This window comes from Bos grunniens, chromosome 20, assembly GCF_055505025.1.
Source record: "Bos grunniens cultivar Pamir isolate PY7600 chromosome 20, Bosgru_T2T1.0, whole genome shotgun sequence".
Taxonomy (NCBI): Eukaryota; Metazoa; Chordata; class Mammalia; order Artiodactyla; family Bovidae; genus Bos; species Bos grunniens.
In genome coordinates, this window is record NC_141184.1 from 49,054,925 (window position 1) to 49,343,282 (window position 288,358).

Sequence of the window (288,358 nt, forward strand, 5' to 3'; positions counted from 1 at the left end):
AGGTTTCTAAATTGAAAGTGTTAGTCACTTAGTCATGTCTGACTCTTTGTGACCCCATGGACTGTAGCCTCCCAGGCTCCTCTGTCCATGGGATTTCCCAGGCAAGAATACTGGAGTGGGTAACCATTCCCTTCTCAAGGGGATCTTCCCAACCCAGGGACTGAACCCAGGTCTCCTGCAAGTACACACACACATACACGAACACACACACGCACACACACACACACACACAGAACCCACTCTATGTATACAGTGAAGTATTGTCCTAATGACTGACCGAACTAGACTGACCTGGAAAGTGTGACCTGCAAATGTGATAAATGACTCTGTGCACCATATAAATGGCAAGAAAATAGGAAACCAGAAGGAAATCAGGGCTCCAGCAACTATCTTCGCCCCCAAGGGTGATGTGTATGATGACTACACCCAATTTCCATGCAAAGAGCGACTTGCCTCTCTGTCCTTCTATACTTCTTGCTCTTTGTCCATAAATGTATTTTTCTTTCTCATAATTGCTCATTCAACCATGTTTCATAAAAGATTTAGAATGTCTTACAAAAAATGCAATTAACCAAGCAAAATATAATAACACCAAAAGGGATGAGAAAAACAAGTCAAGGGAAACATTAAAGTTGTGCCTATTTTATTTGGAGCCCAAGTTAGTTTATGGTAACCTCCATTGACCTTGATCTTCCTTCCATGTGTAGTTTCTCTCTTTCTGGTTTTCACAAGGTTATTCAACTTTTGGGTTTTTTCATTGTGGTATTTAGGTCAAGAAAAGAAAACCTCTGGACAAGAGGAAACAGAGGTTTGGAATAAAGAGCTCTGGGTGGATGGTGGGGGCGGGGGGCGTGATTTCCTAGACCCTGTGCAATTATCTGATACAGATAGAAAAAGTTTAGTAGAAAGAGCAGAGACTGAGACCCAGAAAGCCTGGACTCTTGTCCTACTGACTGGCTGTGACCTTGACTCAAACACAAACTCTTCCTGGTTTATTGCCCTCAGCTCCCAGGGAAGGAGGCTGCCCTAGGTGGTCTCAAGGCCCCACCCACTGCCAACAGTCTCTGATCCTGCATGCGTTTTTTCCTCTAGGGGAATTAATCATCATCTCTCTCCAGAGACATTTTACAACTAACATGCACACCGGGACAGCTATTAGTCCTGTAATTGAGAAAGGTCACTCCCAGAAGGCTAATTAGCCTCCTCTGTTGGTTCAGAATAATTGCTCCATAATATTCACATCACTTTTTTACACTAGGACTTCCTATTCTGTGGTAGGCCTAACAGATGTATCTGATGCATAAAAGAGGAGAAATAATAAATGCATTCCACAGCTTAGAGGAAATAACTCCCATAAACCGTACTTTCCAGCAAATATCCAAAGAAGCTAGTCACAGAATTAGAGAAGACTGTTGTCATACAACTGTCCTCTGGTGCTCTCATCTTCTTGAGTTATCCCTTTTTATCAACAACCAAATCAACTAACTGCATTGATGGCTGGCATTCAGGCACCTCCCGGTTACACCTGAGATCCATCGGGGAAGAGGCTCTGATTATCCCCTAACATTGCTTCAGAGGCTTTCCTTGGCTCCTCTGTCACCCCAGCTATTTCACTGTACTCTAGCTTCACTCAAGGTGACCATCACACAGAGTGATCTCAGAGCTTTATCAAGGCTGAGGCATGTCAGAGTGGAATTCATGCCCAGAACACAGGAAATGATTCAGGCCTAGAACTACTCAGAGAACCCACTGGCTGTGTATCATCATAGAGATTCCCTTACTGGCCGTGATGGACTGACTTGTGTCCTCTTAAAATTCACATGCTGAAGCCCTAACTCAAAAATGTGACTGTATTTGGATATAGGACAACCAAAGAAATAATTAAAGTTAATGAGATCCCCAGGATGGCGTTAATGACAGGACTATAAGGAGAGACAACAGACAGCTCGCTTTCTCTCATTCTGTCTCTCTCTCTCTCTCTCTCTAAATTTCTCTCCTTTCTCAATAAGAAAGAGGCCATCTGCAAGCCAGGAAGATGCTCTCACCAGAAACCAAATTGGCTGGCACCTTGATCGTGGACTTCTCAAATGCCAGAACTATGAGAAGATAAATTTCTATTTTTTAAGCCATCAATGTGCAGCCATTTTTGTTTCGGTGGCCTGAATAGACCAAGACTGGCTTTCTCTCTTCTTGGCCTAGGTCTGTTGAATCTACCCTTAGAAGAGTCCTTTCTCCTTCACTCCTGGGCCTCTGCTTCTCTCAGCTTGGCCTCCAGGGCCCATGTGGTCTGATCCCTGCTCTCCTCAGCAGCCTCATCTCCCACTTCTCTCTCCTCCACCCAGGCCCTGCAGCCACCCGGGCCTTGGGTAGTTCCTGGAGAGGCCCACTGGCCCTCCCACCCAGGACTCGTGCACATGGTGCTCCCTCTCACTTCTGTGCCCTGCTCCCTCCTCCTCACCCAGCACCTGCTTCACTCCTCTGCTTCATTAGATCTTACATCAGCCAGCATTTCCCAGAGAAAGCCTGGGTTTAGGTCAGCTCCTTTTCTTACATGCTTGTACAGAACCATGTTCTTTTCCTTGTACGCCTTTAGCAACACATTCTTTAATGACATCTCAGGTCTCAGGTGAAAGTCTAAACCAGACCTCGGTAGTTGGATTCCTGTGCTTCCTCTAACCTGAGCTAACTGAAAGGTTAGTAAATATTTTTCCTATTCTTCTGCCTTATGGTATTTCTTTGCATAACCCAGTGCTCCAAATGATCACGTTTTAATCATATTGTAGATTTCTGAATTACTGCAGTTCCTAATTATCTAATATTTATGTTCCAAAAGCTACAAAATCGAAATTAAAAGAACATCTTTGCACATCTGGAGAATTTGTTTTTACCTTCCAGTGCTTCTTTAAAACTCTAAACCTTTCATTTTATATACTGAAGAGTTTATATCAACTTGGAAATTTGGCATAAATCATTTAGCATTTTTATTATTATCACTAATTTTTAAAAATCCTTCTTTTTATGAGTACTTTTGCTTTTTTTTATAAAAGATAGACCAATATACTAAATCTCCATATACTGTTACTCTCATTACCCATCAAAATCAATTATCTCATGCCAATGTTGTTTTATCTATACTCCAAAAAAAAATGTTTTCAAACAGTTTGTTTATCTTTAAAACAGGCTGTTTTGCTGTTTTGGATCAAAAATGAGAATACATCTCATAACATCTTCTCTTTCTCTATTAACTGGATATCTGCCCTAGGAAGTAGACAACTTAGACTTATCCCTATAGGTCGAAAGACTGAGAGGACTGTTGCTATGAAGGAAATGGAGTCTGGGCTGACACTCCTGATTGCTTAGCAGACAAACAATCCCCCTTTTGTCCACTCTGCTCAGGTGTTGGGAGTCAAAGTAGCAAGGAAGAGCAACTGCTCCCTGGGATAAGGGAAGGCTCAGATTGTGGAAGCCTTTGAGTGTGATTCCACTCCTCTGCACCATGATTAGTGCAGAGGGATCATGTGATCCACTTTGGGCCAATCGGGAGTAAGGGGAAGTATCCTGAGCCTTCTGGGAAAAATTTCCTCCTGACAAATGACAGAAAATACCCTGCTCCTTGTTTTCCGCCTTGCGTGCAGTTGCTGAGGAGGTAGCACTTGGAGCTGTGGCAGCCATGCTGGGACCAGGAGAGGAGAGGGTGCTGATTTACGGAGGAATGAGCAGTGGAATAGGGGAAGACCTGACTCCTTGATGTCCTCATCAGGCCTTGGAAGAGTGTGGAGAGAAAATTCGTGTGTGCTAAGTCACTTGGGTTGTATCCAACTCTTTGCGACCCTATGGACTGTAGCCAGCCAGGCTCCTCTGTCCATGGGATTCTCCAGGCAACAACACTGGAATTGGTTGCTGTGCCCTCCTCCAGGGGATCTTCCTGACCCAGGGATTGAACCAGAGAGAAAATAAGCCCTTCTATTTAAGCAGCTTTTAGGTAGGTATTCTGTTTCTTGCACTCAAGAGCAAACAAATTGTTAAAGAACCAATACCAGTCTGTTTTGCTTATGCAGATGACCAGTAAACAGCATCTGCTCAAAACTGAGCAAGTGATAGTTACACTGGTATCAATGGGAAAAAGAATGTGGCCTGCCATATCAGTAAACACAGAATGTTGCAACCATCAAGTCACTGTGTCTATCCCAGATGGTGAGCCCTGAGGGAACTCGGAAAGGAGACAAATAGACTTCTGGCTGCCACGCCCTCAGTCCCACAGCCACACCCACCCCCAACAATGCACCCTGAGGAGACTAAGGATAGGAAAGCACAGGATGCTGGCCCCAGATAGCTGAGGTGGGTATCAAAGGAAAGACTTCTGTGAGCCCAGACTTTCATATCTTTCCATATATAGACAAGCACTAAATTCCTTGAGATATCTGGTTTTCCTTAATTAATAGTATCTTGTGAGGTTCCAACTACCTGGTCTTTGTTGCAAAAACTCCTATGTATCCTGGCTCCTCCCTTACCCCTTTGGAACAGCTTCTCCGATCTATCTGAAAGGCTGTGTCCTGGGCTTAAGTTCTCAGTTTTGTCTGCCAAATTCTCAGCTTTTAGGTTGTGTGTGTGTGTATGTGTTTTTTTAGTTGATAACTTACTCAACATTTACTGAGCACTTACTATGAGCCATGGACTGTACTAGGTACTGGAAACTTAAGTATAAACAAGGAACAATTTCTACTCTGAAAAACTCTTATTTAGTTAAAAAAAAAAAATTAAAGACTTGACATTTCCAGGGGTTATTGTATTTTCTTGGGAAAATAAGACAGTTTGGCCACCAAACAGCTCGATTTAGGGTGGGGAAGGATGCTTGAGAAGTTATAGGACCCAGAAATAATAAAAATCATACTTAGTCACATTCCATAAGGAAGGCTGGTGTCAGAAATAGGCTGATTGGCAAGTACAGACATGGCATGATTTCAGAAACTCTGAAAAGTGCTCTTACCACTGAAAAATTCCTCCTGGTACCTAAATTCCGCACCTAGAGACTCACTCCCTTGGATTAAGGATTTGTCTCTTTCTAAATTTCAAGTACCCTGGAGAAGCGACACATTACTATTTCCCCATCATTTAAAAGGAAAATTAGAGCCTTCAGGAGAGTTCTGGGAATTGAAGAAAGGTGAGTAGAAGCGGAGGGAGGAGAAATGGGCCCCCTAAGGAGACTAGGGGACACTGAAGTGACTCACATGTTAGCTCAGGGTCACCTCTGAGCCAGCAGAAATCATCCCCCGAAGGGCAGGTGATCTGAGATTTTTCCATTCCTTCCTTGGCTTTGTTTTTCTTTAGGAAAGGTTTGTAGAAAATTGAGACTCCATCCCAAAAAGTGTGGAATTTTTTACATAAAGATCCCATGGGCCACTCTAGCATGGAAATGAAGTAGGGAAGGGTCAGGAGAGAGAAGCCCTGTCCTGCTACTCATAGTTCTTCCAAACGCATCCCCAGGGAAACAATGGGAAGACGAGAAGCTCTCTGCCTCAGTGACCCGAAACTGAAAATACATAATTATCCGGAAAATGTAAACAAAAAGTAGGCTACTGAAAGGAAGGCCTAAGAGTGGTTTCTCTGTGCTTGAAGATTCTGGTTGGGCACTTCTAAGTGTCTCAAGATTGCTTGTGGAGCACTGCAAGGTTGTCCTCCCCACCATACTTCCTCCTCCCTGCCCCTGCCCCTTGTCTGCAACCCTCCCTTCCTGGCAATTCCCCTTGTTTCCCAAAGAAGTTCTGCCCGGGGTGTCTACTACAGCTTCTGACTTCCTCCTAGACTGTCTGGTCTACAGAGGGGTTCAGCAGTAAAGATTTCATAATCATGGTCAAACGGAAGTAGAGAGATGAAAAAATGCCCACATGTGTGGATAAGAACAGCATTGACCTTTTTATGTAAAAGTGAAGTTTTGTCTTGTTCAGTCGCTAAGTCATATCCATCTCTTTGCAACCCCATGGACTGCACCACACTGGGCTTCCCTGTCCTTCACTATCTCCTGGAGTTTGCTCAAATTCATGTCCATTGAGTTGGTGATGCTATCTAACCAACTCATCCTCTACTTACATCGCATATTGTCTTATGCATGCATGTTAAGTCGCTTCAGTGATGTCCAACTCTGTGCGACCCTATGGATTGCAGCCTGCCAGTCTCCTCTGACCATGGGATTCTCCAGACAAGAATACTGGAATAGATTGCTGTACCCTCCTCCAGGAGACCTTCCTGACCCAAGAAATAAACCTGTGTCTGTTAAGTCTAACCTGCCTTGGCAGGCAGGTTCTTTACCACTAGCACCACGTGGGTAGCCCATATTGTCTTATACACCTGAATAATTAATTGTCCTTTTTTCGCTTGTCAGGAAGCTCTAACCCTGGTTATTTATTTCCTACTGTACATATTTCCCACTGGGTTTCTACTATGTGCCAGGTAGCAAGGTGAGCATGGAGGACAAAAGGGTGTGTAGACACAGCCCTGCCTTCTTGAGCGATTTTCATTCTATTGCAGAGGCCACTAAAAGAGTGGGAAAGACTTAGAAATGAGGATTCTTGGAATGCACATCAGGGAAACCCCATAGAATGGGTGATGCACAATTCCCCAAAGAGTGAAGAGGTGACATCTTCAGAAGAAGATGGAAAGAAAGATCAGATGACTAAAACAACAGCCAGCGGCTCTCTACTGTAGTGAGGGGTTGAGATTGTAGATGTGGACAGATGTAGCTGAGACAGCATCCAGCTAGGGAGCTGCTCCAGGGAAGTGGACTAGAGTTAAGGCAGAGCTTGGCTTCCCCAGACTGGGAAGGGGAAGCTGGCAGAGCACGGGGAGGGGGCGGGGGTGGTGGTGCTCCATCCAAGTAGGAGTAAGAAGCCCAAGGAAGGCAGAGATAGGAACGAGCACATCATAGAGGGGGAAATGGAAGAGGCCTACACAAGAGAATCCCAGGGCTGGCACTGAGGAGCAGTGGGAAGTAGTGTGGCATGGTAAGTACAGGCTGTAAAATCTATTTCTAATTCAGTCCTTTGGAAAAATTGTATAACTCTTCTTAATTGGGAAACAGTATATGACCACAGTGTCTTTTTTAAAAAAATTGAGATATAGTTGCTTTCCAATGTCATGTTAGTTTCTGCTGTACAACAAAGTGAATCAGCTATATGTATAAATATATCCCCTCCCTCTTAGGCCTCCCTTCAACCCCAGTCTCATCCCACCCATCTAGATCATTACAGAGCACCAAGCTGAGCTTCTGGTGCTCTACAGCAGCTTTCTATTAGCTATCAACTTTACACATGGTAGTGTATATATATGGAGATATGTGTATGAATTTCAATCTCCCAGTTCATCTCAACCCCTCTTTTCCCTCTGTGTCCATACAAATCTCTCTATATTTGCATCTTGATTCCTGCCCTGCAAATAGGCCCATCAGTACCATTTTTCTAGACTCCACATAATGCGTTAATATATGGTATTTGTTTTTCTCCTTCTGGCTTCACTCTGTATGACAGTCTCTAGGTCCAACTCTACAAATGACCCAATTTTGTTCCTTTTATGGCTGAGTAATATTCCACTGTATATATGTGCCACATCTTCTTTATCCATTCATTTGTCAGTGGACACATAGGTTGCTTCCATGTCCTGACTACTATAAATAGTGCTGCAATGAACATTGGGGTGTGTGTGTCTTTTTGAATTATGGTTTTATCAGGGTGTATGCCCAGTAGTGGGATTGCTGGGTCATATGGTAGCTTTATTTTTAGTCTTTTAAGGAACTTCCATACTGTTCTCTGCAGTAGCTATATCAATTTACATTCCCACCAACAGTGAAAGAGGGTTCCCTTTTCTCCACATCCCCTTCAGATTTATTATTGTACATTTTTTGATGATGGCCATTCTGACTGGGGTGAGATGATACCTCATTGTAGTTTTAATCTGCATTTTCTCTAATAATTAGGGATGCTGAGCATCTTTTCACGTGTTTATTGTTCATCTGTATGTCTTCTTCAGAAAAGTGTCCATTTAGTTCTTCTGCCCATTTTTTATCTTAATTGTTGGGTATAGAGGTATTTGTTTTTTATCTGTGATGACTATCTAACAGTATTTATCAGTGATTTCATTCCCACATACCACAGACTGGCAAATAGATGAACAGTCTCATACTTTTATCCTTCCTCTTCGGGACAGCAGAGGGTGAGAGGGGTGGGGGAGCCCAGGAGGAGTAACAGGAGCCCCGCTTCAGCCTGGTCTCTGGCTCTAATTAGCCAAGCCCTATCTTTGAGAGATCTGCCTTTTAAAGGCACATAAACAACACTGCCCAAGGCCCCTGAAGGCCATCAAGACATTTTTTAAAGCTGAAAACACATAAAATATGCATATTTTATAAACACTGAGAAAAACATGATGAGAACCAGAACTTTCAGCAAGAAACTCCATTCCAACCTAATGCTAAACTGCCTTTCTAAGAGTTCCTGGATCTCCCCCTCCCCAGGGGAAATTTTCATGAAGTCTGAGTGGGCTTTCCTGCATTATACCTAGAGGTCTGCTCTGGCTTCAGGAGTTCATGAGTTAAGTTCTCTAAGTATGCCTGGGAGAAAGTGGAAGTGTTAGTCTCCCAGTTCTTTATGTTGTTGTTTAGTCTCTAGGTCACATCCTATTCTTTGAGACCCTATGGACTACAGCCTGTCAGGCTCCTCTGTCTATGGAATTTTCCAGGCAAGATTACTGGAGTGGGTAGCCATTCCCTTCTCCAGGGGATCTTTCTGACCCAGGGATCAAACCCAGGTCTTCTGCATTGTAGGCAGATTCTTTACTATCTGAGCCATGAGGGAAAGCCCACGTACCAAGCAACGAGAGAAAATTTGCTCTTAGAAGAAGGAATAATCTAACCCTATGTTTCAATTATAGAGAGTTTTTTCATAATTAAACTGCACAGAGGTGTAACTGTGCTACCTGGAGTGCTGGGTCTATGGGTATGTGGTTCTGTTCTTGCCCAGCACTTTCTCATGGCCTAGGGATTTACTAGGTCTCTTGTTATGTGGGGTTTAAAGTCAGTTGTATTCTTTAATAGGTTGGAAATGATTTGGGGCATTGAAAGGTGATAGGGACAGTGGAGGCTTTGGGGACCTGAGACGGAAGACAAGGATTTCTCTCAAACTTAGGACACCCTTCATCCTTTAACAATATTAGGTAGGGAGACCAGCAAAAGACTGTTGTGACAACTGTTTCTGAAGCTGACTCTTCCAGTGACTAGCTTAGCAAATCACTTCACCATTCTGGGCCTTGTTCCTCACTGAAAAATTTCCTTTAGACTGAAGAATACTAAGTTTCCTTCTAGCTCTAGCATGTTCAGATACTGTGATCTTGAAGAAAATCCTAGAGATACTGGTGAGAAAGGGCAGCCCATATCCACTCCACCATGAGTGGGCTCAGAACAGGAGGTATTACCAACTGAGGCATTTTCAGGCAGTGGGAGTTGGTAAGGCTATGAAACAGTTGTAAAGTATTTCTAGATGGTGAAGTTTTAAGAAGGCACCTTGCTTCCTTCCTTAAAATGTCCACTTGATGTTCTTTGTGTGCTGAGACCCACCTGGGCACATCCAGTGTCCAAAGCAGCCACTCCTGAGGCAGCGGGCATCAAAGGCACCTTTTATAGTTCGAGGGCTCCTGAAAGCGTGCCTCTGTTTCCCATCAGCCTGAAGAGCTTGACTTGATACACTCTTTCCTTTCAAAGGCCCATAAACATCTTCTACCTCCCTCTTCCCAGGCCTGACATTATTATAATAAGAAGACTCCCTTTTTGTAATTATCTGCCTCTGACCCTTATGGCAAAAAGTGAAGAGGAACTAAAAACCCTCTTGATGAAAGTGAAAGAGGAGACTGAAAGGGTTGGCTTAAAGCTCAACATTCAGAAAACTAAGATCATGGCATCCGGTCCCATCACTTCATGGGAAATAGATGGGGAAACAGTGGAAACAGTGTCAGACTTTATTTTTGGGGGCTCCAAAATCACTGCAGATGGTGACTGCAGCCATGAAATTAAAAGATGCTTACTCCTTGGAAGGAAAGTTATGACCAACCTAGATAGCATATTCAAAAGCAGAGACATTACTTTGCCAACAAAGGCCCGTCTAGTCAAGGCTATGGTTTTTCCTGTGGTCATGTATGGATGTGAGAGTTGGACTGTGAAGAAGGCTGAGCGCCGAAGAATTGATGCTTTTGAACTGTGGTGTTGGAGAAGACTCTTGAGAGTCCCTCGGACTGCAAGGAGATCCAACCAGTCCATTCTGAAGGAGATCAGCCCTAGGATTTCTTTGGAAGGAATGATGCTAAAGCTGAAACTCCAGTACTTTGGCCACCTCATGCAAAAAGTTGACTCATTGGAAAAGACTCTGATGCTGGGAGGGATTGGGAGCAGGAGGAAAAGGGGATGACAGAGGATGAGTTGGCTGGATGGCATCACCGACTCGATGGACGTGAGTTTGAGTGAACTCCAGGAGCTGGTGATGGACAGGGAGGCCTGGCATGCTGTGATTCATGGGGTTGCAAAGAGTTGGACATGACTGAGCAACTGAACTGAACTGAACTGACCCCTCTGAAAACCAGGGAAATACTGAAGACCAAGGTCTCAAAGGGCAGCTGTCACTTCAATGTCAATCCAAGACCTCAACCCCATTTAATTTGTACTAGAATAGGGCAATCATTTTAATCAGTTATCAGGATGAATATAAAGAGAGTCTACCCCACATTTCACTCTACTCACCAATTGCGAAAAAAATATTGCAAGTAGAGGAATAAAATCATAAACCCTGGGTAAACTCTCCCACTCCCTCATAGTTTCCTTATTTAAACTTTTTGACCTTCTTACCAGATCAAATAAGACCTCAGCCTGGGTCTTGGGGGCTTTGCAGGTGGCTCAGTGGTAAAGAATCCACCTGCCAAGGCAGGAGACACATATTTGATCCCTGGGTTGGGAAGATCCCCTGGAGGAGGAAATGGCAAATCACTCCAGTATTCTTGCCTGGAAAATTTCTTGGACAGAGGAGCCTGGTGGGCTACAGTCCATGGGGGTCACAAAGAGTCGAACACTACTGAAGCAACTTAGCATGCACACATGTTAGGTCTTGGCTCTTTGAGGGAGAGAAGGCACCTTACCCTGGGCCCATATGTTCCCTTAGTGAAACCCAGTAAATAATCCCCAGTTAGCCACACAGACCAGATGTATCTTCTTTCAAAGGTAGAAGTGTGCACAGGTTTAGGGGCAGTGGTTTGTTAATTCCCCAAAATCACTAGGGTGAGTTTTTATTTTCTATGTGCCTATAATAGTCAATAGTCAATAGTGAAAGTAGCTCAGTCACGTCCGACTCTTTGCAACCCCAGGGACTATACAGTCCATGGAATTCTCCAGGCCAGAATACTGGAGTGGGTAGCCTTTCCATTCTTTAGGGGACCTTCCCAACCCAGGGTCGAACCCAGGTCTCCCACATTGCAGGTGGATTCTTTACCAGCTGAGCCACAAGGGAAGCCCAAGAATACTGGAGTGTGTAGCCTATCCCTTCTCCAGTGGATCTTCCTGACCCAGGAATCAAACTGAGGTCTTCTGCATTACAGGCAGATTCTTTACCAACTGAGCTATCAGGGAAGCCATGCCTATAATAATTAGGCTTAAATATAGGCGAATCCACGGCAGACTGCAGGATCACGGTGGTGGATGCTGGGGAGACATTTTTGAGACTAAACAAAAAGGCCACTGCTCCTGAAAATACTTTCACTGCCTCCAACACTGCTGGGTTGGATGAATCCTCCCTCTTTAAGCCTTTGATCCTCATCACAAAACAATTGCACTTAGGGCATTGTTGAACAGACCTCTGCATATGGGCCAATTCAAGAAAAACAAGAGGCTTAAGAGTCAAATACATAAATATTTTTTAAAAAATACAAACACACAACAGCAACAGAACTTTAAAAAAAATCAGAAAATATAATTTTCTTGCTGCTACTCTTCACAAGAATTTGAGTTTCATCTTACAGCTAAAATCTCAAGAACCACATGATTAGCCTGCACTGCAGAATCTGACTTTAATATTGCACCTTTAAATAAATTTGGTTGCAGAGGAAGACATATTTGAAGCAGGCTTATTTCATCTTTCCATATTGACTTCATAAACTACTTGGCTCCTCTCTTTGTGCCCCTAAATTTTGTGCTCTTTCATTGTTAAACACAAATGACTACATAACAACATCTTTACTTCCAAAGAAGTTCTTCTTGGGCCCACTTATTCTGAAATACGTAATTTTTATTAGTTGTTTTTCTTTTCTTGTTGGCAGGCATAGCAGGTATTTAAAAAGTTATTCAGAGAAACAGTCCTCTCAATGCACATCAATGTGAATTATCTTTTTTTATATTTCTCAGATTAACTGAATAGGTTTTCACCACTTGTCTTCTTGTGGAGAGATGCAATGTACCTTTTCAGTTTCATTAATGCTGCCAAATTTCTCTCCATAGTTGTGGTTCCAATATATGTTTGATCTGTATGCATACGTGCTCCTGTTTCCTCACATCTTGGTAATTTTTGTTGTTGTTTGTAATTCCCTGATTACTTGTGAACTGAAGCATCTTTCACATATTTACTGACCATTTATATTGCCTCTTCTGTGAATTGTTAATATCCTTCTCAATTGGTTGTTGTTATTGCTGTGCAGTCTTTAAGTCGTGTCTGACTCTTTGTGACCTCATGGACTGTAGCATGTCAGATTTCCCTGTCCTTCACTATCTCCCTGAGTTTGCTCAAATTCATGTCCGCTGAGTCCGTGGTGCAGTGCAACCATCTCATTCCCTGTACCCCGCTTCTCCTCAATCTCTCCCAGCATTGAGGTCTTTTCCAATGAATCGGCTCTTCGTATCAGGTGGCCAAAATATTGGAGCTTCGGTTTCAGCATCAATCCTTCCAATGAATATTCAGGGTTGATTTCTTTTAGGATAGACTAGTTTGATCTCCTTGCAGTCCAAGGGATGCTCTGAAGTCTTTTCCAGCACCACAGTTCAAAAGCATCAAATCTTCAGTGCTCAGCCTTCTTTCTGGTCCAACTTTCACATCCTTACATGACTACTGGAAAAACTATAGCTTTGACTATACGGACCTTTGTAGGCAAAGTAATGTCTCTGCTTTTTAATACACTAAGTTTGTCATAGCTTTTCTTCCAAGGAACAAGTGTCTTTTAATTTCATGGCAGCAGTCACCATCCACAGTGATTTGGAGCCCAAGAAAATAAAATTTGTTACTATTTCCAATTTTTCTTCATCTATTTGCCATGAAGTGATGGGACTAGATGCCATGATTTTAGTGTCTTGAATGCTGAGTTTTAAGCCAACTTTTTCACTTCCCTCTTTCACCCTCATCAAAAGACTCTTTAGTTCCTCTTCACTTTCTGCCATTAGCGTGGCCATCTATAGTCTTGATTCCAACTTGTGATTCATCTAGCCCAGCATTTCACATGATGTACTCTGCATGGAAGTTAAATAAGCAGGGTGACAATATATACCCTTGATGTAATCCTTTCCCAATTTTTAACTTGTCCATTGTTCCATCCCTGAAGGAGGGCATGGCAACCCACGCCAGTATTCTTGCCTGGAGAACCCCCATGGACAGAGGAGTCTAGTGGGCTACAGTCCATAGGGTTGAAAAGAGTTGGACATGACTGAGTGACCAAGCACACTGTTTCATGTCCAGTTCTAGCTGTTGCTTCTTGACCTGCATACAGGTTCTCAGGAGGTAGGTAAGGTGGTCTCAATTTCCCACAATAAGAATTTTCCATAGTTTGTCGTGATCCACAGAGTCAAAAGCTTTACCATAGCCAATGAAGCAGAAATAGATGTTTTCAATTGGACTGTCTTTTACTTATTAAATTGGAAGGTTTATTTTTATAGAGTGCAATTATCTTCTTCAGACTATTTCTTCTTTCTTTGTTTAACAGCATCTTTTTTTTCCACAGTTTTTCATTTTAAAAAAGTTCAGGTTTTCCATCTTTCCTATGATCTGTGATTTTTATATGAGATTTACCCCTATTTTGGGCTTCCCTGGTGGCTCAGTGGTAAAGAATCTGCCTGCCAGTAAAGGAGATACAGGTTTGATTCCTGGTCCAGGAGGATCTGACATGCCAGGGAGCAACTAAGCCCTTGAGCCACAACTATTGAGCCTGTGCTCTAGAAGCCAGGAACTGCAACTACTGAGCCCATGTGCTACGGTTACTGAAGCCTAAGTCTCCTAGAGCCCGTGCCCTACAGTAAGAGAAGCCACCACAATGAGAAGCCTGTGCAGTGCAACAAAGACCAGCCACCCCTCTCCACAACTAGAGAAAAGTCTGTACAGAAACAAAGACCCAGCACAGCCAAAACTAGAAAAAGAAATAAAATTACACTGAAAATGAACTTAAAGTAAAAAAGAAAGTTTCTGCTATTTTAATATAACATTCTGTTATGTTTTCTTCTAAAAATTTCAAAGTTTGTCTTTTTTTACATTTAAATCCTAATAAAACTGAAATTTATTTTGTATGTAAGAAGACGTAGAGATCTAATCTTATCTTTTCCATCTCGTTCATTCTTGTTTTTAAATGTGTCTTTTTTTTTGTGGTTAGGGTTTTTTTTTTCATGTCCTTAATCACAAAATTATTCATGCTGATCACATTATTGATCAAACTATTAAGTTATTTGAAGTTCTTAGGTCCTAATTCTGTTGTTTGCTTTGTTCCTAATTCTAACTCTTAGAGGATTGTTTCCTTGATAGTCTAATTTTGGATTGTGAGTTCATCTTCAACAGAACTTCATTTGTGAATCTGGGTAGACGGGCTTTCCTTTTGCTTCTGTATGGTACCCCTGGTATACCACATGCCCAAGACTAATGTTTAACATAATTTCTCATCCAGAGTTTCTAAGCCTGCATAGGTATAAAAATAGTTAGCCTCAAACTTACGAAGTAGGGACTTATGAGTACAAATCATCAGGGAAACTGGTCTCTTCATGGAACTCTGGCAGAGAAACACAAGCTTCCCTATACTAGTTGGTGGGCTTTTTGTGGTTGTCGCTGTTCATTCTTTCACTGAGATACAACCTTTTGGAGTTCAGACTACTCAGAGTTGAGAATATATTTACAGCAAAGACACAACCACTTGGTAAAGTGATGGGCACATAATTAAATTACCCAAGGGCAACCTTGATTGATGTGCAATGAGCTAAACAAAGATTTTCTGTCTCATAAATTAAGAACTAGTAATTATATTGTCAGAATCCACATCCCGTGGCTGATTGCTAAATTCAGAGAAGGCTTGTCTCTTGGTATAAATGATACCAACATCCACTTTATTGCTTGAAGATTATGTAGTTTATGGTGGAAGGGAGATGTTGGCACTTTTTTGCCATCCTACAGCTCCTCCTTATCCTCCAGGAACCTTCTACCCCATCTGCCATGCCATGATGAAAATGCTACCAGAAACACTCAACAAGAAGTTGCTTAGGATAAACCTGAGAACCTGTGTCCTTGTTTGGGTATGAGAGAGTGTATACAAGCAGGGCTACCCATCCGACTATTTCTCCTGGAGGCACACTCCCTGTTCTCTTAGGAGCTTATTAATCACCTTTATGCTCTCCTGACTCCTAATCACAGGCGTTTCTAGTGTTGTCAAAACACTGCCTGCCTACATCTGTTTTGCCTATTGGCTTGGGTTCCAGGGAATGTTTGTGAGAGAGGGAGAGAACAAGAGATTGACAGTCTTATGTTGACACTGTGGGGCTGTTTGGAAATGAGAACAATCCAGATCTGATGTTGTAATTCCTCCTTTTATGGGCAAAAAAGCAATGTCTCAGCATGAATGAGTATAACTAAACACACAGGGACACACCCGAGACACAGTATGCACTCCCCGGACACTCACCATGTTTTTGCTGTTCCCACTGTAGGACAAAAGGCAGAAGGACAATCTTTGCTTTCCTCTCCCAAGTCTACTACTGTTAATGAAATGAATAAAACATGAAACTTAAAGAGAAAAACATTTCTGACTTATGTATATTCCTTTCATTTTCCCCTCCTTCTTTTCAAGCTGTAATTCTAATTCAGTTCAGTTCAGTTCAGTCGCTTAGTTGTGTCAGACTCTTTGCAACCCCATGGACTGCAGCACGCCAGGCATCCCTGTCCATCACCAACCCCTGGAGTTTATTCAAACTTATATCCATTGAGTCGGCGATGCCATCCAACCATCTCATCCTCTGTCGTCCCCTTCTCCTCTTACCTTCAATCTTTCATCAGGGTCTTTTCAAATGTCAGTTTCAAATGTCAGTTTCAAATGTCAGTTCTTCGCATCAGGTGGCCGAAGTATTGGAGTTTCAGCTTCAACATCAGTCCTTCCAATGAATATTCAGGACTGATTTCCTTTAGGATGCACTGGTTTGATCTCCTTGCCGTCCAAGGGACTCTCAAGAGTCTTGAGTCTTCTCCAACATCACAGTTCAAAAGCATCAATTCTTTGGCGCTCAGCTTTCTTTATAGTCCAACTCTTACATCCATACATGACTACTGGGAAAACCATAGCCTTGACTAGATGGAAGTTTTTTGGCAAAGTAATGTCTCTGCTTTTGAATATGCTATCTAGGTTGGTCATAACTTTCCTTCCAAGGAGTAAGCATCTTTTAATTTCATGGCTGCAGTCACCATCTGCAGTAATTTTGGAGCCCCCAAAAATAAAGTCTGCCACCGTTTCCACTGTTTCCCCATCTATTTCCATGAAGTGATGAGACCAGATGCCATGATCTTAGTTTTCTGAATTCTAATTACCACTCATAATAATAATGGATTCATTTTAACTATATAATAGATTCTCATTGATAAAAATTAAAACAATAGGGATGACTCAAAACCTTTCTTTGCCTACTCTCCTAACCTACAATGCTCCCCCATTGTGTATCCTTAGTATTCATCCACTATGTATCCTTTTAGACTTTTTCTAAAGCATATACATTCATATATATATATATTCACAAGTAAGAAAGCATATATTTTGTTTTGGTGGGAGTTTTTTTTAAGGCATGAATTGTGTCACTTTCTGTACATTGTGCTACAACTAGCTTTTCTCACTTAAGAATATATGCTGAAGACATTTTTCATATCAATACCTATTTATGATCTTATTCTTTTTAATGGAAGCATAAAAAGAATCTTATCCATTCTTCCATGGAGTGGATGTATAGTAGATAATTTGATTATTTTCAAAAGCTGGAAATTTGGATTATTTAAAATTTTTTCACTATTGCAAATAATGCTATGATGAATTCCTTTGTATGTATCTTTTTGAGCACATGTGCCAGTGTTTTGTCTAGCAAAGGTACTGAGAAGTGAAATTTCTGGTTTTAAGGGTAATGCTTTATTATTTAAAACAATAATAAAAACTATGTATGTATGTACATATGAATCTATCTATATAGTCAGCTTGGCTGCCATAACCTAGTATTGTTGACTGAGTGGCTTAAAAAACATTTACTTCTCATATTTCTGGCAGCTGGGAAGTCCAAGATCAAGGTACTGGTAGATTCAATTCCTGATGGGGGCCCTCTTGCTGGTTTGCAGACTGCTGTCTTCTTGCTATGTCCTCATATAGTGGAGAAAGAATGGTCTCTGGTCTCTCTTCCTCTTCTTATAAGGACATTAATTCCATCATGGATACCCCATCCTCATGACCTCATCTAAACCTAAGTATCTCCCCAAAGTCCCACCTCTAAAATACCATAATATTGGAGGTTAGAATTTCAACATATGCATTTATGGGAGGGACACAAATATTCATTCCATCATCTATCTATTTACCTAAATAGAGAAAAAATTCCTATGAAAAAAACATTTTCAAAGCCAAGATAAAGTAGTCATAAATCTAAAAGCAGTCATATGTCAATTCAAACATATCTATAAAACATTAGATACGAGTGTTCTAAACATACCAATTAAAAGAACAGTAACTGTCAGATTGGATTAAAAGAAAAAAAAGCAAGATTCAACTATATGCTACTTACAAGAAACCTGTTTTAAATCTAAAGACATGTATAAATTAAAAGTAAAGGAAGAGAAGTAAACACTTATCGAACATTAATAAAAAGAAAGTTGAAGTGCCTATATTAATATCATTCAAAGCAAACTTAAGAACAAGGAATTATTACCAGGGATGAATAGATATTACGTTGTAAGAAAGAGGTTGATTCATAAAGACTTTGCAATCATAGATGTGTATGCCCCTAATGAGACAGCTTCAAAATACATGAAACAAAAACTGACAAAATTGAAAGGAGAAATAGACAAATCCGTAGGCGCTGTCTTTTTTAATCACTTTTCTCTCGGTAATCAGTAGAACAAACAGAGAGAAAATTGGTAAAGATGTAGATGACCCAAGTAATACTATCAACCAGCTTGATCTAACATTTCGGTAAAGCGTCTACCTACAATGCGGGACATCCGGGTTCAATCCCTGGGTCAGGAAGATCTCCTGGAGAAGGAAATGACAACTCACTCCAGTACTCTTGCCTGGAAAATCCCATGGACAGAGGAGCCTGGTAGGCGACAGTCCATGGGGTCACAAAGAGTCGGACACGACTAAGTGACTTCACTTTCTTTCTTTCTTTCTTTTTCACCTAAAACAGCAGTTTAAAAATTGAAATCATCGAAGGTATGTTCTCTGACCATGACAGAATTAGATTTTAAAAAATCAACTACAGAAAAATATTTTTTAGGATCCCCCAATAAGTGGAAATTAAACACGTTCTAAATAACATATGAGTCAAAGAAAAAGTCACAAGAGAAACTGGAAAGTATTTTGAATTGAATGAAAAGTAAAACACAATAGATCAAAATTTGTAGGGTGCACCTAAAGGAGTCTTAGAGGTAAAGGTATAGTGGCAGATTTTTACAACAGAAAGGTTATTGGGAAACTCACAGATTGAAAGGAAGGTTGGAGAAACACGACAGGCAAGAGCAAGGGAGGAGACAATATCTCGGCCCACAGCCAATATCCTACTTCCCGCCCATCCTGTGAGAGCACCGTTGCATGTTGTAGGCCACTGACCACCACAGGCTGCCTGGAGTTTTTACCCGCTCTAGAAATTGGCTCTTGTCTGCTATAATGCAGATCCTGGCACACACTTCACACCGCTCCATGATCAGCTCCTTCCAAATGACAGGCTGAGATCTCTTTGGTTTGGTGGTGTTTTTCCTGAGTTAAATAGAAGATTCTCTCTTTCTCCTCTCAAGTGAATGTACTAATATTTTTAAAATTAATTATTAAATAAAAATAACAGTAATCTAAGCAGACTCTTGGCAGAGGTAGCTCTCATACCAGCTATTTTTCTGACCTCAGGCAAACCATAAACTCTGTTGGACTTAACTTCATTGTCAGTAAACTGTAAAGTTTGGACAAAGTGGTCTCTGAGGCCCAGCTATTAAACTGTGATCCAGAGTAATACTCTTGAGATACCTGATAGTGTTTTAACCTTGGAGGGCATGGATAAATGTCTTTCACTTCTCCCCAAAGTCTCAAGAGAGACCATGACTTCGAGTTTTACCTTGTCTCTCCATTTATTCTCATCTTCCCAGTACCAAAAGCAGCATTACGAATAGAGTAGATGCTTAGGAGACTAATTACTGAATATGTAATGTGATACCACCACTGAACGAGGGACAAAATCTGATCTTATCCATCCATCATCCCCAATAATCACCTGCAGGTCCTGCCCACATTTAGGTTCTAGGACATTTATTCCCAAGAAGCTCTACTCATCCTTATGGTTCAGGAATTGAAGCAACCCCCCTGATTCCATTCTCTCTGAAGAAGTTACATAATTTTTATTAATCACCTGGATTATTCTGTATTGTAAAGTATGGTTTATCAGAATAAGTAATTTGCTCCTTAAATTTTTTGTTAGTACATACTCTATAGTCCTTTAAAAGCTTTGGAGCCCTGAAAAACTCAAACCCTTTCATGAACATCAGGCAAAACCCACTTTAAAGTTTCTCTTCACCATATATGAAAGTCTTTTGTAAATGCCACACTTTTCCTGGGCTTTGTCACTGAGGGCAAAATACAGAGCCCTGGGTCATGAGTGGACAATGGGTTATAATGAAGCGGATAACCTTGCAGCATAGTGACAGCAACACAGGCTTTGTAAGGTAGCCCAAGATGCGGATCACACTCTGCCTCACTAGCTGTGTGGCCTCAAGTTAATAACACTTTCTTATCAGGACTATTAAGAAAATTTAAAAATTGTAGGTAACACTTCTGTCCTATGGTAGTCTTCCAATGATGGTAGTTGTTACTACGATTACCCATGCAGAGTAATGTTGATGAATACAGGAGACATTCTAGAGTAACTGGTATCCAAACGGGACGAAACACGAAGGCGCACTGCGGGAGGGAGGCACAGCCCAGACGAGGTGTAAGGAGCCACTCTCTGATTTCCACAAAGCTGGCTGAGTGGAATCTCCTGACATCAGCTCATCAGACACAATCTCCATGGGCTTTTATCAAAGCCAGTCATGCTTTACTGTAGTCCGCTAAAAAGCTGTTCATTGTCTCCTGACATGATCTCTATGCCAAGAATATTATCGGTCTCTTCATGCAGAGGTACATACAACGTGCTGGATGCTCCTGGAATGTCTCCTAGTCTTTTATTTCACAAGACCAACAATTCTGCATCCCTTCGTCTCCATCCTAGCTCTGCCTTGGCTTGGGTCGTTATCGCCTGTTTCCTGGACTCTTGCATTGGCTTTATCTCTAGTCTCACTCCCCTACAAGTCATTTTTAATCTTGCTGCCGGGATGATCACTCCACTGCCTCCCTATCGTTTGAGGGATAAATCATATTCTTCTGTAGTGCGTATGAACCCCTCTATCATCTCTCCTGCCCACATCCTGCCTAAATACCCATTGCTTCTTGCTGTCCTCCCCCTCTTCACCTTCCCAGTCTCCCAAGAATACTGATCTATCTACGTGTCCTGGAACACTCCATGTTCTGTATGTACATGCAGTTAGTTTCTCCTGACAGGAATGCCCTCTGCTGTTAATAACTTGTTTACCTGAGAACACCTGCTCAGCTTTCTTGAAGCTTTCCCTGACTCCTTCACTTGGCTTAAGGCTCTCCTCCAGAGTCAATCCAGCCTCCAGACAAATGTTGCTAAAGCAATTGGCCTATTGCAGTGCACTTGTTCAGCTATTTATACCTCACAATTGAATCATAAGGCCCTTGAAGGCTCTTCAATAACAAGAACTACGTGTGTTTTCATATTTATATCCCAAGGACCTAGCACAACATCTGGCACGGACTATGTGCTCAATAAATGATGAGACCTGTTCATATCAGTTAGGAATGAGTTTGGCTACAGGTGATGGAATACCTGACTAAAAGTAGCTTGAAGAAATAAGGGTTGTTCCCCACAGATAACAAGACTTCTGGAAGCAGATAGTTACTGGGACTTATCTGTTGTCTTATCTGTTTACTGATGCCATCAGAGGCCTTGGCTCTTTCAGTCTTCCCCTTCTCAATCTATTCTCAATACAATCTATTCTGACTTCTGCAAAGCCAGAGAGATCTTGTTAAAATGTGAGTCAGACAATATCACACCTCTACTCACAGTCCTCACATGAACATTCAAGGTCCCACACAGGGTGAGTGCCTGCTTTTCTTTTCTCTATAGTACTTACCGCTGTGTGTGACATACTACATCCTTTACTATTGTATGTGAATATAATTAACTGTCTTTCTCTCTCATCACCACTAAAACGTAAGCTTCAAGGAAGCAAGGGTGTTTGTGCGTTAGCTCACTTCTGTATGTCTAGCAACAATATCAGTGCCTGGCACATGATAGACACCAAGTATTAGTTTAAATAAATGACTGAATAGATCTTTCTGCTCCACCTCTCTTAGAGTTTTGGCTTGTCTTTGCATTTGTTGCCTCATGGTTACATGATGGCTGCTATCTTCCAGACATTATGCACATGTCCAAAGCAAAAAAGAAGAGGGGGATGGGAAAAGTGGTACCAAACACATGGGTCCCCTTCTATCAGGAAAGCAAAAACTTTCCCAGTGCCAAGATGACTTCAGCTCACATCTTATTGGCTCAGGTAATGTCACAAGTTTCTGCCAGCAGTGAGAGCAGTGAGGAAAGCAAGCAGGTAACCAGGCATGTTGCTATCCTGAACAAAACTGGTAAGAAGACGGGGAGTTGGATATAGGATGAGTAACCAACAGGGTCTGCCACGAAACTGCTGAAGGAAGGACCCACAGCTTGGGAACCAAGTGGGAACTATGACACCCTCTCCTCAAATCATCTCTCTGCATCTCATTTTCTCAGATGGCCACAGGAGTAACACAAAAGGGGCAGGCAGCCTGTGGTCTGAGCCCGAGGGAGTGCAACAGAGACACTGGTGTCTGCTTCCTGGAAGCTTACGGGAAGGCTGGCATATAATACTGTTCAAATGATTGCATTACTCAGGCTCACAGGCATGCTTGGCCTTGTTCAGGCAAAGAGCTCCTTCACAGCCTCTAAACTTGGTCACCATAGATTAGCACTGTGCAACCTTTGGGTCCCCAAAAGCACATTGATGAAGAAACCTTGGAAGCTGCTGAATTGCCTGCATATGGACCCAGTCAGGCAGAAATATCATGCAGTATCCTCCAGGCTCTGTGTGTGCTCTTCCAGAAACAAGAGGGTAGGATCAGAACCCCTCTCTGCCTAGTGGGTCTGCACTGCTCTACATCCTCCAAGATGTGATTGAAGCTCATATGAACTTGAGGGAACCACTGTGATGGTGGCTCAGGTCATGGCTTTCATGGCAAGTGTAGCAGAAATGACTTCAGGGAGAACAGACAAGTCTAAAGAAGGTGCCAGGACCTTGAAAGTTAAGGCCTAAGGCAAGGGACTCCTTAGTCATGATGAAATTTCCTTCACTGACTCCAGCTCTCACCTTGATTCCATCATGATAACCATCACCTTGCTCCTCGCCAGGTGAGGGGCTCCATGAGGGCAGTGGTGGTGCACGCATCATTTTGTACCCTTAGCACTTATCACACTGTCTAATGAATACTAAACAGGCACTTGAATAAATGAATGCAAGGTTCTCTGAAAACAGGATATGACAGAAAAATGGGGGAGAGAGACTCAGAGGGAATCCAATGCACCCTGAGGTTGCACAATCCTTCTCCATAGCCTTTGCATTACAGTCTAAAGGTTTTAACTAACTTAATGGCTTAAATACTTAGAAAGATTTTCTTTTCTATTTTTTGTTGAAGAATTGATGCTTTTGAACTGTGACATTGGAGAAGACTCTTGAGAGTCCCTTGGACTGCAAGGAGATCCAACCAGTCCATCCTAAAGGAAATCAGTCCTAAATATTCATTGGAAGTACTGATGCTGAAGTTGAAACTCCAATACTTTGGCCACTTGATGCGAAGAACTGACTCTTGAAAAGACCCTATGCTGGGAAAGATTGAAGGCAGGAGGAGAAGGGAACAACAGAGGATGAGATGGTTGGATGGCATCACTGTGTTAGTGGACATGAGTTTGAGTAAACTCCGGAGTTGGTGATGGACAGGGAAGCCTGGTGTGCTGTAGTCGATGGGTTTGCAAAGAGCTGGACATGACTGAGTGACTGAACTGAACTGAACTGAACTGAACAAAAAGAGGGGGAAAAAATGCAAGCTTGTCCATGGGATTTAAAAAATTATCAAATAGTTTAATATCAAGATAGATAATTCACGGCTAAGAAATTCCATGATTCTGTGATTCCACCTCAGCTCTTTACTGTGAGAATATTTATCATCAAAAGGATGATAAATTCCTTGAACCAAGGAAGTTTGTTAATGTGATCCCAAATATTTCTCACTAAACATAATTACTTTTAATAAATAAATGCAATATCTTTAGCAGCTAATCATCTTTTCATTGAATTAAAATATCTGTCATCTCAGATGTGGCATCCCGAGGCTGAAAGTCCCCAAAAGAAAGAGGCCATTTTCCCTGCATCACATCCTGGAGTGTTTCCAAAGCTTATAATGGTGGAAAGGAGATCCCTCTTATCTCTGATGCCAGCCAGTAGTATTCTATCCAGACTGTTCCCACACACTCCCAACCAGATGAATTGTATTTCAAGAGAATAGGTCCTTAACCTGTGCACCATCTGATTCAGAATGCTGGCTTTTCCTGGCTTAAGAATTCAGAAAGGAAAAAAGAAAGAAGAGCTATAATTATAATCCCCCCAGCTCCCGCCCCTGTTGTGAGTATCCACAGGCTTGGGAAGTTTGTCAATGTGGTGGAAGAAGATAGTTGCTGCTCAATAGCTGCTGCATTGGATATCCATGTGGCCGCTGCTTCTGCTATTGTTCCCCTCTGCCGTAAGGAAAAGGTGCATGTGAAGTCACTGGCTACACAGGACTGTCCTATGTGATGCGATGCCGTGATTCGGCCGTCTCTCACAGTACAGCTTTTCATTCCAGGATAGTCTATTGTGCTGCTGTTTTGGAAGGAGCTTGGCGTGAGCACAGAAAGTCCATACAGCCACCCACAACTTGATCTACTAGTTGTGAACGGAAACTTTTGAACACGTTCCACCAGCAGCACAATGGTACCATTTACTACTTTATTCTCAGGGGAAAACGTTTGCTGTGTGAATAATACCAGGGACTTATGTAAGCCTCTTCATTTTCAGGGAGCCTTATGGATGTTCAGCAAATTCACACAACACCCTGGTAAGGTAGCAAGGCATTGTCATGCCTTCTTTACAGAGAGAGAACCCAGATCACAGCATTGAATTTTCCCAAGGCCAAGTGGACAATCAGTGGCGTGGACTTTCTCCCAGAGAGACCCATACTCTTCTGCTAGAAAGCACAATTTCCCACCTACAGAAAAACTCCACAGGGTTCTATCCTGGATGTAATATTTGAGCATAACTACTTTGCTTGTTGATACATCTCCCAATGTTGCCTTAACTTGGGTTTTGTCCACATGGATGAAAAGGACACAAGACAAGGGGGGGTACTCATATAGGATAGTGGTGAAGGTTTTGGCATTTCTCACTTGCTTTGCCATTGAGGAATTGTCCAATCTATGTTCACAGCATTTGGGGAGAGGAGCTGAGTATTCCTAAAACCTCGTAATAAAAAGCAAAACAATTCTTCCTACAATGTAGGACAGCTTTGTTGATTTCAACTGCTAGTTAAGAAATAGAGGGAAAGTTTTCAGTATTAAGTACAGGAATTTGCAAATATTTTCTATAATGAGTTGGACTGGGGCCTCCAAAAAGATACCTCTAAGTCCTAACCCTCAGGACCTGTGATTGTGACTTTATTTGGCAAATCAGTCTTTGTGTGTATAATTAAGGATTTTTAGATGAGATCATCCTGCATTTAGGGTAGGCCTAAATCCAATGACAGGCATCCTTAAAAAAGAAAGGCAGAGAGAGATTTGAGACACAGACATGAAAAGGGGAAGACCACGTGAAGATGGAGGCAGAGACTGGAGGTATCCAGCTACAAGCCAAGGGAACTCTGATGATTGCTGGCAATGCAACGGCTGGATGGCATCACTGACTCAATGGACATGAGTTTGAGCAAACTCCAGGGAATAGAGAAGGACAAGGAAGTCTGGCGTGCTGCAGTCCATGGTGTCGTAATGAGTCGGACACGACTTAGTGACTGAACAACATCGGAAACTTGGAGAAAGCAATGGAATGGGTTCTCCTTCAGATTGCCCAGAAGGAGCCAACTCTGACAACACCTTGATTTCAGTCTTCTGGTCTCCAAGACTGTGAGGGAATAAATTCATGTTGTTTTATACCAACCAGCTCGTGGTAATTGGTTATGACAGTCTGAGGACACCAGTACACCTCTTCAATTTTTTCTACAGAATCATATGAATTTTAATTCAATTTAGCTAAATACATATCATACCATATCTTTGTGTGTGTGTGTGTGTGTGTGTGTGTGTGTGTGTGTGTTAGAGGTCAATGTAGCTCTAAAGTGGTTGATAATTACTCTTCTAGATAAACAACAATAGTGAATGAAGAACTGCGTCATGCTGACTTGCTCTATTGTGAAAGAAGAGAGGTACCATGAAGGGAAGGAGAGTCAAGAATCAGTGGAGTTTTTCTTACTGACTTACTCTACTCTGTAGTATTAATGCATATATATTCCACTCTTCCAATTTATCCTATCCCCCCTCTCTTCCTTGGTGTCCGTATGTTTGTTCTCTACATCTGTCTCTATTTCTGTTTTGCAAATAGGTTCAAGTGTACTATTTTTCTAGACTCCACATATATGCATTAATATTACAGAATGAAGTTACCCTTAATAACGAAATATATTGTTACCCTTAAAAATACATCCCAATATACATTAGGTACAGACAAATACTGGTTGATTCCACTCATTTGAGGTACCTAGAGTAGTCAGATTCAGAGTCAGAAAATATCATAGTAGATGCCAGGGCCCGGCATGAGGGGTGGAGTTTTGGGAACTTAGTGGTTAATGAGGATAGAGTTTCAGTTTAGGAAGGTGAAAAATTCGGGAGATGGATAGTGGTGAGAGTTGCACAACAATGTGAATGTACTTAGTGCCACTGAACTGTGCAGGTAGATATAGTTAAAATAGTATGTTTTATATTTGTGACTTTTACCACACACACACACACACACAAATTGAAAAAAAGGAACCAGTTGAGTGAATTCAAGTTCTAATCAAAACAAAGCAATAGTTTTCATACCTTCTTTTCTCTAGGCCACTGCACCACAGAGCATGCATGGCAAGGTGGAGCACAATATGTCTTTTAATAATCATATGGTTATAATTATTATTAATTTAATACCATATGTTACACAAAATTTAACTATTATAAAAATTCATAATATGGAAAACGAATATGCATATGGTACACATCACCCTGGTTTTCTTCCTCTGAAAATATGTGTGCTCTTTCTCTCTCCCCCTCACCCATCCCACCTCACCCCAACCTACCCGGCCTTTTAAAAACTGGAATGGAGAACAGGTCTTTAAGACAGCTTCTAGTTTTTTGGCCTATTTCATTTTCATGAAAGGAATATTTACTGAGTGTTCTGAGATGTAAGTCTTGTTTCTTGCAAGCCTTGGTCAGGTATAAAACTCTCACTAAATACATCTGACATGAGATTACATTTTTGATTAAAGGACAGATGAATAAGAGGCTTAAAGAATCCACCTGCCAGTGCAAGCAGACTTAAGAGAAGCAGGTTTGATCCCTGGGTTGGGAAGATCCCCTGGAGGAGGATGTGGCAACCCACTCCAGTATTCTTGTCTGGAGAATCCCACAGACAGAGGAGCCTGGCTGGCTACAGTCCATAGGGTTGCAAAGAGTCAGACACAACTGAAGCAACTTAGCACGCATACACAGATGAGTAAACTTTTTGTCAAGTGTCAGATAGTAAATATTTTAGTTTCTGTAGACGTGAGGTCTCTGTTTTTACTACTCAACTCTGCAGGTACAGTGTGAAAGCAGTTACAAACGTGTAAGCATGGCTGTTATAGTATTCTTCTCCTGTGGCACAGCAAATGATCATAAATTTAGTAGCTTAAAACACTCACTTATTATTTCTAATTCAATAGGTTAGAAGTCTGGGTGGGCTTAGCTGAATTTTCCATTTAGGGTCTCACAGGCTGACATGAGAGTGTTGGCTAGATGGGCTTTTATCTGCAGGCTCTGGGGAAGAGTTCACTTCCAAGTTCATGCAGAGTATTGAAAGACCACTAGTTCCTGTTGGTTAGAAGACTGAAGTCTCAGTTGCATTGCTGTATGTTGGCTGGGGCCACGCTCAGCTCTTAGCGCCATCTCTCAGGGCCACCCTTCTGGTCTCCCCTGGTGCTGCTTGCTACCCTTTCAGAGTGTGACTCAGAGGTTATACCCTTTCATCAACACAGGGTCCTACCAACTCTTCCACAACTGTGGGTGGGACAAGGGAGGACCACGGGGGCACGGCCCCATCCACAGCTGTGGCACATGGTGATTCTTGCGGCATTTGCACTCACTAGGCTTTCTCCTCTTTTCACTGTTAAAACTCATTTATCAGACCTGCTGGCTATGACTGACCGTCCTCTTTGTCATTACTCCTACCTGACTCACTCTTTATGCTCCCTAGAGCCACTGGTCATGAAGACTGTGGGACTAAACACCCTTGAGTAGGTTCAGAAGGTCTTATAAAATGACAGCATGAAGTCACCTGCAAAGAGCTGCCTTTCTGCTGAACAGGGATTAACTCTGCTGTCTGCGTGCTCAGGTGGGACCTCTGCCCCTACCCCCTGCCCAGGGCACCACCAGGGAAAATGAGGAAGCAGCCTCTGTCCCTCTTCCTCCCCACACACTTCACAATTGTTTCTTGAGGAACTTCCATATTCTTGAGGGGCTTCCCTTTAGCTCAGATGCAAAAGAATCTGCATGCAAAGCAGGAGATGAGGGTTCAATCCCTGGGTCAGGAAGATCCCCTGGAGAAGGGATTTGCAACCCACTCCAGTATTCTTGCCTGAAGAATGCCAGGGACAGAGCAGCCTGGCAGCCTACAGTCCATGGGGTCATAAAGAGTCAGATACGACTGAGCAACTAACACTTTCACTTTCATTGCAGCCTCCTTCCTGAATACAGCTCAGCAGGCCAGGCCCCTTTCTGAGGCCCCTTGCTGGACTCATTGCCCACAATCCTCTTTCTCTTCCATTTTCCTAGGGCAAACACTTGTCCATGCAATGAAGGCAAAGCCTGTGCTGTTGAAGCCACGGCTGTCTTCACTAATAACACTTAACTTTCTCTTCCTGACCCTGGAACTCAGGCCCTGAATATGTGGCTCCTACCCTGGCAGGGGGCTCAGTGTCCCAGCTCAGTCACCTCAAGTTGATACTACTGGAAAGATACAGGGGTTTCCCGTTATTATCTGTGCCCAGAATTGTTCTGAGCCTTAGACATTTTTCTTTTCCTATTTTATAAACAAAAGTGTTATGTCTGACCACCCAAGAAGAGTCTGACATGAGCCACCAAGGCAGATGAGACCTCCACCCCCAACTGGGTGTCCTCTCTGAAGATTCATGATGCAGATTCACCTCAGCAAAGAGAATTTATCAAACTTTACCTTCTTTGCTTGTATTATGAGAACGGTGGCCTTATTATTGGTTCTCAAGTTACGGCATTCTGTTACAATATGAACTAGTGTTTCAAAGTATACATGTATTTCCTCCTACGAATGCTGATACGCATCCCTAGGAGCTTTCTTTCCAGCCTTTAGAAAGCCAATGCTATAGAACATAAGGGGAACAAGAGGGAAGATGGACACCACACAGAGAACAACTCTCTGGGATTTAGAGACAAGCAGAGAAGAGTTCCACTGTGAAGCTGCTTTTTCAGATGTTTTCCAAGCTAAACAATGTTCTCAGCAATGGGTAGGTGTTCTATCTCAACATTACACCGTGCCCATTATATTTGAAATGGCACAGCTTGGTATATTATGCTGTATATCTTCTGAAATGTAAAAGCTCTCACCTCCACACCATAAAAGCCCTGCTTAATACATTTCTTGTTTCTTAGGCAATTAAGTCAATCTGACTCTCTTCTGCACCAGGCAATCCATTTTATCACTTGCCATTAGTGGATCCTTGAGGAGCAACATAAAGACCTCCAGTCCACAGAGCCAGTTGCAGGAATATGTGTGAACTCAGACACGCCCAGCCAGTGGCCGGGGAGGGCTCTGCATGTGCATTTTGGGTGTGGGAGTGGACCTGGTGGAATTTTGCCAGAGACACAGAGATCACAGCTAGCAGTGCTCTCTTTTGAACTTGACCATTTAAAAATTTTACCTTTCCTTGAGCAGTATTGAGAGCTAATAAAATATATCATAATCCCAGGGTGTGAACAACCATGAGACTTCCATCACTCCAGCTCAGCAGAGGCAAGGAAAAAAACCATGACAACCCAATTGACATATAAGAACAGGCATCATTCCTCAGGCAACTCAACTCTGCGTGGTCTTGTCTGGTTTGGTACCACAGAGTGCCACTGTTTGGTTTAATACTGCTGATCTGGCCTTTCAGAGGCACATGCAAACACAGGCTAAGACTGTGCCCGTCAGGACTGACCTGAAAGAAAGGCAGAGGAAAAGATGGTGTTACTGACTCCCTTTCATGTTCACAGAATCCTGTGAAAAAGGAGCAGAGAGCTTAGTCGTTGTTTCAAGCCCCTGAATATTACCGTGACCAGGATATGTTGGGTTCTGCTCAGTATTTGATTTGAGTTTCCATTATTTTAGCAGTAAACAAAGTAATATCTTGATGAAGGTGAAAGAGGAGAGGGAAAAAGTTGGCTTGAAATTCAACATTCAAAAAACTAAGATCATGGCATCATGGCATCATGACAAATAGATGGGGAAACAATGGAAACAGTGAGAAACTTTATTTTGGGGGGCTCCAAAATCACTGCAGATGGTGACTGCAGCCATGAAATTAAAAGACAGTTGCTCCTTGGAAGGAAAGTTATAGCAAACTTAGTGTATTAAAAAGCAGAGACATTACTTTGCTGACAAAGGTCCATATAGTCAAAACTATGGTTTTTCCAGCAGTCATGTATAGATGTGAGAGTTGGACCATTAAGGAGGCTGAGCACTGAAGAACTGACATTGACGCTTTTGAGCTGTGGAATTGGAGAAGTCTCTTGAGAGTCCCTTGGACTGCAAGGAGATCCAAACAGTCCATCCTAAAGGAAATCAACCCTGAATATTCATTGGAAGGACTGATGCTGAGGCTGAAGCTCCAATACTTTGGCCACCTGATGAGAAGAGCTGATTCACTGGACAAGACCCTTATCCTGGGAAAGACTGCAGGCAGGAGGAGAAGGGGGTGACAGAGGATGAGATGGTTGGATGGCATCACTGACTCAATAGACATGAGTTGCAGCAAGCTCCAGGAGATGGTGAAGGACAGGGAAGCCTGTGTGCTGCAGTTTATGGGGCTGCAAAGAGTCAGACACGACTGAAGGACTGAACAACAACAACAAGACGAAGCAAAAGCTGAGTGAATCACAGGCATTAAAATTTTGAAAGCCTTTCCCAACAGAAAGATAGCTAATAACTTTTTAGCCTACATTTTATATGAGGAAAAACAAATGCTTCAATAAAGTGTCCCAAATTCTTAGAAGAATCAGAGACACCAGTGACTTCAGTGTCTCTGGCCCAGTTTAGCAGTTTCGGCCTTGGCAGCAGTCCCACTGACAGGACAGAGGGCTCTTTGGGAAGACAGAGGCTATTTGAAAGGCGAGTATTATTCATAAATTATCTACAAATGGTCCAATTCCTACAAGTCCCAAGTCGCTTAGATTTTCAGAGGGGAAATTTTAATCACAGATCATTTCAGGTTGATTTTGTATAAGCTGAGGACAATTTTGAGAATTCAAAAGACCAAAAAAAGGCAAAACAGTCTCTCCTGGGACTGCTCAGGAGACTTGTCCTTGCTTGTGATGTGCTAGTTAATTACCATCTGCATTTTGCTTTATAATTCACAAAGCCCTTTTCTCGGACTCTCAGAGGCCTCACCCTCTGCACCTGGCAGGAGCTGCTGAAAACATCCTCCAGGGAGAGAACCAATGGTTAATTTACTGTTGGAGCATACCTAGCTAGTTAGCTGTCGGCACAGGTTAGGTATTCGAGACTACGTATTAGAGTTCCAATTCTACCTGTCTTCCCTAAGCATTTCCCCACATCAGAAGCTGTGTCTGATCCACAGGTGGCCAACTCCCTGCCTTCTTCCTCTCTCCCTTCCTCCCTCCCTCCTATCCTTTTCCCCTCCTCCCTCTCACTCTTCCCCTCTTCCTTCTATCCTTCCACCCTTCCATCATCCCTTTCATTGTTTCTTCCATTTATCCCATAATTGGTTATTTGGCCTTCACTATGTGCCAGCTGGCTTCCCAAATGGCTCAGTGGTAAAGAATCCACCTGCCAATGCAGGAGACATGGGTTCAATCCCTGGGTTGAAAATACCCCTTGGAGGAGGAAATGGCAACCCACTCCAGTATTCTTGCCCAGAGAATCCTATGAACAGAGAAGCCTGGCAGACTATAGCCCGTGGGGTTGCAAAGAGTCAGACACTACTGAGTACTGAGCACACACACACGTATGTGCCAGCCATGGGATTAGGTGTTAATCAGAGATCAAAACACAGTTCCTTCAGATGACAGTGGAGGAAAAAGTAGGACCTGAACCAAACCCTCCCTTATCAAGCTCATAGATTTTAGCACATGAGAATCCATATAATCAAAGAAAAAATCCTCTACCATCTCTATTTCCACAATGATGAATGTAAGACTCTAGGGAAAGATGGTCTGCCTGAGGTTATAAAACTACAAGCAAAGTTGGTGGGGGATTCTTTGTTGGGTCTTTAGACAGAATGGCCATGATTCTTCCGGGTATGTTTTTGGTTTAGTTGAGGAAAACAGAAGAGACAGAGGAATGGTCATGTATTACTAGGCCTATTCAATGAACTGCAGCTGAAGGAATGGCTTTGAATCATAGACAATGTTTGCTCAAAGTAGGCATTTGATGATTTTAGAATAAGTGATCCAGAGGATGGTTAAGAAAGAGTGTTCATCCTTGCCCTGTCATTGACTCATATGCATAAAATACATAAAAACAAGCTAAGAAATATTTACCTACAGGAAAAATGACTGATATAGCAAGAAAATCATAGGAATATAGGTATGTTATTCATTTAGAAGGCCAATTGCTGGCCTAATATATAGTTGTAAAATTGATTTACAAATTAATTCTCTAGGATGAATAATACCATGGTGATTCTAGTAATGTTGATTGCCACAAATGTAAGAATGCAATAATAAACAAAGTAGGACAAAGCTCGGAGAAGGCAATGGCACCCCACTCCAGTACTCTTGCCTGGAAAATCCCATGGATGGAGGAGCCTGGTAGGCTGCAGTCCATGGGGTCGCTAAGAGTCGGACATGACTGAGCGACTTCACTTCCACTTTTCACTTTCATGCATTGGAGAAGGCAATGGCAACCCACTCCAGTGTTCTTGCCTGGAGAATCCCAAGGACAGGGGAGCCTGGTGGGCTTCCGTCTATGGGGTCGCACAGAGTTGGACACGACTGAAGTGACTTAGCAGCAGCAGCAGCAGGACAAAGCTAGCTAACCCCGAGTCTCTCAGTCTCTAGCATATATCGAAATTACCTCGAGGGTTTGTGAAGACTTGCATGAGGAGGCTCACCCCCAGAGTTTCTGATTCAGGAGGTCTGAGAATTTGCATTTCTAATAAGATCCCTGGTGGAGTTGAGCTGCTCCTCCATCTGGGACCACAGGGAGAACCCCTGAGTAGAGATGGGCTTGAGAAAGACCATAAACGGTCAAGGCAGAGCAAAAAGAACATGACTGAGTCAGGGGGCATCTGGTGTCGGGGACTTTGAAAACTACAACTCTTGTGAGGTACAACTCCAAGTGCCAAAGTTAGAAAAGAAAAGACATTTTCTAAAGCAACAAAAAGACATTAAATATTTTTGATGAGAAGCAAGGTGGATCTCAGAGGAGGGCATGGCAACCCACTCCAGTGTTCCTGCTGGGGAATCCCAAGGGACAGAGGAGCCTGGCGGGCTGCAGTCCATAAGGTCACAAGGAGTCAGACAGAACTGAAGCGACTTAGCACATGTGCACGCATGGTGGATCTCACAACCCATGTTTCAGAAAGATAACTCTAATGACAAGGTAAGGGCTCTAGGTCTTTTTGAAAGCAGAAGAATTCGTCTGAGTGGAGTGAGTGAAAGTCACTCAGTCGTGTCCGACTCTTTGCGACCCCATGACTCTATGGTCCATGGAATTCTCCAGGCTAGAATACTGGAGTGGGTAGCCGGGGTCTGTGGCTATTCTGTATAATTTTGATACAGTAAACTAAATGAGATAGAGAAATTAAGTGACATGATGCAAAATAAACTGATATTATGTTTTAAAAATACACTATTATCATATAACAATACTATTGCTTTCTTATTAAAATATTTTTAATTTAAGCTCTCTCTCTCTCTATATATATATATATATACTTTTCATAAAAATTTTCAAAAATACAAAAAAGAGAAAAGAAAGTTAATAACCCAAACTTCCACACCACCAGGAAAACACTAGTGTATTGTCTTGTGTATTGTCTCCATCTTTTTAATGCACAAGAGAATTTCATTCTCTGTTGTGACCATACTATAGATAAAAGGTTTTCTTCCTATTACTTTACAAAATTTATTTTCTTAAGTCATTGTAAGCTCTTGCTAAACACAATAGTTGCACATGAGTATTCTATAGCAGATACTGATGTTTGCCTATATAACAGTCATATTCCAGATTTTTCCATGCCTGATTTCCAACATTTTTAGGCCAACACTTCTATTATTTGAATTAAGTAAATCTTGACTAGTATTAAAAAAGAATCATGGTAGTTCCTTCTTGCTGGTAGTTGATTTAATGGCTGTTACTTTAACAAAGTTTTTATTTTGACAAAGTTTTCCAAGATGGAAGCTGACTGAATAATGATCCCCAAAGTCATAAGATCCTAATCCCTGGACCTGTAAATGTTACATTATTTGGAAGATGGCTCTTTTCAGATGTGATTAATTTAAGCATCTTGAGAGAAGTCAGTTTCACTGAATTATATGGGTGAGCCCTAAATGCCATCACAGGTGTCCTTACAAGAAAGAGGTGGAGCTTACTTCTATAGCACATGTACTAAAATCGAAACAATACAGAGATTAGCATGGCCCCTGCACAAGGATGTCATGTAAATTTGTGAAGCATTCATATTTTAAACAAGGGGTAGGGCAGGCGAAGGGAGATTTCACTCAGGCACACAGAAGAGAAGGTGATTTGAAAATGGAACAAAGAGAGATTTGAAGGTTGGAGTGATGTGGCCACAAGCTGAGGAATCCTAACAGCCACCAGAAAGTGGAAAAGGAAGGAATGGGCTCTCCCCTAGAACACCCTGAGAGAGTATGGCCCTAATGACACCTTAATTTTGCCTTAGTGATGCTGATTTTGGACTTCTGGTCTCCAGAACTGGACAGAATACATTTCTATTGTTTTATGTCACCATGTTTGGTGTCTGCAGGCAACTAATGTAAATCAAACCCTTCTTGAAATGTTCTGTCCCAATTCTGGTTAAATAGACGTGGTCTATCAAATGGAAGGGTCCTCCTGGAAAGACTGTCTTACTCTTAAAAGGAAATACATAGTGGGAGGGAGTCTTATTTCTTCTTCCAGATGTTGTTGCCCCTACATACAGCATTAGAACTGGAGCAGCCATTTGTGACTGTGCAGCTGGGACACAAGCCAATGAGCCAAGGATGGGAGAGAAGAAGGATGGGACAAACTTGGGCCTTGGATGACATCATTAGGCTGCTTTAACTAACCAGCCCTGGGACTTCCCTATAATGAGGCTTCTTCTTACATGAGATAATTTTCTTACGTGAATTAACATGGTTTTTAAGGCCTCTTTACTTGGGTTTTCCCTTACTTTGAGCTTAAAGCAACATAACAAATGCACGCATCAAATGGATTATACCGTAATTCAAAAATGGGCAAACTGTGACCCGGCAAACAGCTACCTGGTTTTGTAAATAAAGTTTTATTGGATCCCAGCCTCAACCACAGACCACTGTCTACGCTCTTTAGCACCACAACAGCAAAGTCAGGTAGTTGTGAGAGAGATCAAATGGCTTACAAGCCTAAAATTAGGCTATCTGCTACTGTAAGAAAAAGTTCACAAGCTTCTGCCGTTCTTGAACACAACTATCCCAACTGTCCTTTTATTGTTGGATATTGTTTTTCTACTTTCTCCAAAAATTGTCTTTTTTACACAAGCTTTTAACCTGTCACTTGGGCATATTCCTACATATAAGATTGAGTGTGATCCACAGAGAAAGAGTCAAATAAGAAAATAAATAAGCATGCATGGAAACAATTTACAATAATCTCCTAGATCATCTGGGGCTTCCCCAGTGGCTCAGCCATAAAGAACTCACCTGCAGTGCAGGAGTTGCAGGTTTGATCCCTGGGTCCAGAAGATCCCCTGGAGGAGGGCATGGCAACACACTCCAGTATTCTTACCTGGAGAATCCCATGGACAGAGGAGCCCGGCGGGTCCATAGGGTCCACAGGGTCTCGAACAGCTGGACACCACTGAAGTGACTTAGCATACATGGTTAGATCATCTGTAATCTTATCAAAGCCTGTGAAAGATTGTGATCAATGTGTGAGATAGCATTTTCCACATATAAATAAATATAGGTGATCACAACAACTTAATTTAAAACTGCAGGCTAGTCTAGAAGGATAAGAAAACAAGCTTTTCTTTTCCTATTTTAAGTTTAAATCAGCCAAACCAAACTTCCTCCTGGGTTGAAAGATGTTGGTGGAACTTACATCACAGTGAATGTTATTACAGCTGAGAGAGAAAGGGCCCTGGACCCGGTTTCCAGTAGGCAAGTTTGAAGCACCCACACTTCACAGCTACAGCCTGTGCAGGGGAGATAACTATTGTTCAGCATATAAGGCAGGACTCAAAGTGTGTCATGTAAATAGAACCAACTGTATACTTACTGATGTTTGACTCCATGCCATTTTTTTCCCTCTTAAAGAGGAAAATGGTCACTTCTTTTTAGAAAGTTCCCCTCAGCAGAGCTGTGCTCTGAAGGCACCTTCCTTAAAGGGATCTGGGGGGCAGGCAGTCCTATAGTTAGAATTGTGGCTGCACAAAAGCAGGTTGCGGCAGGGCGTGACTGACCAAATAACCCTTTGAACTTTGTAAGAAAGTCAAGCTGCAGCTGTCCCAGCCAAACACTTCTACTTTCTTTCCTAGAAGCTGTTTAAGAAGGTCTCTCTTGGTGCAGAAAGAACAAGATGGCTGCAGCGTCTAAATTTTTGTGGGTACTTTCAGGTCGCCCCTGGGACCAAATAAACCAATGAGGTGCATAGTGACCTGAAATATCCTTGAGGATGAACCGCCCCTTGTCCGTCTGTCGGAAGGAGCCATCTAGGACGAACCTTGGCAGCCTGGAGAGAGTCCAGAGTTAATAGCCCCTGAAGGCAATTTTCCATAAATGCTTAGGATCTGGTGATACTCCTAACACACACACACAGACACACACACGGCCAAATGTAGCAAAAAAAAATCACCACCAAATCCTCAGAAAATCACTGATAGTAGTGTCAGACTCAGAATACAAATAATAGAGGCAACTATTCAATTCCATGAGGACTCAACAAGAATCAATATAAGTGCTTTTGGAAAGCGCCCATTTGGAACTTCCAGCCTATTTGGTGCTTTCCAGCCTATTTGGTGCTGCTTTCTTTCCAAAATATCTAATACAGGAGACTTCCACTTCCTTTCCCAAAGAATGCTGGATGAGTGTTAGGTTTTCCATATCAACCTGGCAAAACAATGAGCCTCCCCTCCTCCGCCTTTTCTTAACTGAGATAGACATTAAAATCTGTGAGTGAAAAAGCACTCATTATATTGAAAGTTTTTAACTCTTGTGAAATATTTAAAGTAAAAATGGGAACTCATAAATAACTAAAAGAAATAAAACTTTTTATTTGAGATATTAGGAAAAGAGCATTTAAAACTTGGGCACCTTTCCTTTAATAACTTAGAAAGATTTTTGTGCGTTTATCTGCTATCTCATTTAAACTTTGATATCAGTTCAATTGCTCAGTTGTCTCCAACTCTTTGAGACCCCATGGACTGCAGCATGCAAGGCCTCCCTGTCCATCACCAACTCCCGGAGCTCGCTCAAACTCATGCCCATCGAGTCAGTGATGCTATCCAAACATCTCGTCCTCTGTCGTCCCCTCTCCTCCTGCCTTCAATCTTTCCCAGCATCAGGGTCTTTTCCATGAGTCAGTTCTTCGCATCAGGTGGCCAAAGTATTGAAGCTTCAGCTTCAGCATCAGTCCTTCCAATGAACATTCAGGACTGATTTCTTTTAGGATTGACTAGTTTGATCTCCTTACTGTCCAAGGGACTCAATATACACCCTATAAAATGAGCTAGTCAATAGCTACTGAGGCTGAGGGTGATTAAATGACATATTAATTTTGCATTGTTTTCTTATTAACCATGTTTGTGATCATTATTAGTCTGTGTTTCTAAGTATTTTAAAACACAGAAAGCTAGAAAATTATTCATTAGTTCATAATGTGAATAAAAAATGTCAGCCAAATAAAGGACCCTGATTTGGCAAGGAGGCATAGATTTTACTATCAAACAGATGTATGTAAGTAGCTAGAGCTTCAGAAAACTTACTTGGCCCTCTGAGCCTCATTTTCTCATCCATGAAATCGCATAGCAATATCTACCAAACAGCACGTTACAAGAATTAGAAATAAAATTCAGGACTTCCTTGGTGGCCCACTGGCTAAGACTCTGAGCTGTCAATGTAGGGGACCTGGTTTCAATCCCTGGTCAGGGAACTCGATCCCACATGCCACAACTAAGATCCAGTGAAACCAAATAAAATATGCAAAGCTCCTGGACAATGGTAAAAGCTCTCTCACTGTCAGGTCTAAATGCATATAGAAACGAAAAAACAATAAAGCAAATATTCAGCACACAAATAGATTGGAAATGTTGAGAACTAAAGTGTTTTATTTCTTTGTAAAAATGTCATGTAGAGTAATTAGAACAGCGCTTGCCTTCTCGTCATGTAACAAAATACAGAGCAAGTACCTTTTCTATGCCTTGGTAGATTGCCAGTCTCTTTCATAAATTTGGATGTTTCCACCATTTTATCCTTTGTACTTTTAATACCATGATGTATCCAAGAGTCCTTTTAATGTGTGTGCATGGGAGGGAGGGCTAGGGGAGGGATTTTTTTTTTTTTTTTTGGTGGTGGTGTCACTTCTCCTGAGACATCATCTTTTTTCATTTTCTGCATTTATGGCAATAAATTCCTAAATTCCTTTGGTCTTTGGTCACTTACCAGAGTGGCTCCAATGTCCACATTCCCATGCTCAGCTGGATTTTCTAAACGCAATTTACATTCGATTTGAATTTTCCTTCCTGAATGATCAGCTTTTGTTTCTTTCTTCGCTTTCATTTTTGTTGGCAATTCATTCCATTGGTTATCCGTTTGTGTAAAATGGCACATAGGTGATCACTGGAAGACAAGGCGGCAACCCAACAACACATTTTGCTGTTTGTGGGTAAACGGAATAACAAATGCACAGTTTACCAATACAAATGACCAATCACTAACAGAGTCTGAAAGGAGTGACATGATTGTGATGGTGAGGTGCATATTGAAGAGGTGATGAGCTCCCTAAACATGTGCACTGATGAGGTAGCAGCACACTTTGTACTTCATGCAACTACCCATAGTTCAGATACCAGGGTGACTGAAATCTGAACCATGTTGCTAGAGGGGACTGGTTTTATTTAAACTCAATTGTGGTGACTGAAATTCACATATACTGAAGTGAAGTGAAACCAATCGAAGTTGCTCAGTCGTGTCCAACTCCTTGCGACCCATGAGCCGTAACCTACCAGGAATCCTCCGTCCGTGGGATTTTCCAGGCAAGAGTACTGGAGTGGGTTGCCATTTGAGGACTACCTGTATTATCTTTGGGTTTCTCGGCACTGGGACTTGCACACGTGTAACAGTGAAATGGTTGCATATTTTAAAGAAGCCAACATTGATTTTATTTTGCCAAGTTGTTTTTTTCCCCATTGTGTAAAATAGTAGGGTGTGGCCACAGAGAGCATTATTGTTTAATCATTTCATTAACAATCCAGCCCAAATATCTTTTCTCCTCACCCCATGGACCTGCTCTTTTAGGATAATTCCATCTCGCTCACCAAGTAGTAGTGAAGGTATTTCCTGTCTTCATGAAAAACACTTCCATCTTCTCCCTGCCCCAGGGAGGAAATGCAGAGAATGCTTATCCTTCACAACAGGATGTAGAGCTGTGTACCTGGGTCCTTCCCCATGTTTCAGATTTAATGCAGTCACAACCCAGGCACAATTCTAAGCAATATGCCATATGTGCAGTCCCCAAGAGAAATCAGAAAAAATCTGCAGGAAGTTAGGCAGGGCGGCAAGCCCCAAAGACATTGACTATTCTTTGCCATAATATTCCACTTCCTTTGTGGTTTTCATGGAATTTAGTATATACCTTGGTGTGGGGGGTGGAGGGCATGGGAGGAGGTTTGAGGAATGTGGAATCTGCATTTATCTCATCCTGGTGCAGATGTTAAAGTGAGAAAAGGAACATCAGGAGCTAGAGGTGCATGAAAAGGGAAAAGCTAGGGCTGTTAGGATCAGAGTGCATCCTAAGATCATCATGATTGGACAAAAGTGTGTAGTAAGAGGAATGTGTGGCTAATCCTGAATGCAAGTAGTTAATTTGGGTGGTCACGCCAGGAAGACCAGGAGGGTGGGGAGATGAACCATGGGAAGCAAGGAAGCAATACAGAATACGTCAATGAGCTGGTTTCTAACGTGGGAAACCAGGGCTCCATCACCCTGGGGATGGACGTCTGTGGAACCATAGAGAACACATCTCAGGACCGTCTCTCAAGAGACAAGAAAGCTGTCGAAGACAGCTCAGCCTCCTGGTTGAGAACAACTGGTTATCTTTTACATTCTCAGCACTTATGATCTGCCCTGCATGTAGCAGAACACACCCTGAGAGGCCAGGGGGAGGCTAGAGACAGAGTCACAAATGCTTGCAATAAATATTCATCTGAAGTTTATGAAGGTAGGGTATCAACAGTATCCACTGTTGGGCTCTAACTGTGGTCTAGGCACTGTTCTAAGAACTTTGCATGTATTACCTCATGAATACAGACAAGCCTACAACAAACTGCAAAGTGGACACTATTATCATCTTTTTATAAATTAGGCACAGAGAAGTAACTTGGCCAAGCTCACAGTCTAGGAAGTTGCAGAGGAAACAATGATAATGAGTATGATAAAGCTTCATGTAACCTCTATACCATATTGCCAACGCCCCCTGCAATGAGTACTTGATTGTCTCTATTTCCTTTATTTTTCCACGGCTTACTGTATGGCTGTGGAATAGCTTCATTTTTTAATAGGATAAGTGAAGAACATTTAGTGGAGCAAGACACTTTACAAGCAGGGTCCCCAAGGTACCAGCCGGCTCTGGACAGGATACCAGAGCTTATATATTAGAAAGAACCATTCTTTTCTTACTGAAGCCACTTTGTTTGGGAACCTTGTCATCACAGTGGCCCAATCTATATCATAACTAGCACACAGGACAATGTCGGAGTTTTAGTTACAGCTCCCAGACACCCAACACAAAAGAAGAAAGGTGGACCCAGCACGGCCTGAGACCTCACACAGGAGGCGCTGAGTTAGCATCTGTGTACTGACGTTCCTGCCCCAGCTGGGCTGGTCGTGCCTGTCTCTTCTCCTGCGTTGACTAAAAGAGGGCTCAGCCTCTTCTAGAATTTCCTCTCCTTGTGCAGGGAGCTTGTACAAGAGACAACACGATTAAGCCCTCCCTGGCTTCTCCACGAGTCACTGCTTGATTCTGAGTCTGCCTCACCAAACCAGTCCTGAGGTCTCCGTGCCCAGAGCTGTCAGCAAACCTCCCACTCCCTGTTTGTGTTGGCTTGTGTCACCCTGCCACGCTGGAGGTGTTGGCTAAAGCTGTTTACTGGCTTCATTTAAAAACACCTTAAGGTGTTCTTAAAATTCTGCTTTGAGCAGCGATACAGACAGGGACGGCAACGAGGCCAGAAAGTAATGGAGATAAATAGAACATAACAAAATTGTAATGAAATCACAGAGAAAAACACACAGGAACTTCTAAAAAAAAAAAAGTGGTATGTTATTTAAACCCAGTTTCACACAAACACACACATATACATATATGCATGTGAGTCCTTGTACGTGTGCATGCTCAGTCACTTCAGTCGTGTCCAACTCTTTGCAACCCCATGGACTGTAGCCAGCCAGGCTCCTCTGTCCATGGGATTCTCCAGGCAAGAACCCTGGAATGGGTTGCCATGCCCTCCTCAAGGGGATCTTCCCGACCCAGGAATCGAACCTGTGTCCTTTGAGTCTCCTGCACTGGCAGGTATATTCTTTACCACTAGCGTCACTTGTATATATGCACACATATAAATGTATATGTACACCAGTGTATAATTTCAGGAGATCTTATCATTTTTATGGAGTTCATCTTTCCATCCATACTACAGGCCATGTCCTAGGCTAAGTGCAACTCCACAGCATATACTTTTAGGCTAAAACAACTGAAAAACAGTAGACAAAATATCCATTTAATATGCTTGAAAAATAATAGCGTCTAAAAGCAGATTCTATTGCAACAGCCACACATGAGCTTCCCTGCTGACTTCTGTAGGGCCAGGGAACATGTGACCGTGAGACATGGGCAGAACGAGACCCATACACAGCAAAGGGTTCAAAATTAGCTCACAAGGAATTATCAAACAGCCGAGTTTAAATAGTGCTTGTCCAGTCTCCAGGAAACAAAAACTCAAGGAGGAGAAGATCACAGAGCCAGTTGATGGGAGACTCCAGTCCCATTGCTTGGGTCTTTCACGCTGCACGGCACTCAGTGGTCTCCCTGCTTCAGTATTTCTACTTTATCACGGTTCACTGCACCCTGCACTGGCGGGACACTCCTGAGACTTCCGCTCCCTCCCTCTGCACCACCCTCATATTTCCTAGAGTCAGGTCACTCAGATACCTGACTCACCCAACTCTGACCCACAGGGCCTGCCCACTTGTCTGCCCTGATGTGGGCTGGGATTCGTCAGAAGGGAAAGTAAGGGGGAGGTAAGGAGAAGAGTGCGGCTTGCTCCTCTTGGCAAGTGGGGAAACCCAAGTGACAAGACAGGAGAAGCTGGCTCGGCCTCCGTTCCGCAGCCCAGGAGCAACCTCTAGGCATCAGCATCTCTGCCTCCCACGGTCTGACACACAGCCTCTTTGTTTTGGATTGAAACTATCATCGCTAGAACCTACTGTCTAAGTTTTCTTTTTTTCCCAAGAGTTAAATGAATTAAGGAAGTGTTTCTGGAAGTCACTTGAAAGGGGGGCTTGTGAGCCAAGAAGGAGTGTGCCGGGTGGGTTCTGCTCTTCTCTGGGCTGACTATAGGAAGGCAGCTTGTTGGAACCAAGGCACTGACACTCTCCAGTCCCCAGATAGGCACAGATTCTCTTATCAGAGTTCCCCACCAAACACCAATATTGATGGGGCACGAGTTCCTTCTACCTGGAAAAGAAGGGTCCTGCTCCTGATGAGATGGGAGGGGACAGGGATGGAGTGTAAACAGTCTTTGCCTTGTGTTCAGATCTGTAGCAGCATCTGTTCCCAACCCTCACTCCAGCAGCATTTCTTAATGTAACATTGGATCATTGCTTACAGAGATTACAATTCCGAAAAACAGCAGCTTGCGATCATGATTACCATTCAGTGGTAGCTCTGGCTTATAACTTTAAAATGTAACCACACTGAAGAAAACACTACAGAAGACAAGAAATGGAGGAGATAAACATGTGGTACGTTAGCATTGGTCTTCGTCTAGTTTTGGTTGTGCTGTTCTTAGATGCTCGGTTGTGTCCGACTCTTTGCGACCCCATGGACTGTAGATTGCCAGGCTTCTCTGTCTATGGGGATTCTCTGGGCGAGAAAATTGGAGTGGGTTGCCACACCCTCTTCCAGGGGATCTTCCCAACCCAGGGATCAAACCCAGGTCTCCTGCATTGCAGGCAGATTCTTTACCATCTGAGCCACCAGGGAAGCCCAAGAAAGTGGGTAGCCTAGCCCTTCTCCAGGGGACCTTCCCAACTCAGGAAGTGAACTGGGGTCTCCTGCATTGCAGATGGATTCTTCACCAGCTGTGCTACCAGGGAAGCCCCTAGTTTTGGTTATATGTTCTCAAAGTACTTCTTAGGGAGAACCAAAGATATGTGGAATGTTTAAAATACCACAGCCCTTAATCCTCTGATTCTTGGCGATGGGGCAGTAGGCTGATCTTCAACCCAGGTATACTTGAAAAATACAGCTAAACCACTGCTTGGGGAACTCCTGAGGGTCAAGGGGCCTTAATTTCCATTGTCTGGTGTCAGCATTAATCTTCATTTTAGAAAAATATCTTAAATCTCCTAGACTTGAAAGAACAGGAACTCTGAAACCAACTCTTCTACTGGGGGCTCCTGATCCTCTCCTCTCAAGCTGTATTTTCATCTTTCCCTGGGAAATCTTTTCCTTTGATTTCTGTCACAATTGCTATGCTGAGCCCAAAAGGAGGTATTAACATTCTGGTCCAAGCCTCAACAAAACCCCTTTCCCTTGAGATATTTGTTGAACAGGAATTGCCTGTCTATGTTTATTTAAACATATTTGCCACATGATTAATGAGCAACGTGAAACGCTTACACCTGAGAATCATTAAACAGGTAATCTCCATTTCCCCTGCTTACCCTGACCTTTCCTCAGCTTACAGGTGCATCAATATACATCCTGTGTCTGTAATACCTTTTATGGTTGTGTTAGTCAGAGGAGGCTAACTCCTTGACAAGAGTAAAATTCCAGCGGCTTAATGCAACATAAATTAATTCTCACTCCTGCCCTAGTCCCATGCAAGGCTGCAGTAAAACTCTGTTCCATGCAGTCACTGGGGGATCCAGGCTCATTCTTCTTATACAATGTCCCACCTTCTTCTCATTCTTTCCAAGCCTCTTCATTTGCAGAAGAGCAGAGAGAGCATGTGGAAAAGGTGCCATGTTCTCAGGTGAAGCCTGTTCACTCTGATGAGAACTAGTCTTGAGGACCACCTGGTGCATAAGGATTGAGAAGTGCTGTCAATCAGAAACCCTAGAAGGTAGGACCTTGGATGTCAGTGGTGAAGGGTAACAAAGCACCTTTCTAATTCTCCATGAAAAATATGGAAGCTGCAAACGTGCTTCATCATGTAATAAAGGGCAAGAACAGAGAGGTGTTCTTGGCTTCCCAAAATGCATATAGTTACCAAATCCCTGGGTACATTTAGGTGTCCTTTTTCAGTTGAGAAATTTCTAAGCCTCCAAAGGCCCCCCTTTCCCCTTTCTTTTGTGATTGTAGTAAAATATGTGAGTGCATGCTCAGACGTTGAGTCGTGTCCACCTCTTCGTGACTCTATGGACTGTAGCCTACCAGGCTCCTCTGTCCATGGGATTTCCCAGGCAAGAATACTGGAGTTGGGTTGCCACTTCCTCCTCCAGGGAAATCTTTCTGACTCTGAGATCAAACCCACATCTGCATCTCCTGCCATTGACTGGCAGATTCTTTATCACTGAGCCACCTGGGAAGCCCCTAGTAAAATACATATAACATTAAAACCTAAAAGCTTAGCCATTTTTAAGTATACAGTTCAGTGTGTGAAGTACATCAACATTATTGTGCTGCTAATACCAAGAACACTTTTCATAACCTCCAGGTAATGTTAACATTCAAGAAAACAAAATCTATGTTCACAATTCCTCATATAAAGAAAGACTACAAACATTTTTAAGAGTTCTGTGACAATAAAGTTGTTTTGGTTTCAGATCAATTTTCAGACTATTGGTCATTATTGAGAAATTTTACCTATGCTTCTATTTGTTTTCATTGTGGTAAAATATATAACTCTGGAGCCAGAGTCAGGCAAGCCTGAAAGAGTCGACATAAATCAGAGAGGCTGTGGAGAGGGGCATAATCAAATTGATGTCTGATACACACCTTGAATAAATTCTTCTCTGATTTTCCCTTGTGATTTTTTTCATAGTCCTTATTTTATAAAATCATAAACTCTGAATTTGAAGGGACTGGCAGAGCCCACCCTGGTTTCTCTGGCATTGCTTGGAATTAGTCTTCTGTATTCAGTTCTTCACTGGGCCTCACCAGCGTGTGGATACAGCGTGATCACAATGTAATTTCACTGCAGTGATCACAATGAATAGGCACCTCTGCTTCCAATCACTTTCAAGTCTCTTCCAGTGGTAAGTCAATAAACAGTGTCCCACATGGGCTCACTGTCCTCTATTCTCCTGCTCTAGATCTCCATCAAAGGGTTGCTCACCACTGCCTCCACTGCTGCTACCTGCTCCCATGGACAATACTGAGATCCTCACCCTGGGCGCCATCACCTAGGAAACACTGCCAGTCTGTGACCTCTCCTGACAGATGAGCTGCTCTCACTGTGATCCAGGCAGGACTAGAGAGCAGGGCTTCCCTCCACATTTATTTGAAGCTGACAAGCCCTCTTCCTGAAGGACTCATCCCCACCCCAGGCAGTGAGCCTGGAGAATAGTCATTGGCTTGACCTCTTTATCCCTCCCTCACTTCCCCTGATAGCTCAGTTGGTAAAGAAGAATCTGCCTGCAATTCAGGAGACCCCTGTTCGATTCCTGGATCAGGAAGATCTGCTGGAAAAGAGATAGGCTACCCACTCCAGTATTCTTGGGTGTCCCTTGTAGCTCAGTTGATAAAGAATCCACCTGCAATGCGGGAGACCTGGGTTCGATTCCTGGGTTGGGAAGATCCCTGGAGAAGGGAAAGGCTACCCACTCCAGTATTCTGGCCTGAAGAATTCCATGGGTCACAAATAGTTGGACACAACTGAGCGACTATCACTTCATTTTTACCTCCAAGAAGCCCCCAGTACTGAATACAAACTTCACCCTTGCTGACTATCTCCTCCTAAAGCAAAGAAGCTCAGGGAGGGAGCTTATGCTCCTAGCCCCATCAGTCCATCATGTAGCCCCCGATACATCTGAATCTCAAGTTCATGTACTTTTCCTTTTTGATCTTCCTGGGGCATCATCATAAGGCTTCCCTGGTAGCTCAGCTGGTAAAGAATCCGCCTGCAATGCAGGAGATCTGGGTTCGACCCCTGGATTGGGAAGATCCCCTGGAGGAGGGCATGGTAACCCACTCCAGTATTCCTGCCTGTAGAATCCCCATGGACAGAGGAGCTTGGTGGTCTACAGTCCATGGGGTCGCAAAGAGTCGGACAAGACTGAGTGATTAAGCACAGGCTTCACACACTGAGGACAGACAAGCTTGTCTTTTTTTCTCACAGCACAAAAAACCACAGCTATTCACTGCCTGACAAAGAATGAATTAAAGAACAAAGATACCCTCCACACAGTTTCCCTGGTTACCTAGCCATTCCAAGACAGGTAGTATAAAGTTGTCATATTGTTTCCCAAACAATTGTTTTTATATATGTAGGGATTTTGTTTACACAACTTACTTTGTTGATGTCTTTCCAAATATGAGGCTTTCCAGTTAACTAGAGGTCAATATTCACCAGCTATGTAGAATAAAAAATGTTACCAGATTCCACTGGAATGATCATTTATGTTTTTTACTCAAATAATAATAATAATACTCTTTTTAAAAAGTCCAAACATAAACTGGGCCCAAGCAAGAATGGAGAGTCTGGCAATCAAATACCTGAGCTCTTCACAGTGTTACAATGAATGATTCTTTTATTTCTCTGTTTGCTGGTCTTTTCTAGTCTTGCCTTCCATTTCACAGCTTTGTTAAACATTCAGGTCAAGGTTAGACCAAGGGACTATCTCAGGGTGGGAGGAACTGAATTTAGCCACACAGGGCCTCTCCCCAGTGAAAACATTTATCGCCCAGCCAAGGAGTCTGTCTTTAGAGTCCAGTAGAAAAGAAAGGAAGAAAGAAAGAAAAAAATTTCAATTTTGCTTTGCTTTGCCCCAAGCTAACCCTGTTTCAGGTTACCTGGAGGCCGTTCCCTGCAGACGGGAAGGTGTTAGACCTGAATTCTATTTCTAGCATTCACTCTGACTCTCCGTGACCTTATCCTGGCCACGTCTTCAGCTCTGCTCCACCCTCAGCCCCATTCTGACCCTAAACCGCCAGCCTCTGCCACCCTCTCCTTGCTGCAGTGTGGTGTGTAAGACCAGGAAGTCTGTAAAGTCCCAAACTCAGGTGGTTCTGATGGAGCCACTAGAGCCAACCAGCCTAAAGGGATTTCTGGAAATGAGCCTCAAATGCTGGCTTCCTGCACATCTGACATGAAAATTCTAGAACTGATTATAGACACGGAGATTTGATCTTCCATTATGGTGGAATTCACAGATTCCTGAATGCCCACAAAATCCCCTCCCAAGGGAATGGCTGTTGTTGTTTAGTCTCTAAGTTGTGTCTGACTCTTTGAGACCTCATGGACTGTAGCCTGCCAGACCCTACCTGTCCCTGGGATTTCCCAGGCAAGAATACTAGAGTGAGTTGCCATTTCTTCTATAGGGGATTCTTCCTGGCCTGGGGATCGAGTCTGCGTCTCCTGCGTTGGCAGGCGGATTCTTTCCTGCTGAGCCACCAGGGAAACCCACGGTAGCATTCCATGCCTGGATCCAATGGGGCTTCCCTGAGCCTCAGCAGGAAAGAATCTGCCTGCCAATGCAGGAGGCTCACGTTCGACCCTTGAGTTGAGAAGATGCCCTGGAGAAGAAATGGCAACTCACTCTAGTATTCTTGCTTGGGAAGTCCCATGGTGGGCTACAGTCCTGTCTCAACTGTGTTGCTGAGTCAGACACAACTGAGTGACTCAACAACAAAGGAATGGCAAACTGCTCTGCACCCATCCTACATTTAGGAATTTAGTCTCATTTCATGGGAGCCATTTACAGCACTGGCACTCATAAATACCTGAGGCAATTAAAAAGCATGATCTTACTGGTAAGGAGAGAACAAAGCGGTCCCTTTTGGAGATGGTTGTCTCAGTGTATTTTGTGGTTTTCACTTTGTATAAACTGTGATTGCACATGATGCTACGGCTGTGTGTTAGAGGCAGCATAGCCTTCCTTGAAAAGGCACAGACTTTGGAGGAGATGAGCTATAGCCAATCCTGACTCTACTTCTTAGGAACTATGTAGCCTTGAACATTTTATTTCATGTCTCAGCCTTAGTTCTATACAATGGGTTTTCTAAATGGAACTAATTCATCATATTTTGAGACAACTGAGAAAGTGCTTGTATAGCGCTTAACACATGTCAATTCTTTGTTGTTTATTAACAATAGTAATAATATTAAGGTTTGCGAAGAAAAATATACTCACGAATGGTGAGCAAATGGAATTGACTCTAATAACTCCTTTGTGGCCCTAAAGTATCCTGATACATATTCCTATCTTAGCACCTGTAACACTCGTAAACAGAGGTGTTACTTGTTTATAGAGTCACTATTCTGAATCCCCTTCTCTTTCACTGTTGAATCACAATGTTTCCTAGTACCAGTCTTATAGAATCTTTGTTTACTGAATGAAAAGTAAAGTCATAAATTAACGAGGTGTAAGCAAATGATTGAGTATGCTCTGGAAGGGAATATTTAAATCATTAAGCCAAGACAATTGTTTCTTATACACATTATTTCTAGAAAAACAGCATTTTGTTTATTTATTATGAATTTTCCCACTCTCCCCCCCTCCCCCGCCCCCCACACACCCCACCCAGTCTCTCAGGAGGGCCAAGTCCCAGATTCAGAGTATTTTCCCAAAAGTCGTTTAGGTATTAAAAATGTTAAACACAGTCTCTAAAACTGTGGGAGACTTTTGATAGGATGAGTCCATTTTCAATGCTGCTTTGACCTCCAGATGTGGAAGACAGGAATTTCAGAGCGGATGAAAGGAAAGAGAAGTGATAACCCCACAAAAGAGCGACTTATCATGGAAATCACTGCCACTGCTAACTGCTAAGTCACTTCAGTCGTGTCTGACTCTGTGCGACCCCATAGATGGCAGACCACCAGGCTCCCCCGTCCCTGGGATTCTCCAGGCAAGAACACTGGAGTGGGTTGCCATTTCCTTCTCCAATGCATGAAAGTGAAAAATCAAAGTGAAGTCGCTCAGTCGTACCCGACTCCTAGCGACCCCATGGACTGCAGCCTACCAGGCTCCTCCGTCCACGGGATTTTCCAGGCAAGAGTACTGGAGTGGGTTGCCATGGAAATCACTAGGTGTCTGAGAAGTGTACATTTTAAGTTTCTTAAAGTAAGAACCGGAGAAGGCAATGGCACCCCACTCCAGTACTCTTGCCTGGAAAATCCCATGGATGGAGGAGCCTGGTAGGCTGCAGTCCATGGGTTGGACATGACTGAGCGACTTCACTTTCACTTTTCACTTTCATGCACTGGAGAAGGAAATGGCAACCCACTCCAGTGTTCTTGCCTGGAGAATCCCAGGGACGGGGGGAGCCTGGTGGGCTGCCAGACGTCTATGGGGTCGAACAGAGTCGGACACGACTGAAGCGACTTAGCAGCAGCAGCAGCAAAGTAAGAACTGTGAGCAGGCAGAGAGAAGCAAGTCTCGCCTGGATGCATTTTCTTGTGCTGGCAATGGGCAGGCACAGCTGGCTGCAGATGCCACAATGCCAGAGACCTGAGTTTACTTTGTAGAATGTTCTCTAATCCATCAGAACCATTGCAGTAGATATTTTGAAAACTAAGAGAATCATCTCCAGCATTTTCCCTCAAATGGGAACTTATTCAAACCATTATTCAAGCTTATTGAAATGAACTTATGCTCCTACCCACAGGATTAGCCACATAATTTATAAATCCTAGTGGAAAGCGGAAAGGCAGAGTCCTTTTCAAAAATTAAGCTTTTTAGGATGATAACAGCAGAACACTAACCAAGCATGGGTTCCTCTCTGAGCAAGAGACTGTGCAACCACAAGAGTCAGAGGCCCTAAAACCAGCTCTGGTGGCTTAGGACTATTTAGTAAGTCAAGAACTGGGGATCTCCAATCCAGCCCGACTACTGTCAGGCCTACTGCTGCAGCATTAAACCAGAAGGCAGACACCACCACCACCTCAGCATTAGCCTTCCTCAGACTATCGTACTTCCTCCTAGCCTCCACCGGATAACCAGTTTCATAGTGTTTTTTCTCCTTCAAATCTTTAGTGTCCATAAAGCAGTTCAAGGCTATCTAAGAATAAAAATAAATAATATTCACAAAACTCCAAAACAACAAGAAGAAAACCCCTGTTGGATCTAAAGCCTTACAGAACTGTCTCCCTGGGACTTGCAGTTGGTGCTGAATGATGTGGCTGCTCGGGGGTTGTGTGGGGGCTGGGGCGGGGAGGAAGTAGAAAGGACACAGAGGAAAGCCAAAGAATCTAAGCTGAGGCTGTAAACCCAACCCCAGAGAAAACGCTCTTAGGAGCCACGCCCCCGAGTCCTGCCTCCCACAGTATGCACAAGTAAACTGCTTTCTGGATACAGTCGCTTCAAAACTGGAGGGGGGAATCCCACACCGAAAACAACAGAAACTCAAATGGCTATAATTGCAGAGACAGAAAAGAGAAGCCGAGATGACAGCCAGTAGGGGCGGAATGTCTTTCTCGCTGGTGGATAATTTGATAAGGAACCTGGATTCTGAGCGGCCTCACAATGGCCTATTTATCCGGCTCTCACGCACCACCGGCAGTCCCGGCTGGGAATCACGGGGGTGGCGGCTGTCCCCGGAAAACGGCGGCGCTCGGCACAGGAAAGCCAGCTGATAAACTGATCTGCAGACAACGCTTCTTCCTTCCTGGGAAGCGGCCACAAAGGCAGCCAGCTGACCTCTGCCGAGCGCCGTTCCCTGGCCTAGAAGAGCGGCGAAGGGGGATGGAAAGGAGAGGGGAGGCAGGGAATCGCCGGACACCACCCCCACCCCCTCACCCCAACACACAGTTTCATTTGGCAAAAGCATCACAAGGCGTGATTCAAGCCGAGCCCACGCTAGCAAATCTCGGGCTCCGTATCTCTCCCAGCCGGGCGGGGCGGGAAGGGAAGGGAACCGTCCCGGTGCCCTCTCCCACCCCTCCCCGCCCCTCGGCTGCTCGGCTGCAGCCCAAGGCCCTTCCGGCCCCGTCCGGCCCCGTAGACTGGGCCCCCGGGCTGGGAACAAGTTTGGTGGCGACTGAACCCATTGGCAAGCCTCTCTCCTACCGTCCCCAGGGGCGGCCCCTCCCTACGGCTTTTGGTCAAAAGCAAAAAGAAACACAGACATTTGTGTCACCCTATTAAGCACCCGGGCTTTGAATCGTGCATCAGGCGCAAAGACTTCTCATCTCCCCTTGGCAGGGTGGCCTGGTAAATACAATAAAAAGCTTTCAGGGAGTTCCTAAAATTTACCCCCTAACTTCCCTGGCCACAGGGAGAACCTTCCTAGTTAACTTCTCTCCCCCTTCCACCCCATCCCTTTCTATCACATGACAACATCTTATTTTCATGTTATCTTAAAAAAAAAAAAAAAAAAGACAACTAGCAACACTGGCAGGAAATCAGATGGCGGATTCTGAGACGGTCCAGGCGCTCCCCAGGAAGCCCTGTTTTCAGGGGAGTTGACCCAGCAGCTGGTCCCTGCTGCTCTAAGATGTATGCCTTCACTTTTTCACTCCGACACTTGGATTTGAGTCTTGAGGGAGCCCTGGAAAGAGCTGCCTATGGAGGAAATGGTCTGGAAAGGGCAGTCCATGAGACAGCAGAAATCCAGGCGAAGGAGCACCAGCTCTGTGAACTTGGGGACCTCTGCCTGCTGGCTGGGGAGGGGCGTGGCCTCCAGGCTGCAGGTGGGGCAGTCAGCTGGGAGCCAGGATGTCCTTGATCTACTTTCCAAGTTGCACACAGCTCCCACAGAAGGAAGAAAGGGTGAAAGGGGGTCAAATCTTCAGCTGTTACTATGCCCTGGTACAGGAGACACTATCTATGGTGAGCTCACTGACTCCAGAGGGTTCCAAGGAGCCCACATCTCTTGATCCTGGATGCCAGGATCCCCTCTCCAAACCTGTCCTACTCAATATGCTGCCATTAACAGAGCTATGCGGTTCTGGTGCGGTCTCCAGAGGAAATTTCCTCCAGTTTAGCACCTACAGAGAAGCACTTTGGAGAGTGGGATGAGGTATGCCTAAGAGCACAAGGTCTCTGAGTAGACTCCTCTATAAACATGGCTCTACTCCAAGGAACAGAGTTGCTTCTTGACTTGGGAATAAAGAAAGTTGCAGGAAAGATCCCTTGTGCTCTGTGGCCGTTTGGAGACCTAAGTACATTAACCCCGCTGAGTAAGACTTCCGTAACCTATCAGGGACTGCCCTCCAGTTATCCCAAAGAATCCCCAGTCGGCTCCTGGGACCTTTCCAATCCCCCCACACCCCCACAAGATTTCACATACCCTGTGGTTCTGGTGGAGTTCCTAGCAGAGAAAGATGTGACAGCAGTAGCTACTTTTGGTCCGAAATGAACTTCTAGGATTTTTTATACCTGACTACCCACTATGGGACATTGTTACTACAGTGCTTCAGCAAACTGATAAATAAGTAGCTCCTTCATAGGAATAAATTGAGGATCTGTTTGAAATCCAGCAATTCCTGGTACGGTTTGGGACAACATAGACAAGTATATGAACTATGGTGACTATTTTCAGAGAAAGGAGATTCTGCATTTGCTGGGTCACAAGTTTTATAATTTATTCTTGAGATCAGTATCTTTGCAGACATCTGGATAAAGTTCATTCATTCCCTGTGTGTGTGTCAGTCACTCACTCAGTCGTGTCTGACTCTTTGCATTCCCATGGATTGTAGCCCACCAGGCTCTTCTGTCCATGGGATTTTTGAGACAAGAATATAGGAGTGGGTTGCCATTTCCTCCTCTAGAGATCTTCCCGACCCAGGGATCAAACCTGCGTCTCCTGCATTGCGGGAGGATTCTTTACTGTCTGAGCCACCACACTTGTTTAATATGTTCTCACAGGAACCTGTGGAGAATGGCTGTTCACTGCCTGCGCAGATTCTGTCTCTGACTCTGTTCCCAAACTCAATGAAAAAAAGTCCCTGAGAAGAATGAGCTTGGCACATCCCAACCCCATCACAGTTAATGCCTCGTCCAGAATTCTTTGTCTTTGCCTTATTAGATTGTAAACTTGCCATCCCGACCCCTGATGACTTGCTATTTCTTTGGCTTCCACTCTGCCCTTGAGGACTTCCCTGGTGGCTCAGACAGTGAAGCGTCTGCCTACAATGTGGGAGACATGACTGACCGACTTCACGTTCACGTTCTGCCCTTACCCCTCCGATCTAATGGCAGCATGGAGCTCCCCTGGTCCTGACCCTCCCCGCTCTCCCTCAAGTCCTGCTCTTCTAGCTAATACAGTAACTTCCTTGCCCCACCCACTGACCAGTACAACAGGTGCTCCTGGAAGGACTGCCCCCCAAGAGGGGGTTCTGACACACGCTGCCCTTCAATTGCTTTTAATACAACTTCAGACAGCAAATTCCCAGGAGACCTCAAGACTGTGATCAATTAATACCATCAATAAATACACAAGGATAATATGTTACTTTGTCAAGAAAATGATTCAGATTCAAAGCCGTTTACACATAATGGCCTATAAAATGGCCTCTTGTTTCCAGTCCATCCTGTTCAGTGTCTTCTCCCATGTTCCCCCTCCCACTTCCCTAATGATTTAGTAGAATGATCTTTTCCAAGAGCAGAGTTAGTGTCTTATTACAACTAAGAAGCAGCAGAGAGATCTGGTCCCTAAAGCTACTGTTCCTCCAACCCATTGGGCAGTCCTTCCACCTCACTGGCCAATCTGGATCAGAAAAGAGAAAATTTCAACCACCGGAACTATTTTTCAAAACTAAAGTTCTCTACTGAACGTAAAAAGTGTACAACATCTATGGAAAGCAATTTGGTAGTTCCTCAAAAGTTTAAACATAGAGTAACCATATGACCCAGCAATTTCATTCCCAGGTATATACCCAGAAGAACTGAATACAGGTATTCAAACAAATACTTGTATATCCATGCTCACAGCAGCACTACTCGTAGTAGCCAAAGGCAAAAGGAAACAAAATATCCATCAAGTGACAAACAGTAAACAAAATGTAGTGTATACATACATGGAATATAATTCAGTCATAAAACGAAATAAACTACATTCCACAAGATGAATAAACCGCCAAAATTTTATGACAAGTGAAGACAGACCAAAATAAACAGCCATATGTTGTATGATTCCATTCATATGAAATATCCAGGCATGTTAATTAATAGAGATAGAAAGCAGATCAGTAGTTGCCAGGGGTCAAGGAGAAGGGAAGAATGGGAGGTGACTACTTACTGGGTACAGGGTCTCCTTTGGGAGTGATGAAAATGTTTTGGAACTAGATAGAGGTGGTGGCTGTACAACATGTAAATGTCCTAAATACCACTGAACTGATCACTGTAAAACAGTTAATTTTATATTATATGAATTCCATCTAAAAAGAAAAAACAAAACTCTTACATCTTTGAAGAATCAGTTTATTCAGGTCCTTTCAAACCCTAATGGTCATTCTCTGAGAAATATAAAACTGAATGGGGAGGTGTTAGGAGGATGAAAATGACAAATGTTTACTCTTCTTCTGTCTGGCTGATCACAATGATGATGGTAGTGTCAATGATGAGAAAGAGGCTTAAAAGGGGCCCCACGGGGCAGGACAATACTGTATTCACAGAACACCTAGAGTAAGACCATATTCCTCAGAGACCTTACACTTTGACCCACCGTGACCCATGGTTTCTTCAGCCTTGCCCAGAGTGAGGGCTGGAAAGAGATGGACCCAGAATCCCACCCCCCCCCCCCCGTGTTTCCACAGTAGCGGAACCAACACGAGTTTGACTGTACCACATGGTCTCCCTAAAACGGTGGTGGGTATTTATCATTATAGCTCTCAGACTGTGAGAAGACCTCCTCCACAGACCTATATATAATAAGAATAGCAGCTAATAGTGAGTATGTAACACTTTCCAGGCACATTCCTATATAATTTACATATATTAAGTGGTTAATTTCCACCACAGCCCTGTGAGTGCAGCATTGTATTTATCCCCATTTCATAGATGAAGAAAATGAGGGACAGAGAGATGACAGTTATGTCCACGATCCCACAGCCGTCAGGCAGTGGCATCTGCACCGATGAAGAGAAGGCTGTTTGCTACACAGCTTCTTGCTTGCTTCGTGAGCACCTGAGTGAATACTCCCCGTCCCCCCACTCCCACCCACCACTGTCCCTTGTGGAATTCAACATGTTTCTCCTTTGCTCTTTCAGGGGGATCATGTCCTCCAACATCTGGCCCTGCTGCCTTTGTGTACCCTGGAGCAGAGACTTACTGAGTTTCTTTACCAATATTTCATGCCGTTTCCTACATTAGAGATATAAATATAACAAAACAATAGCTTGTCTTTCGTTTGCCTTTGCTATTGTTTTTGCGATGAGCTCTCTGTGAAAGGACATTGAGACAATATACAAATAACTCTAGCTCTGAAATTAAAGGCTTTTCTTTGCTGCTACAGGAAGTCCAGAGGAGATTTATTCTTTTTCCTGGAGAGAGAGTCTGATTCATAATTTTGCTTTATCTTGGTGCGCCATTTTGCTTTTCTCTTCCTCCTGCTTCTCTCTCCAGAAAACCTAGTAATGCTGAGCCATAAAGTCATGGCCCTCCCAAGTCAGTGAATTCAGGGTGCTGGGGACCTCACTGGGGAAAGAGGTCATTCGTCTGAGGAGGGGTTGGAAGTGGCCTCAGTGATAGCTACTCTAATATAGCCACCTCTCCATTCTATAGATGAGGTGCTTGAGCCACAAATGGTAAAGAGACAGTCATGTCCCTAGCTCATCATAAGATGCAGAACTTAAGGCCTGGCCACGCTTCTAGTTTTACATCCAAACTTTTCCCCTGCCGGGCCAACTTCTTCTTCCAAGTTGCCCCTGAAGGCAGGAGAGCATTGTTTAAAGAGTTGGTGGTTGCCAAGCCTTCCTGGAAGAGGTTTGGCCAACAGCAGATATTAGAGGTGGTAGAAACCAGGTCTAGGGACAAGGTTCAAGGCAGGAGGAATAGAGCAAAATGTCTGATGTGCAATCCAATAGATTGTTAATTTGAGACAGGCAGTCCAAAATTCTTGATCATTTCTTAAGATAAATTGTTCTAGAAGTTGTGCAAGACGGCTGAAAGTGCAGAATACAATGTTCCTTCACTGAAAATCCATGTAGTCTTGGCACTGTTCAGGGACCTTTCTGTGCATCATCTCATTTCATTCTTAGAACAATGCAAGTTCTGTGTTCTGATGTAAATTTTATTAATCTCCTTTCACAGAGCAGTCACACAGCCAAAACTGATCATCCATAGAAACTGTTTACTTTAAGAGGCTTTCCACTAAGCCACATGGCCCCCCAAAATGAGACAGGGAGCTCTTATTGCAGAAGCCTGGACTTCCATGGTGGACTCTTGTTTCCACTTCCAAAAGTAGTTTTAAAACTGTCATTGGTAGGACTTCCCTGGTGGTCCAGTGGTTAAGACTCCATGTTTCTGCTGCAGGGGTTATCAGTTCAATCCCTGGTCAGGGAATCAAGATCCCACATGCTGCATGGCATGTCCAAAATAACCCCCCAAAACAAACAAAAAACTGTCATTGGTATAGTATTGATTTTGCTAGACTTAGTCCGAAGAAGAGCAATAGGAAGTCCCTGTAAGAGGGTATGGCCCTTCTGACTTCATCCAGAGGCAAGGTCTAGGTCCCTAGGCCATCCAGCAAGCCCTCTGGAAAGGAAGACTGTAGCCTGTCCTCTCCTCCATCCCGAGGTGGGTCATCCAAAAGACGTATCCTAGTAGAGTGGCCCAGAGCTGGAACTCAGACATCACTTTGACTGAGAAAATATCTGCTGATGTTTACTAGCTATGGGGTCTTAGGGAAGATACTTAGCTTTTCTATGCCTCATTTCCCTCATCTGTAAAGTGGGGTAATAATATCACCTGCCTCATAGTATTGTTGAGAGGACTAAACTAGTTGGGCCTAGAGGATTGCCTGGCACACTATAAGCATACCTATTAATATGCTTTGAGAAGTCGTTTATCCTTAGACGTGGGTGGGACAGAAAAGCAAAAAGAACCCTGGAACCAGCTACCATTTTTACTGAGCACCTAATCTCTTTAGTGGGCTTCACTGGTGGCTCAGTGGTAAAGAAACTGCCTGCCAGTGCAGGAGACACAGTTTGATCCCTGGGTCAGGAAGATCCCCCGGAGAAGGAAATGACAACCCACTCCAGTATTCTTGCCTGGGAAATCCCATGGACAGAGGAGTCTGGCAAGCTACATGGGGTTGCAAAAGAGTGGGACATGACTTAGCAACTAAACAAATTCTTTAGTAGGTATGCTTTATTCTTTGGGCTTCACAGGTGGCACTAGAGGTAAAGAACAGGCCTGCCAATGCAGGACACTTAAGAGATGCAGGTTCAGTCACTGGGTTGGGAAGATCCCCTGGAGGAGGGCATGGCAACCTACTCAAGTATTCTTGCCTGGAGAATTCCATGGACAGAGGAGCCTGGCAGGCTATGGTCCATAAGGTTGCAAAAAGTCAGACACATTTACTGTTTCTAACCTTTACAGAAACCTTGTTAGGTAAGCATTGTTATCTCCATTTTATAAATGAGGAAACTGAGGCTCCCAAATGTCAAGCAGGTCACACGGCCAGAAAGTGGCCAAGCTGGTATCTGAATCTGTGTCAGACAGGCTACAGGTCTCTCCATTGGCTCAGCTGCTTCCCTAACACTGGGTTAGTAGTTTTAAGCAAAAGCCATCTTTAAACATAATGTTGTCTATTATCTTCATTTTATTTTTTGGTGATAGCTGGGGAGGATGGGATTGGTAGTAAAAAGTAAACAGTGTGACTGTGGTTGAACGCTCCCTTATGAGCCCCTTTGAAAACAAAATTAGGGAAGAAAACACTGCATTTACCAGAGCTGCTGAGGCCAAAGGGTGTCCCTACTGTGCTGCATACCCCCTTTTCGAGAATTTATCTGTGACTCATCCCATGTCTATGATAACTAAGTGGACTGAGACCCATAACCAAGTAAATACACTGTCATGGATTCAAGACCCACCCTCTCAGAAAAGAGGTTCAAAGTAACCTTTATCAAAACCTCTATGTTCTGCAATGTTCTGGTATGGGGAACTGATGATGACAATGATAATAACCATAAATAGCTACGATTTACAATTTATGAAAGTGCCAGGCCCTATGCTAAGTGCTTTAAATATATTTTTCCCATTTATTCCTTGCAACCATTGTTTATAGCACCCCCAATCCCAGCCTTTCATAGGCTTTCCTGGTGGTTCTGTGTAATCTGCCTGCAATGCAGGAGACACGGGTTCGATCTCTGGGTTCGGAAGATCCCTAAAGAAGGAAATGGCTACCCACTCCAGTATGCTTGCCTGGGGAAATCCCACAGACAGAGAGGCCTGACCATGGGGTTGCAAAGAGTCGGACACGACTTAGCGACTGAAGAGCAGCAACAGTCCTGTACTATGAGGTGTTAGGAAGGGAGAAAGAGAAGTAAATGACTCCTCAAGCTGCTTGCAAATACTGGTCATAGATCAGATTCTGTCAAATCCAAGGAAAAGAGTCTTCAACTGGGTCCCTTTAAAGAAAGATGAGGAGAAACTCAAAGGCATGATGCTATTATTTGTGTTGCTTTCTGGGTATGAAAAACAGGAAGAATAACCACAAACACACTAAGGTTCTTTCAAGACGTGAATCATAAACCAGATCAGCAGGTATGGTGAAGGGCTTGTCAGTTTAGCAGCTGTCGCTATACAGGGAGACAAGCGGTTGGTCGGAAGGAAATGCCAATGTTCACCCCCACCACAGCCTCCCTCCCACATGCAGCCATTTTGCACACAGTTTTGCCTTTTCTGCTGTTTATTTTGTTAAGACTCTTAAACCTGTCAGCGAAGCGGTTTCCAGCCCAGTGTGTGTGGTAATAATCTCCCTTTCTAAGAGATAAGCACCCTGAGTGAGGCCAGATTGGAAGACAAACTAACACACCAAAGTTGCTGAGCACACAGGACTCTTTGCTCAGGCTTTATTTGCTTCAGGAAAAAAGGAAACAATGTTCAGCTTGGAGATTTGGGAAGCTCACTTAGATAGGACTGGAAACACCTTGGTGAAAAATGCCAGTGCATGTGGGTATGCCCCAGCTGAACATATGCTTCTTGCAGCAGAGGGGCAAATGGAAAAAATGAGTAGGGAGGATCTGCTGGAGAATTCCAGAGAAAGGACCTTTCTGGCAAACCCAGATTTTATGCAAAGGTCTCATATCCTAGGAGACAAATTAAACTTCTACCTTTAGAACAAGGCAGGAATTTACCTCCAGACAATGAAACAAAACAAGGCAGTCAGATGAGAAATGTTCGTCTTATTTTCTAAAATCAAATGAACTTCTTCTCTCTAGGGCAGGACATTTATTCTTGGCCATAAGGAAGGAGGGTTTCCCAGTGGTGCTAGTTGTAAAGAACACACCTGCCAATGCAGGAGACTTAAAGAGACTCAGGTTTGATCTCTGGGTCAGGAAGTTCCCCTGGAGGAGGGAATGGCAATCCACTCCAGAGAGTCCATGGACAGAGGAGCCTGGTGGGCTACAGTCCGCGGGGTTGCACAGAGTCAGAGTCGGACTGAGAGACGCAGCAGCAGCAGCATGAGGGGGAAACTCCCTACCAAAGATAATGTACCATCCCTGTGGCCGCGATGTCAACTCTCTATGTCTTGTGCAGCAGCCACCGCCCTCTTCTCTGCTGACAGAGCCCTGATTTCTCTATTCAGGGGCAGCCTCTAGGAGCCTAGAGGGAGCTCCTGAGTAGTGGTAATGCTGCAGTGACCTTTTTGCCAAGACTCCCAAGGTTTTTAGTAATAGGCAGGTCTGATTCCTGAGTGGATTCTGTTCCTAATTCATTTCCTCAGAGGTGAGAAACTGAGTCTGAGGTCGAGGGCTCGACAGGCTTTAAAATGGCATCTGGAAATGTGAAGTAATGGCTTACTTGAACAACTGCCTAAGAGCCTCAGTTCACTGTCTCTACTTCCTCCTCCCACTTCACTCCTTTCAGCATCTGCACAGCTATACCTGTGTTATACTGATGCATTCTCAGGGCGTCCTCATCCAATCACAAGACTTCTGCCCTCCAAGGACAAGCTAGGGGATGAGGACTTTTTTTTTATTTCAAACTGAATAAAGTGCCCATTTTACCTTGAAAACCTAGCCAGCAAGTAGATTGAAAGGAGGTAAAAACACCTGGAAAGGTAGATTACAGAGTGAAGGTTCTGTCCCCTCCAGAAGTTTTTCACACTACAGTTTAGTTGTCCATGGGCCAGTGAGGCCATTTCTAGGTCTCTGAAATGGTGTTTTGGAAGCAGAGTTGTCCCATGTCAACAAGCATAACATTTCACCTGGAGAGGTTTTTTTTTTTTTTTTTTTTTGCAGCTGTACTTCTAGTTTTGTTGGTCTGTTTTTAGCATATTTCTGGAGCCCAACTTCTTGCAATTCTAATTCTTGGGGCCTGGGATAGGGCCTGGGGAACCTCCTCTGTGCTCAGCCCAGGAGATTCTGATCTTGGAAGATCCTGGGTCTACTCAGAGATATATTGCTTGGGACTCAGAGCCAGGCATTTAATCTCTTCAAAAGCAGCCTCCACCTCCCTCTCATTATAAGTAGCCTTTTTTTTTTTTTTTTAAATCAGAGTTAAAATTGCTCAGTCAGAGGTTTTGCCAAAGCACTCAGCAAAAGTATTTGCATTTGCATTTTGTTGATTCCAGAATCTGAAGCATTAAGCAAAGTTTTGAAAAGGAACCTAATATTACTTTTGAGAAGAGATATTCTCCAGCTACTCCATATTGTGCAGAAACTGAACAGGGCTGGTATTCTCTGGAAGACATTTTTGGGCAGCTTTGTAAACTGTCTGATGTTTTCGCTGTTTCTCTCTAGAGCCCGGTAATGACTTGGGGGAGCTCCTCTGTGCAAATGAATAGGTAGCCTCATCTGGTCTTCAGAAGTTCCCTTTCCAGGGAAAACCACTCTGAAGTTGGTTACAGATCAGGGTCTGGATTAGAGGCCCCAGCCGGGCAAGCACTTCTAAATAAACAGAAGGGGTCACATGATTTATCGGGTGATGAGTGTTTGCTGGAAGGCATGTGGTGCGAGGTTACTGTCCAGTCAGGGGCAAAGAAGAGGGGAAAAAAACACAACAGAAAACTCCTACTTGCTTTTGTTTTGAAGGGAAACTCCCCTCCTGTGTGTGTCCTCCCCAGGACACACTGTTTCTGAAGCAAAGCATCCAGGCAAAGACTGACGCTGTTGCTTTCTGTGGCAGCAGAGCACACGATGGGGTACTTTGGGGGCACCCCGGTCAGCCGCTCATTCATGAATGGCACCTCTCTTCTAGAAGGGGTTTCTTGCCACATGTTTCCTGAGAGTCTTCTCAGATATTGCTGTGTAACAGGTCTTTCCCTTGACCAGGCTGGATTTTCAACTGGTTACCCAAAAAACATTAGCCTGATACTTGAGGATGAATCACCCACTGGACAGACAATCCACTTGCTCCAGGCTTTTTTTTTTTTTTTTTTTGCAGGGGTGGGGTCGGGTGGGGAGGATGGGCTGGGGGCAGTCAGGCTTGCAAGTTAAACAAAAGAGAGGTGACGGGCTGCTTAGACTCTGGTCCAGGGCAGAAGCCTCCCTTGGCCAATTATATCAGGTATTGAGCTGCTTCGCTCTGTACTGGTTTTCTGGAGTTCCGAATGCTGAATGTCCACTCTCAGGGGTCAACTACAGTTCATAAATTCCAGCATAGTGCTCACATCTTTTCTACTGTGGCCTGAAAGTTCCTTATCACATCTGCAAATCAAAGAGAAAAACACCAACAGCCTAATCTAAAAATGGGCAGAAGATAGGAACATACAGTTCAGAAAAAAAGAAATGTAAATGGTGTTTAAGCACGCGAAATGATGCTTTTGGTAAGTCTCATTTCAAGTTATTTCAAAATAAAATGGCATAGTTTTTAAAAAGTTTACTTTCACCCAAGATAAATGCAAAAACTACATGAACTGGAAGAAAGTACAAAGGGGACTTCTAGGTTGTAGGGTCTATGCTGTTTCTTAACTGGGTGTTCGTTAGGTGATGCACTTAATTTGCAAAGACTTATTCAGCTGTACACTAATGATAAATGTACCTTTATGAATAAAGCATATTTCAATTAAGATTTTTAAAAATTGCATTGCAATTCCATTTTTTACCTAGTAGAGTGGCAAAGATAAAAATGTTTGATAATAGACTCTATTGACCTGATATGGAGAAATAGGCATTCTCATATATTACTAACAGGAATATAAAATAGCACATTTCGATGGTGGACAAATAGGCTATATTTCGCAAATGTACAGATGCACATATCTTCAGACATACCAATTTCACTTCTAAAATTGATCCTATTCACACCTGCACATAATGACATGAATACAGTGTCATTCTCTACAGTAGTGTTTGTAATACCAGAGGATTAGAAACAACTTAGGTGTTCTCTTTAGGAAAGAGGCTAAACTAATCACTACACACCTATAAAATGGAATATTACCCAGCTGTAAAGGCAAACTTGGAAATTCTTGATGTACCGCAACATAGTAATCTCTAAGACATATTCTTGCATAGAAAGAAAAGCAAGAAATGGGGAAGTGAGTATAGCATTCTATCATCTGAATAAATAAGGAGATAATTACATAAACTTTCTTGACATATAAACTATCTCTGGAAGAACATACAAGAAAATTGCAACACAGCTTCCAAGTAGGAGAACTGGGCAGTTGGGGGACAGAATTCAAAGGAAGACTTTTGCTGTATCTCAAATGTACATTTTGAATTATGAATGACATGATAGCATAATCTAGAAAAAATAAATGACATTTAAAATCCAAAGTCTGCGTTTTCTGTTACATGTAATATAATGACATTTTTATTATTACTTGGACTCCACTTTGATATTTTCTTTCTCTTATGTCCTCTTAGTTCCAGTCCCATCAAGTCAATGGTTTTTTGGCAGGGGCGGGCAGGGAAAATTCTAACACATTAGATCCATACATCAATCATTATAAGACATATCTTCAGAAACGTTCAAATGGGAAACATGTGGTATCTAGAATGGAGGAAACTGGTTAATCTGCTGTGCTGATTACTCACTTATCAGGCCCCAGACCATGAACTACCATTAAATGGCAATCACTGGCATTTTTTTCACATTTAAAAAGTGTTACTATTTTAAAAAACATTAGGACACACCAAGTATGCAATGTGAATTCCCAGAAAGGGAGGCCTACGAAGAGATGCTGATCAACCGAGAGTGAGAGTTGGCTGCAGAGAACACCAAAAAGGTAGGTATGGAAGGAACCCCACATGCCTCTATTTGGCTGAAGTCCGGCCGTAAAGGAGTCACCTCCAAAAATAGGACTAAAGGAACAATTCTATGGCTTTGAGGGTTTAGATGAGTTCCTTTTCTCTGTTTAGCATTAACCCTTTAGCAGAGCCTTTCCAAAGGACAAGTCCCACGGACTCAGTTCCACCCCTGGCTGTACATTTTTTTCTAATCAGTGGCTAATCAGAGGCTCACACCTTGCAGTTTCCTCACGTTGAAATATGGTAGCATTAAGGGATTTTTCCTCTTCTGTTTTTTTAAAAAAGTAACTGCTGTGAAGTAGGATGTTGTTGTTTGGTTACTAAGTCGTGTCTGACTCTTTCGTGATCCTATGGACTGTAGTCCACGAGGTTCCTCTTTCCATGGGATTTCCCAGGCAAGAATACTGTAGTGGGTTGCCATTTCTTCCTCGAGGGGATCTTCCCACTCAGGGATCCAACCCAAGTGTCCTGCATCGGCAGGCAGATTCTTTACCACTGAGCCACCAGAGAAGCCTGTAGAGTAGGATACTCCTGATCAGACATATTTCTATCCAGTATGTAGAGTAAGGTCCATAGCATCTTCCAGAGAGGAAAGAAGAATTTTACCCGGAGGGAAGAAAATCAGCTCTCAGTTGCTCTTGGGTGGCTGCTGATGCTGACCAGCCTCCGAACACCCCGGTTCTGTGGCGAGGCCGAGGCCGGAGGACCGCGGATACTGATCCTACTACCCACCAGTTTCTGTGAGTAAGACATGATCACGCCCAGAGCCTTGTTTCGGCTGGATTTCTTTTTGTACTATGAGAGGATTTTCAATTTAAAATAGAATCAGAGGATATGGTCCTTTCACACATGTACCCTCAGAAGAATAGAATTAAAGAACGGAGAGACAGATTTCTGGTAAATATCTGATTTACAGAAGACCTATGTTTATCCCCTAACCAATGAGCATGTACCAAAAATCTCTCCTCATCTTCCAGCCAATGAACTTACTGCTTGGACTCTGGCTGGACTTCCCCCCTTTTACACTGCTTACACATAAATACAGCCCACTCCAAACCCTTAGTGGACCCGCCATAGCTCACACAGCATGCATTTTCTGAATGTCATTTCAACTGTTATTCTCAAATAAATTCAATTTTTGGTCATACAAACTTGTCTCAATTTACCTCTTTATTTAGATTGACAGTACCATCTTCCTTTAGTTACAAGGACCATAAATCAACAATTTTATAGTTGCATTCCACCTATTAGGGACCAGTCATTGTGAAAGTCTCGTTTAAAAGACAAGAACAAAGTATCTTTACATTGTCTGAAATAGCTAGAAGAAACCTCACAGGTCTCCTGGTCTCTTAACCCTCTATCTGATGAATTCTATCTAAATTTTAAAGGTCACCCTCCCCCTCCAAGGAGCGTCCTAGTTTCTAAAATTTCATAAATAGCTACTCTAGACATTTATTCAAGTAAAAAATTATCTATCCTTACATTAATCCTTATGTTAAGCTTTGTATATACTAGAACTTTCTGTATTGTGATGATGAAGAGTCACTGAACAATATTTTCTAAAATACTGTTTTAGAAACAGTTCTTAACTCAAACTGTTCATTTTATGGACAAGCACACTGAGGCTCAGATCAAAAGGCCAGAGCAGTCTTAGGTCAAGACTCTAGGCTTCCTGACTTCCACTCAATGCAACACTCTTATAGGCATACTGGGCTCTTTTTTTTATACATATAAATTGTAAAATCCCTTAACAATTAAGGGATTTAATTGAATTGTTAAATTAAGAACTTAATTGTTAAGTTCCTATTTTGTTATCTAGACTAAAATCTTTTATCTCCTAAACTGCACCTGTTCCCTTCTTTTTTTCTTTTTCAGTATCACTTGCTAGGGTCGGTATAGCTGACCCACTAGTTTTTGGTCTACTATGACTACCATTGCATTTTCTCCTATTCCCCCTTGCTTCCTGAATAGGCTCTCATTTCCTTGTTTCAGGGTAGTCTGTTTATTCTCCCCTCTATTGTATTATCTCCTGCTTCCCACTAATGAGCTTCTTCCTGTTTTTGACAGATGGTTCTCTGTTTTGACAAGGTAAAATTGATCAGCGATTTAAACCCATGTGAAACATCTCTAAGTACAAACTTACTACAGGGAAAGATTTAAATGATGCCGACTTCCTTGCAGATAACCACTTGGAAGGCAATTTTAATAGCCAGATGAATTCTAAATGGGGAGCTCTGTTTAAACTTTGTATTCCATAAATAGAAACAAAGTGCAGACATCCTGCTTCTTGATTTCTTTGGTCATCTGAAGCTGTCAGAAGATGCTTTTATTTGTTTTCTTGATTTTTCTTCTGCATGTGAGATAGTGGCTAGAGAGTGTCCATAGCACACCAAGGGCTGGAATGACCCCTCAGTTCTCTGCTGCAGGTAGATGTGCCCTGAGACCTTGGTCAACACCTCACTGCCTTTTAAAGATGGGCCCAGTGAGCCTTTCATTCCAATCATCCACACAATTGTGGATTTGATAACTTGACTCCAAAATGAGACACTCCTGACCAAACAGATACTCCCTATGAACTCAGGTGACTTAAGAATCTGAATTTGCATTTTTAAGTTTTTCTCACAGACTCTTTGGCTTTCAGAAATAGAAATAGTTAAGATATTATTTAGATTTGGGATTGATAACACGGGGCCCACAGAAAACTCCAAGGTCGGTGAATCGATTCAGAAGTTGTATCAGCCAGGATGGGTTAAATTATGCTGTGAAAACAAACAGTTCCAAAAATCTCAGTAGATTAAAGCCACAGAAGCTTGAACAATAAAAGCTTGTTCATGCCTCATATTAAGTCAAGGTTGATTGGGGCCTTTACACCTAGACCACTGTCATCCTCATTCCTGGACCTGATGGAGGAGCCACCATCAGGAACTTTATAGGCTTCAGTGCAGAAGGCAAAAGAACACTGCTGTTAATTCTTCAACCCAGATGTGTTACCCAGCACGTCTGCTCACACTTCATTGGCTGGTGCCTGGGTTCAGTGGGGTGAAGAAGTGTAATCCTCCTGCAAGAAGGAAAACTACAGTGGAGAACTGTTCACTGCAGGGTCCAGGAATTCTCGAAGTAGCGTGCAAAAGGATGTGTGAATAGGCCTAGGTGACTGTTTCTGGACAGCAGTGGTAGAGTTTTCAGTCTACCCCATGTCCCCTCTCAAAAAAAACCCCCAAAGTTAACCAATGATCCTTATCCAAACTCCTTATTTTACAGATGGGAGAGCTTGAAAGCCAAATCTTTAAACAACTTGCCAAAAACCAAAACAACTTGCCGTGAACTTGCTAAAACAACAGCTAATTGGGAGCAGAACCACCTCTGAGACTATATCAGGGAGAGGCAACACTCCCAGGCACAGCAAAAGGCTCCAGACTGTGTAACCAGCCCTCCACATTCAGATTTAATTTAGAGAGGAAGAAAGAGGTCATGGGAAGGGGCTTTGTTTCCTGTAGGTTTCAAATCCCAAATGGAGGTTGGAAACGGGTAGAGGATCCTCCTTGGAAACTTTTGAAAAATAGCTCATTTGAAGAGATTCCAATGCCAAGAAAAACGTGACCCCTTGTCCTCCCCCACCGCTCGCCTTTCCTTCAGCCCTCTTTCCTCTTGTCAGGTAACCTGGGCGTCCATCACATCCTTCCAGCTTCCTCATGTCTCAGCTTCCCGCTGGGGTCCAACAAAAGGCGTTATCCTGGAAGAACTGGGTTTTCCATCTCTTTTCATAACTCTGTTTCCTTTTCGGAAGACCATGTGTTTTCCTTAATTCATTGTAACTCCCCACCCTGTCACCCCCCTTTACTTTACCTTACTTTCATCTCAGGCTGGAATATTGCTTAGCTTCCCAACCAACAGGGTAGGGTTTTACTTTAGCCATTTAAACAAACAAAAGCTCCTCTGACCCTCCAAGCATGAGGACCAAGATTAGGATTCAAGAGAAAACTTGGCAATGTATCTGAATTCTCAATTCTCTTTTCTCTTCCCCTTCACTCAGTATTTTCTGTTTCCCCGTTTTCTATCCCTTTTCCCATTGGATTTGTATTAGGCCATGATGGGGGATCAGGAAAATCAAGTGTGGTGTGGAATGTGGAAGTTATTGACTACCAGGATAGAAGAGGGGAAAATGAGATTTGTTCCTTTAGAGAAGTATTTTTATAAATTGGTTAATCAAACAACCAGTCTCTGAATAGTTCTAAAATTCGAGGTAATTTGGTACCATATAAAAACACACAGGTGGAGAGTGTGTTGAAACAGAAGATCTAAATTCTGGACTAAAGGTCACTCGGGACTTGATCAGTAGATAAAGGAGCATTTCTTCTTTCCTTTTCCTGATGCAGATTTGTCCCTTACGCTAACATAAGCCAGCCTTCAATGTGTGATTGAGTCCTACTGATTGCAAAGACTGACAAATAAGGGGGTCTTTCTAGTATCCTGGGATTGATAACAAAATCAGAAAAGAGGGAATAAAAAATATCTTTTATATTAATAATAGAGTCCAAGACAAAACCCATTCCAACCAATAGACCCATTTTCAACCATTCATCCTAGGGTGGCTCTGTTCAAATTGACTGGTTCATGCTGTCAATATGGCTACAAAAGCAAGAGCTGAGACAATCGGATGAGAATATGTGGACACGATCTGGGACTGTCCAGGGATGGGTGGACCTCACAGAACAGAGGCCCATAGAGGGTCTTGGGCAAGAGTCAGGATTTGGGAATTTGGACTCAAACTCTGCTTTTACTAGCTGTGGCATCCAAGACAACAACTGAATTGTACTTGACTTTAATTTCCTTACTTTCAAAGTGGTACTGATGGGCTAGATGATTTTGGAAGGACCATTCCAACTCTAAGGTTCTGACTCTAATCAGATGGAAAGACATTTAATGATGGATATACTTTTGTTGAAACTATAAGACAACTTAGCTGAGATATTGTAGAAAATAATTAAATAATTTGCTGTTAGTGTTAGTCACTCAGTCGTGTCTGACTTTGCGACCACATGGACTGTAGCCCACCAGGCTCCTCTGTCCATGGAATCCTCCAGGCAAGAATACTGGAGTGGGAAGCCATTCCCTTCTACAGGGAAACCTTTCCAACCCAGGGGTTGAACCTGGGTCTCACACATTGCAGGCAGATTCTTTGGGAGTTATGTTATTGTAATTTCAGCCACCATTAATCCTTTCAGAACTCCCAGTGGGAATATATACATAATAATGATGATGACTATTATTGATATGGCCCCAGTAAATATTAGGAACGTTGAATTTAATGGATGGTTAGACCGGCCACCTTGGAGGCTCTTTCTAAACAAAAATTCCCTATGATTTCAGGATTCTCTATGCGAAATGCTAAACAAGGTTCAGGATCTTTAGGAAAGAGGTACCTGTCTTTGCTTCTTTTTTATTTTTCCCCTCATTTTTAAAACTGAGATTCTCTTGGGGATTTGTATTCTACTGGGAAATACAGTTCTTTCATATTAGGGTCCTGCCTTTAAGACTTCAGTTAACCTAATTACCTCTTTGAAGATCCTATCTTCAAACACACTCACACTGGAGATTAGGGCTTCAACATACAGATTTTTAAGGGGACACAATTCAGTCCATAATATACCCTAACTCCTTAGTCTAAGGTTCCCTCCATAACATGCTGCAAGCCAACAGCAATGGAACGTCAATGCTTTGGGAGAGATTTCAAATAATTATGGTAGTCTTGGATATTCAGAGGCATTTAATATAAGGTAATAAATAACAAGATACGATGTTCTTCCTTGCTCTGATTTTAAGCCATTTCAAGGATGCCTTGAGGGCCCGTCTCTTGGCAGCTTACAGAATTAGTAGAGTTTCTACCAGGAGTTTTGTCTCAGAAGAGAGGAGGCTAAGACAGGAAAATGTCTATTTCATTAGATATTTGAAGGACTGCCATGAGAAAATAGAACTGGATCACAAATCACAAATATCTGGCATATGTGACATCATTTCCCTTTTTCTACCCTTGGCAGACATTACTTATCAATCATGGCCTTCACCAAAGCCTCAGAATACTCTCACTACAGTACTCTAAATAGTACTATTTTCTGAAAAGAAGTGGTATATAAGGCAAAATAATAAAAATAACATTGTCAGTAGCTAACATTCATAGAGTGCCTAACAAGTGCCAGGTATTGCTCTCACTTCTTTCACATAGAAACCCATTTATTTCTCCCTCATACCCATTCTATGAGGTAGGCACTGATGAAATTCACATTTTCCAGGTGAGGACACTGAGACACAAGTACTCGGTGAAGAGGGGGAGGCATGTGGGTTTGAACTCAGGCCACAGGGCTCCAGAGCCATGATCAGCATTACTCTCCTATAGTGTTCACCCTTCTTGGGTAGAATTTATCCCACATTAATTCCACAAGCTCTCTATCAGATCTAGTCCCTTAAATCTATTTCTCACTTCCACTGTACAATCATAAGGGATTTGATTTAGGTCATACCTGAATGGTCTAGTGGTTTTCCCCACTTTCTTCAATTTAAATCTGAATTTTGCAATAAGGAGTTCATGATCTGAGCCACAGTCAGCTCCCGGTCTTGTTTTTGCTGACTGTATAGAGCTTCCCTATCTTTGGCTGCAAAGAATATAGTCAATCTGATTTCGGTTTTGACCATCTGGTGATGTCCATGTGTAGAGTCTTCTCTTGTGTTGTTGGAAGAGGGTGTTTGCTATGACCAGTGCATTCTCTTGGCAAAACTCTATTAGCCTTTGCCCTGCTTCATTCCATATTCCAAGGCCAAATTTTCCTGTTACTCCAGGTGTTTCTTGACTTCCTACTTTTGCATTCCAGTCCCCTATAATGAAAAGGACATCTTTTTTGGGTGTTAGTTCTAAAAGGTCTTGTAGGTCTTCATAGAAGCGTTCAACTTCAGCTTCTTCAGCCTTACTCGTTGGGGTATAGGCTTGGATTACTGTGATATTGAATGGTTTGCCTTGGAAATGAACAAAGATCATTCTGTTGTTTTTGAGATTGCATCCAAGTACTGCATTTCAGACTCTCTTGTTGACCATGATGGCTACTCCATTTGTTCTAAGGGATTCCTGCCCACAGTAGTAGATATAATGGTCATCCGAGTTAAATTCACCCATTCCAGTCCATTTTAGTTTGCTGATTCCTAAAATGTCAATGTTCCCTCTTGCCATCTCCTGTTTGACCACTTCCAATTTGCCTTGATTCATGGACCTGACATTCCAGGTTCCTATGCAATATTGCTCTTTACAGCATTGGACCTTGCTTCTATCACCAGTCACATCCACAGCTGGGTATTGTTTTTGCTTTGGCTCCATCCCTTCATTCTTTCTGGAGTTATTTCTCCACTGATCTCCAGTAGCATATTGGGCACCTACCAACCCAGGGAGTTACCCTTTCTGTATCCTATCATTTTTCCTTTTCATACTGTTCATGGGGTTCTCAAGGCAAGAATACTGAAGTGGTTTGCCATTCCCTTCTCCAGTGGACCACATTCTGTCAGACTTCTCCAACATGACCCTCCCGTCCTGGGTGGCCCCACACGGCATGGCTTAGTTTCATTGAGTTAGACAAGGCTGTGGTCTGTGTGATCAGATTGGCTAGTTTTCTGTGATTATGGTTTCAGTGTGTCTGGCCTCTGATGCCCTGTCACAACCCTACCATCTTACTTGGGTTTCTCTTACCTTGGACGTAGGGTATCTCTTTCACGGCTGCTCCAGCAAAGCGCAATCACTGCTCCTTATCTTGGACGAGGGGTATCTCCTCACGGCAGCCCCTCCTGACCTTGAACATGGAGTAGCTCCTCTCGGCCCTCCTGCGCCCTCACAGCCTCTGCTCCTTGGACGTGGGGTAGCTCCTCTCAGCCACCAGCCCTGACACTGGGCGCACGGTAGCAGAAGATATTAAGAGGTGGCAAGAATACACAGAACTGTACCACAAAGAGCTTCATGACCCAGATAATCACGATGGTGTGATCAGTCACCTAGAGCCAGACATCCTGGAATGTGAAGTCAAGTGGGCTTTAGAAAGCATCACTACAAACAAAGCTAGTGGAGGTGATGAAATTCCAGTTGAGCTATTCCAAATCCTGAAAGATGATGCTGTGAAAGTGCTGCACTCAATATGCCAGCAAATTTGGAAAACTCAGCAGTGGCCACAGGACTGGAAAAGGTAAGTTTTCATTCCAATCCCAAAGAAAGGCAATGCCAAAGAATGCTCAAACTACCACATAATTGCACTCATCTCACATGCTAGTAAAGTAATGCTCAAAATTCTCCAAGCCAGGCCTCAGCAATACGTGAACCGTGAACTTCCAGATGTTGAAGCTGGTTTTAGAAAAGGCAGAGGAACCAGAGATCAAATTGCCAACATCCTCTGGATCATGGAAAAAGGAAGAGAATTCCAGAAAAACATCTATTTCTGCTTTATTGACTATGCCAAAGCCTTTGACTGTGTGGATTACAATAAACTGTGGAAAATTCTGAAAGAGATGGGAATACCAGACCATCTGACCTGCCTCTTGATAAACCTATATGCAAGTCAGGAAGCAACAGTTAGAACTGGACATGGAACAACAGACTGGTTCCCAATAGGAAAAGGAGTACATCAAGCCTGTATATTGTCACCCTGCTTATTTAACTTCTATGGAGAGTACATCACAAGAAACGCTGGGCTGGAAGAGTCACAGGCTGGAATCAAGATTGCTGGGAGAAATATCAATCACAGATGTGCAGATGACACCACCCTTATGGCAGAAAGTGAAGAGGAACTAAAAAGCCTCTTGATGAAAGTGAAACAGGAGAGTAAAAAGTTGGCTTAAAGCTCAACATTCAGAAAACAAAGATCATGGCGTCTGGTCCCATCACTTCATGGTAAATAGATGGGGAAACAGTGTCAGACTTTATTTTTGGGGGCTCCAAAATCACTGCAGATGGTGATTGCAGCCATGAAATTAAAAGATGCTTACTCCTTGAAAGGAAAGTTATGACCAACCTAGATAGCATATTCAAAAGCAGAGACATTACTCTGCCAACAAAGGTCCATCTAGTCAAGGCTATGGTTTTTCCAGTGGTCATGTATGGATGTGAGAGTTGGACTGTGAAGAAAGCTGAGCACCGAAGAATTGATGCTTTTGAACTGTGGTGTTTGAGAAGACTCTTGAGAGTCCCTTAGACTGCAAGGAGATCCAACCAGTCCATTATAAAGGAGATCAGTCCTGGGTGTTCATTGGAAGGAATGATGTAAAGCTGAAACTCCAATACTTTGGCCACCTCATGCAAAGAGTTGACTCATTGGAAAAGACCCTGATGCTGAGACGGATTAGGGGCAGGAGGAAAAGGGGACGACAGAGGATGAGATGTCTGGACGGCATCACTGACTCGATGGACATGAGTTTGAGTGAACTCCGGGAGTTGGTGGTGGACAGGGAGGCCTGGTGTGCTGCAATTCATAGGGTCACAAAGAGTTGGACACGACTGAGTGACTGAACTGAACTGAATTCCACAAGCAGAACTAGAGCCACTGGGGGAACACTACAGAGTCAGATTTGTTCAACAAAAGAAAATAGCTTTTTAAACAATTGAATTGTTCTAATAATGGCATGATCAGATCAGATCAGTCGCTCAGTCGTGTCTGACTCTTTGTGACCCCATGAATCGCAGCACGCAGGCCTCCCTGTCCATGACCAACTCCCGGAGTTCACTGAGACTCACGTCCATCGAGTCAGTGATGCCATCCAGCCATCTCATCCTCTGTCGTCCCCTTCTCCTCCTGCCCCCAATTGCTCCCAGCATCAGAGTCTTTTCCAATGAGTCAACTCTTCACATGAGGTGGCCAAAGTACTGGAGTTTCAGCTTTAGCATCATTCCTTCCAAAGAAATCCCAGGGCTGATCTCCTTCAGAATGGACTGGTTGGATCTCCTTGCAGTCCAAGGGACTCTCAAGAGTCTTCTCCAACACTACAGTTCAAAAGCATCAATTCTTTGGCACTCAGCCTTCTTCACAGTCCAACTCTCACATCCATACATGACCACTGTAAAAACCATAGCCTTGACTAGACGGACCTTTGTTGGCAAAGGAATGTCTCTGCTATTGAATATGCTATCTAGGTTGGTCATAACTTTCCTTCCAAGGAGTAAGCGTCTTTTAATTTCATGGCTGCAGTCACCATCTGCAGTGATTTTGGAGCCCAGAAAAATCAAGTCTGACACTGTTTCCACTGTTTCCCCATCTATTTCCCATGAAGTGGTAGGACTGGATGCCATGATCTTCGTTTTCCGAATGTTGAGCTTTAAGCCAACTTTTTCACTCTCCACTTTCACTTTCATCCAGAGGCTTTTTAGTTCCTCTTCACTTTCAGCCATAAGGGTGGTGTCATCTACATATCTGAGGTTATTGATATTTCTCCCGGCAATCTTGATTCCAGTTTGTGTTTCTTCCAGTCCAGCGTTCCTCATGATGTACTCTGCATATAAGTTAAATAAGCAGGGTGACAATATACAGCCTTGACGTACTCCTTTTCCTGTTTGGAACCAGTCTGTTGTTCCATGTCCAGTTCTAACTGTTGCTTCCTGACCTGCATACAGATTTCTCAAGAGGCAGGTCAGGTGGTCTGGTATTCCCATCTCTTTCCACAGTTTATTGTGATCCACACAGTCAAATGCTTTGGCATAGTCAATAAATCAGAAATAGATGTTTTTCTGGAACTCTCTTGCTTTTTCTATGATGCAGCGGATGTTGGCAATTTGATCTCTGGTTCCTCTGCCTTTTCTAAAACCAGCTTGAACATCAGGAAGTTCATGGTTCCCATATTGCTGAAGCCTGGCTTGGAGAATTTTGAGCATTACTTTACTAGCGTGTGAGATGAGTGCAATTGTGCGGTAGTTTGAGCATTCTTTGGCATTGCATTTCTTTGGGATTGGAATGAAAACTGAGCTACCTGAAATATTAGGTGTTCTGTCACTGCAGACATACAAGCATAGTTGTAGAACTATGTGTTAGAGTTATTGTACAATGGATTCCTGAGTTGGGTAAAGGGAGGGGTGGTTTGGATACATACCCTTAACTTCCCATCTGGCTCTAAAATTCAAGCGTTTCTTGACTTAAGCTGTGTCAACAAAACTAAATGAAACCCACAAGTGACATCCTTCCTGATTTTTTTCTTTTTTGCCATCTCCCTTAACTCCCAGCATTGTCAAGCACAAAGAATGTCCAGGATTTGAATAAATCACATTGAGTTTTAAAAATAGACACTTGATAGATGGCAGATAAAATCCACCAGTCCCCAAATACAAACACTAGTCTTGAAAAGACAAGATTAAACTCTATAAAACCATTGTTCTTTAATTGAGTTGGCTTATTCATCTTTTTATTATCACTTTTCTGGGGAAAGGATCAAAGTTATAGCAACAGAAAGATAGGGAGGTTTGCTAGTTGTTAATGAAGTTGACAATGTCTTCAAACATTAACTCTCTATCTCTCTTCAGGAATGGCATGCTTCGCAAAGCAAGCATCCTTTTCTGGAATGTGACCTTGGCCATTTCTAGCAGCAGCAGAGAGAAATGCCATCCTTATGAGGTTACCACTTACGATGGGAAAGAGTATTAATGGCAGGTGCCAAATCATTGGAGATGAAGACTCACATATGCAAAATACTAAGGAAACTTCTAATATTTTATATGTCATCCAAAATTTTTACCTGAAAGACTCTTCTATACTTCTGGAAGGCTGGCATTATACCCTAAGCCAGGTGTAAATGGCCAGTGTTATTTTTGCACTGCTCCTGAGACCTCCTGTTTTAAGACAGAGGCCTGACTCTCTCCTTGGCCCAGCTCCAATCCAGACTTTAGATTTACTTCCTGAAACTTCGAGAACAAAACTCAGAGAAGAGTCCCTTCTCATTTACTAGCCAGTGTATTTCAGAGGGCTGACCAGTAGAATCAGCTTATCTGACTCCAGTACTGAATCAAGATATATGACCTTGGACAAATCACTTAAGACCTCAGTGTCTCTGTCTCTTATTTTTGGATCTATATATTCAATGCAATCCCAATTTTTAAAAAATCAAGTTATTTTGTAGACAATGAAAAACTGACTCAAAATTTCATATGGAAATGCAAAAGATGTAGAATAGCCAACACAATCCTGGAGAAGAACAATACAATTGGAAGACTGATGCTACCTAACTTCAGATTTTACTGTAAAGCCACAAGAACCAAGACAGTGTAGTAATGGCAAAATACCAGACAAATAAATCAACAGAATAAAGAGCCCAGAAATAGACCCACATAAATATAGTCAACTGATTTTTGACAAAGAAGCAAAGGCGAACAATGGAACAAACACAGTCTTTTCAACAAATTGTGCTGGAATAACTGGCAACCACATTGAAAAAGAAAAAAAAAAGAAACCTAGACACAGAACTTACAACCTTCATAAAAATTATCTCAGAATGGATCACAGACCTAAACATAAAACTCAAAACTACAAAACTCCTAGAAGAGGAGAAAACCTAGATGACTTTGAGTATGGCAATGATTTTTTAGATAACACACCAAAGGCCCAATCCATGAACGAAATAATTGATATGCTGGACTCCATCAATATTAAAACTTTGGCTCTTGCAAAAGACAATGTCAAGAGGAGGAGAAGCAAGCCATAGACTGGGAAAAAAAAAAATGTTTGCAAACAACAAAGGATTAAATAAAGGATAAAGGATTGTTATCCAAAATTCATATGCCATCAAGGAAATGCAAATTAAAACAAGATACCACTAAACATCTATTAGAATGGCCAAAATCCAGAACACTGACAACACAAAATGCTGGTGAGGATGTGAAGAAACAGGAACTCTTGTTCATTGTTGGTGGGAATGCAAAATGGTAGAGCCATTTAGGAAGACAGTTTGATAACTTCTTAAAAAACTATACTTATTCTTACCATACAGTCCAGCAGTTGAGCTCCCTGGTATGTACCCAAAGGAATTTAAAACATGTGTTCACACAAAAACTTACACACAGATGTTCACAGCAGTTTTTTTCATAATTGCCAATACTTGGAAGCAACCAAGATGTTCCTCAATAGATGAATGGATAAGTAAACTGTGATACATCAACGTTGTGGAACATAATTTAGCACTAAAAAGAAATAATCTAAAAAAACCACAAAAGGACATAGAGGAATCTTTAATGAATATTACTAAGTGGAGGAATAGGAAAAGGAGTACGTCAAGGCTGTATATTGTCACCCTGCTTATTGAACTTCTATGCAGAGTACATCATGAGGAACGCTGGGCTGGAAGAGGCACAAGCTGGAATCAAGATTGCCGGGAGAAATATCAATAAACTCAGATATGCAGATGACACCACCCTTATGGCAGAAAGTGAAGAGGAACTCAAAAGCCTCTTGATGAAAGTGAAAGAGGAGAGTGAAAAAGTTGGCTTAAAGCTCAACATTCAGAAAACGAAGATCGTGGCATCCGGTCCCATCACTTCATGGGAAATAGATGGGGAAACAGTGGAAACAGTGTCAGACTTTATCTTTTTGGGCTCCAAAATCACTGCAGATGGTGACTGCAGCCATGAAATTAGAAGACGCTTACTCCTTGGAAGGAAAGTTATGACCAACCTAGATAGTACATTCAAAAGCAGAGACATTCCTTTGCCAACAAAGGTCCGTCTAGTCAAGGCTGTGGTTTTTCCAGTGGTCATGTATGGATGTGAGAGTTGGACTGTGAAGAAAGCTGAGCGCTGAAGAATTGATGCTTTTGAACTGTAGTGTTGGAGAAGACTCTTGAGAGTCCCTTGGACTGCAAGGAGATCCAACCAGTCCATTCTAAAGAAGATCAGTCCTGGGTGTTCATTGGAAGGAATGATGCTAAAGCTGAAACTCCAATACTTTGACCACCTCATGTGAAGAGTTGACTCATTGGAAAAGACTCTGATGCTGGGAGCGATTGGGGGCAGGAGGAGAAGGGGACGACAGAGGATGAGATGGCTGGATGGCATCACCGACTCGATGGACATGAGTTTGAGTGAACTCCAGGAGTTGGTGATGGACAGGGAGGCCTGGCGTGCTGTGATTCATGGGGTCGCAAAGAATCAGACACGACTGAGTGACTGAACTGAACTGAAGTGGAAGAAGCCAATCTTAAAAGGCTACATACTGTAGGATTCCAACTATATGGCATTCTGGAAAAGGTAAAACTATGGAGAAGGTAAAAAATTCAGTGTTTTCCAGGGGTTGAGGGTGTGGAAGGGATAGACAAAAGAGAGAATTTTTAGCACAGTGAAAACAGGCTGTATGATACTGTAGTAGTGGATACATGCCATTATACATTTATTCAAACACCAAAGTGACCCATAACATAAACTATGGACACTGGGTTATTACAACATGTCAGTGGAGGTTTACTGATTGTAACAATGAATGGAGGAGGTTCTTCAGGCATGAAAACAGAGTGTATATGGGAAATCTCTCCACCTTTCCCTCAATTTTGCTATGAACATAAAACTGTTCTAAAAAATGAAGTCTAAAAAGCATGTATAATGCTCAGAGCCTTGCTTAACTTCTCCTTTATTAAAGCCATTAGCTGATGACTACATACCCTTGAGAGAGTCACTGTGATAGGGTGTCAACCTTGAGGTCACAAAGCCCTTGGGAACAATTACATTAAAACTAAAGAGAGATTCAGCCTGAAGCCAGGATGCAGCCACAAGAAGCAATGATCAATTCTTATCTTTTTTTTTTCCATTCCAATTAGATGTTCTTTATTTGGATTGATTTACAGAACTTTTTTTTCAAATAAGTAACTTGATTGATATTGGAAACCCGGATAATACCCCTGGCTGGGGTTCTCTCACATCAACACGTTTTGTTCATGTATGCTCAGTTGTGTCTGATTCTTTGCAACCGCCTGGACTGTAGCCCACCAGGCTCTTCTGTCCATCGAATTTTCCAGGCAAGAATACTGGAATGAATTCCCATTTTTTACTCCAGATCAACATGTTTAGGTGAGTAAAACTCATATCTAGTAAGTTTGAGAAGTGCTGCTTACTGAACAGTCTCTCTTAGAAATTCATCTTCTGAGGAAAGTAGAGAAACCTTCCAAATTTTAACTGATCTACTAGTTCCCAAACATCTATGGCTACAGATGCCTTATTCCTTATTGTATGTGCATACTCAGTCATGTCTGACTCTGAGACCCCATGGACTACAGCCCACCAGGCTCCATTGTCCATGGGATTTTCCAGGGAAGAATATTGGAGTGGGTTGCCATTTCCTCCGCCAGGGGATCTTGCCAACCCAGGGAATTGAACCTGTGGCTCCTGCGCCTCCCACATTTGCAGGCAGATTCTTTTACCATGGAGCTACCTGGGAAGTCCTTGTTAATATTTTCTACATGTAGATTCTACAACTAATATGTTGGGAATATTGTGCTAAAAACAGTCTGGAATAAATGATAGTCATTACTCCAAATTTTCTAATTTTGCATAGACACCCCCATACCTGGAGACAAGTCCCAAACTCTTTAGCCTGGTTTTTTAAGGTCCTCCATAGTATCTTCCCAACCTAGTTTTACAGCCTCATTTCCCACTGCTCTTCAATGCCAATTTGCTGCTCTAACAAATCTCTTCTATTCTTTGTTCCATAAATACTTTACATCCAATTCTCCACCCCTATTTGTGTACATCTTCTTTAGGAGGGTGTTGAATTTCATTAGGACTTGGAGAAATATCAGAAGTTCTTAATTAGTCATTTAGCAAATATTTATTGAGTGTTTGCTTAAACATTGTATCTCTTGGGATGCTTTGTTGAAAGCATCATAAATAGGCTCTAGCTAATTTAAGAAGAGGAATTTATTGAAAGGACATTGGGTAACTCAAAGAATTTCTAGGGGTCCAGAGAATAGTCTTGAAGACTGTGCGGCCAGGAATGCTACTATAAATTCCACTGCAGGATTCATCCAGGGAAGACAGCAGAGCCATCACCCTGAGTCTGGACATTACAGCTTATACTGTCAGCTCTGGCAGCAGCAGTTCTTGGATACTGACGCTTGAATCACTGACACTACTGTCTCCAGGAGTTGGAGTAGTTGCTGCAGTATCCAGTGCTCACCACCAGCCTGGGTTCTGTATGTTCCTTCCTTCCTAACAATCGTAGTTGCAAAGACACCAGCTGATGGGTAGTAGCTGGATCATATGTCTATGTCGGAACTGTAAGGGAGAAATCCAGTGTCTGGAATTTTCAGCTTTAATAAGAGGAACTGGGTTCTGTCACACAAGATAGGGGTTTCCTGAGAGCAATGCGCTTCAGATGAAAGATGGTCAAAAAATAATTATTTACTACAGTTATATGACGGATGAATAGAAAATAAGGGAAAGAAGGGGACTTTTCATACGCCCAAAAGAGTTCACCTAAGTAGACAAGATGAATAGATGAGATTTTTGGAAAATGAGAGAATTTATAAGAGCATAACAAATTGCACTGTTTAATTTAAAAATACTAAAATAACATTGTGGCTTAGAGGGTAAAGTATCTGCCTACAATGTGGGAGACCCAGGTTCGATCCCTGGGTCAGGAAGATCCTCTGGAGAAGGAAATGGCAACCCACTCCAGGATTCTTGCCTGGAAAATCCCATGGATGGAGGAGTGTTGTAGGCTACAGTCCATGGTGTCGCAGAGAGTCAGACACAACTGAGCGACTTCACTCACTCAAAATAACTTTGAACATAATCAACAGAGTTAAAGAAAAGTGTACTTTACAGCTCCAAGCCACTGCTTTCCCAATAGATCTTTTTCTAGGACAAAATTTATATAAACAAGCTCTGTTTCCACTTGGAATATTTTCACACAGCCTTCCGGCTACACTTTCTAAGTTTATCTAAATAGAGACAAGTTCCTTGGTCACCTAACAGGTACATGGTGCCCAGGACGGAGCCATCTCTAAATCTACATATTTGGTTAAGCAAAAATGCTAGCTTTCTTTCCTTCCTTGGGAAGATAGACTTTCGGGCTAAAGAATCAGGAAACAATACCATGAACTTGGGAATGAGTGTAGGTTCTTGACCTGCAGTCAGCTAGGCAGAGAACATGCCCAGTGTCCTGGGAAACTCAATAACATTCCTCTGCATTGTGTGTTTACCTCTTTCCATGGGGAAGGGCAATGCTAGGCTGCACTGGGGGAGCCACCTCGTGGAATTGAGAACTGAGTGCTTCTCCTGTGCTATGTTAAGATCACTGCTGCACAGAGCATTGGGAGCTCTGCTCCTGCAGTCAGTCAGTGTCTACCTGAGATTAACAATGGGAGTCGTGTAGGAAAAAATGGGTCTCTTGGCTGCTTACGGGACCTCCAGGGTCAGCAGCCAGGGCCTCCACCCAGAGCAGCCACCTGGCCACAGGTCTTGCTGCTCCTTCCCTTTCTCTTTGATGCCATGCTGCTCTCTGCCTCACATTCTTCACCTTTCTTAGAGTCATTTTGGCTTCTGGAAAGAGGGTGGAAATGAAAACAAAAATAGAGTCCACTAGCATCAACTAGTCAATTAGGAGACAGCTTCACTTCTCCAAAAAGGGAAGATGTGTGCAATGCTGTAGAAAGAAAACTGGCTAAATATCCTTCTCTGGTTACTGACTGGGTGACCTCTGGCAAGTTCTTCTTCTTCCACATCATCATCAGTAAAACTGGGTGTTATGAGAAATTGGTTCGAAATGATAACAAGCTATAAAGAACAATGGGTTTCACTGATAGCTCAGCCTGAAAGAACCCACTTGCAATCCAGGAGACACAGGTTACATCCCTGCATCAGGAAGATCCCCTGGATGGGATGGCTACCCACTCCAGTGTTCTTGCCTGGGAAATCCCTTGGACAGAGGAGTCTGGTGGGTCACAGTCTATGTGGTCGCAAAAAGTCAGATATGACTTAGCAACTAGACAACAACATAAAGAACAATAGCTATGCCTGTACCTGCAACTAGGTTGGTTCAGAAATTGTGTTCTTCAGTCCTAAGGAACACAGGAGAGACTGCAGCTCAAGCCGCGAGGAATAGACAGTCTATAGGCTTCTGCTCTGGCCCTTGGCTTTGTTTGTATCCATGAATGTTCCTAAGGAAAAGCCCTTCTATATTTGGATTGGTGGGTACAACCAGAGCAACGGCAGAAAGAGAGGCTGTCATGCAGCCTGGGGACCCACCTCACTATCTTGGATTCCCTCCTTTACTCATACACACACAGACACACACACAGACACACACATACTCTCCAACCCACACATACCTGAGAAATATATAAAATGTGATAATAAATGACTGATGTTCTAATAAGTACAGTACAATGTTGTACCAAGAATAGAGACTCTGGACCTAGATTCCCAGGTTTGGAAATCGTAACTCTGCAAGTGGTTTGCTCTATGACCTTAGCTGTTCAGTCACTCAGCCATGTCCAACTCTTTGTGATCCCATGGACTGCAGCACACCAATCTTCCCTGTCCATCACCATCTCCTGGAGCTTGCTCAAACTCATGTCCATTGAGTTGGTGATACTATCTAACCATCTCATCATCTGTCACCCCCTTCTCCTCCTGCCTTCAATCTTTCCTAGCATCAGGGTCTTTTACAATGAGTCGACTCTCCACATCTGGCCAAAGTATTGGAGCTTCAGCATCAGTCCTTCCAATGAATATTCAGAACTGATTTCCTTTAGGATTGACTGGTTTGATCTCCTTGCAGTCCAAGTGAGTCTCAAGAGTCTTCTCCAGCACCAGACACATTATTTAATCTTTCAGTGCCTCAGTTTTCACATCAACTAGGCTAATTATAGTACCTATCATATAGGGTTATTGTGAGGATTAAATAAATTAATATAGTTATTATTTATCATGAACTAAAATTAGTAAAAGTGAAAACAAAATTATTATTTTAAATATTTTGTTCACATATAAAAATGAATACAGTTGTACTGGAAGTTTCAATAAAAATAAGTTACTGTGTGTATATATATATATGTGTGCATATGTATATATATGCACATGATTTTTTGAGTCCTCACCTGAACCTCAAGCTCAGTAGATACTATGACTGACCAATGGCCAGACAGTTTAAATAACACATCCAGGAGCTAGAAAGTGAGGATCTGGGATTCAAACTCAGGTTTTTCTGACCCCCAAACTCCCCATAATGAATGCTTTCTCTCCCCTGGAAAGTTGCCACCATCACTCAAAATATTCAGAATTCTTCTTTGGGAATTTTCTTCAGAGCTTGGTGACCTTGTTTAGAATTTCTTCAGTACTGGAAATACTTCTTTTCAAAAATAGGTTACCAGAAATTCTCAAAAGTACTTTACTGTCAAGGTGAATAACCCAACTGGGTGATGATATGTTGAGCTAAAAATAAAGTGTGATTAATGTCCGTAGGTGGCTGGTAAATCGGTCCTGGAGACAATCCCCAGAGAAAAGCTGTGAAGTGTTTTTGAAAATTCAGTATTGCATTCCCCAACTCTCATTTGATTACTTTGGTTCCCCCAAGTAGGGAACCCCATAGACAGGTTTTAACGGTTTGATGGTAACCTCCTGTATGTGGAAGAACACTGATTAAGACAGTCTTAACTTCCAGATGTTCAAGCTGGTTTTAGAAAAGGCAGAGGAGCCAGAGCTCAAATTGCCAACATCCGCTGGATCATCGAGAAAGCAAGAGAGTTCCAGAAAAACATCTATTTCTGCTTTATTGACTATGACAAAGCCTTTGATTGCATGGATCACAATAGACTGTGGAAAATTCGGAAAGAGATGGGAATACCAGACCATCTGACCTGCCTCTTGAGAAACCTATATGCAAGTCAGGAAGCAACAGTTAGAACTGGACATGGAATAACAGACTGGTTCCAAATAGGAAAGGGAGTACATCAAGGCTATATATTGTCACCCTGCTTATTTAACTTATATGCAGAATATATCATGAGAAACGCTGGGCAGGAAGAACCACAAGCTGGAATCAAGATTGCTGGGAGAAATATCAATAACCTCAGATATGCAGATGACACCACCCTTATGGCAGAAAGTGAAGAGGAACTAAAAACCTCTTGATGAAAGTGAAAGAGGAGAGTGAAAAAGTTGGCTTAAAGCTCAACATTCAGAAAACAAAGATCTTGGCATCCGGTCCCATCACTTCATGGGAAATAGATGGGGAAACAGTGGAAACAGTGTCAGACTTTATTTTTGGGGGCTCCAATATCACTGCAGATGGTGACTGCAGCAATGAAATTAAAAGACGCTTACTTCTTGGAAGAAAAGTTATGACCAACCTAGATATTGAAAAACAGAGACATTCCTTTGCCAACAAAGGTTCATCTAGTCAAGGCTATGGTTTTTCCAGTGGTCATGTATGGATGTGAGAGTTGGACTGTGAAGAAAGCTGAGCACTGAAGAATTGATGCTTTTGAACTGTAGTGTTGGAGAGTACTCTTGAGAGTCCCTTGGACTGCAAGGAGATCCAACCAGTCCATCCTGAAGGAGATCAGCTCTAGGATTTCTTTGGAAGGAATGATGCTGAAGCTGAAACTCCAGTACTTTGGCCACCTCATGAAAAGAGTTGACTCATTGGAAAAGACTCTGATGCTGGGAGGGATTTGGAGCAGGAGGAAAAGGGGACGACAGAGGATGAGATGGCTGGATGGCATCACTGACTCAATGGACATGAGTCTGAATGAACTCCGGAAGTTAGTGATGGACAGGGAGGCCTGGTGTGCTGCGATTCATGGGGTCGCAGAGAGTCTGACACGACTGAGCGACTGAACTGAACTGAACATAAATACAAGTAAGATTTGGGGTCTGTCTTTCCACAGTGATGTTCCCCTCTATGGTCTCCAGGCTCTCCAGGACTCAGGAACATTGTGAAGGTCAGTCTGACACGGGAAGTGGGAGAACAGCGAGCGAGGCACATTCTCCAACAACATTCTGGGGAGGTGTTATTTCATTTACTCCTCAGAACGTCCCAATTCACTGGGAGGACACTGAAGCCCACAGCAGGGCCCCAACCTACCGCAGGTCACACAGCTGGTTGAACAGAGCAGAGACATGAATGGCTCATGAATCCAGGTTCCCCTCACCCCTTCCTGCGGCCACAGCATGTTCCCACCAGCTCAGCCCCGAACACCTGCATGCTGGGCCCTTTGAAGCAGCCTAGATTCAGAGACAGAACTGGGTAGGCAGGGATATAATTAAGTAATTATTAAAGCTTGTTCCTGGCTCCTGAAACATGTAAGATACCAGGAGATCATCTCTCTTCTGGAAGTGGTTTACTCAGAGCCCTGAACTCCAATGAGACAGAGCTCTCTGCCACCTCACCCAGCCTCTAAGCTTTCTCCTTCAGAGATGCTGCCGCCACAGGCCACTCTCCCAGAGGAGGCTGCCTGGGAGAGGGTGCATGTCATGTTCATGCCCTTGATACGGTGCTGTACGTTAACTTTTAGCCCAGCCAAATAAGCATGTTAAACAGGGAACCATCCCATTCTTAGTAATTTCTGACATCTCATCTACTCCAGATGAACAAATCTACAGAGAAATGGGGACAGACAGGTATGGGAAAAAATACAAACATAGCTGAGTTTGTATTTTAATTGGAAAAAGTCACAATGTTCCAAGGGAGGGTTGGGAGGGACTTGTAGACAAGAGCACATGGTCAAAAAATTAAGTGATCCAAACCATGTTAACTATTTGATTTGTTCTCTGACCACATAACCTCCAGATTCTTGACTTGTTCCATTCTGCTGGTTCTTTTCACATTATACCTATTATAATTTACCTGCTCAGAAAAAGGCTTTGAAGTCCTGTTAATATATGACTCCAGGAAAATCCATGGTAGGGAGAAAAATTCAGCTCCTCAACCACTCTGAGGAATTTGGCTGTCTAAGGAGGCATTGTTTTAAAACCAAGAACAAGCCAGAGATTACCAAAATCAGGTTTCACTCTTTCCCTCCCAAATCCTGATCCTTAATCCATTAGAGCTAATTTTGCATGATCCCTTTTCTGTATACTCTGGGGCTTGGGGTGGGTTTCTCTTAGATAGAGGAAGTCAGGAAACCTGTTTCAGAGAAAGAGAAGGGGATTCATTTCATAAAGCTGCCAAAAATAAGTTCACGCCGGTAACAGCACGTATGATACGAACCTGCTCGTACATGCTGAATAATCATCTGCATGGGAAGTTGCTTATAAAGATGATGACATTTAGGGTTTGGCATCTCAGCAGTTTTACTTTTGATCTTGGAAAACTGCCCAGCGTAACCAAATCTTCCTCAACCTGGCTTGCTTGTCATTTTAATTATTTTGAGGGTCGGGGGCCACTCTGTCTCCTAATTGTGGAGTATCAGAGGCCTATTTTCTGATCTAAAATGAACTCAATGGATGGACCTCAAAATCTGTAATCAAACAGCAACAGCGCAAACTTCAAGATGTTATTTATACTCAGAATCCCAGCCTGCGGCAGATCACGTTTAACAAATTTCAAACCTCTTAAATTGAAGTCTGAAACAGAAATTCAATAAGTTCTTAATTACATTTGCCCCAAAGGTAACAAGGAGTAGGCTCCACTCTTCATGGGCCTCCAGTCAAAGCTGGATTCCCACTCGGCTCAGTCGTTTGGCCCCTGGGTGGGGCTGGCCTCCCTCTCAGGTCTCCTCTTGCCTCCCTCAGAGGCTCCAAGTGGGGCTGAGGACAGAAGGAAATGGGCCTGGAGTTCTCAAGCAGCAGTTCCAGAGGGAGAAGAGGACTCTTTTGTTCTGAGTGGTCCGGGTGGGTGACGGGAGTGGAGAGAGGGAAGCTAGGGAGCCAGGATAGTTGGAGATCTGGATGTTAGAAGGATTAGGATGAGATAGCATGGGGGCCACTAAATGTTTCTTCTGCTCCTCAGAAAGAAGCAATGGACAGACGTTGCTCCCTGAAGACAAACAGGAATTGTGCATCGGGGCTTCAGGAATGACACTGCCACTGAGAAGAGAAGCCCAGTCTAGAAGCAGCATTTGAGCATGGCTCTACCTATCGTGGTTGCTCAGTGGTTAAGAACCCACCTGCCAATAATGCAGGAGATTTGGGTTCGATCCCTGGGTCGGGAAGATCCCCTGGAGGAGGAAATGGCAACCCACTCCAGTATTCTTGCCTGGAGAATCCCATGGACAGAGGAGCCTGGTGGGCTACAGTCCATGGGATTGCAAAGAGTCAGACACAACCAAAGTGACTGAGTTTGCAAGCACACACGACTTATCATGAGGCCAAATATAGACCTTTAGTGAAAGACAGAAGATAACACGCCTCTTGCTGATATGAAAAGAAAATTTTAAATCCTTGATGCAATTTTTTTTTTTTTCCCCTAAAATTGCTGGAGAATCTTGGCACCAAAAGTTTGAGAAACAGCTTTAGTGTTCTCCCATCAGCTGGCAGATGTTTGAGAAAACACTCACCCAGCTCTAGGTCACCCTCTGTGCATGAAGGGGCAGCTTGCTTTGTTGTTGCTACACACTCACTGGCTAGGGTGAACTGATCATGTGAGAATAAGGATTCAGACAGCTGATTCTTGGGCAGCTGGGAGCAGGATTGATCTCAGCAGTGTGTGCTTCTGTGGCTTTAACCTGTTCTCCCTGGCTAGGGTCATAGTTTCCTGTTGCTAAATATTTTGAATATCGCCCCTCATCAAGATTCTGTTACAAAAATCAGAATATGTTAATATTTTGGCCATTCCATGCATAAATGGTCATAGTCACATATTTGAAAGACAAACTAAGTTGACATTTCCCTCACTTGGCCTTCTAAATACAGCATAGCATGTCTTCAGCAGTCATTCCTCCTCTGAAATGGATTCCACTAAGGTCACCAATGACCTCTTATTTATTAAAATGCCATTGGTACTCTTCAGCCTTCCCATACTTGATTTGGCAGTTAGTAGTGTGATCTTCTCCATCATTTTTGAAACTGTTGCTTATAGGCTGTTATAAACTGGCTTATAAACTGTTGCTTATAACAGTTGTGTCTTATAGCCTCCATGACACTCTATCCCCTGGATTTCCACGTCTCTCTCTGGCTATTCCTTTTAGTCTTCTTCATGACTCTCTTTGCCAGTTCCTGAAGTCTCTTCTCAGTCTATACTCTCTTCTTGGGCCACACCTATAGTTCCAACTGCCACCTATGTGGTGGTGGCTACCAAGTCCACGTTTCCAGGCTTCACCTCTCACTCACTATCACTTGCGTTACTGCCTGAAACTGTCTCCCCACCCCACTCCAGTTTGTGAAAAAATTATCCTCTATGACACTGGTCCCTGGTGCCAAAAAGGTTGGGGACCGCTGCTCTAAAAGGTTTTGCTCTGTCCTTTCTCTGGTCACATCCATAGTCAGATGTCAAAGAGTACATAGGGTCAAAGAGATGCAGCCACTATAAGCCTATGTACCCCCTTTCTAGGCTCTGTTTCTGTGCTCAATACTGCAGGTTCCCCATCTAAATGGTCCAAGTCTGCCTAGGAGGGATTCTGCCCCAGATCTGTCCTTCCAAGACTATTGCATCAATGGAAACACATATATAGGGTTGAAGGTGGCTAAGAAGTGGCCGTTTACAGTGGGGAAGGGTGTGGATGGAGGTTGGACATAAGGGTTAGATTGTCCATATACATATGTGCAAAACTGCCTGTGGTTCAAGATGGAGCTGGGGTGTTAGGCTGAGAGAAAATAGAGGTAGCATGTGGGATTGAGGCCTCTAACTGCATTCTTTTCTCCAGCCTTATAAATATTGGGAGCAAAGTGCTGGTTTCAAAGCATTTTTTACATGCCAATTACCAAGTTAAATGATGAAAATCTAAGATGAACCAGACATAATCACTGACTTCAAGTAGCTCAGAAACAGAGAAGAAAGGAAACATTATAAAACAAGGTAAAGATCATATTCATAAAGGCATGTTTAAAGAGTTGTGTGATAAGGGAGAATCAAGCCCTTTCAGGTCATATGGGTAGCCTTCCTATATAGGATAATATTTGAACTGGAATTTGAAGTTTGAGAGTAAGTTTGATAAGCTTGAGAGAACCACTGTAAGCAAAGAAAACAGCAAATTTCCAAGGAACCATGGTACTGAGTGAGCTGGGAGCACAGGGGAGGTGGCTGGGAAGGTAGCAAGGACTGGCATGAAAGACTTGTGGGATTTTCCAAGGAGCTTGTACTTTATCTGGAAAGCAATGGGGAATCTAAGGATTTAAGAAAGAAGATTAATATGGTCTTATTCACATGTTTGAAAGATTTCTTCTCTAGACTAGACTCTTGAGGCGGGATCTCTTGTTCTCTCCAACCCCTTCTTCCCCTTAAGAATCCAACCACCACTCTGTTGCCAAAATGATCCTACTAAAATACGAACTGAAACTCAAAATGGATTAAAGACATCACTAAAGGTAGGACACTATAAAACTCTTAGAGGAAAGCATAGGCAGAACACTCCTTGACATAAATTGCAACAAGATCTTTTCTGATTCACCTCTTGGAGTAATGAAAAATACAAATAAAATTTTTAAAATGGGACCTATTAATTGTCAAACTTAAAAGCTTTTGCACAGCAAAGGCAACCATAAGCAAACAAACAATAAGACTATCCTCAGAACTGGAGAAAATATTTGCAAACAAAGCAACCAACAAGGGATTAATTTCCAAAATTCATGAACAGCTCATGCAGCTCAATATATATGAAAATAAATAACCACATCAAAAACGGGGTAAGATCTAAACAGACATTTCTCCAAAGATGACATATGGATGGCAAAAAAAAAAAAAAACATGAAAGGATGCTCATCATCACTAATTATTAGAGAAATGTAAATCAAAACCAAAGTGAGGCATCACTTCACACGGGTCAGAATGGCCATCATAAAAAAATTTATAAGCAATAAATTCTGGAGAGGGTGTGGAGAAAAGGGAACCCTCCTACACTGTTGATGGGACTATTAATTGGTACAGCCGCTAGGGAAAACAGTATGGAGATTCCATAAAAAAAAAACAAAAAACAAAAAAAAAACTAAACTAAAAATAGAGCTACTATATGATCCAGCAATCCTACTCCTATGCATATATCTGGACATAAGCATAATTCCAAAGGATGTGTGCACCCTGATGTACATTTCAGCACTATTTCCAATAGCCTGGACATGGAAGCAATCTAAATGTCCATCAGCAGAGGAATGAATAAAGAAGATGTACTACATATATACAATGGAACATTACTCAGCCACAAAAAGGAAGAAAATAGTGCCTTTTGCAGAGACAGGGATGGACCTAGAAACTGCAATACAGAGTGAAATAAGTCAGAAAGGGAAAACCAAATATCATATATCACTTATATGTGGAATCTAGAAAAACGGTACAGATGAACTTACTGGCAAAGCAGAAATAGTGTCATACACATAGAGAACAAACATGATTACCAAGGTGAGGGAGTGGGATGAATTGGAAGATTAAGCTTCACATATGATACCACTATAATGGCAGAGAGTGAAGAGGAACTAAAGAGCCTCTTCATGAGGGTGAAAGAAGAGAGTGAAAAAGCTGACTTGAAACTCAACATTAAAAAAACTAAGATCATGGCATCTAGTCCTATCACTTCATTGCAAATAGATGGAGGGAAAAGAGAAAGCTGTGACAGATTTTATTTTCTTGGGCTTCAAAATCACTGCAGATGGGAACTGTAGCCATGAAATTAAAAGATGCTTGCACTTTAGAAGGAAAGCTATGACAAACCTAGACAGCACATTAAAAAACAGAGACATTACTTCACTGACAAAGATCCATGTAGTCAGAGCTATGGTTTTTCCAGTAGTCATGTATAGATCTGAGAGTTGGACCATAGGGAAGGCTGGGCACCATAGAATTGATGCTGTAAAACTGTGGTGCTGGAGAAGACTCTTGAGAGTCCCTTGGACTGCAAGGAGATCCAACCAGTCAATTCTAAAGGAAATCAACCCTGAATATTCATTGGAAGGACTGATGCTGAAGCTGAAGCCCCAATACTTTGGCTACCTGATGTGAGGAACTGACTCACTAAAAAACACCCTGATGATGGGAAGGACTGAAGGCAAAAGGAGAAGGGGGTGGCAGAGGATGAGATGGTTAGATAACATCACCAACTCAATGGACATGAATTTGAACAAACTCTAAGAGATAGTGGAGGACAGAAGAGCCTGGCATGATGCAGTCCATGGAGTCGCAAAGAGTCAGACAGGACTCAGTCACTGAATAGTAACAATATCACTACTCTGTATAAAACTGGTAACTAATGAGAACCTACTGTATAGCACAGAGAACTCTACTCAATGATCTGTGGTGACCTAAATGGGAATAGAATCTAAAACATAGGGGATATATGTGTACAGTAACTGATTCTCTTTATAGCAGAAACTAACACAACATTATAAAGCAACTAAACTCTAATAAAAACCTTTTAAAAAAATGTAAAATAAAGAAACATCACCTGAGGAAAAAATAAAAATAAAAAAATACACTATAAACTGGAAGCTGTCACTCTTTTGCATCTTCTCATTGCCTAAGGGTTAGAGTACAAAGTCTTCAGCACGGTTTTCAGGACTCTTTATGTTCTGCCTGCCTGCCTTCTCAGTCTAGTCTCTATCACTCTGCCACAGGCTTCTTCTGTTACAGGCTTACGCAGCGACTTGCCCCATCCAGAAGGCACCATGCTCTCCATTTTCTCTGTACCTGTGCCCTTCCCCGGCTCGTCACCCTAAACCACTCCTTATCTTTCAAGCACCCCGGTGTAGTGAAAAGAGCACTGAACTCACATCCAGGCTGATCAGGGTGATATTTCTGGCTCTGCCACATCCCGGCTCTATAATCTCAGGCGGGTCACTTCAATTCTCTGAGTTTTGGCTGTCTCCCCACCTTCAGGGACATAACATCCACTTTTGGTGCCCACTGTGAACACTAAATAAAGTCACATGTCTGGCATGAACTCAGCAGGCTCCTCTTAGGGTGAACCCTCTGGACCTACATGCCTGTGGAACTAAGCCTTTACCCAGAGCTAACCTAAGCTGTACTTGCCTACTTTGTATTCCTGTGTCTGCCTTGATTCTTTGTTCTTACCTCTGGCCTGGTTCTGGTCAATGTTCTTCACACCAAAGGAGATTCTGCTTTCTAAATCCCCAGTCGCTGGCTGACGTCCTGCTCCTAATCCAGGGGATTCTTGAAATCATAATGTTGCCATTTGCACACTGAGCAGACAGACCCCGCGACTGCCCCTCTATTTGCAGGCTGATGTTAACACCAATGGAACCAAGCTTAGCGCATCCTTTGGATATAATTTTGTGGCTGTTATTCACCTAAGAAGTTGTCTTAGCTCCTAAACCCAAATTCTGCGTATTTCTAGCTTATTCCCACTTCCTTACCAACTAGCAAAAAAAGTATATACTCCATGATTTATGACTAATAACCAAAGTATTAGTTATCTTCTAAGTCACAATGCTTTAAGACAGAAAAGGCACAATAGGAGTTAACTGGATGTGTGATCAACCAACATGTAATCCAAATAGCCTTGGTTGAGATAACAGAGTGAGACCGAGAAAGAACGTTTCCTTCTTCCATTCACCTCCTCCGTGAGTTGTGGCTGCGCTGCCTTCAGCTCTAGCAACATCTGTCCTAATTTTAGTTTGCGCTAGTCAGCTCAGCCTGTTGTTACAGTTCACTCAGAGAAGCATCCAGTCACGAAACGAGAGAAAGAGCATTGTCCCACTGCCTGGACTGCCCACGGCCAAGAGCAGCTCTGCCAGGGAGCTCTGCTGCGACAGGGTACCAAGGGTAGATGTGGGTGGGAGGTGAGGCAGCTGCTTTGCGGCTCTTGTCATTCTTACTTGACAGCTGTTTGTGTTTTAGAAACTCTTGGCACTGGATTATAACACCCCACCCACTCTGTCTTGGTAACCACCACTTGCCCTCCCTATGAGAGGTCTTGCCAGCTCCGAGATGAGGCAAGGCCACGCTCAGCAGCCCTGGCTGGCTCCTGCTCTGGCACTTGAAGGGCCCTTTCTTGCATCTGGTCAAACCTGTAACTTCCTGTAGCCCTAAAAATCAAGTCCTTAGGAGGGGATTCAGGTGTCAAAATGCTACCTTCCCCAGAGATGGGCAATGGGCACAAAAACTCCCTTTTGCTTTTAATCAGTATATTGAATGCTAAGCCGATCCTTCGTCTGTGCGTTGCTGTGAGAGTCCATGGTGTGCTCTACACGGTGCGAACACATTTCTTCTGGCATTTGATAATACATCGCCACTCAAAGGAAATTCCCTTCAGCCTTTCTATTTCACCATCACATATGGCCTTGAGCCAGCCCACCACATGAAACTCCTAGGAGTAGGGTAAAAGAGAAAAAAGAAGCCAGGCCCACTTTGCCCTATAAGCATGACAAAGATCAGGGGATAGGGTACAGAAGTGCACTGAGGGGTTAAATATCCCCATTCACCAGTCTCCCTGTCTTTTGCCTCTATCTCAGATTTGAAGAATTCCCATGTTACTTGTTTAACATCTCTTGAAAACCAGTAATCACTGAGCCACTGCCGTGTGCCAGTGTTGCTAATGCATAGGGTCACCTACGAGCCGTCCCTACTGCCCTAACAATTTCAAAGTTTGTAAGAAAAAAAGAAACATGGCCTCAGAAGGCAATTAATGGAATGAAAAGTTCTAATTATTAAAAATTCTGCATTTGCTTCAAAGACGTATTATCTCAGGCCAATGTGATGTAAAGGTTTGAAATTATAGAATTTGTAAGACAAGGCATTAAGTCTGGAATATGGAATTTTTCCAATAGAACACACCTGCATTGGATGAATATACCCAGATTCAGTGAAAGTCGCTCAGTCGTGCCCAACTCTTTGCAACCCCATGGACTATACAGTCCATGGAATTCTCCAGGCCAGAATACTGTAGTGGGTTGCCGTTCCCTTCTCCAGGGGGTCTTCCCAACCCAGGGATCAAACCCAGGTCTCTTGCATTGCAGGCAGATTCTTTACCATTTGCGCCACCAGGGACACCCAGATTGAAGTGTGATACTGCAGCCCTTGCTCCAGCAGTCAACTTTGTAAAGAGTCAGAGTAGATGGAACCAGTGCTAAGAGCTACTCCAGTCAGAGACCCTCACAAGTTTGATGAAAGGCAAGGGAAAAAGGAAGAGAAGGAAGGGAGCTCACCTTGAAATGGAGATTTCAGGGTCAAGAGAGGTCGATGTAACTTTCAGAGCTATGCCCTCCCTTGGGCCGGGCTAGGTCAGTTTTGCCAAATGTTTTCAACCCAGTGAATGGTCGACTGGCTTTTTCCGTTCCAGCCTGTAGGAATGTGCCTCTGATTTTATAACTGCAGTCAGTAGAACAATGGGATTTGCTTTTGAAATTTTGCTTTTCAGACACTAGTGCTGCAAAACATCTATTTCTACTGGCTTGCCAGTGGAGCTTCTAAAACCAAATTTTTTTAAGCACTGGATTTTTGGTAAATAACATGCCCAACCTCTCCCTAGAACTGGAACCACGGTTGACACCCTCCACATTCGGAGCTCAAAGCCCTGGCCAAAGACTGTTGTTCTGATTTATTCGTGGATGACAGCCACATTGAGCAAAAGCACAGAGACAAACAAACACACAAACACAGACCATGAAGTCAAGTTTACCTTTGGGTGCTTGGCCTAAAGTAGGGAGATTAGTACCTAAAAGCTCATTTTCTGCTGGGAGATGGGTCTGCATTTGAATTCAAAATCAACTACATAAGCAAATCATGAAAACTAAACTGATCTTCCTCATCTGTAAAATGGGCATGTCAATTGTACTAACATTTGATTTTTTGTAAAGATTAAATGAAAAAATGCACAGAAAGTACTTGGCACAGGGAAAGCAAAACCATATTGTATACACATAGAACAAAAGGAAACAGAGGACTCTTGGGTCCATCAAATGACTATGGTTCTGTGTGAGGGCAATCCCAAAGGGCTCTGGTTGGCTTTGTTACTTGCCTCTTTCTCACTTCCTCATAGAAAGTGATTCTTACTAATGACTGGCATGTTTTAGAGAAAGAGAGCACAGGAGGGCCCCAAGATATAACTGACCAGGAGACTGGAAACACCACCCTGTGCTTTCTACTAGACTCGGGCTGGTGGTACACTGTGGCTTTGACTAGGGCAGAGCAAGCTGACCAAGATAATAGCTCCAGCCACTAAATGTCATGTTCTCAGAGGAACATGTGGTCTTTCTCCAAATAATTGGCCAATTAAATTTTAAACCCAGGAGTCTTTTTCTTAAAACATACATATTTTTATGACTGTTTCAAAAATATCCAAGATCTGTAAATACATTATTTATAGCCTTGTAAAAATGGGTGCCAGATAGCAGAAAAGACGGCTGGTTTACTTTGTTTTAGTCTCTCACTGTGGTGGCTTGAGGGGTTCAGAGCTGTTGCTTTCTCTCTGTTGTTAGCAACTAGATATTTTCCAAATAACCAGTTATTCGAATTGAACCTGTTCTTCCTTTTTTTTTTTTTAAATACACAGACACACACAGAGTTGTATATACAAAGACAATTTGAATGTCCCCTCCATGGGCAAACATGAGGAGCTGTCACAGATGGAATATTTGTTTCCGGGCTTCAGTTATAGTTAGGTGATCCTGGGCAGAAAATTTAGCTTTTCCGGATCTCAGGTTTCTTAAATATAAATAAGTAGATCATCTTAGGCCCACAGATGTGTTTTGTTTGGCCAATATTGTTTTAGAAATGCGAATGACTTTTCTAAGCATTCACTCTCCAGTTCCCACAGTCTTAACCACCCCTAAAATCATCCAGCTGATTGCCTTCTCGTGCTTGCTTCACTTGTTCAGTTCCTGAAAGCATTTGGATCACAGACCCTGAATGAAAAGATCCAGAGGGCTTCCTCTAGCTACGAGACTCTGCTATGCTGATTCTATCTAGTTGCTAAATTGTTTAATCTCTTTGTTGGGAGAGTAAATAAAACTCTCATTCTTTTACAGTTAGGCTTATGACGTTATCAGGAACAACTGAAGCGTGGCTCAGACAAAAAAGAAAAACCATTACTTTCTGATAGGAAACTGAAGTTAAATCTCTTTGCAAATATTTTTGAAGACCCCTATTCTTTAACTCTAGATTCTTCAAGGTATCACGTATTTCAAGTAGACAACTCTCTCTCCTTTTTGTATCTGAAACTCTCCCAAAGTTTCTGTTTGTCTTTCTTCCTTCGTTTTTGGCTCTTTCATTAAGGATATTGGGCAAATATTCCTGACAACTTAAGCTCTAGATGTGACAAATAGAGATTTAAATTGTATGATTAACCATCAGATCCACAAAGGGATAACTTGACCTTCCAGTTGCTTTGGGCTTGGAGCCAACAGAAATTGAGTCAGACCTTCATCTTGAATAAAGGCTTGAGGGCCCAAGTCAGATCTAAGAAGGGTAGAAAAGTCTTCACTTGTAGAGTTTTTCTCAAAGAAGGCAACATCCTTCCTGCCAAACCGGGCTTAATGGCTCCACCATCCAAAGGTTATAGATTTTATTGACCCAATTGGAATTCCATCCTGAGAGCACAATCTGTCCCACTTTGATCTCAGAGGAAATATACGTGAGGCAATGATTTCAATTTTGTATTCATTGCTGAATTGCTACAAATTGGGGACAATTGCCTCAACTTTCCTTGTCTGAATCTCATTCATCATTTATAGCAGAGCCACTGCTCCCAAACTGACCGTGGCCCGGGACAGTGCACAGTCACCCGGGGGTCATATTAAAATGCTGATTCCAATTCAATGGGTATGGAGGAGGCCCTGAGATTCTGCATTCTGATTGCTCCCAGCTGCTGGCTTCTGGTCCATGACCACATTGAGAGAAGGAAGGACTTGGAAAGCTTTGTTCATTTCACTTAGGTGTTTCTTTGCTTCTAAGCGTCAAATTCTGTGCCAGGCTTTGGGAATACTGAGACTCATGGGACACAATCACTTTTCCCCTCAAACTCACCATTGTAAACAGGACACAGACACATAAGTATCTAGTTATGATATATATACTGTCTTTACAATATGTATAACATCCTGCAGAAGTTAAAGAAGAGAGCTGAGAAATAAAATCATAACTCACAAAGTACAAATACTCCTATCTCTTTGGATTTCCCTTTCTTTTTTTCCTGTGCATGATCCATCAGGAAAACCAGACCTGTAACGGGAACCCAGATCAGACCTCCCTTAAATTAATATTCCCAAAGGTCAAGTTTTAGACAAACTGCATATAAGCAGATACTTTCAAAAGAATTTTCAAAAAGGTAAAATCACATTTCTCAAGCAAGTACAAAACTAATGCATGTCAACTATTTTAGCCAGCTAACTCTGCTTCAAGAGCAGGCCCTGTATATATAAGCAACATTGGGATAAGATTGCTGGGTTAGATATAGAACTGGTTAACATCCAATAGGCCTATAAACTGAACTTTTAGGGTGTTTGTTCTATTGGACAGAAACTACTTGTATCTCTAGCAGATAAAAATCTACATGATAACAGCACTTCTGTAGAGCTGCAAAATATCCCAGACCATAGGAAGCCAAACCTAGCTCTGAAAGAATTCATGGTATTTTCTTTTTCTTATTTTCAAGAAAAAAAATTTTTATTTATTATTTTCTTATTTATTACTTCAGATAAAATTTGTGATTGTACACTCAGCCTCTCAAAAATTATCATGAGGAAGGAGAAGATCCCTCCTTACCTTAATCATACCTATGGATGCTCAAGGATATGAACCTTCCTTTAGTTTGATTGGATTTCATTGCCAGATGAAATAATCTAAGTAATAATAATACATGTCATTTACTGAGGTACTAACTAAATATGTATTTGAGTTTCATTATCTCTCCAATTTTCAGAACAGTTCTTGAAGTAAGTAAAATTGTCCTGATTTAACAGTTGGAGAAATAGTCTCGGGGGGTTAGATAATTTGCTTAAAGACACTCAACTAATGGCAGAACGAGGCTTCAGACACAGACCTACTGTTACAAAAACAAGAAACACTTATGGAACAAAGGTGAGGCTATAATGCTAGGCAGGAGTAGGTTGGCTTTAGGACCCCTGTGACTTGAAGGTTTTTTTCACAGTGCTTAAAATGTCCAGCATCAAAGTAAATCCTCTGGGTAAAGGCATTGTTTTCACAACTCATGTCAAAAATTAAAAAACACTTGATAGCAAATGAATGGGGAAGTGTAGAGATAGCAGTGCCCAAAGTGACAGACATCGTGGGATTATGCTTCCAAAGGGAACTGGTATCTCAGACTCCAGGGCCTAGAACAGCAGAAGACTTAAGAGGGCTGGGTTAAAATCCCAGGTAATTTAACATGAAACTGGGGTAAGAACTATCTGGGAGAAGAAGTTTTCAGAATGAATGACTAAGACAGGTTGTTAAAAATTGAGAATTTATGGGCTCCATCCCAGAGTCTCTGATTCAGTAAGCCTGGATGGAGCCTGGGAAAATGCATTTTTTTTTTTTTTTTTTTACAAGTGTCTAATCCCTTAGTCTAATAACAAAAGTGAGCATTCAGATCAAAGTATGGTGGCCCTTGCCTATCTGGCCCATGTAGCTTTCCTGTGATAGAGGCTGTCTTCTCCCTCTGCAATCCGCCCCATCCAGCCATTAATCATTATTTATGTCTGGTTTGCCCACTCTATGCAGACTTAAGTGTGCATTCAAATCATCCAGGAATCTCATTAAAACATAGATTGTGCTGCAGCCGGTCTGGGATGGGACCCTAAACCTCTAATAAATTCTCTGGGGAGGCAGATACTGCTGGGCCTTGACCACACTTCTAGCAGCCAGATTCTCCGTTATTGATTCCTCACTTTGGCTGAGGGCTTCCCAGGTGGCACAGTGGTAAAGAATCTGCCTGCCAATGGGAACTCAGCTCAATTCCTGGTCCAGAAGATTCCACGTGCCCTGGGGCAACTAAGCCTATGTGCCACAACTTCTGAGCCTATGAGCACAACCCAGAAGTGGTGCTGGGCTAGGGCTTCCCTGGTGGCTCAGACGCTAAAGCGTCTGCCTGCAATGCGGGAGACTTGGGTTCGATCCCTGGGTCAGGAAGATCCCCTGGAGAAGGAAATGGCAATCCACTCCAGCACTCTTGCCTGGAAAATCCCATGGATGGAGGAGCCTGGTAGGCTACAGTCCATGGGGTTGCAAAGAGTCGGACACAACTGAGCAACTTCACTTCATGAAGCCTGTGTGCCTAGAGCCTGTGCTGTGCAATAAGAGAAGCCACTGTAATGAGAAGCAGCAGAAATTAACACAACATTGTAAATCTTCAATGGAAGATTCTGGTGTGTTTGGTCCAGACATAATAGTCATTATGTCCTGGCCAAAGCTCCATGATGATGCAGACGACACACAGCGGACTTGAGAAACGCTGCTCCAGGTGGACCAGGGTATACTAGCGACGAGCCTCCTTTGTCTCTTTCCCACCAATTTCTCCCTGGATTTCCATTCAAAGACCCTGGCACACAAACTTGGGCCTTGCAGGAGAAGCAAGGAAAGCCTTTGCAACCAGAGACCTGGCTCCTGCCCGTTGTCCCAGGAAGTTCAAAGACCAAAGGCAGCAGGCATGGTGTTGACTCAGCATTGCTCCCTGAGCAGGCCTTGGATATTGGTGAGTTTAATTTGGCATTTATAGTATTCACAGCCACTTCTCAACCCTTATAATTATATCCCAGATCTCACTCAGCCTCCTTCAGCTAAGGTTTAAAAGCTAAGAGCTTTCTTAAAACATCCAGCTATTAAAACTTCATGGCCTTTTACAATATGTCAGTTGACAGAGGTATTATGAAACACTGCCTAGTGTAATTAAAATTACACTGCAATTGTCAACACCTATTAATCAAGCACACTGTGTGAAGTGATAGTCAGGATCGCACAGTCTGTTCCCTAGATGGCTAACCAGGTCTGGGGCTTTTCTAATCCATCCCCAAAGCCTGGGGGCCTTGCCATCAGCTGTGAGCTGCAAAGACCAGACACTCGACTAGAAATTGGCCAGCCTGCTAGTGACTCCTGCTCTCATCTTCATCTCCTACAGGAATGCTGGCTTCCTATTACACCTTCCTAGGGGACTTCAGGAACAGCTTGAGCAGGCCAGGTGTTCCATTTCTCCTTTATGGGTCCAGCTACACTGATATAAACAAACCTTGGTTTGTGACTCTCAGTATGACTAAGTATCTAAGATGAGTATGGTCTTGGCTGGCATCCTTGAGAATGTCCTGTCTCCTTGCCACCTATCACTACCAAACTCCTTCAAGAAAAGGTCCCCAGATGCTTCAAGCTCCCCAGCGCTGCAAACTGACATCACCACCTCTCTTCTCTGTCCCTTGAATATCACCAATTCCATCCTTGTAGCAGAATCCAGCGTTCTCCCAATCCTCACTCTCCATAAACTCTGTGTTCAGTTTCATGCTGTTGATCTTGGTTCTTCCTCTAAAGTTCACATCTTGGCAATCCCCTGAGGATCCAGGGGTTAGGGCTCCATGCTCTCACTCACTGCCAATGGCCCAGGTTCAATCCCTAGCCAAGGAACTAAAAACCCACAAGCTGCACAGTGTGGCCAAAATAATTTTTTTAATAAAAATAAAAAACATAAAGCTCATACTTGACTCCCAGGTCTACATCTAGCCCCTGCCTACCCTTCCTTTTTATCTCATGCCCCCTTCTTCCTCATTCTCCAGGATCCTGTTACCCTGGCCATCTGCCTTCATCTCCACTCTGCCACGCTTTTCCTGCCTCAGCATCTTTGCCATGCTCTTCCCTCTTCCAAGAACCCACCCCACTCCTCTTTCAAGGCCAGGTTCTTCTCACCTGCCCACCTCAGCTGAAATGACACCTGCTGAAAGAGGTCTTCCTAATTTCCCCTCAAGAAGCATACGCCCCCCCCCCGAATATTCTCTATCACAGCATCAGCTTATTTCCTTCATTGCTTATATCATTTGTAGTTATTGATTAGTTTCTTTGCTTACTTGATCCTCCTGTCTTTTCCAGTGGATGATAATCTCCATGAGGATAAAGACCATGTCTATCTTGCTTATCAATGAATCTCCAGCAACAGGAGTCAAACTTTCTGACTAACCCACCCTATATCACTTCTCTCCCTTGGTTCTGAAGTGTTTTGTTCCCTGGTCTTGCACTGAACCTCCTTTCCTTCATCTGTCGCCTCCATCACTTCTTAAGGGTTATCCTTGGCCCTCATGTCTTCTCAGGGACATGGTTAGTTGATGGACAACCTCCTCTTCAGGTCTAAGAGCTACATCTCCATCCCACTATTCTCTAGCACCTGATATCCACCTTTGATGCCTACCTTCAGATTGTTATATTTGCTGGACATTTCTATCAAGATGGTCAGCTTTTCTACTAAACCAGTCTTTCCTCTTGACTTCATCTCTGTTGATACTATCACCATCTCTTTGATCATTGAGGCTTAGAATCTCAACATCATTTTTGACTCTGGTCCTTTCCCTTCAATCAGATTAAGAGCTACACAATAACTACCTATTTGCTTCTGTCTCTGCTCAGACCCACACAACCTCTTCCCTGGCTTGTAGAAATTACCTCTTAACTGTTCTCCCTACCATGATTCATTCTTCTGCCACTAGACTGACATTGACTATCTTCACTGTATTATGTCAGGGCCCAAACTCTTTCAATGTCTCCCTACTGACAACAAGGAGTACTCCAAATTCCTTAACCTGACAATCAGGCCCCTGGTTATCTCCTGTTGGGTCTCTGCTGCTGCTGCTGCTAAGTTGTTTCAGTCGTGTCCGACTCTGTGTGACCCCATAGATGGCAGCCCACCAGGCTCCCCCATCCCTGGGATTCTCCAGGCTAGAACACTGGAGTGGGTTGCCATTTCCTTCTAGCACCACCCAATCTGCAGTTTCCATGTTCTAATCAAATAATGTAGCTTCCTATTTCTTGTTCTCTGAACTTTCTCACTTCAAATTCTTTGCTTCTGCCAATTTCTTCGCCTGAAATGCCGTCCTCCATCTTCATTTGACAGATTATTTCAAGAGCCACCTGCAAGGATACAATTGTGAATTTTTTTTTCTGATTCTGTCCAACCAGAGTGAATGGTTCCTAATCCTTAATGGTCTGTCTACCTCTTACATCACTTTTCTTTGAATTTTAGTATTTGTATACTTATGTCTCTTTCAGACTGTATTTAAGTTCTCTTAGGATGGAGAAAAAAAAAAAAAAAACTATGTCTTAGCTATCACTACTCTCCTGATGTGTACATATATACACACACATGCACAAGGACAGGTTAAGAGTCCTGAATAAGGACTACAAATAATGACTATCCTCCAGGTAGCCTATAGAGAACTCATTGTCACCCATGAAGGGGTGAAGCCAGTTTACATAATACAGATGCCAGAGTAATGCTGTGGCTTGTTTTCTGTAGAGCTTAGACTTTAATCCTAAACTAAATTAAAACAACCCATGTGATTATCCTCCCAGATGTGATTTAACTACATCCTCCTGGCTGAATTCATGGAAAGACATCAGTCTAGATCCAGAGGAAACCACTCCATTTGCCTGAGAGCCTGGATGCAGAGCCTGAGTCAGCACATACTGACCATCATTTGCCTGAGAGCCTGGATGCAGAGCCTGAGTCAGCACAGACTGACCATCAGTACTGACTGAGTGAGGTTATACAGGCAGGCGTTTCTGTAGCATGACATAGAGTGTTTGCCAAAGAAAGCTGAGGACTTTCACCAGCAGCAAACGGTTCTCTCACCACTGAACTCATGTGGCATTTTTAAATCATTCATCTTTAGGAAACTCAGGCAATATGTCAAGTCACCATTGTAAGTGGCTAGCACTCACTCATAGGGGACACTCAATATTTCTTTAAAGAAAGAATGAATCAATAAGCTTCTGTATTCCTTTCCCACCTGTTTAAAGAAAGAATGAATCAATGAACTTCTCTATTCCTTTCCCACCCGGGCAAGCCTACACATTCTACTACTAGGAAGACATATCTTCTTTGCTACCACTGACACTTCATAGGATACCTCCAATCACTACTGCTTACCCATAAACTTTGTCCAGGAATCTGGCATCATTAAGTCTCCTGCTCCACTGAAAAATTCTACCTCTACCTAGAGCTCCACGTGGAAGGAGTGAAAATAGAGATTTAAAATCAAAGAGACCTAGTGCTGCATTCCAGCTCTGTGACCTTACACCTATGCTGTCCAATACGGCAGGCATCAGCCACATGTGGCTACTGAAATCTAAATTAACTTGTGTCAGACCCCATGGACTGTAGCCTGCCAGCCTCCTCTGTTCATGGAATTGTCCAGGCAAGAATACTGGAGTGGGTTTCCATGCCCTCCTCCAGGGGATCTTCCCAAGCCAGGGATCCAACCCAGGTCACATGCCTTATAGGCATATTCTTTACCATATGAGCCACCAGGGAAGCCCCTAATTAAAATTAGATAACATTAAAAATGTAGTAGAGTTGACTCATTGGAAAAGACCCTGAAGTTGGGAAAGACTGAAGGCAGGAGGAGGAGGGGATGACAGAGGATGAGATGGTTGGTTGGATGGCATTGCCGACTCAATGGACATGAGCTTGAGCAAATTCCAGGAGATGGTGAAGGACAGGGAAGCCTGGTGTGCTACAGTCCATGGGGTCACAGAGTCGGACATGACTGAGCAACTGAACAACAACAACAAATTGAGTTCCTCGGTAGCACTGGCTGCGTTTGAGGTGCCCAGTAGCCACAGGGGGCTAACGGTTTCCATGCTGGACAGTGCAGAGATAGAATGTTCCCAACACCCCTGAAAGTTCTGTTAGACAGCACTGCCACAGACAAGTGGAGAGGCAATGGCACCCCACTGCAGTACTCTTGCCTGGAAAATCCCATGGATGGAGGAGCCTGGTAGGTTGAAGTCCATGGGGTTGCTAAGAGTCGGACACTACTGAGTGAGTTCACTTTCACTTTTCACTTTCATGCATTGGAGAAGGAAATGGCAACCCACTCCAGTGTTCTTGCCTGGAGAATCCCAGGGACGGGGGAGCCTGGTGGGCTGCCGTCTATGGGGTTGCACAGAGTCGGACACGACTGAAGCGACTTAGCAGCAGCAGCAGCAGCCACAGACAAGTCTCTTAATCTCTTTGGAGCCTCAATTTACTCATTTGTAAAGAGCAAGTCAGCTGGACTAGATGGTACCTAAGGTTCTTCCCTCCTCTGAAAATTTTGGAAAGTAGAGAATCTAGATGTGTTTCCTTTGAAGCAGTCATTAGAATAGCAGATAGCCTGAGAATAAGGAGAGTCAAAGCTGAACCACTCAATAAGCTCAGGACAGGCCTTGGGGAAAGGGGAGAAGTTGGCTTTGGCACAGAGCCACGTTGGCTTTGGCACAGGGCCATGCAGGCTCTGACTGTGCTAGAGCCACATCGGTCTCTCACCCCTGCATCTATACCCCCCTCTCAAACCTTTCCCCAGCTTCAGAAATTATCTTCAGCTCTTTGAGCCTCCTCTCCAATAGGGAAGAGTTGGCTAATGTGATCAACTAAGTACCATTTCATTTTAGCATTGATGGCTAAACGATCCAAAGTCACAGCTCAGACTACCAGAGGGCAAGAGCACAAGGCAGGATTTAGGAGGGCTCAGAGCTAGCCCTTGAACCGTCACTGCCCAGCTGTGTAACCTTGGACAAATTACCTGCTGGAGCACCCTCTCTTCAAGGGTAACATTATGTAAAGCTATGGACTTCAAGGGCATCCCTGAATCTGAGATTCTAGATTGTAGCATTAGGTTTTCTCAGTGGGGAAGTTGCATTTTCAAGGTAGAAGGAGAAGTCAGCATTTGTCTTTGGAGGGACAAGCTAGCTTGGCCCTGAGAAGATGGGAAGGGTCTCGTGGAAGAGGGCATTCCCCTCCCCCAAAGCCTTAGGCTGGGCAGCACGGAACAATCTGTCCTTGTTCTGACTGAACTCCCTCCTGGTGATGAGTCACACGGCAGAAAGGTGTGCCGGGTGCCCGCCTGCCATGTCTGGTTAATGGAATGCCTTATATGGCACTTGTTTTTCTGACAGGTGATATGTTCCTGGACATGAAGTTCATTTTAAGTCAGTTTTTTGGGTGACGTTCAGACAACGTTTGTTTGGTTTGGTTTTACACAATATTGTCTCAAAGGTAACAGCCTTCCCACTGGGAAGTTTCCTTCTGGACATGTCCAGCTGCCACCGCTTCTAATGCCATAGAAGTCACTCAGATCGAGGGACCAAAGTGAGGGCTGCAGAGTCCCCTTCCCCTCTCACATACATCTCTGTGTTTTCCTGAGAAGAGGGCATCCTCGGGGGCAGGAACGTAGACAACCAAAGCCCTACAGGGTTCCACGTCCAGGATACTGGGCCTCCAACGTGATCTTCCCACCCTTGTGTCCTTCTTCTCATGGCACATGGACTTCTGCAGGACAGAAAGACTTGGCATGTCCATGCTGGCTGAACAAGGACAATGATGAGACGGTATCCTGAAAAAGAGACAGGGTGGGGGGCAGAGCATGGCCCTGCATTCTTGAGACCAGTTCACCCTGCTCACGGACTATACACCAGGCCTTCTGCCTGCCCACCCCCAGTAGAGAATACTGGCCTATCTCAACTGAAGGCCATGATGCTTCAGCCCCTGGCAATAAAGGCTATGAACCTGCCAGATCCTGGAGTTTCCCAGTACCCTGTATGAGGGCCAGTTATGTGTCAGGGCCAGTGCCTTTCCACATAGGCTCTAAGCCTTACAACCACCCTACAAGGCAGGTATTATCTTCCCCACTTTACAGAAGAGGAGAGTGAGGGTCAATAACTGACCTCACCCAAGGCTACCCAAGCAGGCAGGTGACTGAGCTGGGACTAGAGCTAGTTCTGACAGGCTTCAATACCCACACTCTGGTTCCCCAAAGATTGGAGCCTTCCTAAGAGTGCATGAGTTTAAGGGACAGAGATTGAGAAGTTTGAGGAAAAAGCCTAGGAGAGGAGATACATTACATTTTTAAGCTGTTGTAAAAAAAAAAAATTATCACAAACTTAGTGGCTTAAAGCAACACATATTTATTCCTTTAGAGTTTTGGAAGCCAGAAGTCTGAAATCAAGGTGTCAGCAGAGCTGGTGTCTTCTGGAGGCCCCAGGGGAGAATCCATTTCTTTGCCTTTTCCAGCTTCTAGAGACCACCTCTTTTCCTTGCTCCCATCACTCTGACCTCTCGTTTCAGTCCTCGACATCTACATTCTCCTGTGACCTTCCTGTCTCCCTCTGATAAGGACCCTTGTGATTACATTAAGGGGCCACTCAGATAACCTGGGATAATCTCCCCTGTCAAAGTCCTTAGCTTAATCACACCTCCAAAGTCTCTCTTGTCAGATAAGGAGACATGTTCACAGGTTCCAGGGATCAGAACATGGACATTGAGAGGGGGAGACATTTATTCGCTACCACAGAGGATTTCTCATTTACCTTGAGAACTTGGAATAGTTATGAGAAGCTCTTTAGGTCTCTTCCTTCACATCTTCTCAGCTCTCTTCTCTTCCCCTTGGGTAGGAAGCAGGTCCACAGAGATCCCAGGGTCATGAAAGGGTCAGAGCAGAAGACCTCAGCTTCGGGCTCCTGGCACATGTACCCATGTCTTCCTTGTCCCTGCGCATCACATCTTCCCCATGGGGTGGTGGAGGAGAGTGAAAGGCCAGTGTTATCAGGTAGCTGGTGGCCTTAGGGTTGCTACATTAGCTTTGTCAACCTGGCAAGGCTTCTCACATGGAGGAGTCCCCCATTCTTTTCAAGCTGCCTCCCACTCTCACACTCCTGCTGGGAAAAGAGCACGCGTTTGCTTTAACTACTTAGCATCTTATTGCCCTTGGATAGTGTCCTGTGTCCTTCTGTGATCTATACGAAGCCCTGCAAGATGAAGCTCTTGCCCGCATTTCCCACCTCAGTTCATGCCACTCTCCTCCCCTCCACTGTGTTCTAGCCACATTGAAACGGGTGATAAAGGAGAATGTTTGTGATTTCAGCAGAATCTTTTTTATTTTTATTTTTCCTGGTACTGTTAGGCGCCAGCAGTGGCTGAAGTAGTCAACTTATGTTGGAGGTGGGGTTTCTTTTTTTTGTTTGTTTGGAGGTGGGGTTTCTACAATGTAAAAGCTTTCTTTCAAAACAGAAAGCCTATCTTAACAACAATCCCCCTTACAGAGTTATTATATATATAAACACTACATACTAATATATAAACTAATATCTTTAGGCCACTCAGTGTTGTAACTAGAGGCCATTAGAATGGCTTCTTCCTCCAAAGACTAATGCATATTTTGCAAAACTGCTTTTGCACCAGCATCCAAAAATCTGTGTGGTCAGAAGGTGGTTACTATTACCTTCACTTTATAGATGGAAAAGTGAAAGTCGCTCAGTTGAGTCCAACTCTTTGTGACCCCAGGGGCTGTATAGTCCATGGAATTCTCCAATGGGTAGCCATTCCCTTCTCCAGGGGATCTTCGCAACCAAGGGATTGAACCCAGGTCTCCCATATTGCGGGGAAGACTATCTCAATAAAGAAAGTCAAATGACTTTTAAACGGCAGTCCCAAGACAGGACCCAGTCTTTCCTACTCAGAGTAGATTCTTCCCTGCCCTGTATGCTGAGTCTTAGGGCCTTGAAGGTAAATTGGTAAGATACCTTGTAAAGGAGGGCTTCCTTAGTGGCTCAGATGGGAAAGAATCTGCCTGCAGTGCAGGAGTCCATGGGACGCAAAGAGTCAGACATGACTGAGCAATTAACACATATACACACTTGTAAAGGAAGAAAGCAATCAGAGAGGTCTGTAAAATAAATAGCACAAATTGCTTGCTGTTAATTGGATGCCAATTGAACACAATTTACAAAATATATCATTGGGAGGTTTAGATTAGTTGAGGGAGGTACAAAGTAGAGGGTGAGAACTTCCAGGGAAACATCAGCCTGGTTGATTTACTGCTTTCTGCCCAAACATGCTCTGCATCCTTCATCCCCTTCTGGGCAATCTACCTGCTTGCCCTTCCAACTCCACCCTCTGATCCAGAGGTCAGGAGGCAACAGCTGAGGCCACTGGGAGGTGGGAAGGACAGAAGGGTACCCGAAACCACTTCCTCTCCATCCCCCACTGAGTCCTCACAGCTTTTCTGCAAGTAATTGATTAACCTTGCCCAGGTGGTCTCTGGATTATCAGTAAACTTGGGTCAGTTTTCTGTTTGTGCTTTTACTTGTTTCCAATGCTTAGACTGTAGATGAGGGAATGGGCTCTGCTCTTTGGTCAATGGGCTCCAGCTCTATGATCAACTTGGCAGGTCAATCACTTTCTGAATCTTAGTTTTATCATCTGAGCAATAGAAATAATGATAATACCCACCTCTCAGGGTTTATAAAGAGGATTAGTTAAGATAATAATTTAAAGTAGTTTCTCAGTAGAGTTATCATTGAGTTCATTATGCCTACCATCTTGAATATAGTCATACTCACTAGATATGTATTCAATAATTGAATGATACATAAAGTCAAGATAAATCGTGGCATCTGCATTGCACACATGAACTAGAGCTCTGGAACTCAAGTCCTGACATACTACTCTCCTTTCTCAGGGATACTTTTAATCTTCAGGACCCATGTATAATGGTCATTGCAGGGCAAATGTAGATTGGCAGTGATGATCATTAAACTTCCAGGAAGGTCCAGGAGCCCTTTTCCTGACCACTCTACAACCATTAATAGGTCTCAAACAATATTTTTAAAATAGTTTCAAATAGCATCCCTAGTGGCTCAGATGGCAAAGAATCTGCCTGCAATGCGGGAGACCTGGGTTTGATTCCTGGATCGGGAAGATCCCCTGGAAGAGGGCATGGCAAACCACTCCAGCATTCTTGCCTGGAAAATCCTCATGGACAGAGGAGCCTGCCGGGGTACAGTCCATGGGGTTGCAAAGAGTCAGACACAACTGAGTGACTAAGAACAAAGGGTATTATTTCATTAAACTGTTTCCTTTCATTTATATGTATTTATGTATATCCATAAATATAGCATACTGAATTTAATGCCATAGAGTTATAGGCTATATAGTTCCTAATGTGGTTTTCAATCCAAAACTTTGAGAGACATTGTTTTTAGTATGGGCACTGTGGTTGTTCAGTTGCTGTCAGGTCTGACTCTTTGCAACACCATGAACTGCAGCATGCCAGGTTTCCCAGCCCTTCACTGTCTCCCAGAGTTTGTTCAAACTCATATCCATTGAGTCAGTGATTACTGCACAACCTTAGCTGAATCTTTATAGAGCAATAGTTACTGGTGATTGCCCATTTTCATGTCTTTGGGGGGTAATGTATTTTGATAGGAGGAAACAGCAACACTACATATGATGGCCCAGAGTTTGGAAAAGACTCCTGTTCTCATGCTCCTTGCCTCAGTCACCCCATTTCTTCAGGGAGCAGACTTAATGGTAGGTACATTTTAACCAGTGGAACCATTGACTGATCAATGCCTGAGGAGTTAAGATCAGTGAAACATGTCAATGGCTGCTTGTTGGCACTGCCTCTGCTTGTGTGTGTGGCACAGGTTGGACTTAAGAGAAAGATTACAGAACACGATGTTCTCCTAAATTTCTTGCCCTTAAAACCGTATCTTCAACACAGCTCCTAACATTTCCTGAGTTGTGTGGGAGCACTTGCTGTGCACAAGGAAAGACTCTGAGCAGGAAAAGGAACCCTGTGGGGAGCTAAGAAGCATGCAAGCACCCTCTGAATACCCATACTCTTACAGGAAATTAATTACCTCTCCCAGTAATGTTAATAATCACTCCATACAGTATCCCAACTCAGAGATAAGTACTCATGCTGGTTTGCATTAGACAGAACCTAAGGAAATATAATACCACTTTTCAGGGATCATGGAGAGGACTCACCAAGTTAATGCAAAATTAAGGGTAGGTGATGATGAGAAAGGATGAAGGCAGCCTTCTCAGGGTAAAGTGCTATGATGCTGTGGAAAGAGCAGAGGCCCTAGAGTCAGAATGCCTGGCATGCAGTTCTAACTCCATCACTAACCACCTATGGGTCTTCCTGACATACCATAACCTCTCTGAGCTTCAGCTTCCCCATCTGTGAAATGCAGGAGTTAGTATAGGTCATGGAACAGAGTAGGGAGAGGGTACAGCAATGTAATTACTAAATCAAATAACTGCTTATTCATTGAAAAATTTATAAGGCAAAATATAGAAAACCCATCAAAATGAGGCAACTCTGAATGAAGCATGATGGGGAATCTAGTTCCTCCTAGATTACTCTTCTGATAGGCAGAATTCTAGGATGGTCCCCAAGATTCCCAGCCCCAGCATATACACACTATCTACTTAGTTATTCAATCAGACACTAATCTGAGTACTGCTGTCAAGGAGTTTGGAGAAGTAGTTAAAATTCTGTGTCTGCGTGCATGCTCAGTTGCTTCAGAAATGTCTGATTCTTTGCAACTCCATGAACTGTAGCCTGTCAGGCTCCTCCATCCATGGGATTCTCCAGGCAAGAATATTAGAGTGGATTGCCATGCTCTCCTCCAGGGAATCTTTCAGACCCAGGGATCAAATCCACATCTCCTTCAGCTCCTACATTGACAGGCAGATTCTTTACCACTGAGCCACCTGGCGTACTGAGCCAGCTGACGTGTGAGTGACATATTATACAGGGCAGGCAGCTGACTGGATGAGGTGGTTTACCTTCCTCCTAAAGCTCTAATCCGAGATGGTCAGATTCTCTTTTGTTCTCCTGGTTACCCCACAAGGAAGGTATTACATTCAGAGACAGCAGTCAGCCCACCTGACCACTCCTAACAAGCAAAGAATGAGAAGACCTTGGCCTAGGAAGCTGGTGGAGCCCATCTGTATCCGTTGGGTTGTTCCCTTTGAATGTTCCCTGACGCAAAGGAGGAAATTCACAAGTGACTCTAAATCTCACAGTGTTCCAATGAAAACAGGAATATTGCCTGTGGAAACACTTCCTGATTCAGAAAAATAGTTATGACCTCTAAGACTCTAGTTATCCCCATCATGTGCCAGTAATCCCTTGGTGGAATTTCTCTTTCAATATGGAGAGACTCCATAATAGAGTCTTAGCTCTGCACTTATTTGCTATGTCTTAGATAAGTTGTACAGCTTCTTAGAGCCTCAGTTTCCTCATTGACAGCTGATAATGAGAGTGCCTTACTAAATAATAGTGCTTACTTCATAGAGTTCTGTTGAAAAGTACACAAGATAAAGCACATGAAAGATCTCATAGGGTGTTCAACAACTATAAATACAGCAGTAATAGTTGCATTTTTATTATCATTTGTCCTTTAACCATTTCCATATTTTAGCCCTATTGGAATCACTTTTTCCTTTCTGGGAAAACTTTAAAATCCTGCCTCTGGCTTGGTATCAGGCCAGCACACTTGTGCTTAGTCGTTCAGTTGTGTCTGACTCTTTGAGACCCCATGGACTAAAGTCCACCAGACTCCTCTGGCCATGGGATTCTCCAGGCAAGAATACTGGAGTCGGTTGCCATGCCTTCCTCCAGGGGATCTTCCCAATCCAGAAATTGAACCCAGGTCTCCTGCACTGCAGGTGGGTTCTTTACCATCTGAGCCACCAGGGAAGCCCAAGAATACTGGAGTGGGTAGCCTATCCCTTCTTCAGAGGATCTTCCTGACCCAGAAATCGAATATAATGCAGGGTCTCCTGCATTGCAGGCAGATTCTTTACCAGCTGAGCTACCAGGGAAACTCACTATTCTGCATATTTATTCCTGCAGAATTCATGGAATATCTATATAATGGCCAAGGCTTTCTTAGTAACGAGTGCCAGTGACCTGCAAGAAATAATTTTTATTCTCTGGAGCTTATATTTTTAAATAAAAAAGATATTAAGTGTAATAAGATAAGTTAAAGTCCTTAACAAACTACAAACTGCTATGCAATCTTTAGTATCATTATTATTACTGATATTATTACTATTGTTCATACTATAAGCATCCATAGAGTAATCACAGGATTAGATGTTTAATAAGTATTCTTAGAAGTTAAATGGGTAAATTTCTATGTGAACCTGTGGAGTGGAAAAGATCCCATGTAGGGTAGGCAGGAAAGGCTAGTGTCTGAATTGCTCCTTGAAGGGGTGGGCAGAATTGGGCAGACAGAAGGAAAAGCAGCTCAATAAGATCCTTGATGTTGAGGCTGATCATAGTGTTATCAGGGTGACTAAGAGGTTTGAGGAAGCATCACTGGACAAAGCTAGTGGAGGTGATGGAATTCCAGTTGAGCTATTCCAAATCCTGAAAGATGATGCTGTGAAAGTGCTACACCCAATATGCCAGCAAATTTGGAAAACTCAACAGTGGCCACAGGACTGGAAAAGGTCAGTTTTCATTCCAATCCCAAAGAAAGGCAATGCCAAAGAATGCTCAAACTACCACACAGTTGCACTCATCACACACGCTAATAAAGCAATGCTCAAAATTCTCCAAGCCAGGCTTCAGCAATACATGAACTGTGAACTTCCAGATGTTCAAGCTGGTTTTAGAAAAGGCAGAGGAACCAGAAATCAAATTGCCAACATCTGCTGGATCATCAAAAAAGCAAGTGAGTTCCAGAAAAACATCTATTTCTGCTTTATTGACTATGCCAAATCCTTTTACTGTATGGATCACAACAAACTGTGGGAAATTCTGAAAGAAATGGGAATACCAGACCATCTGACCTGCCTCTTGAGAAATCTGTATGCAGGTCAGGAAGCAACAGTTAGAACTGGACATGGAACAACTGACTGGTTCCAAATCGGGAAAGGAGTACATCAAGGCTGTATATTGTCACCCTGCTTATTTAACTTATATGCAGAGTACATCATGAGAAACGCTCAAAGCAATGCTCAAATGCTTGATGGACACAAGTTTGAGGAAGGCCTGGGAGTTGGTGATGGACAGGGAAGCCTGGTGTGTTTCAGTCCATGGGATTACAAAGAGTCAGACATGACTGAGTGACTGAACTTAACTAAATTGAAAATAAAGCCATCAATTTTTTAAAAAAGGTTCAACAGAAGTTTGTGTTTGAAACACAGGTGATACAAGACCAGAAACAATATAAGAAAAAAACAGTATGTTAAGCCTGAGCCATAGATAGGCTGGCCCTTGCTCTCTCTTGATCCCTCTTCCAGAAAAACATCTACTTCTGTTTCATTGACTATGCTAAAGCCTTTGACTACATGGATCACAACAAACTGTGGAAAATTCTTAAAGAGATGGGAATACCAGACCACCAAAGCAGTGAGCCCAGAGGTGCTTGGATCTGAACTCAGAGCAAACCTTGGTATAACAGACACACCATGTAAAACTGGAAAAAACTCCTTTAATAATCCAAAATCCCAGCTCGGCTATAACTACCTTCACTGTAGGGTGGATCAGGTTTGTAACCTAAAAAAAATGTGTCAAAGGAAAAGATAGAAATCATTAGAAAATATTTAACGTAATAATACAAAGGCTCATCCATTAATTTTTAAATCAGTTCAGTTCTGTTACTCAGTCGTGTCCGACTCCCTGCCATTCTATGGACTGCAGCACACCAGGCTTCCCTGTTCATCACCAATTCTCGGAGCTTGCTCAGACTCATGTCCATTGAGTCAGACCCCAGGAATATCTCTCATATTGAAAAATGATTTATCTTTATTATATTTCCAAGCACAAAATTGTATTAGAAATTGCATTTCTTTTACCACAATCTGTTTACAGAACCTAAAGATTTCATATAAATGTGGTCCCAGAATAGCAGCATCGGTATCATCTAAGAACTTGTTAGAAATACAAAGTCTTAGGCTCCATTCTAGAGCTACAGAACAGAAACAGAGGGTGGAGCCCAGCTGTCTGTTTTAACAAGTCTTCCAGGCGATTAACTGCATGATAATGTTTGAGAACCACTTCTCTAGGTCATGTCCTATATATATTTACCAGCCTCACTTGGGAAATGATGTCAATTCAAAGACAAGAGCTACTATGCTATAAAGGGCAGAAGCTACGATGGCAAATAGAGAACACTTCCATCTTCCCCGTCTATGCCAGTCACCACTAATTACCACATTTTTTCACAATGAACCATTGTGGCAGGGGCCTTTAGTGAGTTTTCCACTTAGAAATCTGGGAGGGGACAACCTCACCGAAGTCCCGAACCATTATGGAGTTGGTTAGGGAAGGCTGAAGTAGACTAGAAATTTTACATGGAAGAATTTGGTAAGAGAGAGAACACAATAGAGCATCTCTGATTCTCCAAGTTTGGGGATCGCATGTAGGAAATCCAGAATTTCCTATTGCCCAAGCTGAAGAACATATGCCAAAAAACTACTGGATCAAACAAAACTTGGAGTTCAAATAAATAAATCCACAAAGTGTCCATACTTCAAATACAGAATTAACGGCAAAGTACCAGATGTTAACATAAGGTCTCAAAAGTCCAGGTGGGATTAGACACATCTGTAGACATTAATACAGGTTGCCAATGACCAGGTGGGTCAGGCACATCTCAGCAGAGATCAGAGAGGATCCTGAGAACGGTTTAGTCCAATAACCCCTCTCCCAACTGCTGTGTGCAAGAAGAATAAGCTTCTGCCTACCAGAAGAGAAAAAGGAAGGGTAGAAGGGGGCTGCCTTGAGGAAAGAAAAATGGTCCTGAGGGTTTGAACTGTGACATTGCCCAGTGTTTACTCAAAGGAGACCATTTAAGTTGGGAGACTGAGTCATCCATGAGACTGTGAGCTAGACAGCAATCTTAGATCAGTTGCAGGAAATAAAAGTCAAATTTTGGGGCAAGCATTAATTTATAACTGTTCATAAAGCCTCTGAAATATATTGTTGTTGTTTTTTTTAATGCTTAGGTGTGTCCCTCTTGGTTCAGCTAGAATTAGTGGGGATAGGAGGCAGAAGCAAAGGTTGGCCCAGCCTTGGAGTTGACAGGCTCCAGGTTGCAACACGAGGTGCCCTTGTCCCACTTCAGAATGCTTCCCCTATAGCCCAAAACGTTTCGACAGTTAGTGCCATTTGTTCCAGTCACATCTCACAGCTGGTAACTGGAGAAGGTGAACATGTGCTTCCAATATTCACTTTTCATAGACTCATTAGGTCAAAGATCATCTGGGCAAACCCTCTCATTTTACTGATGAGGAAACCAAGGTCAAAGAAGCTAAACTAAATGACTCATGAACTGTAGACAAGGCTGGACCCTGAATCCAAATTGCTTCAGCTCCCCATCTATTGCTCTAACATCCCAAAAAGCAGAAGTGATCAATTCTATACACTGTAGCCATATTTCAAAACCCAAAGAGTCAAAATATTATCTTTCTTTAAAGCCTCCATTAATGTTTGCTTCCCTTCTTTCTACATTTGTTTTGAGAGATGTGAAAATCTTCCTGATGGAAAGCTATTCTGAGAGAAGCTGAGATGAAGCATTCATGATCTATGGCTGCCAAAGTTAGCTCCTTCACAGCTGTACCAGCACATTGGAGGCTGTGAGGCAGCCAAGCTGTCTTTGGTGCTGTATTAAGAGGTGTAAGTGTCTGGAATTCTGCAAATCAAAAGGGCCTTCTGGATGGCAGCTGCCTCCAGTCTTTGAAGGACCACCCTGGTTTGTCTGAAGGAGAACTTTGCATGACTTTCAAAGAGGGCCAGAATCCAAAGTCTTGATCAGCCTATGAGAATGTCGACACATCTTAGGATTTGGTACATATCTTATTCCTTCTGTCACCTAAAGAATTTTGTCTTTAATTTACATGGGAAGTAAAATGGAAATCAAAGCAACTACCTGGATAATTTAATCCTAAAGCACATGCTTATACTTTAAGTCTCCTGGAATGACTATTCATGAATTGACTCAACTGCAAGTCTTATCTGTTACTGTGAAATACATCTCATGGAGAACTGTGCCTGGCTCAGGGTTCAGATAAAGAAATTTACCTGTAACTCTCATCTCAAGAGTCCAAACCCTCCCAGTCCCTCAGGATGAAGGATTCACCAAATCCCTCCTTTGTGAGAGAATGAGAGAACCATCTCCTTAAATTGCATTAGCAATAATAATTTTATTGTGGGTTGTTTCTTATATGTTTTTTAAACTTTCTCTCCATGCACAGGGTCTCTTCCTCCATAATGATAGCTGGCAGAATAACAAACATGGATACTTTTTTCTTTTAATTCTTGGGGTATGTGCTTGACCCCTATTGGCTCTAACATGAGGGAATCAAATAAATTGGATAAAGTTTACACCAAGTCTTGCTTGTTATCTGCTATTAACTATTTAATTTTTGATTATTTTTGGCATTGAGACAATGCATACCTAGCTCTGGGATAAACTGGTTCTAAAGACATATTTGTTTATCAATTAACATGTATTAGTGGGACTTCCCTGGTCGTTCAGTAGTTCAGAATCCACTTTGCAATGCAGGGGACACGAGTTCCATCCCTGGTTGGGGAACTAAGATCCCACACACCATGGAGCAACTAAAGTCCATGCACCACAATTACTGAAGCCTGCATGCTCTGGAGCCCCAGCGCAACAACTAGAGAGTCTGTGCACCACAATGAAAGATCCCGCAAGACGCAATCAAGATTCCATATGCTGCAACTAAGACTTGATGAAGCCAAATAAGTACATAAATAATAATATATTAAAAAAAACATGTTTTACCTTTTCTAGAATTTGAAAAGTTAAACACGATTATATTTGTCTAATGGTAAAGTTTGCAGGTATTTCAACATCAAAAGTTCCTCAGCAAATGTTTAATACTGCCTTGCTGATGCACCTCTCATTTCAATTTCAATTTCTCATATTGGTCTAAATAAAGCTTTCAAATCTTTATATATTGCTCCTTGTTTTCTACAAAGGAGAAAAGTGCACACATATGCAGAGCCATCTCCTTTCTTTGTCTCTCCTGTCTATGCCTTTACTCTGCTCTTAATGGTGGGTGAGATAGTTATCTTTACTCTCATCTTATTCCAAGTCCTTGGAAAGCAGTTTGAGATGGCTGATCTCTGCTGGAGGTCACAGGGAGGCAAGCGGTATACATCTGCTCTAGAGGGCAGAGGTCCTAGATACAAGGACCCTCATCTGCTCACTTGGATGGTCCTTCCTTACACAGTCAAGGTTTCTGATGGGTACTGTGGAACAGCTGTTAGCTCACAGCCACTAGCAGATGGGCTTCCTGGCATATTTGTGGCTGGTGGGCTGGGTCCTTGGAAGAGATAGTACCATGATAGAGAGAAGAGAAAAGAAAAACCACCCTAGGAAATCAGTGCCACCTCCTGCCCCCACAGTGAAGGGTTACACACCACCATCTGTACTGGTGGCAAATAAGCAAGTACAATTCATACAAAAAAGTAACATTCATTCCCGAACTTTCTTCCAGGTTTTTCATGGATGATGTTATTTGTACAACTGAAGTTTTTTTTTTTTTTTTTTTTTTAACTTTACAATATTGTATTGGTTTTGCCATATAACAAAATGAAATCCCCACTCTGAATGATTTTTCATGAGAATAATATACTTCTAGAACTTTAAGCTAGGAAAGATAGCTCTTATCTAGCTGAGCACTTTCATTTTAACAATAAAAGAAACTAAGTCCAAAATGTTTAGGTGGTTTTCCCAAATTTCTAGACTAGAGGAGCCATGGTTAGAATTAACAGGCTTGTAAGCATAATTCTTTTTAAGAAATGGTTTTAATTATTTTTAAAGCAGTACATGTTGAGAGAGAGGCAGTGTTTGATAGCACAGAGTAGCAGCAGTCTATCTGAGTGGTGTTCAAAAAAGACAACAGGCCCAAATGGAATTGCTTGTGCTAAGCCCCACATCACCAAAGCAGAAAAAAAGAGTTAAAGTGTTAGTCGTTCTGTTGTGTCCAACTCTTTACAATGCCACCTACTGTAGCCCACCAGGCTCCTCTGTCCATGACTTCTCCAGGCAAGAATACTGGAGTGAGGAGCCATTCCTTTCTCCAGGGGATCTTCCTGACCCAGGGATCGAAACCAGGTCTCCTGCATTGCAGGTGGATTCTTTACCACTCTGAGCCACCAGGGAAGCCCACAGCACCCAATCAAGACTTCATTACAATTTCAGCTTTCCCAGAAATAGAATCTTAAACCAGTCAGTCGGGAGTTGCCTGATCAACACTAGCTAGCTGCTCTGCCTGATAAGACTCCTGCCATCCCTTACAGGAAAGTAATGTTGCAATAACCAGTTTTTCCCCCTCTGGTATAAGTTCCTTGTTCCTGCTCCTTTTTGCCTATAAGTCTTTCATTTTGTACAGCTTTCTGGAATTTTTTCTATCTGCTAGATTGGACACTACCTGAATCATGAATCATTGACTAACATAAGATCCTTAAATTTTACTTAAAAGCATTGATAGGTTTTGGTGTAAGATCTAATTGCAAGGCTCAGCTCTACTATGCTTTAACCATGTGTCCTTGGGGAACTTACCAGACCTTTCTTACCCTCTGTAAACATTTGGATAATAGTAGCATGGAAGGCAGTTAGTAATATAACCCAGTCCTTCCTCGTAACAGAATTCTGATCCTGGTGACAAGGATAAGGGGACAATTCCTAGGGTCATTAAGGAAGTCTAGGGCAATTTTAATGCATATCAATGCAAATTCCTTACAAATGCTTCTAGTAGTAGCCCTGTCTGGATGGGGGCTTTGAAAATGCTTTTCCACTGGCTCAAGTCTGCTTTCACAACTCTAACTTTTTTTCAATTCTCTACCTTCTTTCTCCATATGCTCCAGGCAGGCAGTGAAACCAACCACGGTGGTCCCTTTCTCCTCTCAGTGGGAAGGCTGGTGCAGGCATGGGCCTGTGAAGCATTGTGTATACTGTCTTGGGAAGTGGGGGCATTCTGGGAAAGGTATATAATGAGAGACACATTGGGAAAGAGACTGGATGCTGCTACCTGTAGATGTGACACAGTGGTCATCTTGAGGCCACAAGCAGAGCTTAAGAATCACCTGCCATGCTGACAATGACAGAAAGTGAAAGTGAAAGTCGCTCAGTTGTGTCCGACTCTTTGCAACCCCATGGACTATACTGTCCATGAAATTCTCTAGGCCAGAATACTGGAGTGGATAGACTTTCCCTTCTCCAGGGGATCTTCCCAACCTAGGGATCAAACAATGGCAGAGCAAAAAGAAATATCAGATCTTGAGGTTCCTGAGTTTATCATGCCTGGAGGCATTCTAGCCTAGAATTTCTTATTGTCTAAGGTAACACGCTCTGCTGCTTAAGCCAGTCTTGTGTTCCTTATAGCTGAGTGCATCGCAACTAGAACAGTAGTACTTATCATATAAAGTTATTCTGTATAGTGAATGATAAATGCAGTATGGGAAATAGTATATGACCAAGCACAAAGAAAGAAGGAAATATCAGTTGCACCAATGTTGTAGTTATTATTATAGGAGAATGTCAAGTAAAAATAAACATCTCCCACATTTCCTCATCCTATTCTCTAGCAATAAAAATTTGTTAATAATATTTTATGTATCCTTATGTCAATTCTTAAAAAATGAAAATAAATACTATACATACTGTTTTTGCACTTCTAAGAGTTTTCCTAATAGATACATTGATGCCCAGTTGGAAATTACTTCTAAGCCCCAAGAGTATATTTCACTTTATAATCTTCCAAAGATTTAGAAATACTGCCTTCTAGCTAAAAACATTTGGCTTTTCAAAATCCTCCTAAATGTAGAAAAAAATTCTTAGAAATGGCAAAGAACATAAATAACCACCATCAAGTGCCCTCGTGCACATTAAGGGCCAGTTGCTAAGAGCTAGAGCCCAACCACACTGATAGGAGATTTTTGTTGGAACTGAGTTTTACAGTATCTCTGGAAGCAGTTACTCTTTTGGACTGTGTCAATGACTGGATCTCTTTCCAAGGACATGTCATGCTAAGTCAAATGACCATCCAGACAGCCTGCAGCTCTTGTTCTCTAAGGACTATGCACCGTCCCCTGTGGTAACCACATGAGCCACAGAAATTCAACCAAAGTTCAGGAGACCCAAGAGGAAATCACCAACAAGGTGGGTGAGAAAAGGCTGAAATGTCCTCCAAAATTTCCTCCAGAAATGATGGCAATCAGCCAGCATTTCTGACTGATAAATGACACGCAAAAAACGAGGATCCAAGATTTTCTCAGATCGCTTTCTTTCCTTGGACTTTGTAACAACTATTCCCTCGGAGCTCTATGGGCCACAGGAGCATAAAAAAAAATGTTTATCCACTGAAAGGAGTAAGGGAAATAATTAAAAATTTCCCCAAAGTTCAAACCTGTCCAAAGACTTCCTGTTTCTAAAATATGGTTTGGGAAGCACTTCTTGATACTTTAATGGGGGGAAATCTGCTATTTGGGTGTAGAAACATGGTACAGTGTGACTTTGGAGTTAAGCCAAAAGTTCTCAACACAGCTTCATTTTAGAACCATACAAGAAAGTTTAAATGCTGACACCAGGACCCAATCCCAGGCTACCAATTAAATTAGAATCTGTGGGACTGGAGTTGAGGCCTATGTAAGTAGGCAGGTTAAGCAGGTGTATGTAAGTTTTCTACGTTTCCCAACTAAGTCCAGGGGTGAGAATTTGCTGAGTTAGGCCCAGAACTAAACCCTGGCTCCCCATCTTCTAAACTGTGTGACTACAGACACATTATTTCTACTGCAGGCCTGTTTCTTCATCTGTAAAGTGGAGGTTACAATAGTATGATAGATTGAATTATGCATGTAGAGGACTTAGCCTAAAACTCGATAGGCCATGTCAGGTCCATCCTCTCTATACGGTAATGTCACTGCAGCCCCCTGCAGGGTAGGTCTGCACTGGAAAAAAAGAACCAGTAGGTGCTAAAAGAGTTCATTAAGAGAAGTGTCACATTAAGAGAAGTGCCACTTTCTCTTATCTGGCCCATCCACTGGGCTTGTGAATTCCTGGAAGAAAGCAAGTGTCTTGAAATAGCCACTTAAAATGATTGCATTAAAAAGAATTCTGCACTGAGGCAAAAAAAAAAAAACAACCTTGCACCTCTTCTCTTCGCTGGCAATCATACAGGAAGATGATGAAAAGGCTACCACGCCCTGCTGCTGTGGACACTGGCCAATCTGTTACAAATGCCATAGGCAGTAAACAGCCTAACACAAAACACGCAGAAAAGCAAGGACCCGTGTTCACCTGGCACCAAGCGTGACCAGTGAGGCTCCATTGACACCAGGCCAGGGTTTCCATAAGATGACAACTTTGTATGCTTGTCTCCACCGCTACATTTGGATCCCTGGAGCTGGGGACTGTATCTTTTAAGAATGGTGCTATTGTGTGTTATTTGTGCTTAGTTGCTCAGTCTTGTCCAATTCTTTTTGACCCTTTGGACTGTAGCCTGTCAGGGTTTTCTGTCCATGGATTTTTCAGGCAAGAATACTGGAGTGAGGTGCCATTTCCTGCTCTAGGGGATCTTCCCAACCCAGGGATCAAACTCAAGTTTCCTGGGTCTCCTGCATTGCAGGAGCAGATTCTTTACCCACTGAGCCATCAGGGAAGCCCAAGTTACCACTAATTGAATGCCTTCCAAGTACTAGGCATATATACATATACATAATTAAATATTTATAACATTATGGGGCACTTCTATCCCTGACTGTGAGAGGAAAAACCTAAGGCTTAGGAAGAGGAATGACTTTCCCAATTCACATAAATAAAGAGGATGACCAAATCAAAATCAAAATATGTACCTGGCTCTTAAGATTTTTTTTATCTCAGGCCTAAAAAAGTGCCTGGCATACAGAACATCTTAATGTTTGATGAATGAAGCCAGTTGTGTGTGTGTGTTTTTTTTTTTCCCCCAGAAGAAAAGCAAAAGAACTCAAAGTCAGAATTCACATCATCTTCATAACTTCTACCAGCCTTTATTGATTTCTTCTGAACCACAGTCAGGAATAAACCCTCCTTAGGGGCAGCTATGGAATTTTTTAATCAACCCAAGAAAAATTAGGATTAGTGACTCATAATTCTATTTGAAATGTAAAGGTAAAATTCACACATGCATACCTGTCTTATCTCCCCAACTTGATTGTAAGCTCCTGAAAATAGAATTATGTATAATACACTGTGCATTATCCCACAAGCCTAAGCAGAAATATGTGTCATCCTTGAGAAATGTTTAAGGGCTGACTAAAATCCTACTGTGAACTTGGCCTCCTCTCAACATTTTTATTCATGTGGAATCAAATTAGAATGAGCATCCAGGATAGCCTAGAAGAGGAGAAATCACAAATGGCAGCATGAGGCATGGATGTAAAGGGCAGAGCAGCCCTCCCAACCTCTAAGCTGTGACGTGGTGGAAATTTTAATCAATTCCATGCCCAAATGTCTGGTCATCTCAAGCACACCTCACAGAGCACCCTCATCCCCACCCCCAGCCTTCTCTTTTGCTGTCTCTGAAAATCCATCTTTGGTTAAGTCAGTTCTCCTGATCCAATAGTGCAGTTCAGTTCAGTTTAGTCGCTCTGTTGTGTCTGACTCTTTGCGATCACATGGACTGCAGTACCCCAGGCTTCCCTGTCCATCATCACTCCCAGAGCAAGGGGCAAGGGGCAGGAAAAGGAAGCAGTCCATGAACATAGACAAACCTGGAAGCATTGGGTCACAGAGAATTTAAACTTGAAGCTCTTTAGAAAGTACAGAGTTAAGATTCCAATTTCACAGACAAGCCACCTAAGACTTCACATAGAGAACCGATGGCCACACAACCAACAGGTGCCAAGGTGAGAACTCGAGCCCTGGATCCTGGCTCCCAATCCTTGTTCTTTTGACTTCCCTAGGCTATCTCTTTAAAGAGTGAGTAAGGGAACAGCCTACGGGATGACTGGGAAGAGTTGAGAGGCTGTCCAGAAGTTGGAGTGGTGAGGATGGTGTGGACAAAGAAGCCTAAGTTACTACAGAAGTGGGTCCAGCATGGCCCTCCTGCGGCCAAGATTTCCCCTGCGCACACAAGGTCAGATTAAGACTCATTAACTGCTCACTTCAAGAAGACGTATTTTCTGACCATGTGACCCTCACTTTTTTAGCTACTTAAAGGACAGAGTAAGCAGACCAATCATAGTCAGGAAAACGTAAAAATTCAAGTTTTCAGGAATTGGAGGCCTCCTTTTCCATATAATCAAATCTAGAGAGAAAGATAGTAGTTCTTGAATGCTGAACTTCTCAATCAGGAAAAGACATTTATGATGCCAACACACTATCAGGTCTTCTTTACAGCATGATAGCAAGAAAAAAGAAGACCAAATTACTCATGTGAAAATGTGAGATTAATAGCTTCATAAACCTGAAAAGATAATAGCTGCACAGATTATCCACAAGAAAAAGAAAAGGCTTTTTTTTTTCCTTAAGCTTCAAGTACTTAAATCTTTTCTTTATGAAGTTATATTCAATTTATATCTTTCTTATATTGCCCCAGAATAGACTTCCCTGGTAAGCTGCGCCAGTTTGGGATGTCTTCCTTTAACAAATTTCCTCTTTTATAAATTTTATTTTTGAAATATTTATTTACTTGGCTTTGCCAGGTCTCAGTTGTGGCACGCAGGATCGTTAGTTGCAGCATGTGAACGCTAAGCCATGGCATGTGGGATCTAGTGCTGACTAGGGATCAAACTCAGGCCCCCCCAGCATTGGAAGTGTGGAGTCTTAGCCACTGGGCCACCAGGGGAGTCCCAACAAATTTCTTCTTACTAGCTAACATGCTTCTCAAGGCAGTTCATTGCCAACACTCTCCTCTCTTAAAGAGTGATGGATAGTAGGAAAACAGCCTCTTTATAGGCACTGCTTCTCATGGTGTGCTGCCTTGCTGCTGAGCCATCAGTCTTCTGTTAAAGCTAGGCCTGAAGGCACCTGAGGCCAAGCATATGGCCAGAGTGGTTGGCCTGATTTGCTGCTGTGAGTGTGCCTAACTGCTGCTATTTTAGAGGGGAATGAATATCCAAGATGAAGCCCTTGTTAGTACCTGCCTGATCTTGAAAGATCTTGGCCAGCCACGTGTTCTCTTGCTTTTCCAGCAAGACCGGCTTTCATAAATGATCTTGTAATTTTTATCTTCTGGCGCCACCGCTGTCAAACTTTGCAGCATGAATCCATTCATGTTGCAAGAGCCATAACACACCCAGTGAAGCTGGCATTGACCCCTGAACCCATCCATCACAGGTGAACTTCATGCCTTGGTATTCAGTTATAGCACATTCACTCAAATCAAATCCTTCTGACAACTCTTCAGAGTCATCCAGTGAAAAATCAGCTTGTGCAGCGGTCTTGCTCCTAGCCCACTCAGAGCATGACTACTGGAATAGGAATGTAGGGACTCTCAAATCACGTTCATAGAGGTGTTCTTTGATAGATAAGAAAGACCCACATCTGGAATGGGGGAAGCTGGTTCTTTTAGCTAATGGCATTTTTATAACCTCAAGAGAAGGCAGATTATTTTGGATTTGAGGCCAAACTCTTTAAACACTAGATTCTTTTTGTACATACTTTTACTTACGTTCATTTTTTATAGACGGTTTTGTTGTGTTTTGAGTTTAAGCCATGATAAATGACCCTTCTTATGTTTTTCTTCTGCAGATTACATCAATATTAGGCACTTACTATGTGTGAGGCTTTTTGCTTAGAGTTTTAAAAACAAAAATTTATCTTTGGGGATCAGACTCTTGGTCTTTCTAAGCAAGTGCTCTGTCTCTATGGTTTCTCCAAAGGGGCAAAGAGTGTGTGTGTGTGTGTGTGGGCGGGACAGGGAGGGTGCGCTGAGGAAAGGGAGGTGGTGCAGGACAACCTTAGAGACGGCATTTTCAGAGAAAGACCTGGAAACTCCTTTAGAGAACCCTATGCTATTACTGTCCTATTTTGAGTCTAGTCATTTTGCCCTGTTGCACATCAACAACAGAGGGCTTCACATATATGCCACACTTTCTTTAATTGTTCAGTCTATCCTCTTTCAAGCTTCAAAATAGCGCTTCGGTGATGTGTCCATGTACATATTATTCGAGCCTGTCAGATGTTACAGACCATTCTTTCACTAGATATTCCACACTGTGCTCTTTTCTCTGACTGCCATTTTAGGTCTCAAAGGCTGGATTTTAATCAACAACCCTGATGGTGCCATTGATACTGAGTTCCTCCATGTGCCCTCACCTGCCTCTTTACTGGGCACAGAAGTAAATGCCACGGGTTTTGCAGTCCTATTCAAACCACCACCAAACATGGGATGTCTTGGGCCGTCATTTATCTTTTGAAAGGATGTTCTCAATCTCTGTTTAGATTGGGGAGATGACCAACATGCCCACCTTCCAAGAAGAAAGTCTTCTACCTTTATGAATGCTTATTCCCTACCTCAAGCCCCATGCCATTGTTCTTGATGGTCAAAATGCTAGGTAAACCAAGTGTTTTCCAGACATGGAGTGCCCTCTCCTCCGTCAAATACTGTGTGTCTAACTCTCAAATCTGAAACCTCCAGAAATATCCCCCTTAGAAAAAACAATTGAAGACCTAGAATATTGTTTTCATTGAGAAGAACTTAAATTTTTATCTGGACCATCAACTTCATCTTATAGATAAGGACACTGAATTCTCCTTGAAAGGACCTTGAATAAAATCTCCAGAGAGTGTTTGGAAATGGGCTCTTAATCTTTGATGGACTTAAATACCTTGGCAAAAAATGCAGAGATGAAAAAAGTTCTAGGCCTTTTTCCATTACTAAGACTTTACTGGATTACAACGACAATAAACAAAACCACTATCTGTGTGGATGGACTGGTCTTCCAGAGATCTCAAAGTGGAATGCTACTAGGGGATTTTTTTTTCTAGACTTTTAATTCAGGAGCTAATACTGTGGTGATTGGAGAGAAAGAAACACATATGCCTGCAATTCCCTAGTACTGTACACAAGGCAATGGCACCCCACTCCAGTACTCTTGCCTGGAAAATCCCATGGATGGAGGAGCCTGGTAGGCTGCAGTCCATGGGGTCACTGAAGGTTGGACACGACCGAGTGACTTCACTTTCACTTTTCACTTTCATGCATTGGAGAAGGAAATGGCAACCCACTCCAGTGTTCTTGCCTGGAGAATCCCAGGGACAGGGGAGCCTGGTGGGCTGCCATCTATGGGGTCACACAGAGTCAGACACAACTGAAGTGACTTAGCAGCAGCAGCAGCACAGTGGACCAAACAGCTTCCTTAGGAGTCCTTTTTCTTATAAACTCAAGCATTTGATAAACTTATGGCAAAATCCTCCCTTTTAAATTCAAATCAATGGATGGGGGGAAAAGTAGATGATTAACTAACTAAATAGCTAACTAATGGGTTTTAGGACCAGAATCTTATTGGAAGGATTCAGGGAAGAGTTCCTACATATGAAATTGTTCTCTACAATTTCACAATGAGAGTCCAGAGTGATTTTTCAAAACCTCTCCATACCACTGTAGTTTTAGAATACATTCTGGTTAGCGGAAATAAAATTTGGTATAAACATTTTGGAAAGCAATTGGAAATATGTATCAAGAGCCCTAAAAATATTCATGCAACCTGACTCAGCCAATTTTACTTCTGAGAAGCCATCATTAGGAAATTAAGCAAAATACAAAGAAAATTTTTTTATTACAGAAGTATTTACGGAGCCAAAAAGTAGAAAAATTCCCAATGTCTATTAACAAGGAAATGCCAGTAATATATGGTACAAGCACTCAACTGTCATTACTAAATGTTACAATTATAAAGTTTTTAATTCCATGCAAGAATCTTCATGATAAAATGTTAAGTAAAAAGAGAAGGGTGCAAAGTAAGTGTGTATGTGTTGCCCAACATTGCATATGCATATAAACAGACTTGAAGAAAATATAACAAACTAAATAATATTTATACAATATTTGCAGGTAGGATTTCTTTCATCTTTATTTTACATTTCTACACTTTCTAAATATTCTACCATTAAAGTGTGATTCTCCTAAGAAATTTTATTTTTAAAAATCAAAGAAAAGAGTTAACTCAAACACATGATAAAAAGTATGCAAAGGTTAAGTTACAGCCATTGCTTCATGATTCTGTACTTATTCTATTGAATACATAAATAAATGTAAGAGTGAAGGAATATCTCTACTTGATTTTCAGAATCCACTTGAAGCTATCCCCAGGGAATTATAGATGCTGTCAATGAATCCACTGTTCTCCACATACAGTGAAGACAATTATCAACATGCCTAGAATAGCAAGTCTGTCCAGCATCGAGCACAGACCATGCTGTCCACCTGAGCTAATGAGCCACAGTATTAACAGAGAAGTTATTGCTTCAGTTCAGTAAACTTTTAACAAGCATCTACTATGCTTATATTAGGCTGGACTTCCCTGCTCCTAAGACAGTAGGAAAGAGCAGACATGAGTCCCCCTCCTCGGTAATCTGTAAGCGAGACAGACCTACACAGGTAACTCAACCCAGGTGAGCTAAGGGCAGCAGCTGACAAAATGACGTGGGAATACAGAGAAGAAATTGGCACTCCTTTATGGCAGTGCATTTTGTCCATCCCTAGGCAACTAGGTAAAAACAACCCATTTATTCAGTGAAATATCTTTTTCCCATTTATGGAAACTAATATTCTGCAACCATGAGAATATTATGCTTTTACTGTGTTCCGTAATATTTTTCTAACATTTTTATAGGTTCTACAAGGACTTACTTTACCTACATATTCACATATATCCTCAACAGATTCCTTTTAATAAAGGTGAGAACATGTCCCATGTCACCAACTGAGGGACAAGGACAAGAAGACTAAGACAAGGTTTCCACCGAGTCATTTTTCTTCTCATTGTTGAACGCCTCTCTGGAAAACAAAGGCAGAATGGAAGCCTATTCAAAAGTTTTTTGGAATACTTTTCATTCAGGGAACTTTTCTATTGAGGCAATTAGTCTATAAAATCATAAAGCAACTTCTGAGTCTTGATTAAATTAAAAAATAAAGCCAGAGTTGGGGTCAGAAAGGAAGAATCAGACGGTTATTCTAAAGCAAACCTACCGCTTCTTTCTTGAGATTCTGACTTCCTCTGCTCCCTGACAGTCTCCAGCCTTGGAGAGTGTAGAAGAGGAGGGAACTTGGGAAAGCTGGTATTTATCTGTCTAAGGAGCAGGAAAAGAGCAATGAAAGCTGTCCAAGATCTAGAGTATCATACTCACGTATCACCTTCTTTTCCCACTTTCCACTCCTTTCTCATGAACAAATATCATATATTAACACACACACACACACACACATATACATTTATGGAATCTAGAAAAATGGTACTGACGAACCTATTAGCAGGGCAGCAATGGAGAAGCAGACATACAAAACAGATTTACGGACATGGGCGAGGGGGAAGAAGGAGAGGAGGAGGTGAATGGAGAGAGTAGCATGGAAGCATATACACTACCATACGTAAAATAGATAGCCAATGGAAACGTGCTGTATGATTCAAGGAACTCGAACTGGGGCTCTGTAACAACCTAGAGGGTTGGGGCAGGGTGGGAGATGAGAGGGAGGTTCAAGAGGAAGGGGGACATATGTATACCTATGGCTACTTCATGCTGATATATGGCAGAAACCAAGCCAATATTGTAAAGCAATTATCATTTAATTAAAAATAAATACATAAGAAAAAATAACTGTCAGTTTAGACACAATGGGATTGAAAAGACTCAGTCTCTTAAGGAGCTGACATTCTAATAGGATAAATCTCAGTTTGTGTAAGTAGCCTTGCAGATCTGTATCCACAAGTAAACAGGACACGACATTCTAAGACACCCACATATTTGGCAAAGCTAATACAATTTTGTAAAGTTTAAAAATAAAATAAAATTTAAAAAAATAAGACACCCACATATTTATTGTTCATAAATATGTCCATAAAGGCTTTTGAAAAGGAAGATAGATCTGGTTTGAGCTGAGGCAAAACATCATGTTTATATTAAATGGAAGTAAAAAATGCTTTATTTAATCCTAGTTTCAAATCAAAGATTCTAAAGGTCTAGCCTTGGTTTCAAGCTAAGCCAAGTTCTGTCATTTTAATGACGCATTTTAGGAAATAGGGGGGAAATGGAGTAAAAAGGAGGTCTTCGTCAGTATAAACACAAGTAAGATGGTGTTGCTTGAACAGGGTTCACTGTGTCAAAATCTGCCCTAAATATTTTAATCCTCTGTGTGTTTGAACGCCTGGGTGGTCTGAGCTCGTAAAGTGGCCTCAGTGAAGACACAGTCCCTCTTCCGTTTCTCAGAGTTGTGAGCAGCCGCTCACTAGCCATGTTGTATAAATGACATAATGGCCAGATAAACCTTAGTGATTCTGCCCAGTAATTACTTTAAAACAACCCAATTAGCTTTCGTCTGATGTTTAGTTAAAACCATGCCCTTGGAAAGGTCATGTGAAAGACTCAGAAGAAATTAGTGAAGTATCTGATGAAGCCCCAGTTCCCAGAAAGTTATGGAACCTCCAGAACTGAAACCACTCCCTCCTCTCTCAAAACCATGGGTGGAGCTTTATCCACCAAAACATTGCTACCTGGTCAGCCCCAGAGCTACCACAGCACTGTGGAAGGAGGTGTAATGATCAGAAAACCCAAAGAACAATCATTAAGTCTGTATCATGCCAACAAAAATAGCCACCCTTGCCTGAGTCTTACACAACCTCAGAGAGGGCCAAGGATTTTCACATCCTGCCCAGGCACAAGCATCAGCATCAGCCTCTGCAACTACCTTATCCCTGAGCTCCATTTCCAGCCCAGGACCTCACTCAGTGCCTTGCTTCTTCACTATGTCTCTGCCGTTCTTCCACATCAGACCCTCCAGAAGGGTCTTTAGGCAAGGAAAGCATGTCCACTCTTCCTCTATGCCTGTTTGATCTTTCCCTCTAGTTTCTCCCATTCTCACTCCAGTTAATTGTTCTTGTCTATAATGAGTCACCCTTGCAAGCCTAAAGGCTTTCTATTCTCTTGAGAAAGATAGGTGCTTTCTTTTATGGTTCTCTTCCCTAGAAAAATTCCATTATCGCAATCAGGGGTTGGAAGGTAAAACATAAATTCCTAACAGTCCCCATGGTTACTCTTCAGTAGGATAATATAAGATAAGGTGATAAGCAAGTAGAAACGCAGTTTGCAAAACAGTATGGCTGACAGAAGAACTGCAGAAGGTCAGAATCATTTGTAGATGCAAGTCTTCAAAATATTTTAACTATAGTCTTAATGGTTGATTTCCTTTAGGATTGACTGGTTTGACCTCCTTGCAGTCCAAGGGACTCCAGAGCCTTTTCCAGAACCACAGTTTAAAGGCATCAATTCTTTGGCGCTCAGCCTTTTTTATTGCCCAGCTCTCACAACCAGACATGACTACTGGGAAAAACATAGCTTTGACTATACAGACCTTTGTTGGCAAAGTAATATCTCTGCTTTTTAATACACTGTCTAGGTTTGTTATAGCTTTCCTTCCAAAGAGTAAGTGTCTTTTAATTTCACAGCTACGGTCACTGTCCGCAGGGATTCTGGAGCCCAAGAAAACAGTCTTTCACTGTTTCCATTGTTTCCACATGTATTTGCCATGAAATGATGGGACCAGATGCCATAATCTTCATTTTTTGAATGTTGAGTTTTAAGCCAGCTTTTTCACTCTCCTTTTTCACCTTCATAACCTTGAATATTCATTGGATGGACTGATGCTGACGCTCCAGTACTTTGGCCACCTGATGCAAAGAGCCGACTCATTGGAAAAGACCCTGACGCTGGGAAAGATTGAAGGCAGGAAGAGAAGGGAACAACAGAGGGCAAGATGATTGGATGGCATCACCAACTCAAAGGATGTGAGTTTGAGCAAACTCAGGGAGATAGTGAAGGACAGAGAAGCCTGGTACGCTGTAGTCCATGGAGTAAAAAAGAGTCAGACATAACTGAGCAACTGAACAAGTCTTAATGGATAAGTCTGAAGTGAATTTTCACACTTTTTATGCCCCCAGTTAAAACCATTAGAACTCATTAGCACCCAAGGCAAAGAACCGTTAATAAAATAATAAATAACTTTGCTTCTATTTCTATTGAAAATGCCAATTATTGACTTAAATTATGCTTTTTTACATACTACAGTAGGCAAAAAGCATTGTTTGAGCCTTGGTCCCTAGTCTAACATCAGTAAAATTTCACCTGACTCTTCTCATGTTCAGAGAACTAAGTTAAAAGCTAAAAGGTAGAATTTGCATATAGGTGGAAATTTACATCCTACTATTTACTTGAGAAACTAGTGATTTTGATAAAGTTTTATTATCTAACCTATCTTAATCTAATGTTTATCTTTAATTATACAAATGAGAACCATTTGCTAGTGCCTAAAAGCAGAATTTGAACAGAAGAGGATACTGAACTTATATTGCCTCCTCTCCTTTTTTCTTTACATTCCCTAGATATTTAATCCTAAGAAATAGTAATTTATCTAGCATAGTCTCCTATATCAGAATTATGCCATGCTCAGTCACTTAGTTGTATCCGACTCTTTTGAGTCCCCATGGACTGTAGCCTGCCAGACTCCTCTGTCTATGGGATTTTCCAGGCAAGAATACTGGAGTGGGTTGCCATTTCTTATACCGGGGGATCTTCCCGACCCAAGGATAGAACCCGTGTCTTCTGTGTCTCCTGCATTAGCAGGCAAATTCTTTACCACTGAGCCACATGGGAAGCCCTATATCAGAACTTTGAGGCACCACACAATCATGTAACTAATATATAGCCTCCCAACTTTTAGTTAGTACTCCTACTACAAAAAATTTTAATTATACAAAAGCTGTCATTACCTTGCAATTCCAGTCTTTCCATTGTCCCCACCTCACTTGGGGAGGCTCAAGAGGAAGAGACTATCCTTGGGCTGGATTCCTTCTGGCTTCTGCCTGATGCTCTATCCAGAGGCACTCCTAGCTTTCTTATCTCTCTGGGGACTCATCCATGGGCTTCTCACTCAAGCCTTTTTAAGACCCTTGGGCAGATTTTTCTATCTGGGACAATTTTTCAGTTATTTGCTTAGCTATCCATTTCTTATGAAATCCAAACCTTAACAAAGGTTAAGGACCACACTTTGGTTTCTTTATCTCTGCATCATCGTTTTTCCTGCTCTTATTTTCTTCCCTGGAAACAATGACTGCTATTCCCCATGTTCCTGAAGATTCTCTCTCCTCTGAAAATCTCTAGGATTGAACATTACACCCCCACCATGGAACTTTCTGTAGTCTAACCCCGCAAACAGTGCACACAATACCAAACCATCAGTCTGTTGCTTCAGGCCAACCAACATGCATACTGGAGACATCCCAATAAGTACACCCTAAATGTCCTCCTGAAGTAAGTCCTTGAGGCCAGTACACTAGCTCACACAATTCAGCCTTTTCTAAGTGGGACATCCCCAGCAAAGGGCATCCCAACCCACACAATCCCGTTACAAGCTCAGTTCTGAATCATGTGCCTTGACCAGTTTTGGTGCTCCATCCCAGTGTCTCTGGATTCTTACAACAGCCCTCCTTTTCACCCATGCTCTTACTGATATCCTCTGTCCTCCTTTTGAGCGGATACCCAGCCAGCACCATCTTCCTGGCTCAGCCTGACAATTAGGTTGATTCTTCTTTAGCCACACTTGCTGGGTAATGTCTGTCTTGCTTCTCCTGATAACTTGGGACTTTCCTAGGTCAGTGCCACTTTCTAGGTCCAGTAGGTTTCTCCCTAACATAGCAAATGAAATAGAGTAAGAAAATAAAATAAAGGATTCTGAATTTACAAGAGAACAGTTGGGGTTCTCACATTTAGAACAGTCAGGATCAGGTAACTGGTTGGTTCATTAAATCTTGATAGGAGCAAAAGTACTGAGTATACCAGAGAGCAGCCTTCTAGCTGCTAGAAAGTGGACGATAGCATCCTGTGCAGAGCGAGTGGTGAGTGTCAGGGAAGCTAGTGGGTTTGCTAACTGGAGGTCAGTTGCTTTAGCAACCTCTACTCCAATTCTCAGTTTCTTTATAACAACCAGCAAGATTTACCTTCTAGCCTAAAAAAGAAGAGACAGGAAAGAGCAACATATGCTGAACAATCAGCTTAACCTGGGCTATTTCCTGGTATGGGGAAGAGGCTTCTTCAGAAGCTCTGTCCCACTCACCCATGACCTAGAACACATTCTGAGAATTATCAGTAACCTCAGCTGAGGTTTTTCCCCAAATGCAGAAGACGCTAGCACAAACAATTTCAATTCGAATTTCAAAGTAGATGGAATGTGAATAATAGAAGTTATATTCTACTAGTATCTTGATAATAGCATTATATGGTTGGACCACTTCACAGTGGTAATTGCAACCTGGTACATTATTCATTCAATATCTGAAATCTTGGAAGAGACCCTACACGGCACAGTCAGGAGGCTTTGAGAAGCTAAAGCCCGCTCTGTTGTTGTTTCAGTGGAGCCAGTCCCAGCATGTTTAAATACTGCTGTTGCCTGCTGGGTGCCAATGTGGTTTCACTAGCAAGTGTGGGCAAGAATATTTTTTAGAAATTGAAAATGATTGCTGCCAAACTGTGAAACCAACTGCTAAATCTATCTACTCCTTTAAAAAAAATCCTCTATTCATGTTTAGTGAATCTGTGCAAAGATCCTTCTTGTCAGAAACACAGTTAACTCAAGGACCTTCCTAAGAAACTCCTGTGGGGAGCTTAAACTACAATCAAAACATTAAGTGATCTCTCCGCTCCCCTCCCATCATTCACTTGCAGCCCTGGCAAGTCAACAAGATGGCTTCTCAGGAGCACATCCAGATAAATTAGAGTCCTTAAGAAGACTCAAGTAAAGGTGGACTTTCCGGGAACAACTGTCAACTGAAGGGCATTTATCACTGAAGATGTCTGCTATGGGGGTTTTGATATTTCACCAAAAGAAAAAAAAACAGGGAGAGAAAGAGAGAGAGAAGAAAGGGAGTGAATTTAGACATGCAGAAGGCCAAATCCACAAGTATTTGTGTGGCTATAAATATTAAAAGTATACATAAATCATGTGCATGGATACACTACTCTCTCTTCCCACACCCAGCCCATAACTATACTACTGATTTCTGGAAAGCTAGGACATTTCCGGGCTTCCCTGGTAGCTCAGCTGATAAAGAATCCGCCTGCAATACAGGAGATCCCAGTTCGATTCCTGGGTTGGGAAGATACCCTGGAGAAGGGATAGGCTACCCACTCCAGTGTTCTTGGGCTTCCCTGGGGCCCAGACGGTAAAGAATCTGCCTGCAGTGTGGGAGTCCACTCCAGTATTCTTGCCTGAAGAATCCCCATGGACAGAGGAGCCTGGCAGGCTACATTCCATGGGGTCCCAGAGTTCCAGTCTGACACGACTGAGTGACTAAGCACAGCACACAGCGCAGGATGTTTTCGTCATGCTCAGCCTTCACCAAGGCTATATATAATGCTCTCCACAGGGCAGCTGCTCAGTAAGTACAGTGGGTAAGGGCAGGGGCTCGGGAGAAGTCTGCCTGAGGCTCAAATCTTTGGCATACAAACCTTAGGCATACAACATACTCTTTCACTTACATCCTTCAGATAAATATGAAGCACTTAGAAGAAGTGACTGGCACATAATAAATGCTAAGTAAATCCTGGTGATTATTAACTAACTATGGCCCGCTGTGCTTTATGTGTGAATGACTGTATACCCCACAGATTCTTAGGAGGAAAGACTCTAAAATGGAAATAGTTCTCAACTGGTAAAATAGAGACACATTGTATCTTCAAACTCAGGGACATGGAATCATGAAAATTATGTCCCCAGAAGTAACAGATAAATAATATATACCTCCTACAAACTAAGCACCAGAGGGGAAGTGCTGTGGAACTGCAGGTGTGATTGTGGCCAGATAGAAATTACCTTGGCATAGAGAGCAAGAAATCTAAACTGTAGTCTAAATCTGTCCTGAGCAAGCTGTGTGACTTTGGTGTAATCATCGTATCTCTCTAGACCTCAATACTTTCATGGATATAATGAGAAAATTGATCTAGCAGTGTTAGCCAACAGAACATCCTGCTCTGATGGAAAAGTTCTGCATCTGCACTGTCGGGTATGGTAACCACACGTGACTATTGAGCACTTAAAGCACATACAATGCACTGAGGACCTGTGCTTTAATTTTCATTTTATTTATTGATAATTAAAGTGTTTCCTAAGATCTTTTAGATCAAGTATTTTCAAAGACCTTTACTGGTTCTACAATTCTGTGATTCATAGAGCTTCTCTAGGTAAAAATGTGGAAAGCAAGTATTATTATAGTGGATCATAAACCTTATTCAGTCTCTAGAGTCTGTTTACTTGGTGGGTAACTAAAAGCAAATATATGAAAAGAAACCATTAAGAAGTACACAGATCTTGAGAAATTAGAAATGGTCCTGCCTGGAGGGAGAGGAGTACTCCAATGATCCCCCAATGATATTTTCCAAGTCTGTGATAGTACCAGGTTTGAAATATCTCACCTTCTGAAAAGTAATAACCAATAGCAATTGATGTTTATTGAGTACTGTGGATTAACTCTTTGATTCACAACAATCCTGTGATATAGACATATTATCATTCTTGATTTACAGAGGAAGAAAGTGAGACACAGAAATGTTAAGTAACTTGTCACAAGCTATCCCGCTACAAAATGAATGGATGAGCCAGGATGTGAACTTACACAATTAGCTCCGAAGTCTATCTTTGTCAAAAAAGAAAACAAACTTCTTAATGAAGAATAACACATACAGATACAAAACAGTGCTCACAGTGTATGCTTGATGAATTTTCACAACGCGAACACACCCACATCATTTCCAGAAAGTTACTATTATTATGGCTCCATTCAGTCACTGCTCACTCCACCCCAACTGATTTCTAACACCATAGATTAGCAGAGCTTGTACTTTAACCACTGTGTTGTTTATCCCTGAAATGGTGTTAGAAGATCATATCCTTGTAACCAAGAGAAACAAGCACATACAGCAAGAGAAACAGCTATTAATTAATGGTCTCAACTCCATCAGTAATAAAAATGGGACAGTTCATAGATGGCGTTGCTCATTCACTCAGTACATGTTTATTAAGCACCTACTATATGGCAACCACTGTTCCAAGCACTGGGTTCTGTCAACTCTGATCAAAATAGACAGGGTTTCTGCCTCATACAATATCTACTTCTTGACCCGGCTCATTAATCAATAGGTAGCTCAGAGTGGAGGAGCCTTACTCAGCGGTCTTGGAGGTGGCCAACAGGCTTAGTGGCAGTGCCAAGGGTAGTGCCAGCACCCCAGAGAAGAGTTGCCCTGACTTTGGTCCCTGTAATTTTAGCAGAATGCCCTTCGAGCTTCCTGGAATTTTGGAAAGGTGACAATTGGAGCTCATTGCATGAGTTTCCACTAAAAATAACTTTATAAACAATTTCTAAATACTGTCTTTATAAGCAAAAACTTAAGAAAAGTCCACAGGCTTAATGTTACCAGAGAGATTACAACATGAGAAGGGAGATGTGGGAATACTGTGTGGACGAGGCGGAAAAAAAAAAAAAAAGGCCACCAGGGAACTCCACCCCAGCTGATGAGGAATGATTGCTCTCTGCCGACAGACAACTGAGCAACTCTCACTAATATTTTCCAAAGCAACAAAGACGCTGATGCAACAGCTGATGCAACTGAAGAGTCCAAGGATATTTCCGACAAATATATTCTAAACCAAAACAACAACAACAGCTTCTATATGCTGCTAAGAGTTGAGCTGCTTCAGTCAATGTGACCTCGGCATATCTTAACTGTGCCTGGCCTCAGTTCAGCAACTGCTCTCTGGCTCAGGGAGACTGTATATGCAATTCAAGTCTTAAACACACTCAAGTCTTGCTTTTTCCAAAGCCCTCTTGATCTTCCCCTTGAAATGCATAGGCTAACATGACCCTCGGGAATTGTGCAAACCTACCAACACACCACGAGGTCAGTTGTTTAGATATTGTTGGGTTTTCTTAATGCTGAGAAAATAGCATGGGAGCCCCGCAGGAACAGTGCCATCACTGTGTTTTTCTTATCCAGCCTCAGTTCTCACACTAGCCGGAGCTCTTGCGTCTACTGTACAGTGAAAACATACTGTGGGAACAACTGGAATCGCATCTCAGGGGAGGGGAAGGGATGTGTTATCTGCTGTTACCCAAGTCCGTGCTGTCCAACCGGTCTCACCGATCCTCATGTCAAATCACATAGCTAATGGAGCATGACTGGCCCTGAGGGCCCCACTCTATTTACTGGCCACAGTGAAAGCAAGTGAGCAGTAAACAGGACTTCCAACCACAGAAAGTTACTGGGGCTGTACAGAGCACTCGCAGGGAGACCCAAGTCCGGAGAGGGCAGCTGGTATGCAGTGAACTGGAAGAGTGGCCCTGGGTCTTTCCTGCAAATGAGCGGCAGGGAGACTCCCAAGAGCTTTGCAGTGCCAACGAGGAGCAGTCAGGCTTAAGCAAGAAACTCTACATGGCTCAGGAAGTTCTAACCTGATGGAAAGTCTGAACAAGAGAAAAGTCATCCTTTCAAAAAGAAAGGGTTTGGACATCTAAATCCTTACTCCCAAACTTTCCTTGCATGGGGACCTTAGCTTGAATACAGTGGGACCTGGCAATATTCCTGCTCTGGTCTCATGCCTTTGACAAACCATAGTGTGAAAACTAAAGCTTCAATTTAGACTACATGGAGCACACTGAAAGCCACTTTGTAAAAAGCAAAGATCTGTGCAATGATCTGTTCCCTGGGTCCCTTGCACTAACGGCCATTTAAGTTTCTGGAGCCAATAAATGATCATTCCTGCCCCTGTAGCTGAGGGACAGAACTGCAAGGCATATTCTCTTGGTTTTCTCTTCCTATGGCCAAGGTCTCTCTGCCCTGTACCCTGTTCTTTTTCTCAAGGGATTGGAGTTAGATTATCTCATTTATTCATTTATTGACTCAGCATATATTTACTAAATACCTAGTATGTGTCAGGCACTATTTTAGGTGCTGAGGATACAGTAATACAAAAGGGAGCCACCCCCTTCATGGAAATGCCATTCTAATAAAATAGAAAGATGAAAGGCAAACAAATGAGCAGATGCATCATTTAATATTAGGCAGCAATAAGCAACACAGAGAAGAATAAATCAAGCTAAAGAATGGAAAATCATTATCGTTAGGGTGGTCAAAGAAAGCCCATCTCAGCAAATGGCATTTGAGCTAAGACTTAGTGATATGTGAAAGCCACATGGACACCTAGGAGAAAAACTGGTTCAGGGACAGAGTGGTAGTAGAAATAGAAAGTGCAAAAGCTAGAAGCTGGCAACATGCTTGGCATGCAGGAGGAACAGCAAGCAGATCAGTGTGATCGGACTATAAGAAGCAAGGGGAAAGTAATAAAAGGTGGTATCAGAGAGGAAGACAAGTGCCTTATCATGTAAGAACTTCATTCTAGGAGGATGGGAAGCCGTTGGAACACAGATGAGATATGATCTTTATTGCTAAACTTTGTGACTCTCAGTAGCCCCACTCAATCACAGAGTAGGACTGAGAACCAAAGTTCAAGCTGGAGAATAGACAGCCAATAAGATGTAAGAAAAGACATAACAGCTACAGCAATTCCAACAGGTCAAGGCTCAGATGTGACAGCAAGAACAGGAGGATTCTTTAATACAATTTCCTATCCTCTGTCCCTTCTCTTGGGGAGGTCCCCATTGCTGCTGTTGGGATATGAAGAGATGTTGGGAAACACCCACTCATCCTTTAAGAGTCAACTTAAACACTCTCTCTTCTGTGAAGGACAGGCTGTGTTCCTGTTAACATGGATCACACCGAAATACAAAGAGGTGATCATGGGTAAGAATAAATAATCTAGACTTAGGGGCAATAGGCTAATTTCAATGTATGTTGCTCTTGCTTGTCGGAGTTGGGAAGATACCACACACGGGTGGTGGAAAAGGTAGGTCACTCTGAAGGGAGTACATGCTTCTGTGTCATTCATCAGGGAGTAAGCAACTCCTGGGGTAAGAAGCAGCAAACCCAAGGGGAAAGGGATTTCTTAGGGTCTGAGGAAACTGGGCTAGACTCTCAAGCACAGAGAGGCCTAACCTAGCTCCACTAGATAGGACCAAGCTGACACCGGCCGTTGGGGTTAGTCAGGGAGTTGACCCAGGAAGAAAATGTGCACCTGGGTTTGTGTACGAGTTCTATCCCTGTTTAGAGTGAAATTAGTGGAAGGAATAAAGTTTCTGCTCTTCAGAGGTGAGGACTGAAGTGAGGGTTGGTCTATCAATGAGCAAGGCATAGAGAAAACAGGAGTGAAGTGAAGTCGCTCAGTCGTGTCCAACTCTTTGTGACCCCATGGATTGTAGCCTACCAGGATCCTCCATCCCTGGGATTTTCCAGCATGCGATACTGGAGTGGGTTGCCATTTCCTTCTCCGGGAGGGCTTCTCGACCCAGGGATTGAGCCCAGGTCTCCCACATTGTAGGCAGATGACGCTTTACTGTCTGAGCCACCAGGCAAACTGGCTATTTTGTGTCCCTCGGCTCAAGTGAATGGCTACTTGTTTCAGGGTTGGTGGTTTGGCAACAGCAACAACAGAGCACAGAATGTGGCCCACTTCTTGGATACATAGCTCCAATCCAACATTCACAAATTTCTTCTATGTATCAAAACTAAGTTCTAGATTTATTAGAAAGACATGAGAGCATTCCATACGATGTAACCCTTCTGAAACAACAAATAACTCTGGAGATACTTGGGGCATTTTAGGGGAAAGAAAATGCTGGGGAAGGCTGGACTTCCCACTTTGGTGGACAAATGCAAGTTTAGGGTTGTTCAGTGTTAGGCCACCGATGTAATATTAGCAGCACCTAACAGCAGCAAGGCTGATCTCACACATTATTTAAGTTTTGGCTGCTTTGTCTCATTACTCGAGAACAGAGAAGCCACGTTAACCACCTTTTTTCTCCTGCAATAAGCAAGGTGACTGGCATGTAGGAAATGTTCAGCAGATGTACAATGAGGAAATAGATGAATGAATGAATGATGAAGGGGAATTGCGATGGCAGGCACTGGTGGGAAGGGGTGGAGAAGGAGAAAGCCAGGCAGAATTCACCATATGGGAAGGCATGTGTTCAGACCAAATAGTTGTGTGCTTTCCAATACTTTCAACTCTATAAAGGCAGATGCTTCACATGTAAAATCATATGCCAACTTTGATCTTCCAAGATAGGTCTTTCTACATTATCAATAAAGGAAGTGCTTGCCAACCTGTTCTACCACTACAGAAACACAATGGACGGTCACGTACCAAAGAATGGAGGGTTTCATTGAATAAGTATGTTAAATAAAGGAGCTGCTGCTAAGTCACTTCAGTCATGTCCGACTCTGTGTGACCCCATAGACGGCAGCCCACCAGGCTCCCCCGTCCCTGGGGTTCTCCAGGCAAGAACACTGCAGTGGATTGCCATTTCCTTCTCCAATGCATGAAAGTGAGAAGTGAAAGTGAAGTTGCTCAGCCGTGTCCAACTCTTAGCGACCCCATGGACTGCAGCCTACCAGGCTCCTCCGTCCATGGGATTTTCCAGGCAAGAGTACTGGAGTGGGGTGCCATCGCCTTCCTGCATTATAGACAGTCTTCACCCAGGAAGAGGACAGCAATCATAGCCTAACATATGTGATCCACTGCAATGTCCAAATTGAGATTAAAACCTAAGAAGCTGCTTGTGTAAGATGAAAGTTGTTAAAATTCCAGAAAAGCAACTAAATTCTGAACTTGCCATTGACTCCATCCAGCAGCTAAAAAGATCATAATTACTATTTTAATAGCTGGTGGGAGCACTGAATTTTTATTTAAGAGACATAAGTTTGAGTCCTGACTCTGCCATCATTTGATTGTATGAAACTGGCCAAGTCATTTACCACCCAGAAATTCAGTATCCTCATCTGTAAAAGGGAGATAATAATAGATTACAGTGTTACTATAAACATTAAATAAATTATGTATGTTAAATAACCTTGTGATGTACTGAACATAACATGAAAATAAGTCATTTTGTAATATATTTTTGTTACTAGAATTATAATGAGATAAACCACTATACTTATGCACAACTTATTTACTTAATTTTTGTTACTGAAGAATGTAGCCAAGGAGAAACTTTGAACTTTACACAGGTATGTGTATTCTAGTCAACATATTATACATGACAGTTCTTGAGGTGTTTTCTTTAAATGTCAATAATCAAAGTTACGGCAAATGAAGAGGTCCCTGGGGGAAACATGAAACCTACAAGAGTGAAGAGTAGTTTTATAATTTATTATCTTTCACATTTTGTTTTCCAAATCCACCCCAAAATGTTTGCTCCTTATGGTCATTCAGACTTTGTAAAATATAGCCAGAAGGAAAGACCCTTCCAGGCATGACAAGGTCAGAAACTATAAATATAAAGATGGATAGAGTTGATGACATAAAAATTCCAAATGTTAACAGAGCAAGAAACCAAGCAACAAAATTAATACAGTTGAAAGATATAATACTGGGGTAAAATGCAGCATATGGAAAAGAGAAAGTAGTAAATTCCTGCATTTATAAACATGTTAATTAGACAATTTTAACAATACAATGGAGAAAGTGGTCAAATAGCATAGAAAGATAATTCATGAGAGAAGAAACACAAACAACCAATAAGCAAGAATGCCTAATTTGCCTAGTAATTAAAGGAGTGCAAACTAAAACAAGATGCTATTTTTCACTTATCAGATGGGCAAAGGTTTAAAAGAATGCTAATGCTCATTGCTGGTTAGGGTGTAGGAAGTGGGCACACTCATTAACTGTTGGTGGGAATTAATTTTGGTACAACCTTTCTGGAAAGCAATTTGGCAAGGCCTATAAAAATCTAAAATATGCAAACTCTTTGACCCAACTCTTTCACATCAAGAAATCATGAGACAAACACAAGTACAGACAGGATGTCTGTACAAAGTTATCACTCATAGAGTTATTACAGAAAATTGGAAGCAACTTAAATATCCAGGGGATTATTTTTAATAAATAATGGAACATATGTACGGCAGAATATCAAAAACAGTGATGTTGACCTAGTCATTGACGTGAAAAGATGTCCATAACCAACAGATGAAACATATTACAAAACAGTAAAAACTGTCAATCAGGTTACTGCCAATGGGTAGGATTATGGGTGATATTTATTTTCTATAATTTTCTCAATTGCTCTATTCATGTTTTTATATATCAAGCATGTAACAACTACTTTTTCATTAAAAGAGATAAAATCTACTTCCGAAATATCTTTTTTAAGAAATATAGCTATTCTCACAATACTTGTTTTAGGGCTTCCCTGGTAGTTCATCTGGTAAAGAATCCACCTGCAATTCAGGAGATCTATTCTCACAATACTCATTTTACATCACAATATTTTAAGTATAACTTTCTTTTTCTTAGTAGGTTTCAAATGAGATATATTTGAGATGATACAATATGCTCTCAGTGAAGCGAAGTGAAGTGAAAGTTGCTTAGTAGTGTCTGACTCTTTGCAACCCCGTAGACTATACAGTTCATGGAATTCTCCAGGCCAGAATACTGGAGTGGGTAGCCTTTCTCTTCTCCAGGGGATCCTCCCAACCCAGGGATCAAACCCGGGTCTCCCACATTTCAGGCAGATTCTTTACCAGCTGAACCGCAAGGGAAGTCCGAGAATACTGGAGTGGGTAGCCTATCCCTTCTCCTTCGGATCTTCCCAACCCAGGAATCAAACCGGGGTCTCCTGTACTCCATGCGGATTCTTCACCAACTGAGCTATCAGGGGAGCCCAATGTGCTCTCAGATAGAACTTAATTTGTTTTCATCCTCACAATCTGATATGCTGACATAAAAGCTAAAGTAACAAATCATCCTCCTTCCCCAACCCTTCTCTGGGAATTTTTGCTTGCTTTCCTACTTTTCTACTGCTAAGACAAATCACAGCTCCAACTCAAAGAATGCAACTATATGGAATAGGCTTTTCACACACGCTGCTGGTGCCTTCTCTGCCTTCTGCCTGCCTGTCTCCAAGGTGACCACAGGCTCAGGTTTGGAGTTACTCAAAAACAGCAGTATAGTTCCACTTGAAAAAGCAGTCAGGTCAATGGAAAGTGTACTCAGGATGAAAGAGATTAGCTCATATAGCAAACAGAGCGTATCATTTAAGCATTCGGGTTCTAGAATAAGACTACACAGATTTAAATTCTGACTTATTAGCTTTGTAATTTTGGCAAATTACTCTGAGACTTTGTTTCCCCATCTATAAAATGAGCACATGAATCTCTTCTTCATAGGATTATTATGAAACTAAAAAAAGAAATCACAACCAAAATACTTGGTGCCTAACATGTAGTTAACACTCAGGAATGGTAGTCATTAAAATTATCATTTGTCTTAAATATCTGTTGTTGTGCAATTATTCTAGTTTCTGTAGGCCAGGTATATGGGAGAGGCTTAGCTGAGTCCTCTGGCTCTGGGTCTCTCACAAGACTGCAGTCAAGGTGTCAGCTGGAACCACAGTCATCTCACAGGTAAATGGGGGAAGGATCCACTTTTACTAAATTGGCAGGATTTAGTTCCTCATGGGCTACGGGGTTTAAGGCTTTAGTTTCTCGGTGAGGTGGGTCTTCAGTTGTCAGAATACAGCAGCTTGCTTCATCAGAGTGAGCAGGTCAGAGAGAAGATGGAGTGACAGCATGAGGGACTGTCACAGGTTTTGATTACTCAATCTTGGATGTGACTGCCTTTCCCTTTTGCCACATTCGGTCCCTTAGAAATAAGTCACTGGGTTCAGCCTACACACAAGGGGAAGTGATTGTACAGGGGAGGAAATAACAAGGAGACAGAGATCAATTAGGGCCATTTCAGAAAATGCCTACCACATCATTGTATAAGCTTTTCCAAGAAAAGACTAACTTCTGAGATCTATATTGTGTGACTTCTGTAAACTTCTGTAAACCCAGATGAATTGCAAAGTGTCCAACCTGAGTAAGTGGATCAAATATAGAACTATTATCTATGTTTATATGATAATGTGGCAGTTCAAAGAGAGTTCCCACAATGAAGGAACTGTGGGTGCTATAGAGGTCCTCTTTGGTATTTTTGTTACAAAAACAATGGGAATTTTGTTTGTTTGCTTGTTTGTTTTCCAACTATAACCCAACTCTCCACCCTCTAAGATACTCTATAACCAATTTTTAAAGATATTAGATACTACCTCAGCAAGTGGGATCATTTTCTTCTTAGTGCAAAAAATGGTGGCCCCACATTCAGGATCCACTTAAACCACAGTCTGCCTCTTACTGTCTTCTGGTTTCTAATGGTTCTGGAGTCTTTTTTATCTTCATAATATGCCCCAGGTTGGGCGTACTCCCATTTTCTTTAGTCCTCAAAGCACCAGAATGACTTTCTGTTATTTGATTCAAAGAGCAATTTAGTTCTCTTCGAGTCTTTTGATTCTCTTTCCAGTTTCTGTTTGGAAAGATTATATTTGATTCTGTTTCCAGAAAAAAATCCACAACATTTTTTTAAAAAAGCAATTCTCTCCCTAAAAAGAATTCCATCTTCTGAAAAAAGCAGCCAGTTTGTTAAATTGTGTAATGTTCTTTCTCACTACACAAAGTATATTTCATTATTAAATTAATATTCAAAGGTTATGAACTGACTTTACCACAGAAACTCTGAAGGCTAGAAGGGTGTGTCATGATACCTTTAAAGTGATTAAAAAAAAAAAAAGGTTAAAAAAAAAACTACAAACAAAAATACTCTACCTGGCATGGCTTTCATTCAGATTAGATAGATCAAAAGTTTTACAAGTGAGCAAAAGCTAAAAAAGTTCAACACCACCAAGCCAGCTTTACAAGAAATGTTAAAGGAATTTCCCTATATGAAAAAGAAAAAGCCACAACTAGAATCATGAAAATTACAGAAAGAAGCAGCTCATTGGTAAAGGCAAAGATAGATGAAAGGTAATAAATCAGTCATACACAAAGTTAGCAGGAAGATTAAAGACAAAAGTAGTAAAATTACCTATATCTTCAATACGTAGTTAAGGGATACACAAAACAAAGATATAAATATGATGTAAAGACTAGTAATCTTGGGAGGAGAGGAGTAAAAACGCAGCGTTGTTAAAATGTGTTCAAAATTTTAAAATCAGCAACTTAAAATAGTCTCTCTCACTCTCTTTCTCTCTCTCTCTCTATATATATATACCCATATATATATAGGGATTACTATTTTTAAAATGTCATGGTAACCAAAAGCCAAAAATCTTTAAGAGATACACCAAAAAAAGAGAAAGAAATGCAAGCATAATACTAAAGACAGCTATTAAATCACAATGGAAGAGAACAAAGAGGAAGAAAGAAACAAAAAAGAATTATAAATAAACCTAAAAACAATTTACAAAATGTCAATAAGTTTATACCTATTAATAATTTCTTAAATAAACTAAATTCTCCAATCAAAAGAAACAAAATGACTGAACGGAAATAAAAGTAAGACTCATATCAGTTCAGCTCAGTTCAGTCACTCAGTCATGTCCGACTCTTTGCGACCCCATGGACTGCAGCACGCCAGGGTTCCCTGTCCATTGTCAACTCCCAGAGTTTACTCAGATTCATGTCCATTGAGTTGGTGATGCCATCCAACCATCTCATTCTCTGTCATCCCCTTCTCCCGCCTTCAATCTTTCCCAGCATCAGGGTCTTTTCAAATGAGTCAGTTCTTTGCATCAGGTGGTCAAAGTATTGGAGTTTCAGCTTCAGCATCAGTCCTTCCAATGAATATTCAGGACAGATTTCCTTTAGGACCCATATGTGAAAGTGAAAGTGAAAGTCGCTCAGTCATGTCCGACTCTTTGTGACCCCGTGGACTGTTTCTAGGCCAGAATACTGGAGTGGGTAGCTTTTCCCTTCTCCAGGGGATCTTCCCAACCCAGGGATCAAACCCAGGTCTCCTGCATTGTGGGCAGATTCTTCACCAGCTGAGCCATAAGGGAAGCCCATAATAGTGCTGTCTGTAAGAGACTCTCTTCAGATCTAAAGACACACACGCAGACTAAAAGTGAGGGAATGGAAAAAGTTATTCCATGTGAATGGAATTCAAAAGAAAGGCAGGGTAGCAATACTTAGAGTAGACAAAACAGACTTTAAGACAAAGACTATAACAATAGGTAAAGAACGTTACATGCCAATAAAGGGATCAATTCAAGAAGAAGACGTAACACTTGTATTATGTGTGTGTGTATATATATATGTGTGTGTGTGTACACACACCAGACAGGAACACAAATACATAAAGCAAATATTAACAGACATAAAGGGAGAAATTAACACAATAATAGTAGGGAACATCAACACCTCACTTACATCAATAGACAGACCATCCAGACAGAAAATCAATTAGGAAACCCTGGTCTTCAATGACACATTAGACCAAATACACTTAACACATATGTATAACACATTACATCCCAAAGCAGCAGAATACACATTCTTTTGAAGTGTACATGGAATATTCTCCAGGATAGATCATATTGTAGGCCAGCACATTTAAGAAAACTGAAATAAAATCAAGCTTTTTTTTCTTGCCACGATGCTATGAAGTCCGAAATCAAAAGGGAAAAAAGTGCAAAAACACATAGAGGTTAAACAACTTTCTATTAAAACCTAATGGATCACTGAAGAATTTTTATTTTAATCTGGAGACATGAAAATGAAAACACAACTCAAAATCTACAGGATGAAGCAAAAACAGTTCTAAGAGGAAAGTTCATAACAATAGAAGCCTACTTCAGGAAATAAGGAAAATCTCAAACAAACAACTTAAATTTACACCTAAAGGAAAAAGAAAAGAAAGAATGAATAAATACCAAAGTTAATAGAAGAAAAGAAATCATAAAGATTAAAGCATAAATAAATTAAATAGAGACTTAAAAATTATCAAAAGGATCAATGAAACTAAAAGCTGGTTCTGTAAAAAGATTTTAAAAAACATTGATAAACCTTTAGTCAGTCTCATCAAGAAAAAGAGAAAGCCCAAATCAATAAATTGAGAAATAAAAAGGGGAAGTTGCAACTAACACCACAGAAATACAAAGGATCATACGAGATTACTATGAATAACATATCCCAATAAAATGGGCAACCTAGAAGAAATGGACACATTCTTAGAAACGTACCATCTCCCAAGACTGAACCAGAAAGAAATAGAAAATATGAACAGAGCAATTACCAGTAATGAAGCTGAATCAGTAATTAAAAAACCCTCAACAAATAAAAGTCCAGGGCCAGTTGGTTTCAGAAGTGAATTCTATCAAACATTTAGAGAAGAGTTAACACCTACCCTTCTCAAACTATTTCCAAAAATCGCAGAGGTAAGAATGCTTCCAAACACTTTCTGTAAGACCAGCAGCACCCTGAAAACCAAAAGATATTAGGACATAAAAACCAAAGATATTAGGAAAAATAAAATTACAGACCAATAATATTACTGATGAACAAAGATATAAAAATTCTCAACAAAATATTAGCAAACCAAATTCAACAATACATTAAAAGAATCATATACCATAATCAAGTGGGATTTATTCCAGTGATGCAAGGATGGTTAAATATTCACAAATCAATCAATGTCATACATCACATTAACAGACTGAGGAATAAAAATCTTATGATCAACCCAATAGAAGCAGAAAAACTTTTGACAAAATTCGACATCCATTTATGATAAAAACTCTCCAGAAAGTCGGTATAGAGGGAACATATCTCAACATAATAAAGGCCATATATGATAATCCTACAGCTTATTATAATACAGATTAATAACATCACACTCAACAGTGAAAAGCTGAAAGCATTTCCTCCAACATCAGGAATGAGACAAAGATACCCTCTCTCACCACTTTTATTCAGCACAGTATTGGAAGTTCCAGTCGTAACAATTACACAAGAAAAAGAAACAAAAGGAATCCAAATTGGAAAGGAAAAAGTAAAACTGTCACTGTTTGCATGTGACATGATACTATATATAATATCTTCAAGACATCACCAGAAAACTATTAGAGTTCATCAGTGAATTAGGCAAAGTCACAGAATACAAAATTAATATACAGAAATACGTTGGCATTTCTATACACTAATGATGAGCTGTCAGAAAGAGAAGTTAAGAAAGTAATCCCATTTACCATGGCATGAAAAAGAATAAAATATCTAGGAATAAATCTAAGGAAGTAATTAAAAAAACTGTACCCAGAAAACTATAAGACATTGATGGAAGAAACTGAAGATGATACAAACACTTGGGAAATTTTACCATGTTCATGGATTAGAAGAATTACTATTGTTTAAATGACCATACTGGAGAGGGCAATGGCAACCTACTCCAGTACTCTTGCCTGGAAAATCCCATGGGCGGAGGAGCCTGGTAGGCTGCAGTCCATGGGGTCGCTAAGAGTAGGACACGACTGAGCGACTTCACTTTCATTTTTCACTTTCATGCATTGGAGAAGGAAATGGCAACCCACTGCAGTGTTCTTGCCTGGAGAATCCCCAGGACGGGGAAGCCTGGTTGGGCTGTCTATGGGGTAGCACAGAGTTGGACACGACTGAAGCGACTTAGCAGCAGCAGCAGACCATACTACCCAATGAAATCTACAGATTCAATGCAATCCTATCCTTTGCATTACAGGGGACTGGAATGCAAAAGTAGGAAGTCAAGAAACACCTGGAGTAACAGGAAAATTTGGCCTTGGAATATGGAATGAAGCAGGGCAAAGGCTAATAGAGTTTTGCCAAGAGAACGCACTGGTCATAGCAAACACCCTTTTCCAACAACACAAGAGAAGACTACATATGGACATCACCAGATGGTCAACACCGAAGTCAGATTGATTATATTCTTTGCAGCGAAAGATGGAGAAGGTCTATACAGTCAGCAAAAATAAGACCGGGAGCTGACTGTGGTTCAGATCATGAACTTCTTATTGCCAAATTCAGACTTAAATTGAAGAAAGTAGGGAAAACCACTAGACCATTCAGGTATGACCTAAATCAAATCCCTTATGATTATACAGTGGAAGTGAGAAATAGATTAAAGGGACTAGATCTGATAGATAGAGTGACTGATGAACTATGGACAGAGGTTCGTGACATTGTACAGAAGACAGGGACCAAGATCCTCCCCATGGAAAAGAAATGCAAAAAAAGCAAAATGGCTGTCTGAGCAGGTCTTACAAATAGCTGTGAAAAGAGGACAAGTGAAAAGCAAAGGAGAAAAGGAAAGATATTCCCATTTGAATGCAGAGTTCCAAAGAATAGCAAGGAGAGATAAGAAAGCCTTCCTCAGTGATCAATGAAAGGAAATAGAGGAAAACAACAGAATGGGGAAAACTAGAGATCCCTTCCGGAGAAGGCAATGGCATCCCACTCCATTTCTCTGGCCGGGAAAATCCCATGGACGGAGGAGCCTGGTAGGCTGCAGTCCATGGGGTCGCATGGAGTCAGACACGACTGAAGCAACTTAGCAGCAGCAGCAGCAGAGATCTCTTCAAGAAAATTAGAGATACCAAACAGCTTATACAATTGGATATAAAAATTTTTTTAAATGGGCAGAAAATGAGGCACATGAAAAGATAATTCATGATGTTGAGCATCAGAGAAATAAAAATCAGTACTACAATGAGATATCACCTCACATCTGTCAGAATGACCATTATAAAAATGATCACAAATAATAAATATTAACGAGAATGTAGAGACTGAGAATGTGCAGAAAAGGGAACCCTTATACAGTGTTGAAGGGAATATAAATTGTTACAGTATGAAAAACAGTATGGAGGTTTCTCAAAAAAACTAAAAATGGAACTACCATATGATCCAGCAATTCCACTCCTGGGTGTGTAGCTGAAGAAAACAAAAACACTAATTTGAAAAGATATATGCACCCCAATGTTCAAAGCAGTATTATTTACAATAGCCAAGATATTGAATCAACCTAAATGCCCATCAACAGGTGAGTAGATAAAGAAGAGGTGACATATATATATGTGTGTGTGTAAGTAAATAAGTATTAGTTGCTCAGTTGTGTCCAACTCTTTGTGATCCCATGGACTGTAGTCCACCAGGCTCCTCTGTCCATGGAACTCTCCAGCCAAGAATACTGAAATGGGTAACCATTCCTTCTCCAGGGGATCTTCCCAATCCAGGGATCAAACCCGGGTCTCCTGCATTGCAGGCAGATTCTTTACCGTCTGAGCCAACAAGGAATGTATATATATTAATATACATATACAAACACACACACACAAAGGCATACTATTGGCCATAAAACAGAATGAAATTTTACTATTTACAACAACATGGGTGGGCCTGGAGTGTACTATGCTTAGTGAAATAAGTCAGACAGAGAAAGACAAATACAGTATGTTATCACTTATATGTGGAATCTACAAATAAAACAAATTAATATAATAAAATAGAAGCAGACTCACCGATATAGAGAACTAGCAGTTATCAAATGCAGAGGCGGAAGGAAAGAGAGGCACAACAGGGGTAGATACAAATTACTACTACTATTACAAATTAATAGATACAAACTACTCTGTATAAAATAGATGAGCTACAAGGATATACCTTACAGTGCAGGCAACACAGTCAATATTTTAGAATCAGTACAACTTTAGAATTCTATGGCTTTCAAGAACAGGCAAAACAAGCCCATGGAGATGAAAATAAGAATAAATGTTACCATAGGCTGGGGAAGTTGGGTAGGAACTTTCTGGGGTGCTAAAAATGTTTTATATCTTAATCCAGTGCTGACCGGGCTTCCCTTGTAGCTCATTTGGTAAAGAATCTGCCTGCAATGCAGGAGACCCAGGTTCGATTCCTGGGTTGGGAAGATCCCCTGGAGAAGGAAATGGCAACCTACCCTAGTACTCTTGCCTGGAGAATCCCATGGACAGAGGAGCCTGGCAGGCTACAGTCCATGGGGTCACAAGAGTTGGACACAACTTAGCGACTAAACCACCACCACCAGTGGTGGCCACATGGGTAAAAAGTATGTAAAAAGTCTTTGAGATGTACATTGTACGTGCCTGCCACTTATAATCTAGAAATTATATCTCAATATGGGTTGGAAATGGAAAAAATATTGAAAATGTTTTTCAAAATTGAAAATAATTTTTCTAGTAAGTCAGAATTTCCCACTCTACTTCCATGGTAGCAGTTTAGTTGAGACCCCATGGACTGTAGCCCACCAGGCTCCTCTTCTGGGATTTCAAGAATATGGAGTGGGTTGCCATTTCCTTCTCCAAGGAATCTTCCTGAACCAGGGATCAAATCTAGATTTCTTACATTGCAGGTGGTCTCCTGCATTGTAGGTGGATTCTTTACCAACTGAGCCACCAAGGAAGCCCTACTTTCATAGACCCCTCCAAAAAACTTCAACATTCTACCATGTCCTGTTTAGATAAGTATATCTTCTGACCTATCCCTCAAAAATCACTTATTCATCTGTTATTTGTGGAGCATTCACTATATTCTCCGAACAGCAGAATTGTATTTGTGGAGCCACAGATGGGAAAACAACCCGTTTATCCCTAGAGTGCACCTGCCCCATGACAGACCTGGGCTTCTGCGTGAAACACAGAAGGACAGTCAACTCTCAGTCATGTATACAAGTGTCTGGTTGAACTAGAAATGCAGGGGAAGGCATCTCACCTACAGACAGGTGAGTGAGTGTGGAGATGGGAGCGCCTTGCCCCCATTTAATCTCCTGTCCTTTTTGTAATGCGCCTGTCTGACAGAAGATGTGGTGGAGCATGGGAAGAGGGGGAGTTCATCCTGATAAACGAAAGGTTGCCAAACCACCTTCAAAGGTGTTGAGACAATTCAATAGGAATCACTTCTTCCCTTCAGAGTACAAAGAACTGATGGCATCTAGGGGGGTTGTCTAGTGGAGGGCGGGGTCAGAGCCAGTGCTGTAGATACAGGGAGGAAGTTTAGGATGACAGGTTTTCCAAGCACAGCACATGGGAACAGGGGGTGGGGAGAGGGCTTGGTAAGTTCCCAGAGTCTGCACCAGCTGAGGGTTTCTGGTACCACTGTCTTCAAGGAAATTCTAAATACCTTCCAAGCTTTGTATTCTATGAAACAGAACTAGATCCATGCTTTGTTGCCAAAGGCACAAGCAGCCTGTCACTGGTGTTCACCAAGGACAGTCGATACAGTATCCAAAGGAGCCAACGACCAAGTTTCTTTTTTCAGGAATTTTAGGCCTCAATGCAGAGAAGCAGTGTTATGTATAAAATTTGGGTGAATCCCGCTGTATTGTTCCTTGTTCACTGTCTCATTATCCTCAGCTTCTAAAGATGATGACATCTTCTCTTACCTCAAACATTTATAACCTTTCACCAAGAAATACCAAATTTTAAAAATACGTATTCTGGTCATTTTTACAACTATATATTTTTCTATTTAAACATTTTAGGAGAAACACACACATGTATCCATCAGCTTACAGCACAAACCCTTAAAAGAATGTATGCAGAATACCCTAGAGTTTGTTAAAAAGAAAGAGAGAGAAATTATACTAAATACATACCAATTTTAAATAAACATTAATTCCTTTGAAATAGTAACTAGGAAGATACTTATTCCAACAAAACCTCCTCTTTGAAACTATCTCTAGAGCTACTTCATCAGTGGCCTCTAACACAGTGATAGATAAAATAAAATTCATTATTTTATAATTACAACTTTTTTCAGTTAAGAAAGATGTTGGCCCAACTTACAATCAAAACCAAAACCACCCTTAAAAAGCATGATTAAAAAAATATCTGCAATTCAAAAGTGTAATTATTTTTTTAAGTGTGGTAAGCAATGGTGGCATTACAGGAATGTGTGACAAGCCTCCCATGCAATGCTTTAATGGAGACAACAGTCGTTTTTTTATAATAAGACTTTTTTTGTGAAATATCTTTTAAAAAGAGAGGGAATTCCATGGTGGTTTAGGGTTCAATCTCTGGTCAGGGAACGAAGATCCCAGAAGCTGTGCTGTGCAGGCAAAAAAAAAGAAAAAGAAACAGAAACCCACATAATTTTCAATCTCATTATAGTCATCATAATTCTTTCAGTTGAGTATACTCATACATTTATACCATATATCATCACTTTTTGAATAAGTCCTTTTTATTTTTTAAAAGATAATTTGTAAATTTTTCCTATTAATAAGTTAACATAAATTAATTGAAGAGATCAAAAACCTCAGACAAGTTTTGAAGAAAGTATAACCACTTATGGTCCCACCAATAAGATTAATTATTTTAAAACAAGCTTTATATATTACCTTAAAAAGGTTAGAATGAAGTTAAGATGGCCCCGATGGTTGAGAAATAACATTCAGGAAAATTTGTATTTATCTTGTAGAAACTGAATACTGGGAGAGAAAATCAAGTTACAGCATTTGGTCTGCAAGTCAGATCTCAAGTTACCAATGTCAGATATATAAGTGCCTTTGGCATTAAGGATTCTTAGCATATCATCTGAATAGTAGTGCCTTTCCTAGCTGAGAAAAGTCATGTCTCACAGAACAGAGGAAGTCAGGGGCTGTTTGTCTTTCTAGGCAAGTTGGCCTGAGTAAAACAGAACAGGAGGTGTTATCAGCCTTGCCCTCTGGAATGTAGAACGGGGCCACTGAAAACTTCCGTCCACTGCATGCATGCATGCATGCATGCATGCTAAGTCATCTCAGTCATGTCCAACTCTTTGCAACCCTATGAACTGGAGCCTGCCAGACTCCTTGTCCATGGGATTCTCCAGGCAATACTGGAGTGGGTTGTCATACCTTCCTCCAGGGGATCTTCTCGACACAGGGATAAAACCCATTCTTTTATGTCTCCTGCATTGGCAGGCAGGTTCTTTACCACTAGAGCCACCTGGGAAGCACTTTCAACCACTGCGTACTGTAGTGCCAGCTGCTCAGTCGTGTCTGACTCTTTGTGACCCCACGGACTATAGGCCAACAGGCTCCACTGTCCATGGGATTCTCCAGGCAAGAATACTGGAGTGGGTCACCATTTCCTTCTCCACAGGATCTCCCCAACCCAGGAATCAAACCCAGGGCTTCTGCATTGCAGGCAGATTCCTTATTATCTGAGCTACTGGGAAGTCCAACCACTAGCTGTGGCCAAATCCTGCCAACACTCCAGAAAAAAAAGAAAAGAAACCTACTCTTCTTAAGGGCACCAAAGTTCACCTGTGAAGGCCAAGGTGAAGAAGAAAGCATTCTTGACAAATACCTTCCCGGGTCCTGGAGTCCAAACCTATGTTTACCCATTAATGATTGCACTTGTGAGCCAACAAAGTCTCATGCATCCCCCTGCAACTTCCTGCATGCCCTTGGCCATAGAGATGCTTCTCCCCTGTGTCTCGGTCACTGAGCTGGGTGCTAACGCTATGGACCTGGAGCAGAAAAGGGGCCAATCTGGGCTGGAGAGGCAAGTTCAGGAGATATTAGCATATAATATGGACTGAAGTAATAGACTGAATTATATCCTCAAGGAAGAGCACATAGAGGAAGAAGAGGAAAAGACCCAGACAGAGATCTGAGGAATCCTTAAAGTCTGGCAGGACATGGTGACTGCCAGAATATAGGGGACAAGGAACAGGGGCATGCACAATGTGGTACTTGTATTTTGAATGCATTCCATTTTATCATCATTTGTTATAAAGTTCTCCTTTATATTGAGTATCTCAGTATAAAGGCTTCATCCTGTTTATCTTTGGGCCTTTCTTAGTACCCAGCAGGTGCTCAATTGATATCCACAGAAGAGAGAGTAGGAGAAAGAGGAGAGAGAAGGAGAAAATGGCAGAGACGGAATGGGAACTAGAAAGACAGGAAGGAGGAAAGCAAAGAGGTAGTATTTCCACAGAGTCCATGTCCACATTGCCCGTAATAAACTTAGAATGTTGGTGCCTAAATTAAATTCGGAACCAGAAGAGACAGAGCAAGAAGGCTGGATACAGAACATCTGAATGCATGTCCTGCCGAACATACTGTTGCAGATCTCAAAGCCAGCTCCAAGGAACGAGCCTCCAGAACAACGATGAGGAGCCCTGCTCCCACTCACAAAGTACTGCAGTGTTTCCAGACCTATAAGAGAAAATAGTGTAACTTCAGCAAGGTTGCTGAAGGCTTCTTTATTGGGTCCTTGGGCTGTCTAAAGACAAAGCAGTAAAATAGATCTGAGGAGCTCAGCTGGCCTAATACACGGCAGAAAAGACTTAGTAGCAGCCACATGATGTGTGTTTAGAATAACCTGTTCACACTGGTGCACTGGCTTCCAGGACATAAGACCGTGAGGTGGATTATGGAGTGGGCAGAGTGGCTCTGGTTCCCATGGCATTCATACTGCACCCGTGGTGGGGTCCCACAATGATGCCAAATGATAGTTCCCCAAATGACCCTGGTCTGCATCTTTGAAACACGCCTGCTTATTTTCTCCCAATAAAAGATTCTCTCCATTTGACTTTGTAGGTCCTTGAAGCTAATAAATTATGAAACTGCTTGCCTAGAAAAATATTTTTTATGGAAAGAATCAATTGTAATCTAGAGGAAACACTCACTGTCTGAATTCCAACAAACCTGTTCCATGATATGGTTGAGTTCTTGCACTCTGTGCAAAGCCAAGAGACATACCACGAATAGAAACAGTTCAAGGCCCTTGGTCCAGCACTTCTGTACTGCAAACTCAGCCCTCTGATAGGAAGGTGGGGTGAGAGACAGGGAGGCTCAGAAAAATCTTTTTATCTGACCATACTTGGAACTTTTTGTTTAGTCTGGAGAAACCCAAACGATACAGCTCTTAAGATTCTGTACTTTTTCACTTGCTGTTTGTGTATGCTACATGCACACACACACACACACACAAAAAAAAACTGTCCAATTACAAAACACATTTCTAGAGCAATTTAAAGTTGACTTGCTAAATAATGAATTACAACAATGTACTGCTTTTCTGTAGTTCCTTTAGAATACAACATTTAGTCTCTGGATACTTACAGGAATTTTCTTGACAACACAGATAATATCCCATTTTTCAAATTAAAAAAAAATTGATAAACAGTCCAGAATAAGCTTATTATTTCTGATGAAGTCCTCATTACCTGTCCAATTTTCCCCTCCAATTTTCATTCCACTCCTCCCCACTCCCAAGAAGGGCACTAGACACCACTCATTTCTTTGCAGTATTCACACACATACAAGCATGGATGCCCGAGGCATTCACCAAATTTTCTCATTTTCTACAATCTTGATGCTCTGGTGTTTGGGGCATTGATCCTAAGAGACTGCCCCTGCTAGTGCTAGCTGTCTCCCAAAGACAGCAAATGACTTCCCCAGAAGCAAGCCTTTAATAAACTAGCCAACCAGTTCAGAATCTACACCCCTAAGCATCACCCTTATCAAATTCTCACACACCAAGCCAATATTTCCCCCCTGCTTTAAATCACACCAGGGCTAGATATCAGAAATCTAGGGACCAACCACTCTTACAACCCAGAATCTACCTAAATTATAAATTATCCAAATTATTCAGTGTACCTTCCCGGCCTCATTCATTCTTCTCTCCCCCCTGCCCCCCCCCCCGCTCACCAAAAAAAACAAACCAGTAAAGGCTCGGGCCATGCTCTGCCCTGCCCTCTCTGCCTCCGGATTCATCCTGCTTCCTGTGTGGCCCTGCATGGCCTGCTGTGCTAGGTCTCATGTTTCCACAGATCTGCAAGTACACAACTCTCTCTTCGTGACAATCATTTGTGTCCGTGTGTCTTACCATACCTGATTTGAACAAACTCCAGGTACATTTTTAACACACCCACATTCTGAGAAAACCCAATAATCTAAGTGCTTTAGAGTTCACTCACTTTTACTAGGCCATCTAAGAAATAGAAGGATAAGGATGAAAAATTCTAGTTCAAGGATCTAATCCCTAGAGCAGAAGGTATCTTCTAAGTCTCAAATTTCATTCTATCCGACAATACAAAACCCTTACTTTGAGTACTAGGCATGTGGACCTAATTGTGTTTTTATGAAACTGTGCAACAGGTACACATGCATTTATGGGCCTCCCAAAACCAGGCATAATAACTCACACAGTTTTGCTTCTGCTATTGCTCCTAACACATGGAAAGATCAGAAGACGTAAACAATACTGATAGTGACTAAGACCTGGTCACTGAAGTTAGAGTTTGGCTCTGTCGCTACCTTGAGCAAGATATTACTCAAGGCTCAATTTCCTCAACTGTAAAACGAGCATAATGACATGACATACCTCGTGGAGAGGGTGAATAGTTAAATGAGAATATATGTAATAAATTTAGCAAAATTCCTAGAAAATAGTACGCCTTCAATCAATATTTTCTACTACCATCACTGTAATGGGTGCTTTAGTGTGATAGTTAAATAGCTTTTAAGACAAAGTCTCTTCTTGTTATGGCAAAATAGCTTGTACCTATCCATCAGTTTACTCAGAAAAAAACAAAACAGAAAGGGAACATTTATTAAGTACCCTATGAAAGCCAGACTCTGAGCTAGACCTTTTGCATTATTAATTTTATCTCATCCTCACAACAACACTATGAAGTAATATCATATCTGTCTTCCAGATGAGGTGACTGAGCCTCAGAAACACCAGTATCCTCAAAATAACCCAACTTGTAAGTAGCAGAGTCAGGATTTGGACAAAATTCTGCCCAGCTCACAAGCCTACTGGTCCTTGTTGCTTCTTGAGTGGAACTTGAATCCAGCATCCCTGGGAAGTTCAACTATTTTAGGGATTCCTGGGAACTGGTAGAAAGCAAGGATGACACAGTGATATGCTCCTTAGCAAAGAGAAAATACTCAAGATCGCCACTGCAAACCAATAACACAGAATAGAGATACAGGCACTGAGGGAAAACATAAAAAGACAGGAGTAGACGAAATAAGAACTGACGGAATTTAGAAAAGAAGTGGAAGAAAAACATTCTAGCATCACAAAAAATGGGCTTCCCTGGTGGCTCAGACGGTAAAGATTCTGCCTGGAATGCAGGAGACTCAGGTTCGATCCCTGGATCAGGAAGATTCCCTGGAGAAGGAAATGGCTACCCGCTCCAGTATTCTTGCCTGGAGAATTCCATGGACAGAGGAGCCTGGCGGGCTGCAGGCTATAGGGTCGCACAGAGTCGAACACAACTGAACTGACTTAGCATGCACACGCATGCATGGTAAGAAAATGAGTAAAACAGCATATTGGAAATAAGCAGATTTTTTTTTTTAAGTTTAAAAAAGAAAAAAAAAAAAGATGATGAATATGAAAGAGACTAAATCAGAAAACATGAGCAGAACTGGTACCCCTGAAAAAGAGAATCCAATAATGGGACAGTAAAATATTTCAAGATACAGTTCAAAGTGACTTCTGCTCAGGTGGGGGCCCCCCAGGATGAGGGGGTCCTTCTCTAGAGAGTTAGAGCCAACAGAATTCTTTAAATCCAGCTCTACCAGCCAATCCAAGGAGTGTAACATTTTGAATAACAAAATTTATTCTTTGGTTATAAAAGCTAAAGAGGATTTACTTAAATTTACAAATTGAAAGATATATCTTTGTCCCTAGGGGGGGTAAAAAACACAGCACAACTGTTTGGCTACAAAAATTTTTTTAAAGAACCATTTTAGTATCCTGGAAAAATAAACAAACAACCATCAAGTCACTTAACAGAGGTAGAAAAAAAATCAGTGCTAGAAAACAGAAAAGCAAAGCCAAAAAATTCCTCAGGAATATAAAGTGTGACCTAAGAATTTTATTATCGACCAACGGAAGTGTAAAATCAATGGGTAAACTTTTCTGAAAATATAAGAGATCATTGGCCATAGCTTTTCATCTGTGAAAGCTACAAGAAACAAATATTACCCAACCAAAAGACTAAAACGTCCGCATTAAAGAATGACTGGTTGTTTTGTGTATTTCATCCAATTAACTGGAAGGAGAACAACTAGAACAAATGTGGGTATTTATTTATACAGTGGAAGGTACAAATCTGGAGCATGTGTATATAATTAATAATATTTTTAAGGTGAAGAAGAGAAGATGTGTGATGATGACTCAACACTGAGTTTTCCTCTTTCTGTTCAGAGTTAAAGACCCCAACCCAGAGTCCAAGGGGTGGACCCTGGAAGCCAGGACCTGAGGAGAGTGTTGTAAGTAGCTCTGCCCCAGCAGACTTTGTGGTAAGGCAAGAGAGCTGTGGTTGGAGGGGCCTTAGTGAGGGAATACTGAGGGACTTTCGACAGTGTCCCATGAGAGTGTCACTATTTGGGCAGTTGCTTTCTTAGGTTATTTCCGGAGAAGCCTACCCTGAAATGTGGGTTCCTGTGAAAGTAAGTGATTATCAAAGAGTGCATCAAAGAATCTGCTAAGAGGGTGGGGGAAATCTGACCGGGAAGGAGAAGGGAAGGGACTATGAGATTTCAGGCATAGTCCCACTCTCCCAGGCTACTCCCACTGGGGGCTCTAGACTATAAATTACCTCTCAGAGCTTGTCTGTTTCGCAGCAAGGGGGCTAAGCTTTCGTTATTCTGTTCCATTCAGTCATTGGCTCTCAGGGAAATGTGCTGGCTTAGTCCCTCCGTTGTGTCCAACTCTCGCGACCCCATGGACTGTATGTAGGTAGCCCACCAGGCTCCTCTGTCCATGGGATTTTCCAGGCAAGGCTATCGGAGTGGTTTGCCATTTCCTTCTCCAGGGGATCTTCCCAACCCAGGGATCAAAACCGGGTTTTCTGCACTGCAGGCAGATTCTTTACCAACTAAGCTACCAGGGAAGCCCCACTCAGGGAAAGGGGGATGATATAAAACTCCAGTCTCCTAGGCACACCCACTTCTCTACATCTACAGGTGAAGAGGCTACAGCCCAAAGGTGCTCCTCAAAGAAAAGGTGTAATCCACCCAGTCCACCACCCCTGAAGAGCCAGAGGTCACAAGATGAGCATGGAGGAGCAGCAGAAGAGCAAGGCTAGGAGTTGGTGGAAGGCAGACGACACCCCTGGGAACATCTGAGCCACAGCCAGGCCCCAGCTGGAGAAGGGGAGATGTTTGCATTGGTAACAGAGACTGATGTTTTGATTCCATATTAGTCCAGACTTTTTAGTGAAAGCGGAGCCATCTGTTAACACCAGAAAGTGACAAGAAAAATTAAGGATCTACCAGAGATCTACCAGAGAATTCATCTGTGGGCAGGCAAGAAAACAGGAGAGTAAATTTCAGGAGCCAGGGAATGAGCAGAAATAAAGTTACTGCTTATACCCTACGAACTCTAACTCATTCACCAAACTGCTTACAAATATATGCTAGCCACCTTATAAATATGCTTATAAGTAAAGATATGCAACAAATCAGTAATAACAGCAGTTACCCCAGGGGAAGGAACCAGGTGACTTTGGGGCAGAGGAGTGAAGGAAAAGTCAATTTATGCCTTTGAATTCTGACTACAAACACATATTTTTTAAAAATAAAATCACTTCCATTTAAAATCTTTTAATGAGTATGGAAAATAAAGCAAATAGAAAATTAAATAGGAAGGTAAGCTGGAGTCAGGCAAGAGTTAGTTTACGAAATATATAAGATAAATCTTATCAAGTTGCTGTGGAACAGAAGACAAATCTGGCTCTGGGTTCTTGGCTACCAATGTGAAAAAAGTAACACCACTATTCCCAGCATCTATCAGATGAAAACAAACCACTTGTTCAAGAAAAACAAAGCTATTCCTAGAACTAAGATTAGAATTAAATTTTTCCTATAGGTCTTCTCTTTCGGATCCTAAAAAGGAATGAACAAATTTTCACTAAACTCATTATTATAAACAGGGCAAAATTGGTAGACTTGCTAATCTCATGATATTTGTTAGTATTAGTAATAAGAGCAGAAGGTGATGTTGACCAGGAAAACAATTATCGGCTTCATAGGTGAAGTAATGAAATCACAGCAATTATTTGGCTTTAGTAGGAGAGATGGGAAGAAAATTAAGGGGGCTAACAGCACTGAGTCATTAGGCTGCTGCTGCTTGAAATTCATTTAATCTTCCGAGTCAGATAGAACCAACTATGCACCGAGGATTAAATGTCACCACTGTTTGTCTTCAGATAGTACTTGAGTTTTGTGGCATATTCAGTATGTAGTAAATGAATGGTACGAATGCAACACATGAATGGTGCAGAATGTTCACCTGTTTTTCAGTGCAACACAAAGCAAATGTGAATCAGCATTACACAACCTATTAGAGTGGATGAAATAAGAAAGAATGACCATACCAACGTTGTGGAGCAACTGGAACTCTCATACCCTGCTGGTGAGAATGTAAAGTGGTGCAACCACTTCAGAAATTAGTTTGACCTTTTCCTTAAAAGCTATACATACACTTATTTATGATCCAGCCATTCCTAAGGATTTTGCCTAAGAGAAGAGGAAAACTGATCATACAAGACTTGTACACAAATAGTAGCAGCTTTGTCTATAATAGCCAAAAACAGGGAGGAACGCGAACGTCAAAACAACAGCTGAATGGATAAACAAATTGCAGGAGAGCCACAAGAGAGTCCCACTTACCAATAGGAAGAAATGAACTATTGGCATATGCAACGCCAGTGGTTAGGTGGTTCTCAGGTGGAAGGCACGTTACACTGTTTCACTTCAGCCTCACAGGCACTCTACAAGGTAAATACTGTTCTCTTTCTAGAGCTGAGAAAATGGAAGCTTAGAGAAGGCAAGCAGTTCAGTGGGGTCACTCAGCTGGTGAGTCGCCAGAGGCAGCACGCAGACCAAGCCAGCCTGATGGAAAGTCCTCATACACACTTTGCTCAGCAGGAAGTGCTTTGGGTTCCTTGGACCCAGCAGGCTCTTTGAGATGAGGCAGTACCATTCAGGAGGTGACCTCCTAAAACAAGAAGGGGTCCAGAGAAGGAAAAACAATTTTTTTTTCAAATGATACCCAGGTGACTCACCCTTTCTTGTCACTCTGCTCCAAATTTTCATGTCTTAATCTTGATATATCAGATCTAGGGACCCATTGGAGTGCTCCCCAGGGAGGCTGCCCTTTTGTCTCAAGGCACAGGTCTGTACAAGCAGCAGTTCCACCTGGGCATCTATTACCATAGCAAGCTGCAATTTTATATTCTCTTACTGTTTACTTCTGCCTTAATTACAGGGTGGGGGAAAAGAGCGCCTAAGGTTTGCCAAAAACTTGGGTGATTTTTTCAAGTTCCTTCCTTTCTTTCTAGTTGTTCAAGTCTGTTGGGAAAGGCAAGAAGAACGCTTTTGGAACTGAACTTGCTGATGAGTTGCCAGGGTTTAGAGATCTCTGCAAAGGTCGTTGTTTTCTGTAAAGGTCATTGTCTTTTCATGAAAACCCCGGCGAAGCATGCCAATGCAGGAAAGCCACCAGCTTGCCAAATGTTCAGTGTCCCAGTCACCTGCTCTTCCTGCCCTAGGAAGGATGTGGATGATCTCTGGAGTAAAGGCATCAGATCGGTTTTGTTCCTTTCTTGCTCTTAAATCAGCTGCAAAATGCACAAACAAAGCACACACAGGACTGTTCTCAGAACCCTGTGCTGCTGCCTCGTTAAACGCCAGCAGCTGCTGGGTGTTGCACAGAGCGCGATAAGCAATGTGACATTCGTGGCCATTCACATCCTGAGCCTGGATCATTGTGCTCTCAATGGAATTTCTGAGGTTTCAAGCCCCAGAGAATATCCCACCAGTGAAAACACGGACAGGCGGGTGAGGTCCAGGCAGGGGGTCCTGGGTGGGGTGGGAGGGTGCACAGCAGAAGTGGCCAGAAGAATCAAGCAGCCCAATCACGAGTTACTTGCTCTTCGGAAAAGCGACTCTGCTGACAAGAGAATTAGGGCAGGATGATTTTGGCAAGCCGCGTGTTGTGTTAGCTGCACAAACTTTTTCTTTCCTCTTCGGCAGCCTCTTAATAATTGGGTGGGAGCTTCTTTTCACATTTTGTGAAGAGGCAATTCCTGTCAGATGTTTTTCAGAGGGGTTTCCACCTTATGTTTGCCAAACACACACAACTCCAGATGCAACTCTGAGTCTATTCAGTTTGAGAAGATTAGAGGTCGCAGGCATTGGCAGGGTTTTTACTTTCCTGCTGGCCTCATAGTTTCTCACGTAAAGTGAATTTCTACTCTTATCGCTACAGCAGGTCTTAGTGCAAACTACGAGGGAGAGGAAAGGATCCAGAGAGTCACAAGGGAAACTGGCACCTCCCTGGAAGCTGCCAGACCATGTGAGAGTGTCCTGACGGGAGACATTTCCCTTCCCCCAGGAGGGGCCTCTATTTCACCTCCTTATGGGCAGACACTAACTTCCATTCCCATATGGGGCTTGTTGGAGGAAATTATTTCAATTACTTCCCTTCCATCTTCCTGCCTGTTCCAATAACCTCTGTGTCTCACTATTGCAACTGCAATAATCCAGGCAAGAGATAGTGGTGCTGGGACAGGTGGTAACAGTGGAGGTGGCAGGAGGAGGAAGTTTCTAGATATGAATAGAGAAAGTTGCAGGATTTGCTGATGGACTGGGTTGGCTGAATGCCCTCAGTCTTGAAACTTTTGGTAAAGGGATGGTCCCAGCAGTGAGTTCAGAGAGGCATAGGACTGAGCTGTGCATGCTCAGCTATGTCCGACTCTTTGCAACCCCATGAACTGTAGCCTGCCAGGCTCCTCTGTCCACAGAATTTTCCAGGCAAGAATACTGGAGTAGGTGTCATTTCCTACTCCAGGGGACCTTCCTGACCCAGGGATCAAACCTGCATCTCTGGCATCTCCCCCACTGGCAGGCGGATTCTTTACCACCCCATCACCTGGTCAGGTTCAGAGATATAAACGCGCCTTAAATTCTGGCACTTGGGCAAGGAGCAGAAGTCCCATTTATTGAGTACCTGCTAAGTGCCAGGTGTGACCTTACCTACTTTTCACAGAGACTTCCTCCTCACAAGTCTTCGCAGTAGGTTTGACTGTTTCCACCCCCATAGAACCTGTGTCTGACCCTAGAAGCTGTCACCCCGAGCCCCTTACAAGGGACAGCCCCAGGGGTGTGCACAGCAGAGTGACTCCGTGAGGATCCATAGGCTCAGCAAGGGCAGGCATCATAGCGAGGGGGCCTGACACCTCCCCTACTGTTCAGCTTTTCAGCAGAGCTCCAGGGTGGAGCTGCAAGACCTGGGTCTGACCCTGCACTGCGCTTCCTCAACGGGATGCAGGATGCAACTGCCGGGGCTGCAGCTGCCAGAGGCAGGAAAGCCAAGCAGGGAAAGGCAGGCAATCCTGTTGACCCTTCCAAACCCCGGATCCAGCTTTCCCATGCTGACAGAGAGGGCCCCATCGGGGCACGGCTGGCAGCCCCCGTAGGCAAAGCCTCCCGAATTCAGAGTTTCCACATGTTGGTCTCCACACCCCAAAACTTTCAGCTAGCCATCCTGGAGGAGTTCCGAGGTCACTGATTCCAGGCCGGCCAGGGCTGTTGGGAGGAAACGGGCCCACTCAACCCAGTGCACCTGCACTGGGCGTAGTGTATTTCTCCTCTGGTTGCCAGAGCAACAGAAACAACAGTGGCTGCCTCAACCCCCTCAACACCACAGCCCAGACGGACCCCGACCAACGGAAGGCAGACTTCGCATCTGAGTTCTCCTATTTTTTTCCCCACATACCTAAAAGTATCTTCTCTGAAACCAAGAACTTACCCAATCCTCATCCTAAGCTGAAACTATTCTCAAAGCTCAGCATTAAAAAAAAAAAAAAAAAAGAGAGAGACAATTGCCTGGAATCTGCCCCCTCCTCTATTTTGGATTTCTGGCTAGCCTCATAGATTAAGCCCCTAACTCACGCTCCCCACAAACAAGCTTTTCCTGGCATGTCTGGGTTTCTCTGAATCGCAGACACCAGGGATAGAGGGGGAAGCTTGGATCCAGGCTTGGAGCCGAATACCCAACTGGGGGAGTGTCCCCTGGAGGCTCCTCTTCGGAATGACTGTGCAAGATGCTTTTTTCCAAACCCAAGTGAAGTGTGCAGTTTCCCAAGCTGCAGCCACAGCTGCTGACTACAGAGCTCGTACCCCACCACACGTGGGCCTGGCTACTGCCCTTACCAACAAACCCGGACCCATGTGTGTTTTTTTTCACAGAAAATTCCTCCTCACAAGTAGGTGCAGTCCTTTATGAGAGGATTAGTGTCTTCATTCCACATGAAGACCCACTTCAAGAGGACAAATGAGTAATAATAATTTATGACACCAACTGACTTCTGTGAAAGTGACTAGGAAATGGACAACTTGTCCTGCCTGTTAATTCACCAATGGACATAATAAGTTCAAGACACACTTGCACGGAAGCAGAGAGATATGGCACCAGCCTCCAAGTCCAAGTGTACAAGGGGCACGACTGGCTTACATGTGCTCTCCCGGCTGCAGAAAGAGAATGGAGACAGGATGCCAGGGTCCTCCGCCCCACCCTGGTCCGTTAGCATCCACCGCAGAAGTACCCTGGAGGAAGAGGAGGTAAAGCACCTCTGTGCTATTTCTTGAGTTCCCTCTGAAATCCCACAAGTTAGATATAGCACTTCCCACACGTTACAAATAAGAAAATCCAAGTTCAGAGAGGTCAAGTGACTTGCCTGAGCTCATAGAGCAGGCACATAGCAGGACCAGGACTTGAATCCAGATTTCCTATTTCATGTTTTTCTTCAGTGGCTTATTGAAAGACTTACGGGAGAGGCTCCTTTCCTTAATTATTCCGTGCAGTAAACCAGGGCATATATACCAAGATCTATCTTTTTGATTCTATTTTTAACTGTCTCCAAAATGTACTCTGTACTTTAATAGGCACTTGAATGGGTGAAAAAATAAGAGCAAGCTTTTACTGAAAATCAAATTTTAGTTTCCATTCTGCTCGCAGATTTTTCAGAGAGCATCTCCCGTGCACAAAGCACTTTGGATATTACAATGCCATGTGATACATAGTTCCTCTACTCAGACTTGAGATGGGTTGGGAAGACATGAACCTAAATAACTACCATACGACACAGACATGATTGGTATGTGCCCCAAGAACAGTGCCCTCAGAGTACTGGGAGGTCCAAGGGGGTAAGACGTACTGCTGTTTGACATGATCAAGGAAGGGTTCCTGGAGGAGGTGACTTTGAAGCTGAGCCTTATCTGTCACATGATTTTCGTAGACAGAGATTGAAGATTTTAACGTTTAGCAAATATCTGATTGGACTTCAGGTTTTTTTAAGTAAAATAAGAATAATATTTCCAGTATCATTCTATAACACGTCCTAGGCAAGGAGCATTTCCCAGATGAGAAATGGAAAGTGGCAGTGTCCAGAGAAATGGAATCCAGCAGCTCAGTTCATCTGACTCTATCCTAAGTCCATGCAGAAGTGGCTGACAGGTCTCCCCAGACTTTGTGGCACCTTCTCTCCCCTCACTGTGGTTCCTGCCTCCCTGCGACACCAGCAAAAACCTTACCACTGTTGTGGCCAGGAATAGGGGTGGGCATCGTGTGTTCATCCCTATTTTTCATTCACCATTCAGAAATCAGCAGGATACTTATTTCCCATGATAGAATAAGGCAGGTCTTATGCAAACTGGTGGTTCCAGGATTTGTACCAAGAATAAGGTTTTTCTTCTGTCTTCTATACCAGCCTTGAAACTCTGACTCTTTTTCTTTCATTGTTCTCCTGTATCCATCTTTAATAGAGCAGATGATCACTGAATCCACAGAAGCAGTGTGCTATACTGCAGGAAATCTCAGGGTTCTAACAAGCATGGGATGTGTCTGTCTTGTATTTAATTCTCCCTATCAGGAAAGCCTTTCTCCCTCTTTCCGTTCAACCTAGTTACCTCCTACCCAGTCAAAGGGCACCTCTTCAGGGAAAACTTTTCCCCTTCACACATATATATTGAGGCCAGACTTCCCTATTGTTGTTGTTTAGCCACTAAGTTGTGTCCAACTCTTTTGCAACCCACCAGGCTCCTCTGTCCATGGGATTTCCCAGGCAAGAATACTGGAGTAGGTTGCCATTTCCCTCTCCTGAGGATCTTCCCAACCCAGGGATCGGACCCATGTCTCCTGCATTGGCAGGCAGATTCTTTACTGCTGGGCCACCAGGGAAGCCCCTAGGCGTCCCTACTACCTACTCTCATTTTAATTCCTTCGAATTTTAATCCTTCCTAGTTTGCAGTTACATTAGTGTGAATCTCCTGTAGCAGATCTTAATCCGTGAAGGCAGGTATAGCCTAGGATTATCATCATATTTGCCACATGGAAAGTACTCTGTCAATAACTGTGGACCAAACATCCTAATGTAGTGATAAGCAGAGTCAGACAGCACTTGGCTGGAATGCCAGCTCGAAAACTTACTATTTTGACAGTTAATTACACTCCCCATATCTCAGCTTCCCCTTCTGCAAAATGAACATAACAATATCTATTTCACAAGGTTATGTTAAGAAAAATATAGATAAAAGCATCTAGCTTGCACTTTGTAAGTGCCCACTCGGTAATATTCATTTCTTTACCTCTCTTGTCACCTAACCAGCTCACCAGGGCTCCCAGGGCATCTTTGACCTTGACCCTCAGCCCACACAAACCTTTCTTCATAAACCCAAAAGTCCACGCTAGAATTCAGATTAAATGTGAATTTAATTCACATTCAGACTTCAGATTAAATCTGAATTCAGGTTAAAAATGTTCTCTGGGGTTATCTGAAGCTGAGTGATGAGTTTCCACTCATCACCTGTGTCTGTCAGGATTCTAAGCCGCAAGCAGCAAAAACCAACTTATTCATTTAAGCAGAAAAGCTATAAAAAGCAAATGGAAAGCTCAGAATTCCTAGGATGGTATGGAATCAGTCTCAAGCTCTCTACCAAGAACAATGCTCCGAGTTGGGCCACAGGGCTATTTCGAAAGTTTATTTTAGTTGCTCTTAGCCTATGGAGAATAAGAGCAATTCCATGTTTACACAGTATGTTAGGCAAGAGTTTTTCCTCTCGTGTGGTCACCTATGGCAATGTCTGAAACAGCCAGTCCTGGTGAACATTCTGCTCTTAATGTGGTCCCCAAAATAGTATTCTTTGGGCAAATGAATTTGAGGAAAGTTCCCCTGTGAAAGTCACAAGGCACAATAGCCAATTATAGGCTCTGAGAAGTCATGAGATAATGAAATTTGTTGAATTTTTCAGCCCAACACTTTTGAAGCTTATTTGACTACAAACCACTGCCACATTTTATTGGGGCTCTCATGACACCTCTTGACATCCATACCATGCTGCAACACAGATTCCTTGAGATCTACTCAGAAGATTCTGCAAATTTCCTTTTTGCTGTCTGTCCTGCCTCCCTCAAGAAAGTTATCACAAAGTAAGTGAATCTTGATTGAGCCTAAGATCATGACATCTAGTCCCATCACTTCATGGCAAATAGTTGGGGAAAAGTGGAAGCAGTGACAGATTTTGTTTTCTTGGGCTCCAAAATCACTACGGACAGTGACTGCAGCCATGAAATTAAAAGATGCTTGCTCCTTGGAAGGAAAGTTATGACAAACCTAGACAGCATATTAAAAAGCAGAGACATCACTTTGCTGGCAAAGGTTCATATTAGTCAAAGCTACGGTTTTCCCAGTAGTCATGTATGGATGTGCAAGTTGGACCATAAAGAAGGCTGAGCACCGAAGAATTGATGTTTTTGAATTGTGTTGGAGAAGACTCTTGAGAGTCCCTTGGACAGTAAGGAGATCAAAGAAGTCAATCCTAAAGAAAATCAACTCTGAATATTCATTGGAAGGACTGATGCTGAAGCTCCAGTACTTTGGCTACCCGATGCGAAGAGCAAACTCATTGGAAAAGATATTGACGCTGGAAAAGATTGAGAAGGGGGCAACAGAGAATGAGATGGCTGTATGGCATGACCAAATCAAGGGACAAAAATTTGAGGAAACTCTGGGAGATAGCGGAAGACAGAGGATCCTGGCGTGCTGCAGTCCACGTGGTCACAAAGAGTAGAACACAACTTAGCAACTGAACTACAGAGAAGAGAAACATGGATGGTGCAGGGAAGCATAATACTTGCTGCTCCAAGTCCATGGACCAGCAATACCAGCATCACCTGAGAGGTCTGGGAAATGGAGGCTCTCAGGCCCCACCCCAGACCCAAGAAAACAGAATCTGCAGTGAAACAAGATCCCCAGGTGATTCGTCTGCACAGGAAGGTCTGAGTGATACTGACATAGATAACTTCCACACCTGTAAGCTCCAATTCCAAGTAATGAATGTTTAAGGAATTCAATTACCACCCAAATTCCCTCACTAGATAAATGGTGTCTATACCTCCAGGGGATCTGGTTCCTCCCTTTAGCATTTTACAGAGCTCAGCATTTTTTCAAAGGGATTGCCTACACCCTTTGGGATTTCGGGACTTTAAGGAAACCTTAACATTTTGTGGTTTGGCCACAGAGAAACTGAGCTGCCTTCTATGATCTTCTTTAAAACATCCTGTGGGAGGCCCTGGCCCCTGGCACTGAGGGATGTGCCATCCACATCACTGTCTCCAAAAGGTGCTATTGTAGCTAGCTGCAGACCACGTGACACTTAGAAATCCAGCTCTGCAGAGCACAAAGGGAATTCTAAAGAGGCACTTCATTCGTTTTCTGCAAAAACTAGGGTCTCTCAACCACCAGTAGATGTGTTAAGTAATATACTGTTAAGTAAGATGTGTTAAGTAAGATATTAAAAAATATAAAGGTACATTTTTTTTTAATGTAAACTATAAACAGAACCAGTTTTGGCATCTGGAGCTTAGCCTGCCTGACATCTCATTCACCTGCCTTAAATTACAAAACGTCTTACTATTTCCCATAAGGCTCTGTTTTCCTGAGCAAGATTTCAAGGGATTTACAGTAACACAGACCTGGGTTCAAAGACGGGCTCTGCTATTTATTAGTTCAGTGGCCCAAGCATTTTGCTTTACCTCTCTCAGCTGTGGATTCCTCCCTAGAAAAGAGCCATGAGGACCAGTTTCACGGAACTGTTGTGATAAGGACTCCATCAGGTAGTGTGGGGAGCACCAGCACAGTGGCTGCTTTGTGTCAAGGGCTCCAACCTCATTCCATACTGGACCCCCACATAGCCTTTCTCCAAGCCCACTCACAAGTCTCAACTCAAAACCTCCCTGCCCACCACAGTCCTCCAGTCTGACGGGACCACCCTCCTAGTCCACAAGCTGTGGGAATAACAGCATGGATCTTCCCTCGCTCCCCAACTACCCTTCCCACTTACGCAGACCACAAACTCTACAGCCTTCCTAGAGTTCCCCACCTTCCCAGCACCCCTCTGGGGCTTCTCTGGCCTGTGCTTGGGGAAGGAGATAGAGGGAGCTTGGGAGTAAATGGAAGAGGAAGGGCTGGAAGAGTCCTTTTTCCAGAAATCTACAATCTGGAGTCTATTCCCACTGCTTCAGAGACTAAGGAAGGAAAAGGAAAATTCGGCATGTTTTTTTTTTAAGTCATGGGGATAATCTTTCTTCTATTTATACTTTGAACTGTAGAAGTTGATTCTACTAACCAATTCTCACACATGGGTACAGATTCTATCTTTGCGGGGGGGGGGAATATTATGATATATAATAAATATATATTTGACCTTCTTCCACAGTTCCCAGCACTGAATTCCTAAAACCCCTGAAATTTCCTAAGTGATGAGAGCTATAATGTGGTCTTTTGTTATGTTACTGTGGTGACCTCACCTAAGGATGGGGGTTGGCTGCCAAGAGGATCAATCAAGTGATTAGAGGGTTGAAACGTTCAGCTCTACCCTCTTTGACCTCCAGGGAGGGGAGAGGGACTGGGGATAGAGTTCAATCGATGACTAATAAATTAATAAAATCAATGGCTAATGATGTAATCAACCATGCCTATGAAATACAGCCTCCATAAAAACCCAAAAGGACATTGTTCAGAAAGCTTCTAGGCAGGTGAACACATAGAGAACCCTACCTTCACCTCCCACCCTCTGACAGACACACACTCATTGGAAATTGGAGTCATTTTAGGGGGGATAAAGAAAAATTACTTGTAAGTCCCTCACTCATCCTTTACAGAGAAGAGACAGAGAAATGACTCCAAGTGACACGTGGAGTGAGATGGGAGAAGACCATAGGCCACCAACTAATATTTGTTCTAGATCTATTTGTGGGCTCACTGTCAGTACCAAGGGAATGCCATTGTTAGTCATCCCAGCAAGAAACAAGTGTTTCCCAGAAAGATAACTTGTTCTGTGGACCAAAAGAATGCACATTAGCAATACTAAAAAGGTGGAAATGACTGATGTTGCTAAATAGCAAGTCATATGCTTAAATGCATTAAGCAGAAAAATACATAAGACTTTTTTCTGAAATATGCTCTGCCAATAACTATATTTTAAATAGTCAACAAAATGATTGTTTAAATTCAACAGTTCTAGGTTTCTTAAAGTACTTGAAGGAGGCCCACTTCCTACATCGAAGGCTCAGGATGGACCCCCAAAGGACTTAATGTAGGTCCCAGATAGGGGATCTATCCATAGCTGCATCTCATGGAGCAATTCAAAGTGTGGCCCACGGACCAGAAAGACTGGCATCAGTGGAGTTATTAGCAATGCAGTCTCAACACAGACACAGAATACAAATTTATGGTTACCAAAGAGGATGGTGGGGTGGGGGGTGGAGAGAAATTAGGAGTTTGGAATTAACATATACACATGATTACGTATAAAATAGGTAAACACAATGACCTACCGAATAGCAAAGGAAAACTCAATGACTTGTAATAACCAATAATAGAAAAAAAATTTTGAAAAAGAATATATATGTATAACTGATTCACTTTGCTGCACACTTGAAACTAACACAACGCTCTAAATTAACTATGCTCCAATTAAAAGAAGAAAAAAGAAATGCAGAGCCTCAGACCCCACCCCAGAATCAAAATCCACATTTTAACAAGATCTGCAGGGATTCAGGTGCTCATTGCAGTTTGAGAAGGGTTGTTTTAGAACATCAGAAGCGTAAGGAATTATCCCAGAGGTCATCCTCTGAGGGACAGTCAGAGGAAGGCAGATTCATTCTGTCACAGCTATAAAACAACTTTAAGAGATAGTGCTTTTTTGAGGCATTACTCAGCAGGGCAGGAGTAAGGCACTTTTTTCAGACACTCTGACACATTCCTACTTTGATAAATCAACAGTCCCAATTTAGAGGTAGACTCTTGGGGCAGGAACAGTCAACCTACATGCCAATATACCCACGGATCCTCACGTCCCTTTCAAGAAGCCTACAACAGTGTTCTGTGGTTCGCAAGGCTCATGAGGTAAACTTGTTCTTTACAGCCACACTCACTTAACCCTCAACCATCAGCCATATCATAAAATTGATGTGGCAGAAAATACAATAACAGATTGAGCAACATCAGTGAAATGGAATCATAGGATGAAGGAGGAGGACAGAAATGGAAGGGATATGTTACAACTTCTGTAGGAATCAGGACCAGTAGAATGTGTGGAGTTTTAGGCTTGGGGTAGGGATGAAAAAAAGTAGAAAGGGGTCAACAACAAAAACTGTCCTAACTGGCCTCTGGCTTTTATTGAATAAATTCAAATGTGTTCTTAAGGCCCTTTGACTTTCTGAAAATTTCTGGCAATTTATGATTAGAGTGTTTGATGAAGCGGTTTAGACTGAGCAGAAGAATGTCTATACCGGAACATTTTTATCAGATGTTTAAAAATGCACCCAAAGCTTGTGTGCAACATATAAAAATAGGCATATTTATTTATAACATTGAAAGCAGACCAATTCAATCTGTCACCAAGAGCCTGCCTCCAACTGCCTCCTTCTTTATCCCATTTTGCCATTTTGAGAACTGCTAGAAAAATTACAGTAGTGCATTAGCAGGGTTCTACTTCCAAATCCTGCAGTGAGAGAGAGCTAAATGTCACAGAAAAATGGTAAAAGACTGAAAATTCCCTTGTAGAAAGGCTGATGGAAGAGTTCATTTACATGGGAAAAAGAAGTAGAAGGCATGAAAAAGAAAGCCCTTTCAGTGGTACTTGTCCAAATTTTATCTTCTATCTGCACTCACATATCTTCCACTTTAAAATACTCTGCCCAAATTTTCAGAATAAAATTTAATTCTTCTGCAATCCTGTCTCATCCCCACTGGAAGAAAAAGTGGGCTTCTAGAGCAACAACCCTGCCCCTGACTTGGATAAGAGGACATACACAATGTATAGTAACCTCTACCATTTGTATGGCCCTTCCCCTTTATGAAGTCCTCTAACATACAACATCTCAAGCCTCTGAAGAAGTATGAATTGTGTTTAATTAAAGCCTGGGTGATGGAAGTGAATAGAAAGTTATTTTGAGGTTGTTCACACATCTTCAGCTCCTCTTATCAAGCTTTCAGAGCTCTATTCTAAACAGTTAGGGGGTGGTAGGAGGCAATTATGTCTCTTCTCTAGCAGCTGCCAGAGATTACTGCCGTCAGAGTAATTATCACCAAATAATTGTTCCCTTTCTTCCTTGCTGATGAGGCAGAATGGGAACACAGACTCATATGAAATAGATTTTATACTTTCTGAATACTAGTTGGATAGCTCAGGTCAGCGGACACCCACTGAAGGATTTCCATGTTGTGTCTTAAAGAAAATTAAAATTCATCTCAGACAAAAGGAAAAACCATCAGATGTCACCTACATGAAGTTAACCAGGTTTCCTGAAGTTGACCGACTGTGGTTTCAGATGGGAAAAAAATGCCCATTTTAGGTTAAAATAGACTTCCTCTGCTGAAGGTGATTTCGGAAGATGGTAACAAGAGTAGCATTTTCTTACTCTGAACTTTCAGGCAAGTACCTGGTTTACCCCTGTAGTGGTATTTGTGAAAAGACAGTGCTGACAACCCCAGCCCACTCCCTGCCTTTATGACATTCACAGGGAGATTATTAAAATTGTTTACTTGGCTGGGCTCTGGAGCAGTCACGAAGTCCAAATTCTTTAACGGAGTCCTCAAAGTTGTCACAGGACTGAAGATAAGACAGGCTATGATGTGAGTGGACAGTTCTGCAAAGTTGGCAGCATTATTTTCAGGCTCCCATCTACCCCAGAATGCCCTAGACAGCTGTGCGATGAATGTTCCATACAAACAAATACTTATGGGCAATTCAGTACAAATTAGTGGGCCAGAACAAAGCTGAATAGATTATCATCAGAATATTTACATTCTGTGATATAAAGGTGGCCATCTCTTTATTCCCTCATCAAAGTTCTTGATCCTCAATTGCTGTTGTTTGGTTGCTAACTCATGTCCAACTCTGCAACCCCATGGACTGCAGCATGCCAGGCTTCCCTGTCCTTCACCATCTCCTGAAGTTTGCTCAAACTCATGTCCATGGAGTTGGTGAGGCCATCCAATCATCTCATCCTCTGTCACCCACTTCTTCTCCTGCCAACCTCACTCAATAAACCTGCATTATTATTGCCTGATGTGTACCAGACAATGTGGTAGGGACTAGAGCAGGGAGGAGCCTGGGGAAACCAAGATAAGCTCTCTGCCCTCAGTGGGTTCACTGTGGTATTCCTCACTCTTTTCTGACGGAGGCAGACTGGCAATAAGACTTCTGAATTAGCAGTCACAAGATCAGGGTTTGAGACCTGGGTCCACACTTGCTAGCTATTGACCTCTCCTTGCTTCAGTCTCTTCATCTGTAAATTAATGGTAATGATACTCTGGCAACCTACCTCACAGAATTGTTGTGAAGACCGAATGAAATTAAATATGAAAAATCATTGCAAAGTATTATGCAAATGTGAGCATTATTATAATCATGGGTCACAGTGAAAGAGCTATTAGAATCCTAAAAACAATGCTACCTCCAACATTAACAATAACAACCACCCACAGCAACTCCCATTTTCTAAGTCCCCTAAAATCAGCACATAGGAAAAGTCAAGTCTGCTTTCCTTTAAAGGCAAGGGTGTATCATAAGTATTTGGGTGACTCTAGTGCCAAGAGCACAGTAGGTGCTCAAATACATTGAAAAAACAAAATTGCCATGTGGTTCCACGGTTAAAATAGACAAAACATAACCAAAGAGGCCACTCTGGCCACTGCTGGTAGGAAAACGGGGCTCAGAATCATACATCTTAATGGTTATAATTGATCAACTTATCTTCTTATATAATTATGCAACTATGTCAGTAGTAATAGTAAATTCAAAACTATTTTCTGTAGACCAACTATAAGCCAAAGGGTTCCTCCTTGTCTCCCAGCATAACAAGACTCATTGCTAAGAGCTTTGAATGTTGCTTATGTTTCACCAAGATTGTAAAATCATAGTCAGTAGCCTATGAAAAGGGTCTGAGAAAAGTATAGAACCATGACTTCTTAGATAACTGGAAGCTAGCTTCATAGGTATAAAGTTTAAGGAGGAAAAGGATTCAGAGTCTAGATTGGGTAGGACGCAGCACAGAGACTCAAGACACACATCAATTTCTGGGGCTTTGATTTCCAAAATGATGATAATGGGTGGAGCTGTAGTTGGGGTTCCACTTTTCAGCCTTAGGCAAATAGCTTAAATCTGCTCATCTATGTTTTCCAAATCTGAAGGCAGGAGGAGAAGGGGACGACAGAGGATGAGATGGTTGGATGCCATCACCAACTTGATGCGCATGAGTTTGAGCAAGCTCTAGGAGTTGGTGATGGACAGGGCAGACTGGCTTGCTGCAGTCCATGGGATCACAAACTGAACTGAGCTGAACTGAAAACATATATAACATCTTTCTCAGTATACCACAAACACAACAAAAACAACAAATACCCCTAGGGCCCATGAGAAGTGAATGGGAAAGGGAATTTTAAAAAGTAATACTTATTCACTTAAGCCAGTGCAGAAACTGACAGAGAAAAGTATGGGGAACAGAGTTGGGGAAAAGTACAAGAACTTGGTTGTGGGCAGCAGGAAGCTGGCCTAGAATAAAATTCCCTGCATGTAACTGTGAAACATATACCTCTAGTTAGGGGACTGAGCACAGAATAGACCAAGAATTCTTTATATGGACTTGACAGAAGCAAAAGATATTAAGAAGAGGTGGCAAGAATACACAGAAGAACTATACAAAAAAGATCTTCATGACCCAGACAACCACGATGGTATGATCACTCACCTAGAGCCAGACATCCTGGAGTACAAAGTCAAGTGAGTCTTAGGAAGCATCACTATGAACAAAGCTAGTGCAGGTGATGGAATTCCAGCTAAGCTATTTCAAATCCTAAAAGATGATGCTGTGAAAGAACTGCACTCAATATGCCAGCAAATTTGGAAAACACAGCAGTGGCCATAGGACTGGAAAAGGTCAGTTTTCATTCCAATCCCAAAGAAAGGCAATGCCAAGGAATGTTCAAACTACCGCACAATTGCACTCATCTTACACACCAGGAAAGTAATTCTCCAAATTCTCCAAAGGAGGCATCAACAGTACGTGAACTTAGAACTTCCAGATGTTCAAGCTGAATTTAGAAAGGCAGAGGAACCAGAGATCAAATTGCCAACATCAGCTGGATCATGGAAAAAGCAAGAGAGTTCCAGAAACACATCTACTTCCACTTCATTGACTACACTAAAGCCTTTTACTGTGTGGATCACAACAAACTGTGGAAAATTCTTCAAGAAATGAGAAAATGAGACCATCTTACCCGTCTCCTGAGAAATCTGTATAAAGGTCAAGAAGCAACAGTTACAACCAGATATGGAACAATGGACTGATTCCAAATTGGGAAAGGAGTACGTCAAGGCTGTATATTGTCACCCTGCTTATTTAATTTGTATGCAGAGTACATCATGAGAAATGCTGGACTGGATGAAGCACAAGCTGGAATCAAGAATGCCAGGAAAAATACCAATAACCTCAGATATGCAGATGACATCACCCTTATGGCAGAAAGCAAAGAGTAACTAAAGAGCCTCCTGATGAAAGAGAAAGAGGAAAGTGAAAAAGCTGGCTTAAAACTCAATATTCGAAAAATGAAGATCATGGCATCTGGTCCCATCAGTTCATGGCAAACAGATGGGGAAACAGTGGAAATAGTGACAGACTTTATTTTCTTGGGCTCCAAAATCACTTCAGATGATGACTGCAGCCACAAAATTAAAAGACGCCTGCTCCTTGGAAGTAAAGTTATGACCAACCTAGACAGCATATTAAAAAGCAGAGACATTACTTTGCCAACAAAGGTCTGTATAGTCAAAGCTATGAATTATTCCAGTATTCATGTATGGATGTGAGAATTGGACAATAAAGAAAGCTGAGCACAGAAGAATTGATGCTTTTAAATTGTGATGTTGGAGAAGACTCTTGAGAGTCCCTTGGACTGTAAGGAGATCCAAACAGTCAATCCTAAGGAAATCAGTCCTGAATATTCATTGGAAGGACTGATGCTGAAGCTAAAGCTCCAATACTTTGGCCACCTGATGCAAAGAACTGACTCACTGGAAAAGATCCTGATGCTGGGAAAGATTGAAAGCAGGAGGAGAAGGGGACAACAGAGGATGAGATGGTTGGATGGCATCACCGACCCAATGGACATAAGTTTGAGCAGCTCCAGGAGTAGGTGATGGACAGGGAGACTTGGCATGCTGCAGTCTATGGGGTTGCAAAGAGTCGGATACGACTAAGTGACTGAACTGAACACCTTATAATAAGTCTGTGTAACCTCCTATGGCCAACAGTCCAGTTAGATGTGTGAAAGAATCTACCACGCCCTGCCATCATAGCGCAAAAATATATTAGAGCATCTGAGAAGAGCTCCCAAAGTGCAGAAACCCAGAGTATGGGTGTGGGTCAGACAAAACAGGTGGCCCACACAGGCTTCTCACTTCCCTTGTTCAAACCCAGCTTACTTTTCCCCTCTACCACTCTCCACAGGACATATTTAAAAAGGAAAAACTATCTTGAAACCAAAGCTATTCACTTACACTTCACCAAAGTTGATTGTTTTTTGAGGGAACACAGGAAAAGAAACAGATAAGGAGAAGGGAAAGGAAGCATATAAACTGAACTTGTATCAGACCCCGAATCGTTTCAAGTAGAAGGACTTTCAGAAATATTCTTACCTCCTCATCTCAGCAGAGGCCAAAACAACTAAATGTGCTGAATCAAAGCTCTGGGCAAAGAATATGCCCACATAGGCAGGCCTCTTCTGGCCAGCCCTGAATCCAGCCTCTCCAGACCCAATCATCTTATCTGGGGTCCCAGATCTACTCAGGATGGCTTGTCAACCCCTCGTTTTACAGGTGAAGGAAGACGCATATGGTGGAGACTTGCCCAAGGCCCCAGATCTGGTGAATTATAACCGAGATCTTCCAATACCATCCACCTGCTCTTGCATGCTCATGAATAATGTTTTGTTTTATTTTTGCCTTAGGAGGGACCTGGCTTCATTTTCCAAAGAAACCAACTCACCAATTACCAAACTGTCAAACCTAGAGGAGGGATTTGCCATTATTTTTCAAATCTGTGCACCGAAAGTACACCTAACACAATACCTTAAAACTGATTCCAGGAACAGATCTTGTAACCAAATAAAGTTTATTCATGAAGGAACACATATGCACACAGCAGATCTGTTCCATTCTGTCTGTTGGTCTTCTCCCTTCTTTTATCACACGTCCCTGGCTCTGGGATTGTGTCACGGCCAGTCATAAGACTAAGGATGTGTTAAGATGTTGTGTTGACAGATACGTAGAAGAACACTAGTTTCACAGTTTGGCCCTATGTTTCAGTTGATACAAGTAACATACACATACTTTTACTAAGAAATAAATATAAAGCAGCCAAAACCAGACAAGTTCTAGATCACTGGGGCTTGACACCCAAGCCTAAGATGGTGTTCCTGGAATGCAGCCCAAGATCCTCTTCTACCCATTGTCCCCCACCCTTTTTGTTGTTCAGTCGCTCAGTCGTGTCTGACTCTTTGCGACCCCATGGACTGCAGCACACCAGGCTTCCCTGTCCATCACCAACTCCCAGAGCTCATTCAAACTCATGTCCATTGAGTCGGTAAGACCATCCAATCATCTCGTCCTCTGTCATCCCCTTCTCCTCCCTGTCTTCAATCTTTCCCAGCATCAGGGTCTTTTCCAATGAGCTGGCTCTTTGTATCAGGTGGCCAAAGTATTGGAGCGTCAGCCTCAGCATCAGTCCTTCCTATGAATATTCAGGATTGATTTCCTTTAGGATTGACTGGTTTGATCTCCTTACAGTCCAAGGGACTCTCAAATATGGATCAAGTGTCCTCGCCAATCCAGGCTTTAATCCTCCTGTGGCACATGATCAGTGCCTCTTTCTTACTCCTCTCCTGAAGATTTCTGTATTGTGAGTTTGGAAACCCTTTCTTCCCCTATATCATGTTCCTCTTCTGGTCATTTTGTCTAAAACAGAGTATGGTTCTATTCCTTAGTGAACCCCCCATGTACTGGTCTAAGCTTGAACTTCTACTTCTCTATTCTGAGCGCCTCTCTGAGGCATCAACTCTATTTCCTGACCAGAAGTAGAATTTCACTCTCCCCCATTCAAAAGCTCCAAAAAGTTTTAGATTCATTCACAGAATCCTGTTTTATGTACCTTTTTATTTTCCTGGGCTCCAAAATCACTGCAGATGGTGACTATAGCCATGAAATTAAAAGACGCTTGCTCCTTGGAAGGAAAGGTATGACAAACCTTACAGCATGTTAAAAATAAAAAAACACCACTTGACCAAGAAATGTGCATATAGTCAAAGCTATGGTTTTGCCAGTAGTCATGTACGAATGTGAGAATTGGACCATAAAGAAGACTGAGTGCAGAAGAATTAATGCTTTTGAACTGTGATGTTGGAGAAGACTCTTGAGAGTCCCCTGGAAAGCAAGGAGATCACACCAGTCAATCCTAAAGGAAATTGTCCCTGACTATTCACTGGAAAGACTGATGCTGAAGCTGAATCTCCAATACTTTAGTCACCTGATGTGAAGAACCAATTCACTGAATAAAACCCTGATCTTGGGAAAGATTGAAGGCAAAGAAGAAGAAGGTGGTAGAAGATGAGATAGTCAAATAGCAGCACCAACTCAATGGCCATGAATCTGAGCAAACTCTGGCACAGTGAAAGACAGGGGAGCTTGGCATACTGCAGGCCATGAGGTCACAGAGAGAAGAACATGACTTAGAGACTGAACAAGAGATTATCATTAAATGAAGCAAGTCAGGAAAAGACAAATATATGATATCACTTATATCTGGAGTCTAAAATCACGATACACATGAACTTCTTTACAAAACAGAAACAGACTCCCAGAAAACAAACTTATGATGACCAAAGGGGGAAGGGGAGGGGAAGGATAAATTAGGAATTTGGGATTAACATATATACACTAGTATATATAACACAGATAAATAAGAAGTACCTACCTACTGCATAGCACAGGGAACTATATTCAGTTTCTTGTAATAACTTATAATGGGAAAGAATCTGAATTTTAAAATATATAACTGAATCACTTTGCTGTGAAAAGTGATTTAAACTTTTAAATCAAATTTGAAATAAATTTTAAATAAAACCTGAAAAGTTTTAAACCAACTAGGCTTCAATTAAAATAATACGTTAAAAAAAACTACTGTCATATCAGCATTAAAACAGATAGATCAAGGGAACAGAACAGGAAGCCCAGAAATAACCCCATGCCTGTATGGTCAACTAATTTATGAAACGGAAACCAAAAATATACAATGGGTAACAACAGTCTCTTAAAAAAATAATGTTGAGAAAACTGGACACCGCACATAGAAGAATGAAACTGAGCCGCTATCTTACACTATACACAAAAGTTAACTCAAAATGGATTAAATATTTGAATGTAAGACCTGAAACCATAAAACCGCTAGAAGAAAACATAGGTGGTAAACTTCTTAACATTGGTCTAGGCAATAATTTTTTTGGATTTGACACTGAAAACAAAGACAGCGAAAGCAAAAATAAACAAATGGGACTATATCAAACCAAAAAGCTTCTGCACAGGAAAGGAAACCAACAAGAAGAAAAGAAGAAAATATTTGCAATCACATGTTTGTTAAGGGGTTAATATCCAAAAATGTAAAGAACTAATACAATAGCAAAAGATCTGAATAGACATTTTCCCAAAGACATTCAGATGGCATACATGAAAAAATGCTAAGTATCACTAATCATTAGGGAAATGCAAATCAAAAGCACAATGAGACATTACCTCACACCTGTTAGAATGATTATTATCAAAAAGACAAAATAAGTGTTGGCCAGGATGTGGAGAAAAGGGAATTCTTGTCCTATAAGCGAGAATCTAAATTGGTATGGCTGCTATGGAAAACAGTATGGAAAGTCCTCAAAAAAACTTAAAATGAGCTACAGTATGATCCTGCAATTTCATTCTGGGTATTTACTCAAAGAAAATAAAAGCACTAACTGAAAAAGATATATATACCCCCATGTTCATTGTAGAATTGTCTACAATAGCCAAGATATGGAAAAAATGTAAGCGTCCACCAACAAATGAATGGATGAGGAAGATGTGGAGTGCATGTGTGTGTATAAAAGTTGCTGAACTCCTGCCATTTGCAAACTCATGCACGGAATTCAAAGGCACTATGTTAAGGGAAATAAGTGAGACAGAGTAAGACAAATACTGTATGCTGTCACTTATATGTGGAATTTAAAAAGAAAGGACGGAGAAGGCAATGGCACCCCACTCCAGTACTCTTGCCTGGAAAATCCCATGGACGGAGGAGCCTGGTAGGCTGCAGTCCATGGGGTCGCTAAGAGTTGGACACGACTGAGCGACTTCACTTTCACTTTTCACTTTCATGCATTGGAGAAGGAAATGGCAACCCACTCCAGTGTTCTTGCCTGGAGAATCCCAGATGGGCTGCCGTCTATGGGGTCGCAAAGAGTCAGACACGACTGAAGCGACTTAGCAGCAGCAGCAGCAAAAAGAAAGGAAGTTCATGGCTATAGAGCACAGGTTGGACCATATGGAAGCTCTATTTTTAGTTTTGGACATGTATCAGAGAAAAAAATAGAAAGGATACATACACCCCAATTTTCATTGCAGTACTGTTTACAATAGCCAAGACATGGAAGCAGCCTAAGTGTCCATCGACAGATGAATGAATAAAGATGTGGTACATATATATTGGGTTGGCCAAAAAGTTCATTTGAGTTTTCAATAAGGTTTTATGGAAAAGCCCAAATGAACTTTTTGGCCCACCTAATACAGTGAAATATTACTCAGCCATTAAAAAGAATGAAATAATGCCATTTGCAGCAACATGGATGGGCCTGAAGATTATCATAATAAGTGAAGTAAGTCAGAAACACAAATATCACATGATATGGCTTATATGTGGAATCTAAATAAAAAATGCCACAAATGAACTTATTTACAGACTTAGGAAAAGAACTTATGGTTACCAGGAAGGAAGGGTAGGGGGAAAGATTGGGAGTTTGGGCTTTACATGTATATGCTACTATATTTAAAATACAGTAGTGACCTACTGTATAGCACAGGGAACTCTGTTCAATATTCTGTAATAACCTAAACAGGAAAAAATCTTTGAAAATTGATACACATATATGTATAACTGACTCATTTTTCTGTATACCTGAAACTAACACAACATTGTTAATCAACTATGCTCCAATATAAAATAAAAATTGAACAAAAAAGAACAGATTGTGGTTGTCAGAGGTGGGGTGTGGGTGAAATGGGTAAAAGACACCAGAAAGTACAAACTTAACGGTTATAAAATAAACAAATCATGGGAATATAATATATAGCATGGCAACTATAGTTAATAATATTGTATAGCATATATGATGGTTGCTAAGAGAGTAAATATTAAAAGTTCTCATCAGAAAAAAATTCTGTAACTATGTTTGGTGACAGATGTTATCTAGACTTAGTGTGGTGATCACTTTACGATATATAGAAATATCAAATCATTATGTTGCACATCTGAAACTAACACAAAGTTGTATGTCAAGCATACTTCAATTTAAAAAAAAAAAGAAAGAAAAAAAAAAACAGCAACTGCTATTGGGGAACCAGAACTTCCTGCTATAGTAACCCTCTGAGAAACTGCATAGAACATTTTTCAGCATGAAGGTAAGGAAGCAGGGTTACTTATCTAGCCAGGCCTGTCCCTCCTTGGCTGAGGGTTGCTCCTCAGGCAATACTCTCGGCACTTGCAGTCTAATCTATCTGCTTTCAAGCTCACATTCATGGCCAGAGAATACCCACAGGCAGAGAGAAGCAGGGGGATGTCCATTTGTACAGGCTGTCCATAGTTGAACCCTGGCGCATCTGCTACAAAGATGGTTGTTGCTGTCACTCAGAGTTCCCCCTTCTGTATGATCTTTCAGAATCCAACTTAACTTAAGATGTATTGAATGCCTACATTCCATAATGTACCAGACTGGACTCAGGTGAGTACAAAGATGTATAAGATACAGTTCTTCCACACATGGAACTGCATATCTGATATATGAGAAAAGCAGACATATAAGTCACCATAGAATAAAGTAGAATATGAGAAATGTTGTATTGGAGCCACAAGCTATGAGAGCTAGAGGAAAATGCGATTTGTGTTGACGAGAGGGAAAAGGCTATCAGTGCAGTTTTCCAAAGCCAAAATATTTTAAGCATATGCTAAATCGACAAACATCCAATTCCCACCAAAAGCAAGAGAAGAAACATTCTTTCACAGGGCCCTAAAGCCAGAAAAACAGCAAGAAAATTAGAACCACTTTATCTCAACTCATAGAAGGAAATAAGTCACATACTTCAGTATCGCCCAGTCTTCTAGATACATTTTAAATGAAATCACAACAGCAAGATACTCCTTCTGCTTAATATTTCATTGTCCACTTTTAGTCTGCTGTCATGAGAAGAAACACAGAATTGACAGTCTTCATGAGACTCTCAAGCTCAAGGAATGTGCCCTTCTCCTGTTTTCTCTGCAACAGGCAGTTACTTTCCAGGTCCCTGCTATTGACAGACCATTTTGGAATGAAGCTGAACCAGACCTCAGCAGTTTTCCAAATCCAGGTGAAGAAACTGGCTGACTTCAGCATGAAAGACAAGGGCTGGGGAGCAGAAGGTGGATGGATGAGTCAGCCCCCATTCGTGGAAAGCAGAGGTTTTGTTAGGAGAATCTCAAGCTTTCATTTTGTGGTATTTGGGAGCTTAATTCCTTGCTTCTAATTAGATGTCTGAACTGTAATCACGAAGGTATTTCACAATTAGTTTCTTAGATCTTTAAGAGGTTCTATGAATAACTTAAGTGAGGGGAAGAAGAGGAGCCATGTGGCGAAGGAACAGAAGGGGGCTTCAGGAAGCTGCCTGCTGATTAGGTATCAGAGATGTCACAGCCCAACTCTAATATCCAAATACTATTGATGGAGAAGTGTGAGAATGAAGGCCTGGGGTGGCGGTTCCTTGTTGTTTTTGCCCAGCTCCTTCTTTTCTGACTCTTCTGGCTTTCCTGCTCTAAACCAGAGACTTATAACAGCTGGAAGTTTGGGGACAGAGCTAGAAGCAGCAATTGTACTATCACAACTCAAGTTCTATGTAGCTATGCCCCTGCCACCATCTCAGATGCCAGAGGGCAACAATAGGGAAGACAAGGTTGTATGGCTCTGTGGAAAAACAGCAGATTGAATCTGCCCTCTCTAGCTATTACTCCTTCAGTGTCAGCTGAGAACACTGGGGAATACTTGCCAGGATTCTCTCCTTTGATCTCTAACAGAGAGACTCAACAGCATTATCATGCCCAAGCCAGCCACAATCCAACCACTCTATTACCAAAAGGAGATCTTGCCTAATACCACCATATACGATCCAGGAGTACTGAAGACTGTATGTTTTCCAGAGGGAAGAAGAATGCCATATTCAGAAGTTCGAGTCCAAAATAAATTGGGGTCCTGAGCATTTCCCCAAGTGTGCTCTGTGATTCGGCTACACAGCGTTACTTCAGAACCACAACAGAACAATCCCTAGTAAGGATAAGTCCTAGATCGTTGGAGCCAAAACCAAAAAGTCCTAGATTACTGTAGTTTGTGGTCCAAGCCTGGCTTGTCTCCTTTTATGTGCTCTTAAAACATCTTCAGGTGAAGAGTAAGAATGGAAATGATAGTATATATGATTTTTGAGGGCCTCCAGACACCAACTGCTTCAAAGTCATTACTTCATATCACAACCCTGAACAGTAAATATTATTATTCTCTACTTCATAGGTGGGATCAAGAGGTCGAGACTAAGGAACCTGACCCAAACCATGCAGCTAATAAATGACACAGCCAACTCAGAAACCAGCTCTGACTGACTGCAAAGCTCTTTCCACTCCAATGTGTCCTATCTGCTAGCCTGTAGCACACCTGATGAAACATGGACAGTTCCCATCTGAGAAATGGGAGTGAGTTGGCTGTCAGGCAGACCTGAATCTGATTCCACAGTCTGCCATAGGAATTTGAGAAAGTTACTGGGATTCAGTTTCCTCATCTGTAAAATGGGGGAAAAAACAGTACTTAACCTCATCGGGTTGTGGAAAGGACTGAATGAGATACTGTTTGTGAGACACTTACCATAGTGTCTAGCACACGGTCATACTTGACAAATCTTGGTGATTATTGTAGTTAGGGTCTGGACTCAGAGCTCCCCAAAGAACTTTAAGTTTTTTTAACTTGGATGCACAGAATTGGGTAAGCTATAATCTTTGATTTATGACACATTCTCATCATTAATCCATGGGTCCTCTTTATTAACTCACATACTTATTTCATACTCAATACCCACAAAACTACCACTCAACATATACAACTGATAGTAACTTATACTCTTTATGCATACTAGGGACTTCATATTTATATAATATGTATGCTTACATATAGCCATGTTGTTGTTGTTTTAGTCACTAAGTCACATCTGACACTTTTGCAGCCCCATGGACTACAGCCCACCAGACTCCTCTGTCCATGGGATTTCCCAGGTAAGAATACTGGAGTTGGTAGCCATTTCCTTCTCCAGGGGATCTTCCAGACCCAGGGATCAAACCTGGGTCTCCTGTAGTGCAGGCATATTCTTTACCATTGAGCCACGTGGGCAGCCCACATGGAGCCGTACATCTAGTCTAAATGTATCAGCACAATGAAAGTACTCAGTGTTCACTGGAAAAATGACAGAATCAATAACTGTAACATTTCTTCATTGATCTCTTGTACAATGTGACTGAGTGTTAAGACAGAAGTCTTTTAGCCTCATTGGACCAGATAATAGATACCACACTCCAAAAGAGATGCGATGCTCGGAATAGAGTTTGCAAAGGCAGTATGTACAGACTAGTTTTTATTAGCCCTTTATCACATTAAGAGCAAACCCCACTCAGTTGAAAGATGAATGGTCATTTAAGATAGGAGGATTTGGGGAGAGAACAATGGCGGCACTCTGGGTCTCATGCCCATCCCATGGGGTAGGGGTCAGAGTGCTTTCCCTGGACCTGAAGTCAAGAAAAGGGGCATAAGTGGTCCACTTAAGAGACTGACCCATGTGCCCTGAATATGGTTGATGTCTGTCTCAGGGCTGAGACATGTGAAGGGCAAGTAGTAAAGGCTAGCAGGCTGCTGTCACAATGAATAAAGGAGCATGGTTGCATCATGATGGAACAGTGCTCCCAGACACTCAGAGTAGAAGAGACATGAGTGTTTCTTGTGGATTAGATATCAGCCACAAAAGACAGAGATGGCCTGAGATCATCTCACATCCTAGCCAAGAGGGCTGTCTGGAGGGGCAAAGTGATGCCATAGGAAGGCAGGCCATCAAGAGTCCCAAGGTGAGAAACTGTGAGCCAGCAGCAAGAGAACTACAAAGCCACCTCCAGAATGAATAGACCGCAACTGCAGGACTCACAAAGATCCCCCAAAAGAGCTGGCCACAGCCACCTGCAGGCTCTGATACATCTCACAGTGCTGGTTAAGTAAGAACTTTCCTGCTTCCTTCTCTCTTCTCCTTCCCCTACTTCCAACACAGGAAGAGCCAGAGGCAGCCCAGAGAGTGGATGAGAAGGGCTGAGAAACACAAGGCAACACAATGGAGAAGCAAATCTCCTCCTCATCCTCCTCCTCCTCCACTGGAGATCCGCATGTGGGATGGGGCAGCAGTGATAGGGAGATGTCTTACCTTGGAAGGAAATGTACATTTTTCTTACAACATTGGACTGGGCATAATAATTACTAAACTGAGACTGTTTTTTGACTAGGAATGATCAACATACTTGTCCAAGAGGGTCCAGCTTTCTGGATTGGAGAAATTAGCTGTGTTCAAAAGAAATGAAATTAGCTACGTTCTGCATAGGGTTTCCCCGGTGGCGCAATAGTAAAGACTCTGCCTGCTGAGCAGGAGACACAGGTTCGATCCCTGGGTCAAGCAGATTCCCTGCAGAATTAAATGGAAATCCACTCCAGTATTCTTATCTGGAAAATCCCATAGACAGACTGTAGCCTGGCAGGCTACAGTCCATGGGGTTGCAAAGAGTCAAACACGATTTAGCAACTGCATGCGTGCACACACACACACATACACACGTTCTGTGTAAATCCTGTGAGTCCCACTTGCTGAAAGTAATGGTTATAGTTATAGGAGCTCAACTGAAATCTCTAAGGATCAATGTACAGTCCTCTAGACATACCCTGGGTTTATCAAAAATTCTTACCCAAAATGGGATCAGGAGCCCTATTTTGGATCTCTCTCTTCATCTAGGGCAATCAGGAGTTTGAACTGTGCCCAGAAAATGTTGGAAGAGCCTCCAGATTTTCTCCATTGTGACCAGCCTTGAGATGCTCATTAACCATTGAAAAATAAGTGACTGTCCTGCTTCTGTGTCAAGGCTGGATCCTTAATGAAAACTGGAGCCTTCCCCTTAGTGGTCCTACCACCTCTCTGAGCTGCCAGCAACAGGCAGAGCACTGGTTCTCCTACTCTGGAGATGCACTCCAAACCCTGTCACCTTCATGATTTGAGGGGGTTCTCGCTGTTTTTCATGCTTTCAAGCATATTTTGCCTATTCCATCCCTTCCAGAACTCCTCTGCATAGCGTCCCTCCACGAGCCCTTAGGTATACAACCGTCCTCTTCATCCAAGGTCCACGCTCAAAGGAATAATCGAAAGTGTGAGTCGCTGAGTTGTGTCTGACTCTTGGCGACCCCATGGACTATAACCTGCCAGGCTCCTCTCTCCAGGGGATTCTGGAGGCAAGAATGCTGGAGTGGGTTGGATTGCCATTCTCTTCTCCAGGGGATCTTCACAACCCAGGGATTGAACCTGGGTCTCCTGTATTGCAGGCAGATTCTATACTGTCTGAGCCACCAAGGAAGCCCTTGTCTATAGCAAGTTCTGCTGTGCTCCACTGCTCTCACTTGCCATCTTCTGCAGAGGCCTACCCTGAATGTCAGTTTCACTTGGCCTGGAAGCACCCAGAGCTGGAAGTGCCTGGGAGTTTACATTCCTGCCACCCAGGCCTCATGGCTAATGAATGCCTGATGCAGGAAAGTAAAAGTCCAGCTCTCTTGCCCAGTCCTAGGACAAACTGCAGTATAGTTTAGACTTAAGCACTCCTCTTGGGACCCAGCTAAGGGTGGCTTCTCACTTATTTCTAAAAGCCTTACCTGTCCTGCTTCTCTCCTGGTTTTGCTTCCCTCCCTTCCTGGTTTCTCCTTAGAGCAGTTTATCACTAACCATTTATACAGGAATCCTCTTCTCAGGGTCTGCTTCCTAAACCCACCTAAGACAAAAGGGTAGACCCACTCTGTTTTCCCAAACCTGCTAACTTTATGCTGCAAAAAAGAACTAATCTCTAAGCAGGAAAATAAAAGAATGGAGGTCTCAGGCAGGAGCAGCTCGGTGACCCAGAGCACAATCCAATCCTAAAACCCCTCCTTCCCCTCCAATCTCAGACAGCAAAGAAGTTAGAATGACTTCTTAAGCACTCTTTGAGTGCCTAAACTCAAAGACATTAATCACAAACAAACTTTTATTCAAATTTGTTTTGACTCTCCCTCTTTGTTTTCAAATCTGTTTGGACTGCCAATCTTTCTTTTAGTACCTGAGATTGAATAAACATTCCACTTAAAAGCAGGCATTTTAAATGCTGAATACCTATTGAAAGCTAAGAGACCATAAGGATAAAGGTCAAGATAAGCCTAAAATGAAGTCCCAGTGAAATTCAATACCTGTTTCTTTATATGGAATGGTGCAAAGCTAAGCTGATTGAACTGGATGATAGAGCAGCAGTCCTCAGAAAAATCAACAGAGGTACACTGTGCACCTATTTAAAGGACATCAGCCCATTAAGCAGACCTACGCAGCAGAACTCATGGTCCTAAAACAGATGGGGAAATGGCAACTCCTTAGAAATCTAGAAGTGGAGACCTCTGACTCCTGGCTGGGTCTCACCAATGTAGATGCACTTGCCATTTCCTGATTCCCCACTTAGAGAGCACTGATGAGTCACGAAGAACTCAACACGCCCCCTCCTTGACCACTTGGGACAAGTCAGCCAGGACTGTCTTCTGACTGTGCACGAAGGTAGTGTGACCCCCATCACTCCAAGCAACTTTACAGGGAGAAGAGTCAATGACAAAAACGATGACCACATTTCACAGTTCCCCATTTGGTCCTGCCCTCCTTCTCACAAGTTGCTCATTACAATCAGAATCCACATCAGCAAGTACCCAAATTTACTTTGTTTCAACCCTCCCCTGAACCAACTGTGTTAGAATTAGTGGTGGGGCAAGTGCTGATGAAGACTTAGGTTCTAAGAGTTGAAACCACAGCAAAATGTCTTTTTATGTATATTTTCATTTGTTGGGAGGAGCATTAACAGAAATACATTAGGAGGCAAAACAGCTCAGTTGAAATTATTGCTGGAGCCAGACAGCCAGTTAAAATCCAACAGCAAAGCATTCCAATTGTGAATCCTTGAGCAAAGTTCTTTGACTCTACGGTGCCAGTTTCCTCATTTGTCAGATTAGAATAATATAAGTGGCAACCTCATAACAATAATAAGCTCTAAGTGAGTTAATACTTGAAAAGTCCTTCGGTAAGTTGTTGTTGTTCAGGCACTAAGTCATGTCCGACCCTGTGTGACCTCATGGACTGCAGCATGCCAAACTTCCCTGTCCTTCACTATCTCCTGGAGTCTGTTCAAACTCTTGTCCAGTGAGTCAATGATGCCATCCAACCATCTTATCCTGTGAAAACACTCACTAAATAGAACCTGTGACTGTTGTTGCAATTGCTGTTATTTATTTCTCTATCATCATAATCATCACCCAGCACTTCCCTAAGAAAATTTACAAACTTGAATCAATTTCTGTTGCCTATTAATTGAAGTTAAACAAATACCTGCCCTACCACTCAAGTTCCAAGTATCTGAATAAATCTCTCAGATTGTCTCTACATGTATCTTGATCTAAAAGTCTATTCTATAGAACTCTTAAGCCAAATATCTCTTGCATTCCATTCTATGCAACTCCTCTGATATCTCAGAAATTCAAGGGATTCAAGATAAGAAGTCTCTATTTATACTGGATATTGAACACGCTGTAAGAAAAGCATAGGTCAAATAACTCAATTCAGTGTGTTTCTCTTCTCGCTACACAGAGACTCACTGCTACAGCTTACTAGGTTTAAACAAAACCAGTAATTGAGTACTTTTAGTACTTTCCCTTCTGTTATTCCACCAGGCTAAGGTTATTTTCTGTTACCTGATGTGAAAGAAAAATATGTCCCTCTTCCCTCTTTCATCCTCGCCTTCTCTAGTGGGTTCAACGTGCAACCTGAAGAGTATATGTGGTCTCTACTAAATTTCAATACCAATACTCAAACGGGTTTGATACTCAATAGTACTAATACTGCCTAATATTCAAACACTAAAGGAGCATAAACAATGAAGTAAAACACGTGGTCAGGACAGACTTCAGAATTTGCAGGGCTCACATCACTTCATCCTTATGGCAGAAAGTGAAGAGGAACTAAAAAGCCTCTTGATGAAAGTGAAAGTGGAGAGTGAAAAAGTTGGCTTGAAGCTCAACATTCAGAAAACTAAGATAATGGACCATGGCCCTGGTCCCATCACTTCATGGGAAATAGATGGGGAAACAGGGGAAACAGCGTCAGACTTTATTTTTGGGGGGCTCCAAAATCACTGCAGATGGTGACTGAAGTCATGAAATTAAAAGACGCTTACTCCTTGGAAGGAAAGTTATGACCAACCTAGATAGCATATTCAAAAGCAGAGACATTACTTTGCCAACAAAGGTCTGTCTAGTCAAGGCTGTGGTTTTTCCAGTGGTCATGTATGGATGTGAGAGTTGGACTGTGAAGAAAGCTGAGCACCGAAGAATTGATGCTTTTGAACTGTGGTGCTGGAGAAGACTCTTGAGAGTCCCTTGGACTGCAAGGAGATCCAACCAGTCCATTCTAAAGGAGATCAGTCCTGGGTGTTCATTGGAAGGACTGATGTTGAAGCTGAAACTCCAATATTTTGGCCACCTGATGCAAAGAGCTGACTCAGTTGAAAAGACCCTGATGCTGGGAAAGATTGAGGGCAGGAGGAGAAGGGGACAGCAGAGGATGAGATGGTTGGATGGCACCACTGACTCAACGGACATGGGTTTGAGCAAAGGACAAGGAAGCTGGCGTGCTGTAGTTCATGGATTCACAAAGAGCCGGACATGACTTAGAGAGACTGAACAGCAACAAGTACAAAATGAAAATGTTGGCCCCTTATTCAAAAATTATTAAAAAATTTCAAGATGATGACAGCAGAGCATCAAACCTAAGTACTGTCTGCAGAAGTCATATGCCCAGTAAGGCCTGATCCTGGTCACAGAGCTGTCACCACCAGCGCTACCACTCTGGCCCAATACTCCTAAAACTGCCATCTCTTGCTTCACTCCAGATCTCTGCTCAAGACAAGAAAATCATTTGCCATCATCCTCCTGTGAGACTTTAGGTGTCACATGCCATTCACTTCATCTGTAGTATCCTGCTCACACAGACTCTAGTCTCTTCAAAGCTTTGTTCAGTACAGTTTAGATGGGGCATGGCAAAGACAGAAGGGGCTACTCTCCCTGCTGACATCAGGGTCCTGGAGTCTGGGCACAGATAAGGAGGTAGCAGAGACATGGAATGTGCTTCAGGGTGAAGCCTGCAGGGACTCCCAGCACCCCAGAGTTCTCCCTATTTATCTGCACTATTCACTGCCCAGAAGATCTAGTTCTGGTGTGTGCAACTCTAAACAGGTAGGTGACATGTAGCTGTGCTGTTTTGTTTTCACAGGCCTATTTGCATTTTCCCTACTTCCCTACCATTAAGACCTCAATACACACAAGGAAAAAAGACTAGACTTGGAGTCAGAGCCTTGGTGCCTCATCTTGGCTCTCACTAGGTATGTCATCCTGGGCAAGTCACTTAACCTCTCCAAGCTTCAGGTTCCTCACCTATAAAGTGGGGTGATGAACACAGGCTCTGCATACCCCACAGGATTACAGTAATTCTCAAATAAGATACGATATGTGAGTGACCCCCTGAAGCAGGATCTGTGCCCCACCCACTCTTTTTTGTTCTCATCTCTCTAAACATAGCACAGTGTATTCAATAAATGTTGGATGAATCAATAAAAACCGCATAAACAAATCAATTTTGTGAGGGCAAAAACCATTAACTTTCATTTTTAATTCCTATATCAAAAGGTTACCCAAGGTCCTACTGTATAGCACGGGGAACTCTGCTCAGTGTTATGTGGCAGCCTGGGTGGGAATGGAGTTTGGAAGAGAATGGATACATGTATATGTACGGCTGAGTCCCTTTGCTGCCCACCTGAAACCATCAGAACATCGTTAATAGGCTATGCTGCTGCTGCTGCTAAGTCGCTTCAGTCGTGTCCAACTCTGTGCGACCCCATAGACTGCAGCCCACCAGGCTCCCCCGTCCTGGGATTCTCCAGGCAAGAACACTGGAGGTTAATAGGCTATACTCCAATATAAGATAAAAAGTTAAAAAAAAGGTTACCAGGTAACTTCCAAAGAGTATTCCTTCGTTAATACAAATAATGGTTCCTCTTTTCTTTCCCTGGGTTTCAGAACTGTAATGTGAGTACAGTCACTTTAAAATTCTTTCCTGTTTTCCACTCTCTCTAATTACATGGTATCAGGAGCCAAAAGATAGACCATGAGATCCTGAGGTTGCTACAACTTGCAAGTGACGCAAATTATCATTAGCAAACTGCATCTGGAACGGAGTTAAAGCACTTCACCCAAAATGATCCCAGGAGAAACAGCTCACTCTAATGACAGTAAAACCCAAATTCACAGCTTAAGGAACAACATATCGTGACCAACCTGTAGCTGTATTAAAAGCACTCATTATTGCTAGGGCACGTTGTACGGAGACTAAACCAACTGCCCTTATCTGTAATAATTTTTAAAAACTGCTACCAAAGCATTTCACACATGCTGAAAACTCCAGGCTAAATTGGTTGCAAGACATAAGGCCATCAGCACATTCAAAGAAATAGTCTCTGCAATTATCACTAATTAACCAGCCCTAACAGCTGGGAACCAGTTGGAGAGGTTTACACTTGAATGTAAATGAGGGAGGAGGGACCTGTGTAACGAGATGAGGAACATATTTGTTTTGTTTTGACTTCTTTTCAGACATATTTCAGTTTACATAAATATTTGAAGGTTGGATCAGACAGGATTTACAGCACAATGGTATTAGGAATGTCTTTATAAAAACTTGGATATGGCCTAAATTAGTTTTCAAGAAGGAGGGGTAGAGGTGGGAGCAGAAGTTTGATTTTCTTTTTTAATATTTAACTTCACGCCCTGACCAGCACCTCATACCACTTAATAAATCACAGGTAGCTCTGACTTAAAATGAGTGAGGAGCGTTTCCATGGCTTCAATTTTTGCTATAGATTTCAGAAGGAACAGATACTGCCTGGAAAGCATGCCAACCTTTTGACTTAAGCACTACATGTGTGACCTCTGGTTGACCTTGGGCTCTGGGATTGGAGGGTTAAAGTAGTCTTTTGGCATTTGAGCCTGATTTTTTTCTTTTTTTCCTCCGAAAGTGTTTAGAGAAATAAGAGAGGGCCCCACCCTATGCAACGGGGCAAGCTGTTTCCTGCAGGAGCAAGAATTCCTGGCTATCTCAGTGCCTTGTGAAAAACACTTCTTCAGGAGAGGAGCTCTTTCTCAAAGGATCTGCTTCTGCTCTGTTTCTCTTTCAGCATCTACTTTTGCAAAGAGTTCTTTTAGAATTAGCACGTTCTTCTGCCTAAACACATGTAAAACAAAGGCAATGCTTGAAATGCCAAATCTATGTGTTCCCAAGGTGAGAGTTGGTCCAAAACAGGAATCTAACTAGTTGAACCTCTCAGAACATGGGCTTTCTTAGTTTTCTTCTGAAGGTTGATAGTTGAGGGGCAGGTGGACTATGGGAAACTTAACCTACATAATCATCTCTTTAATAAACGTACACTTTTATTAAGCCTGATGTTTGATTACAGGTATATGTGAAATGAATTAGCCTACTTCTGAGTAAAGTAGGAAAGCCTTCATAAAGAGGTTTTATTGTTTACATTCAATGCAAGGAGAAGTCTGACTCAAAGTACTCAGATTTAATCTTGTTCTGAATTAAAACCGTTCTATTATACTGTAACTACTGGTGCTGTCAGGAAAGGTGAATCCAGGATTTTTGCCAGCCATGGAATCCCTTTATACAAGGAAGGTATACATGTGGCCACGAACACACAAACATGCCTGGTTTATTGGCAGCTGTCCTCAGTGCAGGAAGAAGAGTTTATTTTCCTTTAGGAACCCACACTTGAATAATGTGCTGGTGCCCTAGCTGTTTCATAACTCTCCATGTAATTAAGCAGTTGGCATGACCTTCCAAGGCAAGATAATAATAGGAGTTAAGCAAAGGCAGGGCTTGTACACAAGGACACTTTGGACTGCTCAAACTCACAAAAGCCCTCAAATAAATGCAAAATTCTTTCAAATTCAAAGCATTTTCCCAGTGTAGTGACAGCCCCTCCAACCACCCACACAACCCTGCGTGTGAACATGGTGAAATCTTCTGTAATTCAAGAACGGCAAGGTACAATTCAAAAAGGGGTTGGGGGTGAGGGGGAACAGATGCTGGCTATCATTCCTCAAAGCCACCTCCACTGTCCAGATGAGTTCAAGGATGAATATCAAAGCCAGTCATTTGTAAAAGTAAATCGCTATAGATTGCCAGAAGTAAGCTGGTTTTGAAAAAGAAATGACAATTAAAAAAAAAAAAACAGTCAGAAGCACACATTATATGGCCACTTGACTTTTAGATCTTAAAGTCAAGATCTAATAGAGCAGATTTGCACCTTTCCTGGGGACAGAGTGGCTGTCCCCTGAGTGGTTCAATAAGCAGGCAACAGGTAGGTGGGGTGGCAAATACCCCCCCAAAATGGAAGATGGCTGCCACCAATGCCTTCCCTTCCTGCACGTACATACTGCCTCTCCCATCAAGATGTGTATCCCGATTCTCTCTTTGAAGCTGGCCTTAGTGATTAGCTGGACAATGCTGCTGCTGCTGCTGCTGCTAAGCCGCTTCAGTCATGTCCAACTCTGTGCGACCCCATAGACGGCAGCCCACCAGGCTCCCCCGTCCCTGGGATTCTCCAGGCAAGAGCACTGGAGTGGGCTGCCATTTCCTTCTCCAAGCTGGACAATAGATACAGCAGAAACGAAGTCATGTGACTTTTGAGGCTAGTTCATTAGAGCTTGACAATACCCTGAGACTTAAAGAACACTCATTCGTGTACTAGCCTCCACACTTAAGAGAAGCGCAAACCTCATGAGAAGTCACATGTGGGCATCCTGGTAGGCAGTCCCAGCTGGACTCCCAAACAATAGCCAGTACCAGCTGCTGACCACATGGGAAAGCCACCTTGAATGGGCCACCCCAGCCAACATCTACCTGCAACGACATGAATGACCCCAAGCAAGAACTGCCCAGTTGATCCCAGTTAGCTCACAGATACAGATAAGACAGACATACAAGTATATGCACATATATACATATTTATATATATGAAGAATAATAAAATGACACCCAGGCCCCCTCTACTATACCCTGAGCTTTGAGGGCCCTGTGTTCCCCTTCCTGGTCCCCAGTGCTGAGGTGATGCTACACCAAATAAGCATTAAACATTCTTTTGCTTTCCTTCATAGTTTTACCACATGTGTATTTCCCTAAACAATGTATCAATATATATGTTTAATATAATAATGTTAAATTGTATGTGTGTATTAGTTGCTCAGTCATGTCAGACTCTGTGACCCTATGGACTGTAGCCCCCAAGGCTCCACTGTCCATGGATTCTCCAGGCTAGAATACTGGAATGAATTGCCATTCCCTTCTCCAAAGGATCTTCCCAACCCAGGGATCCAACCCAGGTCACCTGCATTGCAGGCAGATTCTTTACTGTCTGAGCCACCAGAGAAGCCCATATCAATATATATGTTTAATATAATAATTATGTTAAATTGTATATAAATTATAATTATACATGTATTAATCTTTACCTTTATTGTTAGTTTTTTTTTGTCTTGTATGTGAAATCTTTCTCTATTCTGAAGTCATATAGTCTGTATTTTTACTGAAAGCTCTTAAATTTTGCCTTTTCGTTTCTAAGTCATGAATCTCTTTGAAGAGGAAAGCATTTTCCATTTTTAAATCCATCATAAGGATAACCAATGGTACCCGTACTTTTAATTAAATAGTTCTTCCTTGTCTTTGATCTTATACCTAATGAAGCTGACATCTTTTAGGAGTCTCCGATTTATGCAGAACTCTTCAATTTATCCTTATCTTGATTAAGCTCCAGTTTTTGCTCCCCTTGAGAACATCTGGCCCATTAAAATCTAGGCAAAATCCACCAGGGATCAGCATAAGGAGATGTTGTACCAGACAGACACACTACTCCAAGGTCACATCCTCCTGTGGAATCACTCTTTCTTCTGTTTCTGGCTTCTAATTATTCTTAGTTTACCAACAGCTGAATCATACTTTATATTCATTTAGGGAATATACTGGCAGTCCAGTGGTTAGGACTCCATGCTTTCACTGCCAAGGGCCCAGATTCAAACCCTGGTCAGGAAACTAAGATCTCACAAGCCACACAGTACAGCCAAAAAATTAATAAATAAATATTTATTTATTGCAGGTGTCAGTACAAGATTTTCTATACTTGCAATTTAAAACGTTGCCCTTACTTTTAAAGCTAAATCAATTGTGTTTTTCCCCCCAGTTTTTTTAACTTCATCTATGAATTTGGTTTCTTTTTCTCTTTTTATGGGCTTCCCTGGTGGCTCAGACAGTAAAGCGTCTGCCTACAATGCAGGAGACCCGGGTTCAATCCCTGGGTTGGGAAGATCTCCTGGAGAAGGAAATGGCAATCCACTGCAGTATTCTTGGCCTGGAAAATCCCATGGACAGAGGAGCCTGATAGGCTACAGTCCATGGGGTCACAAAGAGTCAGACACGACTGAGCGACTGGTGGCTCAGATGGTAAGGAATCTGATAATGAAACAGTTCAGTCCATGGGTTGGGAAGATCCCCTGGGGAAGGGAATGGAAACACACTCCAGTATTCTTGCCCGCAGAATCCCATGGATGCAGGAGCCTGGTGGGCTATGGTTCTTGTGGTCCCAAAGAGTTGGACACGACTGAGTGACTAACACCCTAGTCTCTTTTTACACTATTATTATTTTTATTCTGATTAGCTGAGTTACATTTTCAAGAAATTTTCCAGGAAGGGTTTGTGAATAATTCCATTCCTGAGAATATTTTGGTACTGGCCTCACATGAGAATGACGCCTCAGCTGGGTGACACTCAACATTCTTTCCCCGATAACATTCTACAGATGGTATTCATTGTCTTCCATCAGAAAATGCTCCTGAAGAATCAGAAATTAGTCAGAACCATTTGACTGCTTTTGTTTTTGTAGTTACAAGTTTATGGAAATGGCGAGAGAATAGGAATAACAGTGACCTGTTTCTGTTTGTGGACATTGTAGAATTTTGTTTTCCTTTACTTAACTTCACCAGAATGCATTTTGAAATGTGGTTATAATTTATTAATTTTTCCTGGACCACCATAAATGCTTTAAATCTAAGGACTCAGATCTTCTTTAATTTTAAGAAAGTTTTCTTCTAGTATATCTTTGAATCTTTTTTTTTTTTCTCTTTTCTTGTCCATGAATAGTTTGTTTCTGTGTCTTGGATCCCCACTGGCTATTCTTCATATCCATAACTTAATTTCTAATCTCTTGAAACTCCGGCCTTTTCCTTAGCCACTTCTGTGATTTTTCTCAATCCTATCCTTTATGTCACTGATTTTGGTGCTTCACAGTATTAATATTGTTCTTTTGTTGCCTCTAATGTAATTTAAATTTCTGTAACAAGACAGCAATGCTAGATTGCAGTCATGAATGCTCTATAGCAGCAGTCCCCAACCTTTTTGGCACCAGGGACCAGACTGGTTCCGTGGAAGACAACTTTTCCATGGACGAGGGTGGGGGGAAGGTGTTGGGGTGATTCAAATGCCTTACATTTATTGTGCATTTGATTTCAATTATTATTACATCAGCTTCACCTCAGATCATCAGGCATTAGATCCTAGAAGTTGGGGACCTCTGCTCTATGGTATTTCAGATTTAGGATGGCCTTAATATCACAACTTCTACCAGGAGTAAAAAGAAAAAGCACAATTGACTTTATTATGAAGGAGGGAAAAGTGTACATACAAAGGGATAAATTGGCATTTGTAATGTCTTTACATGTTCTTATTTTGTCTCTTTTCTTCAAATGTACATTCCATATTGAGAAATAATTTAGGAAAACAGCCAAATATGAGTAAGCTTGGCCACACCCAGAGTGAACTGACAAATTCCTTTCATATTCTGCAATTCTATAACATAAACTGTTCAGATAGTTTCAAAATCCCACCAATTCCTCTGATGTATTGAGGAAATATTTGTACATCATTTTTTCTTTTTTCATGAAATAACCAGTTTGCTATGAAAATTAAGAGTCCTTAGATAGAATCCCGCACAAAGAATCAAAAGAAAGATTAAATAGTCATAGTGCTTTCCATCCTTAGGGTCTAAATGAAACACAAAGGAACCCAGAAAATCAGAACCTTCTGCATGTGCTGAAATACCCAGACCAGATCACTTCTAATTTCCCTTTGGAATATAACAGTATTCACTTTGGATATGAAATAATTTCACAGATTCTAACTTCAATTATTATGGTCTTATGACAGGAACCTCAGGTGCTATGGAAGGAGCTCTCTAAAAATAGTTCATAAACTTAGAGTTGAATAAAGACCAGGCCCCTTATTTATCTCATTTGTCTTTTTCAAAATGCATATAAGAATGTCTATTCAAGGAACTCCTGCCCCTTAAGAGTAGGTGGAACTACTATTGCGAAATTGTCACTTTCAAGGGAAAATTCTGTGGGCAACTTCTTTTATGTCTGGACAAATGAGAGCTGTACAGGAATTTTCTAATTAGTATGTGGTGATGGCTCCATTCAGTAGCCTTGGCACAGGGCTCTGACAAGGACAACACAAGGATTTTCTTAAGTCATTTCTCCAAGTATAAGAAAAGATACATGGAATTAGAATTATTTAACTTAATAAGAAGGAATTATTTAATTTAAAAGGTGAATGCCAAGGGCTAAACTTGCTATTTTGTAATACCTCGTGAGTACAATTCTCTGTGGCCAACAAAGAAGAAAATTAGACCACTGTGGGCAAAAGAGTTGGATTGCAGGGAACTTCCCAATTATAAAGATCAGAGGAGAAATAACTGAAGAAATTACAAAATATAATTACAACAACAGTAGTTATCACTTATTGACTATATTATATATCACTTTTGGGACTTTGCTTGTAGTCCAGAGGCCAAGACTCTAAGCTCCCAATGTAGGGGGCACAGGTTTGATCCCTGGTCAGGGAACTAAAATCCTGCATATCACATGGCATGGCTGAAACAAACAAGCAAAGAAAATCCTGCTAAGTATATTATATATCACTTTCCTACTTTAAGCACTTTATAGACATTATCTTATTTAATCCTCATAATGGTATTCTATGACCTTACTGTTCCCTTCATTGAACATTATTTATTCCACATTTTCAGAGGGCCTTAGGGTCGCAAAGAGTCAAATATGACTGAAGCAACTTAGCACTTCTATGTGCCTGGCACTGTACTCGGCAGTAGGATTAGAGATTCATAAGACTAGACAAAGTCCCTATACCCAAGAACCTTTTATTCCAGGCAGGAAGGGGAGGTTAACAATAAAAAAACAAACAAGAGAAGTAGCTTATAGTAAAAAGTATTATGCAGAGACATTACTTTGTCAACAAAGGTCTATCTAGTCAAGGCTACGGTTTTTTCAGTAGTCATGTATGGATGTGAGAGTTGGACTATAAAGAAAGCTGAGTGCTGAAGAACTGATGCTTTTGAACTGTGGTGTTGGAGAAGACTTTTGAGAGTCCCTTGGACTGCAAGGAGATCCAACCAGTCCATTCTAGAGGAGATCAGTCCTGGGTGTTCATTGGAAGGACTGATGTTGAAGCTGAAACTCCAGTATTTTGGCCACCTGATGCAAAGAGCTGACTCAGTGATGCTGGGAAAGATTGAGGGCAGGAGGAGAAGGGGATGACAGAGGATGAGATGGTTGGATGGCATCACTGACTCAATGGACATGGGTTTGGGTAGACTCTGGCAGTTGGTGATGGACAAGGAGGCCTAGCATGCTGCAGTTCATGGGGTTGCAGAGTTGGACATGACTGAGCAACTGGACTGAACTGAACTGATTATGCAGAGATTAAAAACAAAGGGATAGGGACTTCCATGGGGGCCCAGTGGCTGTCCACTCTCTCAATGTAAGGGTCCTAGGTTCAACCCCTGGTCAGGGAACTAGACTCCACATAAAACTAAGCGTTCACATGCTGCCACTAAAAAAAGACCCACATGCAGCAATGAAGATTGAAGATCCCATGTGCTGTGACTAAGACCTGGCACAGCTAAATAAATAAGCAAATAAATAATTTTTGAAAGAAATAGAAGGATCAAGTGGCTACCAGCTCATCTTGTAAAATAGATAATCAGAAGAGGCATCTCTGAGGAAGTGAAATCTGATTGAAGGAAGGAAGCAGCTAAGAAAAGAGAGGCAGCAAGAACATTGCTGATGGAAAGAGTAGGTAGAGACAAGGACCTAAGGCAGGAACAAATTCAATCACTGGAAGGCCACTGAGACTACAGCACAGCAGATGAGAGTAAACAGCAGAAGATGACCAAGCGAATGTCAAACAATGGGTTATGGGGCTTTCTGAGGGCTAGGGTAAAGACTCTGGATTTTATTCTAAGCCTTGTGAGTAACTCTGGGACAATTTTAAACAAGAGAGTGAAATCATCCTTTTTTTTTTTTTTTTTTCTCTTTCTAAAGCCTTACTTTATCTTCTGTGGAGAGAACGCGCCCCAAGAAGGCAAGAATGGAAGTAGGGAGATTTCTGCAGAGAGATCATCCAGACTTTCCTTGGAAGTAGGAAGAAGCTTCCCCCGGAAAAAAATGAATGCAGGGCACTTGGTCACTTATCTGTTCCGTAATTCAGTCACAACTAGAGCATATTAAATTCTCCCACCGTACAGAAGCATGGATGGACTTGTAAACTCCCCAGGTAATAAATACTGTATTTTTCCTTTTAAAACTTTTAAGTCTTGGCAGCAATTAACTTACTTACCAACATACCACAATTCCTACCAAAAAGCAAATAAATTTGAGGGAAAAAGTGCATTTTTGCACTATTTTTAGTCATGCAGAAATGCCTTCAATTAGAACTTGACTTGGACTGACTGTTATCTGTGATGCAAGGCTGACTCTATCCAGAAAATATTTTTCTTTTGTTTCTAATAGTGTGTCCCACAAAAATTAATGCACAGGAATTCTTAAGAAACAGTTTATGATACTGGGGAAACTCAGCCTACCCAAGTTATTAGAAAAAAACAAACAGGTTTTAAGGAGGTTATTCCTCAAATTTTGTTGCATAAGGGGAAATTAACAATGTGGCATACAGGATTCGATCCCTTGACTAAGGGGGGAAAAAATAAAAGGGATCATGAATCTCCATGCATCTCTCATTTTCTTCCTATAATATTCTCAAGTCAAATGAATGATGTCTAAAGTTTATGTCCTTCCAGTATATGAAATAGGTATTAGAAACACAGGTTTCTGTTCAAGATGGCAACCGGGGAGGATCTGGGCTCACATCCACTCACAGACATAATGAATTTGCAGCTAATTATAGAACAAGTGCCTGGGGGAGCAGTGGTTGGGGAGACACTAAAAACTGACTGATTCTATGCATCAGGCAAACAATCAGACGAAACACCCATATGGAAGGGGTAGAAAAGTCTGGGACATAATCTCACCAAAATCCCACCAGCTGTGAGGCAACCCACAGTCAGGAGGGAACTCAAAACCCAGAGCTTCTCCCTGAGGAGGGAACTGTTTGAACCCCACAGCAGTTACCCCAACTTTTAAGACAAGTACCTGAGAGACAAGCCCCAAAACATTTAGCTTTGAAAACCAAAGGTGCCCCAAGGCCCACCAGGTAACAGAAATCTGAGAAAGCACCCTGAAGGGGCTGGCTGTGGGCTCACTCACCCTAGGGCTGACCCAGAGGCGTTCGCATTGTGGTGAATGAGGCCCCTTTGCTAATCTCGCCTGAAGGGCAATCATGGAATTCATGGCTGTGGGGTGCCATCTTCAATCCTCACGCTAGTCAGGGAACACCAACTTTTGTTTGTTTGTTGTTGTTGTTTTAATACAAGGCTTTTTTTCTTTCTTTCTGTCCTCTTTTTTTCTGTGGGCTAAGTTTATACACTCCCTCTCTAATTCCACTTCCAGCGTGGGCGCCATGTCCACACTCCAGGCCATGAATAGCTCTAGGAGGGGAATATTTACAATGTCTGGGGCCCAGGTTTTGCATCTGCTGGGGAGGGGACACTCCGACTACCTGGTTTTGGTGGCCACGGTGGGCTTGCTTTTCTGGGTCCCAGAGGCTTGCAACAAACGGAAAGACAGTTCTTGGCAGCTACCACCTCAGGGCACATTTCAGGCTGCTAACTGAAACAGCAGCCCAGTCTTTTGGTGAGGGAAGCCCATTTGCTCGGCCTGGACCGTTGACCTGAGGCGCAAACTTCCTTTTTGCCACACAACAAGAGGCCTGTAGAGTGCCTCTCAGTTCTCGCAGAGGAGAGGCTGTGAGCGCCATCTTTGTTCTCCCTATGCCTTCCTACAGCTTGCTGACATCTCTTTGAAGGGAGCTTATACACTCCACTGTCTGGAGCCCCTTGAAGGTACCTTCCAGATCACCTTCCAGATGGCCTGGGGGCTTATGCTTGGGGGGCCTGCAGGACTGTATATATATTTGCATATTTTAAAAGCTGCTACCCAAGGGTCTGGATTTCCGTCAGCCTGAATCTAGGTGCGTGAATCTAGATGCTCCTGTTTGTTACACTGACAGGTTTTGGCACAACCTCAACTACTGGAAGCCATTAAAAATGAAATAATTGGCTTGGACCATCACAAAGATTTGAGAGACAATCAAGAGCTAGGGCAGTGTTGAATGATGAGGTTCGTTTCCTACTCCTTCCAGACTGGGAGAGGTGCTGTTTTGTCTACTACAGAGAAACCAACACAGAGTCAAGCAAAATGAGGAAATAGGAATATGTTCAAAATGAAAAACAAGATAAAAATCTCAGGAGGGAAAAAAGCCCTAATGAAACAAAGATAATTATCAGAATTTGGAAAAACAAAGGTAAATAAACCTTTGAATTTTAGTAATTAAATAATTTATTTAATAATTTAATTTTTAAAAGTAATGCAGAAATCCTTGATCTGTTTCTTGCAAAAAGTAGACTGCCCAAATCAAATCTCCTATAGGACATCATTATGTTCTATGTACACATCTGTGTCCACAGACACAATAATTTAGTAGTGGTTTTTTAAAATCAATGTCAATAATAGTAACAGTATTTGTTAAGAACTTCCTACAAGTCAGGCACTGTGTTAGTTGTTTCTAGTTCAGTTCAGTTCAGTCGCTCAGTCGTGTCTGACTCTTTGAGACTCCATGAATAGCAGCATGCCAGGCCTCCCTGTCCATCACCAACTCCCAGAGTTCAAACTCATGTCCATCAAGTCAGTGATGCCATCCAGCCATCTCATCCTCTATCATCCCCTTCTCCTCCTTCCCCCAATCCCTCCAAGCATCAGAGTCTTTTCCAATAAGTCAACTCTTCGCATGAGGTGGCCAAAGTATTTGAGTTTCAGCTTTAGCATCAGTCCTTCCAATGAACACACAGGAATGATCTCCTTTAGAATGGACTGGTTGGATCTCCTTGCAGTCCAAGGGACTCTCAGGAGTCTTCTCCAACACCACAGTTCAAAAGCATCAATTCTTCGGCGCTCAGCTTTCTTCATAGTCCAACTTTCACATCCATACGTGACCACCGGAAAAACCATAGCCTTGACTAGATGGACCCTTGTTGGAAAAGTAATGTCTCTGCTTTTGAATATGCTATCTAGGTTGGTCATAACTTTCCTTCCAAGGAGTAAGCGTCTTTTAATTTCATGGCTGCAGTCACCATCTGCAGTGATTTTGGAGCCCAAAAAATAAAGTCTGACACTGTTTCCCCATGAAGTGATGGGACCAGACGCCATGATCTTCGTTTTCTGAATGTTGAGCTTTAAGCCAACTTTTTCACTCTCCTCTTTCACTTTCATCAAAAGGCTTTTTAGTTCCTCTTCACTTTCTGCCATAAGGGTGGTGTCATCTGCATATCTGAGGTTATTGCTATTTCTCCCGGCAATCTTGATTCCAGCTTGTGCTTCCTCCAGCCCAGCGTTTCTCATGATGTACTCCATATATAAGTTAAATAAGCAGGGTGACAATATACAGCCTTGATGTACTCCTTTTCCTGTTTGGAACCAGTCTGTTGTTCCATGTCCAGTTCTAACTGTTGCTTCCTGACCTGCATATAGGTTTCTCAAGAGGCAGGTCAGGTGGTCTGGTATTCCCATCTCTTTCAGAATTTTCCAGTTTATTGTGAGTTGTTTCTAGAGCGTTCCCTAAAAAAAGAAAAATGCTTCTAGAGCTACTGATGACTTGTGTCTCCAAAATCTAAGAAAAGTCTCTATAATACTCTTTGGGGCTCACTAGAAACGTTTCCCATTAGGAAATGGCTTTTGGTTGTTCTGCTTTTCCACCTAAGAAAGAGTTGAAGGTATTTAGTCTGGATGGAAAGAAGAGCTTCCTAATGCCTAAATTATTAAAAACAGAAATACATGTATTATTTAAATCACACAGAGTTGGCCTCTAACCAAAGAAGAGAAAGGTAAGACATAAACACAGAAAGCATTTAATTCCTTCTTTGTATATGTAAAAGGTATAAATGGTGTACTTTGAAGATAGCAACAGGATCCAAAATTGATGAATCATGTGGTTAATGTCATTATGTAAAACAGCTATGAAAACATTTGAAGCAAAAATAGTATGCTTTCTCTCATACCTGTACAAACATTAAGGGCTTTCCCATGAAGATAATCACTAAATAACAAATAATGCCATTTGTTCTAGTCCTTAGTAATTGCTAAATGTCACATTTACATTATTACTTTTTTCTTTTTCTGTTTTTAAAAGTAGTATTTGCTCATTAAAAGAAAATCTGGGACATTAAGATTAAGATGATAAGAAGGGAAATCACCCATAATCTCACTACTCAGAATTTATGACTTTAATTTTTTCTGGTAGATTCATTCTAGCCTTTTCCTTAAACAAACTTTATCTTTTTTTCACAGTTAAGAAACAACTGCATATACACATTTTTTGAACTTTTTTTTCAATTAATCTTATGCAATGAGTACTTTCCCAAGTCATTAATAATTCTTCTTACATGTTAGAAGATACAGAATATTACATTTCTAACTAAACCTCTATTTTCAAGCATTTAGGCTGCTTCCAATAATTTCCTATTATGACAAAGCACTAAAAATATAATATTAATGACATCACAACACAGCTCTATAAAAGAGTAAAAGAGCTCCTATTCCATGAAGAGGCAAACAGACATGGTACTTTCCTCCATTAAGCTGGATCATGAAATAATTAAAAGAAAGACAGACTAGAGAGTTCTCTCTGATTGCAACATATTGATTAATAGGGTAGACCCCATCACCAACATGAAAGATGTTCCGTACCTCTTTTTGCCCATCTTTGCTATCTACTATTAATCCCTCCTCTCCAAGAAAACTAGAAGTCTGTTGGCCAGAGGTCTGTTGGCCACAGAAATGGCCCTGTGCACTTTAACCTCAAACCAAATTCCCCAAAGTACCAACATTGATCTAGAATATTTCCTCATCCAGTACCACTGGGTCCCACAACTGCAGCAGTACCATTTGTATTATTTTATATGTAATGGTCTTCCTTGGACTTTTGTATCATTGCCCCACACTGTTGCTTCACATTTATACAACAGCAAAATGAACAAAAGGACAGAGACAGCCTATTGAAGAAGTCTTTTTACTGGTCTCACCACAGTGCTAATGTTGGAAGCTCCTTTGGCTTCAGTGTTGAAGATTTCACTTGTTAAATCAGTTTGAACATATTTTCCACATGGAAAGGTTTTTTGTTTTTTTTAAAGACACCTCACCTCCACCCCCACCAAGGTACAGGGGCCACAGGACTTCTCCAAAACAAAAACTGAACCAGGACAACAAAGAAATTGCTTGCTCCTACAACCAGGCTGCTGCTGGAGTATCCGACTCTGTGTGACCCCATGGACTGCAGCCCACCAGGCTCCTCCATCCATGGGATTTTCCAGGCAAGAGTAGTGGAGTGGGGTGCCATTGCCTTCTCCGACAACCAGACTAACAGGCACCAAATAACAAGAAGCAGAGTCTACTCTTGGTTGAAGATCAGGAGCAGAGAGAAAAGCCTCTGAGATACAGGAAGGTTTAAAGCTGCAGATGGAGCAAGAACATTGAAAAACTCTTCCAGTAATTCAACCTCCACCGCAAAGTAGTAGAGGAATTTGAAGCTAGTGATATATTGAAGGTAACTACGTTGTTGTTGTTGTTCAGTCACTCAGTCATGTCCAACTTTTTGTGACCCCATGGACTGTAGCACTCCAGGCTTCCCTGTCCTTTGCTATCTCCCAGAACTTGTTCAAACTCAAGTCCATTGAGTTGGTGATGCCATCCAACCATCTCATCCTCTTTCATCTCCTTCTCCTCCTGCCTTCAATCCTTCCCAGCATCAGGGTCTTTTCAAATGAGTCAGTTCTTCCATCAGGAGGCCAGAGTATTGAAGGCTCAGCTTCAGCATGAGTCCTTTCAATGAATATTCAGGGCTGATTTCCTTTAGTATTGACTGGTTGGATCTTCTTGCAGTCCAAAGGACGCTCAAGAGTGTTCTCCATCACCACAGTTCAAAAGCATCAGTTCTTCAGTGTTCAGCCTTCTTTATGGTCCAACTCACACATCCATACATGACTACTGGAAAAACCATAGCTTTGACTAGATAGACCTTTGTTGGCAAAGTAATGTCTCTGCTTTTTAATATGCTGTCTAGGTTGGTCATAGCTTTTCTTCCAAAGAGCAAGTGTCTTTTAATTTCATGGCTGCAGTCATCATCTACAGTGATTATGGAGCCCGAGAAAATAAAGTCTGCCACTGTTTCCACTGCTTCCCCATGGTAACTATAGCAAAACAAAAAAAACAAACACAAAGTCAACTCCTGATTAGACTGAATAACACTATCACCCTCTTCCCCCACTGATGGCCTAACAAAGGAAGTGTCATGTCCATTTCTAGTCATACAAATATTTACCTCAGATCTGTTATATCAGGCAATCAATCAAAATTAGAGAATACACCAAAATATTAAGGATAATAACTCACTTTCAAAACACAAAGCAGCCAACAGAAGAGACTTAGAGATGAACCAGATGTTGCAACTATCAGAGAAGTAATTTAAAATCACTAATTAATATATTTAAAGATTCTACTAGAAAAGGTGAACAGCATGAAAATCCAGATGGAAATCTTAAGCAGAGCAATCAATACTATAGGGGGAAAAAATGAAAGTGCTAAAAGTAAAAAATAATAATAACAGAAAAAGAATGCCTTTAACTGGATGATTAATAAACTCAATAAACCAAAGGAACTAAGTGGAAAAAACATTAGTAAACTTATAAAAATAGTCATTAAAAATTCCCCAAATTTATAAAATGGAATATTATTAGGTCATTAAAAAAGAATGAAACTTTTCCATTTGCAAAATTTTGTTGAACCATGAGGGCATTATGCTAAGTGAAAGAAGTCAGACAGACAAATACAAATCCCATATGATCTCTTTTATATGTGAAATTTTTGAAAAGGAAAAAATACCCTTGTAGATATAAGACAAACAGCATGCCAGTTGTAATTAATAATACTGTTTGTAGTATGGTACTGGCATAAAAACAGATATATAGATCATTTTAATGGGATAGAAAGCCCATAAATAAGCCCATGCTCTTATGGTCAATTATCTACAATAAAGGAGGCAAAGAATATACAATGAAGAAAAGACAGTTTCCTCAATAAGTGGTGCTGGGAAAACTGGACAGCTATTAATACACATAGAAAAGTGAAATTAGAACATTCTCTAACACCATATACAAAGGCAAACTCAAAAATGGATTTATGATGTAAATGTAAGATCAGCTACTATAAAACTCCTAGAGGAAAACATAAGCAGAACACTCTGACAAAAATTGCAGCAATATCTTTTTAGATTCATCTCCTAGGGCAGTGGAAATAAAAACAAACAAACAAAAAACCTATAAAAATAAACAAATGGGGCCTAACTAAAATTTAAAACTCTTGCATAACAAAGGAAACCATTAACAAAAATAAAAAAAACAACCGAAGGACTGGGAGAAAATATGTGCAAATGAAGCAAACAACAAGATTAATCTCCAAAATACACAAAAAGTTCACAGAGCTCAATATCAAAAAACAAACAACCCAATCAAAAAACAAGCAGAAGATCTAAATAGACGTTTCTCCAAAGAAGGCATTCAAATGACCAAAAAGCACATCAATAGATGCCTAACATTAGAGAAATGCTAAACAAAACCACTGTGAGGTATTTCCTCACACTTGTAAGAATGGCCATCATCAAAGTCTACGAACAGTACATCCTGGAGAGGGTGTGAGGGAAAGGGGACTCTCCTACACTTGTTGGTGGAAATGTAAATTGGTATAGCCACTATAGAGAACAGTATGGAGGTTACTTAAAACACTAAAAAATAGAGCTACCATATGATCCAGGAATCCCAGGCTGTGGCATATATCCAGAGAAAACCACAATTCGAAAAGATACATGCATGCTCCCCAGTGTTCACTGCAGCACTATTTATAACAGCCAAGACATAGAAGCAACCTAAATGTCCACTGACAGATGAACAGATAAAGAAGATGCGGTACAAATATACAATGGAGTATCACTCAGCCGTTATAAAAGAATGAAATAATGCCATCTGCAACAACATGGATGAACCTAGAGGTTATCATACTAAGTGAAGTAAATCAGACAAAGACAAATACCATATGGTATCACTTATATATGGAATCAAAAAGTGATACAAATGAACTTATTTATGGAACAGAAATAGACTCACAGACATAGAAAATAAACTTGTAGTTACCAAAGGGGATAGTGGAGTGGGGGGAGATAGAAATTAGGAGTTCGAGATTAACATATACACACTACTATATATAAAATAAGTAAGCAACAAGGACCTACTCTTGAGCACACAAACTATACACAATATCTTGTAATAACTTGTAATGGGAAATGATCTGAAAAAGAACGTGTATATGCATATATATATATATATATATATATATATATATGAAATCACTTTGCTGTATATTTGAAACTAACACATCACTGTTAATCAACTACACTTCAATATTTTAAAAAAAGAAAAAATAATAATACTGTTTGCATTGAAAGTTACAAACAGAATAGACCTAAAACTCTCATCACAAGAAAATGAAACACTGTAACCATGTGTGGTCATTTCTAAATATATTCAAATATCAAATCATTATATTGTACACCTGAAATGAATATAATATTATATGTCAATTATACTTTAAAAAAAATGGTTAACTACCCAAACAAAAACAAAGAGACAAAAAGTGAGTGAAGAAAAGCAAAAATTATAGAGCCATCAGAACTATGGGTCTAACTTGTGTAAGGTATAAAAAATATTTGAAGAGATAAAGACTGAGAATTTCCCTCCAGATCATGAAATATATAAGCAACAGGTCTAAGAAGCTCAGAGGATTGCCACCAAAATACATATTAAAATAACAAAGTAAAGAAGAGAAAGAGAAGGAAAACCCATACCACCCACACACATCTAGACCCATCATAATCAAGTGGATTAAAACTAAATATAAAGAGAAAATTTTGAAGACAGTCAAAGAAAAAGGAAACCGTACATACAGAAGAGAAAAGATAAGAATGCCAGTAAGCTTCTTATCTGAAACTACACAAGCCAGAAGAGAGATACCTCTAAGATACTGAGCTGGGCTAGGGGATGGGGGTTGCAGGGGGACAATTAACCCAAAATTTATACCCAGTGAAAACTTACTTCAAAAATGAAAGAGGAAGACTTCTTCAAATATGGAAAAATTAAGTTTGTTACCAGCAGAACTACACTACAGAAAATGTTTAGGGAAGTTCTAAAGACAGAAAATGATACTAACCTGAGAAACAAGCAGAACCCCAGAAATAGTTAAAATTAAGGTTTTCCTAGCTTCAGGTGGATGAAGTTATCTTTAATATAAAAAGTCAATCGAGTAAACTCTGTTGGTGCTCCACCCAGACCCCATTTACTGGGCAGGAGCACCTTCTCCCATGTGCTGGAGGGGGAAGGGCTGCTATCAGCTCACAGCTGCACTTTGCTCTTGAGAATTGTCCTTGACAAGTGGCAACCACTTGGACACAAATATGTGGGAGGTTATGCCTAGCCCTCAAGTGGGCTGCAGCCAAAGACTCACAGATACGGGGGACCAAGAAGACCTGCCTCCTTACCTCAACCTAACTCTGTGGTGCTATTGGTGTTTCAGAGTTCCCTGTTCACGAGCTGAGGCTAGCATTAGCTGAAAGAACATCTTTGTCCAACCTTTTCCCCTGCCTATCCTGTTTCCTTCCCTTTCTGTCAAGTTTCTCCTGAAAACTCTCATTCAGGATTCCCTATCTCAATCTCTAATTCTGAGGACCCTAACCCAAGACACTCAATGTTTCCCCACAAAGCATGATGTTGCTGTAGTTTTTGTACATGCTGTTTATCAAGTTAAGGACTTCCTTTCTATTTCTCGTTTCCCGAGGAGTTTATATCAAGAATAGGTGCTATTTTTTTCTGTCAATTTTCCCCACATTTATTCTTATGATCATATGGATTTTTTATCTCTCTCTCTCTCTCTCTTTTTTTTTTTTTTTTGGTTAATGTGATAATTTATGTATAATAGAATTCTTGGAATAAATGAAACTTGGTCACAATGTTTTAAAAAAGAACTTAATAAACTATTAATAGTTTTTAAACATACTTGTAAAATACAAGGATTTTCTTTTGTGTGTGTGTGTGTGTGTTTTTACAAGTGTTCACCTATAAAGATGATAGGAAGGAAAAAGAGAAGGAGATATTCCAAATACACTTACACCTTCTTAAGTTGCTAACTACAGAACTCCAGGTTGGCAAAAAAAAAAAAAAAAAGACAGCCCTGCCTGCTGGTAAGGGGGCACTGAGAGGGGATGCAAGTTTCCATCAATTGTCTGACTTCTAAAACCAGCTTGTGCTTGAAAAGCCAATGCAACTCTATGCTACAGCCCATGGGCAGATCTTTCTGAGCATCAGAATACACGGCTCAAAAATCTCAGGATTATGAGAGTCGAGAGCATAGAAGGAATCCAAAAACTGGCATATGGCCTTTCACAGAATAGATTTTCAATAAATATTGGCAGATCAACAGATTTCTGTCACTTTTAGTCATAGAATCCCTTTCTCATCTTTATTTGGTCATTTTAGAAGTTGGAGGAACTTGGACCCAGTTGCTAGAGTCATTTCATCACTAAATCTTTATCTTCATTAATGAGAAAAAAATAGCCATCAACATTCTGACTAGAATATGCATGAGTCTTTATGTATGGACTGATGTCACCAAACAACCCCACCCCTCAAATACACAAGCTCTGGAGTGATGACAAGTTGACTGTGACCCAACAGACCCATTCAGTCTCTCCTGTAATTTCTATTCTTGAGGTGGCTTATCAAGGCTGATACAGTCTTTAACTGTAAGGGTAAAATTTTCCAAGCCTGTTACCCACTCTAAGTGTCTTTTTGCAGTCTCTTCTAAATTCTGCATTCCTCCAATGCTGTGAATGTATCTTGTCTTTCATTCTGTCTTCCCTGGGAAAATCCTAAGGACACGGGAGATTTAGTCAATCCTTACTGAATAAGATAAGACTGGCCCATGGACCTCCACACTGGACCTCGGATTCACTAACACCATTCTTTAGCCTGAGGCGCTACTAAAGAATGTATCCATGATAGTACTGAAGACCAAAATCCTTATATACTCTGAAATCATTAGCTTTCTCTAAATTTCTGTCTATGATCCTTCCACTTCTTCATGAGATCCAGTGCCATTAACCTGAAGATCTAGACTGCTAAGAGTACTTTTCAAACAGTTGATCAGCCATGAAATAAATACTCATGAATACTCAGCACCATCTGATTGGTGCTGACTTATGACTTGGTTTTTCAGGGAACTCTCCCATGTCTCAGTTTAATCATTTCACCAAAGAAGAGCTTGTGCTGTTTGTCAGCTCAAACCACTGTTGTTAAAAGAAACTGGCCTCTCCCTTACTTTCCCAGATTTGATCTGTTCTTTCCTACCCTTTGTAAAAGTATTTCTCTGAACAATCTTATTGCTGATGCAGCTAGTATTAATTTGCCACCAATAGCTTCTGTTTCTTCTCTTTACCCTGGAATCACTTTAGTTTGAGAGGCAACAATCAATGGAAAATGGCCCCTATCCCTTACATCTTTGGCTTCTAATATTTTACCAGAGTTCTAACCCTAAGCATTTTGTTATAACATTATATCAAGTTACACCAATTAATTTTACTTTAGAGATCATCAGATTATTGGAGGAGGTGAAAGAAACCTCAGTAATTCACTAGTCAACTCCATTTTACCAAAACTGAGCTCCCAATATAAATGCCTTAGACTACGCTTAGCCTTAGCTTCCATGGTGGCTCAGATGGTAAAGAATCTGAAATGGGGAGACCCAGTTTCAATCCCTGGATTAGGAAGATCCCCTGGAGAAGGGAATGGCTACCCACTCCAGTATTCTTGCCTGGAGAATCCCATGGATTGAGGAACCTGGCAGGCTACAATCCACAGGGTCACAAAGAGTCGGACACGACTGAGCAACTAACACTTTCACGTTTAGAGACAGAACTGAGACAAAACATCAAGTGTAGCCCTTTTCTAGAAAGCGCACTGTATTACCCTATGAGCAAGACCAAATCTGAGAAAATGAGCTTGCAGGTTCATGCCCAGCAACACGAAAATTTCCCAACTCTCTGGAAACAATGTGGTAATTTAGGTAAGCGAGATCTCACTATGGGTTTCTTGCCAGAATGAGGTAGCAGGGCTGCCCTGAACAAGGACACCTCCTGGAGATTTTCTTGCTGTGTCCCAAAGACAAAAATGGTCCGTGACAAATCTTTTTCACGTTCCTGCTTCACTGACAACTCATGAGGCTTCACCGGAAACGGTCCCAAACACCTTATTTCTTTTTTTTTTTTTTCCAAACACCTTATTTCTAACAGCATGTTAGAAATCTCCCTGTGCTATTCGTCCTCCCCACCCCAACCTCCTACCCTCTTCTCTGAGAGTGGTTCCACAAAGGGGAAGGCAGAGAGCAGTCACCTCTAAAGTCTGGGATGGGAGCCCGCTAAAAACTGCCCTGTTTCCAATAAGAAATTGTTTTTTCAGACCTCTGTGTGAACAGAACTTGAAAACTTGAACTTTGAGTTGTGATTTAATACCTGAAATTCCTTTCATTCCGTAAGTAAAGATAAGGCTTTCAGGGTAAACAAAGCAGGACTAAGCATTCTCTGGACTCATTAATTCACATAAAGGGATAAATAACTGATATGGGTCATTTCCTAGAACTGGTTTTGGAAAAAGAGGAGGGGAAAGAGAGGTCAAGGGCACTGAAGGAAGAAAAAGAAAGGCTAGAGGCAATGAAGAAAAACTCTGACCCCTTCACCGTCTGCCCTGAACAGCTCTACGTCTAATTGCTTCTTGAACTGTTCTTCACATTTTTTTTCTTTAATCAACTTTAACCAAAAAGGTAACTGCTACTGGTTTTCAAATGTACAAGGCCGTCTTTAGGTGGCATCTATCTAGACAAAGATGAATGGGAAATAGTTGCTTATAAACAGACATTCTACAAAACATGCATTAATAACATGCCTGCTCTACTGATTATTGTACTCAGGATGGTATTTTATAGTAATCTGGTCCTTCAGCTGGAGAGCTTAAAATGAAAAAGGAATCATATATTTATGAAAAAGAGAAAAAAATTGGTTTTCTGGTCACCCTCTAGAGTGTTGTATGCATTAGAAATCACAAAACCATGAAAGATGAAATCAATGTTTATGTTAAAGAAATTTCCATATTGGTGTGATTGTTTCCATAAATGGAAAAATGGAAGTGGTGATGGTGTTGAGAAAATGATAGCATGCAATCACTTTTTATTTTCCGGGGGAAAAGGAGGCAGAGAAAGAAAAGGAAAAATATAGAAGCAGATAGAGCTTCCATTTACACACTGCCTGGGTTAAAATGTAACTGACAAGATTAACGGCTGCATAATAATTGCCTTTATTGTTAACCATCTGGATGGTGGAATGCAGCAAGTAGATAGGATCTGTGTGCCAGGTGTAATCTTGCTAATGAAGATGTTCAGGAAGAACTAACTGTGCAGGGAGACCTGCTGATGTTCCCTCTGGTGGGGCATGCCTCTCTGCACTGAGTAAATAGTCTCACTTCAAAATTGCTATATCCACTGTGGCGGAACAGAGCCAGGTGGGCCCAGCCAAACTGCTCCACCTGAGGAAGACAAAGAAAGAAAAACATTCAGGGTCCAGAGAAAGGTCTCCTTTCTGTCCTGTCCAAGATGTAAAACAAACAGCAGTGTTCCTCTTGGCTGTTCCTTGCACTGCCCTGGGATGCGCTGGGAAGCACTCCCCTTTCATCTGCAGATTTACACGGATGTGAAGATACATCCCTCCCGCTCTTTCCTGACCCACTTTCAAAGCTCCTGCTTCTAGCACTTGTCGTTGTGAGTTGATCAAATAGACAGGACTTTCAGTCATGGATCATAGAGAGGATTTCCACGGAAAGGTACCATGAGTCCACCTGCTCTGCCGCTGATCTTCTCTTGTCTTGCCTCTCACATGGACCAGAGTGATCTGATGGACAAAACAAGGGCTGTGTCATTTCTCCTTATGTGGCTTCATTCTAGTATGGGTCATACATGTTCTCCTTGATTGCCTCAACCTTCATGGGTTTCCTCACTTTCTAACAAATCAAATTCAGATTCCAGACATCCAAGGAGCCTCTGGGATAGGGGAGGCTAGTATTAATGCTTGTCCTCCTGTCCGCTCCACCCTAGCTGACACTGTCTAACTGTGTAGTTTCATAACTTTCCTCCTTCCATCTTGATGTCTTCTTCAACACCCCCTCTGAGTATATTCAAATCTTACTCCTTTGGTGCAAACCATGCTGTATCTCCCTATTCTTCCTTCTTCTACACCTTATACTTTATAATGTTTATCCTTACTGTCATTAATACTTACAGTGTAGTCACTGGTGGGGTGGCTTTCCTTCTTACTAGATAATAAACTCTCTCAAGAGGAGGACTGCACATATAATGTTCTTTGACATATATTAGCAGTAGGCCAGTAGGTTGTGCTTAGATTAATTGTCAAGTTAATAATTATTTTAATGAATGTAAAGACTAGTTCAGATTTTTCACTTCCTTCACTGACTCAGTCTTCGGCCTCTCCAGCTGAGTATACTATTAGTCATCATTTGAAGTAACTAGTGAATCTCTTGCTTCCTGCTGGCACTATCATTTTCCATGTTTTATCATCGTTATCTAGACCTTAGATTTATCTCCCTTGTTATTCTACAGTTCCTTGAGAGCAGAGGCTCTCATTTATTCTTTAACTTGTTCACAGCTCCAAATGAAAGTTTTTCTAGCTGGGACTCAAAAACTGTTAGCTGAGTGGTAAGATAATTTTTTTAAATTTATCTCTCTTTCTGCTTATTTATGTAATGCCCATAGTTCCACAATCTGCACACACATTACTTTTCCTACATTAGAGAAAAAGAAATAAGTAACCAGTCAACAAATCTTTTCAGTTTCAGCCTTGCGGCATACGCTTGTTCCACGGGCATTCCATTCCATCTGGCGAAGTCTTGAATTTCAAGATATGACGGCAGGGCATGAAGAAGCTCTAAGTTTTTGCCAGAAACAACAGAGGAGGGAAAAGGCTGGAGCCGTGGGGGAAATGAAGACAGCAGGATTAAGTACTTGCAACTGATGGTTTAGATGGAAAAAACAGGGCTCTAAAAAACTCACAGGAGTGATAGGCTTTGAGTTGAAGCCTTTATTCTATATAAACTTGAGCTGAAGTCTTTATCCTGTATTTTCTGTGTGACTTGGGGAAGGTCACTTTTCTCCCTGGATCTGTTTCCATATGGGTGAACAGGCATGAATGATGCCTATCTTTCAGATTGTTTACAGGATTTCCCTGATGGCCCAGTGCTTAAGACTGCACTTCCAATGCAGAGGGCATGGGTTTGATCCCTGGTTAGGGAACTAAGAGCCCACATGCCTCATAGTGTGGCCAAAAATTTAAAAAACAAACAAACAACCCAACAGATTGCTTATGAGATTCTTACATGAGAAATTTCTCTGCAAGTTCATGAGTGTTTTGCAAGTGGTATTACTTAAATGGTGGCTGAGGACCCAGAACTGGAGTGAGACAGCTTGAGAGGGTTTGAGAGATCATACACCGAAGCTTACATTTCATCTGGAGATTAAGGGGCAGAATCAGCCTAAAGCCCATTTGGGGTGATGGCTGACGCTACTTCATGTTCATCTGATCTAATTAGCATAATGTCATCAATGTGACATTTTATAGACTGTTAAGAAAAAAAGATGAAAAGAAACCCCAGAATTAAAGCAAGAGAAAGTGCCTAAGCCAGGCACTCTAGTCAGATAACAATACCATTTCTTCTTCCTAAACATGCAACACACTACATTCTCTAGACTCCCTTGCAAATGGGTATGGCCATGTACCAAACTGTAGCCAAACTAATGGAAAACAAAATGATGTTGGTCTTTCCTAGACCAGGCACATGAAGACCTTCCAGCTGTGTTCCTCCATGCTAATTTCCAATCTAGAGGATGGGTACTCATGCCCAGTGACTTTGGAAGCCACATGTTGAAGATGGTGAAGCCACAAGACAAAGTTGCTCAAGTTCTGCATCACTGCTTGGAGTTTGCAACCTTATCAATCAGGATATCTGTTTCAGACTTTACATCAGCAAGAGAACAAGTCTATTGGGTTTAAGCCAGTATACATTTGGGGTGAGATTATTACAGCAGCTACATTACATTAATCAATTAATTAATTTGATGTGTGCAGTAATTAATCATTACATTAATTAATAGCATGGGGAGGTAACTGAGGAGCCCTCTGCCTTTTTGAATAGTGAAAGTGAGAATTAAAAGAAGGAGTGGAAACAGCTGAGAGAAAGAAGAGGCTGGCAGATGCTATCTATGGGTAGTCTTTGAAGCTAGGGTCTCAGAATAAATATCAAACTATGGCTTTTAACAAAGCAGGTACTATTGTACATCATGACCCAATCAGTCCATATCTGTCCCTGTTCAGTGACTCCCATCTACTCTATAACCTTGGCCATGGCATTTAACATGTCCTTGACTTTCTATTTATAACCACAAAAGAAAAATACCAATCAAGTTTTTACAGTAGTTTCTCTAAAACTCCAAGTTCCTTCTCTAGCTTTCCCTCTCTCTCTTCCCCAACCTCCAAATAATTTTTAATTGTTTAATGTGGGAAAATGTTTTATGAGAATTGCATTCCTTTCTGAGCCACTGCCTGGGTCATTTAAAAATAAACAATAGACAAAGGGAAACATTAACCTGGGGGACTTTATAATAATACCCTCCAGGGCTGATCCGTGATTGGCTAGGAAGATAAAAGGAGTTAGAAGATTTGTGGCCACCCAAGCTACATAAAAAAATTTCAGCTTTCCTCTCTTCTCCCCAACAGGTATTCCCCAAATGGAGATGATGTCAAATTAATTCTGTGGTCCTGTCAGTTCCTATTATTGCTAAAGTGTTCTCAGATGTTCAGATAAGTCATAGGCCAGTGAACAAATATAGTTACTAAAGGCTAAAATTTGTAGAGACTCTGATGCCCTTCAAGCAAAGACAAGGTGTAAACAGGATTTATTATAATTACTATTATTATTATTATTTTAAGCACCTTAAGTCTATCATCCAGGACATGCAAACTTAGCTTTTGAGTCTTTGTAGTAAAACTTTAGGCACTTTTCTAGTCCTTATTATAGAACCAATAAGAGATTAAACTAGAAAACAAATCTCCAAATGAGTAGCTATCTTTTAATTAGTAAGCACTCTCCTTCATATAAAATTCCATGCCAGTCTCTAATAGCCACATTTAATACTTACCTAAAGCCTTTCATCTGAAAAGCTCAAAGCACTTCTTACAAATACCAATGCCAATTCACTCAAAATTCCTGTAAGTCAAGGAACTACAATTCCCATCCACAGGATATTTTGGCCTTTGCTAAGGTCGGAGCTCTTCACTCTCCACCCAATATATCTGTGAGTGACACTCCTTCCCAGATCATAATCTCATCTCCAGTGAATGAAGGGGAGAAGTATCCTATCAGAACAAGAAATAGTGGTTTCAGTCACATCGGAGGCAATCAGATGCAAAAGAAAGCTCAGATTTGGAGTTAGACCTGACTACAAACCCTGGCTTTAAACAAACCATCTTAACCTCTCTGAGCTTCAGTTTGCTCATCTATAATCACAAGTGTAAGGTGATACTACAGTTCTTGGTACACAGTAAATCCTCAATAAATACTTCCTTACTGGGGCTTTCCTGGTGGCTCAGATGGTCAAGATTCTGCCTTCAATGTGGGAAACCCAGGTTTCATCCCTGGGTTGGGAAGATCACCTGGAGAAGGGCATAGCAATCCATTCCAGTATTCTGGCCTGGAGAATTCCAGGGACAGAGGAGCCTGGTGGGCTACATTCCATAGGGTTGTAAAGAGTCGGACATGACTAAGTGACTAACACTTACACTTTATTGGTATAAGGGGGCTTCCCAAGTGGTGCAGTGGTTATTAAAAAAATAATCTGAGATGCAAGAGATTCAGGTTCAATCCCTGGGTTGGGAAGATCCCCTGGAGTAGGAAATGGCAACTCACTCCAGTATTCTTGCCTGGAAGAGTCCATGGACAGAGAAGCCTGGCAGGCTCCAGTCCATGGGGTCGCAAAGAGTCGACACAACTGAGCACACACACATACATGCACGCACACAATTGGTATTAAAGTCATATCTTCCTTTATATCCTAATTTCAATGGATCTTTGAAACCAATATTTTATCTGATTAATAGCTTTATGGGAATACTGCTCAGAGTAGGCACTTAGTAAATGCTAGTGTAGTTGTCCTGCTGTGAAAGAAGTCTATATCCAGTGCCCACACTACCCAGGCCAACTTGGGTTTTCCATAAGAACAAGTCCAATATTATCTCACATAAATGCTAATTCATGGGTATGAAAGATCTATTGAAGTGCTGCTTCAGTACACTTGGGTTAATTTCCCAAATCCCATCATATCCTATATTTATAAACAAAGGAGAATACTGTCATGAACTTTATCACCTTGTTAAATACCAAATATGAAGTTATTAGTTACAGAGATTTATTGAAAAAAACTTCTTTTAAAATTGTCTTGTTAGACACTTGAATGTATTACCATGCTTTATGGGGGTTTTTTGGATTATTTTTAGAAGGCAAATGCTTTAGTCCTTTCAACTATTTGAAAACAAAACAGTGCACCTTGAATTATAAAGTGTTACATTCAATATGCCAGCAAATTTGGAAAACTCAGCAGCAGCCACAGGACTGGAAAAGGTCAGTTTTCATTCCAATCCCAAAAAAAGGCAATGCCAAAGAATGCTCAGACTACCACACAATTGTACTCATCTCACATGCTAGTAAAATACTGCTCAAAATTCTCCAAGCCAAGCTTCAACAGTACGTGAACTGTGAACTTCCAGATGTTCAAGCTGAATTTAGAAAAGGCAGAGGAACCAGAGATCAAATTGTCAACATCCTCTGGATCATCGAAAAAGCAAGAAAGTTCCAGAAAAACATCTATTACTGTTTATTGACTATGTCAAAGCCTTTGACTGTGTGGACCACAACAAACTCTGGAAAATTTTTAAAGAGATGGGAATACCAGACCACCTGACCTGCCTCTTGAGAAACCTGTATGCAGGTCAGGAAGCAACAGTTAGAACTGGACATGGAACAACAGACTGGTTCCAAACAGGAAAAGGAGTACATCAAGGCTGTATATTGTCACCCTGCTTATTTAACTTCTATGCAGAATACATCATGAGAAACGCTGGGCTGGAAGAAGCACAAGCTGGAATCAAGATTGCTGGGAGAAATATCAATAACCTCAGATATGCAGATGACACCACCCTTATGGCAGAAAGTGAAGAGGAACTAAAAAGCCTCTTGATGAAAGTTGAAAGAGGAGAGTGAAAAAGTTGGCCTAAAGCTCAACATTCAGAAAACTAAGATCATGGCATCCGGTCCCATCATTTCATGGCAAATAGATGGGGAAACAATGGAAATAGTATCAGACTTTATTTTGGGGGGCTCCAAAATCACTGTAGATGGTGACTGTAGCCATGAAATTAAAAGACGTTTGCTCCTTGGAAGAAAAGTTATGACCAAAAAGCAGAGACATTACTTTACGAACAAAGGTCCATCTAATCAAAGCTATGGTTTTTCCAGTAGTCATGTTTGAATGTGAGACTATAAAGAAAGCTGAGCACCAAAGAATTGATGCTTTTGAACTGTGGTATTGGAGAAGACTCTTGAGAGTCCCTTGGACTGCAAAGAGATCAAACCAGTCCATCCTAAAGGAAATCAGTCCTGAATATTCGTTAGAAGGACTGATGCTGAAGCTGAAACTCAAATACTTTGGCCACCTGATACAAAGAAATGATTCATTGGAAAAGACCCTGATGCTGGGAAAGATTGAGGGCAGGAGAAGAAGGGGATGACAGAGGATGAGATGGTTGGATAGCATCACCAACTCAATGAACATGAGTTTGAGTAAACTCTGGGAGTTGGTGATGGACAGGGAGGCCTGGTGTGCTGTATTCCATGGGGTCACAAAGAGTCAGACATGACTGAGCAACTGAACTGTACTGAACTCTACTGAAATCATAACTCAGCCAAACTATTCATTAGTCATGAGTTATAAAGTAAAAAGTCATCCTTAATCCATGGATTTAAAAAAATTTTAATTTGATAAATTTACTTGGAAGCCCATGATAGTAACATTTCTTACTTAGAACCTCAGCAAATTCAAAACATGGTGTCAACTGACAAAACATACAACCTAAAAGTTGAGAATGTTTTATTCAGGGACATTACTGAGACAGCCTCTTACATAGCTCTGAGAACCTGTTTCAAAGATGCTAGGGGAAAACCAGGATATATAGGAGTTTTTGCTGAAACAAACAAACAAACCTGTAGTCAAATATCAAAAGATGACTGCTAATCACAAAAAAAGCAGACATCTCAAATTAAAGATTTTAGTGCTTTTCTATGTATGGGAAGTTGCAAGAGTCTGGGCTCATTGAAATTATTCCTCTGAAGACATCTTTACTATACAGGGCCAGCACTCTGGTTTTTCTCCATCCTGAACTCCCCTCATGGCACGCTAGTGTGGGTGGGGAGGGCTGGAAGCTGCAGTAGCTAATTTTTTTTTAAACTTTTGGCCACACCAAAAGTATGTGAGATCTTACTTCCCAGGCCAGAGATCAAACCTTTGCCCCCTGCAGTGGAAGCATGGAGTTTTAAGCAGTAGACTAAAGAAGTCTTTTTCTTACTTTTTCTTTTTTGTATCTTAATGGTTGGCAACATTCATGTTTACTGGAATGGCAGGCAACATTCTTTGTCCACAATGGTAATGACCAAATAGTAAGGACAGGAGTTGAGGGAACTTGTGAGTAGATAAAACAGATGTTAAACATTCATATATAACAGTCAAGAATTTCATTCAGAAGAGATACTTCAGAATATTGCTCAGAGCTAAGACACCATTACTTTGTTGACAATCCTAATAAGTTTCTTCATTTGATTTCTCCCATTGTCAGTTCATGAAAAGTGGCATGTCAGAAGTGTCCAGACACTAGAAGAAGAAGAGTTCTTACAGCTGGCAGCCAATAAGCCAGCAAATCAACAAGGTCACTTTGAATGTTAACTACTTTTCTGGCACTTTAGCAGATGTTAAGGGACAGAAAAGTAACATTATTATCCTTGCTTTCCATAACTTATACTTTGCTTGAGGGTAGAAAAGAACTCTCCACACAAGAAACAAACAGAAACAAACCATGGAGCACTGACCACAAACTTTCTAAAATTCAGAGAAATCAGCAAGGAAGAAAGTACAAAAATTTCACTGAGGCCAAATCATTTTTTTTAAAACTTTAGAAAAATTAGAGCTGCCCTTTGTCACAAAAGCTGAAAGGACAGAGGTTCATGACATCGTACAGGAGGCAGTGATCAAGACCATCCCCAAGAAAAAGAAATGCAGAAAGGCAAAATGGTTGTCTGAGGAGGCCTTACAAATAGCTGAGGAAAGAAGAGAAGCTAAAAGCAAAGGAGAAAAGGAAAGATATACTCATCTGAATGCAGAGTTCCAAAGAATAGCAAGGAGATAAGAAAGCCTTATTCAGTAACAATGCAATGAAATAGAGGAAAACAATAGAATGGGAAAGACTAGAGATCTCTTTAAGAAAATTAGAGATATCAAGGGAACATTTCATGCAAAGGTGGGTACAATAAAGGATAGAGACGGTATGGACCTAAGAGAAGTGGAAGATATTAAGAAAAGGTGGCAAGAATACACGGAAGTTCTATACACAAAAGATCTTAATGACCCAGATAACCACGGTGGCATGAATACTCACCTAGAGCCAGGCCATCCTGGAATGCAAAGTCAATGGTGGGGGTTAGGAAGCATCACTACAAACAAAGCTAGTGGAGGTGATGGAATTCCAGCTGAGCTATTTAAAATCCTAAAAGAAGATGCCGTGAAAGTTCTGCACTCAATATGCCAGCAAACTTGGAAAACCGAGCAATGGCCACAGGACTGGACAAGGTCAGTTTTCATTCCAATCCCAAAGAAAGGCAACACCAAAGAATGCTCAAACTACTACACAATTGCGCTCATCTTACACACTGGCAAAGTAAGGCTCAAAATTCTCCAAAGGAGGCTTCAACAGTACGTGAACCTAGAGCTTCCAGATGTTTAAGCTGAATTTAGAAAAGGCAGAGAAACCAGAGATCAAATTGCCAACATCTGTTGGATCATACAAAAAGCAAGAGAGTTCCAGAAAGACATCTATTTCTGCTTTATTGACTATACCAAAGCCTTTGACTGTGTGGATCACAATAAACTGTGGAAAATTCTTAAAGAGATGGGAATACCAGACCACCTGACCTGCCTCCTGAGAAACGTGTATGCAAGTCAAGAAGCAACCAGACATGGAACAATGGATTGGTTCCAAATTGGGAAAGTAGTACATCACGGTTATACATTTTCACCTTGCTTATTTAACCTATATGCAGAGTACATCATGCAAAATGCCAGGCTGGATGATGCACAAGCTGGAATCAAGACTGCCAGGAGAAACACCAATAACCTCAGATATGCAGATGACACCACACTTATGGCAGAAAGCAAAGAGGAACTGAAGAGCCTCTTGATGAAAGTGAAAGAGGACAGTGAAAAAGCTGGCTTAAAACTCAACATTCAAAAAACAATGATCATGGCATTTGGTCCCATCACTTCATGGCCCATAGATGGGGAAACACTGGAAACAGTGACAGATTTTCTTTTCTTCGACTCCAAAATCACTGTAGATGGTGACTATAGCCATGAAATTAAAAGACGCTTGCTCTTTGGAAGAAAAGCTATGACAAACCTAGACAGCATATTAAAAAGCAGAGACATTACTTTGCCAACAAAGGTCCATCTAATCACAGCTATGATTTTTCCAGTAGTCATGAATGGATGTGAGAGTTGGACTATAAAGAAAGTTGAATGCCAAAGAACTGATGCTTTGAACTGTGGTATTGGGGAAGACTCTTGAGAGTCCCTTGGACTGCAAAGAGATCCAACCAGTCAATCCTAAAGGAAATGAATATTCATTGGAAGGACTGATGCTGAACCTGAAGCTCCAATATTTTGGCCACCTGATGCAAAGAACTGACTCATTTGAAAATTTCCCACCTGATGCTGGGAAAGATTGAAGGTGGGAGGAGAAGGGGACAACAGAGGACGAGATGGTTGGATGGCATCACTGACTTGATGGACATGAGTTTGAGTAAGGTCTAGGAGTTTATGATAGACAGGGAAGCCTGGCATGCTGCAGTCCATGGGGTCACAAAGAGTCAGACACAATTGAGCAACTTGTCATAAAACCAAAAACCAAATGTCTGAAAAGTGATGCCTTGAAATCATTGTGGGAGATATTTAAAACATTTTTATTAAAAAAAAAAAAAAAGTCTTACTCAGAAGAGAAGATGGAGAGTTTTAGCAAGCTTCAATATCTAAAACAAAATAAATTTTTTTTTTTTGCATATGCCTGGAAAACTGAGTAAGAAGAAGGAAAGAGTGAGATAAAGTTTGGAATGTATGCTGTTAAGTCACTTCAGTCGTGTCCGACTCTGTGTGACCCCATAGAAGGCAGCCACCAGGCTCCCCCGTCCCTGGGATTCTCCAGGCAAGAACACTGGAGTGGGTTGCCATTTCCTTCTCCAATGCGTGAAAGTGAGAAGGGAAAGGGAAGCCGCTCAGTATACTTCAACACAATTATGTTTTTTTAAAGTCTTCCATTTGTACGCTGCCCTTTAAATGGTTTCAGTGAAACAGTGTGGAGGCAGAGTTGTAATTGTTCAGTTGATCAGTCGTGTCCTTCTCTTTGTGACCCCATTGACTGCAGCATGCCAGGTTCCCTGTCCTTCACCCTCTCCCGGAGCTTGCTCAAATTCATGTCAATTGAGGTGGTGATACCATCCAACCATCCCATCCTCTGTCATCCCCTTCTCCTGCCTTCAATCTTTACCAGCATTAGGGTCTTTTCTAATGAGTTGGCGCTTTGTATCAGGTGGCCAAAGTATTGGAGCTTCAGGTTCAGCATCAGTCCTTCCAGTGAATATTCAGGACTGATTTCCCTTAGGATTGACTGGGTTGATCTCTGCAGAGTAATGGATTCAGTGACCCCTTCCCTTCAGTAGTCCTGGGTTGCTTGACCTGCGTAGGATCAGCTCCCCCGCCCTGCCCCGCCTCGCCCTGCCTCACCCCACCAGCTGGGACAATCCATGGAGAACTCACACCATCCCAGCCGAAGCGCTCTCCATCAAGGAGCTTTACAGATAATATTATCTGTAAGCAGGATTCTGAACAAGAACTTCATGAACTACTCTCCTCGTGACCCAAGTTGGGAAAGAGGGCGAAGTCTGTCTACTAGCATCAGTGGAAAATAGTGATAATAAAGACTGCAAGCTGAAGGTTCTGAAGGAGAGCAAATATACACGCATCAAGTTTGCTGTCTGACTCTTTGGAGATAGATACTGGCTTGGAATTTGAGGGTCACCAACTAACACTTTGACTTTCTCTTTAAGATAACCTGCAAGTCTCTCTCTTACCAACAAGAAAAGCAATACACTTCTAAGAAAAGCATTTAGTTTTAAGCATTAAATGAGTGTATTTTAAATGTTTATGGTATAAATGAGCATATGTGAAAAGTAGTGGAAGTGAAAGTCGTGTCTCACTCTTTGCGACCCCATGGACTGTAACCTGCCAGGTTTCTCTGTCCAAGGAATTCTCTAGGTAAGAAAAATGGAGTGGGTTGCCATTCCCTTTTCCAGGGGATCTTCCTGACTCAAGGATCAAACCCAGGTCTCTCACATTTCAGGCAGATTCTTTACTGTCTGAGCCACCAGGGAAGCCCAAATGAGGATAAACACACATACACACACAGAGACACATATAATGGTGTGGTATTATATACAAGTATAATGGTGTGATTTGAGAGGCACCAAGATAATACAAATCTCTCTCCCACCACCAAGAAAAGCGATGCACTACAGTGGAGAGGATAATGGTTGTCTCTCCTCCAAGTGAAACACAGGCAATAAAAACCAAGTTCTAGGAATTCCCTGGCTGCCCAGTGGTTACTGCTCTGCGCGTCCACTCTTGGGGGCACCAGTTCAATTTCCCTGGTGGGGGAATGAAGATCCTGCATGCCTCGCAGCATGGCCAAAAAATAATAATAATAAACTTTAAAAAATTTTTAAATAAATAAAAATAAAGTTCCTACCGGCTAGGCACAACTAATGATATATGTTCCAAGTAAGTGGCTATGTGCAGATCTGTCCTAGATCAAAGACCACAGAGAATAGATTTCAAAAATGGAAGGAATTATATTCTCATTCTTTTGAATGCCATTCACAATGTAACAACTACAAATGTTACTTACTTTTAAATTTAATTTGCGTATCCTTCAGTCTAGATTCTAGACAAACAACAAAGCAGTAGATCAAGCCCAGATTTGTAGCATTTGAGAATTTCTATGGTGCAAAGGCTTCCACCATGGCCAATTTCAAGCTTCGAACTTAACATCACAGAAAAACAGAGTTGGAAAGGGATGAGCAATAGCTCACCATTCTATAGTGTTTCCACCAGACACATACAATAGATATAAGGAATGTCAAGAGCAGAGATAATAGCAAAGAGCAGTAAAATTATCAGAAAGTGATGAGTTTTACGAATTTACTACATTTGTGTTTATTTCAATTTTTTCACGAGTTTATATAATTTAATTTTTAACAGTGCTTGTGCTCACAAAATTCCTGAAAATTGAATGATCAGCTCTTGAGAACCAGTACAGCCCCGATTTAGCACACCCCAGTCTCCATTCATTCCTGAGACCCAGCTATATTTCTGTACTTCCCTGGTAGCTCAGATGGTAAAGAATTGGCCGGCAATGCAGGAGACCTGGGTTCGATCCCAGGGTTGGGACAATCCCTTGGAGAAGGAAATGGCAACCCACTCCAGTATTCTTGCCTGGAGAATCCCATGGACAGAGGATCCTGGCGGGCTACAGTCCATGGGGTCGCAAAGAGTCAGACATGACTGAGCGACTTTCACATGAGCTATAGTTCCACTGTGATTTCAGGAGCTGGTAAATGCCCTCATCTGTTCAATCTATACTGATCACGTTGTTTTCCCGTCACCTGCAACCAAAAGAATGGAGGTATATTGAAGAGATCCCTGCCAACTAGAGTGGATGGGGACTGCTTTAAGAGGCTACTACCTCTGAAGACCACTATTCCAGTCTACCTCTATGCTGCTGCTTTTTTCTTTATTTTTTAAACTGGACTTTCTATGAAAAATCTGGCCATGCCATGCAATGGTCCCTTTAAATGTCTGCCCCAGATGCAAACTGTTTAATCAGCTGAGCGGAGCCTGCAGACCCCACAGGAGTTTGGGAGGATGTTCACAGCTCACAGCCGCTCCTGCCCTTCCCAGGAGCCCCAGCATCACTTTGTGAAACCACACAGGGTGGAGCCCAGGCTTCTCCCTGGAGAGGAAGTGGCTGCCGGAATGCCAGATGTGCCATTCCCACAGCAGCTGGTGGAGGGCCCGTCTCTCCCAGGGTGAAGAGCCGCCTCTGCAGAGACCAAGCCCCGGAAGTTCGCAAAGTTTCCACAGGCTGAGGAGAACCCAAGCCGCGCAGGGCCCCAGGCAACACAGGATGAGGAATAAAACATTATTCAGGGCTGATGCTCCCACCCACCTCCTTTGTTTCCTTCCTCTAGTGTTTGGAAAACCTGTTTAAAGAGTTATTCCGAGTGTTTTTTTTTTTTTTTTTCCCCCCAAGCCTCTAATCTGTCTTCAAAAATATCCTCAAAGAGGAAACAAAGATTGTTTGCTAGCAGTCACCAAGGGTGGAAATGGCCAGGAAAAGTCTTTCCAGTACACCTAGGAAAGAAAGCCACAAATTAGAGCTTGGGAGGGTTGGACAGACTCCAACCAGGTCCATCGGTTAGCAGGGCTCTATGTGTTCTGCTGGTTTTAAAATAAGGAGCAGCTGAAGTCCACAGTGCTCTGTGAAACCTGGGGGAGGGAAGATGAGGCCAGAGGGGAAGGAAACAGGAGAGCAAGGGCGGAGATGTTATGGATGATGGGAAGAGGAGAGAGGGCTGGATGGGAGAATCGGTATGGAGATCAAGTGTGCAGTTCATCTGAAATCTTGTGTAATGTACATTTTCTCAGGGGGGTTGAGCCGAGCCCTTCAGCTGTGCATCCGAAGTTTATTAAAAACCTGAAATTTCCCGTAATTGGACCTCATTAATAAATTCCTCAGGGTTCCAGGAGGCTCTGAAGAGGTAGAACAAGGGTCTGGACAGATGAGAGCAACAGGAGGTTGTAAGATCCCAGGCTGTGGAGTTAATTCCGTTTAATCAGCTTGGAGAAAGTCTGCATTCACAACAACCCCCAGGACGTGCGCTGAGCCCTCCACCCTCTTCAGCAGGGCAAGAGTTTTCTCTCATTCACGTCTCCCAACTTTTTAACCCCCCTATTTCCAGCCTGGGTAACTAACTGCCTCACAGATTCTACCAGCCAGCTATTAGGGACTAATGCCTCTCTTCTGTTAGGACTCTCACTGTTTCTACAGTAGGGGTGATTCCAGCAGCTGAGCCCATAAGACTGTCACCTCACAGCCTCCTCTGTTTATTTCCCATCCTCCACCGCCCACCACTGCCCTGCTCTGCCACACCCTGCTCCTCCCCTCCCATCTTTATTCCCATCTCTATTCTCAGTTGTTAGCTTGACCCCAGATTTACATGTAATCCCAAACCTTGAATTGAGTACATTAGCGCTGGCGCGTCGCCATAATAAATCTTCAGTGGTTAGTAAACGGCAAGACGGCTTGGCTTGTAATAAACCTCTTTTTCCTCTGGTAGAAAAGAGCGTCGGATGCAAAATGTCCAAGAGTCAGATACCTGGGGGAAAAAAAAGAAGGGTGAAGCCAAAGCTGGAAAACCAACTTCTGAATAGCAAAGGACAGAGGTCAAATGCAGGAATTTGGCCAGGGTTCCAAATAGTTCATTCTCATAGCATTCACATCTTGCAAATTTTCCTTCCTCTTCTTTGCATTTCAGTGAGAAATATTATCTAATAAAACCTGCTGTAAGAGGCATAGAAATATCAACCTCCACTCCCAAGGATCATCAATTTCCATCCCCAAGGATACCAAGGCATCAGCATAGTCATCTTCTGGTAAGAGTCTTCTTCCTGCTTCATAGCTGGTACCTCCTTCTTGCTGTGTCCTCAACAGTGGAAGGGGCTGAAGTCTCTCTTGTGTAAGAGCACTAATATAAGGGCTCTTCCCTCATGACTTAAGTATCTTGCAAAGGCCCACCTCCTAATACCATCACCGTTGGGGTTAGGATTTCGACACGTAATTAGGAGTGGGGACATAAATTTTCACTGGGACTGGGGGCAAGGAAAGAGAGAGGCTTTTATTTATTTATATTTGTCTAAAAATTTTGTTTGTCTTAGTTTTTAAAACATTCATTTTTAAATCAATAAATAAACTGAACTCTGGCGATACCTCCTGTGCTGGTTGCTAACACTTTTCTGATGCCCCAGATCTCCCCTAGACAAACACAAGGTCCACCTGTTGTTATTGTTCAGTCGCTAAGTTGTGTCCGACTCTTTGCGACCCCATGGACTTCAGCGCACCTGGCTTCCCTGTCCTTCGCTATCTCCCAGAGTTTGCTCAAACTCATGTCCATTGAATTGGTGAAGCTATCTCACCATCTCATCCTCTGCTGCTGTCTTCTTTTGCCTTCAATCTTTCCCAGCATCAGGATCTTTTCCAAGGAGTTGACTCTTCGCATCAGGTGGCCAAAGTATTGGAGCTTCAGCTTTGGCATCAGTCCTTCCAATGAATATTCAGAGTTGATTTTCTCTGGGACTGACTGGTTTGATCTCCATGTAATCCAAAGGACTCTCAAGAGTCTTCTCTAGCACAATTTGAAAGCATCAGTTTTTCGGTGCTCAGCCTCTTTATGGAGGAGGGAATGGCAAACTACTGCAGTATTCTTGCCATGAAAATCCCATGAACATGAAAAATATGAAAAGGTTCACCCAGCCAGTCCCAACTGGCCAGTCCTTCAAACTGAGGAAAACCTTCATATAGAGATATATCTATAATCAATATATCAGTATAGAGAAAACTCCGTATCAGAATAGTTGTCAAAAGACAAAAATTCAAACTTCTGATGGTCCCTTTCCCAATGACTCACTCAGAAACAGTTGAAAAAGGCTTGGTTGCCAGGCAACAAACTGGGATTTTGGGAATAAGCCGCCACTAGCTCCACCTGTGGAGAAGGCAATGGCACCCCACTCCAGCACTCTTGCCTGGAAAATCCTATGGACGGAGGAGCCTGGTAGGCTGCAGTCCATGGGGTCACGAAGAGTCGGACACGACTGAGCGACTTCACTTTCACTTTTCACTTTCATGCATTGGAGAAGGAAATGGCAACCCACTCTAGTGTTCTTGCCTAGAGAATCCCAGGGACCGGGGAGCCTGGTGGGCTGCCATCTATGGGGTCTCAGAGTCGGACATGACTGAAGCGACTTAGCAGCAGCAGCAGCAGCTCCACCTGCTTCCTTGAAGCAGGGGCTAGTCTGGGTGGGGACAGGAGCGGGGCACCACGGAGGTTGGTGGGCACAGGGGCCTCTCTCTCTTGCCTATACCACTGTGGGGAAGAGATGAGGAGGCTGAGAATCCTGCTCCAGGATATGATTCCAACTATACGATGTTTTGGAAAAGGCAAAATTATGGAGAAAGTAAAAAGATCAGTGGTTGCTAAGGGTTGGGAGTGGGGATAGGCAGAAAAAGGTGGAGCACAGAGCATGACCCTGTAATGGTGGATACATGTCCTTATACGTTTGTACAAACCTTAGAATCTACACCACCAGGAATGAATTTAAACTATGGACTGTGGGTGACTAGGATGTTTCAATGGAGGTTCATCTGTTGTAACAAATGTACCACTCTGGTGGGAGATGTTGATAATGGAGGAGACTTTGAAGGTGTGGTGGGGGGCGGGGCAGGGAATATATAAGAAATCCCTGCACCTTTCTCTCAAAAAATAAACAAAAGTATTTTATGAGATAGCAAATAATGCTTCACATATGCTTCCCAGGTGGCATAGTGTTAAAGTATCTGCCTCCCAATGAAGGAGACGAAAGAGACAAAGGTTCAATCCCTAGATAAGGAAGATCTCCTGGAGTAGGAAATGGCAACCCACTCCAGTATTCTTGCCCAGAAAATTCCATGGACAGAGGAGCCCAACAGGTTACAGTCCATAGGCTCGCAAAAAGTCAGACACAACTGAACATGCGCCTTTTTTAACCTTTTTGATGCTTGTTGGATGCTAACTAAAAGCAAATCCTTCCATAAACATTGCTAATGCATCCCCCAGGAGGAAGAACAGTGCTCATCTCTCGCCTGCTTCTTGCGGCCAGGGACACTGCGCCCTCAGGGCTTGGCCAGCTTCCACCTGGAATTTCACTCTTAAATACTTGGTGATGAAGATGGGGGTGCTTTCCTTTTTTTTAACTCCACGTATATTTATAACTTAGATTTTTACAAGAATACTTTCATGCACTGCTTCTTTAAAAATAAAATAAAATACCAATATCTTAATTCATCCCACCAACACTGAAATATATACATTTCCATATGTAAAATGGATAGCTAATGGGAAGTTGCTGTATATATAACACAGGGAGCTCAACCTGGTTCTCTGTGACAACCTAGAGGGGTGGGATGGGGTGGGGGGTGGGAGGGAATATCCAGAGGAAGGGGACATATGTATACTTATGACTGATTCAAGTTGTTGCATGACAGAAACCAACACAACATTGTAAATCGATTGCTAAGCTACTGCTAAGTCACTTCAGTCGTGTCCGACTCTGTGCGACCCCATAGACGGCAGCCCACCAGGCTCCCCCGTCCCTGGGATTCTCCAGGCAAGAACACTGGAGTGGGTTCCCATTTCCTTCTCCAATGCATGAAAGTGAAAAGTGAAAGTGAAGTCGCTCAGTCGTGTCCGACTCTTAGCGACCCCATAGACTGCAGCCTACCAGGCTCCTCCATCCATGGGATTTTCCAGGCAAGAGTACTGGAGTGGGGTGCCATTGCCTTCTCCATGTAAAGCAATTATCCTCCAATTAAAAATAAACTTTAAAAACTAAAATAAATAGAACTTGGCAGTATTATATTAGTTAAGCCTCTGACTTCAATTATAAACCAGATATCTGCTCAAGCCTTTCTGCTCTCTTAGACTTATTAACCTTGGCTTAAACCTGCCTTCTGAGGCTTGAAATAGGTCCATCCCTTCCCCACAATTGTCCTGCCTCCATCCCTCATTCTCCTCTTTGCCTGGGCCCCACAACCTCCCTGTGCAATGCTTCAACGGAATACCACACCAGGATGTTCTCAGACCCCACTGTCTTCTCTGGTCTCATGATAAACCCAGGAATTTCACAAGGTTAGTAACTCTCTCGGGCACGATGAGAAGGCATAGCTGGTCTCTCCACCATTTTCAGCCCCTGAGGCAGCGGAGTCCACATTCTCTCACTGTCTGCCTTTCTCAGCTCTCTCAGGAACTCTGATGAATCCATTTCTTCCCATTTGAACAGAAACTAACTCCAGCTAGCTTAAACCAAGAGAAGTATGTCATGACGGTACTGGGGGTCTCAGGAAATTTAGACAGACTGTAAGAGGAAATGGGAAGTCTGAGGAGGACCATCTCTGTGTCTCCTCTTTGCTTATACATCTGCATTCTTCTCTCTCTACTGCCCATTTCCTTTGCTTCTCCACCATATGAGGGGATGTGGTTTACCTTAGTAAACCAAGTGTCCAGCTAGAAGAAAGACAAACTGGCTGCCTCAGAATCCCAGTCCCAAATTCCTGGGAAAGAGTGTCAGTTAGTCCCTTGTCTATCACCAGCCAGAAGAAAGAAGGTCTTATAGCAGCAGGTCATGTGAAAGGGGAATTGTTCACAGCTAGGCATCTGGTCCCATCACTTCATGGGAAATAGATGGGGAAACAGTGGAAACAGTGTCAGACTTTATTTTTCTGGGCTCCAAAATCACTGCAGATGGTGATTGCAGCCATGAAATTAAAAGACACTTGCTCCTTGGAAGGAAAGTTATGACCAACCTAGATAGCATATTCAAAAGCAGAGACATTACTTTGCCAACAAAGGTCCATCTAGTCAAGGCTATGGTTTTTCCTGTGGTCATGTATGGATGTGAGAGTTGGACTGTGAAGAAAGCTGAGTGCCAAAAAATTGATGCTTTTGAACTGTGGTGTTGGAGAAGACTCTTGAGAGTCCCTTGGACTGCAAGGAGATCCAACCAATCCATTCTAAGGAGATCAGTCCTCGGTGTTCTTTGGAAGGACTGATGCTAAAGCTGAAACTCCAGTACTTTGGCCACCTCATGTGAAGAGTTGACTCACTGGAAAAGACTCTGATACTGGGAGGGATTGGGGGCAGGAGACGGGGACGACAGAGAATGAGATGGCTGGATGGCATCATTGACTCAATGGACAAGAGTTTGGGTGAACTCTGGGAGTTGGTGATAGACAGGGAGGCCTGGCACGCTGCTATTCTGGGGTCGGAAAGAGTGACACAACTGAGCGACTGAACTGAACTGAACTGAACTGAGGCACCCTCGGGTGTGTATGTATCACAGTCTTACAGAATAGAATAGACAAGTAATATTCTTTCTAGGATTTGAGATTTGATTACGTTTTCAAGAAAGCCATTTTTTCTATTTTTACTGAAGTGGAACAAACCATAGACTTTGAGATGAGATACATTTTCTTTTGAGTCTTAGTCACTTAATAACTGTACAGTGTTGAGACAATCACTTAACCTCTCTGATCCTCAATGCCCTTGATTATGACATGCATTCAGAGGGTGATTGTGGGTGGGGGATGATACCAGTTTTCTGAAGTACCCGCTTCACTGTGGGTTCTCAGTAAAGGCTGATTTCTTTTTTTATTTAGGCTCTTAATAGTGAGAGTAATCCTTGTATAACGTCATCTGTCCATGTCACTCCCCTGCTTAAAGTCTTTCTGGGGCTTCCCATACCCTCAGAATAAAGTCCTATCTCCTGAAGATAATACAAAAAGCCCTGAAAGATCTGCAATCCACACTATCACTCTCCATCACACTCATGCCAGCTACACTTGCAGTTCCCACCTCTCATCCTGCTCTCTCTCCTTCCTGGTTCTTCTTCCCACCCAAATCTGAAACTGGGTCTGCCTAATGTCTACTCCTTCTTGGGCACTTTTCCTGGGAAAGTCTTCCTTGGCTATCACTTCCACCCACAAGACTATACTAAGAATCCCTCCCAAATGCTACTAATCAGGAACTTTCCTCAGCTTCCCTGGGAACCAGCCTACCCAACTTAAAAGTTCTAGCGAGTTTGCATTAGAAAATAGCCCAGTCCACTGCTAATTTCCAGAAGGTTCCACCACTCTCATCCCAACTGACAACAGAGCTGAAAATGACTCCCCAGGACTTCCACCCAGTAGTCTTAGCATTTACCCTGGTGGTTGTTGTTCAGTCACTCAGTCATGTCAGACTCTTTGCAACCCCATGAACTGCAGCACGCTGGGCATTCCTGTCCTTCACCATCTCCCAGAGCTTGCCCAAGTTCATGTCCATTGAGTTGGTGATGTCATCCAATCATTTCATCCTCTGTTGCCCCCTTCTTCTCCTGCTCTCAATCTTTCCTATCATCATGGTCTCTTCTAATGAGTTGGCTCTTTGCATCAGGTGGCCAAAGTATTAGAGCTTCAGGTTCAGCATCAGTCCTTTCAATGAATATTCAAGGTTGAATTCCTTTAGGATGGACCAGTTTGCTCTCCTTACTGTCCAAGGGACTGTCAAGAGTCTTCTCCAGGACCACAGTTCAAAAGTATCAATTCTTCCGTGTTCACCCTTCTTTATGGTTCAATTCTCACATCTATCTACTGGAAAAACCATAGCTTTGACTATACTAACCTTTGTTGGCAAAGTGATGTCTCCGCTTTTTTAACATGCTGACTAGGTTTATCATACCTTTTCTTCCAAGGAACAAGCGTCTTTTAACCTGGAACAACCCTCAAATTACTGGAAGCTTGAGTTAGTTACCCTCTCCCTCACTTCCCCAAATCTATCTCTCCATCCCTTTACTGCTGCTGCTGCTACTGCTAAGTCGCTTCAGTCGTGTTCGACTCTGTTCGACCCCATAGACGGCAGCCCACTAGGCTCCTCTGTCCCTGGGATTCTCCAGGCAAGAATATTGGAGTGGGTTGCCATTTCCTTCTCCAATGCATGAAAGTGAAAAGTGAAAGTGAAGTCACTCAGTCAGGTCCGACTCTTAGTGACCCCATGGACTGCAGCCTACCAGGCTCCTCCGTCCATGGGATTTTCCAGACAAGAGTACTGGAGTGCGGTGCTGTTGCCTTCTGCATGGGAGGGCTGCTGCTGCTGCTGCTAAGTCACTTCAGTCTTGTCCGACTCTGTGCGACCCCACAGACGGCAGCGCATCAGGCTCCCCAGTCCTTTACTAGACCGCAGGAAATACTGTTCAAAGAATATTCATCATCCCATTCATACACTAGCTTGTCCCTATTCTTCTCAAAGCCTGTTGCTCAAGCCACCACCTCCCTATTATGGATCCTACAAACCTACTCAGCTTCGGACTGAGTCACTCTGGTAAGCAATCTACCTATGTCCTATGGAGCTTCTGGTCAATTACACCCTCTCCAAACCCTTATCATATAACCTGCTGTCATGCCAAGTCCTGTCTCTCCCCACCCCTGGACTTAACAAGTAACTGAAGTTACACAACAAGCCAGGGGCCAAGACCAGAAGTCATTCCAAGATTTATGATCTCTAATCTATCAGGGTTCAGCAATTCATCTCTCCACAGTTCTCTGAACTGATAGCCTTCCATATGTTGATATAACAGCTTAAGTGTGACTGATGTTTACTAAGGGTCTACTCTATGTCAGGTTCTGAGCTAAGCAATATTTTTTCATTTAACCTTACAACAAGGACTTTACAGATGAGGAAACTGAAGTTTAGAGAGATTAAGAAATGTAATCAATAGCCCAATAGAATGGCGGGTTAGCTTAAAGAGCAAAGCAATGTCTTACAAATATGGCAGTAATATGGATTCCCATATTTCTCCCCTATAATTAGGAGTTTCCTAATTTTAAGCCATTGGTATACAAACGTGACTTCATTTAAACACAGGAGAGAGAGAGAATTCACATCAGTCAAACAAAGTTTGAGGGTCCAGAGAAACAGCCCAGCCCTCAGCTATTCATCTTCTTAAGTGTTCTGGTGCCTTCTTAGAAGATGTAGAGAAGACACAGCTTTTGCTTCACTCATCAACTCCTTTTGTTAACCTGAATGTGATGTAAGAACAGGTTTTGCAACCTTGAAAAGCTTCTACAGACATTTGTTGTCTGTCTTATACAACAACCGCATCTCTGATTAACTTGATTCAGTTCAGTTCAGTTCAGTTCAGTCGCTCGGTCGTGTCCGACTCTGCAACCCCATGAATCGCAGCACGCCAGGCCTCCCTGTCCATCACCAACTCCCGGAGTTCACTCAGACTCACGTCCATCGAGTCAGTGATGCCATCCAGCCATCTCATCCTCTGTCATCCCCTTCTCCTCCTGCCCCCAATCCCTCCCAGCATCAGAGTCTTTTCCAATGAGTCAACTCTTCGCATGAGGTGGCCAAAGTACTGGAGTTTCAGCTTCAGCATCATTCCTTCCAAAGAAATCCCAGGGCTGATCTCCTTCAGAATGAACTTCTTGGATCTCCTTGCAGTCCAAGGGACTCTCAAGAGTCTTCTCCAACAACAGTTCAAAAGCATCAATTTTTCGGCACTAGCCTTCTTCACAGTCCAACTCTCACATCCATACATGACCACAGGAAAAACCATAGCCTTGACTAGACGGACCTTTGTTGGCAAGGTAATATCTCTGCTTTTGAATATGCTATCTAGGTTGGTCATAACTTTCCTTCCAAAGAGTAATCGTCTTTTAATTTCATGGCTGCAGTCACCATCTGCAGTGATTTTGGAGCCCCAAAAAATAAAGTCTGACACTGTTTCCACTGTTTCCCCATCTATTTGCCATGAAGTGATGGGACTGGATGCCATGATCTTCGTTTTCTGAATGTTGAGCTTTAAGCCAACTTCTTCACTCTCCACTTTCACTTTCATCAAGAGGCTTTTAAGTTCCTCTTCACTTTCTGCCATAAGGGTGGTGTCATCTGCATATCTGAGGTTATTGATATTTCTCCCGGCAATCTTGATTCCAGCTTGTGTTTCTTCCAGTCCAGCGTTTCTCATAATGTACTCTGCATAGAAGTTAAATAAGCAGGGTGACAATATACAGCCTTGACATGCTCCTTTTCCTATTTGGAACCAGTCTGTTGTTCCATGTCCAGTTCTAACTGTTGCTTCCTGACCTGCATACAGATTTCTCAAGAGGCAGGTCAGGTGGTCTGGTATTCTCATCTCTTTCAGAATTTCCCACAGTTTATTGTGATCCATTATTCCCAGTCAATCTGATGTCTGGACTACAAATTATTGTAAACTCTTGCTTGTTTTCTTAACACAATTCCAAAATTTCCCTATATTCCGTTTTTGAAAGGCATTAATTACTTGTTGTTATAGCTAAACCATGAAATGAGAAACTTGTGTTGATTGTGTTGCTTCCCATGTAAAGAAGAGCTCCTTAACCTTGTGGCCTTCTGATGACACTGACCAGCTTGACTGGCAGGTAGAGAAGTTGTCAATCATGTCACTATCCTTGTGATCTCTGTAAGATGAATAGATATCTGTCCGCCAAACCTTTCACCCACTTCTGGAACTCAGGGGGACCAGAGGCTATTAGCCAACATGCTGGGCAAAAGCTTCCAATGGAAATTTCTGCTGGTTGAACACGAGCTTGTTCTGAAGCGGGATCAGACATCTGACTGCTGAATGTGTGGCTTCCCAGAAGATTCAGAAACAAGCTTGATGTGGGTATGGGATGGGGACAGGGGAATTCTTGCGGTCTACAGGGCAGAGAAGTGCTCCAAACACAACATTAGGGTTTGGCAAAACCCAGGAACATCATGCCAAGACCTTTTCCCTTCACTTTTAACCCCATATGCATTTCAAAGGGAACTTAATCCTCATTTCAGGAGCAAGTACATATTAGTCATCAGTGGATAGTGATATTAGCAGTAAGGACTCATTCTAAAATGCCCCACTCTTTTTTTTTTTTTCCTATCCAATTTCTACGTATCCCTCAGAATCCAATCTCTCCATATTAAGACTTCTCCATCGAATCTTCCCTGGAGGAGGACCCGACAAACCACTCCAGTGCTCTTGCCTGGAGAAATCCAAGGATGGGAGCCTGGCAGGCTGTAGTCCAAAGGGTCGCACAGAGTTGGACACAACCGAAGCAACTTAGCATGCATTGAATCTTCCATGGACACTGTAGGCAAGAGTAACCACTAGTCTATGACAATATAACACTCATTACTGAAAAGGTGGCTCTTGACCATATATAGCCTTATGACATCTTTTGAATTATTTAACTATATGTATATGCGTATGTATGTCCACATTCATCTCATAACTTTCAATACACTTAGTCAAAAACTGAGAACCTGCTCCTGCCAGATCTGTGCTTGCTGTTAGGGATGCAGTGGAGCATAGGAAAAGTGGATCTTGGCCCTTCCCTACCTCACCGTGGGGAATCACATCAGTCAGAGTCCAGACAACGGAACACATTCATAATGTTATTTCCAACTGAAAGGGATTTAGTGAAGGGAATGGAGTGCTTACAAAACTGTTGGGAGGACTGACAAGGAAGTCAAGGATCCATCACTGGACCATTTATCTCAACGGTATACAGTTTTAACTCTGATCTTGAACACGGGGAGATGCTGTTACTACTGACACCGCTGTCCCCTCACAACTAACTCGAAGCTGGAGACCAGAATTGGTATGCCACATGTATCCACCACAACCAACTCTAAGATCTCTATGGCCTTGCTCACCAGCAAGAGAAATTTACATGTATTTTCTGAATTTTGGAAAGGAAGGAAGAAGGGGATGAGTATGGCCAAAGACTTCTGTGTTCTACACAGTATAATACAGCAGTCAGGCATGTGCTAAACACAGATGACTGAACTGCCTTCTCTTTCTTGAACCTGGTAGATTTTTTTTTTAATTTATTATTTTTATTGAAGGATAATTGCTTTACAGAATTTTGTTGTTTTCTGTCAATCCTCAACATGAATCAGCCATAGGTATACATATATCCCCTCCCTTTTGAACCTCTTTCCCATCTCCCTCCCCATCCCACCCCTCCAGGCTGATACAGAGCCCCTGTTTGAGTTTCCTGAGCCATACAGCAAATTCCTGTTGGCTATATATTTTACATATGGTAATATAAGTTTCCATGTTCCTCTTTCCATATATCTCACCCTCTCCTCCCCTCTCCCCATGTCCATAAGTCTATGCTCTGTATATGTTTCTCCATAGCTGCCCTGTAAATAAATTCTTCAGTACCATTTTTCTCTGCTAAGTCACTTCAGTCGTGTCCGACTCTGTGAGACCCCATAGACGGCAGCCCACCAGGCTCCCCCGTCCCTGGGATTCTCTAGGCAAGAACACTGGAGTGGGTTGCCATTTCTTTCTCCAATGCACGAGAGTGAAAAGTGGAAGTGAAGCCGCTCAGTCGTGTCTGACTCAGCAACCCCGTGGACTGCAGCCCACCAGGCTCCTCTGTCCATGGGATTTTCCAGGCAAGAGTACTGGAGTGGGGTTGCCATTGCCTTCTCCAACCGTTTTTCTAGATTCTGTATATATGCATTAGAACATGATATTTATCTTTCTCTTTCTGACTTACTTCACTCTGTATAATAGGCTCTAGGTTCAGCCACTTCATTAGAACTGACTCACGTGTGTTCCTTTTTATGGCTGAGTAATATTCCATTGTGTTTACATACCACTGCTTCTTTATCCATTCATCTGTCAGTGGACATCTAGGTTGCTTTCATGTTCTAGCTATTGTAAATAGTGCTACAATGAACATAGGCTTGGAAGTGTTCCTTCCTTTGCAATTTTTTGAAAGAGTTTTAGAAGGATAGGCACAAGCTCTTCTCTAAATGTTTGACAGAATTCTCCTGTGAAGCCATCTGGTCCTGGGCTTTTGTTTCTTGGGAGATTTTTGATCACAGCTTCAGTTTCAGTGCTTGTAATTGGGTTGTTCATAATTTCTTTTTCCTCCTGGTTCAGTCTTGGAAGATTGAACTTTTCTAAGAATCTGTCCATTTCTTCCAGGTTATCCATTTTATTGCAATACAATTGTTCATAATAGTCTCTTATAATCCTTTGTATTTCTAATAGTCCTTCTTTATTTCTAATTTTATTGATTTGATTCTTTTCTCTTTTTTTCTTGATGAGTCTGGCTAAAGGTTTGTCAATTTTGTTTATCTTCTCAAAGAACCAGCTTTTAATTTTATTAATCTTTACTATTGTTTCTTTCATTTCTTTTTCATTTATCTCTGCTCAGATCTCTGATTTTGATTTCTTTCCTTCTACTAATTTGGGGGGTTTTTTTGTTCTTCTTTTTCCAATTGCTTTAGGTGTAAAGTTAGGTTGTCTATTTGATGTTTTTCTTGAGGTAGGATTGTATTGCTATAAACTTCCCTCTTAGAACTGCTTTCGCTGCATCCCATAAGTTTTGTGTTGTCATGTTTTCATTGTCATTTGTTTCTAGGAATTTTTTGATTTCCCTTTTCATTTCTTCAGCACCTTGTTGGTTATTTAGAAACATGTTGTTTAATCTCCATGTGTTTGTGTTTCTTAAAGTTATTTTCTTGTAACTGATATCTAGTCTCATAGCATTGTGGTCAGAGAAGATGCTTGATATGATTTCAATTTTCTTAAATTTACTGAGGTTTGATTTGTGACCCAAATGTGCTCTATCCTGAAGAATGTTCCATGTGCTCTTGAGAAGAAGGTGCATTCTTCTGAATTTGGATGGAATGTCCTGAAGATATCAATGAGATTTATCTCATCTAATGTATCATTTAAGACTTGTGTTTCTTTATTAACTTTCTATTTTGATGATCTGTCCCCTGGTGTGAGTGGGGTTTTAAAGTCTCATACTATTATTGCATTCTTGTCAATTTCTCCTTTTATGTCTATTATGGTGACTGCAGCCATGAAATAAAAAGACACTTACTCCTTGGAAGAAAAGTTATGACCAACCTAGACAGCATATTCAAAAGCAGAGACATTACTTTGCCAACAAAGTACTGGTCAGGTACTCCTGCCTGCTCTCAGCTGGTGTCCTGCCTGCACGTCTGTCTAAAGATGTATTCCTGACGTATCCATGGAGAGAGATGTACTCCACATCCACCTACTCCTCCACCATCTTGTTCTCTTATGTGGTAGATTTTTAAGTCAAGTAACGGTTTACATTTGACATTTCTCTTTTGGGCTGGATTGGTCTTCCTCTCCCTTACCTTTTTTTTTTACTGAAGCTAAAAAAATCTCTATTCATCTTTGAAAATACAGCTCAAGCATGACCTGTTCCTGGAAGTCTTTCTTCTTCTTGCTAACATAAGAACTGGCCACTCTCTCCTTAGGTTCCCCATGCAAGCAAGTGTCGATTCTCATCATGAAGCCTACTCTACTTCTTTGCACTCATACCACCTACTTGTGTAAAGTGTTTAAAGCAATTCTGTGGCATATGGTAGTGACAGAATTAATGATTGCTGAATGGATGGGCAAATCTGGGGTTTTTACCACAGACCCAAAACATAGGTGGAGATTCCAGTAGTACCTATTACCCCATCTAGTCAAAGAAGAACTAAATAAATGAGTCTTCCTGTTTTCTTCTAGGCTGAAATTTTGGACAGTTCTTGTATATCGTAGCACTGGAACGTGCATACCATGTGCTAAGTCACTTTTGTCGTATCTGACTCTGTGCAACCCTATGGACTATAGCCCACCAGGCTCCTCTGCCCATGCGATTCTCCAGGCAAGAATATTGGAGTGGGTTGCCATGCCCTCTTCCAGGGGATTTTCCCACCCAGGGATCAAATCCACTTCTCTTACATTTCCTGCATCTGCAGGCAGGTGGGTTCTTTACCACTAGGGCCACCCGGGAAGCCCTGGTGGTACAGTGCTTGGGGAATTTGCAAGATACTGTAGCAAAGAACTGAATAAGGGTAGCCTGGGCAAGGAATCAGTTCAGTTCAGTTGCTCAGTCGTGTCTGACTCTTTGCAACCCCATGGACTGCAGCACGCCAGGCCTCCCTGTCCAACACCAACTCCCGGATTCTACTCAAACTCATGTCCATTGAGTCAGTGATGCCATCCAACCACCTCATCCTCTGTTGTCCCCTTCTCCTCCCACCTTCAATCTTTCCCAGGATCAGAGTCTTTTCAAATGAGGCAGCTCTTCTCATCAGGTGTCAAAGTATTGGAGTTTCAGCTTCAACATCAGTCCTTCCAATGAATATTCAGGACTGATTTCCTTTAGGATGGACTGGTTGGATCTCCTTGCAGTCCAAGGGACTCTCAAGAGTCTTCTCCAACACCACAGTTCAAAAAGCATCAGTTCTTGGGTGCTCAGCTTTCTTTGTAGTCCAACTCTCACATCCATACATGACTACTGAAAAAATCATAGCCTTGACTAAACGGACCTTTGTTGGCAAAGTAATGTCTCTGATTTGTAATATGCTGTCTAGGTTGGTCATAACTTTCCTTCCAAGGAGTAAGCATCTTTTAATTTCATGGCTGCAGTCACCATCTGCAGTGATTTTGGAGCCCCAAAAAATAAAGTCTGCCACTGTTTCCCCATCTATTTCCCATGAAGTGATGGGACCAGATGCCATGATCTTAGTTTTCTGAATGTTGAGTTTTAAGCCAGCTTTCTCACTCTCCTCTTTCACTTTCATCAAGAGGCTCTTTAGTTCTTCTTCACTTTCTGCCATAAGGATGTCATCATCTGCATATCTGAGGTTATCAATATTTCTCCTGGCAATCTTGAATCCAGCCTGTGCTTCATCCAGTCCAGCATTTCTCTTATATTATAACTGCATATAAGTTAAATAAGCAGGGTGACAATAGATGGGCTTGATGTACTCCTTTTCCTGTTTGGAACCAGTCTGTTGCTCCATATCCAGTTCTAACTGGTGCTTCCTGACTTGCATACCAAGTGCAGATTTCTCAAGAGGCAGGTCAGGTGGTCTGGTATTCTCATATCTTTAAGAATTTTCCAGTTTGTTGTGGTCCACACAGTCAAAGGCTTTGGCATAGTTGATAAAGCAGGAATAGATGTTTCTCTGGAACTCTCTTGCTTTTTCGATGATCCAGCAGATGTTGGCAATTTGATCTCTGGTTCCTCTGCCTTTTCTAAATCCAGCTTGAACATCTGGAAGTTCACAGTTCACATATTGTTGAAGCCTGGCTTGAAGAATTTTGAGAATTACTTTACTACCGTGTGAGATGAGTGCAATTGTGCGGTAGTTTGAGCATTCCTTGGCGTTGCCTTTCTTAGGGATTGGAATAAAAATTGACCTTTTCCAGTCCTGTGACCACTGCTGAGTTTTCCAAATTCACTGGCATATTGAGTGCAGCACTTTCAGAGCATCATCTTTTAGGATTTGAAATAGGTCAACTGGAATTCCATCACTTCCACTGGCTTTGTTTGTAGTGATGCTTACTAAGGCCCATTTGACTTCACATTCCAGGATGTCTGGCTTAGGTGAGTGATCACACCATCGTGATTATCTGGGTCATGAAGATCTTTTTTTGTACAGTTCTTCTGTGTATTTTTGCCACCTCTTCTTAATATCTTCTGCTCCTGTTAGGTCCATACCATTTCTGTCCTTTATTGAGCCCATCTTTGCATGAAATATTCCCTTAGTATCTCTGATTTTCTTGAAGAGATCTCTAGTCTTTCCCATTCTATTGTTTTCCTCTATTTCTTTGCATTGATCATTGAAGAAGGCGTTCTTATCTCTCCTTGTTATTCTTTGGAACTCTGTATTCAAATGGGTATCTCTTTCCTTTTCTCCTTTGCTTTTCACTTCTCTTCTTTTCACAGCTATTTGTAAGGCCTTCTCAGACAGCCATTTTTCTTTTTTGTATTTCTTTTTCTTGTGGATGGATTGATCCCTGTCTCCTGTACAATATCATGGACCTCCGTCCATAGTTCATCAGGTACTCTTTCTATCAGATCTAGTCCCTTAAATCAATATCAAAATCAGATTGTTTATATTCTTTGCAGCCAAAGATGGAGAAGCTCTATACAGTCAGTAAAAACAAGATCAGGAGCTGACTGTGGCTCAGATCATGAACTCCATATTACCAAATTCAGACTTAAATTGAAGAAAGTAGGGAAAACCACTAGACCATTGAGGTATGACCTAAATCAAATCCCTTATGATTATACAATAAAAGTGAGAAACAGATTTAAGAACAAGGAATAGGAAGCAGAAAAAAAGGTAGCATTGGTTAGGACTCTCTTAGTTGCAACTAAATGAGTTAACAGAAACTAGTTTACAGAAACTCAACTCAAATGAGACAAAGCAATAAAAATAAATGTTCTGATCAGCATAACTGATAGGTCAGGATGCTGGCTTCAGGCATAGCTGAATCCAGTCTACTCTCCATGTTAGCCGGGGTCTGTCACTCTGGCCCAGTTTTCCTCTGCAGCCTATGGATTTCTCACAGTGACTCTTCCCACATGAAAGCAAAGGTGATCACCACAGTTCCCAACTTGGACTCTACATAGCCAGGACCTCAGTGGAAATGGAGACTATCTTTCCTGATACTTCTCCCAAATGTTTCTGCTCAGGATTGACTCTGTTGTAGCCCAGTCTGGGTCCCAGCTATCCCCACACAAAGCCAGGAGGATAGAAGATCAGGCCAGGGTGCTGTGCCCACCCTGAAACCAGGGAACCTCATGGTCAAATCAATCCCATCAACATCCATGGGCTGAGTGTGGCTCTCAAAGGAAAACTGAGGTGGTGTTTTAAAACAGAGAAATGGAGATGTTGGGCTGGGAAAACAGCACATTTCCTGCAGCGGACATCTAGGACTTTGCTATCTCCAAAGCTATACTCTTCATTTTGAAAGAGACTTTGAGCTATTCTGGGGCTCAAGATTAACAGCCAAACTGGAGATATTCTGGGGGTGCTTCCCTGATGGGCTGCCCAAGGAGACTGGTACAAAACAGAGAAACTTTTTACATCATTTCTAAGTTTCAGTTGAGACTAGGGGGGAGAAGGGGAAAAGCCATCAGTGTGGGGTCTTGAGTAATAAAACAGAGAGTAAGAAGGAAGAGGAAAAATGCTTGAGATGTAAATGTGATGAACAACAGGAAATAATTGAAAAGGAAGTGGCTTCCTCTCGTGTGTCAGGCCAGCCTTGGGAAGAACAAGAGAAGCACCTTTTCTGGAGCCTCAGCTGCTCTGCTGCCTTTCCAGCCGCCTCCTTGGAAAGAATGAGGCTTTAACAACCAGCGTGGTATCGGCGCTGGCTTCCACCCAAGCCTGAACAGTGCCCCCATTGAGGGACCCCGGGGCCAGCCCTGGATGCCTCTCCTTTCTCCTGCACCCCCTCAATGGGCCATTTGTGGGGCTAACAAGGACCGGGAGACACACTGCCCATCTTCTGCAAGCCCCCAGCAGCTGCAGGATTCCTCTAAAGGACCCCTGCACATCTCTGCTAAGAGACCAGCAGGATGGATGCTGGGTTCAGAAAGAGGTCCCCAGGAGCCTCCTAGATGGAAGAGAAAAATACTCCTCAGTTCTCCTCTCCCTTCCAGGCCTTTCTCCCATCTCCTGGGATGGTGTCGCTTCACCCTGCAAATATTTGGTATCCTGCCTTCTTGCAGGGTAGACACCCTCCCTATTCCACTCTCCTTGCTGGCTTAGAGAGAGAAGAGAGACAAGGAATGAGCTGAGAGTTTATGATTGCAGCTATGTTCAAATAATCCATCTTTATAGCCCTCTTTGAAGGTGAGATTAAGATGACCTAGAGTGGAAAGGTGGCTAAAAAATTTCTATCAAACACCAAGATCACAGCTACTGTTTGTACTAATCTTATTGATCCCATCACAAGGCAAAGGAAAGGTAGACAGCAATCTATTTCTCCAGCACCCATTAGGTAATGACTGCTATTGTCCTGAGGAAACAGAGCAGCATACTGTCCAGAATAGGCAGATGAGGATGCATTGTCTGCAATTTCCTACCTCCATGGAATATAAGGATGTGATTTTATATTTTCATCTAGGCAAGTTGACCTCTGCCTAGATGTCTCCCTCCAGGAGCTTCTTCTTGCATGTAAAAATCTCCCATTCTTGTAACACTGCCTTTGTTTGTAGGCTAAAGCAAGTGTCCATTTGTCCTAAGTTGCTTCCTGTCATGTCCGACTCTTTATGACCATCAGGACTGTAGCCCACTGGGCTCCTCTGTCCATGGGATTCTCTGGGCAAGAATACTAGAGTGGGTTGCCATTTTCCTCTCCAGGAGATCTTCCCAACCCAGGGATCAAACCCACTCTCCTGCACTGGCAGGCAAGTTCTTTACCACTAGCACCACCCAGGAAGCCGAAAAGCAAGTCAGCACGAAACGAAGTGCTCCACACTATTTGGTGGAAATTTATTGAAGTGTCAATTTCTCAAAACCTCAAGTCTTATACGTCATCAATACTGTGGTGGGATGCAGGTGATCCTGTCATTCCCAAAGTAGCCGCTGGGGTAAAGGGGAGACGGGACAGCTCCAGAGACAAACTTTGCCTACTTAGCAACGGACGGACTCTGAAAGGCAACCTAATGCATCCTCACGCTTCAATCTCCCCACAACCTCCTTGCCAGAAGGTTGATCTCTGGCCTCATTCTGCAGGACCAGGGGGCTTCCCTCTTTCCATGCCAGGGCATTTCACTTTTGAACAAATCTTATTCATCAGAGAATTTTCCTTTATTTTAACCCTCAAAGGATTTCCCTTGCAATCTTCAGACATTGATCCCAGTCTTAGCCCAGGGCCAGACTGTCAAATTCCAGAAAACCCTCACCCTTTCTGATAAATCTTTCCAGACAGCAATCATTCAGGACTCCTCCTGAGGTTTTCCTCTTTGGGCTAAATCATGGCTCCTGAAATTCCTGCAACAGTTTCCCACAGGATAGAGTCACTCAATTTTTGTCTTGGACCCTTTTAAAGACACGGAATTCAGGCGAGGTTTGGCCAGGGTTAAAATAAAGGCCCACCCTTGATAGGAGAATTCTAACTCATGAATGCACTCTAAGAGTTGATGCTTGTCATGTGATACTGCAAGTTCCCACTGAACTTCCTGGGGATAAAACTCATGAGACTTTTCCCATGGACATCTGTTAAGCCAGTCATCTCCAGTCAATTGAATGATTTTAACCTAAGATCTGGGATTCCCTGATGACTCAGATGGTAAAGGATCCACCTGCAATGCAGGAGACCCTGGTTCGATCCCTGGATTGTGAAGATACCCTGAAGGAGGCCATGGCAATCTGCTCCAGTATTTTTGCCTGGAGAATCCCCATGGACAGAAAAGCCTGGCGGGCTGCAGTCCATGGGGTGGCAAAGATTTGGACACAGTTAAGCAACTAAGCACAAACAAGAGCACAACCTAAGATCTAATGTTCATTTCTTATAAAATTTTATCCTTTTTGTCTCAGTCCATCGATCTAACATGTGGACTTCTTTTAGAAATATTGATTCAGATTGTAGCATTTATGTAAGAGTAGTAGAATTTATCCTCAAATTTATGTAATCTACATACATCCAAATGGGTGTCCTCTATTTGCAATCAAATTATTAAGAAAAGCGAAGGCAACACTGACAAGCTCAGATGAATAGTCCTGAACTCAGTGTTAGAGACCTTTCAATGCTGTGTTAATACAAGAAAAATAGATTTCAGGATGCTGAGAACTCACTCCTGCTTTCCAGCCCAGAGACACCTCACATAAAAGAATACTGTACTATTAGACAGAAGGAAGTATTTTTATGTTTTTCTTTAGTTGATTTTGGATAGGGGTGGTCAGTACTGGTTTTATACTATGCAAACATAAGATTCTAAGGATGTAGCAGAAGCAATGGCCCTTTAACCTAGCTTAGGCAGTAAGTAGTGGGTCTCTGAGCTTTAAAGATTATGTTTTATTAAAACAGCCTTCTTGCCAAAATCCGATATGCTTCTTTCTAAGATAGATTCCCAAACCAAAGCTTATCCAATCGATATGACAATAAAAGGCTCATCAAAACATTATGCCTGCATTTTCCCAGATTTCTCCAAACCTTTCCCTAAGAGGTGCTATGTTTTCATTTCCCAAGGAAAAAGAGAACCACTCTATAAATTATTTTCAGAAACTACTATGAATTCCACATCCAAAGTTCTTGCAATCATATCTGAATGTTCAGTTAAGGCAGTTCTCAGGGTGGAAGCCTCCCAGGCTGAATGCAGAAACCCCTTCTGGCAAAGTCGTGTGAAAAATGTCTCAATCAGATGCTTTTTCTAAGCCATTCCCAAGCTTCATGTCAAACAGAGGCTGAGTGTGAGCTGAAAGATGGCTGGATAATAGCATGAGAATAAATAAGTCACTTATTTCAGGTTTCTAATGGAAAAGAATTTTCACTGAAAAAGAAATGCACAGATAACTTCAGGTTTTGAACGAGTCCAATCATGGGGTGAAGACCCAAAGGGAAACAAACCCAAGTAATTTTGTTATTTTGGGAGGTCAAGTCCATTGAAATATTAATCCCTTTCCTATAACCACCTATTACAAATAATAAGTTGGATCATAGCTTACCTTGCCACATTTCAGTTTTATCAAGGGAACTTTACTTCTTTCTACACAGCTTACCTTTTTCCCTTTCCAAACCCTGCTCAATTTATCAACTGATACTGATACTGTGTGATTAGATTGACTGATTAGTCAATCTAATCACACAGACCACAGCCTTGTCTAACTCAATGAAACTAAGCCATGCCATGTGGGGCCACCCAAGACGGGTGGGACACGGTGGAGAGGTCTGACAGAATGTGGTCCACTGGAGAAGGGAATGGTAAACCACTTCAGTATTCTTGCCTTGAGAACCCCATGAACAGTATGAAAAGGCAAAATGATAGGCTACTGAAAGAGGAACTCCCCAGGTCAGTAGGTGCCCAATATGCTACTGGAGATCAGTGGAGAAATAACTCCAGAAAGAATGAAGGGATGGAGCCAAAGCAAAAACAATACCCAGTTGTGGATGTGACTGGTGATAGAAGCAAGGTCCAATGCTGTAAAGAGCAATATTGCATCAGATCAGATCAGTCGCTCAGTCGTGTCCGACTCTGCAACCCCATGAATCGCAGCACGCCAGGCCTCCCTGTCCATCACCAACTCCCGGAGTTCACTCAGACTCACATCCATCGAGTCAGTGATGCCATCCAGTCCTCTAATCCTCTGTCGTCCCCTTCGCCTCTTGCCCCCAATCCCTCCCAGCATCAGAATCTTTTCCAATGAGTCAACTCTTCACATGAGGTGGCCAAAGTACTGGAGTTTCAGCTTTAGCATCATTCCTTCCAAAGAAATCCCAGGGCTGATCTCCTTTAGAATGGACTGGTTGGATCTCCTTGCAGTCCAAGGGACTCTCAAGAGTCTTCTCCAACACCACTGTTCAAAATCATCAGTTCTTTGGTGCTCAGCCTTTTATTGCATAGGAACCTGGAGTGTCAGGTCCATGAATCAAGGCAAATTGGAAGTGGTCAAACAGGAGTTGGTAAGAGTGAATGCCGACATTCTAGGAATCAGCAAACTAAAATGGACTGGAATGGGTGAATTTAACTCAGATGACCATTATATCTACTACTGTGGGCAGGAATCCCTTAGAAGAAATGGAGTAGCCATCATGGTCAAAAAAAGAGTCTGAAATGCAGTACTTGGATGCAATCTCAAAAATGACAGAATGATCTCTGTTCGTTTCCAAGGCAAACCATTCAATGTCACAGTAATCCAAGTCTCTGCCCCAACCAGTAACGCTGAAGAAGCTGAAGTTGAATGGTTCTATGAAGACCTACAAGATATTTTAGAATTAACACCCAAAAAAGATGTCCTTTTCATTATAGGGGACTGGAATGCAAAAGTAGGAAGTCAAGAAACACCTGGGGTAACAGGCAAATTTGGATGGAATGAAGCAGGGCAAAGGCTAGTAGAGTTTTGCCAAGAGAACGCACTGGTCATAGCAAACACCCTCTTCCAACAACACAAGAGAAGACTCTACACATGGACATCACCAGATGGTCAACACCAAAATCAGAATGATTATATTCTTTGCAGCCAAAGATGGAGAAGCTCTATAAGCAAAAACAAGACTGGGAGCTGACTGTGGCTCAGATCATGAACTCCTTATTGCCAAATTGAGACTTCAATTGAAGAAAGTGGGGAAAACCACTAGACCATTCAGGTATGACTTAAATCCAATCCCTTATTATTATACAGGAGAACTGAGAAATAGGTTTAAGGGACTAGATCTGATAGACAGAGTGCCTGATGAACGATGGATGGAGGTGGTTCATGACATTGTACAGTAGACAGGGATCAAGACCATCCCCATGGAAAAGAAATGCAAAAAAGCAAAATGGCTGTCTGGGGAGGCCTTACAAATAGCTGTGAAAAGAAGAGAAGCGAAAAGCAAAGGAGAAAAGGAAAGATATAAGCATCTGAATGCACAGTTCCAAAGAATAGCAAGGAGAGATAAGAAAGCCTTCCTCAGAGATCAATGCAAAGAAATAGAGGAAAACAACAGAATGAGAAAAACTAGAGATCTCTTCAAGAAAATTAGAGATACCAAGGGGACATTTCATGCAAAGATGAGCTCGATAAAGGACAGAAATGGTATGGACCTAACAGGAGCAGAAGATATTAAGAGGTGGCAGGAAGAACTGTACAAAAAAGATCTTCATGACCCAGATAATCACGATGGTGTGATCACTCACCTAGAGACAGACATCCTGGAATGTGAAGTCAAGTGGGCCTTAGAAAGCATCACTACGAACAAAACTAGTGGAGGTGATGGAATGAACCATTTCAAATCCTAAAAGATGATGCTCTGAAAGTGCTGCACTCAACATGCCAGCAAATCTGGAAAACTCAGCAGTGGTCACAGGACTGGAAAAGGTCAGTTTTCATTCCAATCCCAAAGAAAGGCAACGCCAAAGAATGCTCAAACTACCACACAATTGCACTCATCTCACATGCTAGTAAAGTAATGCTCAAAATTCTCCAAGCCAGGCTTCAGCAATACATGAACTGGCAGAGGAACCAGAGATCCAATTGCCAACATCTGCTGGATAATTCAAAAAGCAAGAGAGTTCCAGAAAAACATCTATTTCTGCTTTTTGACTATGCCAAAGCCTTTGACTGTGTGGATCACAAGAAACTGTGGGAAATTCTGAAAGAGATGGGAATATTAGATCACCTGACCTGCCTCTTGAGAAACCTATGTGCAGGTCAGGAAGCAACAGTCAGAACTGGACATGGAACAACAGACTGGTTCCAAATAGGAAAAGGAGTACGTCAAGGCTATATATTGTCACCCTGCTTATTTAACTTCTATGCAGAGTGCATCATGAGAAATGCTGGGCTGGAAGAAGCACAAGCTGGAATCAAGATTGCCGGGAGAAATATCAATAACTTCAGATATGCAGATGACACCACCCTTATGGCAGAAAGTGAAGAGGAACTAAAAAGCCTCTTGATGAAAGTGAAAGAGGAGAGTGAAGAAGTTGGCTTAAAGCTCAACATTCAGAAAACGAAAATCATGGCATCTGGTCCCATCACTTCATGGGAAATAGATGGGGAAACAGTGGAAACAGTGTCAGACTTCATTTTGGGGGGCTCCAACATAACTGCAGATGGTGATTGCAGCCATGAAATTAAAAGACGCTTACTCCTTGGAAGGAAAGTTATGACCAGCCTAGATAGCATATTAAGAAGCAGAGACATTACTTTATGAACAAAGGTCCGTCTAGTCAAGGCTATGGTTTTTCCTGTGGTCATGTGAGGATGTGAGAGTTCGACTGTGAAGAAAGCTGAGCACCAAAGAATTGATGCTTTTAAACTGTGGTGTTGGAGAAGACTCTTGAGCGTCCCTTGGACTGCAAGGAAATCCAACCAATCCATTCTAAAGGAGATAAGTCCTGGGTGTTCTTTGGAAGGAATGATGCTAAAGCTGAAACTCCAGTACTTTGGCCACCTCATGCAAAGAGTTTACTCACTGGAAAAGACCCTGAGGCTGGGAGGGATTGGGGGCAGGAGGAGAAGGGGACGACAGCGGATGAGATGGCTGGATGGCATCACTGACTCGATGGACATGAGTTTGAGTGAACTCCGGGAGATGGTGATGGACATGGAGTTGGATGGACATGGATGGTGATGGAGGCCTGGCGTGCTGCGATTCATGGGGTCGCAAAGAGTCAGACACGACTGAGCGACTGAGCTGAACTGAAGTGAACTGATTGATACTGATACTCTTCTCACTCATTTTGTGACAACTCTTCTGGTAAAATCTTACTTCCCTCTTCTAGTTGTAATACCCAGTGTCTTCCCACACAATGTCACCAAATCCATTCCTCACACTATCTCCTCATCCATCCCCTCCTTTGTTTCCCTGTTACTTTCTATTGGGCTTCCCTGATGCAGAATCCGCCTGCAAAGACACAGGAGACACAGGCTTGATCCCTGGGTCAGGAAGATCCCCAGAGGATGGAGTGCATGGCAACCCACTGGAGTGCACGGCAACCCACGCCAGTATTCTTGCCTATCGAATCCCATGGGCAGGGGAGTCTGGCAGGGTACAGTCCAAAGGGTCACAAAGAGCCAGCCATGACTAAACAACTAAGTGCCTCCTGTCGGGATGACATATAACGAGTCCATCCGGCTTTCGGGTTGCTCTTTCTTTTGATATCCAGATATAGTTCTTAGAACTGCAGAAGGGCCAGCCCAATATTTCAGAAAATCAGCTACAGGATGCTTCCCCTGGGGGAGAGCCCGTCACCTCTCTCCTCAAACCCCTGGTCCAGAATCCTCCCAATCAGCCCTGACCCTCTTGTCCACTCTTTACAACCCTTTATCCTTTGCACACTCGCTGTTCTTGCCTCTTCTCTCCAGTCGCTGTCAACAGAAGTCCATGTTGCATGGACTAATGCTGAAGGTGTGGAAAACTTGGAAAGGAATTATACAGTACATCATAAAGTCTAACTCGGGCGTCACTGCTGCTAATGTCCATTCGTAAGGAATCCTTACCTGGCCAAGTTCCTGGGCATACCCTCAGAATGGAGTCCCAGCTACCACTTCCTCTCTTCCTCACCCACCAAAAGAAAACTCAATCTTCCTCAGTATTATGAAAAAGAAAACAACCCACCAAAACACTACAGTAATTCAGCCATCTTGAAGTACAGGTATGCCTGTAGTCAGGTTTTTTAGTATCATTTTTTTTTAATTTAGTAAAAAGTTTTAATGACATAAAAATGCAAAAAGAAATAATGATATAAAAATGCAAAATTACTGGAGCATTATTTATTAAAAGTCAGAGTATGTCAATATGATGTAATAGCATTCAGTTCCTTAAGGTTATTGTGCTACCTCTAAAAGGAGCAGCCTCTGAGCAGGTATTCGCAGCACCTTTCAGTTTAGGAAAATTGCTTATTATGTAATGTTAGAGAAAACTAGGATCCAAATGCTATACAGAGTGTGATTTCAACTCTGTAAAAAATCTGGAAGAAAGCATGCCAGATTATCAATAGGAGTTACAGGAATATGGGTGTTTGCTATTTTATTGCTTCAGTTTTCTGTGCTTTTTAAGCCCGCTGGATAATCACTGTCTTTTAAGACCATGCAGACCATTGAGATTTGCATGCACCAACACCTGCCTGACAGATGTAAGACTGTTTTCAGGCTGAGGTTTAACCTAATTCAGAGAAAATATCTCATTCCATAAGACTCAGCTCAGACATCACCTGTGAAGCCCTCTGTGCCCACCCATCTTCCTCCCACTGAGCAATTGGTTGCTTCTTCCACCTCCAAACTATAATACTCTGTACAACCCTTTTTAATACTTCTCACATCTGTATCAGTCAGGGTCTGTATCAGCTTATTACAAAGAAGCAGTATGGAAGGAAATCACAAAAGATAGTGCATCCCCAGGGAACAGGGGGGGCTGGTACCAACTCTAGCCTGAAAGGGTAACAGGAAGGAGTGGTTCTCAGAGCCTGGCAAAGGAATGAGAGGAATTCTTGGCAGGAATTGGAACCAGCCTATAGCAAACCCTCAGGAAAGGAGCAAATTCACTCTCTTGGCTTCTTCCAAAAGTCTACTGGTGTTTGTCAAGGGCCAAATCCAGCTGGAAGCCAAGGAGCAAGAAAGCCCTGTAACGTGACCCGTAGAGGGAAGCCTCCCAGGAAGAAAGCAGAGAGAAAGATGGTGAGTGGACCTGGGTGAGTGGACCTGGAGGGATAAACCAAAGATCCAGTACAGTCACACAGTTTTTGATTTACAGGTGCAGCCCCAGTGTCTGTTACCTGAGGTTTCTCTTTCCTTTATATTGCAAAGCATGCAATATTTCAGTGCATGGGCTGAATCTGCAAAGTCCAGACTCCTTCCATTTTCTCTCCAGTGGATTTCAGGGGATGAAGCTTCTCCTGAGCTGGGCCTTACTTCATCCTGCCTGGTTCCTCCATCTGCCCTCCTCTCACTAGACCACTTCCTCCCGTGCTGGACACCACCCTTCTTCCTTCCTCTTTCTCAAAGCAGTATGAATCTGTGGATTATTGTATGTATCAGACATCTCACTGAGGGGTAGGGGACAGAGTGGGTAGTTGCAGCACAGTGTAAGGAACAACGTCAAACCCTTTCGAAACATTCTTTCATAAATATTTATCAGTCATTCTCTACTATGAAGAATTTCTCGTTTGTGCTCACCACCATCTTCCAGGAACCCCATGCCCTCAAGGGCCTTCTCCTTCTCATGAAAAACCTCCAAAACCCTAAACTCTGTAACACTCTTGTCTAAATCTTGAGATATTTTACTGCAATGGTTTTAAAAAGTCAAATTGGATTACTTTCTAAATAAAAAGTTTTATTGGAACCAGGACCAGAATTAGGGTGAGGAAAATGAGATAAGATTATACACTTGCAGGATCAGATTCTCTCTTCCTTTAAAATTTGCACCCTTTGTTCATCATGGACTTTTTTATTTTTTAAGTGTTACATTCTAATAGTATTTATCTTGATCACTAAGTTTTTTGGCATCCCCTTCTTTCTGCATCTAAGGCAAATGTTTCACATCCCTTTGTCCTGACCTTGCCAGTTCAGAAGAAGAGGGAAGGGCTCATCTTTCCACATTAAACATGCCCATTAAAGTGCTTTTCCAAACCAAAAGCTAACTCTTTTCCAAACAGAATTTTGAAAACTGCCAGTCAGTGTGTGTGTGTGTGTGTGTGTGTGTGTGTGTGTGTTTTGGCCACGCCACGCAGCATGTGAGATCTTAGTTCTCCACCAAGGACCGAACTTGTAAAACAAGGTTGTATTAGAAGCTCAGTGTCTTAACCACTAGACCACCAGGGAAGTCCCCAAACTTCTGCCAAATTTGAGAATAATTTTTTCCTGCTATCCCTCCCCATTAGACCATGAGATCCTCCAAGAAAGAAAATGATAGAAAATGCTGCTTTCCTGTTTCTGTATCCCAAGTGCCTATATTAATAGATGAATTATAAATATTTACTAAATATAGGACCTAGGGCAAAAATTTGTAAGTTAGGTCAGCTTGTTACTTGTTGAATCTATTCAGAGCTTTTCTTTTCCATGCTGAAATGAAAAATCTTAGAAAACTAGCTGGCAAAGTTTTAAAGAGCCTTCAATCTAATCTTTTCATTTCACACATTAGGAGACAGAGGCTTATTTCCATGGTTATATTTGCAAGCAATTAGCCCATGATTTACCAAGAGTCACTAGCATTTCCTACTGTCAGAGTGTCACCCTACCTGAATAATTTTGACAGCCTCCCAGTGGGAAGACAGGAGTAAAAATTTCCAGGAGTTCAGGAAGCCCCCCACCACCATTATAACACTATTATTTCTCCTAATAGAAACCTAAGTACGGGCACGGAAAGTGAAGCTCATCATGTGAGCACACACACGAGATGGGAAATGGGAAAATTCCTGCCACAACCTAGTGACCTGAGTCAGAACCAGAGTTTGAGACACAGAAATACAAACATTAAACAAAACTGTTCTATCCAAGCCAGAATCTGTGTTTGCCTGAGGTAAAGGCATGCATGTAAGAGCTACAGAGAGAAGGACACCGGTGCTAAGGAAAGTTTGCTTCTTTACAATGAACTCATTGTGTCAAACTGCTGAGGCACCCAGCAAGCTGACAAGGGTCCCTTCACCCCTGTGCCCAGGACAGGCTGGCCAAAGGACATCTAGGGTGACAAGCCGCAAACAGTCAGCACTAATCTCTTATCCCAGAATAGCCCAAAGAACCCGTCCAACCTGACTGGCTGCCCTTCACAAACGCCTTTGGAATTCTTTGTTCAGTCTTGCTTGGTTTACACTGGACTGTCTCTCCTGGGACATCTCTGGTGACCTGATCTCCGGCCACGACAACATCCCCCAAGAGATCCACCAGTCCCCAGATTTGCCCAGCAGGCGACACTAATAAGATCCAATGAGAAGCAATGCATTCAAAACAGACGAGAAATGCATTCACACACAAGTCAGAGTTGCCACAGTCTCTTCTTCCTCACCACATTCCCCAGGCAGAAAAGAGGTCAAACCGACCTTGAAGGAGAAACGGCCTTTTTTGATCAGTTACCATGGCAACACCAGCCTTGTCTCCCTAGGGCACCTGCCCCTGGGGCTTGCACCTGCCAGCTGGTAGCCAGAGTGGCCCAGCAGCCTTAGTTCCCTGACACTGGGCTCATTTCACCAACAAAGGTGGCGGCAGTGCCAGTTGGCTTCATGCTATGGATACCTGCCCACTAAGCATTGGCCTGGACATCGGGGACTTTCACAAAGGCCAGCCAACAGCTGGCAGGCAGGCACCACCAGGTCACTGTCATTCTGGGCTGAATTGGAGACAAAGGCTCTGTCTGTAGCATGGTATCACCCCCGCCCCCCACCCCGCCGCCAACCCCCTGCCCCCGGTGTTTTATTTTCAGCTCCACGTCCTTTCCTATGGGAGGACAATGTGGCTGAAGACGCCTTTCTTGGCTTTTTGTTCCTTTAGCATTAACCTGCCTGTGTATGCTGCTAAGGAAAAGCTCCCCTGTCCCATGTCTCATTTTACTGCAAATCAGAAAGTCACCCTCAGCCAGTGGTTCAGATTTGGAGCTGGTAACCCGAAGCCGCATCAGACTTCCCCACCCTGGCTCCACACCAAGGCCTCGGAGGATTTCTTGTCACATGAGGTTAGTGGAGTTTCACATCCTCTAAAGCAAATCTCTGTTGAAACTCTCGAGTCTCACATGGCTTCAGCTCAAAACAACCACCCCACTCAGCTGCTCCCGAACTGTTTCAAGCATCAAATCAAGAGACTTGGGTTCTTGTTCAGCTTAGTCTACATAACCCTGAGCCATCACTGGTCCTCTATCACTTCATATGGAAAATTAAGGGCCAATACAGCTGTCATTAGGGTCCTTTTCAACTATTTCCTAAAAAAAAAACCTTCATTTTCCCTTTTTCCCTACTACTTTCTAAATATATTGTTAACCTGATTCTCTGAAAATGTGAAAATGAATAGAGATTATTTTAGTTTAAAAAATAAATGGATATACATAACAATATGAATGAATTTCAAAATTTCAATGAAAGAAGTCTCACGAAAAGTTCTAGAATAAACTCAACTACTGTACGGTAAAAAGAAATAGAGGAAAGCGGTAGCCTCTGGGAGTGAGGTGGGAGCAGGGACTCCCTGGAGAGAGGCCTGAGGAACTTTCTGAGGTGAAGACTATATTTTATATCTGGATAAGGGTTTGGGTCACACAGGTGAAAGCCTTTGTCAAAACTCATAGAATGCTCTTCTTGAGACAGATTGATAGAGGGATGAAGAGATAGGTAATAAAATAATTCTAACAAAATGTTCATTGTAGAATTTAAGTGGGCATATAGGTGTTCACGGTGTAATTCATTCACTTTTCTGTATATTTCAAAATCTTCACAATAAAATATTGGGGGTAGGGGAATATGCTATAACAAATTACAAAATTCCCTTCCCACCCACTCTCTCCCTCTTTCTTGACTGTCTTCTTTTTTCCCACAAACTGAGCCAGTGGAAATGGCAGTATTTACTGACCTGAGTGGACAATTCAACAGAGCTCTGTGATGAGTAATTCTTTTATCACTGCCCATGGCCTTCAAGGAAGGGGGACACAAGTTCTGCACATCCAGAGCCCTTCCTTCCACCTCACCTTCCAGAGCACAATGATCAGAAATGGGTTTCCTGTGAGGCTGGCTACCCGCCCACATCAGGGGTTGGTCTCTCTTTACCCCGCATGAATCTCTGTTCTGATTTTCAACATCCTAACAGCCTTAGAATGAATACATGGCAATTATGACATTTAATTCCAAATGAAATGGGAACATAACATTTTTAGAATCACTCTGGAGGTATGTCAATTACCAAGAGACAAATTACAAACACATCTTTTACTGGACTCACTATGCTGCTACCCTACCATAAATGGAAATATCATAAATATGTTCCTGAAACACTGACTTTCTTGACCACTTCCCTTTAAGACTCTCAAAACACATTCTTCTTTGTTCCTTCTCAACTTGATTTCTTCTCCCTGAAAATCTTTAAGCCAGACCCACACAAAAGAGCTTATGTTACTAATGTCTTTGCAGACACCATCGGAGACCTAATTCACAGCTAATTTCTTTGAGGGGAAGAAATTAAAGAAAATAAAAAAAATACTAAGAATACAGAGTAAATATACTTCCTCAGGGTAGAATTCATGATTTTTGTCTATTATTCTCATTGGCAAGTTAATAAAATCTGACAGAAATACACATTTATTGAGTATCAGATATGGTCAAGGCCTTGAGTTACCCAAGGGATTAGTTTCTTCACTCCAAACCAGTGTATAGTCTAATCCAGTGGAGGATTTCAAATATAAGCTTATACAAAGCCGAACAGTAAAATACTCAGATACTTATTCCATGCAGCAGTGGAAAAGGTGTCCAAACTGCATAAACAATGAACCAAGGACTGGATGGTGGGAACTCTGGGAATTTAAGAAAGGACCTAACACCTCTGACAGGAGTGGAGGTCAGAGGTCTTACTTATAAGAATTGGATTTCAGCTATGTCTGGAAGAATAGGTAGGATTTGGGAAATGCAAGAAGGGGAAAGACCACCTTGGGAAGGTAAGATTGGTAATTAAAGGGACACGTCTGTTCTCAGTACTTGAAATCCAAAGCATCATTCCATTTATTTACTTTAAATAAACAAGTAAAGCCATAATATGTCAGATATTGATAAGTGCCATGGACAGGAGGTGTTGACTGAAGGGGTAAGGAGGGTGGTTGCTATGTTTTATATTTAAGATGGTCTTGCTGATAACCTGGGATGAAAGAAATGAGAAGGCAAGTTTTGTTTGTATCTGGAGGAAGCACTTTTCAAGCAGAGAGTCAATAGTGCAAAGACATAAGCAGGAAGAGGATCTACTTGAAACAGCAAGAAAACCAGTGTGGCTACAACAGAATGGGTGCAGGTACAGTGGAAGGGGATGGTGTGTGAAAGTGGTTGGTGCCAATCACGTGAGGTCTTTTAGAGCAATGGAGGGGCTCTGCTTTGTATGGAAGGTGAGATGTCAAGATGTGGAAGGTATGGAACAGAGGAGTGACAGGATCTGACTTCCATTTAAAAGAATCACACGACGTACATGCTGAAAAACAATTGTAGTCTCTTATTGGCTATGACAGTAATCCATGTGAGAGATGATCATGGCTTGAACTATGATGGTAGTGGTCGAGATGGTAAGAAGGAGGAAGATTCTTAGAGGTTCAAGCCATGGGACTTCTTGGTGAATTGGACATGGGGTATGAGGAAAAGAGAAGAATCCATGACTTCGAGCTTTTCCTCTTGAGCAGCTCTTGGGAAGAATTGCTTTTTGCTAAAATGAGAAAGACTATGGGAACAGTGGTTATGGTTTGCAGGGGAGGGGATCATGAATCATGAGTTTAATACCAACTTGTTAGAGTGGAGATGCTTTTTAGGTACCCAATTAATAGATACATCATATTACAGACATCCTATTAGAGATGTGTTTTAAGTATGCAGTTGAATATACAATAGAATTCAGAGCTAAAATCCAGCCTGGAGATCCAAATGTTGATGTTGTTAGCATCTGGATGATATTGAAAGCCAAGAGATCAAATGAGATCATACTGAAGGTGGATAAAAAAATAAAAGAGGAGCCTTGAGATACTTCAGTGTTTGGAGGTCTGTGAGATGAGGAGGAACCAGCAAAGAAAGAGGAGGAAGGGACCAACAGAGATACAAAGATCAGAGACCAGTACCCCAAGTTAGGTGAGCTGTCAGCGTATCCAAAGCTGCTGGCTCTGGATGCAAAATGAATATAATAGGCAAAGCAAAAAGTAGCTACCTGTGTCTCCTGCTGTGACATCTACATGCATGCGTGCTCAGTAGTTCAGTTGTGGCTGACTCTTTGCAGCCTGTGGACTGTAGCCCTCCAGGCTCCTCTGTCCTGGGGATTCTCCAGGCAAGAATACTGGAGTGGGTTGCCATTTCCTTCTCCAGGGGATCTTCCAACCCAGGAATCAAACCTACATCTTCTGTGTCCCTATTACATCCACAGCCTCCTGTTAATAGTAATAACAGAAGAATAGTAATAATTAAGAACTACCACCTATTGAGTGTCAATCAAATTCCAAGGATTGTGCTTTGGCAAACCTTGCTTGCCAACTCTGATAGATAGATAGTAGCTGCTGCTGCTGCTGCTAAGTCGATTCAGTCGTGTCCGACTCTGTGCGACCCCAGAGACAGCAGCCCACCAGGCTACCCCGTCCCTGGGATTCTCCAGGCAAGAACACTGGAGTGGATTGCCATTTCCTTCTCCAGTGCATGAAAGTGAAAAGTGAAAGGGAAGTCGCTCAGTCGGGTCCGACTCTTAGCGACCCCGTGGACTGCAGCCTACCAGGCTCCTCCGTCCATGGGATTTTCCAGGCAAGAGTACTGGAGTGGGGTGCCATTGCCTTCTCCTGATAGTAGCTACTTAGGTCATTGTGTTGAGGAGTCTGAGACTGCTTCTTAGCTTAAAGTAAAGGATTGAGTTGCAGGACTTCTCTGGTGGTCCAGAGGTTAAGAATCCACCTTGTCATGCAGGGGACAGGGGTTTGATCCCTGGTCAGGGAGATAAGATCCCACATAAGATCCCACATTCCAGATAAGATGCCACAGAGCAACCAAGCCTGTGCGCCACAACTCCTGAACCCGTGCACTCTGGAGCCTGTGTGCCACAACTAGAGAACCTGTGTGCTGCAATGAAAGATCCCACATGACATTAAAAACAAAAAAGATTCCTGCCATGGACATTGAAGAACTGGCCTCCTATTTGCCAGTTATTCATGATCCCTGTAATAAGACTTTACATACATTTTCTATAGGGTCCACAACCCTTCAGTGGTGCTGTAATGAACACCATGTTACAAAGGCAGGAACTTAGTTCAGAAAAGTTTATTGCTTGCCCTGAGTTGGCACAGCTAGATATGGCAAAGGGGAGACCTGGCCCAGGTCAGCTGGCCTTTGTCCCACGCCGCACTTTCCCTCCCCATAAGAAAAGAGCACAGAATTTCAGATTCCCTCAGGTACACCCCTTCTAATTGAAACCTATGTCACAGAAAGCATATAATGAAAGGTATAAACTTCAAAAGTAATGGTTCCTTCATGCTTATATAGAATATGGTCCAGCTGGCCCCATAAACTGATTTAGAGAGAGATGTTTGCAAATTTAAGTACAAAAGAAAAAGGAACAAAACATGACACAGGAGTAGTCAAAGTGATTTTAGCAGAAGTTTTTTTCAATCTAGGGCAGTTGAAGATGACACAAGTAAGAGCAATCATTAAAAATATGACTATTATTTTGTCTTCATCATTCCCATAGCAACCTAGTAGTATTGCCTGCCAAAAAATAACTCAGTAGGCACCAAGAATTCTCAGCTTCTCTTTTAGCACCAAGCCCTTCCCACAGTCATTTATATTAACATTTGCAAAAGATTTATTTCCCTTTGATTCAAATAATTCCACATTCCCAAGAATATCTGGACTGGAGCATGGCCAGTTGCCTGCAGGGCCTGCAGCCGTCTCCCTGGTCCTGGGTAGCTCCCCGGGTGTGCATGAATGGCTCATTGTTAAAGACAAACCCACTGCAGAAAACACAAAACACAGAAGAGGAATCAGTCTCCTGTTCTGAGGACTAGTCTGGATTTTGAGCAATGAAACTGAGTGGGCGTGGCAAGCACCTAAGGCTGTTGTGCGTCAGTGATAGATGCCTCTCAGCAGGCCTAGGGCTCCTCTGAGATGCTGCCCCAGGTCACCATCAACAACTCATCCAGGAGATTCTGAAGCCAGATCCTTCCATGTAGCCATGCAGAAGGCTAGAGCAGACACAAAACTGAAAGTCATCTTCATCACCCCTCGAAATCTGTTAAGCACCAACTATAAGCAGGAGGAAACACTATTCAGAGAAAATGGAATGGAGGTCATCTTCCAATGGTGTATATGGCTTGACCTACTGACCAAAAATCCAAGCCAAGTATGACCTTTAGACTCTTACATGATGGAGACTAGGAACCCATATTTTGCTCTGATTTTTGCTATTAGCTTTCTGCATATATTGTTTTCTCTCTCCCAGCTAATAGCACACTTTGGGGAAAGATCCAGCTGCCCACTTCAAAGTCTCTTAAAATAGAAGATTAAAAAGTGCTATAATTTTAGCATTTCTTGGAATTGATCAACCTTTCACTAAATTCAATTGCAGACTGGGTTAACTGCTTTCCTGATGTAAACTTTCTACATTTAGACCATGTTTATTATTTCAGAGATATATTGAAAAATGCCACAAGTAATGCTTGATGAGTATAATTTAGTAACTACATGCCTATAGTTCAGATATGGCTATTTTCAAAAAGTTACACTTTCTGATACATATTTAGACTTTTTACTGTCTTTATTTGAGCCATTTCTTTTTTAAATTCACTTATTTTTAATTTTAGGATAATTGCTTTACAATATTGTGTTAGTTTCTACCATACATCAACATGAATCCAGCCTTAGGTATACATATGTTCCTTCCCTCCTCCTGATTCTCTATCCCACATCCCCCCGCCTCCTGCCATCCCACCCTCTTAGGTTGTCACAGAGCACCAGGCTAAGCTTCCTGTGTTATATAGAAGCTTCCCATTAGCTATCTATTTTAAATATGGTAATGCATATATTTCAATCCTACTTTCTCAATTTGTCCCATCCTCTCCTGCCCCTGCTGTGTCCATAAGTCTGTGGTGTATGTCTGAATCTCTATCCTTGCCTTGCAAATCAGTTCATCAATTCTACATATATGCATTAATATACTATATTTGTTTTTCTCTTTCTGACTTACCTCACTCTATAATAGCCTCTAGGTTCATCCACCTCATTAAAACTGAAGACTACCATATTTCAAGATAAAATTTTCATATCACATTACTTCTCCCAGCTCTCAAAAACCCACCAAAACATATCAGGGAAAAGCAATGAAGTGATCCAGAAACAATAGACTAATTCAGCTATGGTCATAATTCATTTATCTGCAAAAACAATAGCTATATCTGCTCAAGTGAACAACATATCTGACTTTATGCCTTGGAGAAAAATAAACCTAACTTGTTAAAACATGCCTCTCTCTTTCAACTACCCTACTTAACATTCTGCAAATAAGGCAAAAAAAAAAAAAAAAAAAGACAAGCTATATGGAGTCTAAACTTCTACCCTGTGGACATATCTCCATCTTCACTGAGGCCATTAATATATTAAAAACACTGATGAAGGGCTGGTTGTTGGGTAAAGTCATTTTTCCCTTGACATTTATTATCAGTAGAAAAGTTTTTCTGTTTTAATACCCACATTCTGGCATATAATTACTGTAATAAAGTCTATTTCACTCTGGGTGACTGCTGCCAGTATTATGAAATCATGGCAATGGTTGTAAAAATAAGGGAGGTCACAACCTTTCCACACACACACACACCCACTCTGCAGCTGATATTAAATAGCTTTGGTGGGAAAATGCAGACCTTTAAACTTTCTCTACCAAACTCAATGCATTCTGTATTTAACTTCTTCTTTAAAATGGTTTGTGTTATAAGAATTCAAAAACTGTGTATGGCCATGGGGGGGAGAAAAAGAAGAAGAAGAAACTTACACTTAATTAGTTACTAAGTCCAACTTGGATATAGAACAATAACAACCATTTCTTTGTGCTAACTATTTTTAATGATATGCATTACATGCATCGGCCTGTCTATTGCTCCGACTGTTCCAGCCTCAATCCAGGTTTGCTAGTACGTTGTTGGCAAAGGACAGCATTGGGAAAAGTATCCATTTCGATGTTTTGCATTTTGATAGAGATAATAATGCCTAACAGCATGAATTCCCTCTAAATCCCTAAACCACCACCATGGCTTCCTGACAACGAGACAGTCAACCTCAAAGTACATCAGACACTGTACAAACATCCTCCTTACACCCCCAGCAGTACTCAGTATTTTGATTCACCCTCTCTGGGCTTAACCTGCTCAAATATTTTAATCCAATTGCTTTCAACTATTCTCTTACGTAACTGTTGGATGTAATTTCTCAATTCAAGTCAAGCTAATTCAGAATCATAATAAGGACAGATAGGCCCAGAAAGAGTATCTTGTGCATTTAAAAAAATTTTTCCATATGGAATAGGGATTTCTTTAGGGAGGATCTAAGGAAACACTGATTTTAAAAGTAGAGTTTTCGCTTTCCAAATTCAAATAACCTTGAGTAAAGATACTGCTTGGGAGATCAGAAGATCAGGATCTCTCTTTGCTCTTGGAATGGGAAATCCCTAGAAACCATTGTCTTTCAAAGCAACAAAGAGAATATGGATGCAAATAGAATGTTGGAGAACAGTTGTGTTAGACCAACAAGAGAGCACCAACAGAGTACTATACAGAGAAAGCCAACCCTGGGACGGCCACTTACCCTGCTTCGATCAGAATTCTGCTGTCATCTGCTTTATTTCCTGGACTTATGTGTCAGGTTTTGTTTAGGGAGGAAGTGAAGTGAAGTGAAGTGAATCCTCTCAGTCATGTCCTACTCTTTGTGACCCCGTGGACTATAGCCCACCAGCCTCCTCCATCAATGGGATTCTCCAGGCAAGAATACTGGAGTGAGTTGCCATTTCCTCCTCCAGGGGATCTTCCCGACCCAGGGATCAAACCCAGGTCTCCCGCATTAGGAAAAGACCTATAATAACCACATTGGAAAACAGTTTGAGGCATGCATACCCTTTGACCAGCAATTCTGCTCCTAGATAAGTCTCCTGGAGAAATCTGTACCTATGTGCCCAGACTGCATGTCTAGGAATGTTCACAGCACTACTGGAACGTTCACAGCACATACAGAGTCATAATGGCTCCAAACCAGAAGCAACTCGTGTCCATCCTTAGGACAATGGATTGATACATTGTGGTGAATTCGTACAATGGAAAACCATACAGCAGTAGAAATTAATAAGCCAGAAATTTGTGCCAAAACCTGGATGAAACTTGCAAACATAAGGCTGTATGAAAAAGGCAAGACACACAAAAAAAACCACATAGAATTATTCCATTCATGTAAAATTTTTAAACCAACAATATTAATCTATACTGTTTAAAGATGTACATACAGGCAATAAAACTTGCTGCTGCTAAGTCGCTTCAGTCGTGTCCGACTCTGTGCAACCCCATAGACGGCAGCCCACCAGGCTCCCCCATCCCTGGGATTCTCCAGGCAAGAACACTGGAGTGGGTTGCCATTTCCTTCTCCAATGCATGAAAGTGAAAAGTGAAAGTGAAGTCGCTCAGTCGTGTCTGACTCTTAGCGACCCCATGGACTGCAGCCTACCAGGCTCCTCCACCCATGAGATTTTCCAGGCAAGAGTACTGGAGTGGGGTGCCATCATCTTCTCCGGGCAATAAAACTTAGGAAGAAGCAAATAAATGATTTTCACAAAAGTCTGAAGACTATTTCCTCTGTGGGATGAGATAAAGTTGTAATCACAACTCAAGATGGGAACTACAGGAAACTTCTGGGATGATAATAATGCTTTGTTCCTCATCCTTCAAAATTTTTCTATATGGATATTTTATCTTTTACTTCAAAACTGGAAAAAAAAAAACCACCACTCTTAAAAAAGAGAAGTTTGAAAATTCACTTCTTCATGGCAAAGATAAAGACCTGGAGGTCAGGGAGATTAAGTCAATTGCCCATTTTTTCTGACACCTATCGTGCAGCTCAGTCACAGAACCTCTTCTCCAGTGGTATACATACATTCTGAAGACAGAGGGCCTGTCATTGCCGCATTCATTTCTTCAGTCCAGTTTGCAAACTGATCCACTCCTTTCCCTCCCTCAGCATCTCTCCTTGTGGGTCCACAGCCAACATCCACCTCGAGCCCCCTGGACAGATGTGTACACGATACATGAATTCACAGATAGATACACACACCCCCTGTACCTGTACCCTCTCTTAGGTCTACCAGGAGTGACGATATTTCATATTTAATCTATATTTAATCTATAACCTATATTTAATCTATAACCTATATTTAATCTATAACCTAAAACCTATCATACTTTGCATGTTCAGATGTCTAAAACCAAAATAAAGCTTGTTAACTACTAATATTAAATTTAATGCATCTATAGATACTTTTCAAGTTGTTAGTCATTCAGTTGTATCTGACCCTGTGGGATCCCATGGACTGTAGCCTGCTAGATTCCTTTGTGCATGGAATTCTCCAAGCAAGAAAAGTGGAGTAAATTGCCATTTCCTTTTCCAGGGGATCTTTCCAACCCAGGGATCAAACTTGGGTCTCCTGCACTCCAGGCAGATTCTTTACCGTCCAAGCCACTGCTTTTTAAGCATCCCTCCAATAAACTGTGGGAGGGACAGTACAAGTTGTAGTCTTGCCATTTGAGGATTCTTTTCCTGAACTACTTCAGAGCTGCGCAGAATATACTACTTTCATAGTGGAGTTTAAAAAAAAATCTTTATTATCCCCTTTCTTTCTAAAAAAACAATCAGTTGCTGAAAAAATATTTAGCCAGAAATTTTTTAGAAAGTAAAATTGCGAATTAAGAAATTCTAGGGAAGGCATTGCATACAGATACAAATAATAAGATGATTTTAAAGCTTATGCAGGAGTCTATTACTAAATCTCTCTGAGTCAGTGGTATTATTGGATGTTTTTTCATATTTAAAGATTTATTTTCTTACAGCAGTGGGAGCAGTTTTAGGCTCACAGCAAAACCGAGAGGAAGATGCAGAGATTTTCCATTTACTTCCTGTTCCTACAAAAGCATATCCTTCCCCATTATCAACAACCCCCCCACACACAAGAGTATTCTGTTTGTTACAACTGATATAAACCTCCATTGGCACATTATCACCCAAAGCCCATAGTTTATATTAGGGTCCACTCTTGGTGTTGTACAGTCTACGGGTTTGGACAAGTGTGTAATGACATGTATTCATCATTATAGCATTATCACACAGTCTTTGCAGTGCCCCAAATATCCCTTGTGATCCACCCATTTATCCCTCCCCTTTCCTTTAACCCCTAGTAATCACTGACCTTTTTATAGTCTCCTTAGTTTTGCCTTTTCTAGAATAGTATATAGTTGCAATCAAACAGTACACAGCTCTTTTCAGATTGGTTTCTTTCACTTAGATATATTCGTTTCAATTTCTTTCATGTTTTTTCATGGCTTGATAGCTCATTTCTTTTTAGCACTGAATAATATTCTGTTGACTGGATGTACTTCGGTTTATTCATTCATTTACTGAAGGACATCTTAGTTGCTTCCAAGTTTTGGCACTTATGAATAAAGCTGCTATAAACACCCATATGTAGGTTTTTGTGAGGACATATGTTTTCAAATCATGGAGTTAATGCCAATGAGCACAACTGCTGAATTGTATGGGAAGAGTATGTTTGGTTCAAAAAAAGAAAAAACACCAAACTCTCTTCCAAAGTGACTGTACCATTTTGCATTGAACCAAAAACTTCAGATTTGACAAGGTAAATGTAGAAAAGTGAAGCTTTATCTCATACATGAGGAATTCTAAGATAATTCTCCTAAATACCAGAACTACAGAAGAAGCTAAAAATCCAAGATAGACAATCCCACCAAGCAGAGCAAAAGCACAGAAGGGAAGAACAGGTAAAAACATAGGCAAGAGAAGAAAAATATTACATAAGAAAAACCAAATAAAGGGATTGAGGACTTTCCTCTGAATAAACTTGCTGTCCTTCTCAAAGAAGCCCTATGTAAGTCAGAGTTTTCCAGTCACGGATAAATAAGAAGGAACTATCATTTCAAGAAGAACTGGCCATAGGGGGAAAAAACGCTTTTGTCAGAAAAAAGGCAGTATTTCCAATCTTAAACCTTATCAGTAGAAGGACAATGTAACCAAAGACATCTGAAGAAGTCAAAATCCTCTGTGTGTCATGCTGGTACCATGCCAGTAGCAGATAAAGCAAAACAAGAGGCGTGATTGTTTCTCTTTTTTTCTTTGAAACAACCCCATGCACAAAGATTTGGTTTCCACCTTCAGTAGGATGAACTCATTTAGTTAAGATTCCAGACCATACCACTTCTTGAAAAATAATTCTCAGGAAATTTGTTCCCTGGTTCTCTAGTCTGTGCCTGACAGTTCAATCCCCATGATTTACCATGCTGCTCCAGCCCAACAGCCCATGGTGAGAGCCTCTTGGCTTTGAATTCCTGGGACCCATCACTTGTATGAACTCACTGTCACAGAGCACTGCACAGGGGCTTCAGCCTTCCCCAAGCAGGCATGGTTTGTTTCCCCACCCAGATTCAAATGTCATGAGAGACGGACTTCTTGTGCTTTCTTGCGCATCCCCTACCACAGTGCTGAACTCACCACAGAGGCTCAAACCTTCTCCAGTGGTTCATCACTCCATGCAGTCTTCCCACCTGCAGCTCAAAATCACCAGAATTAAATTCCCTTACAGCACCACCCACCATGGGAGTCATGGCTCCCCCGACCTCTGTTCTTCCAATGCCTTCTGTTTCTCTGTTTTACTTTAAAAGCAGATGGTGGACAGAAACAAACATCACATCCAGGTCTGTGAGTGTGCATTTTAGGAAAACAGCAGCTCTCAACACAAGGATACAGAGCAAGTCACCACTAAACTTTAACACACTCTGATGGTAACACAGCTCATAAATGGTGATAAGCATCTGGGCAGGATCACTGTGAACAACAAAGCAAATCAAGGAACAGATTGAAGCTTTCATAGTAATTTGGAATTGGACTCTCAAGGCTTTCAGGAGTACTGTTTATTCTGCTCTAATGGGATATGTAGATTCCTGAAAATAATCTGATTTGTCAAAAATTGTGATGTTGAAAAAACTGACTTTGTGGAAGGGGAAGATATGGAGATTAGGATTAAAGTTTCAGTCACAAAAACCAACAGTAGAGAAATTTTACAATTACAAGTAAATATTATTATCTTAACCTAAAATGTATATATCCATTGATTAAAGATGACAACCCACACTCAAATGTTTCATTCCACATACTCAGGAATTTCTCAGTCTTTTCCATGTCCTTTAACTTTTATTTTGAATTCTGTGTGTTGAGCTCCTAGTCCTCAATCAAAGAACAAAGAAATATAAACCAAATGGCAGAACAACTCAACAAGGAGACACACTTCTTGTGTGTGTGGGAAGCAGCATCTTCCCAGGCTGTGCAGGACCATAACTTTTCTCCCCCTTCTTGGGGTCCTAGTCCCTCAATCACCCACTATAATCAAAAGTAGTAGCATAATGCAACAATGCTCCTTGATTAATAAAATACCTCATATCTAATTTCCATTATGAAAACTCCTAATGTAGGAAAAATGGTTGGACTCCAGGTTCAAAATTAAATTGGGGCTTTTCACATCAATCCCTGGCTTCCTGTGGCCACATCCGTGATGTTTCTGCAAGGAGTCTATGGCCATAAAGATAGCCTTGCATGCATGCGTGCTCAGTCTCTTCAGTCAAGTCTGATTCCTTGCAACCCTATGGACTGTAGCCCACCAGGCTCCTCTGTCCATGGGATTCTCCAGGGAAGAATACTAGAGTGGGTTGCCATGCTCTCCTCCAGGGGATCTTCCCAGCCTGGGGATCGAACTCACATCTGCCTGCATCTCCTGAAATGCAGGCAGATTCTTTATCCACCCAGCCACCTGGGAAGCCTGACATTAGCCTTACCCATTCTTAATGAGCCCCTCCAGATTCACTTTTCCCTGGAAATGCAGGAAAAATGGTTATTGCACAATAAACAAAATCCAAAAATCTAGTAGAAAAGGCCAAGTGTGTCTCCTTAAGGTATAGGCACTTCTCCACAACAAGAATGATTTTGGAGGTAAGATTGAAGGCACCTGTAGCCATACCTCCAGGGTAACTCTTCATGTCCTGTGTCTCATTGGGATATGGTTTTTTAAAACAATGTCATCAACAGTGGAAAGTAGCAGATTCCTGAGAAAGGTGGAAATAAATATGTATTAGGGGAAAAAAAGTCATCTGGATTGTCTTCTACAGAATCCACCAAATCCATCCTAGATGAATGGGTGAAGAGTCTCACTTTCATGTCATCTAATTAAGTCCATTAATCCCATCTGGTACTAACATATCAGTCTGAGTTTATTTGGGATTTTGACTAAAAAGCTTATATAAAATTTTGATTAACTCATTCTAAGTTATTGTGATACCCTGGGAAAGTCAAACCTGACTGCTAAGTGCTCTATCTGGATAGTATAATCCATCCCCACACTTTCAAGGAAGAGTTCAAAAGCCCCTTTTCACAGATGAAATAAACAAGACTTTGCTCAAGAACATGTGCCTCGTAAACTTAGTGGAATCAGGATCAAACCCAGACCCTCTGATTCACCCATATAGGCTTAACCACTACCCTACACTGCCTTTCCTGGATAAGCCACAAGAACAAAGGGTAGAAAAGATGATTGGTGATTTGCTGGTGCCCATATCACATCCCCAGGGGCTGGAGGGCTACAGTCCATAGGTTTGCAAAGAGTCAGACATGACTGAAACCACTTAGCACACACACAGCCTTCTTTATGATCCAGCTCTCACATTCATGCGTGACTACTGGAAAAAACCATAGCTTTGACCATACGGACCTTTGTCAGCAAAGTGATGTCTTTGCTTTTTAATACACTGTCTAGTTTTATCATAGCTTTCCTTCCAAGGAGGAGGGAATGGCAAACCACTCCAGTATTCTTGCCATGAGAACCCCTTGAACAGTATGATAAGGCAAAAAAATTTTGTATTAAATTATCCAAAAAGCAGTTCTGGTCCTCATGTTGTCATATGCTGCCCTTTTATACAATCTAGACAAGTCTTGAAGCTTAATTGACAAGTTCTCTTCATCCAAGTAAAACTTTATAAAGCCAAGCCCTTTCTAATTATGTGACTTTAAGGGGGCATATCTAGGACCCGATTGGTGACAGTCCCCCTAAATTCCTGAGGGTATGTCTATAGAAGGATCAGTGACAGGATGACGAGAGACAATGTTCATTCAATCCAACCCTGCTGCTGCTGCCACTAAGTCGCTTCAGTCGTGTCCGACTCTGTGTGACCCCATGGATGGCAGCCCACCAGGCTCCCTCATCCCTGGGATTCTCCATGTTTCCACAAATGAGAAAAGCAAATTGCTCAGAGAGTTGTTGGGCTGTGCAGCATGCCCCTCAGGCACTAAGAACTGGAAGAACAGCCCAGTTGCCCACACTGCACTGCCTTCTCCACAAAAAGCCAACCACGGACAAAACCCAGCCTGAAAAATCCTTCCTGGTCCCTGTCTGCTGTTGCTCTAGAATCAGTATGGGATACTGCTTTGTGCAAATATCATAAAGACTCCCATCCTGCCTGTATGAACAGTAATGAAAAAGCCATAGTCCCTCAGAAACATACCATGCAGTCAATGGTATAATCATAGGTAGTAATCATAGGTTTGTAGAGTTTTAGAGCTGAAAGAGGACTGGTGGATGGTTATACATGGCTAGGTGTCATTAAATTGGAAAAACTAGATATTTCTCAAAATAACTAGCAAATTGTTTCTTTTTTTTAAATTTCTCCAAATGTTTTATTTTTCCAGAGAGCAATAAAAATAATTAAGATTTATTGTGTGATTATTATGCTAATTGCCTTAAATGTATTACATATTCCCTATATTGTAGGTAAAATTATCACCTCCTTTAACCCTGGTAAGTGTCAGTCATTCAGTCATGTCTGACTCTCTGCAACCCTCTGACTGTACCCCACCAGGCTCCTCTGTCCATGGAATTCTCTAGGCAAGAATACTGAAGTCGGTTGCCATTCCCTTCTCCAGGGGATCTTCCCAACCCAGAGACTGAACCTGGATCTCCTGCATTGCAGGCAGATTCTTTACCTTCTGAGCCACCAGGGAAGGCCCTTAACCCTGAGAGCTGCACCATAAACTCAGAGTAATAAGTTAATATTCAAAAAAAGAAAATCTGTGTATGCAATTCCTCACATAACAAGACATCATAAATGTTTTTTAGAGGTCTGTGACAGTAATGTTATTTTGATTGAAGACTTATTTTCAGTACACTGATTATTACAGGGGAATATTATTTGTTTGTTACCATTGTCACAAATTTTAAATGTGCCACTTAGTAAATTATATTCATATTGTTGTGCAACCCATTCCAGAACTATTTCATCTTGCAAAACTGAAACTCTGTACCTACTAAACAACTCCCCACCCCCCTCTCCCAGTCTTTGGCAATCACCATTCTACTTTCTGTTTGTGTGACTCTGACCACTTTAGATACCTCAGATAAGTGGAATCATGCAGTATTTGTCTTTTCGTGACTGTCTCGTTTCATGTACCGTCACGTCCTCAAGGTTCATCCAGGTTGTAGCATGTCAGAATTCCTTCCTTTTTGTAGCTGAGTAACATTCCATTTTAAGTATATAACACACACTGTTTATCCATTCACCTGTTATGTACACCTGGATTGATTCTACCTCTTGGCTACTATGAGAACGCTGTTATGAATATAGGGGGTACTAGCAAATTGCTCTGAAGTAAAATAAACTGGTTACATTTTGTAGTGTTAATTCCAGCTCACAGTCATACATTTGCATTCTCAAGAAAAGCGAACCTCAGTCCCTCTTATCCAGTTATTTACATTTGGAATAAGTTTAGCCTTTTGGCCAGTCATGATTGGGTGTAACCATTCATCTCATCACTCAGAGATGAAGAAATAGGCTCACAGAGGGCTGGCCTTGCAAGATTCATTTTACAAAGTGGTGATAAAGTTCTTTAGGGAGATAATATAAGCATAGTGATTATAAATACAAGTCTGGCATCTGAACTCCAGTTCTATCACTTACCAGCTGTGTGACCTTCAAAAAGTTACCTAACTTCTCTAAGCTTCAGTTCCTAGTCTCTAAAACAGAAGCAGTGATGATAATAATAATAGTCCCTGTGTCCTAGGGTCAAGGTAAGAAATAAATGAAATAATCATGTAAAGAATTCAGTGTAGTGTCTGGCATACAGTAAGTGCTCAAGAGTTGTCAGCCTTTATTCTGTGGTTATAGGTCACCAATCCCCACTCCCTCATTAAAGATGAGGTCCAACAAGATAAAGCACACACTGCTGCCTTGATAAGCACAGAACTCTGGATGGGCAGAGCCCCCTTGTCTGACATGAAAGTGATCAGAGACTGACTACCGTTTTAATCACAGCAGTTTGCTTTATTTCCAAACTTTGATTTAAAAAAATACACCGCTTAACCTAAGGTTGACCCTTTTAAGCACACAGGCTTAAAAAAATAAAAGCTAAGAAACAGGAACTGAAAATGTTAAAAAAAAAAAATCTGAGCAAAACCAAGTAAACATCACAGACATCTTGCTGCTAGAAAAATCCTTGACCCCATAAGTGTGTCTTAAAATCTTGTTCAAAACGTATTTGGTTTTCTTTTGCTTTTGCATCAAATGTGAGTCATCATAGCCAGCGTGCAAAGATCACTACGTTTTAAATGATGATCCCTGCGCTTACTTGGCCTTTTCTCAGGCTGTGCCTCAGCATTTCTGCCTTTGCAATTCCGATGGACTTAGAGTTTAACATACTTGGGCAGTTTGTTGGACTCAAGGCAACTAGGAGCCACATTAGGATAGAATCACAAACTTTCCCTCCATCACCTTACACCTGAGTAATTCCCAGTCCCAGAGAGGAGTCTTCCACCTCCAGCATCCTATCTAAGCCCCAGATCACAGCGCCTTTCTACCCCATTGTATGCTTCCTCTAGCTCCACACAACTTGAGGAACCTACCTGGCCCTTCTTTGATCAGATTTACATTCCACAATATTCAGGGTTCATAGTGAGAAACAACAGTAAAGACTTCTTTCTTTCCTGGGTCATGATGCTTTGCTCCTATTCACTGGTGATACCCTCAGGTCAAGAACCACCCAGCACAGAAGTGGCTAGCAACTCTGGCTGTGCATTAGAATTCTCAGCAACACATTTTGGTAAAACTGCAAATACCTGGAGGTCACCCTAGTTCATCTGAAACGGAACTTCCAAGGATAGAGTAGAGAATTCAGCGGTTCTCAGAAGCTCTGCAGGTGGCTGTGATGGGTAGGGAGGTTGAGAATCTCTGCCCTAACCAAAACAGGAAGTCAGATTGCAGCATCAGGCACCATGTGTAAAGATTGGCAACGCTCAAGGTGAAACATAGAACACCTCAAGCCATGTCATGGACCCCAATAAGGGACCCCAATTCATCACTAAAGGGGAAGAGGTCCTTTCCCCAGCTAATCTAGACATCAAACCCACACAACTCATTTCTAACTGCAGCTACTGAAGGCCTGATCCATGCTCCAGTCAACTGCACACCCTGAGTGCTCATCTTATCCAGCCAAACTCTGCTTCCAGTCTATCTGCAGTGACTACACCTGCACAACTAGACTTTACTGAAGAGTAAGTTAAGTAAGAGAGAATTGTATTCAGTAATGGCTCTTCAGTTCATTTCAGTCACTCAGTCGTGTCCGACTCTTTGTGACTCAATGGACTGCAGCATGCCAGGCCTCCCTGTCCATCACCAACTCCCAGAGTCCACCCAAACCCATGTCCATTGAGTCAGTGATGCCATCCAACCGTTCATCCTCTGTCGTCCCTTCTCCTCTTACCTTCAATCTTTCCCAGCATCAGGGTCTTTTCAAATGAGTCAGTTCTTTGCAGCAGGTGGCCAAAGTATTGGAGTTTCAGCTTCAGCATCAGTCCTTCCAATGAACACTCAGGACTGATCTCCTTTAGGATGGACTAGTTGGATCTCCTTGCAGTCCAAGGGACTTTCAAGAGTCTTCTCCAACACCACAGTTCAAAAGCATCAATTCTTCGGTGCTCAGCCTTCTTTACGGTCCAAATCTCACATCCATACATGACTACTGGAAAAACCATAGCTTTGACTAGATGGACCTTTGTTGGCTGTCTAGGTTGGTCATAACTTTTCTTCCAAGGAGCAAATGTCTTTTACTTTCATGGCTACAGTCACCATCTGCAGTGATCTTGGAGCACCCAAAATAAATTCTGTCACTATTTCCATTGTTTCCCCTTCTATTTGCCATGAAGTGATGGGATCAGATGCCATGATCTTAGTTTTCTGAATGTTGAGTTTTAAGTCAAACTTTTCACTGTCCTCTTTCACTTTCATCAAGAGGCTCTTTAGTTCATGGCTCTTAGGAGATCACAGAGGCCACCACCAGCATTCTTTATAAACAACAAGACCAGAGAACATGAAAATGGTCAAGATCTAGAAAGCAGGCAGATCACCGAGCTAGATATCACTCAAGAAAGATGAAATAGGCAGACATGCTGAAAGTGTTCAACAGCAAGATTAAAAAGAGAAGAACATACCTGGAGGCCCATCCTGGTACAATCAGAGTGGCAGACAAAGAATCAAGGCAGAGACTGTAGAAACAGGATGAAGAAGCAGAGTGGCATGGTGGGTACATAATTGGGCTCTGGTAGTAAACTGTGTGGATTGAACCCTGGCTCTGATCCATCATTTGGAACAGGTGAAAAAACAAAACAAAACAAAATAGTCTGAGCCTCAGTTTTCTCATCTGCAAAATGGGATAGTAAGTATGAGGATCAGCATAACAGCTGATACTCAATTAAATGTTAGCAATATCATTGTAAGAAAAGGAGGCAGTTCTTAGGACCCAAGATAGAGGCTTAGTCAAAAGGAAATAAGACAGGGACTTCCTTGGAGGTCCAGTGGTTAAATCTCTGCACTTCCACTACAGGAGGCCTGGGTTCTATCCCTAACTGGGAGCTAAGATCCCTCAGGCTGAGCACAAGACAAAAAAAAAAAAAAGGAAATAAGACAAAAGGCCTGTTATCCTGTTACAAGTAGGAGCAGACCCTGCAGCAGAAAGAGAAGCCAGGTTACTGTGGTCATGGTGGTAATAGACTAGAGCTCTCAGTTCTAGATTCTTTGTAAAAACAGGGTTGGACCCAGAGCCTCGGGCTGAGTGGACAGTGTGGCCTTAGCTGCAAAGGTTAGAGGAGTGCAGGCAAGGGAGCCAAGCTGATCATTATACCCATCCATGGCTTGGCACAGGTTCAAAACTGAGGGTACTCCCTGGGACTGCTACAGGTTACTTTCCTTTCAATCCACAGGTCCTTCCCCACGTGGCCCTTACCTTCAGGAATTACTTTAAAAAAAAAAAAACTAGTACTTTCTAACTCCAGCTACAGGTTCCCATTTTAGTTTCTCTAGCACCTCTCCTGTTTTGCTTAGCCTCCCCACCAGCCTTCATTCTAGGCCCTTTAAACAGGCCCACGGAGTGCCCAGAGTCCAAAAGAAGGCTTTCTTCCCTACCCTTTCTCCCCACCCCCACCCGGTCCCACACCCTGCCCACCCCCAACCAGCTGGAGTCTTATTAGCCTCCAACTCCACCCTATAAAGCCTTCATTTAGGAATTCTCATACATATTCCATGTTAATAACACCCACCATCTTCCCTGGAAAGTTCCCATTAGCTTTTCCTTAAGCTCTCAAAATACAGTAAGACTTCACATTCATGTCTTAACACAGAAACCTCTGTCCTGCTGGCTCTTCAGTTCAGTCATTAGGGAGAAGGGAAGCATTTGACAATACTCTGAAAACAAACCACATCAGGAAGTGGATAAATGGGGACCTTTTTCTAAACATGTTTGCTTCTGACCTTGTCCCCTCCAGCCCCCCAAGCTGACATACCCAGGAGACTAGACCCGCACTCTGCTTCTCATTGCAGCACAGAAATATTTGGGGGTCTGTCCTCAGGACAGACCAATAGACCTATTCTCTTCCAGGACAAAGCTTGAGGCTTTAACCCTGTGCAGCCACTTCACAAATTAGTGATAAGGCAGTTATGCTAACATAGCTCAGTCATGTCCGACTCTTTGCAACCCCATGGACTGTAGCCTGCCAGGCTCCTCTGACCATGGGCTTCTCCAGGCAAGAATACTGCAGTGGGTTGCCATTCTCTTCTCCAGGGGATCCTTCTGACCCAGGGATCAAACCCAGCTCTCCTGCACTACAGGCAGATTCTTTACCATCTGAGCCACATGGGAAGGCAGTTATAGATCTGTGGTAGGAGGAACCAAGCTAGAGAGCCCACATGGAGCCATTCGAGAGCATTAGTGTGGCTCAAGATCAACAGGCGTCCATCATAGAAGGTCAGAAACTATAACACAGGTTATAATGCAGAGGTAAAATTTCATAACTACATTTGAAAAACAACACCCATATGCCATATTAATGCTTCTAACAACACATTCTAGAAATGCTCTATCCTTTTACTTTGGGCTCTAAGAATTACCTCCAAGAATTATAGAACTTGAACTTGGATTCTGGGCCAAACAAAGAATAATCAATGTGAGAGGTTTTTTTATTAAGTGATAAAAAAAAAAAAAAGATTGTATCAAGGATTGATGTTCCCTTTACAAGGTAAAACAATGTGAGTCCTCATCTAGCAACCATAATTTATATTACTACCTCATTTCAATTAAGATTAGTTTTCAGAAATCCTAGTACATATTAAACTTCTTCATTCCTATGTATTTGTTAAAATATGATCATATATTCAATATAGCTTAACTCCAAAAATTTTAATATTTCCAATATTAAGAATTTAGCACTACATAACCACCTACTGGGAAAATGCCAAAGAACTGATTAAAAGTTCACATTCCTTTTTTCATTTATTAAAACAAAATGACTTGGTATATGATAATAACATCTTTGGGAGATATGTTTTGCTTTCTTTTATGATTACTACACAGCTAGAAATCAATTTAATTTGCATGATTTCTTGTGCAGTTTCTTCTTTTGTTCTACATTTTTTCTTGATCTCCTGTGCCTCAAAATATTTTACTATCAAAATAGCTGAGCTGCTATTATTTTTGAAAGACTTAATATAGAAGACTTTTAACAGTTACAGGAAGTTGAAGTTGACTTGAAAAGACATTATTGATTTTAATAGATTAATTATAATTTGACAGTGAGAAGCTGGGGAAGGAATTGAAGAGAACAAGAAGAATATGAGAAGAAAGGAGTTTCTTCAATAAAACAATTTTTGTTCATTTTTTAATCCAAAATTGAATCCACTTTTTATTCATTTTCACAATAAGTTATAAACACATTTTGAGGTGTTATTTTTAGATGTTTTTAATTTGTCTAGTCTAATATACAATCTAAAAATTTTCCATTTAGGGTGTGACAACGCTCAAAAACAAAACCAAAACAAACACTTTTTCCTGTTCTGTATAAAGTGGGTGGATCAAAGAATGTCTGGGCAGATAAGGGAGCTTCAGACTTTGGGCAGCCCATTACTGAAGAGGATAAAAAGGAGGGTACTTAAAAATCATATCTGTGAACAGTTTCTTGCCCAAAAAGTCAAGACAATTCCCTAAACACTTGTTGGTAAATGTTCAATTCAGTTTGCTACATTTCGCTTCTTGACAGGCTTCAAAGGCTACAGATTTGAAATTGTATTGGGTGAGAAGGTTTTGAAACTCAAGTTCCATTTATCCTTGGCCAAGTCCAGCAGTCGGATTCCTGGGATGCAGACAGGGGAGGGTCAAACTGTTGGAATGGTTTCTGATTATTTCCTCATCATTCAAGCTCCCCAGAGAAGGAGTCAAAAATGGTTGGTGTTTTGTTTTAAGTATGAGTTTAAAATACAACCGAGAAGTTTTTATTTTGTTTTATATTTCAGCAGCCAAGATCAAAGATATTCTGATTCTGTAAATTGAGTCCTACCTTTCTTATTGGGTAACTTCTGTTTGGTTGGTTGGTTGACTGGTTTATGTACTGGGCACATTGACGCTTTGAAAGAAATCTGAGACTTGTTAGAAAGGAAAAAAGGAAAAAGAGATTTTAACTACATGCATTAACTATCTGGGCTTCTCTGATGGTTCAGCAGGTAAAGAATCTGCCCGCAATGCAGGAGATGCAGGAGAAGCATGTTCAATCCCTGGGTTGGGAAGATCTCCTGGAGAAGGGCATGGCAACCCATTCAAGTATTCTTGCCTGGAGAATCCCAAGGACAGCTATCTGTTACTATTATATAACAAATTACCCCCTAAACTTTTGGCTCTAAGCCTTTCAAGGCAAACCATTCAATATCACAGTAATCCAAGTCTATGCCCCAACCAGTAATGCTGAAGAAGCTGAAGTTGAAGGGTTCTATGAAGACCTACAAGACCTTCTAGAACTAACACCCCAAAAAGATGTCCTTTTCATTATAGAGGACTGGAATGCAAAAGTAGGAAGTCAAGAAACACCTGGAGTAACAGGCAAATTTGGCCTTGGTGTACAGAAGGAAGCAGGGCAAAGGCTGCTGGAATTTTGCCAACAGTATGCACTGGTCATAGCAAACACCCTCTTTCAACAACACAAAAGAAGACCCTACACATGGACATTGCCAGCTGGCCAACACCGAAATCAGATTGATTATATTCTTTGCAGCCAAAGATGGAGAAGCTCTATACAGTCAGCAAAAACAAGACCAGGAGCTGACTGCGGCTCAGATCATGAACTCCTTATTGCCAAATTCAGACTTAAATTGAAGAAAGTAGAGAAAAACACTAGACCATTCAGGTATGACTTAAATCCAATCCCTAATGATTATACAGTGGAAGTGAGAAATAGATTTAAGGGACTACATCTGATAGACAGAGTGCCTGATGAACTATGGACAAAGGTTCGTGACATTGTACAGGAGACAGGGATCAAGATCATCCCCAAGAAAAAGAAATGCGAAAAAGCAAAATGGCTGTCTGGGGAGGCCTTACAAATAGCTGTGAAAAGAAGAGAAGCGAAAAGCAAAGGAGAAAAGGAAAGATATAAGCATCTGAATGCACAGTTCCAAAGAATAGCAAGGAAAGATAAGAAAGCCTTCCTCAGCGATCAATGCAAAGAAATAGAGGAAAACAACAGAAAGGGAAAGACTAGAGATTTCTTCAAGAAAATTAGAGATACCAAGGGAACATTTCATGCAAAGATGGGCTCAATAAAGGACAGAAATGGTATGGACCTAGACACAAGCAGAAGATATTAAGAAGAGGTGGCAAGAATACACAGAAGAACTGTACAAAAGAGATCTTCATGACCCAGATGATCACGATGGTGTGATCACTGACCTAGAGTCAGACATCCTGGAATGTGAAGTCAAGTGGGCCTTAGGAAGCATCACTATGAACAAAGCTAGTGGAGGTGGTGGAATTCCAGTTGAGCTATTTCAAATCCTAAAAGATGATGCTGTGAAAGTGCTGCACTCAATATGCCAGCAAATCTGGAAAACTCAGCAATGGCCACAGGACTGGAAAAGGTCAGTTTTCATTCCAATCCCAAAGAAAGGCAATGCCAAAGAATGCTTAAACTACCACACAATTGCACTCATCTCACATGCTAGTAAAGTAATGCTCAAAATTCTCCAAGCCAGGCTTAAGCAGTATGTGAACCATGAACTTCCTGATGTTCAAGCTGGTTTTAGAAAAGGCAGAGGAACCAGAGATCCAATTGCCAACATCTGCTGGATCATTAAAAAAACAAGAGTTCCAGAAAAACATCTATTTCTGCTTCATAGACTATGCCAAAGCCTTTGACTGTGTGGATCACAATAAACTGTGGAAAATTCTTAAAGAGATGGGAATACCAAACCACCTTACCTGCCTCTTGAGAAACTTGTATACAGGTCAGGAAGCAACAGTTAAAACTGGACATGGAACAGCAGACTGGTTCCAAATAGGAAAAGGAATACGTCAAGGCTGTATATTGTCACCCTGCTTATTTAACTTATATGCAGAGTACATCATGAGAAACGCTGGACTGGATGAAGCACAAGCTGGAATCAAGATTGCCAGGAGAAATATCAATAACCTCAGATATGCAGATGACACCACCCTTATGGCAGAAAGTGAAGAAGAACTAAAGAGCCTCTTGATGAAAGTGAAAGAGGAGAGTGAAAAAGTTGGCTTAAAGCTCAACATTCAGAAAACGAAGATCATGGCATCTGGTCCCATCACTTCATGGCAAGTAGATGGGGAAACAGTGGAAACAGTGTCAGACTATATATTTTTTTTGGGGGGGGGCTCCAAAATCACTGCAGATGGTGATTGCAGCCATGAAATTAGAAGACCCTTACTCCTTGGAAGGAAAGTTATGACCAACCTAGATAGCATATTAAAAAGCAGAGACATTACTTTGCCAACAAAGGTCCATCTAGTCAAGGCTATGGTTTTTTCCAGTAGTCATGTATGGATGTGAGAGTTGGACTATAAAGAAAGCTGAGCACTGAAGAATTGATGCTTTTAAACTGTGGTGTTGGAGAAGACTCTTGGGAGTTCCTTGGACTGCAAGGAGATCCAACCAGTCCATCCTAAAGGAGATCAATCCTGGGTGTTCATTGGAAGGACTGATGTTGAAGCTGAAACTCCAATACTTTGGCCACCTGATGCAAAGAGCTGACTCATTTGAAAAGATCCTGAGCTGGGAAAGATTGAAGATGAGAGGAGAAAGGGACGACAGAGGATGAGATGGCTGGATTGCATCACCAACTCAATGGACATGAGTTTGGGTAAACTCCGGGAATTGGTGATGGACAGGGAGGCCTGGGGTGCTGCAGTCCATGGTGTTGCAAAGAGTCGGACATAACTGAGCGACTCAACTGAACTGAACTGAACTGAATAACCATGTATTTTCCCAGATAATTTCTGAGGAAGAAGAGTGAAGAAGCAGTTCACCTGGGGATTCTGTCTCGGAGTCAGTCATGAAAACACCGTTGAGCTGTCAGCCAGGAGTGCAGTCACCTGAAGGCTCAGGGTCCACTTCAAGGTAAGCCACATGGCTGCTGATAGGTTTCAGTTCTTCCTAGGCTATTGGGTGGAAACGTCATCTCCTTACCACGTGGGCCTATCCATAAGGCTGCTCACAATGAGGCTTGCTTCCCCCAGAGTAAGTGATCTAAGAGACAGAGGCAGACAGACAAAAAGACGGACCAGGCCCAGGATGGAAGTCACAGCTTTTAGAACCTATCTCAGAAGTGCTATTTCTACACTTGAGCTATATCTTATTGGTCACAAACAGAACACCCTGGCACATGCTAAGAGAGGCTCACATGCCAGCATGTATACCGGGAGATAGGGATTGTTAGGGGTTGGTTGGCTTGGAGGTGGGCTATCACAGAAGGCGACTAGCAATATCTGCCAAATGTTGACCCCCTCCTTTTTTTTTTTTTGGCTTGCCACGTGAGTTGTGGGATCTTAGTTCCCTCACCCAGGATTGAACCTGGGCCCTCACAATGAGTGCACAGAGCCCTAACTACTGAACCACCAGGGAATTCCTGAGCCCTTAATTTATATTTCATATACCACTATTGATATTCCACACAGCCACAGCACCTGGGACACACAAAAAATGTTTTTTGAATAGGTGAGTTGAGAAATGTACACTTCAGTGTGTACTTACTGTGCCACACTGCCAGCTTTTGGCCAACAATTAGCAGTATAACCATTTTATTAGGACTTCAGCATTTCCTTCTGCAATTATTTCGTAGGAGTGATTTTCAAATGATGTTCTAAGGGGGCCCAGATGGAGTGCCCAGAAGATACTCCTCAACCCTTCTTGATTCAATCACAGCAGCTCCCCTGAAGTCTATTTTCACATGTTGGCCTTCCTTTGAAAAATAATTCTTTAACTAAAAAAGGCGGGGGTGGGAGAGTGTGAAACTAAACCTTTCTTATGCATTTCGCCTATGTTATTTTAAACAAACATTAGAAAATGGAAAAATGAAAATGTGGATAGTGCTAAACAGTACTGTACTCTAAATTTAGAAATCCTTGGGGAAGCCCAAAGCAGTGAACACTGAATGTCAATTCAGTCATTAGGTTTAAGCTGGTTAACTTTGGATTCAACTACACAAAAATTACACACGCAGGGACACACACACACAAAAGACAGGGGAAAATATATGCAAAAATCTAGAAGGATGCAATTAAAGATTATGTCTTAAAAATAAGTTCAAATTAATTTTTAAAAATTTTTTCTAGTTCTTGAAGAGTGAGGACCTTCTGAGAACATATGAGCCTATCTTTTGACCTTTATGTCACTTTCCTATTAGTTTTGGGGTACAAATTACATAGAGAGGTAGAATCTTATCTGAATGTCTGTAAATTTTCTGGATTCATCATCTCATATCTAAAATTCCCTACATTTCCATGGCTAGCCAGACCCTAGTCAAATACTGAAAGTGTTTCAAAGGGCCCTTTACAGCCATTGGGCCTTGACCTCATCTTAAGCTAGACAGACTATTTGGATTTCTAGCAAAGTAGCCTTTCTTCACCCAAGTCTCAAAAATCACAAGTCTCTCAAGTTATCTTCTAATTTTGTGTGTTCTGTCTTAGCAGAGGGCAAAGGTCATTTGCCTTACCATTAGCTCCAAGTCTCAGTTGATTTTAAAGTACTCATATATCTACACAGTGACTCTAAAATGTCATTAAGGTATATCATATCCTCTTAATTATTCCCATAGAAAGGAACAAGGGAAAAATTAATGAATTAGTCTTGACTTATAAGGGAAACAAAGACCTGAGCTATTGAATTACAGTATCTAAAAGTGAATGTTATGGATTGAATCGTGTCCCCAAAAAGGTATGTTGAAGTCCTAACCCAAACTATGTGACTTTATTTGGAAATAGAGTCACTGCAGATGTAATCATAATGGAGTAGGCTGGGCCCCTAATCCAAAGATAATTTTTTAATCTATTTTGGCTCCAATTATAAAGTTGAGAGACTTCCCATTAAAATCTAGATTCTAGCTTCTCTTAAATAAGAAAATCTTTCAGCAAACTAAAACTCAGGAGGATTCTAGTCCTTCTGCATCTTATCTGCCTTGAATTATAGTTGTTTTTATACCTGCTTTACCCTCTTCCAAGGGCTTTCCTGGTGGCTCAGATAGTAAAGAATTTGCCTGCAATGCAGGAGACCTGGATCTGATCCCTGGGTTGAGAACATCCCCTGGAGAAGGGAATGGCTACCCACTTCAGTATTCTTTCCTGGAGAATTCCGTGGACAGAGGAACCTGGTGGGCTACATACAGTCCATGGGGTCGAAAAGAGTTGGACATGACTGAGCGATTAACATGCACATACCCTCTTTTAAACTTAAATAAATCTCACTTATCTATTCATCCCCTATCACAGCAGTTGTTTAAACTTTAGCAGGCCCCAGAATCACCTGGAAGCCTTATTAAAGCCAACCCACTGGCCCTACCCCAGAGTTTCTGATGCAACAGGTTTGGGGTGAGGCCAGTGATTTGCATTTCTAGAACTTCCCAGGTGACACTGCAGCAGATGGCTCAAGGACTACACTTTGAGAACCACTGCCCTACAATACAGTGTAGGGTCTTGCACATAAAATGGGTTCAATAAATTGCTCAATTATTATAATTATTGTATAGAAATTAAGAGGGGCTTCCCTGGTGGCTCAGATGGTAAAGAATCTGCCTGCAATGCAGGAAACCCAGGTTCAATCCTGGGTCAGGAAGATCCCTTGGAGAAGGAAATGACTACCCATCCAGTATTCTTGCCTGGAGAATTCCACGGACAGAGGAGCACATTCCGCTACAGTCCATGGGGTGGCAAAGAGTCAGACATGACTGAGTAACTAACAGTTTCATTTTCACTTCAGAGATTAAGAGCACATAAATACCATTTGCAACTTCCAATTTCATCACTATGACTTTGCACAAGTTACTGAATTTATTTGTACCTCTAGAGCCCTCCTAGTTTAATTAGAAAAATAATAACACTTGTGTACCCCAAAAGGCTGGTGGCAGTATAAAATGAGTCGATACAGGTAAAATGCTGCAGCTGACCATCAGTGCTCAGTAAACATTAGCTATTATTACTATTTATTAATTCTTTCTTGGTCTGAATGTTTGAAGCCAGAGTCTTCCTCTCATTTTCCTTTATGTAACCACCCCCTGGACCTTCACCATTATCTAAAGCTGTGCCTCACCCATAACAGGCACTGAAAAAACATTTCCTGAACGAATGAAGGAAGAAGCTAACACACATTCAAATTGTGTGGGCTGAATATGTCAGTTAGGACAACCAAGCTGAGTTGACACTTTTCTAGAACCCTTATAATTTTAACACAAAGCCGAATTAAAATGGGTATTCCCCACATTAAAGTGTAAACTCAGAGATGATTGGTAAGTGTAATAATTCCCCAAAGGGGCATTAACAGCTCGCTTTTTGCACACACCCTTGGCGCCAGACACTGTTCCCTGTCCTCTGTGCTCATTCACCCATCGAATCAGACCTTGTTAATGTAAAACCTCAAGTTGATATATCGGTTAGGAATTGCTTTTGACTACTTGTGACAGATACCAAAAATAATGACCTGAACACACAAAGGAATTTTCTCTCCTAAGGAAAGACCAGAGGAGGCAGGTCAGAGCTGGTGTGACAGCTAAACAAAATCTTCAGGGACCAAGGCACCTTCTCTCTTCCTGCTCCACAGCTCAACCCCCAGCTCTGTCTTCAAGGGCACCGTGGTGTCCAGCATGGCTAATTGGGGCAACAGCCTCATATCAGCTTTCCAGGTGGCAGGGAGATGGGAAGGGCCAAAGTATCTGCCCTCCGTTTGCAGAAGGCTTCCTGGAAGTCCCGCAGAATCCTCTGCCCAAGTCCAGTCAGCCGAAACCTGGTCACACGGCCACACCCACCCCAGGGGAAACTCGATCTTTGAGCTGAACCCGTTGCAGCCTTGGGAAGCCAGCTTCTATTAGTAAGGAGACAGGGAGTGCCGGTC

General features: G+C 42.1%; 2 long non-coding RNA genes and 1 other non-coding gene across 5 annotated transcripts; 1 reads left to right on the forward strand and 2 right to left on the reverse strand.

Moving 5' to 3' along the window:
* The first annotated feature begins 34,778 nt into the window (after positions 1–34,778).
* Positions 34,779–34,882, forward strand: LOC147350379 (U6 spliceosomal RNA). The gene has a single exon (XR_015149301.1). It is a non-coding gene; the product is annotated as a U6 spliceosomal RNA (small nuclear RNA).
* Positions 34,883–36,094: 1,212 nt separating this feature from the next.
* On the reverse strand, positions 36,095–163,221 carry LOC147350380 (uncharacterized). Of its 3 annotated transcripts, XR_015148794.1 has the most exons (3): positions 39,928–39,984; positions 39,053–39,229; positions 36,095–36,301 (listed from the first exon to the last, which is right to left on the reverse strand). It is a non-coding gene; the product is annotated as an uncharacterized LOC147350380 (long non-coding RNA). The 3 variants fall into 3 exon arrangements; XR_015148793.1 differs by lacking the exons at positions 36,095–36,301; positions 39,928–39,984 and adding an exon at positions 162,259–163,221 and having other exon boundaries at positions 38,689–39,229; XR_015148792.1 differs by lacking the exon at positions 36,095–36,301 and having other exon boundaries at positions 38,689–39,229.
* Positions 163,222–204,761: 41,540 nt separating this feature from the next.
* LOC147350381 (uncharacterized) lies at positions 204,762–212,032 on the reverse strand. The gene is made up of 2 exons (XR_015148795.1): positions 211,749–212,032; positions 204,762–208,681 (listed from the first exon to the last, which is right to left on the reverse strand). It is a non-coding gene; the product is annotated as an uncharacterized LOC147350381 (long non-coding RNA).
* Positions 212,033–288,358: the final 76,326 nt, after the last annotated feature.